The sequence below is a fragment of the Gouania willdenowi genome, chromosome 1 (genome assembly GCF_900634775.1).
Source record: "Gouania willdenowi chromosome 1, fGouWil2.1, whole genome shotgun sequence".
Lineage (NCBI taxonomy): Eukaryota > Metazoa > Chordata > Actinopteri > Blenniiformes > Gobiesocidae > Gouania > Gouania willdenowi.
Genome location: NC_041044.1, coordinates 15,936,815 through 16,150,081, shown reverse-complemented (window position 1 = coordinate 16,150,081; position 213,267 = coordinate 15,936,815). Strand labels below are relative to the sequence as shown.

Below are 213,267 nucleotides of genomic sequence, written 5' to 3'. Positions count from 1 at the left end.
AGATCATGTCAATACAAACTGAGCAGTGAGAGAGGTCAAAAGCGTCGCAAACTCCAAACATAACGTCTCTCCCGTCACCACACCGTCTTCTTCCATTGGTCAAAGTTTTTACAGGTTAACAGCTGCTACACACGATGGATTATCTTTGCTCTTTGTTCAGAGCACATAAGATCTTAATTTCAACTAAAAACTTAAAAAGTGTATCTGGAGGAATTTACCTACCTTACCTTTAAGTGGTTTTGTTGTCATGTTGTGGGTTTTATGAATAACTTTTTGCATGTTTTCTTTATCGCTTTGTGTTTTTGTTGTTATTTTTTGTACTTTTCTTGACATTTTGTGCATTTTGCTTCTGGAGTTTTGTGTATTATGTGGCCACATGTGGCCCCCGGGCCACCAGTTGCCTATCTATGGTCTATAGCTTCACATCAATCTTTTATTTTTTTACTTGCAAGAACAAGTAAATGGTAACTAACTGTAATTCAAGAACCAATATCAAAAACAAGTGGTATCTTCATCAAATTGTCAAATTACATTTTTCAAAAAAGTTGAACTTTTACTTCTACAACAGATTAAGTTCTTAAATTATTAAAAAAAAAAAAAAAAAAACAAGGAACCACATACATCTATAAAAGTGCACAGTATGTTTTATAAAAAAAAAAGTGCAATCAAAACAAAAGTTAAAATGCACTGAGGTGCAGTGAGGTAGTTTAACAAATATGGTAAATGGACTTGATTTTATATAGCGCTTTATCACCACACTGAAGCAGTCTCAAAGCGCTTTTACATACTGTATCAGCTCATTCACCCATTCACTCTCATTCTCACACCAGTGGGACAGGACTGCCATGCAAGGCGCTAGTCGACCACTGGGAGCAACTTAGGGTTCAGTGTCTTGCCCAAGGACACTTCGACACATAGTCAGGTACTGGGATCGAACCCCCAACCTCTCGATCAGAAGACGACCCACTACCACCTGAGCCACGGTCGCCCGTGGCTCAGGTGGTTCACAAATATGTAATTCACTGACTGGGCATTTATGTGTTACGTTAGCGCAATTAAATATTTTATTTTCTTTTGTTAAAAAAACCAGATTTGGATCTTTTTTGGATTAATATAATAATCACGTGGTAAAATATGGTGATATATCACTGAATTGATTTTTTGCTTACACTCGTGTAGAACTTTGCTGATAGCCATTCGACTTAACCGTGTATTTTTATTTATTTACTTTTACTCAAAACGTGCATGTTTTGTACATGTCAATCACCAGGGGGGCCCTAGCTGTTTTCCAGAGGAAATGAGAACCCACTCAGCTAGAAAGCAACACAATTTATCTGAAAGGGCGTCCCATACTGACGCCCTCTTCAAAATAAACAGGCACACAAAATGACTGGAATGTAAGTCAACATTCAGATGGAAAGAAGTTTACGGGGCGCTGCCTTGTGCCTTGTGACCCACAGCACTCCCGCTCCTATACTCCCATGTTATATGTGATTGTTTTTTCCTGTTTCTTGGACAGGATGTAACTGAAACCAAATTTCCCCTCATGGATGAATTAAGTATTCTGAATGAATCTGAAGTTGCCAACCTATCTCTGTTTTTAGTGTCCCTTTGAATTAGTGTTTTTCAATTTTTTAGAAGAAAAATCCCAGACCACCTAACTCAACAAATACCAGAAAACCAATAGATCCATTTACTATAATAATAATATATAATATAATATAACATATTATTTATATAAATAATATATGGCATTTTCTCAAAATGAGTTGGAGTTTATAAGGTTTCATAGCCTTTTTCACATAGTGTGTTTTGTGCTCCTCTTCATTCCCAGGATCCTAGTTTGATAGTCGCTATCGTACTTTATCTTCACTTTAGTGTTGGTCTTTATGTGTTCATGCCATGTTTTACCACTTTGAGCCACGTTGTCACTTGCCGAGCCGCTCTTTTAGGGTTCAGGGTGCATGGAATCACTCGTCGCTGGGACTGAACCACTTGAGGCGTCTGAGTCGTTTCCTGTTGGATCTGAGTTTCCATTCATTTTTCTTTTAATTGATCCCGTCTCGAGATATTGATCCACCTTCTGTTGACCGCGCTTATCATTTTGACATAAGATTGTAAAACGCACACCTGCGTAGCTATGAGGTGGGGTCACAAAATACCAGTAAAACGAGCACCCTCATTACTGACAATTCCAATTCACACAGTTTTAGAGTCGATAGTGAACAGTTTGAGAAACACTTTTCATTTAAATATAATATTAGTCATTTTAACATACAGTAAGTTTTGCCCAATAAACTAAAGGACAACTAGCGGTCCCTCGAGGACAAAAACGCTATGCGCTATGCTAAATGCTATACGTAAGTTCACAGTGCATTAGTGAATTGATATCACGTGGCTGCTACAGCTGCTACGTTCTCTAGCTAGTGGGCGGGATTATAACACTACAGGCAGGATGACAGCGCTAGAGACAATAAAGAAACTTTCTTTTGAGGAATAACAACAGCTTTTAAAAGATGGGAAACCAACACCTGAGCTACCAGGCCTTCAGCAAAGGTAAGGTCAGGACATTGTTCATATTTTCTACAGTCAATGGTAGGATTGGCTTTGTGAATTGTTGTTTTCTCCGTGTTTCTGTGTTTCCAACACAAACAACAGATGTGCTGCCGTGTCATGAGATATATCTTGTTGGGAGAGTATGGAGTCTATACTAAATAATTGTTTATGTTTCTTTAATGGTGTTTTACGATGTTGATATTAGATTAACAGTTGCCAGCAGAAACATATGGAATTGTCAATGGTGTTAACAATGGTGGTCTCAATTTGCAACGCTAGGCCGACCCAACCCTAGTGCTCACGGCACGTCATTGATACCTTGTCCCCGTACACTTTTTTCTTGTAAAAGTTGACATGAACTGACAGACTGAAGTCTATTTAGGTTCAATCTTACTGTTTCTCACCATAATGACCAATTTATTCTATTATCATTGCCATTGAAATGAATCTCTACAATAACTCCTACAGTGGTGCTAAACTTACTAAAGATAAAAAAAAACAAAAAAAAAACAGTGCATTCCAAAATCTGTTCATTTTGATTGTCTTTGCTATTCTTTCTGTAAGCCTCTTTCAGAACAATGCTTTAAAAGTTAATAATGTTGATCATAGGCAGACGCTAGAGGATGAAAGGCTTGAAGTTTGTAATATTAGGAAGTGTTTACTGGCCCTCCATCCTTGAGCAAGACCCGTATCCATCAAATGTTCCCTGGTTGCTGGCGTTTATTTTCCACCACAAAGACACAGACTATTTTTCTCTGTTAGAAAATATTTACACAGGAAGTAAACAAATGTCCAGGGAAAACCTGTGAGAACAAGCACACCAAGCTGACAGTACAGCCTTTATTACATTAACAGCATAACGTGGATGGCTGTTCATCATAGGAATGGGATCCACACAAGGTTCCTGCTGCTTAACAGAAGGTTTTCCTTGCCGCCATGATGAATTCATGTTGGGTGTGGGATACATATGTATGTGTATATACGTATATATGCATATGTGTGTATCCATAAAATGAAGAGTCCGTCCTTAAGACTGCTCTACTGTAAAGTGCCTTGAGATACCATTGGTTATGATTTGGCGCTATACAAATAAAGATTGATTGATTGATTGATTGATTAATGACTGCTTATCTTACAACAGCACACACACACGCGCACACACACACGCGCGCACACACACACGTGCGCGCACACATGCACACACACACACCATAAAAAGACACAGTGTTGTCATATTAAAGCTCTTCTTTGGTTTGATTTGCTTTTTTCTCTTCCTCAGCTTTAAATGCTTCCATGTACTTCTGTCTGTCCTCATCCTCCTGTGAACACACAGTAGTTATTTCATTCAAATGAGAAAAAATTAAAAACTGATATAAAATATTCAAATCCAGGCTAAATGCATAAAATGTCGACGACATACCTTAACTCTGTGCTTTTTGGCGTTCTCCATCTCTTCATCAACAAACCTGACAAGTTCTGTTAGATTCCTTTTTCCAGTGTAGATTATCATCTGAGAAAGACAAATTCCACATTATACTTTATCATCACATCATTGTTCTTCCTCTAATTCAATCTTTTTTTTACATTTTTCTCTATTTACATGTGTACCATGTTTAAAACTGCTGTGGATGATCTTTAACCGTTTTTTTTACAACATAGATAAACACATTTTGTTGGCCTCATAGATCAATAAATTAGAGGTATTTCAATTTTTTGTCTTGATTTACTCAAACAAATGTCAAAGGCTGAAATTGCCGCTCGCGCAATTGTTTTAGACTCCTTCACAAACAGTGGATTGTTGTGACTTGAACTTCGGAAACATTTTGCCCTTTGCATTGTGGGAGTGAGAATTCCCCTTGAATGTTTGAAGTTAAATTTCTGGTATTTAATGTGTATGTGCTGGTTTTTACTGTAATTTCTTGTTTTTCTTTGCCAAACAAGGAAGACGGTGTTTCGCTTGACAACATTTTTGTACTAGTTTGTTGATTGAGTTCCTCGTGATATGACGTCACTCCACAAGACAACACATTTTGGTTGTATTTGGATGTTTTTGTGGAATTTTGTCACAATATCAACATCATCATTGTTTTGTCACAACATTAAATCCGTGAAAACACCGGAAATGTCACTTTGGCAGTTTTTGGGTTCACAATGGTATTAGTGGAGGATTAGAGCAACTTTTGGATGAAATAAAATATTAGTTATCATCCCCAGCAGTTTTAATCAGTCTAGTAAGCTACAATTGTAGAACTACTTAATAAACTTTACTAACAAACACATTTTGTTTGACCCTGGGGGCCTATACCACAAAGCTGGATACATATATCTGGGATATATCTCTGTTTGCTGTACTACAAAGCTGGTTATCAACATGCTAACTTAACACAGGGTTTTCCAACCTAGGTCAGTGCGCGCTGACATGGAAGCGGTTGAGATTACAGCCTCTGACCAATCAAAAAAAGGGGAAACCGTGCAGAGAAACTGACATCACAATTAAGGAATAATTCTTTAAAAACCAAGAATCAAAATCAATAATTCGGGCCAAAAACTACACTGTTGCTGCAGAAAAGGCAGGAAGGAAGAAACACTGACAGATATTTGATGACTGTAAATGAACCGAAAATTTGTGAGAATATACGTAAATAATTCATCAGAGAATAAACACTCCACTTATATATACTGTGTATATATATATCTTTCCTATAGAATGTCATCGGGTAAATGCAATGATTGCATTTACCCATAAATATTCTTTCTCTCCTGAAAGATGTCAAATCAGATTGTTCAGCAACGTGTTCACGGAAAGACCTGCTTATTCTTGGGTAGATCAATTTACAAGAGAACTAATTGGTCAGGAGGCGGGGCTTTATATTCGCTCAGATCTTATCCTAGCACTTAACCATGTCCCCACCAAATTAGCTGTTCAGTGCAAGTTACCATGGTGATTTACCCCGGAGAGAAGTTAACCAGCATCGTAGTACATGCACTGAATAAATCCCAGAAGTTAGCGCGCTAAGACAAAATCCAGCTTTGTAGCAGGGAATTCCGTTTCATTAATTCCTTCATACCCTTTCAGCATAAAGTGCAGGAAACAAACAGAGGGATGGGTACGCCCCCTGTGTTGACAGGTTGATGTCATTGGCTGAAGCATCGATACGAGCAATGACCACATCCTCTCGCTCTTTGAAGGCCTCGGCCAGTTCATCCCACAGAGGAAAGACAGCGCTGGATGCTCGACTGTACGGCAGATCTGACACAAACACATAGATGATGAATCATAACGGTAATATATCTTATAATAGCTTTAAAAGAACATAGGGGCACGAGTGGAAAAACACAAAAATTGCAACCCCTGATGTTGAAGTCAATCATTTGTTGGCATTAAAAACAAGATGAAGAAGAAGAAACCATTAAAATACAATATACATATACACAAGTTTAACTTCTTTTCTTTTTCTATAATTAAAATGAAGTACACAGTGCGTAAAATTATTTGTATATTCATAAAACACAAAATTGTTCTTCAAATGGCAAACATCCCTACGGTATGTAGTTATATATTATATATACTGTATATGTATTGTTCGGTACTATTATTGGCAGTTTGTTTAAAACAGTGAATAATACGTTTCTCTGCTGAGCAGCAGTTGATGGTATTTTTTGATTGATTGATTGACTATCTTCCAATATATACAATACAATATAAGGAATAAGCGTTAATTTTAACTACCAAAAATTCAAATAGGCTAAAGCAGCAACTGCTTGTCGGAGCCCATCCGCAGCATTATATATATAAAAAACAACAGTGAACTCATTAACTTAAAGTCATCCTCAAAATCCATCCAAATATATACGTACATCTAATAATAATAATGATGATAATAATAATATAAACCCCTCTGAAATTATACTTGGCTTCTCTTAGTTTAAAAAGTGATATAATACCAAAAGAGAGGCTTTTATTTCTTACTTGGAATAAAATCTCTGACACTTTTAACTTTACTGTATCCATAAGCTTTTTTGTTCTAAACATTTTAAACTGTTTTTCCTGCAATTCCACTTTATGTATTATTTTTAATAATCTCTTTTGTAATTTAATCAATGGATCTATATTTGTTTTACATGTATTACACCAGTTTTCTGGCCAGGTAAGGCAATAAAATAGATGAATAAAGCAACTTCAGACACTCTGTATTTAATACACTTTTTGTTCTATGTTGAATGGCAATAGTTTTAGATGTTTTTTTTCTAATATGTTCTATGTGCGGCTTCCAGCAAAGCACATGATCGATGATGATGCCGATGAACTTGATCTCACTGACACGATCAATATCTGTTCCATTCAGACCCAACTTTAAAATACAGTCTGTCTACACGATCCACAACACATGAATTTCATTGTTTTTGATGTGTGTGTGTGTACTTACAGAACAGGACAAACACTGTCTTGTTGGGGTGAAAAGCAACTTTCTCCAGAGTCATTCCCACAAGTTCCTTCACAGGCTTTTCTTCCCAACCGTCAGGGATGGGCTGACTCATCATCTTTGGCTGAAACAAGCAACACGTTCACATCAGGGCAGCACCAACCATCACATGTGCATATTATAGAAAACAGCAGCATGGCTTACCTTAGCCGTCCCATCCAGGTAGGACTGACAGAATGCTTTAATGGTGTTTACAGTCAGGCTTTCAGAGGGCATCTGGAAGTTTACATGGTCTGTCATGTTGACTATTCGAACAACGGGAGCCTCAAAGTCCCGGACCCGGAAATACTCCATCACTCTGCCATTCCGAGGTTCACCCACATCCACCAACACAAACAGGAGCTAAGTTCAGATACACAACAGAACATGAAGTCCAACTGAACCTGATGTGTTTTAGTAAAGACAGACTTTGGAGTGAAATTTCAGGTTAAAATGAGAACTTTGGGTACAAGGTGACCTTTAATAGGTCTGCGGTGTACCTGGAGCCTGAAGGCCTCTGCAGCGCTGCTGAAGGCCGAGGAAATCTCTTCAAAGTCGGCAGAACTTTTGTCCATGAACAGGAGTGCGTGGTTGGAGACGGGGGAGTTTAAGATCTGACTGGCTGTCTGCAGGTGGAAGATGGAAAACACAGAAAAACATAAAACATAAGGATTTTCAAAACAAGTTTCATAAGCTCATCTCCAGTGCCACCGCCAGTGTTTTACTTCAAATATTTTGGCAGTGTTGTCAAAAAAGGATTACAGTCATAGGAAGAAATAAAAACTTTACAGTAATTACAGTAACTAACGTTATTGCCAAAGTCTCAAAGATTAAAGCTAGGTTTAGCATATCTCTCAATGGCTGTGTTGCTGTTAATGTTAACACACACACACACACACACACACACACACACACACACACACACACACGCACACGCACACGCACACTACCTGTCCGTTGTACTCAATGACTGGGTCCATCTGATAAACAGTGATGAAGACGATCAGCTCTTCTTTGGACAAGTCAGGCGTCACCTTTAATGACTGGATAAGCTTAGACTGCAACACACACACACACACACACACACACACACACACACACACACACACACACACACACACACACACACACACACACACACACACACACAAAGAGAGAGACATTCAACATTCAACATTCAGACAGCTTCATTCTTCAATGTTTGATACAAATGTTGCAAAACATATGCTAAAACCAAAGTGGTCAAACCTTAAATCATTGGATGTTGAAATTATGAAAGTGTGTATCAGTTAGACACCTAAATCTTTTTTTTTTTAATTATAAAAGATTGTTGAGTTTAGATGTTAGTATGAGTTCAGCATAGAAGTCAGTGGTTTATGTTTAGTGTTGTGTGTATAGTGTGTTGCAATAGTCCAGCAGACTGGACTATTGTAATGGTCTTCTGACAGGAATCCCCCAAAAGAGCATCAAACAGCTACAGCTGGTTCAGAACGCTGCAGCTCAGGTCTTCACCAGAACAAAGAGGTCAGAACACATTACTCCAGTTTTAAAGTCTTTACACTGGCTCCCAGTCAGCCTCAGGATAGACTTTAAAGTTCTGCTGCTGGTGTATAAATCTGTGAATGGGTTTGGTCCAGAATACATCAGTGACATGTTAGTCAGGTATGAACCCAGCAGGTCTCTCAGATCTATGGACACAGGTCAGATAGTGGAGCCCAGAGCTCACAGTAAACATGGTGATGCTGCTTTTAGTTGTTATGCTGCAAAGAAGTGGAACAACCTGCCAGCAGAGCTGAAGTCAGCATCTAATGTGAACATTTTTAAATCAAAGTTAAAGGCACTTTTTATCTTTACTGCATATGATTGACAGGGAGATTTTTGGTCGTGTTGTTGATGTAATGTGTTTGTTGTTGATTTTAAATATTTTTACTGATGATTTTGAATGTTTTGTTGCCGACTTTAATGTTGTTATTGATTTTAAGCTGTTTTCTGTTGCACTTTTTGATCATGTAAAGCACATTGAGTTGCTTGTGTATGAAATGTGCTATACAAATAATTTTGCTTTGCCTTAGTGCGTAGAATTTTGGAAATTGCGTTCGACAAAAACTGTGTAAACTGTTTTGACTTTTGCACAAACAGAAACACATTTTGGACTTCCTGTTCTTATCACATCAGATAAAAGGCCCTTTTCATAGATCTAATGTGATATTACTACTGATGAATAGAACCACAATTACAGTTTTTCTCGATTGTTTACATACAAAAACTGGTGCTTGAGACACAATGACCACAACATGTAACTCGTGCACCAACCCCCTGAACCAATTCTGCTGAACTACAAGCACAATTCCTGCTTCACACTCATTCTAAAACACATTTTTTTTCACAGCACTACACACAATTCTCTGCATTTGGCACAGTTTTCATGACGTAAAGCTCTTGTTTCCACAAGGAACACACTACCATTCAAATTCTAAAGTTTAGTTGTCCTACTATGCACACTGACTCATCACATGGGTAAACACCCGTCACACAGGTTTACAATTAACAATCAGAGCTTTAGCATAAAAAGGGCAACAGGTGAGCTCTGTTTCGGAGCAATGGATGCCAGCATTGGAAACAGAGGGAGAGCCAGAGCCAGAGGAGTGAGAATAAGAGGAGGAGGACGAGGACAAGGAAGGCCAAGGACTGTAATCTCTTTTTTTCTTTTTTTTTACTTGTCTGCACATGCTGTCAAAGGTCAACACTACAAGAAGTGCAATCTTTTTTAGACAGCAATGCATTTTATTTTTTATTTTTTTGAGATTGCAATTAAATAAATTGCATTATTTTATTGCATAATTGGGCTGTAATCTCTGATGAGATCCAAGCCACTTTGGTTGACCATGTGATCAACCATGGTCTAACAATGAGGGAGGCTGGGCAAAGAGTACAGCCAAATTTGAGCAGGTACACTGTAGCATCCATTATCTGGACCTTCCGAAATGAGAATAGGTAAGAAATCTACTCTCAATAGAAAATTGCAGTACTGCATATCAATACAGTACTCAATGAGTACAGTAGTACAGAAATGCCTGTGGACTGTTCTATAAAAATAAGTATGTTTCAAGTATTTGGGAAATGCATTCCTACTATGCATTCCTACAGAGTATTTACAGTTTTTTACTATTTGTTTGGCTAAACTGAAAGATTACCAACACAAGGTGGTCGGGAACGTCTTCTATCTCCTGAACAGGAAACTGAAATAATCAACATGGTCCTAGAAAATAACGCCATAACATTACGGCAAATACAAAGAAAAATAATAGAAAACAATGACATATTTCAAAATATTGATAGGGTAAGCTTATCAACACTGGACTTGCGCAGAAATAATCTGAGGATGAAGCAGGTCTACAGGGTGCCATTTGAGCGCAATTCAGAGAGAGTCAAAGAATTGCGATATAACTATGTGCAAGTGAGTCCTATACAATCCCACAATTGATGCATACTCGCAACACTGTATAAATTACTGTATACATATTTCAATATTGTAATCACAATGATTGTGTTTTACAATAGTGACCACTCCCATGTCTATTTCTGATATTGTCATGTGTGTTTCAGAGAGTCCTTGAGCTAGAGGTGGATGCAGTGGAGCACCAGTTCATCTTCATTGATGAGGTTGGATTCAACCTCACAAAAAGACGAAGGAGGGTGAAGGAATATGATCGGGCAGCGTGCTATTGTTGAAGTCCCTGGCCAGCGCGGAGGGAACATCACAATGTGTGCAGCGATTGCGCACCACGGTGTCATGCATCACCATGGTACCCTTGGCCCCTACAAGACTGCCCATCTGATCACATTCCTGGACACGCTACACAACACACTCATTCCACCAGACCAGATAGATGGCCCACAGCAGCTCAGGTACGTTGTAATTTGGGACAACGTAAGTTTCCACCGGGCTGCTCTGATTCGTAACTGGTTTATTGCCCACCCACGTTTTTTAGTTGTTTATCTCCATCCATATTCCCCATTCCTAAATCCTATTGAGGATTTTTTTTCTGCCTGGAGATGGAAAGTGTATGACCGAAATTCACAAACGCATATACCCCTTCTCCAAGCTATGGGAGACGCATGTAGAGATATAGCAGTTGATGCTTTTCATGGCTGAATTTGCCATGCTAGGTGATATTTCCCCCGCTGCTTGGCCAGGGAAAACATTGCTTGTGATGTAGATGAGGTGCTGTGGCCAGACCGAAAACAGGATTTTTTTTTTTTTTTTACAGCAACTGTATAGAGTAAATTCTTCTGTTTTGTATGTAGATCACTGTACAGTGTTGTATATTGTGGTGATTAGTGGCCTCATACTGCCACCTTTACTACATAATGGTGCAGTACATGTATCTGCGGCTAGGGGCGCATCTGTTAAAGAGTGTAGTGTTAAATAAAGGACCAACAAAGAAGTCTGACGTATTCTCCTGTGTCTATTATTGATCTGGTCATATAAGTTGATGGAATACTTCCAAGATACAATAAAGTGGCGACGAGGATAAACGGTATCAGCGGGTGCCCTGTGCTTGTTGGGAGGAAGACTTACATCCAGCTGGAGTGGCGTTTATTTTGTTTTTGCCGTGAGTGTTGGAGGTTAGCAGGCAAGCTAACTAGCTTCACCGCAGCTGGGTAGCACGTTAAAGGAGCTGTGAGTACTGTGAATGAAACGGAATAGTTTCTACGGACAATAACCTGCTGATTAAGCTGAAATGGCCGGGATGATCGGTAATATTGGCCCATATGAAGAGAATATGGAGCAGTGGAGCTCTTATACAGAGTGTTTTAATTGCTTTGTGGAGGCAAACGGCATTGGAAACGATAAGCTTGTGCCGACGTTTTTGAGCATAGTCGGACCGAAGACTTTCTATTTGCTTCGGTGTCTTGTTCAACCGGAAAAACCCGTGAATGTGAGTTACAGGAGCATAGTGGCTACCCTTGCAGCCCATTTCTCACCAAAGCCTCTGTTAATTGCAGAACGTTTTCGTTTCCATAAAAGAAACCAAGAAGAAGGGGAGTCTGTAACAGTGTTTGTGGCTGCATTAAGGAAGCTAGCTGAACATTGTGAGTTTAATGATGTGCTGAATGACACCATCAGAGACGACTCGTGTGTGGGCTGAGGAGTGAAGCAGCACAGAAGCGTTTGCTAACAGAGGGTGTGCTTACCTTGGAAAAAGCTATAGAAATCAGCGTGTCCATGGAGTTAGCTGCCAAAGAATCTCATCAGTTAAATGCAAGTGCAAAACTCCACAAGGTTTCAACAGAAGAAAAGGGAGCACAGAGCAAATGTTACCGATGTGATAAAAATGGACATTTTGCAGCAGAGTGCTGGAGTAAGGACATTGATTGCAGGAAATGTGGAAAAAGGGGGCATATCGAACGTGCCTGCAAAAGTAAAGGAGCTGATAAAAAAAACAAAGCATAGCAACCAAAAACCAAAGAACAGTTTTAAAAAGAGACAATCTGTACATAATATGCAGGAAAGTCACGCTACTGCTACAGACAGCAGCTCATCAGATGAGGCAGCGGTGTATGTTTTGTCAGTTAAGCGAGGACCAGGAGGATACTGGGTTACTCCACTGCGGAACAGACAGCCAGTGTGCATGGAAATTGACACAGGTTCAGCAGTCTCCCTGGTGTCAGAGACTATTTACAAAGAGTCTTTGCAACACATACCTTTGCAACCATCCAGCCTTATCCTGAAAACCTATACTAAGGAGATTGTACCAACAAAAGGGCTCATCAATGTCACAGTCCAGGTGAATGGCCAAACAGCTAAGCTACCACTATATGTGGTAAAAGGAAACTTCCCTTCGCTTTTGGGTTGCTCATGGCTCGAGGAAATTACACTGGAATGGCCATCAATCCGCATGCTGTGCCGAGGTGACATGAGCTTGTCAGCTATTCTCAACAAACATGCTGAAGTATTCAAGGAGGGACTGGGGAGCATGAAGAACATCACTTTCAAACTCAACATTAAGCCTGACAGCAGACCAAAGTTTTTCAAAGCAAGACCAGTTCCCTATGCAATAAAACCAAAAGTTGAAGCGGAGTTAGACTCTTTGGTTAAGAGCAAAGTTTTGGAGCCTGTCAGCCAGAGTGACTGGGCCACCCCAATTTTGCCTGTTATGAAAAAGGATGAATCTGTGAGGATATGTGGGGATTTCAAAGTCACCATAAACCCTGTACTAGAAGCTGAACAGTACCCACTGCCCCACATTGATGATTTGTTTGCTGGCTTGGCTGGAGGAAAAAAAATCAGCAAGATTGACCTCAACCAAGCCTACCTCCAGATGCATGTGGATAAAGAATCAAGAGAGCTTCTCACGATAATCACCCACAAGGGCCTCTATCGTTACTGCAGACTACCATTTGGCATAACGTCGGCTTCAGCTGTTTTCCAGCGTGCTATGGATCAGATATTGAGCGGACTATCTGGAGTTCAATGCTATTTGGACGACATACTTGTCACTGGAAAAACGGAGGAAGAGCACCTAAATAACCTAGATGCCACACTGCAGCGACTGGGAGACTACGGACTTAGGGTTCGCAAATCCAAATGTGAATTCTTCCAGCCTTCAGTTGAGTATTTGGGACATAGGATTGACTCTGAGGGCTTGCATAAGGCTCCATCCAAAGTAAAGGCAATTATGGACGCACCAAATCCTCAAAATGTGAGTCAGTTGCGTTCTTATCTTGGACTCCTTAACTATTATGGGAAGTTTATTCCTAACTTGTCCTCTCTACTTGAACCACTGCATCGACTGTTATGCCACGATAGACCCTGGAAATGGACAGAGCAGTGCGAGAAGGAATTTGTTCAGACAAAAACAAAGAGTTCAAGAGATTCCTTGAAGCGAATGGGGTGTAACATATTTGCTCTTCTCCTTATCACCCCTCTACTAATGGACTAGCAGAGAGATTTGTTCGGAGTATGAAAGATGCTTTGAAGGCTTCACAGAGACAGGGTTCCCTCCATCAGCGACTGAACAGTTTTCTGCTATGCTACAGAAATGTCTCTCACTCAACCACAAAAGAGGCTCCTGCTGCACTTCTCATGAAGAGACGGCTACGCACCAGCCTTGACCTTCTGAAACCACCAAGAACCAAAGACACTGTAGTACAAAAGCAAAAAGGCCAGGTTGAGAGACGCGAACAAAGAGCAAAGAGAAGGATTTTCCTCACTGGTGATTCCGTTCTTGCACGCAACTATGCTCGCGGTTCAAAATGGACTCCTGCTACAGTCATCGCGCAGACTGGTCCTGTGTCTTACACAGTTCGAACCTGTGAGGACATTGTTTGGAGGAGACACGCAGACCAACTGCTTGCCGGAGTTACAGCACCAAAGGAAACTCCACCAGTGGTTTGTGTTGATCCTTTCCAACATGTCAGCCCAACCCAACCTGCTCGCACCCTAGATACAACGTGTGGTGTGAAGCCGGTTCCTTCCGCATCAATTCCGACAGTTTCAGAGACTAAACTGTCTACATCCCCTACATCAACACCTGTTCCTGACAACGACAGTGGGGGTATGCCGGATCGTATTGCCACCCGCCGCTATCCGCAGAGGGAACGACAATCTCCCAAACGCCTTAATCTGTAGTTGACATACCCGGAGACATGGGGCAGAATAATCCCCAGGGTTGTGTCAGGGTCTGAGTAGTCCACCTCATTCCCTTAGGTAAAATACTGATGTTTGATATAATGACATATTGGGACTTTGTTCGACACTGTGTATTTGTGTTCACATACTTTACAGTTACAGCTTAGAATTTTTATCTCAGTACACTCAGTGACGTAATACATTAGTTGGTAGGTACAAGATACTTAGTGTTTTGTTAACGGTACCATAATACACCCTCTGAGGTCGAATTTATTTGTTTTGTTTTATTGGGTGTGGCTGTTCATTAGGTGGGGAGGAGTATGTTGTATATTGTGGTGATTAGTGGCCTCATACTGCCACCTTTACTACGTAATGGTGCAGTACGTGTATCTGCGGCTAGGGGCGCATCTGTTAAAGAGTGTAGTGTTAAATAAAGGACCAACGAAGAAGTCTGACGTATTCTCCTGTGTCTATTATTGATCTGGTCGTATAAGTTGATGGAATACTTCCAAGATACAATAACAGTATGTGGAACCTTGTGTTGGTTGGGATGTATACTGTGTACATTGTTTTTGTGGGAAAAATAGAATATATTTTATACCGTATTTGTGTGTTCTGAGTATAAAAACAATATTCTAAAATATCCTACATTACAACACACTTATGTATATACTGTATAGTAAGTGTAACACTGAACAAAAAAGGCATTACGATGAATGGAGAAGTGTGTTTTACATTGAGCACGTCAGTGTTCAAGTAGTTCTTATAAATGTCTATTGATATGATGGTTTGTGTGTGTCACTCGAAAACAAAATACCATTTTGAGAAGAAATAACATTGTTTTGAATGTGAAATTTAATTTTGCAGAAGAATTGAGAGGTTTTGCCCATTGTGTGTGTGTTTTTGGATTTGTGTGTAGAGTTCTGAGAATATGAGGCATGCTTTCAGAAAATGTGTGTAAACAATCGAGAGAAACTGTAAACTCATTTTAACCCTAACCCTACAACAACCACAAAAACTGAACTAGATAATATCCCTCTAGTCTAAATCATGACTTTTTCTTTACGCTTAAAGTAGCAGTTTATAATTTTAGGAGCTTGTATAACAGGTAGTATTACCCTTTAGGGCAAATATTTATTAGTTAGTTATCACGTTTTTATCTGTCTGTGTGTGTGTGTGTGTGTGTGTGTGTGTGTGTGTGTGTGTGTGTGTGTGTGTGTGTGTGCGGCACCTGTTTGAACAGCAGAATCACATTGTGTGCGACACCATATTTGCTGATGACTTTATTGTCCTGTGTCAAAGCAAAGCTCACGTCAGGAAGCTCCACAGCTGCACCATAAAACATGTGGACGTACTCATGGTCCAGCTCCTGCACGCACACACGCACACGCACAAAATCAAACAAAAGGTTTGTTGTGTTAAGAAAAAAACACCAAAGAGAGATAAAGTTTGTTCTTTTACCATAAAGAATCCAACCACGAGGACTTCCTCTGAGGTCTCTAATTGGCTGAAATCTTTGATGAGGTCAGAAGCTGACCCCGCCCTCCTTTTTAACCATGTCAGGATAGAAGTTGAGGTCTGTGGAACTTCATCACAAGAGAGGAAAATTAGTCTGATCAAGTATTTTTTGGACAAAAAACATTGACCTGTTTGTTAGAAACCAACATTAACATAGTTGCAATAACAGAGGATTATTGTAAATCTGGAGAAGAAAAGTGACACTAGTTGGAAGAAAATTTAAAAAATATAATATGAACCTGAATAAATATCAGAGATTATAAGCAGCCAATGTTTTTATAAGGGGTTGATGCATCGCCTCAGACTTTACTCAACATATATTTACTCATTGCTTCTTCTTTCTGCAGGTTCTAATTCAACAAGATCATGTTATTGTAGCTTAATAAGATAATGGGCTTCTCCTAAAAAAGTTTGGATAATTACAGTTTGGAGTTCCTGTTGGACATCTGTCTTCTCTATCAGGGTCTTAAGAACACCTTAAGGTGTTAGTTTTCCCGACATGATGTCATAGAGCAGGGGTCTGCAACCTGCGGCTCTGGAGCCTCATGTGGCTCTTTGACTCTTTTGCAATGGCTCCCTATAGCTTTAAAAAAAACTATTGAAATGAATTGTTTTTTTGGTTTTTTTTACAGAGGCTATTAATGATTAATGACAAATAAAAGATATAGAGTAACAATTTGTTAACCTAAAATAAATCACATTGTGCAATGACTCAGCCACATTCATACTTCACCTCCTGCAACATTAACTTTCCTGCACCTGTGGCTGACCTTAAGTTTTAAATCCCTGGTAAGATAACTAAACCAACAAAAACACTATTCTGGAAGAAAATAGAGATTTTAATTGTGTGGGAACAGATTCATTTAACCACCAATGTGCTGATTAAATATGCATGTTTTATGTGTGACAAGAAAAGAGCAATTAGCACGTGTTGACCACATGATCATGTGTTATCAAATTTACTTTTTGTGGCCCTTAAAATACATTAACTAAAAAAAATATTCTTTATATAACATTGTGTTATTCGAAGATGCAAGATACTGTTTTATTTCTTGATGTCAATTTTATTTTAAACTGTTTTCAAGTTTGCATTTACATGATCAAGTCAAATGAAATCAAACATTATTCTATATCGTTTTGACTGTATAGAATTGAATTCACTGTATTGTCTTCATTGAGAATGTATTTTTTTGGCTCCAGGAGGACTTTAATCCAGGTGAGATGAGGCAAAATGGCTCCTTGTAGAGTAAAGGTTGCAGACCCCTGTCATAGAGGAAGGAATGTTTCTATTTTATTCAGAGTTTGGGTTACAGCAAGAATAAGTCTTATGGTTAAGGTGATATATCCCATTGACACAAATTTATGTCACGTGGCCCGAAAACATTTCATGCCAAGCAGCACAGAATCGCGGAACCACACACAATTTGCTAATTTTTGGGACAGTTTTATGGTCTCTGTTAAGGCGGGCATACACTGCGATTTTTGAGCCGATTTTTTACTTGTGCATCTATTTTTGGGATTGGGCCGAGTCTCTGCTAAATTGTGTGTCGTGTATTGTGTACTTTACATGGGGTCACCAGAAGTGAGGTTTAGGGTTAAGGTTTGAAACCATACAATTTTTAGGGTTAGGTTAGGGTAAGGTTTAGTCTTAGTCATGCGACCTAAACTGACCAATGACTGACCTATCACGTGACCTAAACTGGCCACGTGATAGGGCCAGCTATGACCGATAAATTTCGAGAGTATTTGCTTGGCCACAGGTGTGTTGTCTTCACAGACAATAATCCCCTGAGCCACCTGTCTTCGCCAAACTTGGTGCTCTAGAGCAGCGTTGGGCAGCCCAGCTAGCTGTTTTTGATTTTGAGATCCGCTACCGTCCAGGTAAAAACAACTCGAATGCGGATGCTTTGTCCCGTCTGCACCCACCGGTGGCCGTAGATTTGGATGCAATGGTTGCCGGTACAGGTCTTCCACCACCCTTGAGGCAAGCTTTGCAAACCCGAGGGTTTGAAGCACAGCAAGCCGCTGTACAGGTATTTCCCCAGCAACTACCCACTGACCTCTCAGCCCTTCAGGAGGCTGATCCGGTGCTCGGTAATGTGTTGGCATTCTGGCGTGAGAAACGGTACCCAAACCGCGATGAGCGTAGCCAGCTGTCCCGGCTCGCTCTGGCACTTCTCAGACAATGGGGTCAATTGGTTGAGGAGGCTGGGGTGGCTTATCGACAGGTTTCGCGTTCCGATGATGGGGAGCCAGTTCGTCAGGTGCTCCTGCCTGTTGCCTTGAAAGCACAGGTCCTTACTGAGCTCCACCAAAATCAGGGCCATCAAGGCGTAGATAGGACCTTGGACTTGCTGAGGCAGCGGTGTTACTGGCCGGGGATGGCGTCAGATGTGAGGCACTGGTGTCAAACCTGTGAACGATGTCAGGTCGCAAAGGATGCCGGGCCATCAGCTAGGAGATTCCTGGGCCATTTGTTGGCTTCAGAGCCGAATGAAATTTTGGCCATAGATTTCACCATGCTCGAGCCATCTCGTAGCGCACTGGAGAATGTCCTTGTGGTGACCGATGTGTTCAGCAAGTACACCCTGGCCTTTCCGACCCGAGACCAAATTGCTTCTACAGTAGCCCAGGTGTTGTCAGTGGAGTGGTTTTCAAAGTTTGACGCTCCAGTCCGGATTCATTCGGACCAGGGTAGGAACTTTGAGAGTACACTCATCAAGCAGCTCTGCAAACTATATGGGATCGAAAAGTCCCGGACAACCCCTTATCACCCCGCTGGGAATCGCCAGTGCGAGCGGTTTAACCGCACACTTCACGATCTGTTACGTACTTTGCCAACATCCCGTAAGCGGGATTGGCACTCCTGTCTACCACAAGTGTTGTATGCTTACAACACTACTCCCCACCAATCAACTGGGGAATCTCCTTTCTTCCTCATGTTCGGCCGGGAGGCAAGGCTTCCAGTCAATTTCCTGTTGGGGAGGGTCCAAGACCCTGTGGGAGGGACTGTGCGTGATTGGGTGCAGGAGCACCAAACTCGGTTGCTTCTAGCTTTTGATAGCGTTCGAGACCGGCTAAAGGTCGCAGCCGAGCGCCGTAAGAAGAACCACGACCAGGGTGTTCGACTGGAACCCCTGGTGGAGGGCCAACTGGTGTTGTTGCGAAACTATGGTAGAAAGGGTCGTTGCAAAATCCAAGATAAGTGGGATTCGGTGCAGCATCGGGTGGTAAAAGCCCCACCCGGGGAGAGCCCGGTGTATGCAGTGGCCCCAGTCAATGAACCTACTGAGGTCAAACGTGTGCACCGGATGCTCCTGAAGGTTGTTGCGGGAGACATCCCCTCTGTGGATACATCCCCTTCTCCTCAAGCTTCTCCTGACCAGCCAATAAGACAGGATGATTCATCCGGGGATGATGTAATGGCATGGGTGAGGGACACTTCCCCCACACCAGCCAGGCGTGCTGCGGCAGTCACCCAGGACTTAACCCCGGCTCTCCCAGTCACGACACTGGCACCTCATCCCGCCGCCAGAGCATGCTCCCCTCTGGGGAGTAGTGGCTTGGCTAGGCGGCAAACAACACGCTCCACAGCTGGCCAGCTCTCAAACCTCCATCACCTTCCTCGGACTGTTAGGGAGGGGGCCCCCGCGAGACCCGTTTCCTCACAATCAATTGCTATGTCTGTTTTCTTTCGACCATGGAATTAGGCTCATTCATCTTCTATTGGTGCTTTGTCGTGGCAACGATCAGAGAAAAGGGGGGTGGATGTAGCAGTATTGCTGCTAGCAAGTTAATCTGGCCTATTAACGGGGTGGGAGAATAAAAGGGATTGAGTTTCTTCCTCCAACCACTCGCTCCTCCCTGGCTTTTGCTCCTCCCAATACCTGACTCGGGCACTCATGTTGCACGCTACCGGACCTGCGTGCTCTCATTGATTCTTGGATCGGTAGGTGTGCGACTCGCTCATTTTCAATGTCTGATTACCTGATCTTATTGATGGACTCGTGGTGATTAAGCATTGTAGGGTCATTCAATACCGACAGACGGTGGCGATCATCAGCCTCCCCAAACCTGACCTCGCCCTGCAGCGGATAGGCATTGATTGTGGCTAATGTGTAGGCTACCATTAGCTGTTGTGATAACGTGTCTGTGTTAAGCAGAACCGGAACACACCAGCCGCGTAGGACGGAGGCTCTGCTAGTGGGGGAGGGCTGCCGGCTATCGGGACACGGGGCCTGCTGGAGAAAGCTAAGTAAAACAAGGAACACTGCTGCTTCGCCTACTGAGTGTCCACGGGAACGCTTACACCCCGAGGCATCGGTAGCTTCAGCTGCCTTAATCGAAGCCGGTGCCCGGCTCGCACTCGGCTGCCACAGCTTCGGCTCTTAGTGACGGGTATCGCCCGGTCCAGCTTCTGTGTGTGTGACGTTTGCGTGTCTGTGTCAGTGTGTTGTGTGTGTTGTGCGTGTGTGCGTGTGCGTGCGTGCGTGACGTTTGCGTGTGTAGTGTGTGTGTGTTTTGCCTAAGGGAAGATTCATTACTTGTGTGTGTTCTTATTGTTCTGTTTTGTATATTGTTTTTGTCAGATGTATTTGGTTAAAAATACATCTGTTTTGTTTTCGTGACATAATATCCCCAACTGCAGACCTGATCTGTAAACATATTTGGGTTTTCTTTTTGCTTATGGAATGTCCGCTTATATTGGTGTTTAAATTTGGTCATATTGTATCCTTACTGTGCTTCTCCTCCCGGCAGCAGCAGCAGCCATCGTGGTGGTGGGTCCGAGGTGGTGGTTTCTTCGTGTGCGGTGCAGTCCTGGTGTAGGTGTTTGGGCGTTTCCCCCCCTCCCCCACATAGTCGTGAGTGTGTCACTTTAATTTGATTTGATTTATTTGGACCCTCCTCCCACATTGATGGTAGGCCCGGTTGCGGCTGAAGGGAGCTTACTCTTTTATATGAACAGTTGTTTTTTTTATTGTTAAAGAATAAACCATTGTAAGTTATTCCACCAGGAAACACGTCTCTGTTCTCCATTATACACGATCACTTGTGTGTCTTCTGTTTACCCCTTGACGGAAGTCTGTTTAAACCTAATTTCGGGGGGTTGGCGTTGTCATTTCTTTTACCCAACTGGCGGTACTCGCCACGCTCCATAACGCCACACAACTAACTTCACCCAGTAAGCCCCACGTTCCTGTGATGCTAATATTAAAACTCATAACGTCCTGATTAGGTTTAACAACATGTTGGCGTTAATAAAGGCATGAATCACCCACCAGGGCAGAGTTTGGGGTTGTGTTTGTCTCCATGGAGGTACAGTCTGAGGCTGAGGTGACTTTCTGCATTCAGCTCTGCAACCAAGTCCTTCTCCTTTGTCACATCAACCACTGCCAGTTTGACCTCTGACCCCTGAAGCTCTGCAGCAGCTCCTTGAAACACATCCAGCACACGATGACCCTCTGTATAGAAAGGAGTGTCTGGTACACACACACACACACACACATACGACACACACAGTGAGTACTCGTGGTATCTCTCTTCTCATGTGCATTACATTACTTTTGTGTCAAGTTGTGTGTGTGTGTGTGTGTAACTCACAGAAGTACACAAGCAGCTGTGTGTACTTTCTCAGCGCCCTTTCGAAGTTTCCTTTTTTGAGATGTAAAAGTGCACCTTCCTCGGTGAACGGTTGGTCTTCATGTTGATCAGATTGTGTCTCAGTTACACAGAGACACAACGTCAGCATTAAAAACAGCAACAACAAACTCCTCATGACGCTTCAACTGCAGAACACGACTGAGGAACACAAGGAAGGAGTGGTGATAGCAAGTCTGATTGTGTGTGTGTGTGTGTGTGTGTGTGTGTGTGTGTGTGTGTGTGTGTGTGTGTGTGTGTGTGTGTGTGGCCCTCTGTCACTCATTAACATCACTATCTATTTAGTCCTGCTGTATTAAAACTATTGGTCGCGACTCATAAAATCTTGCTAATATTTATATCTATATGCCCTTCACTTGACTGTTAGCTGCAACGAGGTCAACATGCAGGCACGAGAACAAAGCTAAGTTTAACATCCACTTTTGCAAAAAACTGACAGCTTTAGGTGTCCTTTTCGCACCATGCCGGCATATGCCGTAAAAGGTTAACGTTACCAGCTATATGCATGTTTTATTCTTGGAAAAAAAAATAAAAAAATGCATTTATTTATATTGTGTAATTATGGATATATTAGTAAGGAAACCTATAGAGGGGAACCTGATTGACCAGTGAGAATATTTGGAAAACATCAGTATTTTCAATTTCGCTAACAATTGTAGTGAATGCAAAAATGGCATTTTTAAACATCAGCTTTTTTTTTTTTTTTTTTTTTCCAATGAAGCCAATAAATAATTGTTAAAAATTAATGCTGGTTGTTAAATGATGCTAACTATAATAATGAATGCAATAATAATCAATTATGTATATTAAAAATAATAAACAAATAATAGTAAATGCATTATAAGAATAGAGTTCAAAATAGAACAAAAGTACGAAGAACAATTGTAATGTAATAATTGTGTGCTGCTCTCCTCCTCCCCTCCCCATGGTTTGTTTTGTTGTAATTTGGATACATTTGTATTGTTTCATTTTGAATAAATTCATTAAAATATATACAAAAATGTAAAAAAATAAATACAAAATGACATCTCCATGCTGTCTAGGTGGAACAGCTGCTGTATTGCACACAGGAGAGTAGCTTAGTCAATTAGTGAAGCTACAGGTGACATTTCCATGTGATAAATAGCTCAGTGACATATGCTACGTTCTATCGCACTCGGAACCCGGAAAGGTCTTAGTTGTTCATTTTGAGGTAAATGCGTTTAATTCAGTAAACTCCAAAAACATGACCGGCCACACTAAACTGATGTTTGTTTTTATGTTTTTCAAGGAGTAAAATACCTGCTGGGGAAATATATCAGCTACATGAGGGTAAGAGAGAGAGAGAGATGTCATATACTTTAAGTATGACTTGAACACACCAGCAAAGGGGAATCCTGCATGTGTCATTGAACCGTAGACTGTAAAAAGAATGCATTGAACTATATAGCAGATCGGCGTTAAAATGAACAGAGTGGGAATGGAAATGGAACCACAAAGTCATCCTATATTTTTAATAACACAAATGCCAAATTAGACGACACATCATAGTAAAAGTTAAGGAGAAAGTGACTGTTTACATCTAATGGTGTGCGCCGCCATTTTGCTAAAACGTCATTCCAATCGACTCGGGCTGCTTAGATCCCAAATTCTTTAGTCGGGGTTCCAAACTCAAGGGCCGTTTTATTGCCCTTTTTTGATTCGTTCTGTTGGATTTATCCGGGTTCCGAGTGCAATGAAACGCAGGAATAGAGGATGTTCCATCATGAAATAGTTGTGGATTAATGATGTGTTTGACTTATTGATTTATTAATCATTACTAATCATTGCAGCAGCAGAATTTCTATAATGAGATAGAAGAGGTTTTTAAATGTTTCCTAATACTTAACTCCGTGACAGAGCATCGTCTCTTTTGCCAGAAATTGTGAGTTCAAGCCTCAAAAGAGGTAAAATTCATATTAGAATGAGACCTTTTTTCATCTTCCTGCCCTGTACTGTATTACTGTATGTAGAGGGGTTGTGGGTTAGATCCCAGGACTGTACCTGTCTATGAGTCCATGTGTTCTTGGGCAAGACACTGAACTCTAAGTTGCTCCAAATGTTTGCTATAGTGCCTTGCATGACTGCTCTATCCATTGGTGTGTGAATGAGCTCATATTGTAAAGCACATTGGAACTATTTCAATCAATCAATCAATCAATCTTTTATTTGTATGGCGCCAAATCATAACCAATGGTATCTCAAGACACTTTACAGTAGAGCAGTCTTAAGGACGGACTCTTCATTTTATGGATACACACATATGCATATATACGTATATACATATACATATGTATCCCACACCCAACATGAATTTCATTATTATTATTATTATTATTATTATTATTATTATTATTATTATTATTATTAATAAATGCAACCAGCAGCCACTCAGTGGAATAAACACACAGGATATAGTCAAACATGTGACTTTTACATAGAAAAACTAAACTTGTGTTTGTGTTTGTATGTATTGGTAAAAAAAAAAAGTCAGTGAAGATATTATGTACTTGTTTTTTTTTTTTTACTTTTCCTGCCATCACAGCATAAATCTATAATATTTACTTAATTGTTATTGATTATAAATGTCGTATTTTTGATAATTAACAATGATAAATAAATATAACAATGTCATACTGTAAATTAATTTCTATACAATATAAATTGTATAACATTAGGGTTTTCTTTTGTGTGAGTGTTTTTTACTAGATACATTTTTATTTGCATATTTTTATTTAAAGGTAAAGGAAAGTGTTTTGTGGTGCTACATTTGTAGATATGAATTTATAATGGTATCAATGTAATAGGATTTGTATTTTAAAATGGCTTCACATAACATAAATGTGTGATTAGTTAAAAGTAACTTAAAGTAGTGTAACTCAGTTACATTTTGGAGGCGGTAATATTCTAATATAAATATGTTATGTTTTTATGCAACAAGTAATATAGAATGTATTGCAATTTTAAAGTAATTTTCCCAACACGGGTGGTGACATCTAATGCATAACCCACTCATCTTATTTTACTATACAGTATATAGTAGGGTGACCATATTTGGATTTAAAAAAAAAAAAAAGGACACTTGGGGCAACCTCTGCAAACTACTCAACATTTTCTTGAATATACCATGTAAAGACAAAAGGCAAAAAAAAAATAAAATACGTTGTTATTGTCCATACGGCTAATTTCTCTCTTCATAACAAAGACTTAACAATCTGTCCTTCAAAAATATCTATTTAAACCTTCTTAAAATCTTAAAATCATTAACACTGAGAAATATCTCCTCCTAGAAATTAACACTATAACAAAAAATTCAAAGCTTACAGAACAGTAAATAATGATTAAATATGCATTTCAAGTAATGTAATCAAAAAGGTAATTAATTGATCTCTTTTAATCTCTTATCACTTCCTCTATAGTCCTCTTTCTCTTTTCCTTGTGAGTGATGATTTTTGTGAAAGCAAAGCGGAATCTTTAATGATTCTGTCACGTGTGATTAAAATTACCATAATGAACTGTAAAGAGCAACTTCTTAGCTTTCAGAAACTGGTGGAATTTCTTCGATCGATAGAGCAAATATTAGCGGAATTACGGTCTTTTAAATTAACGTGCTCCCCAAGATGCGTTAAGCTATCTGAAAAACACAGACAATTTCATCAAGGCAGTGGCTGTACGTACGGTTGCCATATCAACATACCGACATTCTATCCGTATGCAACGCCCCTCATTGGCCAGTTTAGGTGACTAAGACTCAACCTAACCCTAAAAATATTTGCGATATAGGGTTATACCCTAACTTAACCCTAAGACTCTACGTACTTGTATTTTGGTAACTGTACCAATAGACATTTTCTTTTATTATATTGTAAATGGCCCAGACATATGAGATCAAATTAGGGTCACAAAGAAAAAATCAGTGTGAGGGAAAAAAATCATTGTGAAAAAATTATTATTTAACTTCCTCTAAAACCTTGTCTGAATAAACAAAACCTTAACCCATAATTCACTTTTATTTTGAAAAAAATGTTCAAATGTTTCACAAAAAAAAAAAAAAGGTTCATTAATAAAAAAAAAATTGAAAGCAGAGAATGTGGCCATCTTTTCAATTAAATAGAGCTTGGCCTCTGGGTTAGATCTACTAGGATATTGAAAGGAAATGTTTTGTGTGTAAATTATTTTATGTTAAATTGAGATATATGAATGAGGGATGCATGTGTAACCCAGGTAAAAAAACACACCCATTAGTTTAAGTCAATAAAAGAATATTTATTTTATTAGTTTTGTTTGTATATGTCAGCAATATCCCAGAGGTGGAAAGGACCACTGTGCAGCAAAAAGTGCACAATAAGCAGCTGATACACTTGCAGGCAGATCCAACCATTATTCATGGAGCTGCACAGCCTTACGGTAACACGTGACCTCTAAAAGTTTCCCACGCCATCATCTGGTGATGTTCAGCCAAGAGGAACAGAACCTCGTCCTCTTGAAGAATAATTGGTAGGATTAAAAATAAAAAATAAATTACCTATAGAAAATAAATGTTAAATGTACTTTGTTTTGTTCTACATTACTTTGTTAAAATACATTTTCATTCAATACATTTTCTATTGTGCAAATGCTGGAAAGCACTTGTTTCAAGGTCAGTGGCCCATATTCAGCTGGTCGGGGTCTCAAATGGTCTCACCCTGGGACCCACATTTTGCCACAGTTATTAAATCACGACTCACTTTTTTCCTTTTTTTTTTTTTTTTTAGAATTCAACCATCCAAATTTAGTTTTCTTAAAAATAGCTGTTCAAAACACATATATAAGCTTTTTTTAAAAAACATAAATCTATATATACTCCTGTACAACATGCATTTCACAGCATGCCTGTCAAAACAAAAGTTTATTTCAAAATAAAATACAAGCCTAACATGAGAGACATTAAGTATTTATTTATTTTTTGACCGGCTGTCCGTAACCCACCCAGTATACAGGTCCACAACCCACTTTTGGGTCCCGACCCACCAGTTCAGAATCACTGGATTTGAGCATCTAATTTGGCTTGCAGGACTGCAGAGAAAACATGAATCATTTTGTAAATTACCAAATAATTCTCTTGTGGGTATCTCACCTCCAAATACATTAATTCAATGATACAGGGTTCACAGTTTCCCCATGCTAATATCATATAATTGCAGCATTTTTAATCTCATATTGTTAATATAATTCTCAAATATTTAATAAAATCCTGCAATTTTTTTTTTTTTGCTTGTAGTTGATTTTGGGAATATATTCAGTCATATCAATGCACGTTAATATACATAATATATAACACAAGCACATTAATATTCTTATTAATATATCTAACACAGTCATATTTTAATGAGGCACAAAAGTTATGTATGAGACCTTTAGCTGGGGAGTCAATGTACTTGTTGCAATGACGTCATCGATCACGTCGTTGACGCGTTGTTCCAGTCGGAGTCATGACAACGCAAATTTAAACGAAAGCAGCAGCGTTTGAATCTAGCATTTTTTCAGTTGCTGTTTGGAAGTCTCTCAAGAACGACTGAGTTTGTGCTAATAAACTAAACAGACAGCAAACAATTTAATATCCCGCAAACACACAAATATAGACAAGTGTCCTCATTTCCTGACTAAGGTGAGTTTCTTGTAATATTGTAAACTTTAACGACTAACTCCGTGAAATTAATTAATAGTAAATACTGCTTGTTTGTAATATTGTAAACTTTAACGACTAATTTTGTGATATTACGAAGTGAACTATATTGCAAATTAATCATTTGACGACCCCACTTTCTCCTGAGGTTAATGTCTTGTCAGTGATTTTTGTAAAGCTTTGCTCACATTCGGAGAGCGAGGTTTAACGTTCCGGATTATCAAGGTGGCATTTACGGATTAAAACTGAAGATTCAATTGGAAATATAGCTTCTATTTTGTCCTGGATGTTCATAATTGTGCATTTAAGAGGATTCGTACTCCATAACGTGAGTTGTGGATCGTGTGGTACATTTAACGGTTACCTGGCTAACGCCGTTAGCTTAGCCTTGTTAGGTCTGCACGCTAACCTCCAGGTGTAGTTTACTAACTTTTGCTTTAGTTTTCGGTGTCTAATGGTGGTCACGGACTCTGTAGACGTTTGAAATAGCTTTGTTGACGTTTTGTGGTTCATTATCCGAACTATAGTCGCTGTCTGTGGGACTAAGTGTCACGGAAGGCCGGGGCCGCTGTTCACTACCACAGGACGGCGGTCTGGGCTCTCCGTCACGGACACTACACTACGGACCATTGATTGTGTACAGCTTGTACATTATCGAGCTTTACGCACTTTCCTGGATGTTCTGACACTGGTGTGTTCTGTGTTTGTTTGCAGACGGACTGAAGGAGTACGCGGTACCACTCACTGGTGGTCTGGCCTGTCTCTACGGTTCTTTTTATCGGAATCAAACCAAGGACTCCATTGCCCGCTTTGTTTTCAGCAAATATACAAGGATTTTGTTTGTAATTAAAGTGATCAGATTTGTCCTTTGTGTTCTGTTTGTTTGTTTGCAGACGGACTGAAGGAGTACGCGGTACCACTCACTGGTGGTCTGGCCTGTCTCTACGGATATTTGTATCTGAATTAAACCAAGGACTCCATTGTCCGCTTTGTATTCAGCAAACATATAAGGACTTTGTTTTTTCTAATTAAAGTGATCAGATTTGGCCCTTGTGGTCAGTGTTGAAACTGTTTCCATATTCAGGTTGACGTGGAAAGTTGTGTAAAAATGTCGTTTATTCACTATAAGTTTTCTTCCAAACTGGAATATAAAACTGTCACTTTCAGTGGGTTGCACATCACTCTCACTGAGCTGAAGACACAGATCATGACTAAGGAACGTCTGAAGTCCAGACACTGCGACCTACAGATCACAGATGCACAGACTCTAGAAGGTACGTAACCTTGACCCTTGCTATGCAATGCTTTGTTTGTTTTTTTAACTTGGAATGTGCGTCAGATTTAATTTCAGAAATATCTTGAAATTAATATGAAAAATTAAAGCAATGGATTAACAATTTCATCTGTACACATTAGTATGTAGGCTCTAAACTGAAATTACGTTTGTTTTTGAATCTGTGAAGATTTTAAAATATGATGAAATATAATCTGACTACACATTTATTGTTTTACCATATATTACATGTCTGCTATTGGTAGTGATGGGACACAATGTATAACAGGCAAATATATCAGTTGACATCATTTTTAAATTGTGGTATTTTGCACCAAAAAAAAGTGTGAAAAATGTCAGCAAAATAAAGAAATATGCAATGCATGTATTATTCTATCTGTTTATGAGCAGTATTGTTTGAATGAAAAATGCTGGCATTATGGAAAATAGAAATGTTTTTTAAAGGTGGCGTATAGACAGTGAAAGTGATTGTGAAACATTTTGTCACCCCAATTCCCTGACACACAACAGACACTTGATTGATTTATTTTTGAACATCTGTAAACAAAAACAACACATAAAATAAAAGGAATGTCACAAAACAAGTTAAAAGCACAAAGTAAGATTTCAATTTTCAATAAAACATTTATTACATATAATTGTCCCCCTCACCCCAAAATATAAATCACAGGAATTTATTTAAAAATACTTTTTGTTACACAATAGTTTAATTGAACCATTTAAAGCAGTGTCAAACTCATTGTCCCTTTATATCATCTAAAGAGGTCAAGTATTGTTAAATCTCTTCTGATTGTAGCATCATCTGTGTTTTCAGCATTTCTTACTGTGTAAACATGCAGTGTAAATATTTCTATAAGCTTCCTAAACTGGTAAAATATCATTAACTTTGTTTAGAAAATGACGTCTTTACAAATAAACATCACAGAGTGGTTAAGAAGACAGTTATTATCTTGCTGTTTATTGATTGAAAGTAGCACAGGGGACTCCCATTATTTAATATGGGTTTCTGTTTACTCACAAAGAAAACACTACTTTCTAAATATTGAGAAATGTCAAGGCTAAATTTTTTGTAATGTTTTCCTTTTTACAGAATACTTAGATGAGGAAGTTCATATCCCAAGACACTCATCTGTCATCGTCCGTCGTACGCCGATCGGTGGAGTGATACCAGCTGGCAAGACGTTCATTGTGTAAGTTTTCTATTTGTACATCAAAAGATTAAATCGAGAAATTTCAGGTGTAAGCCATTTACATTTCTTATGCTTTAAAAAAAAATGCTGCTCCCAAACATGACAGGTTTATAACCTCTGACATTGTCTTTTTACAATGTCCCCAGTTTTGTTTTAGTTTGTAAATAAAGTGTCAGTTTACACTTTTGAGTTTTGTAGACTTTTGAAGACTTAGTTTGTGTTTTATACAGTTGCTATGTCCATTTCAGAAGGTTAAGTCATTCATATTGTGTCAGATAAACGAAAACATAAGAAAGAACTGAATCAGCTGTTCTACGTCATATCGGTTGCATTTCCATATTCTAAAAAGTAGTTTTAGGTTGTTCTTTGTCTAGTGCACATGTTTTTAAAAAAAACCTGAAATCTTTAATACAAAATAATGATAAATTTCCCACAAATCACATTTCAATGTTTCTGAAATGACCACAAATTCAAGAACATGCTATCAGTAATTAATGTAGAACCATGAAGTTGTCTGATTGCGTCGATGTGTTCTTTTGTTTCTGCAGAGATCGTTCTGAAACAGCTGTGATGGAATCATTCAGACCCGTAAGTAAAACAATCTCCAAAACAATAATTTTGTCTCACCTCATCCATTCTATTATATCATCCTCTTTCTTGCTTCTTGGGCAATTTTACAGAACATCCTGTTAATACACATCAAGTTTGATAGTTTTTGTTTGTTTAGTGTCCAGGATCTGTGTGTTGTTGACTAAATGCTATTCTAGGTTGGTTCACTTTCTTAATGGTTAAAGACATTTTTGGTTGAATGACATGGGATTAAAATAAAAACACATACCTCCTTTGTTTATATTATGAAAGGTTGAAAAACCTTTTAACTGTTGATGGTTGTAATTCATATTGAAAGGGTTTGTAGCCTGCTTCAGGCCAAACAAATGTACTTCAAGAGTGTAAAAGTAATGTTTTTTCTGATGTCTGTAAAAATATTTTTAATGCTCTGGCTGTAATTAATTGTGATCAACTTATCTGGAGTGTTTTTAGAAAAGGCCCCACAATGATTTTTATCTTTAAAGATCTATTACATGCTAAGAGTAAACCCCTGTAGGTGATATTTGCCAGTGTCATTTTTGTTTTTGTACATTATTCATTCTAATGTTGTTGTTCAAAGTATGGTGTGCACATAACTTAAAAGCTTACATTTCACTCTGTTGCACTAAAATACACCCTACTGCTGTGTCTCTCACTGAAGATCAGGATTTAGTTTAAAGTGCGTTGTTAAAACTGTGGTTTTCAGTACAATGAAGAAGCTAGTTTTAACAAGTGAAATGCTTTGACTTGGCCATTCACATCCTTGATGTTACCTGCTAACTAAGCTTCAAGACAAAAGAACTAAAGAATCGTAATTAATTTATTGGCCGAGCAAGAAGAGATGAGACTCGCAGTGTGTATAGTCCAACTTTAGAAAAGTAAATATCACTATTGTTTTTGTTTTCCTACCTAACTGTGTACAGTGCTTTACAATAATATTGGACAATCCCATTAAACTGTTTTTTTTTCTCAGCTACTCAAAAGGAACATGAGTCACAACCAAAATCATCTTTGGTGGACCAATATTTATGGAAATTATAGATTTTTTTGTTCTCAAAAAATTCTTTCTGTTGTAAGCACAACTAAAATAGATTTATTTGATGTTTAAATGATGTACTGGTACTTGGATTCCTGTACAATATAAAACAACAAACCCAGACATCATTTTAAATATTCCATTCCAAACAGTAAAACATTGAAAGTGCAATCAAAGTCCACTTGAAGCCAATTCTTTCTCTTTTTTGACAGTTGGACTAATATATTTGTTAAGCACTGTACACGTGTAATCTTTTTTATATTATTTTAAAGAAACTGTCAAGACAAAACAATTTGTAAATATATACTAAATTACTTGCTTCAATGTGCCTGTGTTAAAATGGACTACTCTGCAGAATATCATTAAAGTTTTTGCAAAGACAAAAAGAGTTGGACTGGACACAGATGTGGAGGGGAAATGCTGTCCAACAATGTCTGCTAGAAACATTAATAACATTAATATATGTATTCTGATTCTCCTGCAGATGGATTCTTCTCCTATGTCTCTCGCCCAATTAACCAAGGTACTGTTTAATGTGTTCACATCTTTATGCATCACAACTGTGAAGTGTCTTTGAATTTCAGGGCTTATCCTGGTCTCTCTGTGATTTTTGGATATTTCCTTTCTTTGTAGACTGCCAATCTGGTTGATGCTAATGTCATTTGTTCAGTGCTTTTTGAAAAACTTTTATCTTTTATAGGGGAAATAAATGATTTATTTATTTTCCTCATGATTCCCAGACACAGGACAAGGAACCTAAGCCAGTGAAAACCAGCAAGGGCGTCCCTCAGAGCTTCATGGTGAAAGCAGAGCCAGGCACCAAAGGAGCCATGCTGACCGTGACTGGGGAATCTGTAATACCTGCTATCGATGCGTAGGTTTTTAACAGTAGCCATCAGAAATAATGAATATATTGGCACATTAAAGCAGCACTTCCATGTTTATTTCACTTACGAAAATGTTTGTTGCTAAAATAATGAAACGTTTTTACAGTGAAGCATATGCCAAAGGCAAAAAGGAGCGCCCCCCGTTTGTCTCACATGAGCAGTCGTCGTCTGAAGAGGAGATTGATCCAATTCCATACAACCTTTTATGTCCAATCTGCGCCAAACTGATGATAGATGCTGTATTGATACCCTGCTGTGGAAACAGTTATTGTGATGAATGTGAGTAAAAAGCTGCCTCTCACCAACTGTATAACATTTCCATAGTTGACCCTTAAGCTAGATAATGTGTGAACATGTTATTGTGTTAATGCATAAGTTGATTTTGAGTGTTTTGTCTCAAGGTATCCGAACTGCCCTGTTGGACTCGGAGGATCACGTCTGTTTCACATGTAAACAGTCTGATGTTTCACCTGATAATCTCATTGCCAATAAGTTCCTACGACAGGTAAACCTGAGACGCACACACTACCATATTGTTATTTACTTGACTTTGCAGTGTTCAGTATAATAAAATTCATCTGTGATGATTCATGCAGGTTGTGAACAACTATAAGAATGGGACTACATACGCAGTGCATAGGATTGCACAGGTGCACCACCCAGCTCTGCCTCCACCATCACCACAGCTATCAAGGCTACATTCAAGACAACTGGATCCACTGAAGGTCAACATCCCACAGACTTCTACAGCCAAACCAGCTACATCCACACCACCCATCACCGTAACAACTACCAGTTCTCCAGCTCAAAGCTACAGGTCAGTCACTGTACATTAACTGTAATGTTTGTAAAGCATTTAGTCAGAAATCACTTGTTCTCTACTTTCAGAAACATTAACAATGTTTAATAGATGTTTGACACTAGCAAATTTTGGCTTAGGCACAAAAAACATTTTACTTTGAAAAGCCAACATAATAGTATTTAGATGTGAGCAAAGCTAAACAGTGAGTGGATGATTTTATTTTTTTTTGCATGCATGTACAGGAACAGAGAAGATCATCTTTCCAGTCACCTCCAACCAGTGGAACCTCCTGCACCCGTTCCTCCTCTGTACCCTTCCCCAGCCCTCTGCGGACCCCCACCACAACCATACCTCCCACCATACACCTCAGGCCCTGGCCTCATCCCACCACCCATAATTAGTTACCAGCCTCAGCCCGTCTATGCTTCTGGACACCCAGTGTTTAATCCTCCATGGGGGACCCCTGGTTCCCAGCCCCCACTTGTCTGTCTTCCTCCACCCCGCCCTCAGCCTTCCAGTTCAAAGGAGGATTTGTACAAACCGAGACATCACCGGATGGAAAAGTGAGTAACCTGTTAGTTTTGGAAGCCTCAGACAGTCCACTGAATGTTAGGAGCAGAATCATACCTCAAGTTTCAGTTGCTTTGCAGAAAATCAGTTTTAGCCTTTTTATTCACTTCAAAAGCTTTGTTCCTGTTGTCTTGTTGCAAAACAAACCATTAAAAACAAACGTTTAGACATTTAAAAATATATATTATTTACCTGCATTTTAAACATTCTTCTACTTTAGCTCATCATAAATGGTTGCTCATTCATGTGTAATTCTGCTTAGCACATTGTTGTGAACAAATAGTGCTAAATAACACTCTCTTCAGAACATATCTCCCAGATCTAGCTCAGAAATAGTAAAATTGTGCAAACAATACAAATATCAAAGTCTCAAGACTAAAAGTTGATTATTTGTTCTATTACACAAAAAAAGATGTCCTTTCTCTCTGTGGGTCATTTCTAGGGTAATGTGAAAATGAGGTTAACAGTAGTTTTAGTGGATGTGGTTTCTAACTGCACGGCTAAAGATCTAGAATTCACACTGATGAACGTCCTGCTCACTCAAATATTTGATCCTGTGCAAAGTGGCTTTTCTGTTCTCTCACTGTAATATTTCTCAGTAAATGTTGCAAAACAGCAGGAATGAAAGATGATAACCTACAAAGTGGTGTAGTTGAGGATTCAGACAGTGATTGGTCAAAAATGCTAGTTTTGGTGATTTATTAAAGTGGTAGGGCCATCCCAAGTTGGTATATTCTGTATAAAATGCTTTAACTGCTGGTTCTGACTCAATTCACTAATGCAAAATGTAAATGTTCAACGCATATAAAATAGTTGATCCATTCCTTTTCTTTTTTTTTTAGAGCTACCTCCAAACTTGATGAGGTCACAAAAGGCTTCCACAAAGACGGTCGGTCTTACCCACGTTCCCCATTTTCCAGACCCAATGGGCGCAGTTATGGACGCTCACGGACAATATTTCATTCAAGGTCTTATGCCTACCGGCGCTCTGGGTTCCTGCAGTCCCCCTTCTCCAATCGGGGATCCTATAGATCTAGATCACGTTCTCGCTCACCTGTTGGCTACAGGGCTCACAGCCCTGGTGGACGAAAGCCACCTCCCCGCGAACTGCCACCGTATGAACTAAAAGGTCAGAGTCCTGGAAGCCAAGACCGCTGGGACAGAGAAAGGTATCGACAGTGGGAGAAGGACTACGCAGACTGCAAGTACTTCAAAAATGATGACAATCAACAGCCCTCAATGCATCACAAGGGTCACAGCAGTAGAGATAAGGAAAGAGATCGAAGGACATCTTCACCCAGAAATTATTCAGTTCATGAGAGAGAACGACGAAGAGATGACAGGGCAGACAGAGGAGACAAAACAGACAGAAGAGCTGTGCCTCCTCCTCCCCCATCCTCTTCCTCATCTACTACCAAGTCCAGCAACAAAAACCTACAAACCAAGATGTTGAAAAAGAGAAAGGCCGATGAATCAGAATCATCACAGCAGTCAAAAGCTCAGCCTGACAAAGCAAAGAAAGAGAAATCCTCCAAAGGAAAGACCAACGCCAAGGTTTAAAGTTAAAGAATGATAAAATTAGGTAAAGAACTGGAGAAATATTCAATACCAAAAAAGAGTCGTCCTCGTCTTCTGCAGCTGCTACAAAATCTTTAAAGCCTAATAAACACAAATCAGAAGATGCCCCCAATTCAACCACACCCAGAAAAGAAAAGAATAGTAGTTCTAGTGCAAGACATTCACTAGTGAAAACCCCTCCACTGGCCGCCCACAGCCTCCCTCCACCACACCCCCCACTTCATGATGGGTCTCACACTGGACAAGACACACGGGTCAGAAGAGACTATCCACAGGATGGTGTTTTTCATTCACTGCCTCCCTCCAACCAACATGGCCTCCAACTTGTTCACCATCCTCCATCCCCAGCTGAAAGCCGAAGGAGGATGTGAGAAGAATGTCGGACTTCGCGCGGACCACCTCCGGGAAAGCTGAGGAGAGTTGATGGCCCTGTGATGGAAAGTGAAGCAAACTGCCACTAACAAGCCCCTCATCACCCTCACTTCCACAGAGTCCCACCTTCTGACAGGCCTGGAAATCCTCCTCTGCCTGGAGTGATCCTAATCATATTCCTATTGAAGCTCTTATGAACATTGAAGTAAGACTCTAATCTGTAATTTTTGGCACATTTCTCAACTAAATGTTATGCTACATAGTTGTCATGACACTCTTATCTTTTTTTTGTTTCTACTTGCAGGTAAAACCTCCGAGGAGAATTAAGTTAAACAGATCTGTGAGGAAGAGGCATCATTGAGTCAACATCAAAGATTGTCTTGTAAAGTAAGTAAAATTTAAAAAAAAAAGTCTATGAATGCTCACGTCCTCCGTAGTAAAGGTAAAATGGTGGACGTTCCAGTGGGAGAAGTCTCCATCCCGGCGTTAGGCACAATGGTTACAATGCAAAGCAAAAGGAAGAAGTCAGATCAATGTGGAGAAGCAACAGTCTAGAAGCACAAACATACTCAGGAGGAAAGGACTGCTTTGCATCCTCGTGAATCCCCGTGACTGTGCAGGGTCTGCCCCATGTACTGGCTTCAGAGGGAGAGTGAGAACAGACGGGATACATTGCATGTAAACCTAAGAGAAGCTTATCAAAAGTGGAGGAAACAGACTCAATTCATTTACAGTTTGGATGCGTGAGTGGTGGTTGTCACTCGGCTCTGAGCGGCTGCTGAGATCACAGTAAGCTCTGGTGGGGACCAACTGATGGCAGTAGCCATTGTTCTGGACAGTAACTGTAGAGTGATATGTGCATTCATGTCAGAGTCGCTAAAACAACTTCAATGACACAAGATGACGTCGCTACATTTGTCACTCGTCTGTATTGAGTAAAAAGTTGCTAAGGGCTCCACAGTTGTGCGCGTTCACAAGGATACGTTAAGGGAAGATAGGATTCAAAACAAAGAGGGGAGGGGGAGCATCTCATGATTCTACATACTGCAGCTTTAAGAAAGACAGAACGGAGACACACAGACGGATAAAGACTGACAGACAGAGACATAAATGTTACTTAATAAAGTTCCTATTTTAACATTCATTATTTTTGTGCTATGTAAATTATGCTTCTTCAATGTCTTTTTGTGTGTACATTGTTCAACGTCACACTTGCTTTTGCAATGTAAAGATGTTTGTCATGCCAATAAAGGTTTTATGAATAGAATTTTAAATTGAGACAGAGCAGACCACCATAATGATCACACTCCCACACACCTATGTACACTTACACCTGAGGTCAGATGTTTGAGAAACCCACCATAGAAACAACACCTGAACCAACTGAGCTGAGGAGAAAGAGACAGAAATTACATGTTACATTCAATAGCTGATACATCATTATTTAAAAAAAATTGCCAAAAGTCAAAGGCAATTGTGCCATTATACGATGCTATATTATAGATAAGTGATGAACACAACTAGCATTCCCTGAGCCACATTTTTTTCTACTAACTGTGGAACACTCACAGATCTCTGTTACACTAGAACACTGGAAAGGCCCGCTCATTTTAACGCTCTAATGGTCTTGAATCGATTTTAGCGGTTCAGAACTCAGTCATGGATATTTGGTCAAATATTTTGGAAAAAAGTGTGGGAACCCTGAATTCCAGACAACGATACTATTCCCTTTCTCGCTGTTTTCCGTCTCGCTCTCGTTAGCAGTAGCCGTGGTGTTGCAGTGTGTGCATATGAGAGAAACAAGAGGGAGGGGGAGCTATGGAAGTTCACAGGGACAAAATGTGTGCTGGAGCAAGAGAGAAAAAAGTTTATTTTAAATCTTACGCAACAAAAAACTTAAATTAATCTAAAAAAAAAATTGATAAATCGCCCATAGGTCTTGGAAGTAACTTCATATTTGTAAAATTTCCTTTTAAATTTTGGTGTCCTTTACTCATACACTATTTATGTTTCTTAAAGTGTGTTCTTTTTCATTTTGTTTTTAAATAGAAGATCAACTGATGAAACAAAGCCAGACTTGGAAAAAGATCAGGGCAATGTTTCCTCCATCACTGCAGAGCAGCCCTCATCCAGCCCAGTCACTAGTCTCTCACTTCTTTTTTAAAATCAAATAAAAATGTTTTTAGCTGATGCTACTAACATTGTGTTTTCTTGGTGTTTTCTCAGTGTTCTTCAGTCTAATATTAGATGCTAATGGAGGAATAATAAAGGAGTAATGTTGGAATAATCAGAGCAACATCTTAGCAGGTGTGGTCAGATCTAGACTTGCTTCCTTGATCTGTAGCAAAATGTCATTAGAACCCCTGGTTTGATCATACAGGTGTGTGTAGATTAATCAATAGAAAACTAATTTACCTTCCAGGATAAGAATATATTTATTGTGGCTTTTATTTTGAAGGGTCATTGTTTTTTGTGTTTTAGTTTAGTTTATAGTTTATATAGTACACACTCACCACTGAACAAGACAACATGCAGAGAATTGTATTTAAAAACATTCACAATCATCCATTTTTGAAAAACCACCTGTAATAAAAACAGAAATAACCATAGCTAGATCACAAATTAATTTAAATACAACTTAAAACTTAATTAACTGAGATATGTAAATCAAACATTACTTTCTTAAAATATTGATTTTTACTATATCACATGAATGACCTTTATTGATTTTAAATCACTGGTGTAAATTTTACTGATTAACAATACAAGTTTAGAATAATGTTGATTAAAAACTACCTATAGAAATAAAGATTACCCCAACTGCTAATTAAAGCTGTTGTTCCCAACCTTGGGTACACATACCCAGAGGGGTACGGGAGCACATTGAAGGGGCTACTAGTACTTAAACATTTATTAATCCATTTTTTTTTAAAATCATAGGAAAATGTTCCTATTTCCTTTTTATTTAATTTTTTTTGGTCAAATTAATCACAAACTAACACTAATATTGCTCAATAAAATATTGTTTTTATTGTAATTTATTTAAACATAACTAATTTATGCAAGAGAGGCCGTTTAATCACACTTCTGATAATAGACTATAGTATTCTACAAAAAAGACAATATTTACTTACTAATGAAGTAATCATGAAAGTTGCATTAATTTATTTAATTTAATGCACGTAGTATTTTAAATTTGTAGATAAAGCGTTAGGTAACGTGTTGGAGTTTAGGAGAACCAGCTGATACACAAATTAAACAGATTATGAAAGTTTGAAGGAGTTCTTGTGATATGAAAAGGAGCAACACATGATTTGACAGAATTGCAAAGAGACAAAAGGGACAAAAAAAGTTTGGGAACCACTGCATTAAAGCATCCTGAAATAGCATCTAGGTCAGTCATCGTCACTGTCAGTATTAATGTATGAGGATATGAAAAAACAGAAGTGTGATGATTGGAAAGCATATTTAATTCTATAAACTGAAATGATATCAGGGAAGAGATGCATTTGTGCAACATAAGCATTATGCAACAGAGCAACACAATCAATGGGAGAAAGATCAGCAAAGCTAATGACAAAAGCCATTGTCCTCAGGAAACCCCACAAGATCACAGTCAGGAGGTGAGGTTACTCTCCAGAACAGTGTCTGACATAATCTCACATCTGTTGAGCCAAAGAAGTAATATTAGCATTGTTATCACCAGGGATGTAAAAGCAAAGCAACATTTATCCCCAACATCTTTTACACACACCTCCCTCGATACTTTGCTGTGAGGATGTCAAGTGGCAGATGATGCTGCAGTGCCACACTACACATCACTGACTGCTCACATGACAGAAGAGTGTTTGCTCCAGCACATGCAATAAACACTGTAAGTCCATTTAACTCTCCTGTTATGTTCATTTGTCAGGAACAGCAATTTGACCCGATGCATGTTTAATTATCTAAAAAAGGTCCAAAACATAAAAAATCCTAACAAACCTTAATATTTAATTACTAACTCCATTAATAACTATTCTATTAATATTTAGTGCAATGGTGTTCCTTACCTCTAACAGGTAATGGTTCAATTAGGATAATTCACTAGTTTTTTGCAATGTTTCACCACTTTATTACTTTTGAAAGAACAACATATAAAACACAAACATTTTACAAAACATTTGACATTAAATTTAACCTTTAAATGTTGTTTTACATACTGTTTATGAACCAGAAATGAAAAAAAAAATAACAAGCAATCACAATATGAACAAGGTGTGTCTGTCAGTCTATCTACGCAGCACACGAGTGATAAGTCATCACACTGTGCTTTGTGCAAATTCATTTTTCACAGGTTATGCTTGTCTTGATGTCGTCAGATGGCCTGCAGACCTGGTACCTCTTCCTCTTTCTTTTCCCCTCAGCAGCAACATAGAAACAAGAGGACCATGATTACTTTACTATAGTGTCTTTTTGCTGATCCCAAGACACACACACACACACACACGTTTTTGCCCTTTGTGGCGTCCAACCATTTTTTCCTACACCCTTTTCAATAATTCTACAGCTTTGTAAAAAATCAAGCAAGGTAAATAAAATTTCCTAAACAAAAATATCACTTCAATTTATTAAATTTTGAAACTTTTGTCTCCCTGACATTTTTTAACCTACTCGTGGGCCCCTGTTTTAAACCTTCGTCACTTCTGAGGACCACCTTCTCACACATGTATTTATAGCATTTGTAAATTATGGAGGACTCTCGCACTATAATGACTTGTTCATTGTTTTATCAAATAAACTGCAACATTGCGTCAGGGATTTACATTTTATTATAAAACCTCTACATTCTGCATTACTTCTGTAATTATGATAACAGAGCAGGAACATGCAGGACCTGATCAACACTTCTTTCATCATCCTCAACAGCACCAAGACTTTCTGAAGAGTATAGAGATAAGAGTGTCAGTGCCAGTTAAAACCTGTCAGCAGCCTCTACATTAGCCTACTGACAAAACTGAGGAATAGAACAGCAACCATCTGAATTTAAGGGAGCTCAAAAGGAAAACAGGAAATATTCATGGTAAAAGGAGTGACTTGGTGTCCCTAATAAATCACTGTACTTTTTTTCTGAGATGTAATCTGATTTTTGACAAAGTATTTGACAGCTTCAATTCAACAGCTTCCAATTCCAATGATTATTTTCCCCTTAAAGTCAAATACAATTACATATGTAATTGCTGAATTTCAATTACAATTCATCACAATTACTGAGCCTTTAGTAAATAAACCCATAAAACATAACCTTCCTCCTTTGTTAGCTTTCTGTTAGCATCTGTTATGATAACGGGTTGGTTTGACCCATGTCTTAAATTATCTGTAAAATACACAAACATATTATCTATCATCTCATTTGTTTCTCATCTTTTGGTTTCCTTGTTAAGCTTCATAATCAATGAAAATATTAATATTAATACATTTTTAAATGGTAAAATGATCCCCAAGAAAAGTGACAGGTAGTGAAAAGAATTAATAAAAAACATATTTTAATAATTGTTAACTATTTAAGTGTAAGACATAGAACTAGGGATGCACCAAATATTCGGCCACCAAATATATTAGGCCGAATATTGTCAATAAAAAAAAGAATTCGGCCTTTGGTTTGGTGAGTTAAAAGCAAGGTTGAATAGTTGCGTGTGACGCAATCAAACAACGTGCAGTGATTTAGTCGGAAAAGTATGTGCGTGTTGTTGCAGGAGCAGAGCAGAAGCTCCTCCTTTTCGCACATAAACACAGCCAGACTCTCACCTTACCGCTCTCCGTCTATGGGGTGCCAAGTGTAAAAATTCAGTATAAAAGTTGTAGCTAACACATTTTCATTGTTTATCTCACGTTTCTCATATTTAGCACATTTTCCTACATTTATCACAACATTTAACCACATATAGAGGTAAAAAAAAATAAAAGCATTAAATCTAAATATTTAAATCTAAATCTTAATGGTATATGTTATATCTAAATGTTAAATATATATCTATATTTTAAATCTAAATCTAAATGTTATATCTAAATGTTAAATTTTATATATAAATGTTTAATCTAAATCTAAATGTTTCAATCTAAATCTAAATATTAAATGTTAAATCTAAATGTTAAATGTTAAATCGAAATGTTAAATCAAAATCTAAATGTTGAACTTAAATGTTTTGCTCATATGCTAATTGACCCCGCCCCTTGTAACCTCAACCAATACACAAGAAGAGACACACACTGCCGATCCCACCCACCTCTTCACTGATGCTTGCCTTGGTGATATGTATGGCTGGTTCTCTCCCGGCGGCGGAGATCGAGCGCGCGGTCATGGCAGGTGGATGAGCTGCCCTTCACAGTACACTCCCAACACAACAGTGCAACACAGTTATTAAAATGTATTTTAATGCTGTAGTTTGATGTGACATGCTGAGATCTCCTGAGTTACATACGGTTATGGTAGCTAAATAGATAAAGCACTGCTCTTGAATGCAAAAGGTCTTGGGATTTGAACCGACCATGTGCCTCTTTTTTTATTTCATCTTTTTTGGGATGTCTGGAATACGTCTGCTGAGCAGACCAACGTTGAAATGACGTGATGGTCTGAATTTGAGACGACGTCTCTGGCGAGTGCAGAATGAAAATTTTACAACTTTCTAGACATCCCCAAAAAGACGAAATTAGAAAAGTGGCCCATGGTGGGCTCAATATGTAGACCTTAGGCTTTCAAGTGAACCTCCTTATCTATTCAGCTACCGTAAGGGTTTAACATTTACATTTTACATTTAACATTTAGATATAAGATTAAGTATTTAGATATGATACATAACATTTAGATTTAAACATTTAGATTTAACAAATATTATTTAGATTTAGACTTAAACGTTTAGATTTAGATTTAATATTTAGATTTAGATTTAAACATTTAGATTTAGATTTAACATTTAGATTTAGATTTAAAATTTAAATATAGATTTAACTTTTAGATATAACATATACCATTTAGATTTATATTTAAATTTATAGATTTAATGCTTGTTTTTTTTACCTTTACATATGTGGTTAAATGTTGTGTTAAATGTAGGAAAATGTGCTAAATATGAGAAAAGTGAGATAAATAATGAAAATATTTTAGCTCCAACCTTTATATATAATTTTTACACTTGGCACCCCATACTTATATGCATGATTGTAATAGATGAGCAGATTGTGTGCAACTATAAAGCATTTTGTTGGTATCACTATATAAGTCCTAACGTTTACAATATAACCATCTGTATATACTGTATATATACTATAACCTACAGATGTAAATCATTCTTTTTTCTAGATTGAAGTAAAAAAAAACATAGAAAATGTAAGAATTATCTTCAAAATGACAACATTTTAAAGCATAGAATACATGTAAAGATTTTATTGGTAAAATTGGAAGATGCTACATTGTGACAGGTCAGAAGACGAGATCACAGCTCATCTTTGGATGTTTTGTTGCTGGTTCCCTCTGTAGATTCTTCCGTCTGAAAAACAAAATTCAACAATTACTTTTCTATAAAGAAAGATTTTGGAGTTTGACTAAAAACACAAACCTTGCTTTCACTCTCTTGTGCTTTCTCAGTGTCATCTTCATCATCATCATCAGCATCACTCTCCTCCTCTGGTAGCACACCTCCAGCATCAACAAACTTTGAGAATGTTTCCAGATCTCTTTTACCGGTGTAGCTGATCACCTTGGAGGGGAAAGATGGAGTGTAAGTGTGTGTCCAAATAGTCCCTCCTATCTCCTTTCCTATCCACTGTTCCTTCACCCCCGGAAGTGTTTAAGTGGTGGCCATGATAAAGAGCGTCCAAGTTCTCTTTAAGCTCAGGAAGGAGGCTCAATGCTTCCTTTTTCACCTCCTTTAGCCTAGGAAACACTAATGCATCCTTTACCAAAGGAGACAATATAATGCTGACCCACAATTCCTTGCGGCGACAACATTTAAAGGGACATGCACACCTGAGCGCTGACAAGTAACGGATATCATGTAAATTACCAATGCAATAATAACTTTAAATAAATAATCTAAAATCCATTTCTTATTATATGTAAGACATATTATCAGATTATAACTGACATAAAACAAACACTCTGTGGTTCAAGAAAAAGGGATCAGAGACATTTTAGCCACATTATTTTATTAAACATAATTCATATTAATGAGTGGAAGGTGACTGTGAGCAACCATTCTCAATGTGACGTTCTTTTAGTTTCACTTTTGTTCCTCGTAGCCTGGTAACCTCTTTTCCTTTGATTTACAATCAAATCATGTGATTTTTGAGATTACATCAGCGGAAAGTGTTATAAATGTGCTTTTAGTCCATTTTCAGAAATTTGTAGATTTTTCACCAAGGCAGACGTCACTAACCTTCGCCGCCGTCTGATTATTACGTCACCTAGTGGAAGTGCATCTGATTGTTAAAACAACGTGATTTAATTTCTTTATTTAAGTAGGGACAATTCATATTAATGAACATTCAAAAAAAATGTAAATATGCCAGATTGTAGCCAACGGCTAATTTCCATCTGCTGGCCCTAGACAGGCTGATGTAATAAAATGTTACACTTAACAATAAGACATGGCAAGACACAAAACAATATATAAAAAGATTACATACAGGACAAAAAAAAACAAAAAACATATGGATCATAGAATACAGTAACATTTCATGTAAATGGAACACTGGGACCAGAACAACTACACACAAGAGAAAAGACAGGATGCTGTGGGGCCAAGAAATGTACAGGGGAAAGAAAAGCAGTTCACTTCCACATAGTCAGGGTTGGTCAGTCACAGGAGTGCAACAATAAATTTACATTATCATAATAATTTATTTAAAGTGCCACTGTGCATTGCAAAGAGCCCTGAATTGCCTTTTAATAAAAGAAATTAGAAAAATAAATAGTTATAATAATAGAAATATATATATATATATATATATATAAAGTGCTGTAGTGCATTGCACACAGCCCTAATGTGCTTTGTCTCATATTTGTTTATTTATTTAAAGTGCTATAGTGCATTGCACACAGCCCTAAGGTACTTCTTTAAGATTTTTTTTTTTTTTTTTTTAATTTAATTTAAAGTGCTATAGTGTATTGCACACAGCCCTAATTTGCTTCTTTCTCCAATTATCATTATTCTTTTTTTTTTTTCTTTTTTTTTAATTTAAAGTGCCACAGTGTATTGCACATAGCCCCAAGGTGCCTCTTTCTCCAATATCTGTACTTAAATTGCAACAGTGCATTGCACGTAGCCCTAAGATGTACCATAAAAATATTAGTTCAAATCACTTGTGGTCACAAGTCTGTGTTGAGCTGAGCCACTCCTTTAAATGACTTTTAAAAGTATTAAAGCTGGGGGCTTCCCTCACTGTGGTTGGTAAACTGTTCCACTGAACGCTGCCTTTGTAGGACAAGACGTTTTGACCAAAGGTAGTTTTTCTCGCAGGCACCTGACAGTCACCCCTGCTTATGGCCCTAGTGGTCCTCGAGGCAGTCTTCATGTATTTAATGTAATTATTAAGAGGCGGTGGAGCCAACCCATGTAAGCTCTTATAAATAAAACTTACATTTTTGAATTTTATGAAGTTCTCAAAGCTCAGTAGATTATACTTTGAAAGAATACGGCAATGGTGGTATGTAGATGGTTTTTTGTCTAGAATTTTCAAAGCTTTTTTATAAAGCCTCTCAATTGGTTTTAGAATTGTTACACCTGTCAGAGACCAGCTGGTTATACAGTAGCTTACATGGGAGAGGATCATACAGTGCAAAAACATCATAGCAGCTTGATTAGTCATTGATCTTCTTATATGGCTAAAGTTAGACAAATTGTATTTAATTATTCTTGTTATCATTTTGACATGACTCTTGAAGGAGAGTGTAGAGTCTAACAACACTCCTAAATATTTAAATTCCTTCACTAATTGCAGTTCTTCATCTCCAAAATACACATTGGAGCGGGTAATATTGGAGGCCTTTTTAGAAAAAAACATACAGACAGTTTTCTGTGTATTTAACTGGAGACAGGAAGTGATGAGATAATTCTGAATGTGAGTTAATGTTAATGTTAGAGTTTGAGCTGCTTCCTCAGATGTTTTGGCACTTGTATAGATCACTGCATCGTCGACATATAGTTGCATGTCCACACCCTTGCAAACATCTGGCAGATCATTAATGAAAAGTGAAAATAAAATGGGCCCAAGGATGGATCCTTGGGGGACCCCTAGTGGACAATCCAAACAAGATGATGTCACTCCATTGACCATGGTGGCTTGTTTTCTATTTGACAAATATGATGCCATCCATTTTAAAGCTTGGTCAGAAAAATTAAAAGATTGCAACTTTGACAGGAGTATGCTATGATTCACTACATCAAAAGGTTTTCTTAAATCTAAAAAACTGCTCCTACATAACTGTTTTTATCCAAACTACTTTTTACTTTTTCTCAAACATTGCTATAGCAGATTCCGTTGAGTGATGTGCACGAAAGCCAAACTGCATGGGATGCAAAGGAGTTTGGCCATACATTAAATGTTCAGTTAACTGTTTTGCAACCCATTTCTCAAGGACCTTTGAAAACACTGGCAGTATACTAATTGGTCTGTAGTTATTCATATTACTTTCATCACCTGCTTTAAAAATAGGGGTAACTGTGGCCACCTTCCATGTATACAGTATAATGGAGTGCTTAATGGACAGATTAATCAAATGGGTAATTGGATATGCCAGCGCCATTTTATGAGTTTTAATGAGGTCAACGTCAAAACCATAATAATCTTTAGCTTTGGAGTTTTTTATGATATTTATGATTTTTACAACATCTGCCTCATAAATTGGTTTTAATTTAAAAGTTTGACTGTTTGCTTCAGTGTCGTAGGATATTTCTGGTGTTTTGAAACATGCAGCTATTTCTTCAACAGAGCGTAGGAACGATAAGTTCAGCTCTTGTGCTAGTATAGCAGGATCATTCACTAGCTGGTTGTTAATTTCCAATTCCAAGTCATTTGTATCTTTCGTTTTCTGCCTCACTAGAAGCTAATTCATGTTTTGCCAAATTTGTTTTCCATTTCCATTGGCATTTTTCATAATATTAATAAAAAAATTTGCTTTTGCTTTTCGTGTTTCTGATGTTACTTTATGGCCTTTCCCTAACTCCTTTAGGAAGTCTCCTAACTCCTTTCTTTAACCCCGTGACGTCCATGGGGTTAAGGAAAAGTGGATAGGAAAGGAGATAGGAGGGACTATTCGCACACAGTCCTTAAAGTGTGTGTGAGGGCTTTAGAACCATGAAGAGGATAAGATGGTATTTTATGGACATCTCATGCATGTATTGTGTACCTCTTTGCCTCCAGCTGGGAAATACTTCAGTGTTGGAAATCCATCAATAGTAACAGCCTCCACTTCGTTGGCGGTGGCATCCATCTTGGCTATGATGATGTCATCATGATCGGCATATTTCTCACCCAGTTGGTCCCAGATAGGACTCAGTTCCTTACAGTGTCCACACCATGGGGCATCTGCACACACGCACACACAAACAGAGAGTGTTTTTAACAAGCCCATATTCAACAAAAGCATAACTACTTCATTGTATGTGTGAGTTTATATTATCTATAAATATTTTTTGAAAAGGGTCTGTATGTATCGCCTCAAGCAGCTGTGAGAAAGTATAATTTAAGTTTGTTTATATTTTACTGATTCACATGAAAAATGAGAAGCTTTTCCTTACTACAAATATGGACAGAAATGTGCCGCTTTGGCGCCCCCTGGTGGCTGTAAGGCTCTTTGCTTCTTCAGTGTCTGCATATAGCAAGAAACTGCTTAGATTGCTTTAGTTTTCACTGTGTGCGCCATACATCTCTGACCAAATTAAAAAATAAATAGTGATGTTGAAGGATATTTTTTTTATTTCTGGATGTTTTTTTTATTTCTGTCTGGTAGGCCCTGACACTCTGTTGCTTTGGGTTGAACACTGTTTTCATGATCTCAAGGTCAATGCAGAGCTGAGGAGAGCTAGACTAACCTTGCCTGCAAGATGCCTTTGCCTTTTCAAAACCAAACCGAAACGGTTCAAACCAATCATGAGGCAGTGTTGTGGTTTAGGGAGGGATAGCCGGGTGTGACGAAGGCAGAAGGGCCAAAGCAAAACTGGTGCATGCACAGTTGCGGGGAAAGGAACTAGCTGGGCTAGCTTAGCATAGTTTCGAATCAAAACAGAAAGATGTCAACGCAGGAGGATGGTTAACGCGCCCTTAACTCGCATACTAGTGTTGCAAAAACAGCAAAAGTCACTCAATGACATAATGACCGCAGCATTACTATCCCAAAAGATGTGTGTGTGTGTGTGTGTGTGTGTGTGTGTGTGTGTGTGTGTGTGTGTGTGTGTGTGTGTGGCCCTCTGTCACTCATTAACATCACTATCTATTTAGTCCTGCTGTATTAAAACTATTGGTCGCGACTCATAAAATCTTGCTAATATTTATATCTATATGCCCTTCACTTGACTGTTAGCTGCAACGAGGTCAACATGCAGGCATTAGAACAAAGCTAAGTGTAACATCCACTTTTGCAAAAAACTGACAGCTTTAGGTGTCCTTTTCGCACCATGCCGGCATATGCCGTAAAAGGTTAACCTTACCAGCTATATGCATGTTTTATTCTTGGAAAAAAAATAAAAAAATGCATTTATTTATATTGTGTAATTATAGGTATATTAGTAAGGAAACCTATAGAGGGGAACCTGATTGACCAGTGAGAATATTTGGAAAACATCAGTATTTTCAATTTCGCTAACAATTGTAGTGAATGCAAAAATGGCATTTTTAAACATCAGCTTTTTTTTTTTTTTTACCAATGAAGCCAATAAATAATTGTTAAAAATGAATGCTGGTTGTTAAATGATGCTAATTATAATAATGAATGCAATAATAATCAATTATGTATATTAAAAATAATAAACAAATAATGGTAAATGCATTATAATAATACAGTTCAAAATAGAACAAAAGTACGAAGAACAATTGTAATGTAATAATTGTGTGCTGCTCTCCTCCTCCCCTCCCCATGGTTTGTTTTGTTGTAATTTGGATACGTTTGTATTGTTTCATTTGAAATAAATTCATTAAAATATATACAAAAATGTAAAAAAATAAATACAAAATGACATCTCCATGCTGTCTAGGTGGAACAGCTTCTGTATTGCACACAGGAGAGTAGCTTAGTCAATTAGTGAAGCTACAGGTGACATTTCCATGTGATAAATAGCTCAGTGACATATGCTACGTTCTATCGCACTCGGAACCCGGAAAGGTCTTAGTTGTTCATTTTGAGGTAAATGCGTTTAATTCAGTAAACTCCAAAAACATGACCGGCCACACTAAGCTGATGTTTGTTTTTATGTTTTTCAAGGAGTAAAATACCTGCTGGGGAAATATATTAGTTACATGAGGGTAAGAGAGAGAGAGAGATGTCATATACTTTAAGTATGACTTGAACACACCAGCAAAGGGGAATCCTGCATGTGTCATTGAACCGTAGACTGTAAAAAGAATGCATTGAACTATATAGCAGATCAGCGTTAAAATGAACAGAGTGGGAATGGAAATGGAACCACAAAGTCATCCTATATTTTTAATAACACAAATGCCAAATTAGACGACACATCATAGTAAAAGTTTAGGAGAAAGTGACTGTTTACATCTAATGGTGTGCGCCGCCATTTTGCTAAAACGTCATTCCAATCGACTCGGGCTGCTTAGATCCCAAATTCTTTAGTCGGGGTTCCAAACTCAAGGGCCGTTTTATTGCCCTTTTTTGATTCGTTCTGTTGGATTTATCCGGGTTCCGAGTGCAATGAAATGCAGGAATAGAGGATGTTCCATCATGAAATAGTTGTGGATTAATGATGTGTTTGACTTATTGATTTATTAATCATTACTAATCATTGCAGCAGCAGAATTTCTATAATGAGATAGAAGAGGTTTTTAAATGTTTCCTAATACTTAACTCCGTGACAGAGCATCGTCTCTTTTGCCAGAAATTGTGAGTTCAAGCCTCAAAAGAGGTCAAATTCATATTAGAATGAGACCTTTTTTCATCTTCCTGCCCTGTACTGTATTACTGTATGTAGAGGGGTTGTGGGTTAAATCCCAGGACTGTACCTGTCTATGAGTCCATGTGTTCTTGGGCAAGACACTGAACTCTAAGTTGCTCCAAATGTTTGCTATAGTGCCTTGCATGACTGCTCTATCCATTGGTGTGTGAATGAGCTCATATTGTAAAGCACATTGGAACTATTTCAATCAATCAATCAATCAATCTTTTATTTGGATGGCGCCAAATCATAACCAATGGTATCTCAAGACACTTTACAGTAGAGCAGTCTTAAGGACGGACTCTTCATTTTATGGATACACACATATGCATATATACGTATTTACATATACAGTACATATGTATCCCACACCCAACATGAATTTCATTATTATTATTATTATTATTATTATTATTATTAATAATAATAAATGCAACCAGCAGCCACTCAGTGGAATAAACACACAGGATATAGTCGAACATGTGACTTTTACATAGAAAAACTAAACTTGTGTTTGTGTTTGTATGTATTGGTAAAAAAAAAAAGTCAGTGAAGATATTATGTACTTGTTTTTTTTTTTTTTTACTTTTCCTGCCATCACAGCATAAATCTATAATATTTACTTAATTGTTATTGATTATAAATGTCGTATTTTTGATAATTAACAATGATAAATAAATATAACAATGTCATACTGTAAATTAATTTCTATACAATATAAATTGTATAACATTAGGGTTTTCTTTTGTGTGAGTGTTTTTTACTAGATACATTTTTATTTGCATATTTTTATTTAAAAGGTAAAGGAAAGTGTTTTGTGGTGCTACATTTGTAGATATGAATCTATAATGGTATCAATGTAATAGGATTTGTATTTTAAAATGGCTTCACATAACATAAATGTGTGATTAGTTAAAAGTAACTTAAAGTAGTGTAACTCAGTTACATTTTGGAGGCGGTAATATTCTAATATAAATATGTTATGTTTTTATGCAACAAGTAATATAGAATGTATTGCAATTTTAAAGTAATTTTCCCAACACGGGTGGTGACATCTAATGCATAACCCACTCATCTTATTTTACTATACAGTATATAGTAGGGTGACCATATTTGGATTTAAAAAAAAAAAAAGGACACTTGGGGCAACCTCTGCAAACTACTCAACATTTTCTTGAATATACCATGTAAAGACAAAAGACAAAAAAAAAATAAAATACGTTGTTATTGTCCATACGGCTAATTTCTCTCTTCATAACAAAGACTTAACAATCTGTCCTTCAAAAATATCTATTTAAACCTTCTTAAAATCTTAAAATCATTAACACTGAGAAATATCTCCTCCTAGAAATTAACACTATAACAAAAAACTCAAAGCTTACAGAACAGTAAATAATGATTAAATATGCATTTCAAGTAATGTAATCAAAAAGGTAATTAATTGATCTCTTTTAATCTCTTATCACTTCCTCTATAGTCCTCTTTCTCTTTTCCTTGTGAGTGATGATTTTTGTGAAAGCAAAGCGGAATCTTTAATGATTCTGTCACGTGTGATTAAAATTACCATAATGAACTGTAAAGAGCAACTTCTTAGCTTTCAGAAACTGGTGGAATTTCTTCGATCGATAGAGCAAATATTAGCGGAATTACGGTCTTTTAAATTAACGTGCTCCCCAAGATGCGTTAAGCTATCTGAAAAACACAGACAATTTCATCAAGGCAGTGGCTGTACGTACGGTTGCCATATCAACATACCGACATTCTATCCGTATGCAACGCCCCTCATTGGCCAGTTTAGGTGACTAAGACTCAACCTAACCCTAAAAATTTTTGCGATATAGGGTTATACCCTAACTTAACCCAAAGACTCTACGTACTTGTATTTTGGTAACTGTACCAATAGACATTTTCTTTTATTATATTGTAAAATATTTCTGGATGGCCCAGACATATGAGATCAAATTAGGGTCACAAAGAAAAAATCAGTGTGAGGGAAAAAAATCATTGTGAAAAAATTATTATTTAACTTCCTCTAAAACCTTGTCTGAATAAACAAAACCTTAACCCATAATTCACTTTTATTTTGAAAAAAATGTTCAAATGTTTCACAAAAAAAAAAAAGGTTCATTAATAAAAAAAAATTGAAAGCAGAGAATGTGGCCATCTTTTCAATTAAATAGAGCTTGGCCTCTGGGTTAGATCTACTAGGATATTGAAAGGAAATGTTTTGTGTGTAAATTATTTTATGTTAAATTGAGATGTGAATGAGGGATGCATGTGTAACCCAGGTAAAAAAAACACACCCATTAGTTTAAGTCAATAAAAGAATATTTATTTTATTAGTTTTGTTTGTATATGTCAGCAATATCCCAGAGGTGGAAAGGAACACTGTGCAGCAAAAAGTGCACAATAAGCAGCTGATACACTTGCAGGCAGATCCAACCATTATTCATGGAGCTGCACAGACTTACGGTAACATGTGACCTCTAAAAGTTCCCCACGCCATCATCTGGTGATGTTCAGCCAAGAGGAACAGAACCTCGTCCTCCTGAAGAATAATTGGTAGGATTAAAAAGAAAAAATAAATCACCTATAGAAAATAAATGTTAAATTTACTTTGTTTTGTTCTACATTACTTTGTTAAAATACATTTTCATTCAATACATTTTCTATTGTGCAAATGCTGGAAAGCACTTGTTTCAAGGTCAGTGGCCCATATTCAGCTGGTCGGGGTCTCAAATGGTCTCACCCTGGGACCCACATTTTGCCACAGTTATTAAATCACGACTCACTTTTTTCCTTTTTTTTTTTTTTTTTTAGAATTCAACCATCCAAATTTAGTTTTCTTAAAAATAGCTGTTCAAAACACATATATAAGCTTTTTTTAAAAAACATAAATCTATATATACTCCTGTACAACATGCATTTCACAGCATGCCTGTCAAAACAAAAGTTTATTTCAAAATAAAATACAAGCCTAACATGAGAGACATTAAGTATTTATTTATTTTTGACCGGCTGTCCGTAACCCACCCAGTATACAGGTCCACAACCCACTTTTGGGTCCCGACCCACCAGTTCAGAATCACTGGATTTGAGCATCTAATTTGGCTTGCAGGACTGCAGAGAAAACATGAATCATTTTGTAAATTACCAAATAATTCTCTTGTGGGTATCTCACCTCCAAATACATTAATTCAATGACACAGGGTTCACAGTTTCCCCATGCTAATATCATATAATGGCAGCATTTTTAATCTCATATTGTTAAAATAATTCTCAAATATTTAATAAAATCCTGCAATTTTTTTTGTTGCTTGTAGTTGATTTTGGGAATATTTTCAGTCATATCAATGCACGTTAATATACATAATATATAACACAAGCACATTAATATTCTTATTAATATATCTAACACAGGCATATTTTAATGAGGCACAAAAGTTATGTATGAGACCTTTAGCTGGGGAGTCAATGTACTTGTTGCAATGACGTCATCGATCACGTTGACGCGTTGTTCCAGTCGGAGTCATGACAACGCAAATTTAAACGAAAGCAGCAGCGTTTGAATCTAGCATTTTGTCAGTTGCTGTTTGGAAGTCTCTCAGGAACGACTGAGTTTGTGCTAATAAACTAAACAGACAGCAAACAATTTAATATCCCGCAAACACACAAATATAGACAAGTGTCCTCATTTCCTGACTAAGGTGAGTTTCTTGTAATATTGTAAACTTTAACGACTAACTCCGTGAAATTAATTAATAGTTAGTAAATACTGCTTGTTTGTAATATTGTAAACTTTAACGACTAATTTAGTGATATTACGAAGTGAACTATAGTGCAAATTAATCATTTGACGACCCCACTTTCTCCTGAGGTTAATGTCTTGTCAGTGATTTTTGTAAAGCTTTGCTCACATTCGGAGAGCGAGGTTTAACGTTCCGGATAATCAAGGTGGCATTTACGGATTAAAACTGAAGATTCAATTGGAAATATAGCTTCTATTTTGTCCTGGATGTTTATAATTGTGCATTTAAGAGGATTCGTACTCCATAACGTGACTTGTGGATCGTGTGGTACATTCAACGGTTACCTGGCTAACGCCGTTAGCTTAGCCTTGTTAGGTCTGCACGCTAACCTCCAGGTGTAGTTTACTAACTTTTGCTTTAGTTTTCGGTGTCTAATGGTGGTCACGGACTCTGTAGACGTTTGAAATAGCTCTGTTGACGTTTTGTGGTTCATTATCCGAACTATAGTCGCTGTCTGTGGGACTAAGTGTCACGGAAGGCCGGGGCCGCTGTTCACTACCACAGGACGGTGGTCTGGGCTCTCCGTCACGGACACTACACTACGGACCATTGATTGTGTACAGCTTGTACATTATCGAGCTTTCCTGGATGTTCTGACACTGGTGTGTTCTGTGTTTGTTTGCAGACGGACTGAAGGAGTACGCGGTACCACTCACTGGTGGTCTGGCCTGTCTCTACGGTTCTTTTTATCGGAATCAAACCAAGGACTCCATTGCCCGCTTTGTATTCAGAAAATATACAAGGATTTTATTTGTAATTAAAGTGATCAGATTTGTCCTTTGTGTTCTGTTTGTTTGTTTGCAGACGGACTGAAGGAGTACGCGGTACCACTCACTGGTGGTCTGGCCTGTCTCTACGGATATTTGTATCTGAATTAAACCAAGGACTCCATTGTCCGCTTTGTATTCAGCAAACATATAAGGACTTTGTTTTTTCTAATTAAAGTGATCAGATTTGGCCCTTGTGGTCAGTGTTGAAACTGTTTTAATATTCAGGTTGACGTGGAAAGTTGTGTAAAAATGTCGTTTATTCACTATAAGTTTTCTTCCAAACTGGAATATAAAACTGTCACTTTCAGTGGGTTGCACATCACTCTCACTGAGTTAAAGACACAGATCATGACTAAGGAACGTCTGAAGTCCAGACACTGCGACCTACAGATCACAGATGCACAGACTCTAGAAGGTACGTAACCTTAACCCTTGATATACAATGCTTTGTTTGTTTTTTTAACTTGGAATGTGCGTCAGATTTAATTTCAGAAATATCTTGAAATTCATATGAAAAATTAAAGCAATGGATTAACAATTTCATCTTTACACATTAGTATGTAGGCTCTAAACTGAAATTACGTTTGTTTTTGAATCTGTAAAGATTTTAAAATATGATGAACTATAATCTGACTACACATTTATTGTTTTACCATATATTACATGTCTGCTATTGGTAGTGATGGGACACAATGTATAACAAGCAACTATATCAGTTGACGTCATTTTTAAAATTGTGGTATTTTGCAAAAAAAAAGTGTGAAAAATGTCAGCAAAATAAAGAAATATGCAATGCATGTATTATTCTATCTGTTTATGAGCAGTATTGTTTGAATGAAAAATGCTGGCATTATGGAAAATAGAAATATTTTTTAAAGGTGGAGTATAGACAGTGAAAGTGAATGTGAAACATTTTGTCACCCCAATTCCCTGACACACAACAGACACTTGATTGATTTATTTTTGAACATCTGTAAACAAAAACAACACATAAAATAAAAGGAATGTCACAAAACAAGTTAGTTTCCAAAACAAGTTAAAAACACAAAGTAAGATTTCAATTTTCAATAAAACATTTACACATTCAAAAAAAGGAGGAGGATGGAGTCTGACTGGTGGCGAGTCTTTGCACGTCACGGTATATGGCGTCGATATGAGCCTCGATTCACATATTACCACCTGGATTACTCGATACGGAATGTCTCATCACTAACTATTGGACTGTTACAAAATTCTACATGGCATTTGATAAATATTGCTACATCTGGGTTGTCGTTTCATAAAAAATATTTCTTTATTCCACAAATCATTGATCATATAATTGTCCCCCTCACCCCAAAATATAAATCACAGGAATTTATTTAAAAATACTTTTTGTTACACAATAGTTTAATTGAACCATTTAAAGCAGTGTCAAACTCATTGTCCCTTTATATCATCTAAAGAGGTCAAGTATTGTTAAATCTCTTCTGATTGTAGCATCATCTGTGTTTTCAGCATTTCTTACTGTGTAAACATGCAGTGTAAATATTTCTATAAGCTTCCTAAACTGGTAAAATATCATTAACTTTGTTTAGAAAATGACGTCTTTACAAATAAACATCACAGAGTGGTTAAGAAGACAGTTATTATCTTGCTGTTTATTGATTGAAAGTAGCACAGGGGACTCCCATTATTTAATATGGGTTTCTGTTTACTCACAAAGAAAACACTACTTTCTAAATATTGAGAAATGTCAAGGCTAAATTTTTTGTAATGTTTTCCTTTTTACAGACTACTTAGATGATGAAGTTCATATCCCAAGACACTCATCTGTCATCGTCCGTCGTACGCCGATCGGTGGAGTGATACCAGCTGGCAAGACGTTCATTGTGTAAGTTTTCTATTTGTACATCAAAAGATTAAATCGAGAAATTTCAGGTGTAATCCATTTACATTTCTTATGATTTTAAAAAAAAATGTGCTCCCAAACATGACAGGTTTATAACCTCTGACATTGTCTTTTTAAAATGTCCCCAGTTTTGTTTTAGTTTGTAAATTACGTGTCAGTTTACACTTTTGAGTTTTGTAGACTTTTGAAGACTTAGTTTGTGTTTTATACAGTTGCTATGTCCATTTCAGAAGGTTAAGTCATTCATATTGTGTCAGATAAACGAAAACATAAGAAAGAACTGAATCAGCTGTTCTACGTCATATCGGTTGCATTTCCATATTCTAAAAAGTATTTTTAGGTTGTTCTTTGTCTAGTGCACACGTTTTTAAAAAAAACCTGAAATCTTTAATACAAAATAATGATAAATTTCCCACAAATCACATTTCAATGTTTCTGAAATGACCACAAATTCAAGAACATGCTATCAGTAATTAGTGTAGAACCATGAAGTTGTCTGATTGCGTCGATGTGTTCTTTTGTTTCTGCAGAGATCGTTCTGAAACAGCTGTGATGGAATCATTCAGACCCGTAAGTAAAACAATCTCCAAAACAATAATTTTGTCTCACCTCATCCATTCTATTATCTCATCCTCTTTCTTGCTTCTTGGGCAATTTTACAGAACATCCTGTTAATACACATCAAGTTTGATAGTTTTTGTTTGTTTAGTGTCCAGGTTCTGTGTATTGTTGACTAAATGCTATTCTAGGTTGGTTCACTTTCTTAATGGTTAAAGGCATTTTTGGTTGAATGACATGGGATTAAAATAAAAACACATACCTCCTTTGTTTATATTATGAAAGGTTGAAAAACCTTTTAACTGTTGATGGTTGTCATTCATATTGAAAGGGTTTGTAGCCTGCTTCAGGCCAAACAAATGTATTTCAAGAGTGTAAAAGTAATGTTTTTTCTGATGTCTGTAAAAATATTTTTAATGCTCTGGCTGTAGTTAATTGTGATCAAATTATCTGGAGTGTTTTTAGAAAAGGCCCCACAATGATTTTTATCTTTAAAGATCTATTACATGCTAAGAGTAAACCCCTGTAGGTGATATTTGCCAGTGTCATTTTTGTTTTTGTACAATATTCATTCTAATGTTGTTGTTGTTGTTCAAAGTATGGTGTGCACATAACTTAAAAGCTTACATTTCGCTCTGTTGCACTAAGATACACCCTACTGCTGTGTCTCTCACTGAAGATCAGGATTTAGTTTAAAGTGCGTTGTTAAAACTGTGGTTTTCAGTACAATGAAGAAGCTAGTTTTAACAAGTGAAATGCTTTGACTTGGCCATTCACATCCTTGATGTTACCTGTTAACTAAGCTTCAAGACAAAAGAACTAAAGAATCGTAATTAATTTATTGGCCGAGCAAGAAGAGATGAGACTCGCAGTGTGTATAGTCCAACTTTAGAAAAGTAAATATCACTATTGTTTTTGTTTTCCTACCTAACTGTGTGCAGTGCTTTACAATAATATTGGACAATCCCATTAAACTGTTTTTTTTTCTCAGCTACTCAAAAGGAACATGAGTCACAACCAAAATCATCTTTGGTGGACCAATATTTATGGAAATTATAGATTTTTTTGTTCTCAAAAAATTCTTTCCGTTGTAAGCACAACTAAAATAGATTTATTTGATGTTTAAATTATGTACTGGTACTTGGATTCCTGTACAATATAAAACAACAAAACCAGACATCATTTTAAATATTCTATTCCAAACAGTAAAACATTGAAAGTGCAATCAAAGTCCACTTGAAGCCAATTCTTTCTCTTTTTTGACAGTTGGATTAATATATTTGTTAAGCACTGTACACGTGTAATCTTTTTTATATTATTTTACAGAAACTGTCAAGACAAAACAATTTGTAAATATATACTAAATTACTTGCTTCAATGTGCCTGTGTTAAAATGGACTACTCTGCAGAATATCATTAAAGTTTTTGCAAATACAAATAGAGTTGGACTGGACACAGATGTGGAGGGGAAATGCCTGTCCAACAATGTCTGCTAGAAACATTAATAACATTAATATATGTATTCTGATTCTCCTGCAGATGGATTCTTCTCCTATGTCTCTCGCCCAATTAACCAAGGTACTGTTTAATGTGTTCACATCTTTATGCATCACAACTGTGAAGTGTCTTTGAATTTCAGGGCTTATCCTGGTCTCTCTGTGATTTTTGGATATTTCCTTTCTTTGTAGACTGCCAATCTGGTTGATGCTAATGTCATTTGTTCAGTGCTTTTTGAAAAACTTTTATCTTTTATAGGGGAAATAAATGATTTATTTATTTTCCTCATGATTCCCAGACACAGGACAAGGAACCTAAGCCAGTGAAAACCAGCAAGGGCGTCCCTCAGAGCTTCATGGTGAAAGCAGAGCCAGGCACCAAAGGAGCCATGCTGACCGTGACTGGGGAATCTGTAATACCTGCTATCGATGCGTAGGTTTTTAACAGAAGCCATCAGAAATAATGAATATATTGGCACATTAAAGCAGCACTGCCATATTTATTTCACATACGAAAATGTTTGTTGCTAAAATAATGAAACGTTTTTACAGTGAAGCATATGCCAAAGGCAAAAAGGAGCGCCCCCCGTTTGTCCCACATGAGCAGTCGTCGTCTGAAGAGGAGATTGATCCAATTCCATACAACCTTTTATGTCCAATCTGTGCCAAACTGATGATAGATGCTGTATTGATACCCTGCTGTGGAAACAGTTATTGTGATGAATGTGAGTAAAAATCTGCCTCTCACCAACTGTATAACATTTCCATAGTTGACCCTTAAGCTCGATAATGTGTGAACATGTTATAGTGTTAATGCATAAGTTGATTTTGAGTGTTTTGTCTCAAGGTATCCGAACTGCCCTGTTGGACTCGGAGGATCACGTCTGTTTCACATGTAAACAGTCTGATGTTTCACCTGATAATCTCATTGTCAATAAGTTCCTACGACAGGTAAACCTGAGACGCACACACTACCATATTGTTATTTACTTGACTTTGCAGTGTTCAGTATAATAAAATTCATCTGTGATGATTCATGCAGGTTGTGAACAACTATAAGAATGGGACGACATACGCAGTGCATAGGATTGCACAGGTGCACCACCCAGCTCTGCCTCCACCACCACCACAGCTATCAAGGCTACATTCAAGACAACTGGATCCACTGAAGGTCAACATCCCACAGACTTCTACAGCCAAACCAGCGACATCCACACCACCCATCACCGTAACAACTACCAGTTCTCCAGCTCAAAGCTACAGGTCAGTCACTGTACATTAACTGTAATGTTTGTAAAGCATTTAGTCAGAAATCACTTGTTCTCTACTTTCAGAAACATTAACAATGTTTAATAGATGTTTGACACTAGCAAATTTTAGCTTAGGCACAAAAAACATTTTACTTTGAAAAGCCAACATAATAGTATTTAGATGTGAGCAAAGCTAAACAGTGAGTGGATGATTTTATTTTTTTTTGCATGCATGTACAGCAACAGAGAAGAGCATCTTTCCAGTCACCTCCAACCAGTGGAACCTCCTGCACCCGTTCCTCCTCTGTACCCTTCCCCAGCCCTCTATGGACCCCCACCACAACCATACTTCCCACCATACACCTCAGGCCCTGGCCTCATCCCACCACCCATAATTAGTTACCAGCCTCAGCCCGTCTATGCTTCTGGACACCCAGTGTTTAATCCTCCATGGGGGGCCCCTGGTTTCCAGCCCCCACTTGTCTGTCTTCCACCACCCCTCCCTCAGCCTTCCAGTTCAAAGGAGGATTTGTACAAACCGAGACATCACCGGATGGAAAAGTGAGTAACCTGTTAGTTTTGGAAGCCTCAGACAGTCCACTGAATGTAAGGAGCAGAATCATACCTCAAGTTGCAGTTGCTTTGCAGAAAATCAGTTTTAGCCTTTTTATTCACTTCAAAAGCTTTGTTCCTGTTGTCTTGTTGCAAAACAAACCATTAAAAACAAACATTTAGACATTTAAAAATATATATTATTTACCTGCATGTTAAACATTCTTCTACTTTAGCTCATCATAAATGGTTGCTCATTCATGTGTAATTCTGCTTAGCACATTGTTGTGAACAAATAGTGCTAAATAACACTCTCTTCAGAACATATTTCCCAGATCTAGCTCAGAAATAGTAAAATTGTGCAAACAATACAAATATCAAAGTCTCAAGACTAAAAGTTGATTATTTGTTCTATTACACAAAAAAAGATGTCCTTTCTCTCTGTGGGTCATTTCTATGGTAATGTGAAAATGAGGTTGTTAACAGTAGTTTTAGTGGATGTGGTTTCTAACTGCACGGCTAAAGATCTAGAATTCACACTGATGAACGTCCTGCTCACTCAAATATTTGACCCTGTGCAAAGTGGCTTTTCTGTTCTCTCACTGTAATATTTCTCAGTAAATGTTGCAAAACAGCAGGAATGAAAGATGATAACCTACAAAGTGGTGTAGTTGAGGATTCAGACAGTGATTGGTCAAAAATGCTAGTTTTGGTGATTTATTAAAGTGGTAGGGCCATCCCAAGTTGGTATATTCTGTATAAAATGCTTTAACTGCTGGTTCTGACTCAATTCACTAATGCAAAATGTAAATGTTCAACGCATATAAAATAGTTGATCCATTCCTTTTCTTTTTTTTTTTTTAGAGCTACCTCCAAACTTGATGAGGTCACAAAAGGCTTCCACAAAGACGGTCGGTCTTACCCACGTTCCCCATTTTCCAGACCCAATGGGCGCAGTTATGGACGCTCACGGACAATATTTCGTTCAAGGTCTTATGCCTACCAGCGCTCTGGGTTCCCGCAGTCCCCCTTCTCCAATCGGGGGTCCTATAGATCTAGATCACGTTCTCGCTCACCTGTTGGCTACAGGGCTCACAGCCCTGGTGGACGAAAGCCACCTCCCCGAGAACTGCCACCGTATGAACTAAAAGGTCAGAGTCCTGGAAGCCAAGACCGCTGGGACAGAGAAAGGTATCGACAGAGGGAGAAGGACTACGCAGACTGCAAGTACTTCAAAAATGATGACAATCAACAGCCCTCAATGCATCACAAGGGTCACAGCAGTAGAGATAAGGAAAGAGATCGAAGGACATATTCACCCAGAAATTATTCAGTTCATGAGAGAGAACGACGAAGAGATGACAGGGCAGACAGAGGAGACTAAACAGACAGAAGAACTGTGCCTCCTCCTCCCCCATCCTCTTCCTCATCTACTACCAAGTCCAGCAACAAAAACCTACAAACCAAGATGTTGAAAAAGAGAAAGGCCGATGAATCAGAATCATCACAGCAGTCAAAAGCTCAGCCTGACAAAGCAAAGAAAGAGAAATCCTCCAAAGGAAAGACCAACGCCAAGGTTTAAAGTTAAAGAATGATAAAATTAGGAAAAGAACTGGAGAAATATTCAATACCAAAAGAGTCGTCTTCGTCTTCTGCAGCTGCTACAAAATCTTTAAAGCCTAATAAACACAAATCAGAAGATGCCCCCAATTCAACCACACCCAGAAAAGAAAAGAATAGTAGTTCTAGTGCAAGACATTCACTAGTGAAAACCCCTCCACTGGCCGCCCATAGCCTCCCTCCACCACACCCCCCACTTCATGATGGGTCTCACACTAGACAAGACACGCGGGTCAGAAAAGACTATCCACAGGATGGTGTTTTTCATTCACTGCCTCCCTCCAACCAACATGGCCTCCAACTTGTTCACCATCCTCCATCCCCAGCTGAAAGCCGAAGGAGGATGGGAGAAGAATGTCGGACTTCGCGCGGACTACCTCCTGGAAAGCTGAGGAGAGTTGATGGCCCTGTGATGGAAAGTGAAGCAAACTCCCACTAACAAGCCCCTCATCACCCTCACTTCCACAGAGTCCCACCTTCTGACAGGCCTGGAAATCCTCCTCTGCCTGGAGTGATCCTAATCATATTCCTATTGAAGCTCTTATGAACATTGAAGTAAGACTCTAATCTGTAATTTTTGGCACATTTCTCAACTAAATGTTATGCTACATAGTTGTCATGACAGTCTTATCTTTTTTTGTTTCTACTTGCAGGTAAAACCTCTGAGGAGAATTAAGTTAAACAGATCTGTGAGGAAGAGGCAGCACTGAGTCAACATCAAAGATTTGTAAAGTAAGTAAAATTTTTTAAAAAAAGTCTATGAACGCTCACGTCCTCCGTAGTAAAGGTAAAATGGTGGAAGTTCCAGCGGGAGAAGTCTCCATCCCGGCATTAGGCACAATGGTTACAATGCAAAGCAAAAGGAAAAAGTCAGATCATTGTGGAGAAGCAACAGTCTAGAAGCACAAACATACTCAGGAGGAAAGGACTGCTTTGCATCCTCGCGAATCCCCGTGACTGTGCAGGGTCTGCCCCATGTACTGGCTTCAGAGGGAGAGTGAGAACAAACGGGATACATTGCATGTAAACCTAAGAGAAGCTTATCAAATGTGGAGGAAACAGACTCAATTCATTTACAGTCTGGATGCGTGAGTGGTGGTTGTCACTCGGCTCTGAGCGGCTGCTGAGATCACAGTAAGCTCTGGCGGGGACCAACTGATGGCAGTAGCCATTGTTCTGGACAGTAACTATAGAGTGATGTGTGCATTCATGTCAGAGTCGCTAAAACAACTTCAATGACACAAGATGACGTCGCTACATTTGTCACTCATTTGTATTAAGTAAAAAGTTGCTAAGGGCTCCACAGTTGTGCGCGTTCACAAGGATACGTTAAGGGAAGATAGGATTCAAAACAAAGAGGGGAGGGGGAGCATCTCATGATTCTACATACTGCAGCTTTAAGAAAGACAGAACGGAGACACACAGACAGAGACATAAATGTTTCTTAATAAAGTTCCTATTTTAACATTCATTATTTTTGTGCTATGTAAATTATGCTTCTTCAATGTCTTTTTGTGTGTACATTGTTCAACGTCACACTTGCTTTTGCAATGTAAAGATGTTTGTCATGCCAATAAAGGTTTTATGAATAGAATTTTAAATTGAGACAGCAGACCACCATAATGATCACACTCCCACACACCTATGTACACTTACACCTGAGGTCAGATGTTTGAGAAACTCACCATAGAAACAACACCTGAACCAACTGAGCTGAGGAGAAAGAGACAGAAATTACATGTTACATTCAATAGCTGATACATCATTATTTAAAAAAAATTGCCAAATGCCAAAGGCAATTGTGCCATTGTACGATGCTATATTATAGATAAGTGATGAACACAACTAGCATTCCCTGAGCCACATTTTTTTCTACTAACTGTGGAACACTCACAGATCTCTGTTACACTAGAACACTGGAAAGGCCCGCTCATTTTAACGCTCTAATGGTCTTGAATCGATTTTAGCGGTTCAGAACTCAGTCATGGATTTTTGGTCAAATATTTTGGAAAAAAGTGTGGGAACCCTGAATTCCAGACAACGATACTATTCCCTTTCTCGCTGTTTTCCGTCTCGCTCTCGTTAGCAGTAGCCGTGGTGTTGCAGTGTGTGCATATGAGAGAAACAAGAGGGAGGGGGAGCTATGGAAGTTCACAGGGACAAAATGTGTGCTGGAGCAAGAGAGAAAAAAGTTTTATTTTTTAAATCTTACTCAACAAAAAACTTAAATTATCTAAAAAAAACATTGATAAATCGCCCATAGGTCTTGGAAGTAACTTCATATTTGTAAAATTTCCTTTTAAATGTTGGTGTCTTTTACTCATACAGTATTAATGTTTCTTAAAGTGTGTTCTTTTTCATTTTGTTTTTAAATAGAAGATCAACTGAAGAAACAAAGCCAGACTTGGAAAAAGATCAGGGCAATGTTTCCTCCATCACTGCAGAGCAGCCCTCATCCAGCCCAGTCACTAGTCTCTCACTTCTTTTTTAAAATCAAATAAAAATGTTTTTAGCTGATGCTACTAACATTGTGTTTTCTTGGTGTTTTCTCAGTGTAATGAAAGGAACTTGTATTTCAGTCTAATATTAGATGCTAATGGAGGAATAATAAAGGAGTAATGTTGGAATAATCAGAGCAACATCTTAGCAGGTGTGGTCAGATCTAGACTTGCTTCCTTGATCTGTAGCAAAATGTCATTAGAACCCCTGGTCTGATCATACAGGTGTGTGTAGATTAATCAATAGAAAACTAATTTACCTTCCAGGATAAGAATATATTTATTGTGGCTTTTATTTTGAAGGGGCTTTGTTTAAGAAACAGAATGCCATTGTTTTTTGTGTTTTGGTTTGCAATAATGAGGTACATGAAGGATTCTTCATAAATCTAAATGAAACATTTTTACAGTACAGTGTATCATATTAAAATGTACATACAGTATATAAATAGTTTATATAGTACACACTCACCACTGAACAAGACAACATGCAGAGAATTGTATTTAAAAACATTCACAATCATCCATTTTTAAAAAACCACCTTTAATAAAAACAGAAATAACCATAGCTAGATCACAAATTAATTTAAATACAACTTAAAACTTAATTAACTGAGATATGTAAATCAAACATTACTTTCTTAAAATATTGATTTTTACTGTATAACATGAATGACCTTTATTGATTTTAAATCACTGGTGTAAATTTTACTGATTAACAATACAAGTTTAGAATAATGTTGATTAAAAACTACCTATAGAAATAAAGATTACCCCAACTGCCAATTAAAGCTGTGGTTCCCAAACTTGGGTACACATACCCAGAGGGGTACGGGAGCACATTGAAGGGGCTACTAGTACTTAAACATTTATTAATCCATTTTTTTTAAATCATAGGAAAATGTTCCTATTTCCTTTTTATGCTTTTTTTGGTCAAATTAATCACAAACTAACACTAATATTGCTCAATAAAATATTGTTTTTATTGTAATTTATTTAAACATAACTAAATTATGCAACAGAGGCTTTTTAATCACACTTTTGATAATAGACTATAGTATTCTACAAAAAAGACAATATTTACTTAATAATGAAGTAATTATGAAAGTTGCATTAATTTATTTCATTTAATGCAGGTAGTATTTTAAATTTGTAGATAAAGCGTTAGGTAACGTGTTGGAGTTTAGGAGAACCAGCTGATACACAAATTAAACAGATTATGAAAGTTTGAAGGAGTTCTTGTGATATGAAAAGGAGCAACACATGATTTAACAGAATTGCAAAGAGACAAAAGGGACAAAAAAAAGTTTGGGAACCACTGCATTAAAGCATCCTGAAATAGCATCTAGGTCAGTCATCGTCACTGTCAGTATTAATGTATGAGGATATGAAAAAACAGAAGTGTGATGATTGGAAAGCATATTTAATTCTATAAACTGAAATGATATCAGGGAAGAGATGCATTTGTGCAACATAAGCATTATGCAACAGAGCAACACAATCAATGGGAGAAAGATCAGCAAAGCTAATGACAAAAGCCATTGTCCTCAGGAAACCCCACAAGATCACAGTCAGGAGGTGAGGTTACTCTCCAGAACAGTGTCTGACATAATCTCACATCTGTTGAGCCAAAGAAGTAATATTAGCATTGTTATCACCAGGGATGTAAAAGCAAAGCAACATTTATCCCCAACATCTTTTACACACACCTCCCTCGATACTTTGCTGTGAGGATGTCAAGTGGCAGATGATGCTGCAGTGCCACACTACACATCACTGACTGCTCACATGACAGAAGAGTGTTTGCTCCAGCACATGCAATAAACACTGTAAGTCCATTTAACTCTCCTGTTATGTTCATTTGTCAGGAACAGCAATTTGACCCGATGCATGTTTAATTATCTAAAAAAGGTCCAAAACATAAAAAATCCTAACAAACATTAATATTTAATTACTAACTCCATTAATAACTATTCTATTAATATTTAGTGCAATGGTGTTCCTTACCTCTAACAGGTAATGGTTCAATTAGGATAATTCACTAGTTTTTTGCAATGTTTCACCACTTTATTACTTTTGAAAGAACAACATATAAAACAAACATTTTACAAAACATTTGACATTAAATTTAACCTTTAAATTTTGTTTTACATACTGTTTATGAACCAGAAATGAAAAAAAAAAAACAAGCAATCACAATATGAACAAGGTGTGTCTGTCAGTCTATCTACGCAGCACACGAGTGATAAGTCATCACACTGTGCTTTGTGCAAATTCATTTTGCACAGGTTATGCTTGTCTTGATGTCGTCAGATGGCCTGCAGACCTGGTACCTCTTCCTCTTTCTTTTCCCCTCAGCAGCAACATAGAAACAAGAGGACCATGATTACTTTACTATAGTGTCTTTTTGCTGATCCCAAGACACACACACACACACACACTCGTTTTTGCCTTTTGTGGGGTCCAACCATTTTTTCCTACACCCTTTTCAATAATTCTACAGCTTTGTAAAAAATCAAGCAAGGTAAATAAAAATTCCTAAACAAAAATATCACTTCAATTTATCAAATTTTGAAACTTTTGTCTCCCTGACATTTTTTAACCTACTCGTGGGCCCCTGTTTTAAACCTTCGTCACTTCTGAGGACCACCTTCTCACACACATGTATTTATAGCATTTGTAAATTATGGAGGACTCTCGCACTGTAATGACTTGTTCATTGTTTTATCAAATAAACTGCAACATTGCGTCAGGGATTTACATTTTATTATAAAACCTCTACATTCTGCATTACTTCTGTAATTATGATAACAGAGCAGGAACATGCAGGACCTGATCAACACTTCTTTCATCATCCTCAACAGCACCAAGACTTTCTGAAGAGTATAGAGATAAGAGTGTCAGTGCCAGTTAAAACCTGTCAGCAGCCTCTACATTAGCCTACTTACAAAACTGAGGAATAGAACAGCAACCATCTGAATTTAAGGGAGCTCAAAAGGAAAACAGGAAATATTCATGGTAAAAGGAGTGACTTGGTGTCCCTAATAAATCACTGTACTTTTTTTCTGAGATGTAATCTGATTTTTGACAAAGTATTTGACAGCTTCAACAGCTTCCAATTCCAATGATTATTTTCCCCATAAAGTCAAATACAATTACATATGTAATTGCTGAATTTCAATTACAATTCATCACAATTACTGAGCCTTTAGTAAATAAACCCATAAAACATAACCTTCCTCCTTTGTTAGCTTTCTGTTAGCATCTGTTATGATAACGGGTTGGTTTTGACCCATGTCTTAAATTATCTGTCAAATACACTAAAACATATTTTCTATCATCTCATTTGTTTCTCATCTTTTGGTTTCCTTGTACCTTCATAATCAATGAAAATATTAATATTAATACATTTTTAAATGGTAAAATGATCCCCAAGAAAAGTGACAGGTAGTGAAAAAAATTAATAAGAAACATATTTTAATAATTGTTAACTATTTAAGTGTAAGACATAGAACTTGGGATGCACCGAATATTCAGCCACCAAATATATTAGGCCGAATATCCATCCATCCATTTTCTTACCCGCTTATTTCCCGTTTAACAGGGTCGCGGGGGTCTGCCGGTGCCAATCTCCGGCTCTCATAGGGCGCTTGGCGGGGGTACACCCTGGACAGGGCGCCAGTCCATCACAGGGCAACAGAGGACACAGACAACCATTCACTCTCTCATTCACTCCTATGGGCAATTTAGAGACTCCAATCAACCTTACAGTCATGTTTTTGGATTGTGGGAAGAAGCCGGAGTACCCGGAGGAAACCGGCCGAATATTGTCAATAAAAAAAAGAATTCGGCCTTTGGTTTGGTGAGTTAAAAGCAAGGTCGAATAGTAGCGTGTGACGCAATCAAAAAACGTGCAGTGATTTAGTCGGAAAAGTATGTGCGTGTTGTTGCAGGAGCAGAGCAGAAGCTCCTCCTTTTCGCACATAAACACAGCCAGGACTCTCACCTTACCGCTCTCCGTCTATGGGGTGCCAAGTGTAAAAATTCAGTATAAAAGTTGTAGCTAACACATTTTCATTGTTTATCTCATGTTTCTCATATTTAGCACATTTTCCTACATTTATCACAACATTTAACCACATATAGAGGTAAAAAAAAAAAAAAAGCATTTAATCTAAATATTTAAATCTAAATCTTAATGGTATATGTTATATCTAAATGTTAAATATATATCTATATTTTAAATCTAAATCTAAATGTTATATCTAAATGTTAATTTTTATATATAAATGAAAAGTTTTATATATAAATGTTAAATCTAAATGTTTCAATCTAAATACTAAATGTTAAATCGAAATGTTAAATGTTAAATCGAAATGTTAAATCGAAATGTTAAATCAAAATCTAAATGTTGAACTTAAATGTTTTGCTCATATGCTAATTGACCCCGCCCCTTGTAACCTCAACCAATACACAAGCAGAGACACACACTGCCGATCCCACCCACCTCTTCACCGATGCTTGCCTTGGTGATAAGTATGGCTGGTTCTCTCCCGGCGGCGGAGATCGAGCGCGCGGTCATGGCAGGTGGATGAGCTGCCCTTCACAGTACACTCCCAACACAACAGTGCAACACAGTTATTAAAATGTATTTTAATGCTGTAGTTTGATGTGACATGCTGAGATCTCCTGAGTTACATACGGTTATGGTAGCTAAATAGATAAAGCATGCTTTTGAATGCAAAAGGTCTTGGGATTTGAACCCACCATGTGCCTCTTTTTTTATTTCATCTTTTTTGGGATGTCTGGAATACGTCTGCTGAGCAGACCAACGTTGAAATGATGTGATGGTCTGAATTTGAGACGACGTCTCTGGCGAGTGCAGAATGAAAATTTTACAACTTTCTAGACATCCCCAAAAAGACGAAATTAGAAAAGTGGCCCATGGTGGGCTCAATATGTAGACCTTAGGCTTTCAAGTGAACCTCCTTATCTATTCAGCTACCGTAAGGGTTTAACATTTACATTTTACATTTAACATTTAGATATAAGATTAAGTATTTAGATATGATACATAACATTTAGATTTAAACAATTAGATTTAAACATTTAGATTTAAACATTTAGATTAAACTTTATATTTAACAAATATTATTTAGATTAGGCTTAAACGTTTAGATTTAGATTTAATATTTAGATTTAAACATTTAGATTTAACATTTAGATTTAGATTTAGATTTAAAATTTAGATATAAATTTAACTTTTAGATATAGATTAACTTTTAGCAATAACATATACCATTTAGATTTAGATTTAAATATATAGATTTAATGCTTTTTTTTTACCTCTACATATGTGGTTAATGTTGTGTTAAATGTAGGAAAATGTGCTAAATATGAAAAAAGTGAGATAAATAATGAAAATGTTTTAGCTCCAACTTTTATATATAATTTTTACACTTGGCACCCCATACTTATCTGCATGATTGTAATAGATGAGCAGATTGTGTTGCAACTATAAAGCATTTTGTTGGTATCACTATATAAAGTCCTAACGTTACAATATAACCATCTGTATATACTGTATATATACTGTATAAGACATCTATAGTCGAACCTACAGATGTAATCATTCTTTTTTCCTAGATTGAAGTAAAAAAAAACATAGAAAATGTAAGAATTATCTTCTAAAATGACAACATTTTAAAGCATAGAATACATGTAAAGATTTTATTGGTAAAATTGGAAGATGCTAACCATTGTGACAGGTCAGAAGACGAGATCACAGCTCATCTTTGGATGTTTTGTTGCTGGTTCCCTCTGTAGATTCTTCCGTCTGAAAAACAAAATTCAACAATTACTTTTCTATAAAGAAAGATTTTGGAGTTTGACTAAAAACACAAACCTTGCTGTCACTCTCTTGTGCTTTCTCAGGTGTCATCTTCATCATCATCATCAGCATCACTCTCCTCCTCTGGTAGCACACCTCCAGCATCAACAAACTTTGAGAATGTTTCCAGATCTCTTTTACCGGTGTAGCTGATCACCCTTGGAGGGGAAAGATGGAGTGTAAGTGTGTGTCCAAATAGTCCCTCCTATCTCCTTTCCTATCGACTGTTCCTTCACCACCGGAAGTGTTTAAGTGGTGGCCATGATAAAGAGCGTCCAAGTTCTCTTTAAGCTCAGGAAGGAGGCTCAATGCTTCCTTTTTCACCTCCTTTAGCCTAGGAAACACTAATGCATCCTTTACCAAAGGAGACAATATAATGCTGACCCACAATTCCTTGCGGCAACAACATTTAAAGGGACATGCACACCTGAGTGCTGACAAGTAACGGATATCATGTAAATTACCAATGCAATAATAACTTTAAATAAATAATCTAAAATCCATTTCTTATTATATGTAAGACATATTATCAGATTATAACTGACATAAAACAAACACTCTGTGGTTCAAGAAAAAGGGATCAGAGACATTTTAGCCACATTATTTTATTAAACATAATTCATATTAATGAGTGGAAGGTGACTGTGAGCAACCAATTCTCAATGTGACATTCTTTTAGTTCACTTTTGTTCCTCGTAGCCTGGTAACCTCTTTCCTTTGATTTACAATCAAATCATGTGATTTTTGAGATTACATCAGCGGAAAGTGTTATAAATTTGCTTTTAGTCCATTTTCAAAAATTTGTACATTTTTCACCAAGGCAGTTGTCACTAACCTTCATGGCTGTCAGATTATTACATCAACAAGTGGAAGTGTCTGATTGTCAAAACAAAACGTGATGGCCTTTTCCTAAGTCCTCTCCTAACACCTTTCCTTAACCCCATCACATCATCCACAGGGTTATGGAAAAGTGGATAGTAAAGGAGATAGGAGGGACTATTGGATGCAGCCAACTTCTCTTACAGCTCAGGAAAGGGGGCTCAATGCTTCCTTTATAACCTCCTTTAGCCTAGGAACCACTGATGCATCCTTTACCAAGAGGAGATGAGATAATGCTGACCCACAATTCCTCGCGGCGACATGATTTAAAGGGACAAGCTCATCCGAGCTCTCACGGAAACAAAACAAAGACTAAAAAGGAATGCATATCATATAAGTTACCAATGCAATAATATGCTTTGAACAACTTTAAATAATCTAAAACCCATGATATGTGAGCCATTTTATCAGATTATATCTATATTATAACTGACATAAAAGCAGAGCACACTGTCATTCAAGAAAAAGCTATCAGACACATTTTAGCCACAAGTTTTATTCAACATATTTCATTCACCTAGGAATGTTTTGCACAGTTTGACATGTGTATGCCAAGGTTATGTAGACCTATCTGGCATAAATGCAACAATTTCATAAAATCATACTTATTTTGGATTAATGTGGATTTCTGAGTGGAAGGTGTGTTAGCAACCATTCTCAATGTAGCATTCTTTAGTTTCACTTTTGTTTCTTTTAGCCTGGTCGCCTTTTTTTCCTTTGATTTACACTCAACCCGTGTGATTTTTAAGATTATATCAGCAGGTTAGACACACAGGGGAAAGTGTTATAAATGTGCTTTTAGTCCATTTAGGAAAATTTGTAGTTTTTTCACCACAGCAGGACGTCACTAATCTTCGCCACCGTCTGATTATTACGTCACCTAGTGGAAGTGCATCTGGATTGTTAAAACAACGTGATGGCCTTTCCCTAACTCCTTTAGGAAGTTTCCTACTCCTTTCTTTAACCCCGTGACGTCCACGGGGTTAAGGAAAAGTGGATAGGAAGGAGATAGGAGGGACTATTCGCACACAGTCCTTAAAGTGTGTGTGAGGGCTTTAGAACCATGAAGAGGATAAGATGGTATTTTATGGACATCTCATGCATGTATTGTGTACCTCTTTGCCTCCAGCTGGGAAATACTTCAGTGTTGGAAATCCATCAATAGTAAGAGCCTCCACTTCGTTGGCGGTGGCATCCATCTTGGCTATGATGATGTCATCATGATCGGCATATTTCCTCACCCAGTTGGTCCCAGATAGGACTCAGTTCCTTACAGTGTCCACACCATGGGGCATCTGCACACACGCACACACAAACAGAGAGTGTTTTTAACAAGCCCATATTTAACAAAAGCATAACTACTTCATTGTATGTGTGAGTTTATATTATCTATAAATATTTTTTGAAAAGGGTCTGTATGTATCCTGCCTCAAGCAGCTGTGAGAAGTATAATTTAAGTTGTTTATATTTACTGATTCACATGAAAATGAGAAGCTTTGCCTTACTACAGATATGGACAGAAATGTGCCGCTTGGCGCCCCCTGGGTGGCTGTAAGGCTCTTTGCTTTTCAGTGTCTGCATATAGCAAGAAACTGCTTAGATTGCTTTAGTTTTCACTGTGTGCGCCATACATCTGTGACCAAATTAAAAAATAAATAGTGATGTTGAAGGATATTTTTTTTATTTCTGTCTGGTAGGCCCTGACACTCTGTTGCTTTGTGTTGAACACTGTTTTCATGATCTCAAGGTCAATGCAGAGCTGAAGAGAGCTTAGACTAACCTTGCCTGCAAGATGCCTTTGCCTTTCTCGAAAACCAAACCCAACGGTTCAAACCAATCATGAGGCAGTGGTTGTGGTTTAGGGAGGGATAGCCGGGTTGTGACGAAGGCAGAAGCGCCAAAGCAAAACTGGTGCATGCACAGTTGCGGGGAGAGGAACTAGCTGGGCTAGCTTAGCATAGCTTCGAATCAAAACAGAAAGATGTCAACGCAGGAGGATGGTTAACGTGCCCTTAACTCGCATACTAGTGTTGCAAAAACAGCAAAAGTCACTCAATGACATAATGACCGCAGCATTACTATCCCAAAAGAACGTTTTCACCAGCGGAGACTTGTTGTTGTTGTTGTAGCAGCGTCTCTACAGCGCATGCCGATGACGACATCATTTTTTACCGTGTGATTGGCTAAAACAAATCATGGTGGACAGGTACTTCGTCCAATCAGCTTCAAGCATTCTGTTCATGTCCCTCCCTGGTTCCGAAAGTATTCGCCAAACACAGACCCAGACCGTTGTGGAGAACTGGAGTTAGGAGGGAGGGCTACACATCAATCTGGCTCTTGCCAGGTTAGTGCTTGTCTGCACTGTGATAAATGGCTAGGAACACGTTCGTATCAGACTCCGCTGGGTGCAAGGAGGGTCTAGCAATGAAGAGACAGACATCAGACACGGATAGAGAACAAAGAGACACACAGATATAGAGACACATAGGTGTCTTCCTCTGGCCACCTGTGTGTGTATTTTAAATATGAATGTAACTGGAATAACCACTGAATGATATTATTTAGGTTTCTTCTTCTGTAAGACCAGTTGTACGTTTGCTGCATGTCACCATGACCCAACATCTACATTTTGCTGATTACGGAAATCACAGTTGCAGATGTTGACCTGTTTTGTGACTGATAAACTGGCCCAAACATCTTGCTCCAACAAAACTATTGTATGGGGTTTCACCCAGCCCCAGAAGATGAAATGTCTACTCCCACACTCTTGCTTCTGGTACTCACATGCATGTGAAGTGTTTGCAGGAACAGCAGGCCTGCTGCTAAATTTGACTTGTGACTAACTTAGAATAAACTACAGCTGAGAATGTATACTATTCTTGTCATCTGTCCTCAAAGCTGTTCAATTAATTATCTGGAAGAACGTAGAGAGAAAAACCTACATTGTCATAAAAAGGACCAGCTTTACCATCAATTACAGTGTAACTGAATTAACAAGGACTTACAAAACTCCACAAAGACGTTTTTGGATGAATTCTGAGTAACAGAGTCAAGTTCTTGCCGACCAACACTTGACTGGTTTCTTGTCCCAGTCCTCCTGGGATCTCCTCTGAGCGGTAGTAACGGCTGCAGCACGGAAGAGACAAAACAACAAGACAGGTTTAAAGCTGCTGTTTGGCTCAATATGAATGTTGTGCAGTGTGTATACGTGTGTGTGTGTGTGGTGTGCCTTTTGGTGCGTTACCTTTGCGGTGGCCACCTACAACCTCTTGCACAGCTGTCTCAGTGAATCTGGGCTCAGATCCTCTGAGGCAATGCTGAACTTCTTTGCCGTGTCCATGTTGATGACACGTGCAGTGGGAGCATCTTCCTCCGACACGCCAAAGTAGTGAGCACATGTGACAGAGCTGCCGTACGTCATCACGATGAACAGCATCTGTGTACACAGGCACACACTGTGTTGGGCACAATAAGTCCTCAACATGTGAGCTGACACACACTGCAGGTGCTATACCTTGCCCTTGAACTCTTTAGCAACCACCTTGGACTGTTCCAGCAGCGTCTTCTGACTCTCCACAGTGGAGTTGATGAAGAGGAGGCTGTGCAGGTGGATGTTTGACGAGAAGATCTTGTCTGCAGACTGAAAACAATCACACACTATAGACCAATTTAAACTAAAAAATATATGATTTCCAGCTGTGTTCATTTTAACATCAAAATTAAATTTAGTTTTTAGTCAGTTTTGACTAAAATACAGTGTAGTTTTATTCAAAATGTAGTCATCAGGACTATTTCAGTGATTGTCTACTTTTAGTCGACTAAATGACATTAAGAATTTAGTCGAATTAATCAGTTACACATATAGTCAACTAGAACAGCGATTCTCAACTGGTGGGTCGGGACCCAAAAAGTGGGTCGCAGACCTGTACTGGGTGGTTCGCGGACAGCTGGTCAAAAAAATAAATGTATAACTTAATATCTCTCATGTTGGACTTGTCTTTTATTTTGAAAGAAACTTTTCTTTTGACGGGCATGCTGTGAAATGCATGTTACACAGGAAAATATATAGATTTATGTTTTTGAAAAAGATGTGTGTGTGTTTTCAACAGCTATTTAAAAAAAAAAAAAATTGGTTGGTTGAATTCTGAAAAAAACTTGGGTCACTATTTAATGACCGTGATAAAATGTGGGTCCCAGGGTGAGACCAGTTGAGAACCCCTGAACTAGAATATACAGAAAAAGATTCAATTAATATTAACATTGATCAACTTAATATGGGATGGTATTGATGTTTGTAAATAGACAAATTTGATGTGTCAACCACATTAACACCTCTAACCTAACCTAACTCTAACCCTAAGACGCTACGTACTTGTACTTCGGTAACCGTACCAAAAAGCACCAGGGGTTGTCTGTATGACAACCGTACAATTAGACGCCTTCTATTTTTAAAATTGACGATATATTGTGAATCGTTTTGGGTTTTTTTTTCCTCACCCTTATTACTGTGTGTGTGCGTGTGCGTGTGCGCGTGTGTGGTTACCTCCTGACTGAAGGGGATGATCAACTCCATACTGTTTTCTGCGATGAAGGTGGTCAAATTACTTTTCTCCAGCTTTTCCATCTTCTGGTAACAGAAAGTCGGCTCTGCCATCGTCAAACTTTGGGCAAAAACTTTAGAATTATTATTATATATTTTTAAATCAGCTTTTGTTTGAACTTTTCAGCACTCAAATCTGTGTTTTGTCACTAAAATGTTTACTTTTTATGTCACATTCACACTAAAATAGATTTATTTCTTCACTCGAATACATGTTAGTTGCATCAATAGCACAAAAGGAGATTATTTTCTTTACAAAATCACTAAACCATTCATTTCAACATGGCAGTCTATATTTTTACATTCACAAAGTAACTCTATCATAAACGCTATAGATGCTCTTCAACCCAGACAACTTAACAAAAAAAATATTCAACATCAGAACTAACTCAAAACTCATTTAAAAATTCCCTAAAAATATGTATTAACAATTAAAAAGTCTTTGTTACTGATTGCTATTGGAAAAACAAATGTTTTATTTTTTTTCCTTTTTGTAAATTGTGTTCTGAAAATTGAATATTGAGTCACATTTTAGCTATCATTTTTAATCATATTTGTTTCTTCACTAGAATACACATAGTATATAATGTATAGTTTAAAAACACACAATTCAGATGTAAGGTATAAAGTTGTCATAATGTCTGAGTAATTTATTGATAATAATCAACTTTTAGCCTTCACGATCTGTGTTTGCATATCATATTGTTGTCAAATCTTTGTATTTTCGTTCCCATAGAGAGACTCTGGTGATAACATTTTTGAACTGACCCTTTGACGCTGCGTTACATTTCTTTCAGTTGTTTAGGTGTTAACAGTGACGTGCAGTCAGGGTAGGCAAGGTAGGCAGTGCCTACACAAGGGTGAATGATTTTTTTTTGATTATTTGTTTAAATTTATAATATAATATAAATTAATGTATTTTTCCATCTCCGATAGCCTACAGTACTTATAAGTTTGAAAGTGTCAGCATTTTGTGCTTTTCATAGCCCAAATGACTAAACGTCGCTATTTCCTGTACGGCAGAGATGCTGCACAGTGTCACTCCGCTGTAAGACAGGAGGAGGCCACACCCCTTGTGTATTGTGTGTGTGTGTGTGTTGTGTGTGTGTGTGTGTGTGTGTGTGTGTGTGTGTGTGTGTGTGTGTGTTGTGTGTGGTGTGTGTGTGTGTGTGTGTGTGTGTGGTGGTGTGTGTGTGTGTGTGTGTGTGTGGTGTTGTGTGTGGCCCTCGGTCACTCATTAACATCACTATCTATTTAGTCCTGCTGTATTAAAACTATTGGTCGCGACTCATAAAATCTTGCTAATATTTATATCTATATGCCCTTCACTTGACTGTTAGCTGCAATGAGGTCAACATGCAGGCATTAGAACAAAGCTACGTTTAACATCCACTTTTGCAAAAAACTGACAGCTTTAGGGTCCTTTTCGCACCATGCCGGCATATACCGTAAAAGGTTAACGTTACCAGCTATATGCATGTTTTATTCTTGGAAAAAAATTAAGAAATGCATTTATTTATATTGTGTAATTATGGGTATATTAGTAAGGAAACCTATAGAGGGGAACCTGATTGACCAGTGAGAATATTTGGAAAACATCAGTATTTTCAATTTCGCTAACAATTGTATAGTGAATGCAAAAATGGCAATTTTTAAACATCAGCTTTTTTTTTTTTTACCAATGAAGCCAATAAATAATTGTTAAAAATGAATGCTAGTTGTTAGATGATGCTAATTATAATAATGAATGCAATAATAATCAATTATGTATATTAAAATAATAAACAAATAATAGTAAATGCATTATAATAATAGAGTTCAAAATAGAACGAAAGTACGAAGAACAATTGTAATGTAATAATTGTGTGCTGCTCTCCTCCTCCCCTCCCCATGGTTTGTTTTGTTGTAATTTGGATACGTTTGTATTGTTTCATTTTAAATAAATTCATTAAAATATATACAAAAATGTAAAAAAAATAAATACAAAATGACATCTCCATGCTGTCTAGGTGGAACAGCTGCTGTAATGCACACAGGAGAGTAACTTAGTCAATTAGTGAAGCTACAGGTGACATTTCCATGTGATAAATAGCTCAGTGACATATGCTGCGTTCTATCGCACTCGGAACCCGGAAAGGTCTTAGTTGTTCATTTTGAGGTAAATGCGTTTAATTCAGTAAACTCCAAAAAACATGACCGGCCACACTAAGCTGATATTTGTTTTTATGTTTTTCAAGGATTAAAATACCTGCTGGGAATATATTAGTTACATGAGGGTAAGAGAGAGGAGAGAGATGTCATATACTTTAAGTATGACTTGAACACACCAGCAAAGGGGAATCCTGCATGTGTCATTGAACCGTAGACTGTAAAAAGAATGCATTGAACTATATAGCAGATCAGCGTTAAAATGAACAGAGTGGGAATGGAAATGGAACCACAAAGTCATCCTATATTTTTAATAACACAAATGCCAAATTAGACGACACATCATAGTAAAAGTTAAGGAGAAAGTGACTGTTTACATCTAATGGTGTGCGCCGCCATTTTGCTAAAACGTCATTCCAATCGACTCGGGCTGCTTAGATCCCAATTCTTTAGTCGGGGTTCCAAACTCAAGGGCCGTTTTATTGCCCTTTTTTGATTCGTTCTGTTGGATTTATCCGGGTTCCGAGTGCAATGAAACGCAGGAATAGAGGATGTTCCATCATGAAATAGTTGTGGATTAATGATGTGTTTGACTTATTGATTTATTAATCATTACAGCAGCAGAATTTCTATAATGAGATAGAAGAGGTTTTTAAATGTTTCCTAATACTTAACTCCGTGACAGAGCATCGTCTCTTTTGCCAGAAATTGTGAGTTCAAGCCTCAAAAGAGTTAAAATTCATATTAGAATGAGACCTTTTTTCATCTTCCTGCCCTGTACTGTATTACTGTATGTAGAGGGGTTGTGGGTTAGATCCCAGGACTGTACCTGTCTATGAGTCCATGTGTTCTTGGGCAAGACACTGAACTCTAAGTTGCTCCAAATGTTTGCTATAGTGCCTTGCATGACTGCTCTATCCATTGGTGTGTGAATGAGCTCATATTGTAAAGCACATTGGAACTATTTCAATCAATCAATCAATCAATCTTTTATTTGTATGGCGCCAAATCATAACCAATGGTATCTCAAGACACTTTACAGTAGAGCAGTCTTAAGGACGGACTCTTCATTTTATGGATGCACACATATGCATATATACGTATTTACATATACAGTACATATGTATCCCACACCCAACATGAATTTCATTATTAATAAATGCAACCAGCAGCCACTCAGTGGAATAAACACACAGGATATAGTCGAACATGTGACTTTTACATAGAAAAACTAAACTTGTGTTTGTATGTATTGGTAAAAAAAAAAAAAGTCAGTGAAGATATTATGTACTTGTTTTTTTTTTTACTTTTCCTGCCATCACAGCATAAATCTATAATATTTACTTAATTGTTATTGATTATAAATGTCGTATTTTTGATAATTAACAATGATAAATAAATATAATGATGTCATACTGTAAATTAATTTCTATACAATATAAATTGTATAATTATATAATATGTTTAAATAATAATAGTCATTATTAAATAAATACAATGAATTTGTGCAGCACAGGACCCAACTTCTTTTTACTGTGAGGAGGAAGTGATCATTGTGTTGCACCTAAAAGCTTTCAAATATATTAAAAGATCCAAAAACTGGATTCAAAGAACATATTTATTAGACATTAGACATGTATTAGATTTCAAAGCGAACTGTACTGAGATGAGGGGATAGTGAGGACTGAGAGATGGTGAAAAACACATAAAAAACAACAGGAAAATCAAAGTGATGAAACGCTTTGATCTGATGGAGACTTTTGATGTTGGATTATTTCCTCTTCTCTCCAAATACTATACTGTTTAAATGAACACACTGCGTTTAATACATTCCAACTTAGGTTTAAAGTGGGAAAAAAGGTTCCCTGGTCAAACATTTGATATAATAGTTATGAATGTGCCACACACTGACATCACAATAATGAACTGTGTCTTTATGAGAGGAAATAGAAGAGAAAAGCCTTTCTCATGCCCCACATGGATACATTGTAGCTTTAATATTAACATTTTAGTTTGTGATGCATTAAATCAGAGCTGCAGATGAATGATTCTACATCTCATACAGATAAATATGGATTAATTGAGATCAAGTATTAGTATAGATATTCATTGTATTACTGTATGTACGACTATAGAACAGCAGGGACTGATACTTCTAATCCCTGCGTCAATTGAGTGAGATTTTTTTATTTCCCTCATGCACTGCTTACCTACCCAGTACTACTACAGTATATTGTGGTGTGACTCTTTATTATCTTTTTTTTTTTTTTTTTTTTATATTTTTAGAAGAGATAGCAAATTTTTGTTTGTACATCACATTTCATACACAAGGCAAGTTAATGTGCTTCACATGATTAAAATGTGCAAAGGAACACATTAAACAGAGTCTAAAATTCATTAAAATCATTAAACAGAGTTTGATATAAAAAGTAAAAACATAAAATCATCAATACAACTATACATTAAAAAAAAAAATTCTCCTCAGTTAAAAGAAGTGAAGAAAAGAAAAGCTTTGGACATAGATTTAAAAATGTTCTAATTGGATTTGTTCCACTTCTTTGCAGCATAACAACTAAAAGCAGCATCACCATGTTTACTGTGAGCTCTGGGCTCCACTATCTGACCTGTGTCCATAGATATGAGAGACCTGCTGGGTTCATACCTGACTAACATCTCACTTATGTATTCTGGACCAAACACATTCACAGATTTATACACCAGCAGATTATATTTTATAACCAAAAGACACCTGTGGTGATTAGTGTTGCGAGTAACGCGTTAGAAAAGTAACAAGTTACTGTAATATATTCCTTTTTTAAGTAACACAGCATTATAAAGCACTACTGAAACAAAAATCAGCAATAAATTACTGGTTACAATCTCAGTAACTGCAGTTACATGGAGACTTTAATGAATTCCACTGATGTTCCAATGGAAATGAAAAAAAAAAAAAAAAGTTAAGGCAACTGTAAATTTTAGCCATTTCTGCAGCATAAAAGAAGAACCTTCACAACGACTTCCTGCAGAGCAGACTGTTGAAAATCATAACGCATGGCCATGGAAACAGTGTGTACATTTGTAAGGTGGAATTACTCCCACGATTTCAAATTCATTAATTCATACCTAATGATACCTGAACATTCGGGTTTTCTTTTGTGTGAGTGTTTTTTACTAGATACATTTTTATTTGCATATTTTTATTTAAAAGGTAAAGGAAAGTGTTTTGTGGTGCTACATTTGTAGATATGAATCTATAATGGTATCAATGTAATAGGATTTGTATTTTAAAATGGCTTCACATAACATAAATGTGTGATTAGTTAAAAGTAACTTAAAGTAGTGTAACTCAGTTACATTTTGGAGGCGGTAATATTCTAAAATAAATATGTTATGTTTTTATGCAACAAGTAATATAGAATGTATTGCAATTTTAAAGTAATTTTCCCATCTAATGGGTGGTGACATCTAATGCATAACCCACTCATCTTATTTTACTATACAGTATATAGTAGGGTGACCATATTTGGATTTAAAAAAAAAAAAAAAAAAGGACACTTGGGGCAACCTCTGCAAACTACTCAACATTTTCTTGAATATACCATGTAAAGACAAAAGACAAAAAAAAAATAAAATACGTTGTTATTGTCCATACGGCTAATTTCTCTCTTCATAACAAAGACTTAACAATCTGTCCTTCAAAAATATCTATTTAAACCTTCTTAAAATCTTAAAATCATTAACACTGAGAAATATCTCCTCCTAGAAATTAACACTATAACAAAAAATTCAAAGCTTACAGAACAGTAAATAATCATTAAATATGCATTTCAAGTCATGTAATCAAAAAGTTAATTATTGATCTCTTTTAATCTCTTATCACTTCCTCTATAGTCCTCTTTCTCTTTTCCTTGTGAGTGATGATTTTTGTGAAAGCAAAGCGGAACCTTTAATGATTCTGTCACGTGTGATTAAAATTACCATAATGAACTGTAAAGAGCAACTTCTTAGCTTTCAGAAACTGGTGGAATTTCTTCGAGAGCAAATATTAGCGGAATTACGGTCTTTTAAATTAACGTGCTCCCCAAGATGCGTTAAGCTATCTGAAAAACACAGACAATTTCATCAAGGCAGTGGCTGTACGTACGGTTGCCATATCAACATACCGACATTCTATCCGTATGCAACGCCCCTCATTGGCCAGTTTAGGTGACTAAGACTCAACCTAACCCTAAAAATTTTTGCGATATAGGGTTATACCCTAACCTAACCCTAAGACTCTACGTACTTGTATTTCGGTAACTGTACCAATAGACATTTTCTTTTATTATATTGTAAAATATTACTGGATGGCCCAGACATATGAGATCAAATTAGGGTCACAAAGAAAAAATCAGTGTGACGGAAAAAAGTCATTGTGAAAAAATTATTATTTAACTTCCTCTAAAACCTTGTCTGAATAAACAAAACCTTAACCCATAATTCACTTTTATTTTGAAAAAAATGTTCAAATGTTTCACAAAAAAAAAATGGTTCATTAATTTAAAAAAAATTGAAAGCAGAGAATGTGGCCATCTTTTCAATTAAATAGAGCTTGGCCTCTGGGTTAGATCTACTAGGATATTGAAAGGCAATGTTTCAATATGTGTGTAAATTATTTTATGTTAAATTGAGATATATGAATGAGGGATGCATGTGTAACCCAGGTAGAAAAACACACCCATTAGTTTAAGTCAATAAAAGAATATTTATTTTATTAGTTTTGTTTGTATATGTCAGCAATATCCCAGAGGTGGAAAGGACCACTGTGCAGCAAAAAGTGCACAATAAGCAGCTGATCCACTTGCAGGCAGCTCCAACCATTATTTATGGAGCTGCACAGACTTACGGTAACACGTGACCTCTAAAAGTTTCCCACGCCATCATCTGGTGATGTTCAGCCAAGAGGAACAGATCCTCGTCCTCCTGAAGAATAATTGGTAGGATTAAAAAGAAAAAATAAATCACCTATAGAAAATAAATGTTAAATTTACTTTGTTTTGTTCTACATTACTTTGTTAAAATACATTTTCATTCAATACATTTTCTATTGTGCAAATGCTGGAAAGCACTTGTTTCAAGGTCAGTGGCCCATATTCAACTGGTCGGGGTCTCAAATGGTCTCACCCTGGGACCCACATTTTGCCACAGTTATTAAATCACGACTCACTTTTTTTTTTTCTTTTTTTTTTTTAGAATTCAACCATCCAAATTTAGTTTTCTTAAAAATAGCTGTTCAAAACACATACATAAGCTTTTCTTAAAAAAACATAAATCTATATATACTCCTGTATAACATGCATTTCACAGCATGCCTGTCAAAACAAAAGTTTATTTCAAAATAAAATACAAGCCTAACATGAGAGACATTAAGTATTTATTTATTTTTGACCGGCTGTCCGTAACCCACCCAGTATACAGGTCCACAACCCACTTTTGGGTCCCGACCCACCAGTTCAGAATCACTGGATTTGAGCATCTAATTTGGCTTGCAGGACTGCAGAGAAAACATGAATCATTTTGTAAATTACCAAATAATTCTCTTGTGGGTATCTCACCTCCAAATACATTAATTCAATGACACAGGGTTCACAGTTTCCCCATGCTAATATCATATAATGGCAGCATTTTTAATCTCATATTGCTAAAATAATTCTCAAATATTTAATAAAATCCTGCAATTTTTTTTGTTGCTTGTAGTTGATTTTGGGAATATATTCAGTCATATCAATGCACGTTAATATACATGATATATAACACAAGCACATTAATATTCTTATTAATATATCTAACACAGGCATATTTTAATGAGGCACAAAAGTTATGTATGAGACCTTTAGCTGGGGAGTCAATGTACTTGTTGCAATGACGTCATCGATTACGTTGACGCGTTGTTCCAGTCGGAGTCATGACAACGCAAATTTAAACGACAGCAGCAGCGTTTGAATCTAGCATTTTGTCAGTTACTGTTTGGAAGTCTCTCAGGAACGACTGAGTTTGTGCTAATAAACTAAACAGACAGCAAACAATTTAATATCCCGCAAACACACAAATATAGACAAGTGTCCTCATTTCCTGACTAAGGTGAGTTTCTTGTAATATTGTAAACTTTAACGACTAACTCCGTGAAATTAATTAATAGTAAATACTGCTTGTTTGTAATATTGTAAACTTTAACGACTAATTTTGTGATATTACGAAGTGAACTATATTGCAAATTAATCATTTGACGACCCCACTTTCTCCTGAGGTTAATGTCTTGTCAGTGATTTTTGTAAAGCTTTGCTCACATTCGGAGAGCGAGGTTTAACGTTCCGGATTATCAAGGTGGCATTTACGGATTAAAACTGAAGATTCAATTGGAAATATAGCTTCTATTTTGTCCTGGATGTTCATAATTGTGCATTTAAGAGGATTCGTACTCCATAACGTGACTGTGGATCGTGTGGTACATTTAACGGTTACCTGGCTAACGCCGTTAGCTTAGCCTTGTTAGGTCTGCACGCTAACCTCCAGGTGTAGTTTACTAACTTTTGCTTTAGTTTTCGGTGTCTAATGGTGGTCACGGACTCTGTAGACGTTTGAAATAGCTCTGTTGACGTTTTGTGGTTCATTATCCGAACTATAGTCGCTGTCTGTGGGACTAAGTGTCACGGAAGGCCGGGTCCGCTGTTCACTACCACAGGACGGCGGTCTGGGCTCTCCGTCACGGACACTACACTACGGACCATTGATTGTGTACAGCTTGTACATAATCGAGCTTTACGCACTTTCCTGGATGTTCTGACACTGGTGTGTTCTGTGTTTGTTTGCAGACGGACTGAAGGAGTGGGTACCACTCACTGGTGGTCTGGCCTGTCTCTACGGTTCTTTTTATCGGAATCAAACCAAGGACTCCATTGCCCGCTTTGTTTTCAGCAAATATACAAGGATTTTATTTGTAATTAAAGTGATCAGATTTGTCCTTTGTGTTCTGTTTGTTTGTTTGTTTGCAGACGGACTGAAGGAGTACGCGGTACCACTCACTGGTGGTCTGGCCTGTCTCTACGGATATTAGTATCTGAATTAAACCAAGGACTCCATTGTCCGCTTTGTATTCAGCAAACATATAAGGACTTTGTTTTTTCTAATTAAAGTGATCAGATTTGGCCCTTGTGGTCAGTGTTGAAACTGTTTCCATATTCAGGTTGACGTGGAAAGTTGTGTAAAAATGTCGTTTATTCACTATAAGTTTTCTTCCAAACTGGAATATAAAACTGTCACTTTCAGTGGTGTAGATCATTTGCTAAATGATTATGTTTGTCCAAACAGAGCCACCATACTGAGGAAGTGCATGTTATATGTTGTGCCTGTAGAGGGGGCATTCGGTTCACTGCGTGTTGACAGACTGCATGTGATGCTACGCTGTGTGCACGGAGGTGCATAATAAAAGTATTCCGGTGAGACCATCATCACGTCTCATCCTTTAGACTCATGCTCATCAGGTGCTCCCAGCAAGACAAACAAACTGTTTACAAGTGGGTTGCACATCTCTCTCACTGAGTTAAAGACACAGATCATGACTAAGGAACGTCTGAAGTCCAGACACTGCGACCTACAGATCACAGATGCACAGACTCTAGAAGGTACGTAACCTTAACCCTTGCTATACAATGCTTTGTTTTTTTTTTTTTAACTTGGAATGTGCGTCAGATTTAATTTCAGAAATATCTTGAAATTAATATAAAAAATTAAAGCAATGGATTAACAATTTCATCTTTACACATTAGTATGTAGGCTCTAAACTGAAATTACGTTTGTTTTTGAATCTGTAAAGATTTTAAAATATGATGAAATATAATCTGACTACACATTTATTGTTTTACCATATATTACATGTCTGCTATTGGTAGTGATGGGACACAATGTATAACAGGCAAATATATCAGTTGACATCATTTTTAAATTGTGGTATTTTGCAACAAAAAAAGTGTGAAAAATGTCAGCAAAATAAAGAAATATGCAATGCATGTATTATTCTATCTGTTTATGAGCAGTATTGTTTGAATGAAAAATGCTGGAATTATGGAAAATAGAAATATTTTTTAAAGGTGGAGTATAGACAGTGAAAGTGATTGTGAAACATTTTGTCACCCCAATTCCCTGACACACAACAGACACTTGATTGATTTATTTTTGAACATCTGTAAACAAAAACAACACATAAAATAAAAGGAATGTCACAAAACAAGTTAAAAGCACAAAGTAAGATTTCAATTTTCAATAAAACATTTATTACATATAATTGTCCCCCTCACCCCAAAATATAAATCACAGGAATTTATTTAAAAATACTTTTTGTTACACAATAGTTTAATTGAACCATTTAAAGCAGTGTCAAACTCATTGTCCCTTTATATCATCTAAAGAGGTCAAGTATTGTTAAATCTCTTCTGATTGTAGCATCATCTGTGTTTTCAGCATTTCTTACTGTGTAAACATGCAGTGTAAATATTTCTATAAGCTTCCTAAACTGGTAAAATATCATTAACTTTGTTTAGAAAATGACGTCTTTACAAATAAACATCACAGAGTGGTTAAGAAGACAGTTATTATCTTGCTGTTTATTGATTGAAAGTAGCACAGGGGACTCCCATTATTTAATATGGGTTTCTGTTTACTCACAAAGAAGACACTACTTTCTAAATATTGAGAAATGTCAAGGCTAAATTTTTTGTAATGTTTTCCTTTTTACAGACTACTTAGATGAGGAAGTTCATATCCCAAGACACTCATCTGTCATCGTCCGTCGTACGCCGATCGGTGGAGTGATACCAGCTGGCAAGACGTTCATTGTGTAAGTTTTCTATTTGTACATCAAAAGATTAAATCGAGAAATTTCAGGTGTAATCATTTACATTTCTTATGATTTAAAAAAAAAAAGGTGCTCCCAAACATGACAGGTTTATAACCTCTGACATTGTCTTTTTAAAATGTCCCCAGTTTTGTTTTAGTTTGTAAATTACGTGTCAGTTTACACTTTTGAGTTTTGTAGACTTTTGAAGACTTAGTTTGTGTTTTATACAGTTGCTATGTCCATTTCAGAAGGTTGTCATTCATATTGTGTCAGATAAACGAAAACATAAGAAAGAACTGAATCAGCTGTTCTACGTCATATCGGTTGCATTTCCATATTCTAAAAAGTATTTTTAGGTTGTTCTTTGTCTAGTGCACATGTTTTTAAAAAAAAACCTGAAATATTTAATACAAAATAATGATAAATTTCCCACAAATCACATTTCAATGTTTCTGAAATGACCACAAATTCAAGAACATGCTATCAGTAATTAGTGTAGAACCATGAAGTTGTCTGATTGCGTCGATGTGTTCTTTTGTTTCTGCAGAGATCGTTCTGAAACAGCTGTGATGGAATCATTCAGACCCGTAAGTAAAACAATCTCCAAAACAATAATTTTGTCTCACCTCATCCATTCTATTATCTCATCCTCTTTCTTGCTTCTTGGGCATTTTTACAGAACATCCTGTTAATACACATCAAGTTTGATAGTTTTTGTTTGTTTAGTGTCCAGGTTCTGTGTGTTGTTGACTAAATGCTATTCTAGGTTGGTTCACTTTCTTAATGGTTAAAGACATTTTTGGTTGAATGACATGGGATTAAAATAAAAACACATACCTCCTTTGTTTATATTATGAAAGGTTGAAAAACCTTTTAACTGTTGATGGTTGTAATTCATATTGAAAGGGTTTGTAGCCTGCTTCAGGCCAAACAAATGTATTTCAAGAGTGTAAAAGTAATGTTTTTTCTGATGTCTGTAAAAATATTTTTAATGCTCTGGCTGTAATTTATTGTGATCAACTTATCTGGAGTGTTTTTAGAAAGGCCCCACAATGATTTTTGTCTTTAAAGATCTATTACATGCTAAGAGTAAACTCCTGTAGGTGATATTTGCCAGTGTCATTTTTGTTTTTGTACATTATTCATTCTAATGTTGTTGTTCAAAGTATGGTGTGCACATAACTTAAAAGCTTACATTTCGCTCTGTTGCACTAAAATACACCCTACTGCTGTGTCTCTCACTGAAGATCAGGATTTAGTTTAAAGTGCGTTGTTAAAACTGTGGTTTTCAGTACAATGAAGAAGCTAGTTTTAACAAGTGAAATGCTTTGACTTGGCCATTCACATCCTTGATGTTACCTGTTAACTAAGCTTCAAGACAAGAGAACTAAAGAATCGTAATTAATTTAATGGCCGAGCAAGAAGAGATGAGACTCGCAGTGTGTATAGTCCAACTTTAGAAAAGTAAATATCACTATTGTTTTTGTTTTCCTACCTAACTGTGTGCAGTGCTTTACAATAATATTGGACAATCCCATTAAACTGTTTTTTTTTTTCTCAGCTACTCAAAAGGAACATGAGTCACAACCAAAATCATCTTTGGTGGACCAATATTTATGGAAATTATAGATTTTTTTGTTAAAAAAATTCTTTCTGTTGTAAGCACAACTAAAATAGATTTATTTGATGTTTAAATGATGTACTGGTACTTGGATTCCTGTACAATATAAAACAACAAAACCAGACATCATTTTAAATATTCTATTCCAAACAGTAAAACATTGAAAGTGCAATCAAAGTCCACTTGAAGCCAATTCTTTCTCTTTTTTGACAGTTGGACTAATATATTTGTTAAGCACTGTACATGTGTAATCTTTTTTATATTATTTTAAAGAAACTGTCAAGACAAAACAATTTGTAAATATATACTAAATTACTTGCTTCAATGTGCCTGTGTTAAAATGGACTACTCTGCAGAATATCATTAAAGTTTTTGCAAAGACAAAAAGAGTTGGACTGGACACAGATGTGGAGGGGAAATGCCTGTCCAACAATGTCTGCTAGAAACATTAATAACATTAATATATGTGTTCTGATTCTCCTGCAGATGGATTCTTCTCCTATGTCTCTCGCCCAATTAACCAAGGTACTGTTTAATGTGTTCACATCTTTATGCATCACAACTGTGAAGTGTCTTTGAATTTCAGGGCTTATCCTGGTCTCTCTGTGATTTTTGGATATTTCCTTTCTTTGTAGACTGCCAATCTGGTTGATGCTAATGTCATTTGTTCAGTGCTTTTTTGAAAAACTTTTATCTTTTATAGGGGAAATAAATTATTTATTTATTTTCCTCATGATTCCCAGACACAGGACAAGGAACCTAAGCCAGTGAAAACCAGCAAGGGCGTCCCTCAGAGCTTCATGGTGAAAGCAGAGCCAGGCACCAAAGGAGCCATGCTGACCGTGACTGGGGAATCTGTAATACCTGCTATCGATGCGTAGGTTTTTAACAGAAGCCATCAGAAATAATGAATATATTGGCACATTAAAGCAGCACTGCCATGTTTATTTCACATACGAAAATGTTTGTTGCTAAAATAACGAAACGTTTTTACAGTGAAGCATATGCCAAAGGCAAAAAGGAGCGCCCCCCGTTTGTCCCACATGAGCATTCGTCGTCTGAAGAGGAGATTGATCCAATTCCATACAACCTTTTATGTCCAATCTGTGCCAAACTGATGATAGATGCTGTATTGATACCCTGCTGTGGAAACAGTTATTGTGATGAATGTGAGTAAAAAGCTGCCTCTCACCAACTGTATAACATTTCCATAGTTGACCCTTAAGCTCGATAATGTGTGAACATGTTATAGTGTTAATTCATAAGTTGATTTTGAGTGTTTTGTCTCAAGGTATCCGAACTGCCCTGTTGGACTCGGAGGATCACGTCTGTTTCACATGTAAACAGTCTGATGTTTCACCTGATAATCTCATTGCCAATAAGTTCCTACGACAGGTAAACCTGAGACGCACACACTACCATATTGTTATTTACTTGACTTTGCAGTGTTCAGTATAATAAAATTCATCTGTGATGATTCATGCAGGTTGTGAACAACTATAAGAATGGGACGACATACGCAGTGCATAGGATTGCACAGGTGCACCACCCAGCTCTGCCTCCACCACCACCACAGCTATCAAGGCTACATTCAAGACAACTGGATCCACTGAAGGTCAACATCCCACAGACTTCTACAGCCAAACCAGCGACATCCACACCACCCATCACCGTAACAACTACCAGTTCTCCAGCTCAAAGCTGCCGGTCAGTCACTGCACATTAACTGTAATGTTTGTAAAGCATTTAGTCAGAAATCACTTGTTCTCTACTTTCAGAAACATTAACAATGTTTAATAGATGTTTGACACTAGCAAATTTTAGCTTAGGCATAAAAAACATTTTACTTTGAAAAGCCAACATAATAGTATTTAAATGTGAGCAAAGCTAAACAGTGAGTGGATGATTTTATTTATTTTTTTGCATGCATGTACAGGAACAGAGAAGAGCATCTTTCCAGTCACTTCCAACCAGTGGAACCTCCTGCACCCGTTCCTCCTCTGTACCCTTCCCCAGCCCTCTACGGACCCCCACCACAACCATACCTCCCACCATACACCTCAGGCCCTGGCCTCATCCCACCACCCATAATTAGTTACCAGCCTCAGCCCGTCTATGCTTCTGGACACCCAGTGTTTAATCCTCCATGGGGGGCCCCTGGTTCCCAGCCCCCACTTGTCTGTCTTCCACCACCCCTCCCTCAGCCTTTCAGTTCAAAGGAGGATTTGTACAAACCGAGACATCACCGGATGGAAAAGTGAGTAACCTGTTAGTTTTGGAAGCCTCAGACAGTCCACTGAATGTTAGGAGCAGAATCATACCTCAAGTTGCAGTTGCTTTGCAGAAAATCAGTTTTAGCCTTTTTATTCACTTCAAAATCTTTGTTCCTGTTGTCTTGTTGCAAAACAAACCATTAAAAACAAACGTTTAGACATTTAAAAATATATATTATTTACCTGCATTTTAATCATTCTTCTATTTTAGCTCATCATAAATGGTTGCTCATTCATGTGTAATTCTGCTTAGCACATTGTTGTGAACAAATAGTGCTAAATAACACTCTCTTCAGAACATATCTCCCAGATCTAGCTCAGAAATAGTAAAATTGTGCAAACAATACAAATATCAAAGTCTCAAGACTAAAAGTTGATTATTTGTTCTATTACACAAAAAAAAGATGTCCTTTCTCTCTGTGGGTCATTTCTAGGGTAATGTGAAAATGAGGTTAACAGTAGTTTTAGTGGATGTGGTTTCTAACTGCACGGCTAAAGATCTAGAATTCACTCTGATGAACGTCCTGCTCACTCAAATATTTGACCCTGTGCAAAGTGGCTTTTCTGTTCTCTCACTGTAATATTTCTCAGTAAATGTTGCAAAACAGCAGGAATGAAAGATGATAACCTACAAAGTGGTGTAGTTGAGGATTCAGACAGTGATTGGTCAAAAATGCTAGTTTTGGTGATTTATTAAAGTGGTAGGGCCATCCCAAGTTGGTATATTCTGTATAAAATGCTATAACTGCTGGTTCTGACTCAATTCACTAATGCAAAATGTAAATGTTCAATGCATATAAAATAGTTGATCCATTCCTTTTCTTTTTTTTTTAGAGCGACCTCCAGACTTGATGAGGTCACAAAAGGCTTCCACAAAGACGATCGGTCTTACCCACGTTCCCCATTTTCCAGACCCAATGGGCGCAGTTATGGACGCTCACGGACAATATTTCGTTCAAGGTCTTATGCCTACCGGCGCTCTGGGTTCCCGCAGTCCCCCTTCTCCAATCGGGGGTCCTATAGAGCTAGATCACGTTCTCGCTCACCTGTTGGCTACAGGGCTCACAGCCCTGGTGGACGAAAGCCACCTCCCCGAGAACTGCCACCGTATGAACTAAAAGGTCAGAGTCCTGGAAGCCAAGACCGCTGGGACAGAGAAAGGTATCGACAGTGGGAGAAGGACTACGCAGACAGCAAGTACTTCAAAAATGATGACAATCAACAGCCCTCAATGCATCACAAGGGTCACAGCAGTAGAGATAAGGAAAGAGATCGAAGGACATATTCACCCAGAAATTATTCAGTTCATGAGAGAGAACGACGAAGAGATGACAGGGCAGACAGAGGAGACTAAACAGACAGAAGAGCTGTGCCTCCTCCTCCCCCATCCTCTTCCTCATCTACTACCAAGTCCAGCAACAAAAACCTACAAACCAAGATGTTGAAAAAGAGAAAGGCCGATGAATCAGAATCATCACAGCAGTCAAAAGCTCAGCCTGACAAAGCAAAGAAAGAGAAATCCTCCAAAGGAAAGACCAACGCCAAGGTTTAAAGTTAAAGAATGATAAAATTATGAAAAGAACTGGAGAAATATTCAATACCAAAAAAGAGTCGTCTTCGTCTTCTGCAGCTGCTACAAAATCTTTAAAGCCTAATAAACACAAATCAGAAGATGCCCCCAATTCAACCACACCCAGAAAAGAAAAGAATAGTAGTTCTAGTGCAAGACATTCACTAGTGAAAACCCCTCCACTGGCCGCCCACAGCCTCCCTCCACCACACCCCCCACTTCATGATGGGTCTCACACTGGACAAGACACGCGGGTCAGAAGAGACTATCCACAGGATGGTGTTTTTCATTCACTGCCTCCCTCCAACCAACATGGCCTCCAACTTGTTCACCATCCTCCATCCCCAGCTGAAAGCCGAAGGAGGATGGGAGAAGAATGTCGGACTTCGCGCGGACCACCTCCGGGAAAGCTGAGGAGAGTTGATGGCCCTGTGATGGAAAGTGAAGCAAACTCCCACTAACAAGCCCCTCATCACCCTCACTTCCACAGAGTCCCACCTTCTGACAGGCCTGGAAATCCTCCTCTGCCTGGAGTGATCCTAATCATATTCCTATTGAAGCTCTTATGAACATTGAAGTAAGACTCTAATCTGTAATTTTTGGCACATTTCTCAACTAAATGTTATGCTACATAGTTGTCATGACACTCTTATCTTTTTTTGTTTCTACTTGCAGGTAAAACCTCTGAGGAGAATTAAGTTAAACAGATCTGTGAGGAAGAGGCAGCACTGAGTCAACATCAAAGATTGTCTTGTAAAGTAAGTAAAATTTTAAAAAAAAAAGTCTATGAACGCTCACGTCCTCCGTAGTAAAGGTAAAATGGTGGAAGTTCCAGTGGGAGAAGTCTCCATCCTGGCGTTAGGCACAATGGTTACAATGCAAAGCAAAAGGAAAAAGTCAGATCAATGTGGAGAAGCAACAGTCTAGAAGCACAAACATACTCAGGAGGAAAGGACTGATTTGCATCCTCGCGAATCCCCGTGACTGTGCAGGGTCTGCCCCATGTACTGGCTTCAGAGGGAGAGTGAGAACAGACGGGATACATTGCATGTAAACCTAAGAGAAGCTTATCAAAAGTGGAGGAAAGACTCAATTCATTTACAGTCTGGATGCGTGAGTGGTGGTTGTCACTCGGCTCTGAGCGGCTGCTGAGATCACAGTAAGCTCTGGCGGGGACCAACTGATGGCAGTAGCCATTGTTCTGGACAGTAACTATAGAGTGATATGTGCATTCATGTCAGAGTCGCTAAAACAACTTCAATGACACAAGATGACGTCGCTACATTTGTCACTCGTCTGTATTGAGTAAAAAGTTGCTAAGGGCTCCACAGTTGTGCGCGTTCACAAGGATACGTTAAGGGAAGATAGGATTCAAAACAAAGAGGGGAGGGGGAGCATCTCATGATTCTACATACTGCAGCTTTAAGAAAGACAGAACGGAGACACACAGACGGATAAAGACTGACAGACAGAGACATAAATGTTACTTAATAAAGTTCCTATTTTAACATTCATTATTTTTGTGCTATGTAAATTATGCTTCTTCAATGTCTTTTTGTGTGTACATTGTTCAACGTCACACTTGCTTTTGCAATGTAAAGATGTTTGTCATGCCAATAAAGGTTTTATGAATAGAATTTTAAATTGAGACAGAGCAGACCACCATAATGATCACACTCCCACACACCTATGTACACTTACACCTGAGGTCAGATGTTTGAGAAACTCACCATAGAAACAACACCTGAACCAACTGAGCTGAGGAGAAAGAGACAGAAATTACATGTTACATTCAATAGCTGATACATCATTATTTAAAAAAAATTGCCAAATGTCAAAGGCAATTGTGCCATTGTACGATGCTATATTATAGATAAGTGATGAACACAACTAGCATTCCCTGAGCCACATTTTTTTCTACTAACTGTGGAACACTCACAGATCTCTGTTACACTAGAACACTGGAAAGGCCCGCTCATTTTAACGCTCTAATGGTCTTGAATCGATTTTAGCGGTTCAGAACTCAGTCATGGATATTTGGTCAAATATTTTGGAAAAAAGTGTGGGAACCCTGAATTCCAGACAACGATACTATTCCCTTTCTCGCTGTTATCCGTCTCGCTCTCGTTAGCAGTAGCCGTGGTGTTGCAGTGTGTGCATATGAGAGAAACAAGAGGGAGGGGGAGCTATGGAAGTTCACAGGGACAAAATGTGTGCTGGAGCAAGAGAGAAAAAAGTTTTATTTTTTAAATCTTACGCAACAAAAAACTTAAATTAATCTAAAAAAAAATTGATAAATCGCCCATAGGTCTTGGAAGTAACTTCATATTTGTAAAATTTCCTTTTAAATTTTGGTGTCCTTTAATCATACACTATTTATGTTTCTTAAAGTGTGTTCTTTTTCATTTTGTTTTTAAATAGAAGATCAACTGAAGAAACAAAGCCAGACTTGGAAAAAGATCAGGGCAATGTTTCCTCCATCACTGCAGAGCAGCCCTCATCCAGCCCACTCACTAGTCTCTCACTTCTTTTTTAAAATCAAATAAAAATGTTTTTAGCTGATGCTACTAACATTGTGTTTTCTTGGTGTTTTCTCAGTGTAATGAAAGGAACTTGTATTTCAGTCTAATATTAGATGCTAATGGAGGAATAATAAAGGAGTAATGTTGGAATAATCAGAGCGACATCTTAGCAGGTGTGGTCAGATCTAGACTTGCTTCCTTGATCTGTTGCAAAATGTCATTAGAACCCCTGGTCTGATCATACAGGTGTGTGTAGATTAATCAATAGAAAACTAACTTACCTTCCAGAATAAGAATATATTTATTGTGGCTTTTATTTTGAAGGGGCTTTGTTTTAGAAACAGAATGCCATTGTTTTTTGTGTTTTGGTTTGCAATTATGAGGTACATAAAGGATTCTTCATAAATCTAAATGAAACATTTTTACAGTACAGTGTATCATATTAAAATGTACATACAGTAAACAAATAGTTTATATACTACACACTCACCATTGAACAAGACAACATGCAGAGAATTGTATTTAAAAACATTCACAATCATCCATTTTTGAAAAACCACCTGTAATAAAAAACAGAAATAACCATAGCTAGATCACAAATTAATTTAAATACAACTTAAAACTTAATTAACTGAAATATGTAAATCAAACATTACTTTCTTAAAATATTGATTTTTACTGTATAACATGAATGACCTTTATTGATTTTAAATCACTGGTGTAAATTTTACTGATTAACAATACAAGTTTAGAATAATGTTGATTAAAAACTACCTATAGAAATAAAGATTACCCCAACTGCCAATTAAAGCTGTTGTTCCCAACCTTGGGTACACATACCCAGAGGGGTACAGGAGCACATTGAAGGGGCTACTAGTACTTAAACATTTATTAATCCATTTTTTTTTTAAATCATAGGAAAATGTTCCTATTTCCTTTTTATGTTTTTTTTTTTGGTCAAATTAATCACAAACTAACACTAATATTGCTCAATAAAATATTGTTTTTATTGTAATTTATTTAAACATAATTAATTTATGCAAGAGAGGCCGTTTAATCACACTTCTGATAATAGACTATAGTATTCTACAAAAAAGACAATATTTACTTACTAATGAAGTAATCATGAAAGTTGCATTAATTTATTTCATTTAATGCACGTAGTATTTTAAATTTGTAGATAAAGCGTTAGGTAATGTGTTGGAGTTTAGGAGAACCAGCTGATACACAAATTAAACAGATTATGAAAGTTTGAAGGAGTTCTTGTGATATGAAAAGGAGCAACACATGATCTGACAGAATTGCAAAGAGACAAAAGGGACAAAAAAAGTTTGTGAACCACTGCATTAAAGCATCCCGAAATAGCATCTAGGTCAGTCATCGTCACTGTCAGTATTAATGTATGAGGATATGAAAAAACAGAAGTGTGATGATTGGAAAGCATATTTAATTCTATAAACTGAAATGACATCAGAGAAGAGATGCATTTGTGCAACATAAGCATTATGCAACAGAGCAACACAATCAATGGGAGAAAGATCAGCAAAGCTAATGACAAAAGCCATTGTCCTCAGGAAACCCCACAAGATCACAGTCAGGAGGTGAGGTTACTCTCCAGAACAGTGTCTGACATAATCTCACATCTGTTGAGCCAAAGAAGTAATATTAGCATTGTTATCACCAGGGATGTAAAAGCAAAGCAACATTTATCCCCAACATCTTTTACACACACCTCCCTCGATACTTTGCTGTGAGGATGTCAAGTGGCAGATGATGCTGCAGTGCCACACTACACATCACTGACTGCTCACATGACAGAAGAGTGTTTGCTCCAGCACATGCAATAAACACTGTAAGTCCATTTAACTCTCCTGTTATGTTCATTTGTCAGGAACAGCAATTTGACCCGATGCATGTTTAATTATCTAAAAAAGGTCCAAAACATAAAAAATCCTAACAAACATTATTAATATTTAATTACTAACTCCATTAATAACTATTCTATTAATATTTAGTGCAATGGTGTTCCTTACCTCTAACAGGTAATGGTTCAATTAGGATAATTCACTAGTTTTTTGCAATGTTTCACCACTTTATTACATTTGAAAGAACAACATATAAAACACAAACATTTTACAAAACATTTGACATTAAATTTAACCTTTAAATGTTGTTTTACATACTGTTTATGAACCAGAAATGAAAAAAAAAAAACAAGCAATCACAATATGAACAAGGTGTGTCTGTCAGTCTATCTACGCAGCACACGAGTGATAAGTCATCACACTGTGCTTTGTGCAAATTCATTTTGCACAGGTTATGCTTGTCTTGATGTCGTCAGATGGCCTGCAGACCTGGTACCTCTTCCTCTTTCTTTTCCCCTCAGCAGCAACCTAGAAACAAGAGGACCATGATTACTTTACTATGGTGTCTTTTTGCTGATCCCAAGACACACACACACACACACACACACACACACACTCGTTTTTGCTTTTTGTGGCGTCCAACCATTTTTTCCTACACCCTTTTCAATAATTCTACAGCTTTGTAAAAAATCAAGCAAGATAAATAAAAATTCCTAAACAAAAATATCACTTCAATTTATTAAATTTTGAAACTTTTGTCTCCCTGACATTTTTTAACCTACTCGTGGGCCCCTGTTTTAAACCTTTGTCACTTCTGAGGACCACCTTCTCACACACATGTATTTATAGCATTTGTAAATTATGGAGGACTCTCGCACTATAATGACTTGTTCATTGTTTTATCAAATAAACTGCAACATTGCGTCAGGGATTTACATTTTATTATAAAACCTCTACATTCTGCATTACTTCTGTAATTATGATAACAGAGCAGGAACATGCAGGACCTGATCAACACTTCTTTCATCATCCTCAACAGCACCAAGACTTTCTGAAGAGTATAGAGATAAGAGTGTCAGTGCCAGTTAAAACCTGTCAGCAGCCTCTACATTAGCCTACTTACAAAACTGAGGAATAGAACAGCAACCATCTGAATTTAAGGGAGCTCAAAAGGAAAACAGGAAATATTCATGGTAAAAGGAGTGACTTGGTGTCCCTAATAAATCACTGTACTTTTTTTCTGAGATGTAATCTGATTTTTGACAAAGTATTTGACAGCTTTCCAGTCCCGGCCTGCAAGGGCTTGAGGTTCTGCAGAAATGCAGCGCTCACAATCTGTTTTTCCTGCTTCAGTATGTTGTGGATTTCCCTTGTTGATGTGAAGAGGTTGAAGAATTCTCCGCTGACATCTTCATGATATAAATACAACATTTATTATTACATGATGAAAAAGTCAAATACAGACACCATGGCTTGTCTGGAGAGTTCGAGGTCGAAAGCAGCTCTGAAGCTCCTCCAAGCATCAGGTGCCTATATACTTCAGTGATACGTCACCTGACATCTGCTTTTCATCTTTACCATTAGCTTATACATGGCAAGGCAAGGCAAATTTATTTATATAGCGCATTTCATACTCAAGGCAACTCAATGTGCTTTACATGATAAAACATTCAATTGTTTAAAATCAATAAGAACATTTAAATCAATAAGAACAATTAAAATCATCAGTAAAATCATCATTACATCAACAACATGACAAAAAATCTCTCTCTCAATCATATGCAGTAGAGAAAAAAAGTGCCTTTAACTTTGATTTAAAAATGTTCACATTGGATGCTGACTTCAGCTCCGCTGGCAGTTTGTTCATCAGAGAAGAATGGTTCTACTGTCCTTGCAATAGATTGGAGAAAAACAATCTATCAATCGTTCAATTATGGGGGTCCTCTATGCCTGGTGCCCCTCAGGCTTATAAATGTAACACAGCGTAAATGTAAAACAGAAGGTACAGAAGACGTGTTCTAGAAACGTAAGGATATTACTTCAGCCATTATTGATATAACACACTGGGCCTCATGATACACTCACTCAAAAATGAAGGCCTCTCAGGTCTGCTGAGGACATACATGTGTTGAAACTCTTAACCTTAGTTCAAAAGAGTATAAACCTTTTAATATCAAAATGTTAAGTACATCAATGCACTACAAGTACAAGAAAAGTTCTTAAATGTTTCTGCACGGCAGCACATTTTTCTTGTGTCCAGCTTCGTTTCATCGTAGTTGTCTTACCTATGAAAGCATAGAAAGAACATGTTAGATGGAAAACAAAAAAATACAACTCTGAGCTGAAACACTATTGGATTGTTTACAAACATTCTTAACTGTACTGACTTCAAAAATAAAGGACTGTCCCTCAATCCCTGAGAACAGTTTATTCAGATAAAGACAAGGTATTTGCTCTCTTATGATACTTGGTGAAAGGAACTGTCACGGCAAATTTGCGGTTGACCTCATTTGGAGACATGATTTATTGCTCTGGTTGAGTGATGGAGTCCAGGCGAGGCATTGATGATTTTATAAAAACGGTTTATTATAAAACTAAATAAAAAAGAGTACAAAGATGGACAAAATTAGTGACCGCCCGGGCGGACGTCCGATGATCAAGTGCCACACAGTTCTAACTCATCACGTATATTCCCCCTCAGTCCCCCTCCCTCCTCCCCCCAGGAGATAAAGAGGACAGGGAGGAGGTGAAAGAAGAGGGTGAAAAAAGACAGTTTCTTCTTTAGGTCAAAACAACCAGTTCTCTGGTATCTCCTGATTGTCGTGGGTGTTGGAGGTGTGTGCGTGTATGGTGTTTGTGTGTATGAATGGATGTGTATTGGGTGTGTATGTGTGACTATGTGAGTGTGTGTAGGCATGTGAGTGTGTGATGCCTCTGTGTCTGAGGGATAAGATGTGTTTTGGGAAGCTGACCTCGAGAAGAGAGCAGAAAACATGAGACAGCAGAAATGAAAAGTCTCAACAACTGTAGACTCTCGTATTTTACGGCACTTTGTGTACTATTTAAAAGGTTGAGATCCTGCTATTTAAAAATAATTACAAATGTTTGTTCGTCAGTTTTGATGTTCTGTTGTAGCCAATATGGTTATATAATATATATATATATATATATATATATATATATATATATATATATATATATATATAATTAAACAAAACATAATATATATTATAATTTTTCTGTGTGTTGCCTTCTTTTGTCTTTTCACTGCACTTTATCTGAAGTGAGCTGCCGTAACGGTGGATCAATAAAACTATCCATCTATCTATATCTGCTATTAGTTTCTTCACATGACAATGTAAAATACAATATTTACATTATCACAAAGCATTTTTTATTTATATAAGGCCAAGCTAACGTGGCTTAGTTTTTTTTCAAATAGGTGAAATGGAAAATCTTTCTATTTGTCATGACATTGAATTTAGTCGCAAGGGTTAATTTTGATACCATTAAATTGTAATAACAGTCGTAATCGAGTGCGTATTTATAATAATGGTTTCACAGTTTACCAGGAAATATAAAAATCTGTAGTTTGATGTATTATAGTATTTGTGCGTCCATTAATAAAGGATGGCATGGTTGGTCTTATTTAGCAGAGGTTTGTCGTAATGTAAATGAAAACTTCATGCGTTTTAAATATGATTTGAAGGTTTTGTGTTGATTGTTACCTAAATATATATTCTCTGACCAAATCTTACGTTTTCTCTTGTTATATGTTATTATAGAATTAAAGCAACTTTTTCCAAATGAACCTATTCAACTCACTGATGCTTAATGTTTTAGACGTTTTTATCTTTCAGATGCATCTTTTACACATGAATCAAAGCTCCACCTCCAGAATGACAGTTTATATCCCTGGGCCACGAGAACCCTGAACAAAAAACAACCTTTTTCCTCCCATGACTCAAACTACATGTGCAATAATCCACATCAAAGTGCAATACACTGATCCATATTTATTTATCTCCTAACTGGTCACTTTATATTTTATATTGTGTGTATGGTAATGTATATAGTTTGCTGAGCAGTTTTTAGTATTTTTATATTATGTTATGAGCACTATGATGTGACTTTATTCTTTAATTGGCTTTTTATAAATAAAGTTGAATTGAAATTAAATTACATAAAGAAACAAAACATAAGTCTTCCTTAAGTAATGTTTACAGCCCATTGTATTTGTTTAATATTGTTTTGTGTTGATCTTACATAACTGAATTTGTACTTTTTTTAATTACTAAATATTACCTTTTGTCAACCACTTGTGTCTTTAGTTAGCAAATTATTATCCATATTACGTATGGCTTGAACCAGAGGTTCTCAACTGGTCTCACCCTGGGACCCACATTTTGCCACGGACATTATATTGCCACCCACTTTTTTTTTTTTTTTCAGAATTCAACCAAAAAAAATTTTGTTTTTCAAAAATGGCTGTTGAAAACACACATGTATAATCTTTTTTTTAAGCATAAATCTATATATTTTCCTGTGCAACATGCATTTCACAGCATGCCTCTCAAAAGAAAAGTTTCTTTCAAAATAAGATACAAGTCCAACATGCGAGGCATTGAGCATTTATTTATTTTTGACCAGCTTTCCGCGACCCACCCAGTACAGGTCCGCGACCCACTTTTGGGTCCCGACCCACGAGTTGAGAACCAATGGCATAAACAATACTGGTTTGATACTTCTTTGTAACATTCACTGTCAGTGCTCGCCAAGGTAAGTTTTAGTGGTTCAAATGTAAATGTATTTGTATCTGGCATTGTATACTTAATAGGTTAATAACAGTATGCCTATTCACAACTGTAACAAAATGTACACTTTTGTATATTTTACTGATGTCATTAATATTAGATTTATGATATATATAGCAATAACTATATTCCTTGAGGTCCACTTTTACTAGATCTGTGTTATAAGCTGTGCTTTTACTTAACGACAATATACAGTGATTATCAAGCCATTTGATTCTGCATATGGTTAATTATTTCTAGTGTAGTTTTCATGCAGATGTGAATAAATGATGTGCACATGCAATTTTAAAATTGCAATTAAAAAAAAAAAAGAATACTTAAAACATTAACACAAATTATCTGTGTAACGTAAAACCATGTATTGAACATTTTGATATAGTTTCATAAAACTATTAGCTCTGGACTGTAAAAATCACTTTAATTACTATTCATATAATCACAAAAAAAATTATATTTATAAAGATACTATACATAACTGTGTCACAGTTATCATAAAACGGATTTAATTAAACGTGTTTTAAGGTATTCACAATGCTGTGAATCTTTAAACATTGAATTTATTCTATATTTATTCCCATTTTAAGGTTAAAACAAAGAGGTTGTGATAGGACTGCAGCACAAATAAACGATTGTGTCTCTAGAGGAAATCCAAACGATCAAAATCATTCACGAAATGCTGATTAATTTATATATTATTGATGAGGTGCATTATACTTGGTTTTTTCAATGTTCAAGGATAAATGTTCTGTAGATCTCTCAACATCACTAGATCAGTCACCAGTGCCTACCACCCCCAGACAAACGGGTTGGATGAGAGAACCAACCAGACTCTGAAGATGCGGCTCAGCAAGCTGGTCAACGAGCATCAGACAGACTCGGATAGATTCCTAGAGGATGTGACGTACTCCGTCCGCACCCAGAAGCAGGCCACAACAAAGTATTCCCCTTTCTTTCTAATGTTTGGTCGCCACCCACGGCCCACTCGTGAGGTTAGTCAACAATTGACAAATTAATAAATTTATCATTTTTTTTAATGTGATTTGACAGTATAGTTGTTTTTTTTTTCAAGATTTATGTGATAAACTCAAGTAGCACCATGATAAATTTAACCATACATTGAGCCCAATGTTTAATATGAAGCCATGTTATGAAACCATATGTTGTATATATTATATTACATAATACACTAGGGATGTAACGATTAATCGTAAGGCAGTTAAAAATCGATTCATAGGTATCACGATTCACATCGATACTGTGAAAATTGAATCGCAGTGCTTTTTTTATCCAGAAGTGTTGGCAGCAGGCGGAATCTGCTAATACTTTCTTTCTGGCCTCCTTCTACTTTTAAACATGTTCATAAATGATTCATTACCCCTTTAGCACCACAAAATATCTGTAATATTTCGTGAATATCTGTAACAATCATGTTTTTCTATTAGCTCTGTCTACTAGCATAGCATCTCTTCTTCACTGCAAGATATCTGCATGCCATCCGACCACTGGGTTACCAGCGCCCTCTGCTGGTCCAAACAAATATCTGACGTATATATAGTACAATGACTAGTTTTTTTTAAAGTCCAATTATTAAGGCACAAAATACATTTTCAGTTGCACATTTAAAAAGAACTATTATGCAGTTTTGCATTGTTTACTATAGAACCAGAATTTAAATTAATAGGCTTCTTCATTTGTAATATTCCTTTATTTATTTCGTTCAAGATTTATTTTTAGTTAAATTGCATTGTTTTGAATAGTTTATCAAGGGATTCTTTTGACAATGAAAAATAAAAGGAAAACAGAATAGTTTTTTTCCCCAAAAAATTAAAGGAATATTTTTCAGTTATCATTTTTCTACAGTCCCATTTTGCAAAATAAATCGTCAGATAATCGTATCGTGAACCCAGTATCGTGAATCAAATCGTATCGGGAGTTGAGTGAATCCTTACATCCCTATAATACATGTATATAAATGAACCAGACGAGGGGTTGCCCACAGCTTCTGAGGTCAATCTTGATGAGATGGTTGCCCGACAACAGGAAGTCATGGCTGTGGTGAAGCAGGATGTAAGTACTTTTGAAAGATGTGAATTAAAATAAATTGGATGAGCCTCTACTTGATCATCTGTACATAGTGATTTTTATTGGTCACATGGTGTTATATGATGCACATATTGGACTGATATATTAGTTCGTAGTCGGCGTTCATTTGTGCATGAATTTGGAGATTTACCCCAAATTGTCATGTGTACTTGTCTAATTGTGTTATAATCATGCCTTTTTGTATAATAATTGTTGACATATATTTTCAGGTAAAGATGAACTCTGAGAAAGCTCAGGAGAAGCAAAAGGAGACCTACAAACATTTCATTCATACCAGAAGCACCCAGGGACAGGTTCAAGTGGCAGATCGCTTGCGTGCTCATGCCAAGCGATCCCTTCATCAGGTTGCAGTGGGCGGACATCCAGCAGCAGGTCGGGGATGTGACTGTTATTTATTTGCCATTGCTTCAGCAGTGGCACTGTGCTGTGGCCTGAGGCCGCAGGACTGTACCTGGGTCCAGAAGGTCATGCGCCCCCACTTGGTTAGCTGCCATTCCCTGCCTCATCCAAGCCACGTAAAAACACTGCAATTACTGTCACTGTCGTATACCGTACAACAGCAATCGAATTATGATGGACATCAAATAATCTTTTGAATAATCATTTCAATTATGGCTAAAATAATTGTGATTATTATTTTTTCTATAATCGAGCAACCCTAATATCACGTACAAAAGTGTTTTTTGTTTTCCCCAAATTTGAACACATTTCTGGTTTGTTGTGTATGTTAAAACCCACTCATTCAGTGAATTTTGGTTATTTCAGCACAAGTACATGTATGTGTATAAGAAATCAGATTTGAATGCAGAACACAGTGTTTGGAGGGGGATGAGTGTTTCAATAAGCATTTGCATTTGGGGTGGTGATGTGATGTGTTCATGTTTTATAGCTTTGTACTTTATCAAGAAATCATGTGTAACAGGGAATTGTACAGTACTGACCACTTGGATAATTTCTGTACACAAGGCGAACCTAATGTTAAAGAACATAACAATAATACATTCTCATCAGTTGTATTTGTCTGTTTTGATGTGGTTGTGCTGACATTTGGTGTATAGTTGTACTCTCCACCTATCGACGCTCCCAGGAAGAGGATGGCTTCAAAAACCGTGGATGTGGAGCAGGTTTGTTATAATTTTTTTATAATGACACCATTAATATTTAAGCCATTTTCATTCAGTGGAAGCATACAGTATGTAACCTGTATGTTGCCCGCACAGGTCACATTTTTGAACTTTCAGTTAAGAGTCTATAACAGACTATTGGGTTTGTATCACAGTAAACTTGACACATTTTTAATTTTTACATTGTTAATGTGTGTATGAATTGTTGTGGTGGGTTGTTTTGAATGTTGTACAGTTACTTTAATTGGTGCTTAATTGGTTTTATGATTTATTCGTCAGCACCGTGACGCAAAGGCGATGGCAGTGGACGACGATGGTGCTGCTGCTTCGTCGACTGCTGTCAGTGATGTCCAGGATCATGTGAGTCATGACCAAGTCACGTCTTTTATCCGTGGGTCCTTTAATCAGGGGGACGGTCGTTTTGGTATTAACAGGCAAAAGCAGTGTGCGACAAACAGTATCACTGCAGTTATGACCAATGTGTTAAAGAGTGCTTGGACTTGGACTACAACTGACCTGGACAATGTTTTGGTGAATGGTAACGACTTATACACTTACATGAGGAAAAAACAACAGAATCAGTGACATGCGTGGTAGTGGTTACATTTTTGTAAATGAGTTGCCTACGGGTCATGTTTTGTTTAACAAAAAAATGAGTTTGAATTACATGGAGACATTGATGTAGAGGAATATGACCCTGCTATTCTAGATGTTGCTCTTGTTATGGCAATTTTTATATTCATTTGTTCATGTGTACAATTTGTCATGTTTTAATACATGATGACTCCATTACTCTTTGCACTTTTGAACAGCTGAATCATGTTAGATGAAACAGTACAGATCGTATTGTACTCAGTGCAACACAGAGTCTCTACCGAAGGCCAAACTCAAACTCACATGCAGATATACAGGAACGCACACACTATCAAGGATAGATAAGAGTTGGCGCCCAATCTTCCTCATAATATACACGTCTTCATCATCCTCAAACGTTTCCACTGTTGGGCATCTGACCCCCTCCTTCTCCTTACCTCAGGGTGGAACTTTTTCTGTTATCTGTATAAAAGCTTAAGCTGTGAAACTGTTAGTTAGAGTGGGTCTTGCCTTTTTGCTCTGCCACAAGCCTTTTGCCTTTCATTCTTTCAGGATGGAAGCTTCTTTTTTACTCCTTTTTTATTTTATTTTATAATAAATCTTTTTTATAAAATCATTAATGCCTCGCCTGGACTCCATCATTCAACCAGAGCAATAAATCATGTCTCCAAATGAGGTCAACCGCAAATTTGCCGTGACACTCTCCAGAGGGCCATGTTTGAGGCAGATGCTTGTTTGTTGACCATTAAGAAGAACATGTGTGTGGTTTTTATGCAAGGGTACCAAATGTACTGCAGGCTGCACTTTAAAATTGACACATCTTGGTAAATTGTGGATTTGTCATACCGGCCACAAAAAAATTATGAGTGGAAAAGTACCTGAACAATGTGCAATTAATAATCTACAATTAGATGCTATTCCACAAGAACTCAGTGCATTAAACTCTTTAGAACAACATTTAATTGCACAGCATATTCCCATCATGAAGCTATTGGTGTTCACGGTCCTGTAACATGTGTCCCTTGTAACACCAACACTGTTAATAATGTGCTCCTTTGGTTAGAAAATTAGGATTTAATGATTTGTGTTAAATAAAAAAGGAAAATTACCTTAAAAGAAATGATGATGAAAGTGATGAGGGTGAAAAAGACATTCAAGACGAACACGTTAATGATCAGCAACAGCATGGCATGTATTTGGACACATGTATGAAGCCAGTAGATGTTGCTCAGGAAGTATTGGATCAGCATTTTGACAGCGTGTTATCAGTAGCTCCAGCAGAAGGTAACAGTCCTGTACGTTTGCTTACAGATGCTAAATATTTTCCTGTTCTTTTTCCAAAGGGAACTGGTACATTTCATGACACTAGACAGCATAAGTTGACACCGAGTCACTATCTGAATGCTAGAATTCATAATGCAGATGGGCGATTTGGCAGTAATTTAGATTATATCTTTTATGCACAGTATTTGTCTGAGATTCATCAAGTTGTGTCAAATGTTTCTATAGCATTAAGGAAAGGGTATCATGGAGGAGAAAACACACAGATTACATCGTCAATGCTTGTAAGTAAAGACTTTGTTAAGAAGGTTTGAAGCTGTGACAAGGGCTACACATTTTGAAAGCCTATTCGCCTGGGGTTAGGGTTACACCTGTATTTTGGGGCAATGTGTCCAGAAAGATTTGTTTGCTATGATCAGGCAGCTTGGCATTCCTACTTGGTTCTGTTCCTTTTTCATCTGCAGATTTACGATGTACAGAACTGATGGAAACATTTATGAACATTCACAATATGAATTGCAATCTAAATGTTGTAAAGATGTGATCATGTCCCCTGCTCAGCCAATAGGGAAGATTATTGATTACTTTTATCGTGTTGAGTTTCAGCATCAGCGTGGATCTCCACACACACACACACAGATTGTTTGTTTTGGGTGGAAAATGCACCAAGGGTCCTTTGAGATGACTTTGTTGTAATTTGCGCTCTATAAATAAAGTTGATATGAATTGAATTGAATTATAAAATATACTTGCATTATAAAACATGATGTTACTTGTTCCCTGTTAGTTCATTTCATACTTGTATTACTTTACAAACCGCAACGGTTTCTTTGTCCATTCTTTACTAAACACTCACTGTCAACTTTTCTTTTCTTTGGGCCACTCATTGTTGCAGATACTGTAGGTATAAGGCTGTTTCAGGGCCACGGTTTTGCTCCGTCAATCTCCACCTGGCACGTCACAGCAGCGTAGCGCTGCCTTTCACGTGACACCACGACATCCCTTCAATAAAACAACAACAAACTTACTTTGATCCTCTGACTTGGAAAAACTGTTTGTATCCAATTTTCTGCTTCTACCATGGGTAAGTTCTTCTTCTGCTGCTTCTTCTTCGTGGGTTTGCTATGGCGGTGATTAATCTAACTCAGCTTTCTTCCTCACCTTACATTTAATGTCCATACCTAGTTGGATGCCAGGCATTACAGGTGTCGTGTCTCCCCAGGTGATGATGTGGATGGTAAAAAGGAGGTATAGTGTGGAATAAAAATCTTCATTGAAGCTGACTTGCAAAATAATACAAAGTTTATTGAAACAAGCAGAATCAAAAACCCTGGGAGAACAAGGGAGGTCAAATCATGTTCTGAGGCAAAAACAGGAGAACTGGAGATAACGGTTCAATGAGAGCAACCGGAGTCAGATCATGCTCTGACGAAATCCAGTTCGGCCGTCACATATATGGACTGACGAGAAATTTGAAACCCAACAGGTGGACCCCAAAGCCTTACCTTTTAAGGCAAAGAAGGAAACAACAAATGTTCATTATGGTGGGAAAAAAAAACCCCGCATCAGCAGAATAGCACAAGAATAGGCAAATTCCACGATTGACAGACAATAAACATCCCAACAGTAGAACTACAGAAACAACTGGCTTGGATTGTAAACCACATGTGTTAAGGCCACCTGTTGAAAGCCTATACTCAGCTTTTAAGTGAAAAGGTATATAACATAAATGAATATCATATTAAGCAGTCAATACACCTCACAGTACAAATTCAAATGAATGCAGTCATAATTATGATATTGTAATGGACGGGCTCCTGATGTTAATGAGTAATGTTCCACATGTAGTTTATTCAATGGTTAACAGGTGTTGTGGTTTCTCATGACCTTGAAGGCATCATTGATTCGTGCAGCTTTCTCTGCCATAATGTTCGTCTTTGTTTACATGTGTTCTGCGTGTTGATTGGCTGAGAGGCTGGAAAAAGGGCGGGCGCAAGAGGAGAATGGGAGAACATTCTCTTCCCATGGATGTTGAGGAGATAAATGGAGTAAGACGGTTCTGTTTGTGTTTTATTTTTTATTTTGGCTTCCGCGGCCCGGATTAAAAAGACCAACGGGCCGGATGTGGCCCGTGGGCCGAAGTTTCCCCACCTATGCTCTATTCCATAGTTAATGTCATTAACCTTCTGTGTCCTCCTGTGTATCTCCTCCCTGGTCTGCTCAGCTTTCTCACCAAGGACACCTTTGATCATGTCTTCCAAAAACAACTCCACACTGTCCTGGTGGACCTGCACCACATGTTCGAAGACCTCATCTTCTTCTCTGTTCCACGCTCTTCAGACTCTCACAGACGTCTGTGTCTCTCAGCCAGCTGCATGAAGACATGAATTCTCTTGAAGATGAATCACAAAAGGTTTTCCATAAAACGTGAAATAGCTGTCACACAAAGGACACCATCAAGCCTTACTGCATTATCATAACAAAATACTGTAGTGGAATCCACATGACATGTACACTGTTGTTATAGTTACCAATTCAGACAATCTTTTTCTGTCATGACACATAATCATTGATTAACATATTTTAAGACAGGCTCAGTAAAGTCAGCACAGATGAAATGTAAAGTTATGGAGTTTAAATATTAGGAAAGACTGTTTAGGGTTATCAGTGACTTCCTCTGTCTGTGTCACTGCTTTTTCCTGATGGTTTCCTCAGCATGATGTGATGGTTATGTAAAGTCTCCATCACAGGAGGATGAGATGGTGTGGATGGGAGTCAGCCACGGTGGTGAGACTAGTGCCTGTGATTTATCTCTCCTTAACACCACTGTGACCCTCTACAGTTGACAGCTCCTGGGGTCTGTCATCACTTGGGCCTCCGTCTCAGTTTTTTCACCTCTGTCACATGACTTTATGATCCTAAGAGATAAAGATAAGTTCTTGCATCCTATCTGAAATGGATCTGTTATAATCCTGTGCCCACCATCACTCCCAGTTCTCTCTCTGTTCCTTTAAAGACCTATCTGTGTGTATTCAGCAGCACCTGATATGGGTTTCAGTAAATGTATGTTTCACTTGGGAATTATGAGTTCTTCCATTTCTACCAACTGTTCTCTCTGCAACCCACAGGACATTTTTTGTCCTTCCTCCTTCATGGCCTGAGAGCGATGGTGTGTGGCTGTGTTAACAGGTTTACTAAAGGTCCAGTATTATGCTATTTTTCACCCATCTCCAATTTTTCCAAGAACCCCAACTATAGAATTTTAAGTTTATTTCCCCAAACTCACCTGTTTTCTGGAGTTTTAGCCCTCTGAAAAGTCACTTTCAAACCGTTCCTAAAAACAGGCAGTTTTTTTGGGCCTTCATGCATATGCATGAGTAGGCATAAACACACACATTGTGTTTATCACAGCAGCAAGAGATTAAATCATTAACAGTTGCTTTCTTCTCCTCCTCACCTCTTCTGACCACAGAAATAGTCTATTTAAGGGTTTATTGTTTTGTCCAACCGCTGCGAGGCATTGGGTCACAAACAGGTCAGATCCTCCCATAAAAGACAATATAACGGCTACTAAAAATGAAACTGCTTGTAAGAGCTCACGCTGCTCTTCGGAGTATCTTTAAAATGAATGTAAAGATACTAACTGTGATATCAACCTGCCTTTGCCATGTTTGCTTTACCTGTGAGGTAGCCTGAGAGGGAGGAGCTCACATTCTTATGTAGGGTAGGAGGAGCGAGGATTGTCAGGAGGAGGAGTTATTTCCCCATTATGACGTATGAGGGGGAAAAATCCAACTCGCCCGTTTGGAGCTCACATTTTATAAAATGTGAAATAACAAGTGATGGAGGAAAAAGAACTTTTTCAACTTTGGCTCGATGAATGAGGCTAAATGAAATAATATCATTATAGCAAAACCATTATGAAGTGATTTTTTCATAATACTGCCCCTTTAAATGGACTTGTGGAATTTGCATGTGCTGGAGCAAACACTCTTCTGTCATGTGAGCAGTCAGTGATGTGTAGTGTGGCACTGCAGCATCATCTGCCACTTGACATCCTCACAGCAAAGTATCGAGGGAGGTGTGTGTAAAAGATGTTGGGGATAAATGTTGCTTTGCTTTTACATCCCTGGTGATAACAATGCTAATATTACTTCTTTGGCTCAACAGATGTGAGATTATGTCAGACACTGTTCTGGAGAGTAACCTCACCTCCTGACTGTGATCTTGTGGGGTTTCCTGAGGACAATGGCTTTTGTCATTAGCTTTGCTGATCTTTCTCCCATTGATTGTGTTGCTCTGTTGCATAATGCTTATGTTGCACAAATGCATCTCTTCCCTGATGTCATTTCAGTTTATAGAATTAAATATGCTTTCCAATCATCACACTTCTGTTTTTTCATATCCTCATACATTAATACTGACAGTGACGATGACTGACCTAGATGCTATTTCAGGATGCTTTAATGCAGTGGTTCACAAACTTTTTTTGTCCTTTTTGTCTCTTTGCAATTCTGTCAAATCATGTGTTGCTCCTTTTCATATCACAAGAACTCCTTCAAACTTTCATAATCTGTTTAATTTGTGTATCAGCTGGTTCTCCTAAACTCCAACACGTTACCTAACGCTTTATCTACAAATGTAAAATACTACGTGCATTAAATGAAATAAATTAATAAAAATCAATGCAACTTTCATGATTACTTCATTAGTAAGTAAATAGTCTTTTTTGTAGAATACTATAGTCTATTATCAGAAGTGTGATTAAACAGCCTCTCTTGCATAAATGAATCATGTTTCCATAAATTACAATAAACACAGTATTTTATTGAGCAATATTAGTGTTAGTTTGTGATTAATTTGACCAAAAGAAGCTCAACTTTTCTGTTTTTATTGCAGGTGTTTTTTCAAAAATGAATCATTGTGAATGATAGTTTTTTGGTGTACTGCGTGTCTTCTGTGACCTGAATGTGTTCTGCTCTAAGGTCTGTAGTAGATCAGCTCCTTCTGTTGTTTTTAAATACAATTCTCTGCATGTTGTCTTGTTCAGTGGTGAGTGTGTACTATATAAACTATTTATATACTGTATGTACATTTTAATATGATACACTGTACTGTAAAAATGTTTCATTTAGATTTATGAAGAATCCTTCATGTACCTCATTATTGCACACCAAAACAGTTGCATATTGCTTAAACAAAGCCCCTTCAAAATAAAATCAACAATAAATATGTTCTTATCCTGGAAGGTAAGTTAGTTTTCTATTGATTAATCTACACACACCTGTATGATCAGACCAGGGGTTCTAATGACATTTTGCTGCAGATCAAGGAAGCAAGTCTAGATCTGACCACACCTGCTAAGATGTTGCTCTGATTATTCCAATATTACTCCTTGATTATTCCTCCATTAGCATCTAATATTAGACTGAAATACAAGTTCCTTTCATTACACTGAGAAAATACAAAAAAAAAACCCGCAAAAAGTTAGTAGCATCAGCACAAAACATTTTTATTTTATTTTTTTTAAAAAAGAACCTCATTTGTACAAACATCTTTTCTTCTTCACTCGTCACATTTCACTTTTACATCAGCAAATTCTTTTATAGACGCAATGTGTTTACAGCAAGTACACTCTAAAAAAAGGCAAACTGAATTATGAACATTATGAACACACTGAATATTACAATCCAGTGTAGCATCAATTCTCAAATTAACTGCTCCAACTTCGAGGAACCTTTCCTATCCCTGGGTGTGATCCAGCAAAATCATCCACTTTACTGCTGTTATTCCTTAAAGAAAAAAAGGCTCATTTTAAACAGTAGCAGCAGGGATTTAGATATTAGATCGAAAAAGCATCTGGCAAAGTATAAACACAATTAGAGAAAGCCTCTCTCTAAAATAAATCACCTTAAAAAAGGCAACCTGCTGTGCTATAAACAAAATCCATAGGTCTCAAAAATGAACACATCCATGTTGACTAAAAGTTGAAAATAACAGAAATTTTAATGAATGTTCCAGAGAGTCCAAAAAGAGCACCCTGAAAGGTGATTTATTATGTCAGCCTTGGGCAGCACACTGGGATGTTGGTGAAACAAACCAAAGGGAAAATATTAGAATCAAGGGTTCAGCTTTATTTCCAAAATAATATGAGGCAGCGATGAAGCAGCTCTTCCTCTTTAAAAAGCATCACATCCCTGAGTACGGAGCTATCATTTCTATACATGCTCCATTTGGATATCACTCATTACCGTTCAATCGTTTATGCTCATTTCTGGTATTAAGAGCAGCACTGCATCACTTTACAGTCCTTCCTAAAATGGACAATAAATATAACAGATTATAGCAGCAGTCATTACAAGCACTGTTAATAAAAACAGCCGGGCTCTAAGAAATGACAATAATATTGAAAGGACAAGTCAGAGAGCGCTCGCTTAATCTCCCAGTCAGACCAGTTTCACTGGCTTTAAATGGAACAACAAGCAGAACGCATCCTTATCGCCGTACCAAAGATTGGGTGGATTTTAGCCTGAGCTAAGCTATGTTAGCAAGCCGTCTCTTACTCAGCTTTCTCCTTTTTATTTTCCTCATCCACATCCTTGTCTTTGCTCTTTTTACTCTTCTTCTTCTTGTGTTTCTGCTTGTGCTCCTTGTGTGGCGCCTCTTTGTCCTGACTGCTGTGTTTTTTGTGCTTTTTGTGTTTCTTGCTCCTCTTGCTTTTTTTCTTCTTCTTCTTCTCTGCTGTGGTGTTGGCGGAGCCGCTGTGGTTGCTTAATGTGGGGCTGTGGGTGGCACGGCTCAGGGTGGGAGTCAGGCTGTTGCTTCCTCCTCTTTCCTGTTCTGAACCCTCTCCCTCACTGTAGTCGGGCACAAAGGCCGCTTCATCTGTCTCGCGACCGAGGTCCGAGGCCAGCCGTTGCCTTCTGGGCTCGGGCCCTCGAACTTCCTCTCGTTCACCTCCACTACGGCTTTCTGCAATCCTCTCCTCTTTTCCTGCAGCTCCTCGGTTGTCTTCTCTTCCTCCACCTTTTCTATCATTTTCTCTTGCAGAAGCTCGCCCTTCTTCTTTGACGGCTTTTCTCTCCTTTCCAGTTTTTGTCTTGGTTGTTTTGTCCGAGTTGGCCTGTGTTGTTCTGCCAGTCTTACTTTCTTCCCGTGGTACTCTCGCCTTTTTTTCCTCCTTTGTTGTTCCTCTCCGTTCATCCTTTGGAGTTTCACGGCTTTCGCTCTTCATTGGTTTCTGTGCTTCCAGCAGTGCTTCTTTAACAATGGTCTGTGGGACAACTGGAAATGCTTCTTTAGGTGCACACGGTTCATCTTCCAAACCATCTTCATCGTCTTCTCTTTCCCACTTGGAGCGGGGTGGTGGTTGGATGAGAGGCTCCTCTCGGACTTCACTAGGAGCTGCACTGACTCTCTGGTTGCAGACGAGCCTAGTGACTGGGCTGGATGAGGGCTGCTCTGCAGTGATGGAGGAAACACTGCCCTGGTCTTTTTCTAAGTCTGGCTTTGTTTTTTGAGTTGATCTTCTATTTAAAAACAAAATGAAAAAGAACACACTTTAAGAAATGTAATTATGAGTAAAGGACACCAAAATCCTTTTCTAAGAAAATTTTACAAATATGAAAATGCATCCAAGTAGTACAATAATATATTGATAGGTTTACAGCTGAAGGACATTACACTGATGAAAATTTTTTTTACAATTAAATCTGGAGAAAGTCACGCTATCTAGATTATTCAAAACTATGACTTTTCCCATTTAGTTTTTACCCATAAGCAGGATACACACAAGGATTTTTTGAATCTGAAGATTTTTTTTACCCATTACAGATAGGCCTGGGCAATTCATCAACTTTTTTAAATTTTTTAGAATAATTCGAGTTTTTTGTTGCAGACAATTCAAAAATGTCTCTTGCTACAGCACACGTTTTGTCCCTGTGAACTTCCATAGCTCCCCCTCCCTCTTGTTTCTCTCATATGCACACACCGCAACAACACGGCTACTGCAAACGAGACGGATAACAGCGAGAAAGGGAATAGTAAAGTCTGGAATTCAGGGTTCCCACACTTTTTTCACAAAGATTTTTCCAAAATATTTGACCAAATATCCATGGCTGAGTTCTGAACCGCTAAAATCGATTCAAGACCATTAGAGCGTTAAAATGAGCGGTCCTTTCCAGTGTTCTAGTGTAACAGAGATCTGTGAGTGTGCCACAGTTAGTAGAAAAAATGTGGCTCAGGGAATGCTAGTTGTGTTCATCACTTATCTGTAATATAGCATGCCTGGTTTCCCCATTTATTTGACATTTTACGATTGTCTGTCCTAAAATAATCTGGCATTTGCCATCCATAATCGGGATGGGGGCAAAAACAGTCAGAGTACTACACATTAGTTTGTAAGTTTATTAAAGTGCTTAAAACTTTGACGATATTGATCCTGAAAAAAAAAAAAAAAAAAAAAAAAAAAAAAAAAAAAAACTTACCCAGAGGTGATAAAGTGGCTTGTCAGAACTTTGCGACTGATCCTGGGTTTGCACTTCACAGAAACCTCCTGATTGTCTTTGCCTGTGAAAGGCAAAGAACCAAGGCTTTAAACAGTGTTGGTCAAGTTATCAGGAAATAGTAAATAGTTAATGATGATCCAGTTACTTTACTGATTACTTATAGTCAAAAGTAACTAGGTATTTTAATTACTTTAGTTTATATAAATAAGTCAGTTTTTAAAAATGTGATGCACAAAATACTAAAGAACGTTTTTGTCTGCTATAATGGAGTCAAACGCAAAGTAATGTTGTCATAGTGTGTGTGTGTCCCTTTAACTGCTGATGAATGCGCAGTGTTTAAACTCCTTTATTATGACACAATACAATAATGTCTTCTTAATTAGGTCTGTAAATTACCTTCTCTGTGAGCAGAAGCAGATTTCTCTCCTGAGGACACACTTCTCTCCGTTCTGTCCTTGGACACACTCCTGGGACAGAAAAACAATTACAGTTGAAAGCATTTTTGTTTGATTGACACAGTAACATTTAGGGGTGGGAATCTTTAGGCACCTCACGATTCGATTCGATTCAAGGGGCTTCTAAATTGATTATTAATTTTTTTTAATGCATGTTTTATTCACAAAATCTTTTGTATTCACTGTGTCCACACTGTATAAAAATATATATATATAAAAAAAGAGATACATTACCATTCATTTTCCTTTATTACACTAATGGAAGAAGTATGTGAATTGAAAATGTACATGTTTTTGAAACAAAGGTAGTAGAAGCCTTCCTTGTAACATCAACTTCAATTGAAAAAAAAAAAAAAGTCGTATTATGTTAGCTTTCAGTCATTAGAGATAAAGTGCGCGGTTATAAGATGTCCACGCATCACATGTCACTGCTATTCTACCCGCTTTCTGCAGCGATGCTACGACTTCTGTTTTGGTAGGTTGTAAAGCTTCGGGATAGCCGTATCAGTAAAGTAACGTGAAGAAAGGATGGTATATCTCGGCTCCAAGTATGCGGCAGCGCACGAAAGCCCTGGTTTTCCATGACCGAGTAAGGACGTAAATCCTTAGCAATAAATGTTGCAATCGACTTGTTAATCCACTTTACCTTTTCCGAAGAGGGTGGAAGCTTTGTTGTGACTTGTTCGATTGTTCTCTAGTTAGCAGAGGTACTTTGAGCCATAGCAGCAGCAGACTTTGCCTCCTCCTTCGGGTGAAAGCGTGCTATATGGCTTCTCATGTTTGTTGTGTTCCCAAAGTACTTCATTTCAGTGTAACAGAGCTTACATACAGCGTGGCTCTTGTCCAGTTCATTTCCACCGTGGACATTAAAGAAACATCAGATTTTAAGTGACACAGGGCTCGTTTTAACTGCCGCACGTCCATGCTTCCTTGTTGTGGCGCTCATTAAAGTGTCCCTCTTGAAACGTGCTGCACGCCACAGTTCCGCAGCCTTTTTAGTTCCGCCTTTTTTCAGACTTTTAAACGGAGTCTAAAATTTAGATTTTTGATTACTGGAAATTAAAGAATTGATTCAGAATTGTCCACCTCCGAATCTCGATGTATCTAAGAATCGATTTTTTTCTCCCACCTCTAGTAACATTAATTACAGATATGAAGAAGACTTCATAGAAGGGCGACCGTGGCTCAGGTGGTAGTGGGTCGTCTTCTGATCGAGAGGTTGGCGGTTCGATCCCAGTACCTGACTATGTGTCGAAGTGTCCTTGGGCAAGACACTGAACCCTAAGTTGCTCCCAGTGGTCGACTAGCGCCTTGCATGGCAGTCCTGTCCCACTGGTGTGTGAATGTGAGAGTGATTGGGTGAATGAGCTGATATGTAAAGCGCTTTGAGACTGCTTCAGTGTGGGGATAAAGCGCTATATAAAATCAAGTCCATTTACCATTTAGACTGCAGGAGACTCACCTGTCAAATTGAGCGGACCTCTCCGAGCCCTCGCCTCTGTCTTTTGAGGAGGTTTTTTGTTTCTCGTGATGGTTGTCCTGTGTTTTTGAAATTTCGGATTTCTCTGCAATGGTCATTCTATCCAGACACACAGACCTTGCTGATCCACTCTGGCCTGTGGAGGTCTTTCGCTCCATCCGTGACTTCTCTCTCTCAGTTTCTCTGTCTGCTGTGTTAGCTAACTTTATCACAGCTGTCAATGTGGACCCCGAAACCCTGTCTCTCTCGCTGTCCAACCCCAAACCTCTGTCTCGGGCTCTGTCAGATCGAGAAGGTCTGCCTCGCTCACGATCTTTAGCAATGGTACGATCCTGCTCTCTTTCAGGTCCGTGTGTTTTCTCTCCAGCACTGCTTGGTCTTTCTCTGGACTTGCCCCTTTCAGTAGATGAGGATCTTTCTTTTCCTCCAGCTCCTTCTGCTGTTCTATGATCTCCTTCCGACATGTTAGCGGGTGATCGATCCGAGGTGGACGAAATCTTTTCAGAACCTGATGTTGGTCTCTCTGATGTTGACTCAGTGCTGCCTCTTCCTCCCAGATCTCTGTTTAACTTAATTCTCCTCAGAGGTTTTACCTGCAAGTAGAAAAAAAGATGAGTGTCATGACAACTATGTAGCATAACTTTTGTTGAGGAATGTGCCAATAATGACAGAATAGGGTCTTACTTCAATATTCATAAGAGCTTCAATAGGAATCCGATTAGGATCACTCCGATTTAGCTCACGGCTACCAGGCAGAGGAGGATTTCCAGGCCTGTCAGAAGGTGGGACTCTGTGGAAGTGAGGGTGATTAGGGGCTTGTGAGTGGGAGTTTGCTTCACTTTCCATCACAGAGCCATCAACTCTCCTCAGCTTTCCCGGAGGTAGTCCGCGCGAAGTCCGACTTTCTTCTCCCATCCTCCTTCGGCTTTCAGCTGGGGATGGAGGATGGTGAACAAGTTGGAGCCCATGTTGGTTGGAGGGAGGCAGTGAATGAAAACCACCACCCTGTGGATAGTCTCTTCTGACCCGTGTGTCTTGTCCAGTGCGAGACCCATCATGAAGTGGGGGGTGTGGTGGAGGGAGGCTGTGGGCGGCCAGTGGGGGGGTTTTCACTCGTGAATGTCTTGCACTAGAAATGCTATTCTTTTCTTTTCTGGGTGTGGTTGAATTGGGGGCATCTTCTGATTTGTGTTTATTAGGCTTTAAAGATTTTGTAGCAGCCGCAGAAGACGAGGACGACTCTTTTTTGGTATTGAATGTTTCTCCAGTTTTTTTCTTCATTTTATCATTCTTTAACTTTAAACCGTCCACCTTGGCTTTGGTCTTTCCTTTGGAGGATTTCTCTTTCTTTGCTTTGTCAGACTGAGCCTTTGATACAGACTTAGTTGAGGTTTTGGCAGCTGTTGCAGAGCTTTTTGAAGGTGCAGCTTTAGAGGCAGCTGTGTTACCTGAAGCCTTTGATGCTGAGGAAGACTTTTTATTTTGTGAGGGCAATTCATCCATTGGTTCATCTCTGACTGGAGTGGCATCACCCCTGTTCATTGACTGCTGTGATGATTCTGGTTCATCGGCCTTTCTTTTTTTCAACTTCTTGGTTTTTAGGATTTTATTGCTGGACTTGGTAGTAGATGAGGAAGAGGATGGGGGAGGAGGAGGCACAGCTCTTCTGTCTGTTTTGTCTCCTCTGTCTGCCCTGTCATCTCTTCGTCTCGCTCTCTCATGAACTGAATAATTTCTGGGTAAAGGCGACATTCGATCTCTTTCCTTATCTCTACTGCTGTGACCTTTGTGATGCATTGAGGACTGTTGATTGTCGTAATCTTTGTAGTACTTGTTGTACCAGTCTGCGTACTCCTTCTCCCACTGTCGATACCTTTCTCTGTCCCAGCGGTCTTGGCTTCCAGGACTCTGACCTTTTAGTTCATATGGTGGCAGTTCTCGGGGAGGTGGCTTTCGTCCACCAGGGCTGCGGGCCCGATAGCCACCAGGTGAACGAGACCGTGATCTAGATCTATAGGGTCCAGCTACTTCAGAACCCTCCCAGCCTCCTCCCCGATAGGGGAAGGGAGACTGCGGAGAACCAGAGCGCCGGTAGGCATAAGACCTTGAACGAGAGCGAGATCTTGTCCGTGAGCGTCCATAACTGCGCCCATTGCGTCTGGAAAATGGGGAACGTGGGTAAGACCGACCATGAGATCGGGAGCGAGAGCGACTGACGGAATATGAGTAAGATCTAGATCTTGACCTTGTCCTGGAGCGAGTATAAGGGGAACGACTAAATGGAGAACGGCTAAATGATCGGGACCTAGGAAAAAAAAAAGGTGACGAAAAACATTTAGGTGGAAAACTCACAATGATCACAGATTCATTAATAATTATGAATATTTGATTTAAATTAGTAGTTTACGTATTAAAATAAATGGCATTACCTGGAATAAGAAGGTCGTCTTCTTTTTGGTGCATTTCTGTACTTCATAAGTTCTTTGTGGAAGTCTTTTGTGAATTCATCAAGTTTGGAGGTAGCTCTAAAAAAAAATAAATAAATAAATAAATAAGGAATAGATTAACTGTTTTATATGCATTGAACATTTTCAATTTGCATTAGTGAATTGAGTCAGAACCAGCAGGTAAAGCATTTTAAACAATACACCAACTTGGGATGGCCCAACCACTTTAATAAATCACCAAAACTAGCATTTTTGACCAATCACTGTCTGAATCCTCAACAACAAGACTTTGTAGGTTATCTTTCATTGCTGCTGTTTTGCAACATTTACTGAGAAATATTACAGTGAGAGAACAGAAACGCCACTTTGCACAGGGTCAAATATTCGAGTGAGCAGGGCGTTCATCAGTGTGAATTCTAGATCTTGGATGACGTCACGGGGTTCAGGAAAGGTGTTTGGAGAGGAGTAAGGAAAAAGGCCATCACGCTTGTTTTGACAATCAGACGCACTTCAATTAAGTTTCTAAAAGCACATTTCCAATGATATAATCTCAAAAAACACAGTTTGAATTTAAATCAAAAGAAAAGAGGCTACGAGGAACAAAAGTGAAACTAAAATAACGTCACATTGAGAATGGTTGCTCACACTCACCTTCCACAGAAATATAAATTCTGTTGAATAAAACATAATGTGGCTAAAAATGTTTTTAATCTCTTTTCTTGAACCACAAAGTGTCTGTTTTGTGTCAGTTATAATCTGATAATACAGTATGTCTTGTATACTTCCGGGGGTGAAGGAACAGTGGATAGTAAAGGAGATAGGAGGGACTATTCAGATGCAGGCTAAAACTTTCCCAACTGTTTTTCTGCAAAGCAACTGCAACTTGAAGTATGATTCTGCTGGACGGTCTGAGGCTTCCAAAACTAACAGGTTACTCACTTTTCCATCCGGTGATGTCTCGGTTTGTAGAAATCCTCCTTTGAAATGGAAGGCTGAGGGAGGGGTAGTGGAAGACGAACAAGCGGGGGCTGGGAACCAGGGGCCCCCCATGGAGGATTAAGAACTGGGTGTCCAGAAGCATAGACAGGCTGCGGCTGGTAACTAATTATGGGTGGCGGGATGAGGCCAGGGCCTGAGGTGTATGGTGGGAGGTATGGTTGTGGTGGGGGTCCGTAGAGGACTGGGGACGGGTACAGAGGAGGAACGGGTGCAGGAGGTTGGACTGGTTGGAGGCGACTGGAGAGATGCTCTCCTCTGTTCCTGTACCTGAAGGCAAAAAAAATAAATCATCCACTCACTGTTTAGCTTTGCTCACATCTAAATACTATTATGTTGGCTTTTAAAAGTCAAATGTTCTTTATGCCAAAGCCAAAATTTGCTTGTGTCAAACATTAACAATGTTTAATAGATGTTTCTGAAAGTGGAGAATACCGTATTTTTCGGACTATAAGGCACACCATAAATGAATGGGTCTGATCGGGTCTATTTTCAGACATTAGGCGCACCGATTTGTTATCATTGATATTATTAAGGCTCATTAAGCGAAACAACATAGTCATATAAGTCAAACTTTATTCAACTCAAACAATAACTCTCAACATTGTTCAGGTTTAACACAAAATATAGAACATTACACTCACTTTTTCAGTTCAGTATGTTGAAGCACAGTACAGGTACATATCACTCCACGAGGCGCCTGACTACGGTAGCCCTGAAGCACCAAAAATCCATCAAGCGGTGCAGCTTCATAGTTTACCAAAGTTGTACTAAAACATTTTGACATATTAATTTCATACATAAGGCGCACCTGATTATAAGGGGTACTGTCGATTTTTGAGACAATTAAAGGATTTTAAGTGCGCCTTATAGTCCGATAAATACGTTAAGTGATTTCTGACTAAATGTTTTACTAACATTACAGTTAATGTACAGTGACTGACCCGCAGTGTACGATGTTTATTTAAATGTTTCACTTGGTTGACACTTCATCATGGTATGTGTAGTTAATACTTACTAAAATAAAACTTCTCTATTTTTGGATAGATTTTTTTTTATACCTGTAACAAAGAAACATACAAGTCTTACCAATGCCTGCCTCCTCCTCCTCCTCTTTGAGAGTGATTGGGCCTTGACTGATGTACTGTGAAAAAAAAAAAGCATGTTGTAAGCTGATTGAGCTCAGGTCGAGTTGAGTTCTTGTCTTGCATGTTTTTGATACCTCTCTACTCCCACATATTTAAATTTAAATCGTGGCACATACCACTTGTGCGTGACAGTTACGCAATTTGACGCATTCTCATCACACTTGACATTTCTCACGCTTATATTTCCCCATTCAATACTTTATTTAATTTTTTCATGATAATGAACTTTGGTCCTCGCGGCTTGCCATAGCCCGAATAACTCGGATTGACTGATCGAGACAACCAATCCATGTCTCCTTGTGCCTAGATCTAACCAACCATGGCAGGCATCACAATAATAAACCAATCAAAAGAAAAGTAAGGCGGGTCTTGACGAGCTGTCTCACACAACATGCACCGACTCGTCAACATGCTTTCAGAAAGAAACTACCCAATTTTGTTCACTGTTCATATTGCTGTTTGTGTTAGTGTTTGTTTACTCGTCTAAAAAACGAACCACCCCTCCCCCCCAGTGTTGAAGCTCAGAGATGTTTGAGGAAACACAGCATGCGTTTTTCGTCTCTAACTCTCTGTCGCTCCTCAGCAGAGATCTGCTTCTGCTGCAGCTCACAAGGGTGTTTCCTGAATGTGATTTACTTTAAAAACAACTTTCAGCAACTCAGAGCTGCCCTGAAAAAAGCAACACTACATAATTTAATCACATTTCAACCTTAATGAAAGAAAAAGTCAAAAGTGACACAAAATGTTATTGTCTTGCTAGTGATTATTTTTCCATTTAGGGTGATGATTTAAATTAAGAGAATTTGTTTTTTTTTTATTGGTAAATAACTTTAAAATAGTCCAAATGATTTGAATGGAAAAAAATTGTATTGTGATCGTGATTTCACAAAGAAATAAATTGTGATGTGATTTTTTCCCCCATATCGCCCACTCCTACGTGTGTGTATGTCTGTGCTAGACATTAACTTAAACTAGAATATTTGCATTTCCTGAAGAAAATGCAAGTGAGGATCCATGTGCTGGCCCGCTTCGCACTGCATTAGCCATAACCTAGTGTTAGCATTAGCATAGCAGTAACCTAACATTAGTCTAGCAATAGCCTAACGTTAGCATTAACTATAACGTAGCATTAGCTATAGCAATAGTATTAGTATAGTATTAGCATTAGCATTAGCATTCGCCCAGCATTACCATTGACCTATCATTAGCATTCACCTTGCACTGGCAATAACCTAGCAACAGCTTACTATTAGCAATTTGGTTGAAAAAAGTTGAAATCGGTTGAAAAAGTTGAAAAAATTTGAAAAATGTTGAAAAGGGTTGAAAGAAGTTGAAATGGGTTGGTAGTAGCTCAACATGTTAATTGAACAGTTTGGATCAGTTACAAAATGGTTGGGGAAGGGTTAGAAGTTCCAATAAGGGGAAAAAGTTTGGAACTTTCAATATAAGTGGATGAGAGCAAAAAGTTCCACAGGAAATAACTCAAAAAGTTTAAAAAAAAGCTGGAACACAGAAGAGAAGTGCAGAATTTTCTGAAAAGTTTGATACCTCAATTATGCCATTGAGGCATCCTCACAATTAATTAAAACTGTTATTCAGCAACTACCAGTGTTATGAACACTGGTAGTAGCTGAATTGCACTTGTAGGTTATATCAGCATAAATACATAGTAAATGAAACAAATGCCTAATCTAATCTAATGTTCAGTTGAACTGTTTTTATCTCATTATTTTGTATGTAATAGTGTCTTTCTTGGGACGTTGAGTCTGTTGCAGAGTCTTCTGTTGCAGACAAGGAGAGCTGAGGTAAAGGTAGCACTGCCTTGGGCCACTGTGTTTTAAGTGGGAACCCCCTGCCTCTGTCATCAAGGCATCAAAATCTGAGACAAACGCCTACAATATGAGACATGTCCCCAGCTAAATGATGGAGAGTTGGTTGAAATGAAATATTGACAAATAAATGTATTTTGTCAAAATTCTTGTTAGTTTTCATTTCTAATTTCTGGTTGATTAAAACTAGCATTTGGAGGCCACAGTGCAGGAAGAGCCGCTGGCATGGAGGTGAGGACAACAGTCTTAAGGTATAAATCAATGTTAAAACAGGCGAAAGTCATGTTTAAAAAAGGCCACATTTTTTTCCACCGGAACGCATCATGTCACTAAAGTCTGACTCTTATTTTCTGTAACTTGGCAGTCCTGTACCTATGCTTTTGTAGTTTTGAGTAATAACAATAACTGGAGTGTTTGGGAGCAGATAGGCATCAAAAACAATCTTTGAACAACTGAATATTTACCGGATGAAAAGGGTGGCTTCATTGAGGGCAGGTGGTTGAGAATGGGTAAGCTGTAGCTCTGTGGGAGAAGAAAAATAAAGCAAGAATAAGTACTTGAAGAATTAATGTGTAATGTCAGTAAATGTCTGCTTTGGGGTCAGTAGGTTCTCTCGGTCACCAGCACTGTACCTGTGAGCTTCTTCCTGAAGGTCCTGAGGACTCTGGTTGCACCACAGGTTTGGGATTCGAGTCACTGAAACAAACAAACTTTACTTAAAAAAAGCTTCCAAACAGTAATGATCACGCAGATAAACAATCTTATCCTTAATGCAAATTACCCATGTGGAAGTAGTTCACCCTGGCTGCTCGAGAGCACAGGCGAATTTTGGTCAACAGGGGGATCTGGTGAAGCATCTTGTCCTTCCTCAAGTGCATCAGGGGGTGGAGTCGGAGGATCAGCAGTGGGAGGAGCAACAGGTGTGGAGCTGGTGTTGGGGCTTTGAGCTGGAGAACTGGTGGTAGTTACGGTGATGGGTGGTGTGGATGAAGCTGGTTTGGGTGAAGAAGTCTGCGGGACGTTGACCTTCAGTGGATCCAGTTGTCTTGAATGTAGTAGCCTCGATAGCTGTGGTCGTGGTGGAGGCAGAGCTGGGTGGTGCACCTGTGCACGCCTGTGCAGAAGTGCACCACTCTCATTCTTATAGCTGTTCACAGCCTGAATGAGTCATCACAGAAGCATTTTATTATATTGAACACTGCAAAATCAAGTAAATAACAATATGGTAGTGTGTGCGTCTCAGGTTTACCTGTCGTAGGAACTTATTGGCAATGAGATTATCAGGTGAAACATCAGACTGTTTACATGTGAAACAGACGTGATCCTCCGAGTCCAACAGGGCAGTTCGGATACCTTGAGACAAAATACTCAAAATCAACTAATGCATTAACACAATAACATGTTCACACATTATCTAGCTTAAGGGTCAACTATGGAAATGTTATACAGTTGGTGAGAGACAGCTTTTTACTCACATTCATCACAATAACTGTTTCCACAGCAGGGTATCACTACAGCATCTATCATCAGATCGGTGCAGATTGGACATAAAAGTTCGTCTGGAATTGGATCAATCTCCTCTTCCGACGACGACTGCTCATGTGGGACAAACGGGGGGCGCTCCTTTTTGCCTTGGGCATATGCTTGACTGTTAAGACATACGTTTCATTATTTTAGCAACAATTTACTTAAGTCAAATAAACATGGCAGTGCTGCTTTAATGTGCCATTATATTCATTATTTCTGAAGGCTTCTGTTAAAAACCTACGCATCGATAGCAGGAATTGCATATTCCCCAGTCATGGTCAGCATGGCTCCTTTGGTGCCTGGCTCTGCTTTCACCATGAAGCTCTGAGGGATGCCCTTGCTGGTTTTCACTGGCTTAAGTGACTCTACCACCTTGTCCTGTGTCTGGAAATTATGAGGAAAAAATAAATAATTTATTTCCCCTTTAAAAGTTAAAAGTTTTTCAATAAGCACTGAACAAATGGTGACAGTTACCGACTGCAAAGTGCAATTGCGGATGTAATGACCAGCCTTTCCACAGCGATAGCAGGTATAGTTAGCAGGTGGAGGTCCGATGGCCTTCTTGGAATAACTGGACAGAGTTGGGTTCAATTATTATCAGCATATGTTATTGTGAAGTACATTTCTGTGAGCTTACAATATGGTCACAAGATTTTAGGTCCAGCTAATGAAAAATGAGTAAATTACTAACTGTATAGGGTCATATTCATGATTTGACTGAGACATCATGGCTTTAATTTTGTCCTCTTCCGATGCATTAGCATCAACCAGATTGGCAGTCTACAAAGAAAGGAAATATCCAAAAATCACAGAGAGACCAGGATAAGCCCTGAAATTCAAAGACACTTCACAGTTGTGATGCAGAAAGATGTGAACGCGTTAAACAGTACCTTGGTTAATTGGGCGAGAGACATAGAAGGAGAAGAATCCGTCTGCAGGAGAATCAGAATACATATATTAAGGGTATTAATGTTTCTAGCAGACATTGTTGGACAGGCATTTCCCCTCCACATCTGTGTCCAGTCCAACTCTTTTTGTCTTTGCAAAAACTTTAATGATATTCTGCAGAGTAGTCCATTTTAACACAGGCACATTGAAGCAAGTCATTTAGTATATATTTACCATTTGTTTTGTCTTGACAGTTTCTTTAAAATAATATAAAAAAGATTACACGTGTACAGTGCTTAACAAATATTAGTCCAACTGTCAAAAAAGAGAAAGAATTGGCTTCAAGTGGACTTTGATTGCACTTTCAATGTTTTACTGTTTGGAATGGAATATTTAAAATGTCTTGTTTTGTTGTTTTATATTGTTCAGGAATCCAAGTACCAGTACATCATTTAAACATCAAATAAATCTATTTTAGTTGCACATACAACAGGAGAATTTTTTTTAAAGCATAAGATTTTAACAAAAAAAATCTATAATTTCCATAAATATTGGTCCACCGAAGATGATTTTGGTCGTGACTCATGTTCCTTTTAAGTAGCTGAGAAAAAACAGTTTAATGGGATTGTCCAATATTATTGTAAAGCACTGCACACAGTTTGGTACTTAGGAAATTTACTTTTCTGTCTCATCTGTTCTTGCTAGGCCATGAAATTAATTACGATTCTTCAGTTCTTTTACCCATCTAGTTTGATGCAAATATTTTTTGAAATTAAAGCAGCTTTTGGCATGTTTGTGGGGATCGGTAAATTGTTTTACATGACATGCAGACTTTTAAAAGTCTTTCATTTTTTAAAATGACAGTCATTTTGAAGCAATCAAGGAAAAACTCCATTCTAAACCGGCACATCCTTTCATTTCATTGTGTTCCCTATCTGAATCGACAACTTCCTTAAAGGATTTAGGAGGAATTTTAGTAGTTCTCATTTCCTAGGCCACAGAATAAATAGTTTCCAAATACTTTTCAAACACAATTAGCAGCCGAAATTAATGCTAAACCACTTTTAACCGTAATACCTGATAACGATAAAAGTCAAATTAAAAACAGCCTACCAATTTTTAATTTAACTTTGTTCCCTTATTCGGCCCTTATCTGCTACATGAAAATGTTTCTACCTCAAGTCAAAGTCTAACACTACGTTAACACTGCAGGTCTTAATGCACAATGTGATCATTCACATTACATCGGATACAGGTCACATATGGGCAAGAAAAAAGATTGGATTTCGGTCACATTTGCCAGCAGTGTTAAAGTAGCATTTATTAGCGCTAAAGCGCAGTAAAATGTGCGGTTCAGTATCTGCAAGGCTAACTGGGTTAACTTTCTTATTTAAATATTAGTAAATCTAAAAAAAAAAACACTGAAAATGCAGAGGGGTGGTGAGGGAACACACAGGGATCTGGTACAGGCGGTTCTGACACCGAACCACTGAATAACTTTATTGACAGGTTCTGCAGCTTACAGCTCACAGGACACTACACCAGAATACTTCTCACTGCGGTAACCATCGGAAAGCCATCGGGTATCAACAAAGTGGTCACTAATCACGTGTCTTGAAGCTTAGTTAGCAGGTAACATCAAGGATGTGAATGGCCAAGTCCAACCATTTCACTTGTTAAAACTAGCTTCTTCATTGTACTGAAAACCAGAGTTTAAACAATGCACTTTAAACTAAATCCTGATCTTCAGTAAGAGACACAACAGTAGGGTGTATTTTAGTGCAACAGAGCGAAATGTAAGCTTTTAAGTTATGTGCACACCATACTTTGAACAACAACATTAGAATGAATAATATACAAAGACAAAATTGACACTGGCAAATATCACCTACAGGGGTTTACTCTTAGCATGTAATAGATCTTTAAAGATAAAAATCATTGGGGGGCCTTTTCTAAAAACACTCCAGATAAGTTGATCACAATTAATTACAGCCAAGATGTACAGTATGTTGTCAGAGCATTAAAAATATTTTTACAGAAAATATGACATCAGAAAAAACATTCCTTTTACACTCTTGAAATACATTTGTTTAGCCTGAAGCAGGCTACAAACCCTTTCAATATGAATTACAACCATCAACAGTTAAAAGGTTTTTAAACCTTTCATAATATAAACAAAGGAGATATGTGTTTTTATTTTTATCCCATGTCATTCAACCAAAAATGTCTTGAACCATTAAGAAAGTTAACCAATCTAGAATAGCATTTAGTCAACAACACACAGAACCTGGACACTAAACACACATGTAGTCAACACAGTAAAAAATAAAGAAAAAATATCAAACTTGATGTGTGTTAACAGGATGTTCTGTAAAATTGCCCAAGAAGCAAGAAAGAGGATGATATAATAGAATGGGTGAGGTGAGACAAAATTAGTGTTTTGGAGATTGTTTTACATACGGGTCTCGATGATCCCATCACAGCTGTTTCAGAACGATCTCTGCAGAAACAAAAGAACACATCGATGCAATCAGACAACTTCAAGGTTCTACATTAATTACTGTGATATAAGGGTGTGCAATATGACGATATTAGATTGTTAAGGATTAAAACATGACGAAGATCTCCAAAATCACGGAATTATTAAGCACTTAAACAGAGCAGAAGTACGCACCCCCCCTCCCCCCAGTGCACGGACACAGAGCTGTGCGGTTTCCTGTGTGCTAGTGACTATCTGTCAAAGGCTCAGTGCAGATGTCTGTCTGTCCTGTAAAACCCCATCAGCTGAGTGTTGGAAGCACTGAGAGACGTTTGAGGAAACGCTGCATGTGTTTCTCTTTTATAACTAACTCTCTGTCGCTACTCAGCAGAAATCTACTGCTGCTGCAGAACACAGGGCTGTTTCCACATTCTTAAAGAGAGTGTCCCGAATGTGATTTACTTTAAAAACTACTTTCAGTAACACAGAGCTGCCCTGAAAGAAGCAACACTACATAATTTAATCACCCATTTAAGCCTTTTTGAAGTCAAAAGTGACACAAAATGTTGAAATTGTGCTGCTAGTGATTAATAAAAGGGTCTTTGTGGCAGTTTCATCCACTGATTTTGACCCATTTTTGTTTTTCTTGTAAAACTATTGAAAAAAAAATAAATGGATTTTATAGTGCTTATCGCCAGTTTGAGGAAAAATATAGATATACGAATATTGGTCCATATCACCCAGGCCTAATGTAACCAAAGCGGTAACGTTTTATCTTGTAAAGGATATGATTGTTCTAACTGTGTGAAATGAGGCGTTAAAACACTGTTCAAAGTTGGATTTTATCATTATGAATGTGTTACCTCACAAACAAATGGAAATCACAAGACTAATCTGCAGGTGCTTTGGACTCTGAGGCTGATAGAGACGCTTCCTTAAGGAGGACAGACAGATGGAGCGGAGATCAGAAAAGCCTGGATACAGGCTGTATCCAGGCTTTTCTGATCACTGCTCCATCTACAGTAAAAGTCAGCCAGTTTGTAATAGTAGAATAACAGCATGAAATTGCCAAAGCACCACGTTGGATTTGTTGAGAAGCGATCACATCCATATTCTGACTCAGAATCCGTCTCGCTGTGATCGCTCCACGGTAGTTCACGGTGAGAAGAGCGGACAAAGTGGTGTATCAGTCTGGTTCCAGTAAAAAGTGACCATAAAAAGCCGTGAATGGACTGATATGTAGATGTGGGGCAGTGAGGAGGAGACTTCATGTATTAAAGAAAACTTATCAGTTGAAACACGGACGCTTCCGTGAAACCTAACTCGAGTACAGCAGCCCGCCTACCTGCCCATTCTGATTGGCCGAGTTGTCTGACGGGCACCCTCATCAGCCAATAGGGTGCGGCCTATGTTATGCTGCAGCATTTGTGTGGATTTTTCTTCAAAAATAACTAAATTATAGCAATGCGGCCAATAAAATAGTGCGCTTTATAGCCCATAAATTACGGTAATTATACTTGGAAGTTGGAACCAGTTTGATAAATTGATTACATACATTTTTTCCATTTAGGGGCGATGATGTTAAGTAGGTGAATTGGTTTGTTTTATTAGTAAAAAACTTTAAAATAGTCTCAATGATCTGGGACTCTACGGTAACTTTTCCAGTGGTGGCACTGGTGCGACTAACTTTCTCAGTTGGTCGCACCAGCACAGAATTTGGTCACACCTTTTTTTCGAGTGGGGGTGGGGAGAGTGTACAGCATAGCCATGCATGCTAATAAATAGTTGAATTAACTGGCGTACCATAGTTTTGTGTGAAGTAAAGATTGACAATGACTCGAGATATATTTGCTAAATGTTTTAATGTCAACATTAATTTTTTCTGCAACAAGCAGTGGCTGAAGTAACAGGTCATTTCTTTTATATAATTTTAAAAAGAAGACGTAACAATTTTTTTTTTTTAAATAACAGCAAAGCATAACAACAGTCTACATGTATTCTATTTTTTTTAACAGTTGCATAACCAATTTAGCATCAGCATTGCTTCACCACATGGAATTAAATTCAGAGGGTCCGGCTCTTATAGTGGGGTCTCCTAACCCTCTTCCTCTGGTCAGGGGTCTGCAACCTTTACTCTACAAGGAACCATTTTACCTCATCTCACCTGGATTAAAGTCCTCCTGGAGCCAAAAAATAGCTTCTCAATGAAGACAATACAGTGTATTAAATTATATGAAGTTAAAATTATATAGAATAATATTTGATTTAATTTGATGTGATTTATCTTGATCATGTAAATGGAAACTTAAAAATAGTTTAAAATAAAATAAATTGACAAAAAAATAACAGTATCTTGCATCTTCAAATTCTTATGCATCTCGGTTTACATGAACACAATGTTATATAAAATATTTTTTTTAGTTAATGTACTTGAAAGGCTACAAAAAGTAACGTGAATTTGATAAGATCATGTGGTCAACACATGCTAATTGCTCTTTTCATGCCACACATGAAGCATATTTAACCGGCACATTAGCAGTTAATAGAATCTGTTTCCACACAATTAAAATCTCTATTTTCTTTCAGAATAGTGTTTTTGTTGGTTTAGTTATTTTACCAGGGATTTAAAACTCAGTCATTGCACAACGTGATTTATTTTAGGTTAACAAATTGTTATATTTTGATTTTATTTGTCATTAATCATTAATTATATTAGTTATAGGGAGCCATTGCAAAAGAGTCAAAGGGCGACATTAGGCTCCAGAGCCGCAGGTTGCAGACCCCTGCCCTGGAAGAACCACAGCTGAACATCTGGCCTGGCATCATAGTCCATCAGTTCTGGTCCCTCTATGCTGGTTCTGATGAGCGTGTACGTTCTATCACTGCGCTCAGCGCATTTTTCCTTTTTGCTGCTGCTCTCAATGCGAGCGCACACAGTGAAGGGCTCGTTATGTCTGGCTCCATTAACGGACCACGCGCACTCAAAAGGAGCACATTGGTGTTTCTACTCAGCCTATTCACCGTTGCATTACCCGCAGAAAAGTTGCGTGAGCGTGCACTGTCGCCTCACCGGCAACACTGCGGTCAACCTAGCCGCCAGCCAATTTGCAGTGCCTGTTCATAGACGGTTTTACGGTAATCCCGCAGAGAGAGAGAGGGAGAAAGAGAAAGAGAGAGAGATGCACTCTGTGGGACGTGACGAAGTGCTCGGCCGCTCCGTATGAAATAACGTCACCCTTTACGAACTCGCACGAATGCGACCAGATAAAATTTTCACTCGTGCACACTGAAAAAATACTCGCATATGCAACCATTTTGGTCGCAGTCTCGAGCCCTGGATAAAATTACAATTGTGATATATTTTTTCCCATATCGCCCACCTCTACTGTGATAGCATGTTCTTGAATTTGTGATTAGTTCTCAAACATTGAAATGTGATTTGTGGGAACTTTATCATTATTTTGTAAGAAAGATTTTAGGTTTTTTTTGAAAAACGTGTGCACAATCACGAGCCAAAGAACAACATAAAAATACTTTTCAGAACATGGAAATGCAACCAATGTGATGTAGAAAAGCTGATTCAGTTCTTTCATACATTTTACAGTTTATCTGACAGTATGAATGACTTAACCTTCTGAAATGGAAAGAGCAACTGCATAAGGCACGAACTAAGCCTTCAAAAGTATAAAAAACTTAAAAGTGTAAACTGACGTAATTGACAAACTAAAAAGAAACTGGGGACATTTTAAAAAGAGAATGTCAGTATAAACCTCTGTCATGTTTGGGAGCAGCATTTTTTTTAAATCATAAGAAATGTAAATGATTACACCTGAAATTTCCTGATTTAATCTTTTGATGTACAAATAGTATACGTACACAATGAACGTCCTGCCAGCTGGTTTCACTCCACCAATCGGCGTACGACGTACAATGACAGATGAGTGCTTTGGGATATGAACTTCATCATCTAAGTATTCTGTAAAAAGGAAAACATTAAAAAACAAAATATTTAGCCTAGACATTTCTCAATATTTAGAAAGTAGCGTTCTGAGTAAACAGAAACCCATATTAAATAATGGGAGTCCCCTGTGCTACATTCAATCAATACACAGCAAGATAATAACTGTCTTCTTAAGCTCTCTGTGATGTTTATTTGTAAAGATGTCATTTTCTAAACAAAGCTAATGATATTTCACCAGTTTAGGAAGCTAATAGAAATATTTACACTGCATGTTTACACAGTAAGAAATGCTGAAAACACAGATGATGCTACAATCAGAAAAAATACTTGACCTTTTATTTTATTTAAATGAGTTTTTAGATATTGTTTGGGATAAATGGCCTGATTTTGGATAAATTCATTTGTTTCCCATAATTTTAAAATTAAGTGAATGCAGTTATGTTTTAAGTACTGGGAAACTCCATTGCCCTAGTGCAAATATTGTGAAAATTATTTAACTATGAATTTGAGATATCGACAACTGAATATTTTTAGTAATTTACACGGATCTCATGTGAGCTGAATCAGATGATCTAAAGGGACAATGAGTTTGACACACTGCTTTAAACGGTTCAATTAAACTATTGAGAGAAAAAAATATTTTTTTAAATTAGATTCCTGTGATTTATATTTTGGGGTGAGGGGGACAATTATGTGATCAATGATTTTTGGAGTAAAGAAATATTTTTTATTAAACGACAACCCAAATGTAGCAATATTTATCAAAGGCCAGGTAGAATTTTGTAATAGTCCAATAGCGAGTGATGCAATGTTCCATATCGAGTCATCCAGGCGGTGATATGTGATGTGTGCATCGAGGCTCATATCGATGCCATATATCGTTGATGTGCAAGACTTGCTGGCTGGCCACGCCCTCCAACTACTTCATGAAGGAGTTTGTAAGTTGGTGTGCGACTCAAAACAAATGGGATAGTCTTACAGACTTACTATTTATGCGTTATCAGCAACATTTGAAAGATTAAAATAGAGCCGGCAAAAAAGAGAATTTCCCATGTGAGAACATTTTGATCTCATTTCACCCAACAAGGTAGGTACATATTTCTGTGGATTATACTCAGAACTACCAATTGTGCAATGCAATTTATCTTTTGCTTTATTGAATATTACACAATTAATATTGTGTTCATATGTATGCATACGTGTGTATATGTGTATATGTGTATATATATATATATATATATATATATATATAATGTTGTATATTTAAATAGCTTGGATAAATTGGTTATACTACTTTTAAGAGTAGGATTAAATAATTCAGACTCCATCCTACTCCTTTTTTTAACGTTTAAAAGTTTTACTGAAAACTGAAATCTTACTTTGTGTTTTTGACTTGTTTTGGAAACTAACTTGTTTAGTGCCATTCCTTTTATTTTAAGTGTTGTTTTTGTTTACACGTGTTCAAAAATAAATCAAGTGTCTATTGTGCGTCAGGGAGTTGGAGTGACAAAACGTTTCACAATCAATTTCACTGCCCATACCCCTCTTTTTAAAAATATTTCTATTTTCCATAACTCCAGCATTTTATTTCAGAGACTTTTTTTATGCAAAATACCACACACTTCAAAATTGATGTCAACTGATATAAATTGTGTGTCCCATCACTACCAATAGCACACGTGTACCATATGGTAAAACAATCAATGTGTAGTCAGATCATATTTCATCATATTTTAAAATCCTTACCGATTCAAAAAATAAACGTAATTTCAGTTCACAGCCTACATCATGTGTAAAGATGAAATTGTTCATCAATTGCTTACATTTTTTTTTTTTTTTTATTAATTTCAAGATATCTTTTAAATTACATCTGACGTACATTCCAAGTTCACAAAACAAAGCATTGCATAGCAAGGATTATCGTTACGTACCTTCTCGAGTTTGCGCATTGGTAATCTGTAGGTCGCAGTCTGTGGCCTTCAGGCGCTCCCGAGCCATGATCTGTTTCTTTAACTCAGTGAGAGTGATGTGCAACCCATCGAAAGTGACAGTGTTGTATTCCAGTTTGGAAGAAAACTTATAGTGAATACACGACATTTTTTTTACACGTCTTTACACAACCTGAAGATGAAAACAGTCTCAACACTGAACACAAGGGCCAAATCTGATCACTTTAATTAGGAAAAAAAACCTTATACAAAGCGGGCAATAGAGTCCTTGGTTTGATTTAAATAAAAAGAACCGTAGAGACAGGCCAGACCACCAGTGAGTGGTACCGCGTACTCCTTCAGTCCGTCTGCAAACAAACACAGAACACACCAGTGTGTCAGCACATCCAGGAAAGTGTGTACAGCTCGATAAGGTACGAGCTGTACACAATCAATGGTCCGTAGTGTAGTGTCCGTGACGGAGAGCCCAGACCGCCGTCCTGTGAGCCGCTCGTGTGGTAGTGAACAGCGGCCCCGGCCTTCCGCGACACTGTCCCAAAGACAGCGACCGTAGTTCGGATAACGAGCCACAAACCGTCAACAGAGCTATTTCAAATGTCCACAGAGTCCGCAACAACCATTAGACCCCGAAAACTGGCAAACTAAAGCAAAAGTTAGTACGCTACACCTCGAGGTTAGCGTGCAGGCCTTACAATGCTAAGCTAACGGCGTTAGCCAGGTAACCATTAAATGTACCACACGATCCACAAGTCACGTAATGTAGTAACAATCCTCTTCAATGGACAATTGTGAACATCAAGGGCGAAATAGAAGCTATATTTCCAAATGAATCTTCAATTTTAATCCGTAAACACCATCTTGATAATCCGGGACGTTAATCCTCGCTCCTCGCCGTTTCATCAAAATGGCGCTGAACGGAGTTTGACCGGATGTGAGCAAAACTTTACCGATGACGGATGTTCCGGCAAGATGGCAGCCTGAGCAGTTTTTTTTTTTTTTTTTTTTTAATTTTTATTATTAAAAAATGAAGCTTACAGGATTACAATTTTCAAAGAGAAGTTGCACATTGAGCGTGGGAAACAAAATGAGGCAAAAAAAAGAACATTACAATTTGTAACAAATGTATAAGCCAACAACATTAAGGTGCAATGGGGTCAAAAGACTTCCGTATAAAGCCATACAGCCTTCTTGGAGTTACATAGTTTTGAAGAGTCCTTCAGAAATATTAGTTCTTTTAGAAACACAATAAAAACAGGTTTATTGTCACCAAATTTACATTTGTGACCAATTTGCCATAATGACAAGATTATTAACTGTAAACTGTTTTTTCTTGTTCTTCAAAATAGCTCCGAATTTAACATCATTATAGGTCAAAGACAGTATTTCTAAATTACTATATGAAAACCATAAACAAAAGCTGTCCCAGAATTTTTTTTGTATAAACACAAGTAAAGAACAGATGTTCTTCAGTTTCTATGTTGTTAGTACGAAAAACACAGTCATTTTCACCTATATTACATTTTGAGAGTAAAAAATCTTTACAGGGATAAATATTGTTCATAGTTTTAAAATGCACTTCTTTAGCTTTAGGTGGAATAGGAAATTTAAGATAATTGAATCTAATATTTTTAACGTTTTGACTGGTGAATCTTTGTACTAAATTTCGTCTTCTAAGAGATAAGGGGAAGTATGCATTGGTTAGCACTGTTCTGAGAAACTTGTTGTTACATTTCTTGTCCACAAAGGGGCAGTAGTGGGCCAGTAAGGAAGGCACACGAGGGACAAGGTGTGAGTATAGTAGAGAACCTTTTAGAGTGCAAATAATAGATTGTGGTATTGCATTAATAACATCAGAAAATTGTTGGATTGTACAAGCAATATTGTATTTAAGCTTGAAATCATCAAAATTAAGTAAATTTCCTCTTTTATCCATTAAATGCAAAACTGACCATATTCCTTGATCATCCCAGTCTTAAGTCTCAAGTAAAATGACTTCAATAAGGATATACCAATGTGTTGGTGTGAAATTATGTTTATATATTAATTTCCAGTACTAAAGGACTTGTTCATGGCATTTTTATATTTTTATGGGTAGTTTGGACAGTTCAAAATCACAGTGTATAAGCAATTGAATGCCGCCTACATTGGAGAATATTTTAGCAGGGAGATTAAACAATAAAGTATTCATATGAGTCATAAAGTTTTGTAAATTAAAACACCCTTCATCGGATCAAAGTCAATAGCATTAAGACCACCTTCCTCTAAAGACTTGACGATGTCATTCTTCCTTATATAATGATGTCTATTTTTCCAGATGAAATTGAAGTTGTTTTGATTGATTTGTTTAATAACAGTTTGTGGTATGTCCAGAGAGTAAATGATTCTTGAGAGACCTTCCATTTTAGAGAACAATAATCTACCAAATATGGAGGGATCTTTCTGTAACCACGTATTTAAGATAGTTTTACTCTTTTTAATTGTATTATCAAAGTTGCTTTTTAATCGGACTACTGAGTTTTTTGAGATGGTAATTCCCACGTATTTCACTTGGTCTTTAACAGGTATATCATACAGGGTTATTTGAGGGTGGTCATGAATTGCCATTAATTCACATGTATCAATATTTAAGTGAAGACCAGAGGCTTTGGAAAAGCATCTGACTTCTTGTAGAGCTCTAGGTGCACGGTTGTGTCTCATTTTGAAGGAAAAGGGTGGTATCATCTGCAAGCTGAATTATAGCTAGCAGAAGATCTTCCAGCAAGATGGCAGCATGAGCAGTTCTATCTTCTGCTAGCTCCCGGTGAACTCCCTCCAACAATCAGGATATTGACTTTTAATTCTCACTGAATTAAACCCAAACTTTGATACAGAATTTACAAGCATCCTGGGACAAAATGTCCAAAATAAACACCAACGCACCCCGGACTTCATTGAAACAAAGTGACCACAGGTACGCTATGGAAACGGACAGAGGCAGTGACAAGACAGGCCAGGAAGACTCGGTTCCCCCTACACCATCTAAAGATCATGCTCGTAAGTTGACAAAACCAAATGAAAATGTGGTATCAAGCTCAGTTATCCTTGCTGCTATCAACAAGCTCACTGAGAAGTTTGATTCACAAGAAGAGCGCATGAGAGAGTTCGATGCTAAGCCAACGCAAAACTGTGCTATGTTGGTTAGCCTCACCAAGACGACCGAGTTCAACGCAGTGGAAATAAAAGATTGCAAAACTAAGATTACCAATTTAGAGAGTGAAATAAGCTTCCTATATACTGAAATCACTGTGCTAAAAGAAAAATGCAGAGAACACGATAACTATAAAAGAAGATGGAACCTCAAGATAACGAGACTATGAATGAGGACACCAAGCATGAAGTTGTCAAACTCTTTAAGAAAATAGCACCGCACTGGGCTGATAAAATGGATGAATATGTGGATACAGTGCACCGGCTTGGTCAGAAGGAGAACGGGAGAGTAAGGAACATCATCGTCCAGTTCCCAAACATCGCAGAGATGCATTTTGGAAGATGACCAAAGATTCATTGGATTGCCAAAATGCTGGTATCAGGTTTTCCGAAGATCTCACAAAGGAGGTCAAATATGCCAGAGAGGTGCTGTGGCCATGCATCAAACAAGCACGTCAGGAGGGAAAGACCACCTATAGCTATACAAGTAGTCAGTCGCTTTTCCAATACCTCTGATTTTCACTTAAATATTGATAAATGTGAATTAATGTGAATCTAAAATGGAAGGTCTCTCAAGAATCATTTACCCTGCATATTGTCTGGACATACCACAAACTGTTATTAAACAAATCAGTCAAAACAACTTCAATTTCATCTGGAAAAATAGACATCATTATATAAGGAAGAATGACATTGTCAAGTCTTTAGAGGAAGGTGGTCTTAATGCTATCGGTGTTTTAATTTACAAAACTTTATGACTCATATGAATACTTTATGGTTTAATCTCCCTGCTAAAATATTCTCCAGTGTAGGCGGCATTCACTTGATTTTACACTGTTATTTTGAACTGTCCAAACTACCCATAAAAATATCAGTCAAAGTCCTACAGTACTGGAAATTAATATATAAACATAATTTCACACCCCATAACGCGCCAATATGGAACAATTGGTATATCCTTATTTAAAAAAAGTCATTTTACTTTAAAGACTGGGATGATCAAGGAATATGGTCAGTTTTGCATTTAATGGGGATTTACTTAATTTTGATGATTTTAAGCGTAAATACAATATTGCTTGTACAATCCAACAATTATCTGATGTTATTAATGCAATTACACAAGCTATTATTTGCACTCTAAAAGGTTATCTACTATACTCGCACCTTGTCCCTCATGTGCCTTCCTTACTGGTCCAGGACTGCCCCTTTGTGGACAAGAAATGTAACAACAAGTTTCTCAGACCAGTGCTAACCAATGCATACTTCCCCTTATCTCTTAGAAAATGAAATTTAGTACAAAGATTCACCAGTCAAAACGTTAAAAATATTAGATGCAATTATCTTAAATTTTCTATTCCACCTAAAGCTAAAGAAGTGCATTTTAAAACTATGAACAATATTTATCCCTGTAAAGATTTTTTAAACTCAAAATTTAATATCCTGTACTGCGTACGGTGCAGTACCCATTGCCACGTATCGACGACGTCTTTGCATCGCTGGCAGGAGGGGAGAAGTTCTCAGAGATCGACTTAGCACAAGCCTACCTACAGATGGAAGTCGAGGAATCTGACAGGAAATTCCTCACAATCAACACTCATAAAGGTCTTTTTCAGTACAGCAGGCTTGTTTTTGGCGTTGCTTCGGCCCCCGCAATCTGGCAAAGGGCCATGGATCAGGTGCTTCAAGATATCCCAGGCACATAGAGTTATCTTGATGACATCATTGTAACAGGCAAGAATGATGAAGATCACCTATAAATCTCAGCAAAGTGCTCACCAGGCTATGTGAGTTTGGCCTACGTGCAAAGAGAAACAAATGTGAGTTTTTCAGGAACAAAATCTCATACTGTGGACATGCCATTGATAAGTATAAATCAAAGGAGATAATTGAAGCTGTACTTCAAGCACCAAAACCAGAAAATGTGTCTCAGCTGAGGTCGTATTTGGGCCTGGTCAACTACTATCACAAGTTCCTGCCAAACTTAGCTACAACACTTTACCCACTCAAAGCGTTGAGATCCAGATCCAGCGGATATGTTCTACACAGCAGTAGTGGATCAGCTGTCAGTAACAAACTCTGAAATACAAAAACACACCAGGAATGACCCTACATTATTATAAGTGTACAATATCACAATGCGGGGATGGCCGGCTCATGGTGATCATCTGTTCCCTGAGTTTTCAGCTCTCAATATGTCAGGGAACCCTGATGTGTGGCTCCAGAGTCGTACTCCCTCCAAAACTTCGAGCCAGGGTGCTAGAGATTCTCCATGAAGGACACCTTGGCACCGTAAAAATGAAGAGTCCGGCCCGGAGCTATGTTTGGTGGCCGGGAATAGACAAACAGCTGGAGAACATCACCAAAGGCTGCTCAAGCTGTGGCAGAGTCCAAAATGCACCACCACTGGCACCTCTTCACCCCTGGGAGTGGCCATCAGCGCCATGGCAACGAGTGCATGTAGATTTTGCTGGACCATTTCTGAACTCCATGTTCCTGATTGTTGTTGACTCTCATTCCAAGTGGCCAGAGGTGATACAGATGAAGTCAACCAGAAAAGACTATAAGTGCTCTCAGGTCCAGTTTTGCTAGAAATGGCCTTCCTGAAGAAATTGTGAGTGACAACGGGCCTCAATTCACTTCAGAGGAGTTCACTCTTTTCATGAAGCAAAATGGAATTAAGCATTTTAGATCAGCACCTCATCACCCAGCTACGAATGGCTTGGCAGGGAGGTTTGTGCAAACATTCAAAAAGTCAATTAAAGCAATGGAAAAAGAAGAAATTCCTCTTCAACACAAGCTGGACAAATTCCTTTTTGACTACAGAAACTCTGCACATTCAACAACAAACCAAGCACCTGCAATGCTGTTCCTGGGCAGGACCATCAGGTCCCGCATTGATCTCCTGAAACCAAATCTGCGGAGGGAAGTGCAGTACAAGCAGCTCAGTCAGTCGTCAGGCAAAACTACGAGAGACTTTGAAATCGGACAAGAAGTCCTGGCACGCGCCTACAGAGGAGGCAAATGGACCCCAGGCAAAAATAACAACAAGAACTGGACCACTAACTTGACTTTGATTTGATATCAGTGATATGAGCATAGTGAAGCTCTACTAGTGTTTAAATTTGGAGTACATGTGCTCAAATTAGGTTTACTAGTACACAAGTACACTTTACTAGTGATGCAAAAAGTGTTACTAAGCCCTATATGCTGACGACGGGCTGGGAAAGCAAATTCAGACTTGCCATTGGCTTTTGAAAATATTACAACTAATCAGGGAGCTGCATTTGATTATAATCTTGCCTACTTCCTTAGCATTAGGTTTACTGGTGCTGCTAGTAGACTAAAAACAGTCTACTAGTACTAATAGTGAGAGTGTATGACTAATACTAGGAAATTGTGACTAGCAGAGGTGTAAAGAGTACTGATATATCCTACTCAAGTAGAAGTACTGTTACTTTTAAAAATTGTACTCAAGTACAAGTACATGTAAGTCATACATAAAATGCTCAAGTACAAGTAAAAAGGAGCTCAATTAAATAATACTCAAAGTAAAAGTTACTAGTTACTTTTACCCCACATTTATTTGTTGGTATTAAATCTCGCTACTGTTCCCTTGCATATGCCATACAGTAAACATCTCCTGTATAAACTACAAAAGGAAGAAACGACATTTTGCACAACTGGAACTTCATTTATTTTCCGCAAAGGCATCTGTATAAAATAAAAGATTGCTCAAAATGTGCAATTATTATTTTTAAATAAACACCACCAATAACAGATGCTTTGTCATAATTGGTTACATATTGCTTGTAAAAACTTTTGGCTTGTTGATTGTTGTCTTGTTCTTTCATTTTTTGTAGTTTCACAATGTCTGCTGATCATTTTTTTTTAACTTTGTTTGATTGATTGTTTATTCCGAGTTCAATGTACATGTCATGTACACAACTCTTTTTGAATAAAATACTTTCATATATACATAAACTCGAAAAGGAGTGGGAGGAAGTAAGCTTATAAATTCCCACCCCTGTAATTGTCATAATTCATATCAGTGGTTGCTTCCTGTCATAAAACAGTTAACATAACAGATAAACAGTTTACATGCAAAAAACAAACATATGCAGATACACTTAATTATATATACACATAAATATACTAAAGGATATGTTACCAACAATGGTAAGTACTTTAGTAAATCACAATCTATTGTCAAGCTCTTACAGTATACAGCATGTAACAGTTAAAAAAATAATATATATATATATATATATATATATATATATTCTTATACTAAGAACACCACTATGGGGTGACAAGTGTAAACATTTAGTATAAAAGTTTTAGCTAACACATTTTCATTATTTATCTCACTTTTTTCATATTTAGCACATTTTCCTACATTTAACACAACATTTAACCACATATATAGAGGTAAAAAAAAGCATTAAATCAAAATGTTAAATCTAAGTCTAAATATTTAATCTAAATGTTAAATCTAAATATTAAATCTAAATCTAAATGTTTAAATCCAAATGTAAATATTATATGTTCAATCTAAATGTAAATATTATATGTTCAATCTAAATGTTTAAATCTAAATGTTATATATCATATCTAAATGCTTTATCTTAAATCTAAATGTTAAGTCTAAATATTAAATCTAAATCTAAATGTTAAATCTATATCTAAATATTAAATCTAAATCAAAATGTTAAATCTAATTCTAAATATTAAATCTAAATCTAAATGTTTTGCACATATGCTAATTGGCCCCGCCTCTTGTAACCTCAACCAATACACAAGCAGAGACACACACAGCCGCTCCCACCCACCTCTTCACCGATGCCTGCCTGGGTAATATGTGTGGCTGGTTTTCTCCCGGCGGCGGAGATCGAGTGTACGTTCATGGCAGTTGTATGTATGATCTCCTGTTTATCATTTGGTTACGGTAGTTACATAGGTAAGGAAGTGTGCTTGGAAGCATAAGGTTTAGGGATCGAACCCACCAGGGGCCACATTTCTTATTTTGTCCTTTTTGGGTTGTCTAGAATACGTCTGCTGAGCAGACCAACGTTGAAATGACGTGATGGCCTGAAGTTGAGACGACGTCTCTGGTGGGTGCAGAATGAAAATTTTTACAACTTTCTAGACATTCAAGACATTCATCCGTACACTGACAACATATTCCCTTTGTATTTGTGCAATATTTTATACTGTATGGTTCCCCAAACCATTCTCTTCATACTGACACATACCAACTTTTCCTGGTGGATCCCACCAATGGGACTTTAAAGTTACCACATCCCCTCAGGTTATACTGCCCTTAATTTTTACAGAATCATATCTGGATTTTACATGGCAATACATTATTGTTGGCCTTGTATAAAAGGAGTGCAGTATATACTTTTACCAAATCAGTGAGCTTCAGAAGTCCACATTTTAAAAATAGTTTGTGTGACCAATGTAACCAACTTGATGTATAACTCTTATAGCACACTTTTGTAATAAAAAGAGAGGATGTAGTGAGCTTTTGTAGTACCCCATATTTCGAAGCAATAAATTAAATAAGGTAATATTAACATGCAGTACATATTGCAGAGAGCATCATACTCAAGAATATTGTTAACTTTGTTAATTACTGCAATGCTTTTTGCAACCTTAGATTGTCTAAGTCTTATGTGTGGCTTCCATGACAGTTTGTTGTTCACTGTTACACCTAAAAATTTGCATTCGGATACCGTTTCAATTTGTATACCATTTATGTTTACTAGAGATTTAACGATTCACTCAACTCCCGTTACGATTCGATTCACGGTACTGGGTTCACGATACGATTCTTTCACGATTTATTTTACAAAATGGGATTGTAGACAAATATTCATTTATTTTTTTGGGGGGAAAAAAAATAGAAAATACTGCACTATTATCCTTTTATATTTAATTGTCAAAAGAATCCCTTGATAAACTATTCAAAACAATGCAATTTAACTAAAAATAAATCTTGAATGAAATAAATAAAGGAATAATACAAATGAAGAAGAAGCCTATTAATTTAAATTCTGGTTCTATAGTAAATCATGCAAAACTACATAATAGCTCCTTTTCTTTTTAAAAGTGCAACTGAAAATGTTTTTGTGCCTTAACAATTGGACTTTAAAAAAAAAAAAAAAACAGTCTGCAATGTTTTCACGTCAGATATTTGTTTGGACCAGCAGAGGGCGCTGGTAACCCAGTGGTCGGTTGGCATGCAGATATCCTTGCAGCAAAGAAGAGAAGCTATGCTAGCTATTCACGTAATATTACAGATATTCTTACGGTGCTAAAGAGGTAAAGAATCATTTATGAACATGTTTATGAGTAGAAGGCGGCAAGAAAGAAAGTAGTAGCAGATTCCGCCCGCTGCCTACACTTTTAGACGAGAAGCATATATAGCGCCCTCTGCTGCTTAAAAAAGTACTGCGATTCAATTTTCAGAGCATCGACGTGAACCTTGATACCTATGAATTGATTTTTAACTGTCTTATGATTAATCGTTACATCCCTAATGTTTAAAAATATAATTTACTCCTTAATGGTTGGGTGTAGAAATGTGACTAATTACTTTACTTCTTTTAAAACGTACATAAGTATAAGTAAAATGACTGATTTATGAATATGCTCAAAAAAGCACAAGTGCCCATAAAAGCAACTCAAGTACAGTAACGGGAGTACTTGTAATCAGTTACTTCCACCTCTGCTTTGTACTCGTAAAGTTTTTTGGCACAGTGTGCGAGTAAACCTTACGAGTAAAGCAAATAGTAAACAGTTTTGTGTGACTAGTAGTACTAGTACAGCTTTGAGTTTTTACTAGTGACATACTGTGTAGTCCACAAGTTCACACACTAGAACTCGTAAGGACACATCAAAGCGATAAGTAGATGCCTCTGAGGAAGACTGACAGTTGACAGTCAAAATATGTCAGGAGATCAAAGTACATTTCCTGAAAAAAGTTGTCTGAATAAATTAAACCTTAACATATTATGTCACAAAAGAAGACAAAAGGAACTTGCTGGAATTATATAGTGTTTGGGGTTTACCGTCAGATTGACGATCAACAGAAAAGTTCAGCCAGTGTGGGCAGCCAACCGTTATCTGCATAACAGTTCATTGTGCGTGCTGAAGTGTGTTCATAAATTATTTTTTTTTTTAAGTGTTTATGGTATATATTCAGGTATTCAGTTATTTATTCATTTATTTATGGCATATATATTCAGGTATTGAGTGATTTCTTATTTATTCATGGCATCTGTAGGTATTATTCATTTATTTTTAATTATGGCAGTGTTGCTCCTCCATAATGGATGATCAGAGCCATTGATCGAGCTTCCAGTGACCTGCAGTCAGGAAAAAAAGGTGAATTTGAGCATTTTCCGTTCAAATATAAGGAGATGAACATTACAGTGGGGAACAGGACTGCAGAGTCTCACCTTGGTTTGAGCAATAGACCTTTCCTAGATATCAGCAGCCTGCTGCATTATGGGACAAACAAAAATAGATAGAGGAAGATAGATAGATTCTTTATTCATTCCGCAGTGGGGGAATTTACTGACATGTCAGCTCAATAAAAAGTGCAGTAAAAAAGACAAAAGTAGGCAACACACAGAAAAACCAGAAAGACATGCTAAAAATAGTGCAATGACGATAAAGTGAAATAAACAATACAATAAAAGAAGTTATACATAAATAGAAATGTAAATAGAAAAAAAAGATAAAGAATAAAGGATACATAATATATATTAACAGGCGAGAATACAGGATACAATTATATACATATTAATAGGCAAGGGCAAGGATATATACTGTATATATATATATACATATTTACAGACAGTACAATGCCTCAGACTGTTTTATTGTACAGTCGTGCAGCGGTGGGGATGAATGACCTGCGATAGCGCTCAGTCCTACACCCAGCGCTGTGGGTGTAGGATTGTAGGAAACCAGAGATATTCTGAATATTGATTATTTTAAGCACTGGAAAGTACCTTAGTCGAAACAATATTGCAAAACAAAAGGATGTACATATCGCACTTTTCATGTGCCGCCGGAGACCAAAAGTGGCAGTTTGGTGACGGCCCTTCAACTTAAAGCAGATGTCACTCTCAGTTGCTAAAAATGAAACCAACAACTTGCTGGTATTAAGCAGCCTGAAAGTTCCAGAGCTTCTTGTACTTCCTGTGTATGTGCTAGTATATTAACACCGAGGAGGGTTTCACTGAAGGGAATGCAACAGAATCCGTTTCTATCAAGACTGCTGACCAGATGAGGATTTCAGACTTATTTACAGTGCATTTGAGCCTAAGTAATATTTGCAGCATCCAGATGATTTATCAGATATTGTATATGGTCAGAGTGCACAGTCGAATCCACAGCAAAAAAGGCCTGGGAACCTTTCGGTTTGGTTGCAAAGATTTTGTGAATTAATGATGCAAAAAATGGTCCCTGCTTTACAGAAATGTAAGCCATGTCCAAATCAACCCCAATGAGTTACATTTGTGAGTGTATTTAACTCTATGCGCCTGTACTTCGAAGCTGAATTTTATCTTATCGCGCTAACTTCCGTGATTTATTCGGTGTGTCCTATACAACGACCCTGGCTATAACTTCTTACTGAGCTAAATCACTGTTGTTACCCAGACTGGTCAAGGGTAGGGGTGTGTATTGCCTGGCATCTGGCGATACAATTTGCATCCTGATACATAGGTCACGATACTATATGATACGTTACATCCTGATATTAAAGTATAAGGCAATTATTGCAATTTTTTTAAATAAATATGACTAAAGAAACAACTGATCTGTAAATGTGTACACCTTCATGAAAACATTATGTATGAAATATATTTCATTGGCATATTTTACACTCAAAACATAGGCTTTAACATGCCATGTGCCAACAACCTAAAATTAAAAAATATCATACAATCTGCCTGTGGCTTTAGTGCAACTTAACTGAGGTACATGCCTAGAACAACAAATAAATGCAGAAAGTTATTACTTTCTTTTTAGATTTTATTGAAAAAACACAAGCTGGTCAACTTGCCCAGGTTTCAGCACTTCTTTGTGCAGTTGCAATGTCTCATGCAGTGGAAAAGACTTTCCTGGTTAAAAAAAAAAAAAAATGAAACAAAAATTGATATGGATGCATTTTGAATTGATCTGAGAATTGCGTGATGTAACATCGCGATATATCGCCGTCTTGATTTTTTTCAACACCCCCAGTTGGGAGTAGGTTTTTTCTGTAATAAGATCTGAGTGCGTACGAAAGTCCCGTCTCCTGACCATCAGTTTTCTTGGAAAATGATCTGACCATTGTCAGAAGATCCTGGTATGTGAACTGATTTCACAGCTGCGTTTAGGAAAGAAATGTTATTATTGAATAAATGCAATCCTTTCATTTACCAATGACATCCTTTAGGAAAGATATAGATTTACATCTGATGGACTGATCTACAGTCAGCCGATGAAGCCTTTGTCGGACACTCTCTGTATGCGCGGATGGATCAACTCATTTAATCCTTGATTCATTCATAAAAAAAACGCTATAGTGACGCTGTCTCACCAGAAACGACAACCTGAACAGAAACATGTCTGTGCTCTGTAATAAAGTGAAACTGATCAGAGCGCTGTCCGTTTATCATCCCATGGATTAATTGTGTATAATCTCACGTGTTTACGCATTAAAAGTGTGAGCAGCTTCCTGTCTGCCTTCCTTTCTTCCTGCTTTTTCTGCAGCAACAGTGTCGCTTTTGGCATGAATTGTGGATTTCAATTATTCATATTTTTGTGGAATTATTCCTCAATTGTGATGTAAATTGCTATACACAGTTTCTCCGTGTTTGTGATTAGTGTGACGCTGCAATCTCCACTCATTTCACTCGAGCACACACGTAGCCAGGCTGAAATCACCCGTCTTAAAAGAACGTGTTGGTATCCAGTTTTGTAGTACAGCTGCTCTGTGAATGTTTGGTTAGGTGAAGCCCGCTAACGGAGAGATATCTTGCATATCCTTATCGAGCTTTGTAGTACAGGCCCTATATATGCACTCATGCATAGGCAATAAAAAAATTTAAAAGTTATGCTTCTACTTTATAGAAGAAAAATGGCATATGCTGTATAATGGAGATAAGGAAGTACACATCTATAATGAGTATAAGTAACAAAAAAAGTAAACAATAATGAGAAACTTCAACACGTTGCATAACTATAGCTATATATCAGAGAATGCTCATCATGAAGAGCAGGGAAAACATCACACAGCAATCTGAGAACTGTAGGGATTTGAATGAATCAGAATCAGAAACAGAATCAACTTTATTGACCAAGAGTGTATGAATACACGCGAGGAATTTGTCTTGGTGACCTGTGCTCTCTCAGATAGTGTAACATTAAATAATAACAATCAACTAGAATAAAGAAAAATAAATTAAAAAAAAGTATAAACATAAATATATAAGTATAAGAGTAGTTAGACTAATATGTGCAAACTAAATAAAATAACAAGATAATAATAATAATAGTAATAATAATAATAATAATGAAAATAACGAAATAAAATAAAAATACAATAATAATAAGATAATAGTGCAGTAGTGCATTGATGAGTAGTGCAGGTGAACATTTAAATGAAAATATTATGTCCATGAACATTCACAGTGACAGGTTGATCCAGGGTTGTTATGTTTAGTTCCATGGTTATTTCACAGTAACAGAAACAGGTCTGACACTCTATGATTGTTTAGAGTTGATCAGAGTGACATCCTGGGGGAAGAAACTGTTTTTATGGTGGGTAGTTTTTGCATACAGTGGTCTTTAGTGTCTGCCGGAGGGGAGGAGTTTAAACAGATTGTGTGCAGGGTGTGAGGGATCTGCAGTGATGCTACCTGCCCATTTCCTGACCCTGGACATGTATAAGTCTTGGATGGAGGGCAGATCAACACCAATGATCTTTTCTGCAGTCCTGATTATCCTTTGTAGTCTGTGTCTGTCTAGTTTGGTTGTAGATCCAAACCAGACAGTGATGGAGGTGCACAGAACAGACTGAATGATGGAGGTGTAGAACATGATAAGCAGCTCCTGGGGCAGGTTGAACTTCTTCAGCTGACGCAGGAAGTGCATCCTCTGCTGTGCCTTTTTCCTGGTTGTGTCTACGTGGGAGGTCCACTTCAGGTCCTGTGAGATTGTGGATCTCAGGAACCTGAAGGAGTCCACGGTAGCTTTGCTATTCAGAATGGTAAGGGGGGAGAGTGGGGGGGATTTCTCCTGAAGTCCACTGTCATCTCCACAGTCTTGAGCGGGTTCAGTTCCAGATGGTTCTGACTGCACCAGAGAGCCAGCTGTTCCACCTCCCGTCTGAAGGCAGACTCGTCCCCATCCCTGATGAGACCGATGATGGTGGTGTCGTCTGCAAGCTTCAGGAGATTCACAGAGGGGTCCCCTGAGGTGCAGTTATTGGTGTAGAGGGAGAATAGAAGTGAGGAGAGAACGCACCCCTGAGGGGCGCCAGTGCTGAGTGACCGGGTGCTAGATGTGATGCTTCCCAGCTTACTTGCTGCTTCCTGTCAGACAGGAAGTTGGTGATCCACTGACAGGTGGAGGCCAGCACTGAATCATCCCTTGTTGCACACTTTAGTGTATTAAGGACTACTGTTGTTGTTGTTTTTTTAAAAAGATGATAGTTTCCCTTGACAAAAAAACCCAACCCATTAAAACACTTGTAAACTTGCATCATGATCTAGATCACAAGTTCCTGACTGGTCTCACTGTGGGACTTACATTTTTCCAAGATCATTAAATTATGACCCACTTTTTTAAAACTCAACCAGCCAAATTTATTTTTTCTTTAAAACAGCTGATGAGAACACATGCATCATCTTTTTTTTAAAAAAAAAACCCAAAACATTAGTTTATATATTTTCCTGTGCAACATGCCTGTCAAAAGACAAGTCCAACATGAGACACATTAAGTATTCCTTTTTTATCAGCTGTCTGCGACACATCCAATACTACAGTGATCCTAAAAACTCACAACACAACACAGGACGACGAACGCCACAACACAACACTTGTGTTCAAAACACAACATGAAAGTGAAAATCATGGATTTTTACCAGGCTGCTTTTGTGTTGTGAACTTTCGTGTTGTGAGCTTTTTGTTTAAAAGTGTCTATTTGTACGATTGCCGTACGGACAACCCCCGGTGCTAATGGTACGGTTATCAAACTATATAAATACATAGCGTCTTAGGGTTAGGGTTAGGTTATATAACCCAGTATCGCAACAATTGTTAGGGTTCGGGTTAGTGTTAGTCACGAGACCTAAACTGGCCAAATAGGGGCGCTGCGTACAAATAGAATGTTGGTATATTGATATGTTTTGTGTGTATTGTGAGCTCTCGGGGCATTTTGTGTTGTGTTGGGACACCGTACAATACAGGTCCGTGATCCACTTTTGGGTCCCGACCCACCAGTTGAGAACCACTGATCTATATTGTATAATTGTATTCTCTTGGGATTGTGAAACCCTCCAAAATAAATAAATAAATAAATAAATAAACAAAAATTTAATACAGTTTAAAAAGCAAATATTTTGATTGAAATATTTGAGCTGCGATTTTTACACATAAGGAATTTAGTGAGAGCCAGGCAGTAGTGGAGGTCCAAGCCCAGGTGGGCGTGTCAGTGATTACTGTCACACACTGTATGAGAGTATGCAGCTTTCTTCAGAGGCGTGCAACACACACACACACACACACACACGCACACACACGCACACACACACACGCACACACACACACACACACTAACAGAAGTGGGAGCGTTGGCAGAGAGGGGGAGGGGGGTCCCCATGCTGCACACCCTCTGGAAGAAAAAGAAGGAAGAAAAAAAAAAAAAATCAGTTTTTAAGGTGGAGCGGAAGCGCGCGCTGACATACCGGCAGCTCCAGCGACACAACAGAGGCGGACAGCGGGGCGGAGAGGAGGAGGTGGGAGGAGGGGAGAGGAGGGGGAGGCACCTGCACTGCCGCGCTCACGCCGCCTCCGTCTCGTCTCTCCCTCTAATAGTCGTTTAGTCGTCTTGTAGTCGTGTGTCTCTCTTGGACCGTCGTCGCCGCCGCTTCCTCGTTAAGATGGCTGACCCCGGCAGCGACGGAGAGGTACCGGAGAGCTCGCGTGGCATCGCCCGCCAGGGAGCCCTCCGTCAGAAGAACGTGCACGAGGTGAAGAACCACAAGTTCATCGCGCGCTTCTTCAAGCAGCCTACCTTCTGCAGCCACTGCACGGACTTCATCTGGTCAGTGTGTGTGTGTGTGTGTGTGTGTGTGTGTGTGTGTGTGTGTGTGTGTGTGTGTGTGTGTGTGTGTGTGTGTGTGTGTGTGTGTGTGTGTGTGTGTGTGTGTGTGTGTGTGTGTGTGTGTGTGTGTGAAGGAGAGATAGATAGAGATAGAGGGGGCACAGGTGATTCACTTGCTGCTGCGTCTCTTCCACCTACACATCGACACTAGTGCAGTCTTTAATTTACTGTCATAAAGTAACACCGCGGTACGCCATGAGTCCCTCTATACCCAGCCAGCCCCCCCACATTGCGACACCACCGACCGGCCTGTCGGGGTGTATGTAGCCGCTCTGCGTCCTTCTAACGTCGCCCCCCCTTCCTCCTACTCACCCATCTTAAAGAACTGTGTGTGTCTGGTGGAGGAATGCTGCTAGAGATGCAGGGCCCTGCTGCAGCACCAACTCTCTCTCTCTCTCTCTGTCTGTGTGTGTGTGTTCATGTCTGCGTCATTATTGCGGCCGTGGATCAGGTGTAGAACTGGGTTGATTTTCAGTCAAGATCATGCTAGTTCAATTTCCCCCACTGTCCCGTTTGTTGAAGTGTCCTTGAGCAAGAAACTGAACCTCAAGCTACTCCTTGTTAGAGGTAATGCCTGTCATCTAGTCATCGTGTGTGTGTTTTACTGGATGACTAATAGCTAAGCTTACAGTCAATAAAGCATCTGATTAAACACTGCCATAAATAAAATCATGTCAAAAACCCACTTCCAATCTGTATCAAATGAACCCAATGATCCCCTTTCCCAGTGGGTGCATATATACATGGTTTATTTATTGCTAATCAGATCAATTCAGTAGTTGATAAATCAGACCTCCCTCTTACATACATTATTAAGGTAAATAAAGCTATAGGGCACGTGCACCATAATTGTCAGTTTTAGTTGTGCATCTGCTGCTCTCCTGATGCCTGCAGAGCTGTGCTGAGCTGGTGATGGCCAACTTTAGCTGCTAGGAAGGATTTTCAGTTCATGTTTCAAAGCAGAGTTGTTGCCGCAGTGATCAGTTCTGCTTGGCTGTTACAATTATCACCACTGAGACTAGGAGTTTCACTGGTGACAGCTCTGGCTCTGTGTGATGGGTGTCAGGCCATTTCCATGGTGGGAAGACTGTGCCTGCTGCCCCTTTGGCCAGAGTGTACTACACCTTTCCCGTGTGTGTGTGTTGTCTCCAAGTATTCTGGTTCTATCCTACTACTCTGTGGTGGAGTGTGACCTGTCCTTGGTGTCCATATAAATCAGCACCTTATAACACACCATGGAGACTCATTTGTCACCTATATTTCAATCATTGTGTGCTTTTCATCCTGTTCAAATACTTTTTAGCGTTTACTTGGAAGTCACACAATGTGTCCATCCGTGGCATTATAAAGTCTGACGCTCATAGCAACATTTAAGAATAGGTAACATAAATCATTATAATGGTAGCAGTAATAAGCCGATTTGAAAAAATAAATTGCATTAATAACACTCCACATAAGTATGTGGGATTCACGCTGATATCGTATCAATATCGGCTAATACCGTATCGATATCGGCTAGTACGCCTGGCTGCATTATCGTATCAAAAGTGAAAAAGTTGTATTGGGATATTCCGAGTTGGCACCCTGAAAAAAACACTCTGTTCTTATTTAGAAGCATTTATATAAACGTTTATATAGAGAAATGACTTGGCACACACTACAATAGTAACCTTTCTGCAGGGTTACTATTGTCCAAACACATCAGAAAGGTAAAACTAACATGTCTAACAACAGTCTCAACTCAGATCACCTATTTTCCTGGATGAACAGTCCAACACTTGTTGAATTATTATTCAACAAGTGTTGAATAATACTTGTTGTTCACCTATTGTTGATGGGTCAACAATGTAACATCTCAATAAAATACATTCTATCATGGCTGTTCTACAGTATTAAAATTCCACCTGTAGTTTACAAGTCCAAAATCTATTCTTGAGTAGATTTCACTTCTTTCCTAAATGTTCACACCCTCATCCTTTTTCTCCACAGGGGCTTTGGAAAGCAGGGATTCCAGTGCCAAGGTAAGCAGCGGTTCACTGAATAACACCTTACCCACATAGAGCTGTGGATGGTTGTCATCATCTATAGGTGTCTATCGCGTTAGTGTGTGTGTGTTTGTGGTGTGAGGGTGGTACACTCTCAGACTGACCTGTTGGCTCTTTTGTTGAAGATAAGCTGGTGTTTTAAAGGCAGGTGTCAAAACTCAAAGCAAGTGCTTGAAAGCAGTGATAAATGAGAGCTCGACCTCTCAGAGAGAAGAGACGGCGCGAGATTGTAAGAAAAGAAGAGCTGGCTGAGTGGTGAAAGCCGAGAAGTCTGCTTTTGGTGGCGGAAAGGTGGGAGGGAGACAGACCAGGAAGTTAAGTGAGTTCTTGAGTTGATTTTCTCCTCCTGACATCAGGCCTGGCATCCGATAGGAGCTGCAAAATGGTGGGTTTGTGCGTAGGCAGGTGGTGATGTGTGTCCGTGGGTGGGTGGCCAATCTTCCTGGCGGTGGTGGTGTTGTTGGGTGAGTGAGTGTCTAGACACAGGCCTCTACACAAAATGGATACAGAAACACTAGGCTCCTGCAACAACAAAGTGGTGCTCCACAAACATTTGTGTTGCCTGACTGTAGCACACGTGGTAGCTTCTGCTCCTGTGTCACTTCTTCTTTTCTACCAATTTATCTCAGGCAACCACCTCTGCTCATTTGGCTCCAGTCTTGTGAACAGCCACGTTAGTTATAGAATATGAGACAGCCAAAGTTTCCACCTCATCCTTTTGTCTCAAGGCTAGAGATGAGTTATGCAAAGCAGTGTTATTTTGAAATCAGTAAAGAGAAGAACTACACTCCCTGTTTCTGCAGGCTGTGGGGTTTGTATGCCGCTGCAGCGCTGATACAGGAAGTGCATCGTTTGTAGGGAAAGTTAACACTTAGTGTGCACAGTGTCATAGGCCTGTGTGATATACGGGGCCTAGCACAGGTAGCAGGAGCAGCCTTCTTAGATATATAGAGAAAATCCCACACAGGAAACTGCACATGCTGCCTGGTGGAGATATGAGTTGGAGTGCAAAGAGTTTGACCTCTAGCTAGTGACTGAACTGGGTTGTTCTGAGGTTTTACCCTTAGCACTCTTTTATTCTCCCAACAGTTCTGAATCATCTCTTGTGTTGATTGATGTTCCAAATATTGCCACTTCTGAGTGGATGTGTGTGTCAGGGTTATAACTTCCCTCCTTTTAGATCAGAGAATTGCTTTCTTGTGTACCACAAAGGGACGTTTTAGGATCTTAAGACACTTAATACATAGAAATCGGATCAGGATTATTGTCCTATTCATTGTAAGTTAACCGTGTATCAGTAATTAGAAGAGGATAACCAAATCATGGTTAATTTTATAATCAGTGATGTAAAACAGTATTTTGATTGTTTTTCTACCATTCTTGTGGTCATAGTAAGTAAAATAGTGTATGTATGATTGATCTAATGAGGTTTTGTGTTTTTTTTTTTTTTTTTTTTACTTTGCACTTCTTGTAGTGTTGACCTTCGGCAGCATGTGCAATCTTTTCAAGACAGCAATGCATTATTTTTTATTGCAATTAAATAAATTAATTTATTTTGTGGTTTGAGCGGTTGGGATCATAAATGCTGTGGATCTGAAATGAAGCACATCATTATGAATATTATTTCTTGAAGTATAGGAATTTGAAGAAGTCACATTTTCTCTCATAATGTCTCAATACTCTCTGCATAGTTTCACTTCTGTCTTTTTGGCGTGACAGGGATTTATGTTGCAGCAAAGCTCATCTAGATTTTTTGGACATTAGTATATGATGGTAGCACCACACATTTGGCAAAAATAATTTTGATGTGCAGCAACCTATTTTTTATTTGAACCCTGCGCATTTTTGTCTTACTGCAAGAACCTTGTTGTGTGTAAAGCTCCTTCGAACTCTGATCTGTATGTAAAGCAAAGGTGCACAAACATTTAAGCCCCTATTTCGGTGACCTAAAACGCTGTTTTGTGCTGCGTTTTGATCACAGCGCCTGATTTCTCAGTAATACCTTGCTCTCCACGCTGTTGTAGGCGTGTCCCGAAAAATCAGGCGTGGTGCAGAGATTTTGTTTCACACGGGCTTTTAAACATTTGTGTTTTTACCACACAGAGGGCTTGTGGGTAGCTTCACCTTAACTGCAGTGTCCAAGCAAAGCTTTCCCTCTCAGCTGATGTTCTCAGATTCAATGTGATTTTTCTCAAAATGGCAATATTATATAAATCTTGATATTTTTTCACAATACAGAGGATTCTGGGTCAAAGTCACTACTGCAAAATGGCACACAGACACTTTTGTAAACGAGTAGCTGCACAATATCATGTGTTGGCAAGTTATATAGCGTGGCTGGTTTCAGGGCAGGTCTGGGTTGCAGCACGCCGATCTTTGAGCGGATAGTTCAATTGCTTGTAATGACGGCTATTATAGGGAAAGGCAATGAAACAGAAATGGGTAAACTGAAACAGAAATGAAGCCCAAATGGATATAGTCTGGTATGCTTGGGAAAGAAATAATAAACTTTATGGAGGTGCATTGAAAGTAGTGTCACTTTTAAAGTTATTTTTTCAAGTGTAAATAAGTCGAAATATGTTTGCAGAACAAAGGTGATTTTAACTTTTAAAAGCTCTAGTTTTAAGAAATATAAATGTTTCTTTATTGTATAATACCAATCCTGTGTTGTTGCACGATTACGACTTTTTTGTAACTGGCAAACCCAGCTACCTGTTGGTGGGTGAACAATTCAACTCTTTGTTATTTCTGCTTCACAGCGACTTTGAGTTATCCCTGCAGTATCATTTCTGACGCCTCCTTCTTAAAACCCAGAATGTCAGAAGAACATAAATTATCCTAAGAGGAGAGCACTTGTGTGGTGTGAGAAAAAGTGCCAGTGGTCCCAGTTGCATGGTTCGGGGGGAAAAGGACGGAATGTACCATCTGTGTCACTGACTAGGGGCCAGGGCCACAAAATGACTTAGTCCTGGTTTCTCCTTCAGCTCATTCTTGCATCAAGATTTCTATTGGAGTAAATGGTTTGTAAGTGTGAGGACAGACTTTGAAAATGTGACATTAGCATGTATTAATTTGAGTTGGTTAAATTATTTAATGCATGTATTGTTTATTTATTTAAAAATTCTAGGTCAAAGCCACTTGTATTCTTTACACTTGCAATCAATAAAAAACTCGAACTCATGTTTCCATAATAGTTATATAAAATTGTAAAGGTTTCCTGATCCGATTTTGGTATTGGTCCAATATCGGCAAAAAAGACAATATCTGATTGTCAGCCTGCGTCTAGAACCTCTGAAATGATATATATTGTCTTTATTGGATCGTTGATGTTGTTTTTCAGGGTCTTCTAAATAATTTTATTTTTATTCAACTGTAGAATACTCATATGTTTAAAGTTAAAAATGATTTAGACTTTTTAAACTCTCCACACTACAGAATATGTAATATCCGTGCTGATGGCAGCACCAACCAACACTCAAGGCTGCTATATCAGTATCATATCTGTCACATAAGTATTTTAAACATGGTTTTTTTAAAGACAATTTCTGCATCAAGTATAGAGATTTTAAAGTCAATTTTTCCAGTATGTGTTGGTGAAATTTCAACCTATAGATATAAGCAAAATTCATTCATTAATCATTTATATAGCACTGACAAAAGTGACAGTGGTGTTACAGCTTTTTTTCTCATTTCATCTGTTGATGGGGTCTGCTTAGTTTTCTGTAACATGAAAGTAAAGGATTAGAGTCATGAACGACTGTGTGAACAGCAGTGCCCTTTGAGTTCAAAGGAATGCCAAACATGTGGAAGGGACCTGTTCTGACGTGTGTTGTTGACTTAGTGCTTCAGTAAAATAACTGTCGAGCAGGTATTTTAAAGAATATTTCCCTGCCCGAAGTTTTTTCCTTGACTTGGACAAGTACGCACACCTCACTGCAACAATTGCACAAAGGGGAAGTCCTTTTATCGTAGTTTCCTGCTAAAGAAAAAAAAAACCCAACCAAAACAACCTCGTAGTAGTGGTGTGAATCAATGAATTTTTTTTAACCTATTCATTGCAAATCTGACTGTAATTAAATGTTTTTAATCGCACCTTGTGAATTTGTAAAGGATAAACTGAGTCATCAAGGTATTGCACAGAAAACTACTGAAACAGTTCTGTTTTTTAGGTGAAATGTGTATTAATTGCTTTTGTTTTACAAGAAAAACTCTGAAAAAAGTAAACTGTCAAACATGCACACTTCAAAGGTTTGGGCTTTGTTAAAGGTCAGTCTATGATTACAAAAAAAATTTGCTTAAAAACAACAAAACAAGATTGGCCATTAAATTAAAGTGTACAAAGAATTGAACTTATAGATTTAGAAAATGTCAGTATCCATATGAGAGAACTGCAGAATAAATTTAAACATTGAAATCTGTCCAGGCGCAAACTATTGCTCTTTTATATTCAGCTGCTGAGGCACAGCAGTTTATCCACATTACTAGGGGAAAGAACATACCAAGCACTTTGTCTTCCTCGTGGGTAAATGATAAGCGAGTCCCAAGAAGCCACATCACCCACCTCTCCCAGTCCTAGATTCTCCTTCACATTAATTGCTCAGCACTTTCTAGCTCTAATTTAGCATTAGCCTCTGTAACAGTAATAGTGACTTTGTCTGGATATTGTCCCACCACCACACTCTACAGCAGTAGATGACCCCTGCTGGAGCCCTCCAGTGTTTGATTCAACACTGGACCGGTGGATCACAGTGGTCGCGTTTAATCAAGGGTTGGGGTCAACTATAATTGAAATTGCGTTATTGGTCATTAATTACAATTATGGCATAATTAGAATTGTAGTTGCAATTGAAAAAAATCTATTGCTGTTGTAATCGTAATTTAATTGTATTTGTGTTCAGATAATTTACTTTGACAGTTTTTATAGAATTTTTCTGCCAATTACAATTTAATTAAAACTAGGGATGTTCCGATACAACTTTTTCACTTCCGATACAGATATTGCAACCATGAGTATTGGCCAATACTGATATCGATCCGATATCAGCACAACTCATACATACTTTTTATGACTTATTTTGTAGTGTGGAATGTTAGAAAAGGCTTGATCAAGTGATGATACTCAGAGAACAAAAGTCAGCAATAGTAGGTGTTAGAAAAACTGACCCTTTTATTATTCACCAATTGGTTACATACATTTTATATCTAAAGTATTCTACAACTGAATGAAATAAATAAATTATTCTATAGCTTACATATACGTAGTTGTTAACATATGTTTCAGATCAAGTTTTCCCATTGCCTGTCACTTCTCTTGAGGATCATTTTACCATTTTCGACAGAAAAAAGGCTCAGACACCCACACAAAAATATTAATACCAATATTTTAATTGATTAGGAAGCCTAACAAGATAACCAAGAAATGAAAAACAAATTGGATGACAGAAAATATTTTTTTGTGTATTTTACAGCTCATTTAAAACATTGGTCAAACTGACCTGTTATTAATAGAGGGAACAGAAAGCTAACACAAGAGGGAGGATACATTTTATGGTTTCTTTTTTTCAGGTTTGGTAATTGTGTTTACTTGTAACTGACTTTCAGGGGGAAATGATAATTGTAATTGAAAAATGACTATCACTATAATTATAATTGAGTTGAAATTGAACATGGATAATTCAAGATGTAATTGTAATTGAAAAATGTAGTTGACCCCAACCTTGGTTTGAAAATAAATTTAGTTCATCGTTGCACTCTCACTTGCAATTTTATGGCAATGGAATTTGTTACTCGTTTGATGAATAAAGTATAAAGTAAAGTAAGTAAGCTTATAGGTAATGAAAAATATTTATGTACAAAACAATCAATTTGTAATTTTCTATTTTGCAGTAGTGCCTTTCATAGTTACAGAGGCACTTTAGATGCTAATATAGGTGTCTAATGTCGAGTGTGTGTGTTCAGTAAGCCTTGTTTAAGGCATTGTTTGAGGTGGGTTTGTTGTTGAGCATTCGCTTTGGAACCAGCTTTAATTTGCTGTAAAGTTTGAGGGTTTTATAATAAAGTATCTGCTCTACAGATGAGTGGTAGGTTTACAGCATTCTGGGAAAACGAGTCTAACCACGATATACAAACCACTGCATCACCCTTCGTTGATGACGCTTATTTGACTCGTTTGAAAAAGCTGTCGCTCAGTTGACTGTATACTATGTACACTGAACAAACATTTAACAGAACCTAGCTCAGTCTGCAATATTCAGGGAACAAAGCAGAAGGCAGAGGACATTCTTACCTAATGTTAAACTCTTTGAAACAGTATTCTGATATTTTTAACTTTTTTTTTTTTTTTTTTTTAAATTTTTTTTAAGCGTTTAAGCGTTTTTTGTGTGCATTTTTTAAGTTGTTATGAGTTGAGTTAAAGTTTGTGTTTGCAGTGTATTAATTCTCATTTGGCTGTTGATATAATCCTGTTTGGTACTGGCACAGCTCTTCTTGACTTCACATGGTTTTCTACATTTCCATTCGTCTATAGATCGTGATTCCTGCTACTAAAGTTTTTAATACCAGCTCACCTGACAATCCATCCAGGGCCAAGCGTATACCACAATATAACATAACACCTTCTCAGCTGCCATGGTCATCTTGTCATCTGAATTCAGATTTTTGATTTTCCTGTACTTCCTGAAAAAAGTGTTTTTTATAAATGAATATTATGTAACTCATTGGTTGATAATAAATGGGTTTGTTTTTCTCATGCCTACTGTTGCTAACTATTGTTTTCTGTGTATTATCCTTTGAGCAAGCCTTTTCTAATGTTCCATGCTACAAAATAATTAATTTGTATGTATGATCTATGCTATCTGACTGGATCAATATCAGTATCGATCGGCACGTAATCAAGAATGCAATTCCGGTATTGTATTGGAAGTGAAAAGTTTTATTGGGACACCACTAGATTTGGTTGTTTGGTGGCACTGCCTTAAGCTTCCTCAGGAACTTGAGTTTTCTTATTGCGATGAAATACAGCGACAGAGAGCCATCACACCAGTCCCCCCACTTCTGTTTGTGTCGAGTTTAGGGAACTTTTGTTAACATATATTTTGAAGAGGATTTTCATGTTGGTCCTATTTGTTTTGTTTGTGTAGTGTTAACCTATACAAATATTAAACAAACTTATTTTAAATAACTACCAAGATTTTAATTCAAGTGGGGGAAAGAAAATGAGAAATCTGAGAAAATCAAGACAATCTAATCAGGAGATCAACACTTGAGGGGTAAATCGATCTGTGTGAGCCCGCAGGTGTGTTTGAACATGCAGAATATTGCCACCATGGCCTCTCTAAGTAGATAGTTGTCTATATTTACTGACCTTGTTTGAACATGTAAATCGACCAAAATGTAAGTGAAACCTCTTTTGTTTTGCCTATTTCCTCAAACAGAGCCTTTAATTTAAACTGTTTTGACTTCTACATTCTGTCTGCACAAATAATCAGCTTTTCAATCTGCTTATCTTTGTTTTGTTTTGTGGTGCAGCGGCTGCATTTCAATCAGTGACGGCAGGGTAAACTTATGTAATTCACAGTCAGAGTGTATTCAAATCGAACTAAGAGTAATACAAACTTTAGGTTATTTGCATAACCCCAGTTCTATGAGTAAGATGTCTCAATATGGGATGCACCCTCCATCTGCAGCCCTCAGAATCAGTTAACTCAATCTGCCAATCCTGATTGGCTGGTGAAACGTGTCCGCCCGCCAGGGACACTCCCACCTCCTATAAACAGAGGAGGCGGACAGACACCCTCCATTCAAAATAAGCACCTCTTCTCACTAGTTCGAGCAAGAAGGGTTGTCTGGTGGACATCTCACTCATATTACTCATAGAACCGGGGCTTTGCAAATAACCTAAAGTTCTATTTCATAATATTTTGTGAGATGGCTCACTATGGGATATGGTAGTTCCCGTATTGCAGACATGCTTATTGAGCGTAGACCAGTCTGCAGGGCTGAAGTCTGTACACATCAGGACAGCATGTAAAAGTGGACGAACGTAAGGGGCGAGGTCCAACTCGCCGCCACACAAATGTTCTGTACAGACTCTCCCCTGAACAAAGCCCAGGATGTCCTCCAGTGCTTCGAACGTGAACGTCTAAGTCCCTCCAGAACCACTGCTAGATCTTACGGTGATACCAGTGGTCTGGAAACGGGGAGGAGCCTGCGCGCTTCCTTTATAAACCGGCAGATTAGTGGGTGCTGGCTTGCCGGTTTCTCCCCAAAGCCTACAGTATATGACAGGTGGCGATCGCCGCCAAATATACTTTCACAGTGGAAAGGCTTTGTACTTGTCAATCAGGTTCTGACAAAATTACTCCCACTGGGCACTGATGTAACTCCTCTGGAGACACCATCCCTCAAAAATCCTCCACTTGCAATCATAAAGAGATCAAGTGGAGGAGGCTTTGGCACTCTGTATAGTGGAGATCACACTCTGTAAGAGTCCCACGGCTGACAGATTGAGCCACTTAGGGGCCAGGCCAACAGCACCAGGCGCTCCGAGTGCAGGTAGAAAATTGTGCCTGTGGCCTGCGACAGCAGGTCCCTGGGCAGCGGGAGCCATCAGTGAAGAGCACGCTGCAACTAGTAAATCTCCGCCAGCCAGTGCATGGCAGGTCAAAGTGGAGCCACCAGAATCAGTGTATGGCCGTGCTCCCTCATCCTGGACAGAGTGGGGGCTATCAGGGCCAACTCGTGCGTGCGTCTACACTGAGGGGAGCATCATTCTTCTGCAGAGAGAAGAACATTGCACACTACACAACCTCGGCCCATCCGCAACAAGCCCACGACTGTTGCACCACCTGCGAGTGTAACATCCACTGGACTTAACACACTCAAGGGTTTTGGTATTTGTGTAGGTTATGACTTCTTGACTACTGTGTCATGTTTACTCTTACTAAGGACTCCGATTTTGCGTTTCAAAATGTCCTCAATTTCGTTTGTTACCCATTTTTGTTTCTGTTGCATTGTCTTTCCCTATTTAAATGATTTTACTGGCTATTAAACTCCCCCAAATCCTTTATCAGTTCTGAGTGTTGATGCACCGAAATATGTTTGAGAAAACACTGCATGTGTTTCTCTTCTATAACTAACTCTCTGTCGCTGCGCTGTAGCAGAGAGCTGCTGCTGTAGCTTACGTGGGCTGTTTCCATATTCTTAAAGAGACAGTGTCCTGAATGTGATTATTTTAAAAACTACTTTCATCAACTCAGAGCTGCCCTGAAAAAAGCAACACTACATAATTTAATCACGTCAGCCTTAATGAAATAAAAAGTCAAAAGTGATACAAAATGTTGATATTGTGCTGCTAGTGATTAATAAAAGGGTCTTCGTGGCATTTTTCTCCACTGACTTTGACCCATTATTGTTTTTCTTGTAAAACTATTGAAAAAAAATAAATTGAGTTTATATCACGTATTGCCATTTTGAGGAAAAATATAGATATATGGATGTTGGTCCATATCACCCAGGCCCAATGTAACCAAAGTAGTAAAGTTTTTTGTAAAGGATGTTAGGGCCTAAATTGTGTGAAATGAGGCGTTTAAACACTGCTTAAAGTTGGATTTTATTAATATGTGTGTTACCTCAGTAACAAATGGAAATCACTAGACTGGTCTGCAGTCTTGTTATGTAGCAAGTGTTGCTAATGCTACACTACTTTAGTTAAATAAAGTAAAAAGACTGTGTGACTAAAATAATTTGTCAGCCTTTTTGTTTGATGTTAATTGTACAAGGAACCAGTTTGATGAATTGCTTACATACAATTTTAAAAAAAATCATTGATAATTACCTTGTCCTAAATTATCTTTTATTCCTTTTTCTGTTTAGGGTGATGATTTTACGTTGGTGATTTGTTTTTTTTGGTAAATAACTTTAAAATAGTCTAAATGATTTGAATGAAAAAAATTGTGATTTCACAAAGAAAAAGTTGTGATATGATATTTTTCCCATATCGCCCACCCCTAGGTTCAGAATTTACTAGAAATTCTACACGACGGTACTACCGTGGATTATGATACTACCAGTGCCAGTTTCCGCTACGTAGCGGCTGCCTCTACTCTCCTCCTGGCTTCTCACTGCACAGTCTAAGATCACTGCATGCTCCTCACTTGAAAGCATACCAACATGGCAACCGAACTCCACAGCTGCTGAATTATTGGCTGTTTGCCTGTTACTGGTGACGTCCGGAGATATGATGTGCTATTTCCGCACGCTGGGTCCGCCTGTCTGTAGTCGATTAGCTGTTCGTGTGTTTCCGACGGCAAGAACAAAATCCATGAAGACAACTCCGCTTTGACAGAAACTCGCTTCAAAACAAACAACAAGCTAAAGTTCTGTCTCACCTGGACGTGTGCACGGCTTACAGTCACAAACACGAGACAACACATGGCAGAAGCACCAGGCCCGAGCGGCGAGTCTGCAGCGGCGGCGTTGTCGTCAGTGGCATCACTAATTTTGCTTAAAAAACCAAACTCAAAAAGGCCCATTTGGAACTATTTTGTCTTTAAACGAGGCAGCGACGGTAAAGCAATAGGAGATCTACTTTGCAGGCGCTGTCACCAGCTATAGGGGCCAAAAGTGGGAACACTCTTTTTGTATTTTTCCGCACAGACTCAGAGCGATCTTTTTTATTTTTATTCTTTTATTTGCAGAGATATTTACAATGTACAAATTATATTTACAAATTATATACATACAAAGGAGGGATCACATCCAATCTCATAAAACACCAGTGACGTCACCCAGAAAATGCATACAAATATAGTTTCCTCAGGGAATCAGTTCCTGTTTATTGTATTTTATCCTCTATGGTTTATTATGTTGGAGAAGCATTATTGTGAATTACTGTGGATTGTTATCCTAAGTTGATTATTTATATTAGTTAAACATAAATTGATGTGCAAAGGAAACTGAATGATTATTTTTTCAATTATTCATTAGTTTTTTTTATTGCTTATATGCTATTGTTCATGTACTCTTGTCATGCACCAAACAACACTATAAGTATTTCTAACTTGTACAAATACATTGCAGTTCATAAAAATAATAACTAGAACTGCAAGCAGTTATGAAAGGGGGCCAAGCCTTCCCACGCGACTCGTCCCACAGGTTTCACGGAGCCCGTGGAAGTATGTCACGAAGGGTGATGGGCTCGTGGCCAGCGTCAGAACACAGGCCAACATTCCATTTGCTGTGAACAGGTGGATATGAAGTTTTGGAAGATGTGATTTAAAATGTGAAAGTTGCTGGCCAAAATGTGTTTGCACTCATTATAGCACCCCCTTGTGGTGCACTTTTCGGTATAGGTGATTTGTGTGTTCCCTGTAAATTTCACAGCCCTCAACATAATATTTCACGGGCGACCGTGGCTCAGGTGGTAGAGGGTTGTTTTCTGTTGGGGGTTCGATCCCAGTAACTGACTGTGTCGAAGTGTCCTTGGGCAAGACACTGAACCCTAAGTTGCTCCCAGTGGTCGACTAGCGCCTTGCATGGCAGTCCTGTCCCACTGGTGTGTGAATGTGAGAGTGATTGGGTGAACGAGCTGATATGTAAAGCGCTTTGAGACTGCTTCAGTGTGGTGATAAAGCGCTATATAAATCTAGTCCATTTAGTCCATTTACTTCAGCTGAAATAAAGGTTTGTTTATTTATATGTTATGTAGTAATGAGCCACGCCCACCTTGACCAATCGCAATTAACTTTGAGATACGGTTCCAGGAACGACCCAAGGTCATACCCACCTAATTTGTTAAAAATCGGTTGTGCCATTTAGGAGATATAAATTTATCATAATTGTAGTGCCCTCTAGGGGCCTAATTTATTCAAATTTGGCTCATACCCCCGGAGTCACATGCCAACCAAGGATCTCAGATTTGGTGTTGTTCGCAATTATTTTGACCGAGATATGCGCCAGTTCGTGTTTTTATAGCTAGCTGGAAAATTTAACTCGTTAATAAATTGCACATATTTTGCCCAAGCAAAATTCTTTGCTAAACTTCAGATCAGAATCAACTGAAGACTCTCTGTGCCAAGTTTCACGCTGATTGGATAAAACCCCAAAGAGGAATTCGAAAAAGTTGGTTTTTGATATGTCGTGACTTACAAAGAGCAATGTGCTGTAGGAGTGGGCATGGCCTATGTCAGTGGATGCGACTCTATGTAGGGAACATGTGGATATGAATTTCATGAAGATGTGAATTAAATTGTGAAAGTTAGAGGCCAAAATGTTTTTGCAATTTTTGGTATGGGTGGCCTGTGTGTTCTTCTATATCTACCCTGTAAATTTCACTGCCCTCAATATAATAATTCAGCTGAAATAAATGTTTGTTTATTTATATGTTATGATGTAATAAGCCACGCCCACTTTGACCAATCGGAATTAACTTTGAGATATCGCCTCAGGAGGGACCCAAGATCATACCCACCAACTTTGGTAAAAATTGGTCTTGCCATTTAAGAGCTATAAATGTTTGTTATTTGCAGCGCCCCCTAGTGGCCTACATTATTAAAATTTGGCTCATACCCTCACAGTCACATGCCAACTAAGGTTCTCAGATTTGGTGTTGTTAGTATTTATTTTGACCGAGTTTTCATAGCTAGCTAGAAAACTTTACTCATTAATAATTTGTGCATATTTTCCCCGAAAAAAATTATTTTGATAATTTTAGATCAAGTCCAACTCAAGACTCTACGTGCCAATTTTCACGGTGATTGGACAAAACCCCAAGGACGAGTTCGTAAAAGTAGGTTTTTTAGTTTTTGTGATTTTGCTCCGACAGAAGTTCAGGTGGAAATGGGTGTGACCTAGCTCAGGTGATTCAGTGCTATTCAAGGAATCTGTGGATATAAAGGTTTTAAATGTGAAACAAACGGTGTGGGAGTTATGGGCCAAAACGCATTGAGCTTTGTTATAGCACCACCTGCTGGCGGATATATGTGAATTTTTGCGTCCAAGGTCCCCTGGGGGTTTTGGACCCACCCACCAACCTGCAGCACCACTTTTACAAACGGAACTATAAAAGGTAACAATAATAATCGGAACGATTAAAATAGGGTTCCCTGGCCCCACGGACTTGGCCCCCTAAAAAAAGGCTTCAGTATCGCGATATTACCCGGAACTCTGATACTTTGTCTGGTATAGTATTGTGGTACTCATTTTGGTATCGTGACAACTCTAGATTGGAGGTGTAATGCTTCTGCAGTGATGTGTCATGAGGTAAAATCATCACCAGTTATGCTAATACACCAACAGCTAAACCTGTATTTATGCCGTTGCCTTTTTTTGGATTTGTTTTGAATGCAGTCATAATAATCTGAACCGCTTGTTCATCACAACGTATTAAAAACACACTTCAGATGAAGCTTTGCAGTCATTTCACACACAGGATTCCATGATCACTAGTCAAGCTGCTCATGTTGCACAAGATTGTAAGCAAGATTTGACATATTGGTCTGTTTGCTCGCTTGCTAGACATTGTCAATGGTTTTTAGGGAAAAAGCCTGTTTGTGATATTACCTTAAAATATGCAATGGAGGTATATCCACGCATGATTGTAAATAAAAGGGGAAAAAATGGTTCTGATTGCTTTTTTTTATTTCGTTTCAAAGTGCGAGGTCCACGTATTCCAGTCACAAAAAATCAGAGTTTCTTTTTTATACATTGAAGCAGTAATAAATATGTGCATTTTTTATTTCAAACTCTAAAACAGTTATTCTCAACTGGTGGGTGGGACCCAAAAGTGGGTCACAGACCTGTACTGGGTGGGTCGCAGACAGCTGGTCAAAAATAAATAAATTAATACTTAATGTCTCTCATGTTGGACTTGTCTTTTATTTTGAAAGAAACTTTTCTTTTGATACGCATGCTGTGAAATGCATGTTGCACAGGAAAATATATAGATTTCTGTTTTTTGTTACTGGCGCCCTGTGCAGGGTGTACCCCCGCCCAGCGCCCTATGAGAGCCGGAGATTGGCACCGGCAGACCCCCGCGACCCTGATAAACGGGAATAAGCGGGTATGAAGATGGATGGATGGATGTTTTTTGTTTTGTATATATGTGTGTTCTTTCAACAGCTATTTTTGAAAACTTAATTCTTAAAAAAAAAAGTGGCTCGCGATTTGATGATCGTGGCAAAACGTGGGTCCCAGGGTGAGACCAGTTGAGAACCCCTGCTCTAAAATATTCTTTGGAAATGTAGACATCACGTAAAAACCTACAAAATAACTGATAAGCTACAATGATAAGCAGTAGAAGCAGGAAAACAAACTACAGTATGTATATACACGGAAAAATGGAAAGTACAATGATTCAAAAATGTTGCCAACATTTTTTCTTATAATTGTCTCAAAAATAGCGGCAAAAATCAAAGTTTACTTGGGAAGAAAAGACCTAAAGTGTTGGATTATTAAACACAACAAAAAATAGGACTGTGCAGTGTGCTTATAATGAAGCAAATATCTACAGTAATTAACACAGTGGACTTATCAAAGAGTGACATTTCTTCTCTCCGATAGTTAAAAATCAATGATCAGGTGGTCATCTGGCCATAACTAATGTCTTAGTGCTGACTGTCCTCTAAAAACCGCCACTTTTCAGTCAACGCTGTCTTTTGATTGAGATGGAGGTCTGCGGTGGATGTTAAGTTGTGATCATCACCCAACAGGGAGTTAGAATTGTATCTGTTATTGACTGGATGACAGGTGAGCCAGTCGTCATTGATTTTTACTTTGCTGTCACTGGGGTTATGACCATGTAGAAAAAAAACCACAATCGTCTGCTGTGATTACTGATTCAAACAGAGCTAATAGTGACTGAACGTAGTGCGAACTGTGTTTAGGACTTTAGTAAAAAAGACAGAATGGAGCAGATAGCTATAATTACAGTCTGTCATGAACACAGTATTAGCCACAGACTAGTCTTTGGTGGGCCTTTCATTCTGATCTTTGATGTTTTATGTGATGAAAAGCCTCAGCGATGAGTTTCTCTCTCTCTGCTTGGTCGTCTGGTGATTGTCCAAAATGGAGGAGTTTTCTCAGCTCTTCTCCTGTCAATGTGAAAGTGTCTTCCCACTGTCACGCATGCATGTTTGTCGCAGGAATCCAGTTCAGACGGGCTCTTATTTGCCCTTTACTCTGTCAGTCAGAAAAACAGGGCGGTGCGTGCAGGCTCCGCTGAGGGGGTTCAGCCTGGTTGCTGGGCAACAGAGCGAAGACCTCGTCACCAGGTCACTAGGCCCATCTTTCAGTGCTGTGTACATGTGCTAGTATATACATGAGTGTGTGTGTTAGTGTGTGTGGATGTGACAGAGCAGATTTATGGACAGAAGGCCTTCAAGACCTGCCGCATTCTTTGCTGTTGTGCTGCTGTGGCTCTGCTGCTGTTTCTCAGACATGCTCCAAACACACCAATGAATCTCCACCCCCTCACACTGCCTCAAACCCAGCTGTGCAGCCCCCCCCCCCAATCCCTCCCTCTCTCCCTGCACACACACACAAAAACACACACGTTTTTTCTTCTGTCGAGGAACCATTAGGCCAGGGATGGGCAACCCTATCACAGTGGGGGCCACAAAAATGTGATTGTATTTGATCCGATGGTTACATTACTATCAACATTAGAATAATAACCAATCTGAGAATTAACACGGGGGGGGGGGTTGTCTGTGGTTTTGTTGTTTTTAGTCATTTTTCTGTTTTTGGTGTCAGTATGTGTGTTTTTTTCATTCTTTTGTGTTCTTGCTATAATTTTGTGTATTTTTCTGCATTTTTGTTGTTGATTTGTGCATTTAGAGGTCACTTTGTGCATTTTTTTTTTTGTTTTCTATACTTTTCTGTCATTTTGTGCAGTTTTGGTCAGTCTTTGAAGCTATTCTGTAATGTGTTGTATTTGTTTAAGTGGTTGTTGTGTCTGTCTTTGTTGTCATTTGGTGTTTTATGAGTCGATTTGAGGTTGATTTGTGTGTTTTGGGAATTTTTTGTGTATTTTGTTGGCCGTTATTTTCTGAATTACAATTTTTGGAGATTTGTTTTGGGGGCCGCACAAAATTAGAGTGAGGGCCACATGTGGCCCCCGGGCCGCTTGTTGCCCATGACTGCATTAGGCCAGCATGGCAAAATCTGAATCTGGTTTTAACTACCTCAGAGCCCTCAAATAGTCCTTTAAAGGATCTGAGTGATTAATAAAGAAAGAAATCCAAAGGCAGGCCTTCATCCTTCTGCTTTGTTCTCCCTCCGTTCCTCTTTCTGCTCCTCCTATCATTCGGCTCCCCTTTTTAGTCAGTGTGCAGCGGTAGTTCAATCATTATTGTTCTCGTTGTGTGTTTGTAAGTGGGTTGGGGTCAATTCCATTTTTCAAATACAATTACGTCTTCAATTATGCATGTTCAATTACAACTCAATTATGATTACGGTGACTGGCATTTTTCCCCAATTACAATGTAAATTAAAATAATGATTTTACCACTGAAAGTTAATTACAATTACTTTCTCAATTACTAAAGTTCAAATTCAACTAAGCACAAATACTGTCAGAAATAATAAGTCAATTTTCTGAGCTTAATTACAATTCCATTATAATTACAACAGCAACTTACATTTTCAATTATTTATGATTATAATTATGCTATAATTGTAAATAATTATCAACTACGATTATAATTGACACCGACCCTGGTCTGTAGTAACTGGAATTAAAATCACACTAAAGCAGCACTTTTGCTTAAAGTGTTAGAATCCACAGGAAGTGCCTCCAGTTGTTCCAGTGCCTCATGAAAGTGTAATGAGAGGTTGAATAAGCAAGAAATAAAGCGCGTTTGCGTGTGCGTGCGCACTTTAACTATTCTTCTAACAGTGCACTGATACTTGATTCATAATGTTGACGTATTTATTTAGTTTCGGTCATTGTCGAGTGGAAGTGGTTAGGATCTGCAATGTGCATGATATATAAAGGAGAGAGAGAGAAAAAAAAAAAGCTTCAGCCATGTGAAGCTAAACCACATAGTCAGCTGCTGCAGAGAAGCATGTACCATAAGATCCGTCTCATCTATCCAAATGGATTTCCAGTGTTGGTTATGTCCACGCCCTTGTGTGAGGAGAACGACTGATCAAAATTTAAAAGCCTACTTTTTATGAATCTGACTTTGACTGAGCTGGTAAGCTAAAGCTAATTCAGGTTTATCACTGAATGTCTGCTAAATCTGCCGCTGACTGTTTACCTTTGAGCACAAAATCCCCACATTTTGAGTCATAAATGACGTATGATGTTCCAGAAACAGATACTCACAATTTATATTTAAATTACACATCAAAATATACAAGAGCCAAAATATGCTACAGGCAATTATTGCTTGCACCAAACTAGGGCTGAACGATTCATTGCATTTGCGATTTTATTGTGTTATCATAAAATGCGATTTTCTAATCACAAAGGCTGCAATTTTGATTTTATTTTTTCTTGTTCAGTTCAGAGAGTCTTTAAGAAGTGCAGTCCACATGGTTACATGTTTCATGAAACGTGAAGTTAGTTAGATATGTTGAAGAGGTAAAGCCACAGATTTGTTTGCTTTATTGTTGTAATCTGTGTTTTAAAATTAATATTTTATATTTATTTAAAGTATAAATAAATCTGAAATTGTTTATTATGAAACAAATGGATTTATTGCTTGTGTTTATTGAAAAATACATGACAAGAGGCCCTTGAAAAAATAATTGCATATTTAATCGCAATCACTTCTTTTAACGCAAGGTGGATTTAAATTTTTATTCATTGGTTTATTTAACAGGGGCAGTGTACATTAATACCAATATCAAAAATATACCAGAATTAGCCAAAATGCTATTTCTCATCTGCAGTCCCTGGACAGAATGAAAATAAGAAGGAATAAAAAGAATCAGAGGATTACAGTGCATTCATACATGCATACATTCCACATCTGTATTTGTTCCTGTACATCTTGTCCTAAAACAGTCATAACAAGATTGATTCATTTTAAATACAAGACCTCATTACTTTTTTTTCTTCCAAAACAGGGATGTATAAAACCAAAATAAGAAGTAAAAACAATAAGTTCTACACTCTGTTTCAGAAAGGTTGGTGACCCTTGCCCTAGATTGTAAAAATACCTCCAATTTATGATGTGCTGATAATATTTATTTGGTTTTTAGATGTTTACACAGTGGATTTCTTTCCAGAGATCATGTAATCATTAGACAATTGGATGGAATGCTTGTTGTGTATGAATTTCCTACGTGTTCCAGCTCCCTTTCAGCCATCACATTAACTGGTGCAAGATTTTTGGCAACCGAGAGGTTAACAGCTGAGAGGTTGAAGACGCAGACTCTTCCTCCTAATCACTCTATCATTTTCACTAGCGTCTCCAGCTTTGTATTCACTGCTATAAATAATGCAAATGTAGGCATATGCAGAGCATTCTCAGCTGAATGTTTGCATTTCATTAGGTTTACTGGGTTTTTTTACTCATTCAGTTCCAGCCATTTTTAGATTTTCTACCCCCCTCAGTGCCAGCCGTTTTTGAGCATTTTGACTGATTTTAAAGACCCACAAAATATTTTCTACTATGACTATCTGAAATCTGACACCAGATTCTGAAAGATTGAACCCTCTACTTTCATAAAAAACAAACATTTGTTCCTGGCTCATTTCGTTCTTTTTTAATCAGCCGTTGAATAGAGCAAGTTTTACACAAATCTTCAGTTTCAGAGCAAAAAGCTGAGAAAACAGCCTTTTTCTAAAAAACAAAAACCCTGTCAGTGACTTTAAAGCAATTTTTTTTTTTGCTTTAGTGACAACTCTAACATCTGAACATTTTTTTTCCTCATATAAAACATTTAAAAAAAAAAAACACTGAGACCGGGCTTTTGATGGCAAAATTATTATTATTTTACTATCTGGTTCAGAGTTGAATGTATTTCTTACTGTATTTTGGCGTTCCTCCAACTTTCTCTCCCGTCAGTTTACACACACGCAACTTCCTCTTCCTTCCAGACATGCAGAATGTCACTGCTTACCCCGTTTTTTTTTATTGTTTTATCCACCATCGCCACATTATCAATGAGTTCCACACATGCTCTGGTCGAGTGTGCGCTGCTGGGAACATCAACCCCGTACATAGCGACATTTTCTCTCTCATAAATGCCTTTCCTCTCTCCCTCTGAGCTCTGCTCAGCATGGATGATCTCTCATCCAAAGGTGTGCTGCTACCTCCTACATGTCACCTATTATTTTGCTATCTGGCTCACAGGCTGGGGGTATTTTGCACCAGTCATCATCAAAATGTGTAAATACTTAATGGTCTCTGTGGTCGCATTATTGTTTTAAAGCTGTGGATTTTTCAAGAACTGTCTCCAACCATGTATAGCTTAAAAATAGTGCCACCGGAAGTATGATTAAATACATGAGACAGAAACTTGGAGGTAGATTAAGTAGCTTCCGTCCTTCTTTTTTTAGAAGGACGAACGTGTGTGTGCGTGTGTTATTTTTGCGTTACAGGAATTACAAATTGCGATCCTTTGCTCTCTTTTTTGTGTATTACTGCGGACATGCTAGGTTGATGGTGCTCTGTGTGTTATCCTGTGTAGCAAACCCATGCGCATGCACGTACATGCACACATAACTTGGTGGGCGGGGCCTGTCAGTCATCTCACAGCAGAAGGGGACAGTGGCTGACTTTATTACAGACTTTAAGACGTTTGCGTAGGGGGAAAAGATCGGTGGAAAAGATCGGTTTCATATGCAATGATCGGCTGATCACCGATCGATTGGTGCATCCTTGGAACATATTGAACATTTTGCTAATGTGAGATTTTTGGGGTAATTGGTTCCTGGTTTGTTAAGGAATACATGCTCTAAAGTTAAACTATATAACTTATAATTAAACTGGTGATAGTACATCACAATTTTTAACAATTAACAACAGGGCTTTTCCTGTTTATGCTGTCATGCGTCTGTATGTGAACTGACCATGTTAATACCAAAGTATGGATGACGTGTTGATGAATAAAGCCACAGACATCTGAATGACTTGATTCTGATTATTACCCCACCCAGAGGTTGTGTTATTTGGCTGAGAGTGAAATCGATGTATGCATGATGCATGATGTTGGGCACGGCAGCAGGTGGGACCCTGCAGTCAAATCAACAGGTGCCAAGCCTGCTGCCATTTAAAGCTGCTCTCATGGACCGATTCATGGGGCAGTCTTAATGTTAAGGCTGTGATTAGGAGACATCAATTCTAATGGAGAACATTTATACAGATGAGATAAAGCCAGATATGGAAAGCAGCACTTGTGAATTGATAAAAATGAAAAGTTTATTGTCTGCTGACTGATGTGACGTGTGTGTATTTAGTTTTCTCTCTCTCTTTTTTCCTCAGTGTGCTGTTTTGTGGTTCATAAGCGCTGTCATGAATTTGTTACCTTTTCCTGTCCGGGGGCCGACAAGGGACCAGCCTCGGATGTAAGTTAAGATCACAGACACACACCAAAACCACCAGAAGTGCACACACCAGCTTTTCATCTTCTCTATTCTCTCTGTTTGTTTGTCCATCTGGACTGTGACAGACAGTCTTCCTGTGTAGAAACACCCAGACTTGGTGTCTAATGCACAATGGAATACAGTCCAGATGAATGAATGTGTGAAATGGTGTGTTTCTTTCCTGATTACTGTCTGATAATTACAATATACTAGCACAATAGTAATATAGCTATAAATAGGTTTTAGGTGTAACAGGTGGTTTTTATTATTGCAATAAAATGTCACATTTCCAGTTCTAGCTTTTCATAAAACGTGTTCTTGACTCCAGTTCAAACAAAAGGTAGCTTTGTTTTTTAAAGATGATAAAAAACAATCTTTTTTTTATTAGCTCTTTCACATCATAATATGAAAGATGTACATATAAACAATACAGTAACAACAGTAGTGGTGTGTTCAGGGTTTCTCAATTTGTCATTGATAACATATATCAGTCTGAAAATTGGAATTATATTGATTTAATTTAATCAAATTATATTGGCCTGCAAATAAAATCTCCTAAAAAGCACTCCGTGACAAAATATTTGGGTATGACATCCAGATACAGAAATGGTGATCACCAACGTTATTATACAAATATGAATTAAGGTATTTTGGTACAGAAGCAAAGAAAAAGGACACATGCATACAAATACACATTAAACATTTTGAAATGGACAGTATTCAAAATATACAATTAACTGTAAAGATACATTGTAATTGAAAACAAACAGTAATGGTATCATATGATCACTGAGCTCAACATACTGTAAATGCGTCATTAGCCCCGTCATCTACCCCTCACACTCACACACACTCACACGCACACACACACACACACACACACACACACACAATTTGTCTTTCTTGTGATTTTTAAAGAAAAATGTATTCTACTCAGTTGTAAAAATATGATTTTCTGTTTTTGTCGCATTTATTGACGTTATTTTTCAGGGTCTTCTAATTTTTTTTAATTTTTTTTTGCAATTGTAGATTATTCTATATTAAATATTAAAATGTTATATTTAATAAATACATTTAAAAAAATTATATTTACATAAATTTGGTTTCAACCCTAACTTCATATCATGGATTAAGCTTCTTTACACCTCCTCCGTGGCTAGTATTAATATTAATGGAATAAAATCAAAATCATTTTCCTTATTCCGTGGCACCCGGCAGGGATGTCCTCTTTCTCCGTCCCTGTTTGCTCTTGCAGTCGAACCCTTAGCCCTATGGCTTCGTAATGAAAGGAAATTTGAAGGGATTTCTAGATTTGGTATCTCTCACAAACTATCTCTATACGCAGATGACCTTCTGCTTTATGTCGCCAACCCAACTTCATCCATCCCTGCTATCTTAGATATTTTAGAACATTTCAGAGGGTTGTCTGGCTATAAAATTAACCTGCACAAAAGTGAGTACCTTCCAATTAACTCCTCTGCAGAGAACCTCCCATCCTCCCTTTTTTCATTTAGAAAGGCGACCCTAGGATTAAAATACCTTGGCATTATTGTGACGAAATCACTCTCCGAATTATTTGCTAAAAATTTCCTACCACTACTCGAGCGCTGTAAATCGAATTTCGCTAGGTGGTCTACTATTCCCTTGTCTCTTGTGGGACGTGTCAATCTAGTCAAGATGACAGTTCTCCCCCGTTTTCTTTATATTTTTGACCATGTCCCGGTATTTGTCCGCAAATCTTTTTTTTCCACCCTTGATCAGTTAATTAACTCATTTTTATGGTGTAACAAACGAGCTCGCATAAAGAGGTCGACTCTCCAACTTCCTAAATCTCTTGGAGGTTTGGCCTTACCGGACCTTCGCCGTTACTATTGGGCTAGCAATGTCAATAAAGTCCTTTTCTGGAACGTTAAGGTTGCTCCCAAGGAGCGTCCTCTATGGGCCGTCATGGAACTAGCCTCCTCACCTAATGCATTATGGTCAATCGTTTGCTCACAGTTACCCCTACCAACCAAACGTGTAGCTCAGAACACCATTGTTTCTGAGACCTTAAAAATTTGGAGTCAATTTAGGAAACAATTTGGTCTACATTCCTTATCGAAATTAGCCCCAGTCTTCCGAAACCCTTTATTCCTCCCATCTTGTTCCGACCTTGCATTTGAATCTTGGTCAAACAAGGGTCTATAGACTCTTGAAGACCTCTATATTGATGGTATTTTCCCTTTATTCGCAGACTTGTCAAGAAAATTCACTCTCCCTCAGTCTCATTTATTTCGTTTTTTCCAGATCCGGCATTTTTTGCAAAACCAGTTCACTCACTTTCCCAATTGCCCCCTTGAGACCTTGATGGATTCCCTTCTTCATCTAAAAATAACGCAGAAGTCCCAAACTTCAATCTTATATGATTGAATTTTTAGAATGAACCCGACCTCCCTGGATTCCCTGAGAGCTGTCTGGGATCGAGATCTCCAGATAACTATATCTGATGAACAATGGAGCAGTACCCTTAATCTCGTTCACACATCCTCAATATGCGCTAGGCACAAACTCCTACAGTGCAAGATCCTGCACAGGAGCCACTTCACCAATGCAAGGTTAGCTAGGATTTATCCAGATAGAGCGGACTCCTGTAACAGATGTAAACTCGGACCAGCTGATCACATGCACATGTTTTGGTCGTGCCCCAAACTTTTAGAATTTTGGCGTGCCGTTTTCGACACGTTGGGAACGATCCTTAGTCGCACAGTAAACCCTGACCCTCTTGTCGCTCTTTTTGGATTGCCCCCATCACTTGATTGGCCTAAAACCTCACAACATATTATTGCTTTCACTACCTTGCTTGCGAGGAGGCTCATCCTCCTCAAATGGACGCATGTATCCCCACCTACACATAATAGATGGATTCAGGAGATTTTGCGATGTGTGGGACTTGAGAAAATCAGATTCTCCCTGAACGGTTCCTTACAGGTCTTTTATAAAATCTGGGGACCTGTTTTACTACATATAGATACTTTGCACATTGAAGCTGAAACACAATGAACTGAGTTGTTGATTGTCTTATTTATTTATTCATTTGATTTTCTTTCCATTCCTTGTTTTAATTTTGTTGTTGTGAAAATCCCTCCCCCCCTTTTTTTTTTTTTTTTTAACTGTAATTATTTAACCCAAGACTTGTGATTGTCTTGTCCACCTTGTTGTTTGTGGTGTGAATGGCCGTGATTGAATGATTTGCCTCGTCAGGGAAGGGTGACTTGTCCTTTAATGCTCCCTGGATTCATGTTGTGTTCTACTGTAACAAGTTTGATCCAATTGTGGGGTTACCACTGACGCACATCTGGTATATTTTTGCGTTGTACCTTCCCAATGTAAAAGCCAATAAAAAATATTTGACAAAAAAAAAAAATTATATTTATAATAAATAGGTCAGTGATGCTAAGTTTGACGAATGTTCTCTTTGAGTAATATCACTTGATTAAGCCTTTTCTAACGTTTCACACTACCGTTCATTAACAGGTATTAAAGTCGTACAGATATCAGATCGATTTAGGCAAGTATTTAAGGCTACAATATAGGTATCGTATCACAGGCGAAAAAGTGGGCAGTGTTGTGCCAACATCTTCTTATTTCATGTGTCTTTCCTCATTGGTAACCCACAAGTTTGAATGTTTACTTCAATTTCACTTTATTTATATTGTGTCAAGTACAAAAATGTCATATCGAGGCACCCATTACCTGCCTCAAATTAAATTACACGAGGTGTTGGAGCTCAACGGTGTGAAGATACCGTTTAAAGGCATTTAAAAGAAATACAATGATGACCTTAATTTCCTGTACATGTTCTGCAGAAATGGAACATTGCTGAGTAGCTCTGGATATCAAAGCAGCCTAAAAATCTAGTGGACAATCTACAGCAGACTGTTTTTTTTTCTCACTCAAATTACACTGATGTGTAATTAAGATGTAGTTCAACCTAAATTACTACTGGTAATGACTGTCAAACTTCCTTCCTGTTGTTTGAAATAGCAGTTTATGCTCCCCTAAAGCAATGACTCTCAAACTTTTCAGCCCACGACCCCCAAAATAAATGTTCAGAGATTGGAGAGGTGAAATGGGCTTTTATAAACCACAGACATTGGTTAAAAGTGTCAAATTAGAGTAGGCAAAAAAAAAAAACTGACAGAAAAAGCAGTAAGAAGGGTTCAAAGTGTCAATATTGACTTAAAAGTAGGAATAATTAGTTTAAACTGGCCATGACAAAACATGAATGTGGTTAAATTGGCAAAAATAAGCATGAAATATGGTGAAAAGAGGTTAAAAGTGACAATAATGGGTCAACATATGTGACAGGTGGGAAAATTGGTGGAAAGGGTATCTTGAAAATGGAAAAAATTGCAGAAAAAGCATTTAAATTTGATGGAGAAGTGGCAGAAATGGGAGTAATGTAGCAAAAATGCATTAAAAAGAGCAAAGATATGGCAAGAAAAAGTGTTAAATAAATAAAATATGGCAAGTTTGGTGTAGTTGCATAAAAAGGGTAAAAATAAGAAAAATGGGCTGAAATTGTAATTTAAAAAAAAAAAAAACCCTCAGTTTTTTAAAGGCGTCTGGTGTCTCGCGACCCCAAATGGGGTCCCGACCCCAAGGTTGAAAACTTCTGCTGTAACGCAATGAAGATATTATTTTTCGTTAAATCAACCAGTAATTTCATTTAATTTGACTAAGCTTTCTATATTTGCCTTATAAATTGATGTAAGTAAAGTAATATAAAATGTGTTTTATCTATTTAGGGGGCCAAGCCCGCGGGACCAGGGAACCGCGTATGTAAGCATACGCGGTTCCTAGGACCAGCGGTGCAAGGAACCCTATTGTAATCGTAAGGATTTTTATTATTATAATATTTATTATTATGTTTCCTTGGGTAAAAGTGGTGCTGCAGGCTAAACCCTGCAAGGTAGGGCGGTGCCCTTTGGTGGTTGGGTCCAAAACCCCCAGGGGACCTTGGATGCAAAAATTCACAAATATCCGCCAGCAGGTGGCGCTATAGCAAAGGTCAACGCATTTTGGTCAATAACTCCCACACCGTTTGTTGCAAATTTAAAACCTTCATATCCACAGATTCCTTGAATAGCACTGAATCACCTGGGCTAGGCCACGCCCATTTCCGCCTAACTTTTTTTGGAGCAAAATTGCAAAAACTGGAAAACCTACTTTTTCGAAATCCTCCTTGGGGATTTGTCCAATCAGCGTGAAACTTGGCACGTAGAGTCTTCAGTTGGACGTGATATACAGTTATCAAAATGAGTTTGTTCTGGTAAATTATGCGCAAATTATTAACGAGTAAAATTTTCTAGCTAGCAATAAAAATGCGAACTGGCGCGTATCTCGGTCAAAATTAATGCTAACAACACCAAATCTGAGATCCATTGTTGGCATGTGACTGTGAGGGTATGCGCCAAATTTGAATGATGTAGGCCACTAGGGGGCGCTACAAATTACGAATATTTATCTCTTAATTGGCAAGACCAATTTTTACCAAATTTGGAGGGTATGATCTTGGGTCCCTCCTGAGGTGATATCTCAAAGTTAATTCCGATTGGTCAAAGTGGGCGTGGCTTATTACATCATAACATATAAATAAACAAACATTTATTTCTGCTGAATTATTATGTTGAGGGCAGTGAATTTTACAGGGTAGATATAGAAGACCACACAGACCACCCATACCAAAAATTGCGCCACTAGGTGGCGCTATAATAGCAAAAACATTTTGGCCTTTAACTTTCACAATTTAATTCACATCTTCATAAAATTCATATCCACATGTTCCCTATATAGAGTCGCATTTTCTGACATAGGCCACACCCACTCCCACAGCACATTGCTCTTTGTAAGTCACTACATATCAAAAACCTACTTTTTGGGGTTTTGTCCAATCAACGTAAAACTTGGCACGTAGAGTCTTCATTTGGACCTGATCTACAGCTCAGCAAAAAAATTTGTTCAGGCAAAATTTGCGCAAAATATTAACGAGTAAAGTTTTCTTGCCAGCTATTAAAATGCAAACTGTTGCGTATGTTGGTCAAAATAATTGCTAACGCCACCAATTCAGAGATCCTTGGTTGCCATGAGACTGTGGGGGTATGAGCCAAATTTGAATAACTTAGGCCTCTAGGGGGCACTGCAATTATGAGAAATGTATATCTCCTAAATGGCACAACCAATTTTTACCAAGTTTGGTGGGTATGACCTTGGGTCGCTCCTGGGACCGTATCTCAAAGTTAATCGCGATTGGTCAAAGTGGGCGTGGCTTATTACTACAAAACATATAAATAAACAAATCTTTATTTCAGCAGAAGTAATATGTTGAGGGCTGTGAAATTTACAGGGTGACTATAGAAGAGCACACAGATCACCCATACCAAGAAGTGTACCAAGACATGGTGCTATAATGGGTGCAAAGGCATTTTGGCCTGTAACTTTCACACTTTAAATCACATCTTCCAAAACTTCATATCCACCTGTTCACAGCAAATGGCACGTTGGCCTGTGTCCTGACGCTCGCCACGAGCCCGTCATCCTTCATGACGTACTTCCACGGGCTCCACGAAACCTGAGGGCCGAGTCGCGCGGGAAGGCTTGGCCCCCTTTCATAACTGCTTGCAGTTTTAGTTGTATTTATATTTGGAACAAAAATACCAATGTTACTCAGTCATCACTGTGAAACTATTCTCCCACACACTGTAAATAAACGGGATGTGTGGACAAATAATTAGACTACGTGCCAAAATATTATGAAATATTGAAATAGAGAAAAGGTAACTGGCTTTAATGACAAATAATTATGTTTTCTTCATGAACTGGTGAGATTTAAAAGGACATCTCAAAGACACAGGTTTAGATGCCTGTATGGTTTTCCTCTCACAGGTTAAAGATGTCTATGGGTAATTTGTGCTTTTAACTAAGAATGAATGTTTGTGTACACAAGAGATTTGTCACTGTACTTAACCAAACAGACATTCCCCTGTTTTGTTTTAAGTATACATTTGTCTGAATTGATTAATTGTTGTAGTTGGTTACCAAAATTATATTTCCTTCTAGGGATTTGTTTATTTCCTCTTTTCCTTTAATGAGTACAAGCTCAAATGTTTTTATCTATCTACCGATACATGACAGTCACTGATAAAATAGCATGGTCAGCACTAGCTCCTAGTGTGACTGGAAGTTGACACACACACACACACACACACACACAACCTCTTCCCTCCTGCTGTCAGCATCAAATCCCGTAAAACGAAATGCTTAAAAGGGAAATGCGCTGCTTGACTGCCTAAAGTTAATGAGCCAATGTCTCTCTTCCATTAATGCACAACCAAAGTTGTTGCCTATTTACACTCCAGTACAGGTACATCTTACAAAATTGGAATAACATGAAAAAAATCAAAAAGTCAAACCCATATATGATTAATGCTCATGACATAGAGTGAAATATTTCAAGCCTTTATTTCTTGAAATTTTGATGATTATGGCTTACAGATGATTAAAACCCAAAATTCTGTGTCTCGGAAAATTAGAATCTTACATAAGATCAATAAAAAAGGATATTTTATATAAAAATGAAAAGCATGTTCATTTCTATGCACTACTTGGTTGGGCCTCCTTTTGCATGAATGACTGCATCAGTGCAGCGTGGCATGGAGGTGCTCTACCTGTGTCACTGCTCAGGCGTTATGGAAGCCCAGGTTGCTTTGATAGCAGCCATCAGGTCATCTGCATTGTTGGGTCTAGCGTCTCTCACCTTCTTCTTGACAATACCCCATATATTCTCTATGGGGCTCAGGTCAGGCCAGTTTGCTGACCAATCAAGCACAGTAGCACCATGGTCATTGAACCAGCTTTTGGTACATTTGGCAGTGTGGGCAGGTGCTAAGTCCTGCTGGAAAATGAAATCAGCATCTCCATAAAGCATGTCAGCAGAAGGAAGCATGAAGTGCTCTAAAATGTCCTGATAGATGCTGCGTTGACTGTGGACTTCAGAAAACACAGTGGACCGACACCAGCAGATGACATGGCAGCCCAAATCATCACAGAAACTTCACACTGGACTTCAAGCAATGTGGATTCTGAGCTTCTCTATTCTTCCTCCAGACTCTGGAACCTTGATTTCCAAATGATATGCAACATTGACTTTCATCTGAAAAAAAGACTTTGGACCACTTAGCAACGGTCCAGTTCTTTTACTCCACAGCCCAGGTAAGACGCTTCTGACGTTGTCTCTTGTTCAGCAGTGATTCCTTCTGCTGACAAGCTTTATGGAGATGCTGATTTCATTTTCCAGCAGGACTTGAGATGTACCCGTATACAGCGGAAACAACCACATTTTACTGGACATTAAGAACACAGTTTCTGTAGTCCTGGCTCTACGTCACATCAATATTTTAGTGCAGACCCTCTACTTCATTTGAGGAAGTTTACGTTTAAAATACGTGAACGCCAATTACCGCGGTTCACTTACAAAGTGGAAAGCAGACAAATGAAATCATGATTTATCTCTTCAAATACGATTGCTTAACTTCATGGAAAGGTGTTTTACACCTTCATGGTTATGTTTTTTAAGCAAATAGTCAAATTAAATGTGTAAAGTTGTATACAGTATGTGGTGTTTACAATCTAATCAGGTTAACTAACTCCCTATTTGTAGTGCATATAAAGGTTTTTACTGCCCGTTAAGCCAACCATCATTAGCACCCATTAGCAACCTGAAGTGATTGAGTTAATATCTGCTGAAAGGGTTGGTTAGCAGTTGATATACCTGTACTGGTCATGTGTATAACATAAAATGTGTTTATTATATTACCAATAAACTAATTATTTGCACATTTATTTAAAGCAGAACTAAGTAACTTGCACTTAGTGCTCAACCTAAAGGTCCCTTTTGGTTATGTCACTGTCGTAAACACTCAGCACCCCAGAGGCAGCAGATCCTCCCTCCCGCTACAGTGAGACGAGCAGTAGGAGGCTTCCTAAACATAACGGGGCAAAATTAAAGCTGTTATTTTCTTCAATAAGCCTACATTCTGAGTGAACTCATCCTTTAGTAACTCCGTAAGTTGACCATTTATACCGTTAAAAACGGCACTGTTTATGATCAGGGAAGTGATCAGCCAGTGGTCTCCCTGCTGCGCAGACACGCACACACACACACACAAACACACACACACACACGTTCCCTGGTAATAACGTCACTGGAGTGATGGAGTGACCAAAAAGCACCACTGTGTTTAAGTGACTCATCACGGGCAATTGAAGTGACGTGTTTGGTGTGAATGCACCTTTAGTGTGTATTGGGCTGTCGTAAAGCAGTACGTGTTGTCGTGAGAACGAGAACAGAGCTACAAGACTGGCACTGAGTCGGAGGCAGGGAAAGTTGCAAGTGCTGTTTTCTGGCCAGAGACAGCAGAGGGAGATGAAAGACCCCCAATCACCCCATAAACACGTGTATTACCGTGAGAGGGACTACGAGGAAGATTTATTAAGGTGAAAAAGTTACTTAGTTCTGCTTTAAGATCCATGGGGAGGAGCCATGTTCAATCTGATGTGACGTCAAGTCTCCATTAGAGAAGGAAAATCCACTGTCAGAGCTTTACATTAACTTTCAAAAGTCACTTGTTAGGTAGGGCATCTAATCTACTTGGTACATGGCAAAGATTGTTTAGAAAACTGAACTTGATTACGCTGAAAATGTTATCATTCAGTTATCAGTAAGTGTATATCATTTTGCCTTGGGAGCTCACTACAGTGTTTGCTTTTCTATAAAAAACTGCTAAAGTTCTAAACCTAGCTGTCCTGGAGTGGCCATTCTCGGCCTAATACCAACAGACATTGATGGAAAAGATAGAAAATATATATAATAACATCAGCACCTAAATGCATTGTTATTAATTAGCTAAAATCAAACCCCCATATACAAATACAATATGTGGACTGAGAAACTTCGAGAAATATTCCACATGGATTAAATCACTTGTGCTTTCAGACTTCAGAAGGAAATATTTTTCACTAGATGGAAACCTGCTGAGGCCATAATCATGCAATAAAATGAGCTGAGCCCACTCACATATTACTCCACTCAATCCCACATATCTGGTTCTTGTTTATTTATTCATTTATCTATTTATTTATTTGTTTGTTTTGTTTTTCTTCCCCTTCTTTTTTTCTTTTTTCTTTGATTAATCCTCACTTTTATAAATAACATCACTTTGCTAAAGTAATGCATTTGTGGCTGAAATATGCTCAGATTTGCTATTATTAATATCTGATTGTTACTATCTGTCAATCCCAACACAATATGGATACAGCTGGAAGAATTTTAGAAAATGTAATGGGTTAGAAAATTGTGTATGAAAATGTACCAGTTGGCTACTTTGAAAAAAAAAAAAAAAAAAGTAAAAAAAAACCTACTAAAGTATATCAATATATTATTGCCGACAAACTCACTTTAACTCTATTGTGTCCACAGCATCTAAGAATTTAATCAATTCATTTTTTTATTTTTTCCTGACATCTTGGCTAAATATTTCTTCAAAAAAATGGACCTTCCAAATGGACGTCAGACTAGGAGACGTTTATTGGTCTTTGTTAATGTTTCACTGATGTTTTGGCTTAAGAAATAAAGAAAATGTGTTATCGGCTGATAAGAGGGAAATCTGGCACTAATTCCAATACATAATCAACAAATTACAGCTCAAGGTGCGAGCGCCCTGAGTCAAAAAACGGAGCAAGGTTCACAGCCTGGTAGTAAATGGTCCAGGGATTGGTTTGGATCCAGGACTGGTGGTTGGGATCCCCTGAACTAAAGCCCTTTGTTTTGTTTGACTTTAATCTGTAAGTAGAGTGATATTTTGTCTGCTGCTCAATCATTTGTGTTTGTTACACTGTAGCAGCCCCAATGCCTTAGGGCACTGTGAAAAAATTGTTTCACAACTGTAAAAGTGATTATCTAGGCATGTGTACATGTTAAAAGCACATGCAACCAAATAATAAAAGTCACACTTGGATTTATGAAGGACCTTTTTACTTTTCTGTGTTTGAAAATGATTGTGTTTTCTTCTTAACCTGTGTGAATGCTAAGAGATCTGCACTTAAACCCATACCATTGTGGTGGTGGTGGTGTTGAGAGCCGACATCTTTTAAACTATTTGAGGAAATGACTGAATGGTGCTCGGCTAAACTGTCTGCTCTCTTGTTGCAGGATCCTCGAAGTAAACACAAGTTTAAGGTCCACACTTACTCCAGCCCCACCTTCTGCGACCACTGTGGCTCCCTACTTTACGGACTCATTCACCAGGGCATGAAATGCGACCGTAAGCACAAAATAATCTGTGTGTGTGTGTGTGTGAGTGCATGCTTCAGGAATCACAGAATTTATTATTCCTTATTTCAGGGAATGTTTAAAATGCACAATGAAACCAGCATAGACTTGTGACTGGGAGGGAGCGGCTGCTGTACAGTCAAATGTTTGGGGTTCACTTAATCCAGTGCTTCTCAAGCTTTTTTGGATATTCCTCACTTTAAACAAAGGTGAACTTTCAAGACTCACCCGTGCCCCCCCAAAAAAAGGTTATTCTTAAAACATAATACAAATTCAAATTTATTGAACTAACATGTAACAAGTAACATCATCTTTCATAATAAATCAAAATCCTGATTCAACGAATCAGCTGCATAAAAAACTAATTTAAAAAGGCTGGTAATAACGAAACATTGTTTGCGATCTGTGCCAAAAACATCACATATTTCATGAATAAATCAAAACTCAAAAGCTAAATTAAATTAATTATCTGCATTAAAAAAACAAATGTAAAGGTGCAGCAGTCAAAAATACTAGAAATAACTAAACACTGTCTGTAATCTGTGTCAAAAAACCTTAAAAAATGAATTTCCTTTTTGGTTTTCTTAAGTCAGCTGTTGAAAGTTTGTTCTTCTCCTTCCCTTCACATGCCGACCTCAATCATTGTTTTTGCCATTTTCCATTTTCAATTATACTGTATTTCTGGTCACATATCTAATGTAGTCTAAAAATGTAATGCTCTTTTAATGACCACAAAGGAATGGTTAGGCACATGTGACGTGTTTTAGAGTCCATTTCATAGCTAATTACATATTATTCCGTCTATTGATTAAGTTTTTTACACTATTATTGAAACATTATTAAATGTGAATATATGTATTAGACTTAGTATATAGTATATACATGATATAATGTAATAGGCTTAGTATATTGTATATTATACATAATGTATTTCGTAATTAGGGATGCACCGTTTATATTCGGCCGAATATTGCATAAAAAGCCACATTTGGTCTTCAGTTTGGTGTGTTGTGAAAAATTTACTGAAGATGGCAGTTTACACAACTGCCATCTTCAGTAAATTTTTCACAATCCGTTTGAATACTGAGAACAGAAATTACTCATCACCCCTGACAGTTTAGAGTTGTGTAGCTCTGGCTTTTCATGAGATTTCAGTTGTTCTTTTTTAAAAATGTTGAGTATGCTGAGAAGCACGTTTCCCTTCATACATAGTTTTACTTCTCAGAATTTAGGGATTGTTTACCGAGTAACATGCTAACTGATAATTGGAGACAATATTTATTTGCGGTAAAGGTCAAACTATTAGCATTAGGGCTGGGAGATTTTGCCTAAAAGAAAATCTTGCGTTTCGATTCGATTTTTTATTTTTTTTTAATGCACTTAAAAATGACTGCAGACATCAGATATATTGTCAAAAGTGCCACTTTATTGCTGTGATTGTCCTCAAGAGTTAAAATGCAAACAATCCCAAAATAAAAAGTAAATGAGGCTCTGTCATTCAACAATTTCAAGCTTTAACCCAGGTTTAAGCAAAAGTGCAACTTCACAGTAGCTTAAATTTTCTGATTAAGAAATCAAATATCTACATATTTTATAACATATAACATTACAATTAAAAAAATCATAAACTCTTCCCTTAGCATCTCAGCATAGTGCGAATAAAAAATGAAACATGCCTGTGGCACACACAGAGCCTACTCAAAGGGTAAACACATGTAAACAAAGAGGGGGCTGGATCACATCGAGCTACGGTAACCCACAAGGACGGAACGCAAAAAAGTCCAAAAAAACTGTTTTGGTTTTTGTGGGTTTTTTTTACTCAAATTTGCCCAAAAAAAAAATCGTTTTTATCTACTAATTTGATAAATTGATTAAATTGATTTTTTTTCCCCAGCCCTAATTGGCGTCAAATGTTTTGAATAACAACTCCAAAACTTAACTTTGTTTAAATGCCTTTAAGCACGTTTATTAAACAGCTCTTCAGATTTGAAACATAAAGTTACTGTCAGCTTCTGCAGCTTGTCATGTGACACACACACACACACACACACACTGTTCTCGAGCATCCCCTAAACGTGCTTCCCTGCAATAAATCTAACTGAACTCCTCTCTCTCTCTCTCTCTCTCACACACACACACACACACACACACTTCTTACTATTGTCATTGACTGTTATGCTATGAATAATATCAGTAACCTTGTTTCATTAAGTAATTAAAGCACGCTGCACACAGAGCGGGGGTAGATTTAAAAATGCGATATATATATATATATATTTCTGTTCTAAACGATTCTCGATTCCAATTCTTTGAGTTGTGCAGGTCAACCGGTCACAGATTTCACAGGAGAATTTTTTAATTTGAATAACCATTTACGCAGGCCATTTTTATGAATTCACTTAGTTGATACAGTTTAATTTTGTTGCTGTACTGTAACTAGGGTATTGAATTACGAAGGTCCCCAACTGTAACTGTAAAAGTGAAACTTGCTGAAATAACACTACAAACAAGTTGTCAGCAGTCTAAAAAACTAAGAATAGCAGCTCAGATAGATGTGAAACAAAAAAAAAAACAAACTCAAACAAACCCTGGAGCAGTCGTGTGACAAATCAATCAATAGTTCTTGTTGAGAACGATTATTATAATTCTGGATACAGTGGAAACACAAACTATAAAAAATACTTATATTGTCAACCTGTTTATATTGTAGGGAATATATTATATACATAAATATAATTGGAGTCTCAAGCCACAAAAAAACACCACTTTAAAAAGAAAATAGAACCATAAGACCTCTTGACAGTTAATTTTGGTTGTTTTGTGCTTGCGCGACTTGCAGCGATGACGCGCTGGTGATGACATAATCCAAGATGGCGGCGGCCCGGACTACAGCCGACACTATTTAATAAGAGCCTTAAAAAACATGGATATAATGAAAAGAGTTGATGGACAGAGGCATTAACATCCGGACTTATTAAACACACACGGACCTCTGTAAACGGAACAGACTTTGCTAGACGGCAGGCACTAGGACCCAGAGGCGGAGTAAATGCATCCCCATACTGCATGTACAGGCTGTAATATCACCAGTTTATCCTTTTACCAGTTGTTAGAGCTACTATCTTTGCCAGGGAGCAAATATTTATTCCTGGTGATTGTTTTCTGGAGTTTTACTGGGCTTTTTACCGGTGATTGGTTCATATCTCTCTTCCGCTCCACGGTCCAAACTGAAACTGCAGCCAGACACGCACACACACACACACACTGCAGTCGCGTTCTGAACACATGTTATACAAACCCTGCGTAAACAAACAGAGCAAGCCGCAGAAACCAACTAGTGCGGGCATTTAGGAATCGAAAAAAAGAATCGAAATTCAAATCTTTGTAACGGTTCCAGAACCAGACGTTTGGAACCGGTTCTTGGTGCCCAACCGCAGTAAGGACGATTTGATGAATCTAAATATTTTTTGGTGCAGCTCATTTTCCGAATAGTGTGGATACACTAATGTAATTACATATTATTACATACTAACCTATTATTCCATATTAGTAAAAAAAAAACCCTCAATGATATTATGTAAAAAAAAAAAAAATTTTTGATAAACTTATGTTAGTTCAGTCGCGTCACACTGGCATCTGCGATTCATTTTTATTCTTTTATTGAAAATGTGTAGTGACATTTAGACAGATCTATAATTTAATGCTAATTTTTAGGCCAAAATGTGCTTCATTAGTAGGAGGTAAATAAAGCTTTGGCTTAGACATTAGAAGCATTGTGTACGGTCTGAGTCCATCTGTTCTCTTGGCCCGTCGTTTAATGAGATATTCTCTAATAACACTGAGCCTTTCACATTGTTATCCAGGATGAGCTGGGCTGTTACTGAGTCTCATCAAAGCTTCTATTTCTCTCACTCGGCTCTCTCTGGAGAGGAAACTCGCCATGATGAGTGGCCCTGAGGAAAAGTTGCCATAATGAAGGATGTAATCAGTGCTAGGTTCGATTAGGATGTGAGAGTTTAACACATAGGTGCAGACTGCCATCTAGTGGACAGACTGAGAACTGTTTTTGACAGCACAAGCACATGTAATGTATGACAAGACAATTTCCTGTGGCACTATCAAACCAATAATTACAGAATGCCCTTACAGGGTTATTTGACTGAGGTCTTGGTGAGTTTATTTTCCTGAAATTGAGTCCAAAGATTTAATACAACCCTAGAGGACAGAATTGATACAGGATTAATGACTGAAACAACAAATAAAGATGCTGAGTAAAAGTAACAATGATTTGAACTGTTTTAGAAGACTAACATTGGTATATGAGTGATAGAAAAGGATTTCCATTTAGTGATATCAAATAGTTTTCCTTCTTACACCCAATGAGCTCTGACAGCATGGCATCAGCGTTAGAACATTTAAATGATTACATTGATAAGCCATTTAAAGTCAAATAATCTCCAAATTATAAAAATCGGAAACTTTGGAATTTTAAGAAATTAATAAATCAAATTAAATTTATTTACTTGTTAATGGAAATAGCAAAGTTTAAATTTTAAAGATGGTCTAGCAAAAAAGTTTGTATATTGTGTTATTTTTTTTTTTTTTTAAGTTTTCTTATTTTTTTATCTTGTCTGCACATGCTGTCAAAGGTCAACACTACAAGAAGTGCAATCATTATGAGACAGCAATGCATGTTTTGTTATTGCAATAAAATAAATTGATTTAATTTATTGCATAATTGTGGCCATCACCAGCCCTCCCTAAGGAAGGGTAAGAAATCTTTTATTATAGGGAGAAGCAAGACTGACCTCTTCTTGCTTCTCTCGACGAGGTCAGTCGCACTCTCTGTTTCTCCCTCCCTTCCGTCTTATCTCTCTCCCAGCTGCTGCTTTGTCAGGTCTTGTGAAACTAACAAGAGCCTCTCTCTGCAACTCATCCAAAACCGGAATAATGGAATTAATTAGTTGGTCTCTCAGTGCTATCGATCAGATTTTTTCGACGCAAAGAACCAGGGGTGGTGACCCCGCATGTCCAAGCGGGACGTTTGCGGCTGGATACACACTTGACCCTTGGAACAAGTGGCGAGTTGTGTGTCTGTCCATCCTTTCCGTGGAAGACGTGGAGGACATCTACATGATTGGAATAATGATAGTAGGCATGCTGCTGATCGGAGCTGGTGGCTTCCTAATCTATCGAAAAGTCCGTACTACGCTGGTGACTGTTTTGGAAAAGCTGCCAGTGATTTCTGAAGGATGTAGCAGGGCTCTGAACACTCAGACTCATGTGTTGATCGATATCAAAAGCAAGCTGCTTTTGGATCGTCTACGCGTTATGGATAACAACTGGGAGAAGTTGGAGACCAGGCTTGGAAGTGGAAACTAGGCCACTCATTGGATTACAGCAGAGAGACCCAGGACAGAAGGCTATTGGAAATTAACATAGCCTGTATCAAATCACATTGCTTATCTCCCTTTCGGCTCCCCAGCCAGCCAAGGCTAAAGCCAAGGTTGTCTCAACTCTTATCACCAGGAAGTTTCTGCAGACGGCGGCTCTTACCCCCACTCCCTCCCCCCGCTCCTTCCCTACATTCCTCCTGGAACTGTTGATGCTGAACTTTTCCACACGTCATCTGGTTGTCAGTAACGCAGCTACAGGTCTTCAACTTCAAATGCCTCGTCGGCAATCTTTCCCCACCTCCCAACCGCAGCTGCATGGAGGCGTGGTTGCAGCGCCGACTGGCAGCACGCCCATGTCCCCAAACGGCTGGACTCCTGTTGTTCTTCCCACCTGACCCCCTCCCCCAGCCAACCTCCCACCCAACCCTTCCTACATGCCTTGTCTCGAGTTGTTTGACTGTGTCATGCTTACATTTATGTTTGCAGAGGCGGTTTTTTTCCTGGTTTCACACTGCTTTCTCTGTTTAGGGAAATCAGTTTCAAACTGGCAGTTTTTTTCCCCCTCACCCCTCCTCTCCTCCTGTTATTGATCCCTTTTTCACCTAAATATGTGGGTGCCGCAAATGGCTGCTCCGGTGTGTTGATGTGTCTCCTTCACTGCAACTACCTAGTCAAATTCCTCGTATTGTTCTAAACTGTACCTGGTCAATAAAGCTGATTCTGATTCTGATTCTGATATAAAAAGGGAGAGCAGTGTTACACCTAAGTGGAGGGGGAGGGGAAAGGGAGCAGGGAGGAGAGACTCAAGGTAGGAAATAGAAAGGGTGGGGAAGAATAGATTGTTTTACAGTGAGGGTGAGAATTGAAGTTGTAGAATATATTGTGCTTATTATGTTGTGTAATCCAGCCAGTATAGTGACAGGTGTGAAGCTTAGCTATAATGGTGGTGGCTGTGAACAGGGGGAATGAGTGAGTGGTAGTATCTAAAGCAGGTATTTGGGATTAACGTGTCTAAGGCTAAGCCCAGTATGAGTTTTATCCCACATCCCAAGGCGTGCCAGTGCATCGTATACCAGTATATGTGCAAAAAACCGCTACCGCAAACCCAGGAACTGCCCCGGGCCCGCAGATGCAGCCAGGCCAGCAGAAAGAGTGGGGGCCAGGGAGCCCCAGGCAACCCCCCCAGACGCCCCAAGATCCCAGGCTGAGAGGCAGCCACCGCCCCCCACACACACATCCGAGGAAGCCCCAAGCAGCCGATCACCCAGCGCATCCCGCCACCGACCCCAACCCCAAGGCCCCCGCCGGGCCAAACCCCCGTGGGGCGTGCCCCCCCACCCCAGCCCACGAACAGGCCACAACACAGCAAGACCGCACAGCACCAGGCGGTGCAAGAACAGCAGCCCAGGCCCCGCCCCCCCCGGCACAAGGGCGACCGGCGGCACACAACCGTATATTGTGTTAAATGTCTGGCTATAAACATAATGTAACCTTTGACAGTTATACAAAGTAAATACCAGTAAATCTGACCTAAAGTTCATTGTTGGTGTTGCACCAGGATGTACAGCTGTGGTTTGGTCATTAATAAGTTACACTATTATAGTCATCTCGAAGCACTATCAAAATACAAAATTCTTAAGAAAAAATAAAAAAATCCAACAAATCCACATGAACATGCATCAGCTACAGTGGGGAGAAAAAAAAACTCCTTTTTAATGGGAAGAATCTCCAGCAGAACCAGGCTCAGAGGTGGCAGCCATCTGCCTCGACTGGTTCATAGAACTGCAACGATTAAAAAGATTAATTGAAATCATGCGTTTAAGATTAAGCACTTATGTTGAGCGACCATAAAAACTCTATTCGTACAAATAACTGTAGTACACAGCTTTGGAGTGTCTTTGTACTAATTTAATTTAAGTGTAAGTACACTTTTGTATTTGCGTGTGTGGAAAAGCAATTTTAAATAAATAAAATAAGATTATTATTACACCCTAAAACCTTATTTTTCTACTGAATACATATATGAAGTATATACATTTAGGTTTTTAGTTGTAAAATGTCAGTGACTGCCCTCTATGGGTTGAACGCCAGCTATTAATTAAAATTTGCTCTTGGCTGAGATTAGATCAGTAAGGTCACTGTCAATGTTGGCCCCGCCCCTCCTATAAAAGGTGGGAGGAGGGACTGGTTTCCTGTTCTCACAGCCCTCAGTGAGCATTGATTGACAGCTCCATGTGGAACTGTGCAGCGCTGTGGGGGTGTGGCTCCTGTGACTGGGTGTGTCTTAACTACTCTAGGAGCAACGCCCATAATCAAGGCATTTTATTATCGCCCGCCACAAAGTGTGGAAGGGGGATATAGGTTTGAGCTCCGTCCATCCGTCCGAGTTAAACGGGACAGCTTTTCTCAGAAACTGTTTAAGATAGTTGTTTTATGATTTAGGACCATTAGGAAAAGGTTGTGAGTTTTAATGAGAACTAATCTGGCAGGAGATGTTGATGACTTTGTCTTCTTGTTTGAATTTAGCTCTAGTGACAGGTCAGCATACTGGCTCGCCAATGGGAACACTGGGGATTGGCTGTGAGGTATTTAAAAATAAATTAAAAAAAATACTATCAAAGATTTACAGCTATTAGTGTGTGCGCATGTGTTGATATTAAATTACAGTCTAATTTCTTTCCCATCTATTGGTTGCCTTGTTAGGCTTCCTAATCGATGAAAATATAGGTTTTTAAGTTATTGGTGTGGGCACCTTTTTTGTGTCGGTATACCCCTCGATTTATATTCTCTTAAATGTAAAATGTGGGAAAGCTTGATATCAAACATATTTTAATAATTGTACTTAGAACTGTAACATGGTTCCATAGTTTAGCGTTAAATAATAATTGACATTTTTTATTGAATTTTCATGACAATTACAGTCAATTATCTAAACCTAATTACAATTACAACAGCAACCTATTTTTTAAAATTATAACTACGCCATAATAGTAATTGATTATCAATTAGGCAGTTACAATTATAACTGACCACAACCCTGGTTGTGACTACTGTCTAACTGTATTCAAAGATGACCCTTTGTTCTATTCAGACTGTATGATGAACATTCATAAGCGATGTGTGGCCAACGTTCCCAACCTGTGCGGGACCGACCACACGGAGCGACGAGGACGCATCCAGATCTCTGCTCAGATCACAGAGGACACGCTCACCGTCACCAGTGAGTGCTTGTGTTCTTTCTCTCTCCCTGACGAGCTGAACGAGGCTCGGTCAGCCTAAGAATAAATCTGGAAAGTCCATTAGTCGATCAATGGTCCAATGATTGGCCCATATTGCCTGTTAATGTAGGGCAGCTACCCACGTGGCTGCTCTCTCCCTCTCTTAGACACAGCTGGATTGATTATAGAAGACAAACTAAACTGTTGTTAAGTGTTGTCAAATGTAATTATTTAGGGCAGAACTGAGAAGCTTCAAACTTCGACATGTTGTCACACTGCTATAGGTTTACAACCCAATATGCCCGTCTGAAAAATGAGACGGTGCTGGCTAATTAATCATAAAGTCTTTGGATGTGTTGCTTGTTCTAATATATTTTTCATCCATCTCCTCGATCACAGTCAAAGAGGCTCGGAACCTCGTGCCAATGGACCCCAACGGCCTTTCAGACCCCTACGTTAAGCTCAAACTCATCCCAGACCCCAAGGGTGAGAGCAAACAGAAGACCAAGACCATCAAAGCCTGCCTCAACCCCACCTGGAATGAGACGTTTACCTAGTGAGACTTTGCTTTTTCTTTTCTGACAATGTTCATTTTGATTTGGTCATCTGTTTGCTTCAGTTTGGTCACAAACTGTCAAAATGTCATGTTTCTAATGTCCCTGATACAAAATTTTGTTACAGTAACTCAGACATAGGCAACTGGTGGCTCGGGGGCCACATGCGGTCCTCAATCAATCGAAATTTAGTGCAGCCCCCAAAATCAAAAAGCACAAAGAATAACAAAAAAATGACTTGCATTATATTCAGGGATGGCAGCAATGAATAAGGGAAACAAATACATAGACAGAATAAGCCAAAAATATAAGGAAAAATCCTAAAACAAATTCCAACCAAAAAAAAGAAAATAAAAATCCCCAATATTCGTAGGAACAGTAATTTTCTTGCACTCATAATATTGATGGCAGTCATTTTTAATTTCAAATAGTTTAGACTCCAATCATTTGAAAATTCTTGCAATTTTCCTAAATTTTTTTTTTTACTAAACTTTTTCAAAATTAATAATAATTCTTCAAGAAATCAAGGAAATGTAAGTGAACATCCTATCTGTCACTTATTGCTTGGATAATGTTGTTCCTTACATACCGTACATATTTAGACGTGGAAGTGGAAACCAAGGCACAATAATAATGAAATTAGGGGAAGTGAAGTGAAGTCAAACTGTTGTTCAATACAATTGGTTCCACCAAAGTTCCGCAGTGAGATGAGTTTTTTACCTTTGACTTTGAAAAATGTTGATGATTGTGTTGCAAATGCAGACTCCAATGAATAGTTGGTCCGTTGAAAGGAACAGTTTTCCACATGTTTTTTTCACTTTAGATGCATGATCCAGCAATGCAACACATCCACCTCATTATTATGATGGAAAATGATGATGAAATCCGACCGTATGAAATCATTGGTCAAATACCGTTTCATATTCATCTGTGCGCCAGCTTCCTTGTCCAAGGGAAAGATGTAGCGAGAGTCATTTACAATTTTGATTACACAAATAAATATTGTTACGGCTGAATTTACGGTTGACCTCATTTGAAGACATGATTCATTGCTCTGGTTGAATGATGGAGTCCAGGAGAAGCATTGATGATTTATATAAAAAATAGTTTATTCTAAACTAAGAAAAAAGGTACAAGATGGAACAAAATTAGCGTCCGTCCAGGCGGACGTCCGAAGGAAGTGCCGCGCCCTCTAACAGTTTCAGCTTAAGCTTTTTATACAGATAAGAAAAGGTCCCAACAGTGAGAGACAAAAGGGAGGGAGTCAGATGCCCATAGTGGAATTGTTGGAGGATGATGAAGATGTTATGAGAAGGTTCTGCTCCAGTCTTTATCTGTCTTGATAAGTGTGTGCGTCAGTGTATGTCTGCATGTGAGCAGAGATTCTGGCTTGGCAGAGACTGTGCTGCACTGAGAATAATACGATCTGTACTGTTTAATCATGATTCAGCTGTTCAAAAGTGTAAAGAGTAATGGAGTCGTCATGTATTAAAACATGACAAATTGTACACATGAACATACATTTGAGGATATGATGATGAATATAAAAATGACCATAACAATATGTTACCTGTTTGCCATTATTTCCCAGCAACCTCAAAGAAACTGACAGAGATCGCCGGCTCTCATTGGAGATCTGGGACTGGGATTTGACCAGCAGGAATGATTTCATGGGATCACTTTCCTTTGGAATTTCAGAGCTAAAAAAAGAAGCGGTAGATGGATGGTGAGTGTGTAAAGTTAAAAAAAAAGTGTTAAAATAACAGGTACAAGGCTTTAGTGGCAGTATGGGAAGAGAGCATCTGGATTTTATCTGTTAGTTGATTGATTATTATTATTATTATTATTGTTTGTAGGTTTAAGCTTCTGTCCCAGGAGGAAGGAGAATACTTTAATGTTCCTGTCCCACCAGAAGGAGAAGAGGGTAATGAAGAGCTACGACAAAAATTTGAGGTGCACCAAGAACGCCTGAAAACGACTGCTGGTTAAATCAGATCTACAGTATTTCATTTAATCTGGGAACTATTTTTCTTCATTAGAGGGCCAGAGTTGGTCCAGGGAAACCCACAGACTCGTCTTCATCCTCTTCGGTGTGTAAATACGACAGCAACGGCAATCAGGACAGAGTGAAACTGTCAGACTTCAACTTCATCATGGTTTTGGGAAAAGGCAGCTTTGGAAAGGTGAAGCATGTCAGCTGGACACTCTGCTGAACCGGGGGAAGTGTTGCACACTTATTTTTCTTCAGTGTCTCCTTTCAGGTGATGCTTGCTGAGAGGAAAGGCACAGAAGAGTTATACGCCATAAAAATCCTGAAGAAGGACGTAGTGATCCAGGACGATGACGTGGAGTGTACCATGGTGGAGAAGAGAGTCCTGGCTCTGGCTGGAAAACCACCGTTTCTCACACAGCTGCAGTCGTGTTTCCAAACCATGGTGAGGCAGGACCATGACAGTATCTAAATGTTGGCAAAAAATGTATGGAATCCAATGATTTTTGTTCTCAATTAATCAGTAGTCGGCATGCAGTACGGTCAGTGCAACAAAGGATAAATAATTCAGATTAATTACATTAAGAACTTTTCTTTCCTGTTCTACCTTTTCTTCTACCTCTAGGACCGTTTATATTTTGTCATGGAGTACATTAACGGAGGAGACCTGATGTACCAAATCCAACAAGTTGGAAAGTTCAAGGAGCCTCATGCTGTGTGAGTATCACCTGAGACTAGTGGTTCTCAACTTTTTCAGCCCACGACCCCCAAAATAAAGGTTCCAGTGCCCGGGGACCCCCACTCTACCTGAAGGTGGTTGAACACAGACATGAGCATTCAAGAACAGTCACGTGGAGACAGGGACATACATCTATAAGGGTAAATAAAGGGGAGAGCTTTTTAGGACCCATCCATAAAGTCAGCAAAATGATGGTCCATTGTTCTATGAATCTGTGATAACGACATTTATTTATTTATCTGAATAATATCCACTGTTATCAAAGAAGTTTATTGTTATTTGCACCATAGTATATAGTCTTCTTAAAGATATAAATCCTAAATAATATGGGTTGAAAGTGACCAAAAATAGTGGAAAAAGTGGTGAAATGGGATTCTTAAATTCACAGAAATTGGTTAAAAGCAGCAAACTAGAGTGGTCAGAAAAAGTGGTAAAAAGGGTTCAAAGTGTCAATATTGGCTCAAAAGTGGCAGAAATGGGGCGGTTGTGGTCATTTAAAAGTAGGAACAATTAGTTTAAACTGGCAAATAATGGGTATGACAAGTCGTGAATGTGGTTAAATTGTCAAAAGATATTCATGAAATTTGGTGAAAAGAGGTTCAAGTGACAAATATGGGTCAGCATACGCAACATTAGGTGTAAAAATGGTGGAAAGGATTTATATTTTATAAGTGTCAAAAAAATTTGCAGAAAAGGCATTGAAATTTGATGGAGAAGTAGCAGAAAGGGGAGTAATGTAGCAGAATTACATTAAAAGGAGCAAAAATATGGCAAGAAAAAAGTGATAAAAATATGTTAGAATATGGCAAGTTTATAAACAGTCATGTAAACTACCAAAATGTCATTCAAGAGGCCAGAGATGAGTTGCTGTGTACCTTAGTTTGTTCCACTCTATGATGTAGACAAATGTAAAAGATTGAATTCACCTTATGACTTATCACCTATAGCTTATTTAATTCATACATTTTGATAAATAAATTAACTAATATATATGATAAATGTTTCCACCCTGACTTAATGCAGTTGTTACCAAATGTGTTCTGCTGTGCCCCCCTTTGAAGAATGAAGAATTTTAAGGGGCCCCAATTGCAACATAAGTTTTAAAATAAATGGGCAAAAATTGTAACTTCTTCAAAAGTCATTTTAAAAAAAAAGTGCATTCACATTGTTTAGAAATATAACAATAAAGTTCTTTGAGTGCAAAGTAAAAAAACATTTTCTTCCATTTTATATGCTCAAAGTTCACTAAGGCTGTTCTCGCAACCCCCTGTCATGATGTCACACACACCACTAGGGGGCGTGAACCCCAGTTTGGGAATCAATGTATGTTGCGTCGCTCACTATCAACACTTTTAATTTCTGAAATACAACGATAGTCATTTAATCCACTCTGCTGAACCATGTATTGTAGCGTCTACGATAGAGAGTGGGTGTTTCCTGCTGTGGCAGACGACACCAAGGCTGAAGTCTCTATCAGCCCAGCGCAGATCTATGTCTGGGTGTTGTAGCTGTTGCAAAATGAAGCAATAAAAAAGCTAATGTCAATTTATGACCGTACGAAAATTACCTGTAGCTGTGAGAAGTAAACATGCTTGATACTCTCTCGTTTTTACCGTAAATGTGCTTGAAATGAGTTTGAAATCAGATCTGCATTTACAGCAGCTGAAGGACTATTTTGATAAGTTATTTGGAACGTCTTATGTCTGTGCTGCTTCTTATTTGATTTCTCACTCTCCAGTTTTATTAAAGAACAGGTGACAGGTTCAGGTTCAATGGATCTACTAAATCATTCATGATTTTGATCAGTTGTACAATTTATTATTCAAATATAGATGATTGGCTTTTTTATGCGAGTAATGTTTGGTTTGCGTAAAAAAAAAAAAAAGAAAATCAATAGTTGGTTTGAAGATGTTTGAAATGCTGCACTACACCAGTGGATTTCATTGACCTTGATGCAGTTTGATTACAATTTGAAAGCAAAGGGACGATGGAGAGAAATTAAGCAGGGGCTGAGCAATGCACTCAATTTCAATTCCGTTTATTTTATTTGTTCAGTTCAGTTTATTAGCCATTTGCAGTATGAAAACCACATCTGAAAAAAATGTGCAAGGAGCTCAAAGTGCAGTCAACATTTAAAAAGACATTACACAATAAAAAGCAAACAATTAATCAATGCCACTAAAAATACTATAATGTAAAATACTAGAATAAAGAGTCACATAAAACCACATAAAAATACAATAGGGTCAATTCTGTACAATAAAAAGTCCATACAAAATTAAAGTGCCTTGTTTAGAGTCACCACAGCTTGTGGGAAGAAACTGTTCAAATGGCGAGCAGTGGAACATTTGATGGAGCGATACCTTTTCCCTGAAGAAGGCATTTCAAAGATGGCCCTGGCAGGGTGGCCTGAGGCGTCATTCGCTATTTGTAAAGCTCGATTTAAGTACAGCCAATGGTCCTGCTGGCTGAGCCAACCACATTGTTCAGAGCATTTTTTTCTTTCAGAGTGAGATTATGAAACCACACAGTAATACACTTGGTTAAGACACTCTCAATTAGGCAATAGTAGAAGTTTAAAAGAATCTTAGCATTTGGAAGGGACAATGCATATTTATAGATGTAACAGGATGTAGATATAATCTAAATTCAACACTTTAACTAAATTTTATCTGTAGAAAGCATAAAACCAAGTCAAGCATTAAATGCACCATATTATCTAAAGTGCTTTTCCAAATCAGCAGCGTGAATATTAAGTGCATCCGAAGGCAGCGACAAACAACTGCTTTCCTTCACTGTTTTTTCCGTCTCAAATGCAAATCTACAGGCTGCATAGCTTATAATATATTTACATTCAGTATATAGATTATCCAGTATATAAATAATTAAAAAGGATTATTGTTAGCGTTCCACTTTTAGTAGCCGTTACACCGCTACATATCGCCTTTGACATGATCTGATGTGTTTGTGACCCAATGCAATGCAGCAGTTGGACAAAACAAATTATTACCTCCTTAAATGGACTATTCCTGTGGTTAGAAGTGGTGAAGATAACCAGAAAGTGACTTAGCAGCTTAACACTTTGGTGAGTGTTTGATAAAGATGACTAAGTTGATAGTTTACTCTGTTGCTGCTGCTGCTGCCACACACACACCCTGAAGCAGCTTTTGTCTGACTCACAATCACAATAGCCGCTTAAATAGCCATATGTTTTACTGTAATGTGCCGTTTTTTGGCTGAAAACAATAACAAGTGTGTGGATAGCAAAAATAGAACAGCTACGGTGACCACTTATCACCTTCTACATTAGGTATATGCATGAAGGCCCCAAAACGGCCTGTTTTTAGAAGTGTCATTAAAGTGACTTTTCTGAGGACTAAAACCCTGAAATACTATGTTGTTGGGGTTCTTAAAACAAATGGAGATGAGTGAAAAATAGCATAATACTGGACCTTTAAATATACCTTGTAATGTTGGCTCTTATTACAGCATTTGGAGTCTTCATATGCATGCACAGTCTTTCTATGGTCTGGCCCCTGAATTAAAGGCTGTTGGTTCTTGTAGGTTCTACGCTGCAGAGATTGCAATTGGCCTCTTCTTCCTTCACTCTAAGGGCATTGTGTATCGGTGAGTTGGTTCCTAAAGTGTTTATGGCGTCCTGTGCAGTTCAGTCTCGAGATCAAAACTGTTGTGGGTGTTTTCCAGGGTTGGGGTCAATTATAATTTTAATTGCGTAAATTATAATGAATTACAATTATGGCGTTATTGTGATTGTAAATTTAAAAAATTTGTTGCAGTTCTAATTGTAATTAATTTGTAATTTAGTTCAGATAATTGACTTTGTAATTGTAATTTGCCATAAAAATTGTCAATTGTAATTTAACGCCAAACTTGAAAACCACATTACAGTTCTACGTACAGTTGTACACATATGTAGTTAACAATTATTAAAACAAGTTTCATAACAAGCCACATTTTAATAATTAAAAAAATTAGTAAATTGAAGAGTATACTGACACAAAAAAGCTCAGATGCAAACGCCCAAAATACTAAAACCTATATTTCATTGATTAAGAAGCCTAACAAGGTAACCAAGTTGAATTAGATGGTATATAAGTTGTTAGTGTATTTTACAGCTGATTTAGGACCCGTTATCATAAGAGAAGCTAACACAAGAGGATGGTTAAATGGTTATGAGGTTATTTATTTCAAGCTCAGTAATTATAATTAATTGTATTTGAAATTTAGTAATTGTAATTGACTTTCTGAGGATGAAAATTTATTGTAATTTGAGTTGTATTGTAATTGAATATGGGTAATTGAAAACGTAATTGTAACTAAAAAATGTAATTGAGCCCCACCCTGGTGTGTTTTATTCAGTGATCTGAAACTGGACAATGTGATGCTGGATTCTGAAGGCCACATAAAGATTGCAGACTTTGGCATGTGCAAAGAAAACATGCTTGACGGAGTGACCACAAAGACCTTCTGTGGGACACCAGACTACATCGCTCCAGAGGTGAACTACACGTTTTCCTTGGACTGAATTAACAGGTTGTTATTATAAAGCTGTCCAGTATGAATGTGTTCTTGTTGCTTTAGATCATCGCCTATCAGCCATACGGGAAGTCTGTAGACTGGTGGGCCTTTGGTGTGCTGCTCTATGAGATGCTGGCTGGGCAGGTTTGTTTGCACACTCTTCAGTTCAGTTGATAAAAAAACGTGAGTTAAAATGGAGTTTTGCTCTGTCTACTCAGCCTCCTTTTGATGGAGAAGATGAAGATGAACTGTTCCAGTCGATCATGGAGCATCACGTCTCTTACCCTAAATCCATGTCCAAAGAAGCTGTTGCCATCTGCAAGGGGGTGAGAATTAAAGCTCCATGCACAAATGTACCATCATTGAACGCCTCGTCCACAGATCCCACTAATAATATGTTGGCTGCGTGCAATTTGATTAATTACACCCTATAGAAATTATACAACATCTTAGCTCGTAATGCTTGTGTTTCAATAAATGAATGCATGGCTTTCTTTGGTATTAGATCTTTGAGTTTTGAAAAGGTTTTGAGCAGTGGTTCCCAACCTTTTTGGATCGTGACCCTATTTTGTTATCACAAATTTCTGGTGACCCCAAAGACTTTTTTTTTTTTCTCTAATTACTTCTTGGTCATGTTTGTTATACTGTGTAACAAATGAAAAAACAAAGTGACAAGATCTAAAGGCTCATGTTTTTATACTATATTTATTTTATTTTTCTTCATTTTTCTCTTTCCACTGCATTTAATTTAAACTTTTACATTCATATTTGACAAAGTGAAAGTATAGAATGCAGTTGTTTAAGATTGTGTTGTTTTCATTTAAAATGTATTATAGGTTGACATCGTTATTGGTTTTTCCACCGATGTAGAAAACCTGATATGTGCTGCTGTTTGAGACATGTTTTTTTTTTTTTTTTTTCAATTGCAATTTTTCTATTACTGAAGTTGAATTAGGGCAGAGTGGGACATCATATTAAAATTAATGGTTACAATGTGAATGCCATTCATATATATATATATATATATATATATATATATATATATATATACAGTATATATTATGTGATCTAAGATTAAGTTGGGGGGAGGCGGTCTTTGTATATATTGGTATTGGTTAATATCGGCCATGGTTGGGATCAATTATAATTGTAATGGTGCAATTGATAATTAATTACAAGTTTGTCAAAAATTAAATTGTAATTTTAAAATGTGTTACTGTCATAATCGTAATTTGATTAAATTGTAATCGAGTTTTTGTAATTGACTGTAATTGCCATGAAAAGTCTATAAAAAATTGTCAATTATAATTTAATGCAAAACTGGGGAACCATGTTACAGTTCTATGTACAGTTTTACACATATGTAGTTAACAATTATTAAAATATATTTCATATCCAGCTTTCCCACATTTTACCATTTGAAAAAAAAAAAAATGTAAATCTTGGGGTATAGTGACACAAAAAAGGCTCAGACCCCACACCAAAAACATTAAAACCTATATTTTCATTGAATAGGAAGCCTAACAAGGTAACCAATACATATGAAATAAATTAAATGATAGACATTCGTTTTTAGTGTATTTTACAGCTGATTCTGGACCTGTTATCACAGAAAGCTAGCACAAGAGGAAGATTACCTTTTATCTGGTTATTTATTTCAGGCTCAGTAACTGTGTGAACTTTAGTAATTGAGAATGTAATTGTAATTAACTTTGAAGATAATAAAATTATTGTAATTTGATTGTAATTGAAAAAAAATGCTGGTAACTGTAATCGTAATATAATTGTAATTACACATGGATAATTGAAAATGTAATTGTAACTGAAAAATGTAATTGACCCCAACCCTGACATCTTTAGTTAAAATATTGATAGGGCTCAAGTCACCTATTCTTTAGTTTCTTTTTGTTAAGTGAAGTTGTTTTGGTTATCGTCAGGTGGGGAAGAGCTAAATATTGTGGGACTTTATTTTTGATTCCCAGCTGATGACCAAACACCCAGGGAAGCGTCTGGGCTGTGGTCCTGAGGGGGAGAGAGACATCAAGGAGCACGCCTTCTTCCGTTATATAGACTGGGAAAAGCTGGAGAATAAAGAAGTTCAGCCCCCTTTCAAACCAAAAGCTGTGAGTATATCCCACATTTACTCACTCACCTGTATTACTTATTTCTTTGGGAATAGTTGAAGTAAAGAATTCCAAAGGTGGGTTAGGAGAGATCCGATCGCTCATTCCCCAAACCCAACCATCACGTACCATTGGTCACTACTCTGACAAAAAGAAAAGCAAGAGATTTGTGAGTGTAGTCACCAATGATGAAGCTGAGATGTCACTGGCTTACATATGGACCAATGGAAATCCACAGCTTCAGCTGTAAGTGATTTGATTGGTTGACGTCATGTTTTAGTTGTATCTCTCTTTTTTCTCTTTGTTTGTTGTTATCGTTTTTTCTCTCTCATCTCATCCATCATCAAACTCACTCCTTCCCCGCATCTCTCTTCCTCTCCACGGCAGTGTGGGCGCGATGCAGAGAACTTTGATCGCTTTTTCACGCGCCACCCCCCAGAGCTGACCCCCCCAGATCAGGAGCTTATAGCCAACCTGGACCAGGAAGAATTCCAGGCTTCTCATTGTTAACCCTGAGTACCCTCACACAACTCACTGACCAAGCCACACTGCACAGGGCTACGCTAGTAACCCCATACACATCACACCTTTCTTTTTCTTTCTTTTTTTTTTTTTATGAGGGTTCACCAACATGACACATCCAGGCTGCATTTGGCAGAATAGACAGCTCGACGTTTCCCGAGGTGCAATATGAATGAATTTAGTCCAGTGTCAGTGTGTTAAAGAGCTGCAGCCACGAAGAGATTCACAGCATAGCTTATTGTACAGTTTCAGAATTCAAACAGCCAATCTGGTTTCCTCAAAACTCACACATCTCTGCTGACTAGACATAAATGTCGCAAACAATCTACTCAGGTTGAATATAATAATATAATATAATATAATAATTGGTTGAATATGAAAAGTTAGGCTTTCCCTCAGTAACTTAAACAACAGCATGATTCCTTATCACTGTGATCTCGCCATAAATGCTAAATATAAATAAATTAAACGTTTCTGCTAGTTGTTATAGGCTATCACATTGTCATTATCCACAGTGTGCTTGAAAACGGACCAACAATCTCGCTATGATCGTTTCAGTATCCCAATGTGGACTTCAGTCATTAGAACCATACTCTTTTTGAGTCAGGTGTAGTGAGCTCATCTGCTTCTTTTTTCTCAGTTCATTTTTACACCTTTCAGATGACGAACAGTGAGTTTATTAGTCATTACTTTTCTCTTCCTGCGGACATTCTTTACATGACACTGTTGATAAGACATATCACCTCACTTGTAAACACCCATTCATGGAGAACAATATCTACTGTGAGTCCAGCTGTAGTTGGATGATGCTGGTACTGTGTCGGCGTACATATAGAAGTGCCATATTAAGGTTTCCTAGTCATGAGGATGGATTAGATTTAGTTCACAACAACCGTGGAGTAGGGCAGCCAACTTGTGCCATTTTGCAGAACTAATGTTATTGTCAATTATGTGTATTAACGCTCAGCTCCCCCCTGAGAATATCATTGAAAGTCTTTTTCAGAAATTAAAAAACAAACTGTTCTGAGTTGTACATTACTTTTGTAATCAAACAAAGATCTAGGATTGTAACAATGTGTCAAACTTTAGTAAGGCAATATTGTTGATCAGTTTCTGTTTTTGAAAGATTTTCACTGAATAGGAGGTTGATTGAAGGGAAGTTGAGCACATGCAGCGTTGAAAGATGAATCAGTGTTTATCTTAACAGGAGATCCAAAGTTGTATCAAGTCATCAAACTGAAATATTTGGGTAGATGGGCTCATGTAGACTGTGTAATTGTCCTGTATGACTGGAAGTTGATAATACAGTCACTGGTGCCTGCCAGACTATTTCTGCTGTGTGTGTCTTCTTACTGCGTGTTTACAAAAGAACGAATCATGAATGGATTAAATTCAGTTAAGTATTGGTTTGATTAAAGTGGAAGACCAGGTCTTAACCTGTTAACACACATTTAGAAGAGGCTAGCGTCACAAAAGACTAAACAACACATTGGAAATCTATGCTAGTTAATGAGAACTTTTTGTGTTTTTTTAAACTGTATTTTGGTTTATTAAAATAATCATGGAATTTGATGTTAGGTTATCGCAAAAAAAATTAAAACCTAATAAATAGTTTTAGAACACCACAATTTTTCCTGTTTTTTCCTGTAAATCATTCAGTTTATTGTGTCGTTGCACTCTGAAACAAAAGCATAGAACAAATAAGCAATTTGAGTTGAAAACGAAATCATGAAATCCAGTTATAGACCAAAATGTATTCTAAACTTTTGACTCACCAATAAGTACAGTGTTCCCAACACTGCTTTTATGCAGACAGAGGGGGTTGTAAGTAACCAAGAAAAGTTTGAACACCTGTAGGAATTAATAGCACCAGCTTTCAAGGCTGATTCAACCTTCATTGCTGCAGAACAGCTTTAAATTGTTAACCCACTTCATGGTCCCTGAAAAAGACCCATTTGTATAATTCTAAAATGTACATTATTTTTCAGTTTTGGGTAACCAACCCTTTTTTTAACCATTGGCTGTTCAGTACTTACCTTTGTAACGATTCAAGCTATTCATTGAACTTGCATCACTTGAATTACAATAAATCTCTGGAAAAATTAGGGTTAGTGCTAGTCAACAGTTTAAAGTGTAAATACACCCTAAAACCTTATTTTCTGCTGAATACATATTGTATATGATTAGGTATGAAGTAATGTAGTGTATTGATCCTAGTCCCACTCTTCACATTTTAGTCTAAGTCAGGGCTGGTGAACTCCAGTCCTCAAGGGCCTGGTTTAAGTATTGAAATTCAGTATTTTTAGTTGTAATAGTGAGTGTAACTGGCCTCTATAGGTTGAACGCAGGCTATTGTAAATTGAATTTTGCTATTGGCTGAGATTAGATCATTGACGTCACTAACCATCACAATCACTGTTGGCCCCGCCCCTCCTATTAAAGATGGGAGGGGGGACTAGTTCCTTCCTCTCACAGCCCTCAGTGAGAATTGATGCATAACCGTGCAGCGCTGTGGGGGCAGGGCTGCTGTGACTGGACGTGTCTTAACTACTGGTTTTATAAGTAAAATACTTTAAATCCAAAAAGTGTTTATTTCCAAGACATGTTAGCAAATGTGAAATAACCACATTAATATGAAATAAATAATGGCAGACTTCACACTGCTCTGCAACCTATGCAGATTACTTGGATTTGGTATCTTTAGAATAAATTAATTATCAAATATTAGTATTTGGAGATTTTAAAAGAGCTCAGCTCCACAAACCATCATTAGAGACGCCACTGGCCGAGTTCCCCATGCTTCACTCACATCATTGTGCTGTGTCAATGGGGAAAGCGTGGACCAGTGGTAGAGATGGGAAAGTTTCCTGTCCCCACCCCCTCATTTCAGATGGAAGACCTATGATGAGACACTGGAGGAGGTAGGACACCAAATGCTGTGTGTGTGTGTGCGTGTGTGTCCTAATACATGTGCCTTGCCTTGGGCTCACTGCTTCACCCGTTTCAGCACCTTTTCAGTTGTGGTTGAGTCAGCAGCAGCTCTGTTTAATGGTTCCTGTTCTGTTCTTTACTGAAACCATTGCTATTCTATCTCTCTACCATTTGAAGTTTGTCTCTCGTCTATTCTCTGATGTCTGGGGGTCGTTAAAGGGTTTTTTGCAAGTTGGGAGGTAGTGTGTGCTTCTTCATCCTCAGTTTGTTCTCAAAATGTTTTTTGTCTACTTGATCCTTCAGTCTTTTATGGAGTCTGTATTTTGTCTCTTTTTGCAGATGATCAGATGACATAGACTTTGACTTAACCAAACCCGTTGACCAGCTGAACCCATTGGGTTTTGACTGAAAATGGACTTTAAAGTTAGACTTGGCCTTAATTGTAATAAATCCGAGTAATGTTGTGCTAATTTTGACTCACAATTCTCACAATATTTGCCGATATTGCGAAGTCCGCCATGATTTCACAATATTATAAACCTATTTCAAACAGTTACATTTCACCTCAAACTAGAATAAAATACCAAACAATTGGGTCACACTTTATTTGAAGTTTTATTCATAAAGGTTGACATTACGCTGTCATTATTATGACATGACACCCGTCATTAGCATGAATAAGGTGTCATGAAGGCTGTCGTTCGTTACCCTAACCCTTTGTTACCCTAACCCCTAACCTTTCGTTACTCTAACCCTTCGTTACCCTAACCCCTAACCCTTCGTTACCCTAACCCTTCGTTACTCTAACCCTTCGTTACCCTATTCCCTAACCCTTCGTTACCCTAACCCCTAACCCTTCGTTACTCTAACCCTTCGTTGCCCTAACCCCTAACCCTTTGTTACCCTAACCCCTAACCCTTCGTTACTCTAACCCTTCGTTACCCTAACCCTTCGTTACCCTAACCCCTAACCCTTCGTTACTCTAACCCTTCGTTACCCTAACCCTTCGTTACCCTAACCCCTAACCCTTCGTTACTCTAACCCTTCGTTGCCCTAACCCCTAACCCTTTGTTACCCTAACCCCTAACCCTTCGTTACTCTAACCCTTCGTTACCCTAACCCTTCGTTACCCTAACCCCTAACCCTTCGTTACCCTAACTCCTAACCCTACATTACCCTAACCCTTTGTTAGCCTAACCCCTAACCCTAGACCCACTAGATCTCTCTACCAAACCAAAAAAATACCAACATAGTTCCAGACGTGTCATCATTTAATGACACTTAAAGAGTAACTAAACCCCTGCTTTCTGCTGACCTGCCACCAGGAGGGAAATTCAATAAATGCCTTGATTATGGGCATTACTGCTGTAGCAGTAAGACACTCTGCTCATAGCCATAAAGCCTGATATATGGTTCTGCGTAAAATTGCTGCCGTAGATACATGTAGCGCTCTACGTAGGCGTAGACCCCCTCCCCGTACCCGACGTGCTCCTCCAAAAAATCCTGACTACACGTTGAGTCGACGTGGAACACAAGGGCTGTGATTGGTCATCGCCAAACCTCAGCCCCGGTCACTACCTTTTCCAGTCACACTGCCATGTTTCAACTTTTTGTGGAGCGATACAAGAGTTGTTTGAAATTGAGTCAAAGAGAGAACAGAAACAGACTAAAATTGCCAGAGTTTTATTATTTCCTTTCATGGCTGCAGCACGTGTGAAGCACCGCCAAACCCAGTCAATCACAGACAAAAGGTGTGTTTACTGTTATCATCGCTACTCTGCCTCGTCCCTGTACCTACAGTGTTTGTGTGTGCATTTCATTAACAGTAAACAATGACAGAGGAGCAGACATGATGTTATGTTTAAAGCGATCTTTACAGCGTTGTCCCGCTCCCAACTCCCCACTCTCCGGGGCCGTGGACCAGGTTACCTCGCTGCTCTCTTTGTGCTCTACGGCAAGGGCGGTGTCCCGCCCCTGGCGTGACTGTTGACCGGAGCAGTTGACAGTGCGCTTGATATACTTTGTTTACAAGTTGCCTATGTCTACGTGGGGCAAAAAGTATTTAGTCAGCCACCAATTGTGCAAGTTCTCCCACTTAAAAAGATTAGAGGCCTGTAGTTTTCATCATAGGTATACCTCAACTTTGAGAGACAAAATGAGAAAAAAAAATCTGGAAAATCACATTATAGGATTTTTTATGAATTTATTTGCAAATTATGGTGGAAAATATGTATTTGGTCAATAAAAACAGTTAATCCCAATACTTTGTAATATACCCTTTCTTCAATGCCCTTGCTGATGGAAGAAGGTTTTCACTCAAAATCTTACGATACATAGCCCCATTCATTCTTTCCTTTACACGGATCAGTCGTCCTGGTCCCTTTGCAGAGAAACAGCCCCAAAAGCATGATCTTACCACCCCCATGCTTTACAGTAGGTATGGTGTTCTTTCTCCTCCAAACACGACAACTTGAGTTCTTACCAATAAGTTCTGTTTTGGTTTCATTTGACCATATGACATTCGCCCAATCATCTTTTGGATCATCCAAATGCTCTCTAGTAAACTTCAGATGAGCTTGGACATGTACTGGCTTAAGCAGGGGGACACGTCTGGCACTGTAGGATTTGAGTCCCTGGCGGCGTAGTGTGTTACTGATTATAGCCTTTGTTACTTTGGTCCCAGCTCTCTGTAGGGCATTCACTAGGTCTCCCCGTGTGGTTCTGGGATTTTTGCTCACTGTTCTTGTGATGATTTTGACCCCATGGGGTGAGTTCTTGCGAGGAGCCCCAGATCTTGGGAGATTTTCAGTGGTCTTGTATGTCTTCCATTTTCTAATAATTGCTCCCACAGTTGATTTCTTCACACCAAGCTGCTTACCTATTGCGGATTCAGTCTTCCCAGCCTGGTGCAGTTCTACAGTTTTGTTTCTGGTGTCCTTTGACAGCTCTTTGGTCTTGGCCATAGTTGAGTTTGGAGTGTGACTGTTTGAGGTTGTGGACAGGTGTGTTTTATACTGATCACGAGTTCAAACAGGTCTGTGAGAGCCAGAAAATGTGCTTGTTTGTAGGTGACCAAATACTTATTTTACCGAGGGATTTACCAATTAATTCATTAAAAATCCTACAATGTGATTTTTTTTCTCATTTTGTCTCTCATAGTTGTTATACCTATGATGAAAATTACAGGCCTCTCTAATCTTTTTAAGTGGGAGTACTTGAACAATTGGTGGTTGACTAAATACTTTTTTGCCACACTATATATTGAAAAATAAAGTGCACGTTTTGAAACCGTTGTTTTAATGTTTGTGTCCAAAAAAACACGTGGTTAGGTAAAGTAGGCAAGTACTAATCCAGAAATAAATTACATTTTAAGATGCTTAAAAAACATAAAACATTGTTTTATAAGACCGGAAGATAAACAAGGGCTTTTTAATGCTCATTTGTAACAACAACACAGCCACAACCCCCTAGCGGCAGGGCTGCCAATCACATAGCGAGGCGTTCCTTTTACGCAGAAGTAAAAGGGCCAACCTCTGCGTCATGCCCCCAATGTAGGTCCTGTCGCAGAACCATATACAGTATCAGGCTTAAGACGAACACGTACGTCTGCGCACACGCAAGACAGACGGGAATGCACTCATAGCGTAGATGTCTGTAAATACACCATCTGATTAGCGCAAAATCTGCTCTTTATTGAAGCACAGAGTCAAAAACATCACTGGCACATGCGGAACACAGTGAACTTCCTCATTGGCTGTCAATCAATGCTCACTGAGGACTGTGATCGGAGAATAGCCTCTCCCTCCTTTCTGCTTTTATAGGAGGGGCGGGGCCAACAGTGAAAGTTGATGACGCGGGAATCTTGAAGAATCCGTTTCAGCCAGGAGCAAGATTCTATTGTAACAGACGGTGTTCAACCCTTAGAGGCCAGTAACTCTGACATTTTACAACTAAATACGCACAATTAAAATACTAAAATGTGAAGAGTGGGACTCGGATTCATAAACAGCACTACTTAATACCCAAATACATTTGTATTCAGCAGAAAACAGTGGGTTTGGGGTTTAGTTACTTTTTAATGACAGCCTCCATGACATCTTATTCATCCTAATGACAGCTTAAAGTGTGACCAGCAATTGTAACAGTGAAACATTTCAGACATTTAAACGGAAATCCTTCTTTTTGACAAAGAATAAAAAACCTGTGCCGTGTTTCACTGACATTGTTGATCAGTGGTTTGTTTCCATTGATCCAATTGAATCGTTGTGCAACAAATTGATGTATCAATCTAGATCAATGGATCATTACACCCCTAATTACAATTGCCATGTAGAGGCTTGGATATCCCATAACAGATGGACTGACATGAAGTGTTTTAACATCGTCCTCCCCCCTTAGATCATGTCTGTCTGCTAAGAACGATCACCGTTTCCTCATCTTTGTGCTTTATCCAGAAAGTTGTTCCACATGTTGTCCACAGTGCTTTTTATTCATTAAGGAATTGTTTATGACTCTCCTGTCTTTGTCCTTTTTACATTTCTTTTACAGAAGTCTCGAAGAGACGTCGGCAACTTTGACAAAGAGTTCACAAAGATGGCAGTGGAGCTGACGCCGACTGATAAGCTTTTCATCATGAACCTGGACCAGAATGAGTTTAAAGATTTCTCCTTCACTAACCCTGAGTTCGTCATAGAAGTCTGAGGAGTTCCTGTTGGATAAGAGTATTCATCCACCTACATTGATCCAGTAACATTTCATAGACTCATCCTGCATCTTAAAGCCACGTCATTTCCGCTACAGACATGGACCTCGACAAATGTGATCACAAATAATAATGAAAATAACTTCTAATCTCTTTGGTTTAGAGCTGTAACCATGTGGTAACCAGCATATTTTTTTTTTACTTAACATAGTTTGTATTAAGAGAACCTCACCATGCAGAAGATCAATCTGCCAGTCGAGAATTACGGTGAATGTGTGTATCCATCAGCGACCACCAGTGTGTCTGTTTACTTAATTTTGCGATTCTTCAGCCAAGGAGAGCAGCGTCATAAACATTCCATGATCAGTGTGTCAAATACACATGTATACAGTCCCCTGGAATGTTGTCAAGTTTGGTTGCATTTTTAATTTGACATAAGGAAGATTTGGGAAAAATATATTTTTAAGTGAAAGTTTTTAATGTCTTGTGTTTTTTTTTTGTTTTTTTTAAATCAGTGTTTACTTGATAGATCCTCTGCTGCAATCACAGCATTAAGACTGTGAAAGTTTTTAGTATTTAAAATCTATGTTCATCAGCGTTTTCCAAACTTTTTTTTCAATTCCAGAGATGCTCCCACCATCATACTTAAACAGTGTGATTGGTATATTTCTATTGTTGAGTGAAGTCAAGACCTTCTTCCACTTGCTTGTTGTGTTTTGGGTCCTGTACTACGAAGCTGGATAAGTATATTCGGGATATCTCTCTGTTAGCGGGCTTCACCTCACCAAACATTCTCCGTCACAGAGCAGCTGTACTACGAAGCGAGATATTAGCTGACTAATGTTGGTCAGGCCAACAGAAAAAAATCTGTTTCCTGCAGGATGTTATCCGTAAATGAAAGGATTACTTTGATGCCTGAATATTCTCTCCTGTCATCATCACATCAGATCCGCACAGCGACGTGCTCACAGAATGATCCACCTTTTATTGGGCAGGTTGTTTTCCAAGAGAACTGAGTGGTCAGGAGGCGGGGCTTTTGTACTCGCTCAGATCTAATCCAGAACAAAACCTGGTCCTGACCAGGTTAGGTGTTCAGCCTAAGTTACCACGGGGATTTAGCCTCGTAAGATGTTCACCAGGGTCGTAGTACAGCACACAGAATAAATCAGGGAAGTTAGCAGGGTAAAAAGAAATCCAGCTTTGTCGTACAGGCCCTTGGTGCTCTCTAGTCGAGCTTAAAGCTGTGACTGGTAAAACAAACACACTGCTGAACACAGTCACTCCTACAGGAGCTACTGTTGGAATAAGTTTGTATTTTAGTAGAAGTAAATGTAACAATCATTAATATCTGGAGAATTACCAATGGCTCCTGCTTTGCAACCAAAAGCCTTGGCAATGAAGGTGATAACGTTTCCTACAGGTTGAGAACCAGAATATATTGTATTTGTTGTTGTTGTGGAAACTTCTTTTCATATTTTAAAACAAACTATATCATACAGTCTATAATTCAGTTATCAAAGCAACAAAGAGGTTGTCAGTATTCCAGGTACTACATGTGTGTGCAGGCAGCGTTCTGCACTTGGATGAAGTTGAAATACACTGATTTATCGCCTCATGTTTCAGTAAAAGTCCTGAGCTTAGTCTGCAGCACGTCTCGTCTTCCAAATTAATGCAAAACGATATATATATAAGAAAAGAGAAGTCGTTGTCACACATGCTGCCTGTTCGGTGGAGGTATTTAAAAACAGTGTTTCTTTTGCTTAGTCACACTTTCACTTTTTTCTATGGCACTGTGT

General features: G+C 38.1%; 6 protein-coding genes across 13 annotated transcripts; 4 read left to right on the top strand and 2 right to left on the bottom strand.

Moving 5' to 3' along the window:
* Positions 1–3,376: 3,376 nt before the first annotated feature.
* On the bottom strand, positions 3,377–22,014 carry LOC114470779 (protein disulfide-isomerase). Of its 2 annotated transcripts, XR_003674909.1 has the most exons (13): positions 21,775–22,014; positions 21,453–21,653; positions 16,117–16,241; positions 15,887–16,024; positions 7,970–8,077; positions 7,520–7,645; positions 7,185–7,382; positions 6,984–7,104; positions 5,625–5,806; positions 3,977–4,066; positions 3,761–3,875; positions 3,677–3,724; positions 3,377–3,408 (listed from the first exon to the last, which is right to left on the bottom strand). XR_003674909.1 is itself a non-coding variant. In XM_028459113.1 (11 exons), exons 1-11 carry the CDS (start codon positions 21,947–21,949, stop codon positions 3,792–3,794), a joined length of 1,548 nt encoding a protein of 515 aa, XP_028314914.1. In that variant the 5' UTR covers positions 21,950–22,014; the 3' UTR covers positions 3,654–3,791. The 2 variants fall into 2 exon arrangements, 1 of the variants encoding a protein (XP_028314914.1); XM_028459113.1 differs by lacking the exon at positions 3,377–3,408 and having other exon boundaries at positions 3,654–3,875.
* Positions 22,015–27,384: 5,370 nt separating this feature from the next.
* Positions 27,385–37,904, top strand: LOC114470719 (E3 ubiquitin-protein ligase RBBP6-like). The gene is made up of 13 exons (XM_028459064.1): positions 27,385–27,496; positions 28,229–28,788; positions 29,899–29,998; positions 30,547–30,586; positions 32,107–32,145; positions 32,363–32,496; positions 32,616–32,788; positions 32,911–33,014; positions 33,106–33,326; positions 33,554–33,874; positions 34,724–36,036; positions 36,136–36,218; positions 37,881–37,904. Exons 2-11 carry the CDS (start codon positions 28,623–28,625, stop codon positions 35,439–35,441), a joined length of 2,016 nt encoding a protein of 671 aa, XP_028314865.1. The 5' UTR covers positions 27,385–27,496; positions 28,229–28,622; the 3' UTR covers positions 35,442–36,036; positions 36,136–36,218; positions 37,881–37,904.
* A 15,587-nt stretch (positions 37,905–53,491) lies between these two features.
* On the top strand, positions 53,492–64,444 carry LOC114470869 (E3 ubiquitin-protein ligase RBBP6-like). Its single transcript, XM_028459231.1, has 13 exons — positions 53,492–53,679; positions 54,407–54,966; positions 56,325–56,424; positions 56,973–57,012; positions 58,540–58,578; positions 58,796–58,929; positions 59,049–59,221; positions 59,344–59,447; positions 59,539–59,759; positions 59,987–60,307; positions 61,163–62,473; positions 62,572–62,650; positions 64,295–64,444. Exons 2-11 carry the CDS (start codon positions 54,801–54,803, stop codon positions 61,680–61,682), a joined length of 1,818 nt encoding a protein of 605 aa, XP_028315032.1. The 5' UTR covers positions 53,492–53,679; positions 54,407–54,800; the 3' UTR covers positions 61,683–62,473; positions 62,572–62,650; positions 64,295–64,444.
* A 19,352-nt stretch (positions 64,445–83,796) lies between these two features.
* On the top strand, positions 83,797–92,407 carry LOC114470771 (E3 ubiquitin-protein ligase RBBP6-like). Its single transcript, XM_028459106.1, has 12 exons — positions 83,797–84,050; positions 84,962–85,237; positions 85,487–85,591; positions 86,703–86,802; positions 87,350–87,389; positions 88,910–88,948; positions 89,167–89,300; positions 89,420–89,592; positions 89,715–89,818; positions 89,910–90,130; positions 90,360–90,680; positions 91,531–92,407. The coding sequence occupies exons 2-12, from the start codon at positions 85,177–85,179 to the stop codon at positions 92,048–92,050; spliced, it is 1,818 nt and encodes a 605-aa protein (XP_028314907.1). The 5' UTR covers positions 83,797–84,050; positions 84,962–85,176; the 3' UTR covers positions 92,051–92,407.
* A 19,653-nt stretch (positions 92,408–112,060) lies between these two features.
* On the bottom strand, positions 112,061–135,151 carry LOC114470641 (E3 ubiquitin-protein ligase RBBP6-like). Of its 2 annotated transcripts, XM_028458942.1 has the most exons (20): positions 134,218–135,151; positions 132,202–132,301; positions 128,307–128,346; positions 125,849–125,890; positions 125,650–125,738; positions 125,433–125,529; positions 125,200–125,342; positions 124,907–125,079; positions 124,681–124,784; positions 124,213–124,589; positions 124,064–124,127; positions 123,896–123,953; positions 121,544–121,598; positions 120,398–120,724; positions 119,441–119,536; positions 117,696–119,316; positions 116,994–117,604; positions 115,473–115,543; positions 115,056–115,137; positions 112,061–114,098 (listed from the first exon to the last, which is right to left on the bottom strand). In XM_028458942.1, the coding sequence occupies exons 1-20, from the start codon at positions 134,381–134,383 to the stop codon at positions 113,129–113,131; spliced, it is 5,286 nt and encodes a 1,761-aa protein (XP_028314743.1). In that variant the 5' UTR covers positions 134,384–135,151; the 3' UTR covers positions 112,061–113,128. The 2 variants fall into 2 exon arrangements, with proteins under 2 accessions (XP_028314743.1, XP_028314753.1); XM_028458952.1 differs by lacking the exons at positions 112,061–114,098; positions 115,056–115,137; positions 115,473–115,543; ... (12 more) ...; positions 125,650–125,738; positions 125,849–125,890 and having other exon boundaries at positions 127,306–128,346.
* Positions 135,152–150,374: 15,223 nt separating this feature from the next.
* On the top strand, positions 150,375–211,946 carry LOC114470730 (protein kinase C beta type). 6 transcript variants are annotated; one of them, XM_028459069.1, is made up of 17 exons: positions 150,376–150,748; positions 152,798–152,829; positions 173,289–173,371; positions 184,638–184,749; positions 193,245–193,373; positions 193,771–193,927; positions 195,517–195,651; positions 195,782–195,878; positions 195,965–196,108; positions 196,187–196,360; positions 196,541–196,632; positions 200,219–200,281; positions 201,035–201,173; positions 201,257–201,337; positions 201,412–201,519; positions 203,176–203,316; positions 211,318–211,946. In XM_028459069.1, the coding sequence occupies exons 1-17, from the start codon at positions 150,585–150,587 to the stop codon at positions 211,468–211,470; spliced, it is 2,004 nt and encodes a 667-aa protein (XP_028314870.1). In that variant the 5' UTR covers positions 150,376–150,584; the 3' UTR covers positions 211,471–211,946. The 6 variants fall into 6 exon arrangements, 5 of the variants coding, with proteins under 5 accessions (XP_028314883.1, XP_028314870.1, XP_028314876.1 ...); XR_003674908.1 differs by lacking the exon at positions 211,318–211,946 and adding an exon at positions 203,704–203,843 and having other exon boundaries at positions 150,377–150,748; positions 203,176–203,562; XM_028459075.1 differs by lacking the exon at positions 211,318–211,946 and adding an exon at positions 203,704–205,167 and having other exon boundaries at positions 150,377–150,748.
* The last annotated feature ends 1,321 nt before the right edge of the window (positions 211,947–213,267 follow it).

What these genes read in the sequence shown, in the direction of transcription:
- LOC114470779 (XM_028459113.1), bottom strand. Translation starts at nt 21,949, where the DNA reads ATGAGGAGTTTGTTGTTGCTGTTTTTAATGCTGACGTTGTGTCTCTGT. An exon ending in TCGTGGTTGGATTCTTTATG is followed by an intron (nt 16,025 to 16,116) that starts GTAAAAGAACAA and finishes GTGTGCGTGCAG; the next exon opens with GAGCTGGACCATGAGTACGT. An exon ending in CCAAAAAGCACAGAGTTAAG is followed by an intron (nt 3,876 to 3,976) that starts GTATGTCGTCGA and finishes GTGTGTTCACAG; the next exon opens with GAGGATGAGGACAGACAGAA.
- LOC114470641 (XM_028458942.1), bottom strand. Translation starts at nt 134,383, where the DNA reads ATGTCGTGTATTCACTATAAGTTTTCTTCCAAACTGGAATACAACACT. An exon ending in GGAGGAGGAGGCAGGCATTG is followed by an intron (nt 120,725 to 121,543) that starts GTAAGACTTGTA and finishes TTTTGCCTTCAG; the next exon opens with GTACAGGAACAGAGGAGAGC. An exon ending in AGCCACTTTATCACCTCTGG is followed by an intron (nt 114,099 to 115,055) that starts GTAAGTTTTTTT and finishes GTTTTTAAATAG; the next exon opens with AAGATCAACTCAAAAAACAA.
- LOC114470730 (XM_028459069.1), top strand. Translation starts at nt 150,585, where the DNA reads ATGGCTGACCCCGGCAGCGACGGAGAGGTACCGGAGAGCTCGCGTGGC. An exon ending in CACTGCACGGACTTCATCTG is followed by an intron (nt 150,749 to 152,797) that starts GTCAGTGTGTGT and finishes TTTTCTCCACAG; the next exon opens with GGGCTTTGGAAAGCAGGGAT. An exon ending in AGCTACGACAAAAATTTGAG is followed by an intron (nt 195,879 to 195,964) that starts GTGCACCAAGAA and finishes TTTCTTCATTAG; the next exon opens with AGGGCCAGAGTTGGTCCAGG.
- LOC114470771 (XM_028459106.1), top strand. Translation starts at nt 85,177, where the DNA reads ATGTCGTTTATTCACTATAAGTTTTCTTCCAAACTGGAATATAAAACT. An exon ending in AGATGCACAGACTCTAGAAG is followed by an intron (nt 85,592 to 86,702) that starts GTACGTAACCTT and finishes TCCTTTTTACAG; the next exon opens with ACTACTTAGATGAGGAAGTT. An exon ending in CCAATAAGTTCCTACGACAG is followed by an intron (nt 89,819 to 89,909) that starts GTAAACCTGAGA and finishes TGATTCATGCAG; the next exon opens with GTTGTGAACAACTATAAGAA.
- LOC114470719 (XM_028459064.1), top strand. Translation starts at nt 28,623, where the DNA reads ATGTCGTTTATTCACTATAAGTTTTCTTCCAAACTGGAATATAAAACT. An exon ending in TGATGGAATCATTCAGACCC is followed by an intron (nt 30,587 to 32,106) that starts GTAAGTAAAACA and finishes ATTCTCCTGCAG; the next exon opens with ATGGATTCTTCTCCTATGTC. An exon ending in GTAATACCTGCTATCGATGC is followed by an intron (nt 32,497 to 32,615) that starts GTAGGTTTTTAA and finishes ACGTTTTTACAG; the next exon opens with TGAAGCATATGCCAAAGGCA.
- LOC114470869 (XM_028459231.1), top strand. Translation starts at nt 54,801, where the DNA reads ATGTCGTTTATTCACTATAAGTTTTCTTCCAAACTGGAATATAAAACT. An exon ending in CTCTCGCCCAATTAACCAAG is followed by an intron (nt 58,579 to 58,795) that starts GTACTGTTTAAT and finishes CATGATTCCCAG; the next exon opens with ACACAGGACAAGGAACCTAA. An exon ending in AAACAGTTATTGTGATGAAT is followed by an intron (nt 59,222 to 59,343) that starts GTGAGTAAAAAT and finishes TTTTGTCTCAAG; the next exon opens with GTATCCGAACTGCCCTGTTG.